Raw genomic sequence first — 270,485 nt, forward strand, 5'->3', positions numbered from 1 at the left:
TCTGTACACTCAATCTGACCCTCCTACCCATACGATTTATCTCCTTTATAACTCTTTACTAAATTAGCTTTTTTCCCTCACAAACCTTACAGGGGAAGAAGTTCATAAATCCTGCACTTGGACTCAAATCTTCTACAGGAATGCAATTACAGTCATCACAAGATGGCATCACTGTCCTTGGATATTACATAATATTTTCAAATACATCAAGACCAATATTGGCAATGCCTATCTCACGTAGGCAAAATATATGGTGAGTTGCCCATCTTGGTACAGCATTTTTAAAATATACAGCACCTTCACCTCAGAGACAGTGCCCCAAAAAGCACTGCCAACCGTGTTCCCTGAATCTGCCTCAAAAGTTAAAGGGTGTTTTCATTTTTTTTTTTATTTAGTGGCTGGTGATAATTCCAAAACATTGGAAATCAACATACTCCATCAATAATAGATTGGATATTTTAATTAAACAAGCATGAGAATGGAAGAGTTGTCAGCTCAGCTACATGACCGATGCTCCCATTTTCAAGGCGTATGGCTCCCTTGGATATCTTATGGGGGGGGGGGGGGGGAATAACTGATATCGCAGCATTATCTTAAAAATCCCCTCCAAGTGACCATAAAAATCTATTTTTCCTTAAATTTATTGGACACTCTGTCGACAGCACCCCCTTTTTAAAAAAAATGGTTATTGTTGCTCAATCACAAATGTACACCTGTAAATTATTCTTAATATCTTTCATAATAACCTATGTTAATTTATATGGGCAGATCTCTAAATATATCTAGGGCACTAATGGGCTTCATCATCCCTTTTTTTAAATTCATGTAAATTTCTATAATTTTTTTTGAGATGAAAAATGTCAATATATATTTTATTGAAAAAGAACTGATGGAGAATGAATGTGTGTATATATATATATATATATATATATATATATATATATATATATATATATAGAAACAATTCTGGGTTTAAAAGCCCTACCTATACTGGAAATGTATATTTACCAAGTCTGTGCATACAGCTTGCTCTCCCCCCCCTACTCTCCATATGAGAGTTCAATTGAAATTGTAGTTCCTGTCAGACTAGGATACTACCCCTCCCCCAGTATAATCAGGAACATATGTGATTAAAATGCTCTCACTGGCCCCATCTGAAGCAAGACCTTTACCCTACTTTCTATGTCTGATTCTTGCCATGATTCAGAATGAATCTGCAGGATAGCATTCTATGACATGTTTTCTTTTGGAAACATGTTTTATTGCGCACAGACATACCACCATGCAATTTTGTTTTTAAGATTTTCAAGCAAGTACAAAAATGACACTATGAAACATACAAGACCTTCAATAAACACAACAATGGTACCTCATGTCCACAAGAATAAAAGAAAAAGGGGGGGGGGGGGGAATAATCAGAGTCTGCAGTAGAACAGCAACATGTGGTAGGTACCATCAAAAAATGATATGCCCAATGAAGTTTAACAACACTGTTCAAACACCAACAAGGATAGGAAGGGGAGGGCAAGAAGGTCATAAGCAGCTAGGAAGAGTCAAGTCTATCTAGAAGGTACCAACCCTGTAACTACCACACTTTTCCAGTAATGTTGTGAAGCTGGGCAGGACCAAAAAACATGGAAGTAGGTGCCCGCCTCCATACCACATCAAAGGCAAGTGTCTAAGGGCCATGGGTATATGCAAGACAATCATTGGGATGTATAATAAACCATATGAAGAAACCGATCCCTAGAGGAGATCATACTTTTTAGAAATTGGAGTACACAGTCTTCTTACGACACCTTCATGACAATGGACGCACAAATAGGGTCAGTAGTCAGCGGAGCGCACCATCTGTTGCGCCTACTACGCAGACTTATTCCATTTATCCCCAAAGAAGACGTAGCAGTCGTGGTGGGAACAATCGTGAATTCCAGACTGGACTATGCTAACGCCCTGTACCTCGGACTCCCAAAGTACCAAATCTCCCGTCTGCAAGTCGTTCAGAATACGGCCGCCAGACTGGTGACTGGGGAAAAAAAAATGGGAATCAATCTCACCTTCGTTGAGAACCCTTCACTGGCTGCCAGTAAAAGACAGAATTGCATTTAAAGCACTCTGCCTGACACATAAGTGCATCCATGGGAAGGCTCCGCAATATCTTTGCGACAAGATAGAACCTCACAATTCGAATCGCGTTCTGCGATCCACCGACCAAAATCTGGTCAGGGTACCAAAAACCAAATACAAGTCCAAAGGAGAAAGAAGGTTTGCTTTTCAGGGTCCTAGACTATGGAACGCTTTACCAACCAGCATTCGGTTGGAGGAAAACCACCTGACTTTCAGAAGACGAATCAAAACTCTGCTCTTTTGATGTCATGAGACACGAACAACTAGCGCCCAGAAGCGATTCAGTTCGCATGCGCCGCGCTTTATAAGTTTTTCATTCATTCATTCATCGTCTGTCAAAGTAGAGATGTCACTCTGCCATTTAGTATATACTGGTAGTTCTGTCGTTTTGGGCAAAGTCAAGGCCCACGAAAGAAAAGTTCAGCTCTAGTCTCAGGTCATAAATTATCAGCTACAGATCCTCTTATTGCACCAATGCAAGCATTATGGTGTGTCTCCAGGCTTGAAGATGGTCATGCTTAAAAAGTCTAGCTTTGCAATTCATCTGCAATAGTAATGTGTAATATTAACAAATGAGGAGATGAAGTGTGGCCCTAGTTTACATTCTCCATTGACTATACCCGAGTATATCGAAATCCTAGCTTCTAGGGAATACAAGTCCAGTCTACTGGAAGCCTCCAGACCTGGTTCCCACACTGGTAATGTATACTATGCCCCTCTTAACAGTTTGGTACAGAATATGGGAAACAAACTCAGGAGTTTGGTGAGAGCTGGTGCTTACTGTGGTTCTGGACAATCTAACCAAGTCTAGAGACACCAATGGGGAGATCACTTAAAAAGTGGAGTTCCACCCATAAATATAACATTACATCAGTAGTTTTAAAAAAATGTCATTAGTCCTTTAAGAAATTTTTTTTTTTTTTAGATGCCTTCAAAGTGTTGTTGCTAGGCAGAATAGTTAATCTTCCCTCTTCCTGCACCTAGGTGCTTAGGCTTCCTAACCTACACCACACAGACTCCTGGGAATGTAGTGGGTGTAACTTTCCAGGAGTCTGTGCGCTCCCCAGTCTCGAAGAATCATGTGACTTGGACAGTACAGGTGCTGAAACCTGATCTGTAACCTATTACACTGCTTGTGCAGCACTGAGCATGTGCGAGATCTGCAAGGCTGAAATCCAGGAAGTCATATAGTCTGGCTTCATGATGCCCACACTTAAGATGGCCCCAGTCAATTTCTATTTTATAACGTGTCTAAATGCTGTAACAACCTAACAAAACGGACCTTAGTTTACAGACTAACTTTACTGGAATACATTAAGCTTGTGTATTACAGGGGTATTTATATTTAAAAAGTGAAATTGTGGCCGGAACTCCGCTTTAAAAACTGCTACTTCTTGCCTAGGCAGTAGACATTTGGGCTACTGTCCTCCGTACCTGAAACCTCTTGGGACATGTCCCCGGAGGCTGCAGGACCAGTCTCAAAGCAAAGCACATTCTCACGCATGTGCAGTGGCGGAAAGTCACAGCACCAGAGATCCAAAGACCAATGAAGAACCAGCTTGGGTGACAATAGGGTGGACTGGAGAGTGCCAGTTTAAGAGTCAGAAGCTACAGTATTTATACCTGCCAACTTTACATTTACATTTTACCCATTAGTCCTGTACCCCTACATATTTCAGAATTAAGGGCTTTCCAATAAAAAATCTGTCATTAAAATACCTCCTCTCCAGTACTTCTGAGCTGACAGTTCAGTAACAGCGACAGGCCTCAACACGAGTCCTTACAGGAATGGAGGGGTGTCAGACCATAGGTCAATAAATGCCGATTCCAGAGTGCACTAGGTCCAGCTCTGGTACCCATTTAAGGATGCAGCCATAATCAGACACCCTGCTCAACTAATGTAACTGAAAAAATGGGAGGAAAGGACTATACAAAATTACATTAATAGTACAGTGACTTCAAATGGACTATACAATAGTCAAGTGTCCTCCTTGTATAATTCTGACTAAAAAGAAAAAACAAACAAAAAAAAGGGAAAGCAAAGATTTTTATTTTTAAGAAAATTCTGTTCACAAAAATTAGATACAACACAAGAAAAAAAACCCACATAAAAAAAAAGATCACAGTACCGTTAAAATAAACTGTAAATATACAAGAGCGTGCTATGTACAAGTTTAAAAAAATAATTATTTCCCCCCCCCCCCCCCCCCACACTAACCCCCCTATAAATACGTCAATTTTCTTCCAAGATTTGGCATTAAAATGTAAGCTAAAATGTTCTGCAATGTCAGAGGCTGAGCAGAAAGATCCAAAAGTATCATTTTTCAAGTACCTATTGATTTCATCCATAAATATGTAGAATGTGAACAAGTCGGGGCTCCTAGAGGCCATTCCTCACCAACTGGTGAATTCCGGTTTCATCTATTGTAAGAGGTGCATGCAACTCCTTGTTCTTCACATAAGGCTCCAGGCCCTGATATATAAAAAAAATAAAAAAGGAAGAACTGTTCAGTGATCAAATCGGAGACAAAAAGGGACCTACAGAGTGGTACTGATAAATTTGAGAAAAGCAAAACAAAAAATAAATAAGAACCTACTCAACTTCCCCTGCAGTGGGTCTACAAGGCTCATGCAGGTCTATGTTACTGGAGAAAGCACACTTGCTTACCTGATCCACAGCATGCTCACTCCAGCACCCACAGCCCATTGTCCTCAAGTACAAAACCGCGAGGACGACAAGGATGGGCACGTATGATGTAAACAAGTATTTAACAACCATTGCACTGCAGAGGCACCCCCACTGGAAGGGATGATTTGTTTTTTTCTCTGGGGACATCAAAAAAAGTTCCCAATATACACTGGTTACCTAATAAGACCCCTTTCACATGGGGGACTCCGCCAGCTCAGCAGGGAATCTGTCCGCTGAGCAGGCAGATGACTGGTCCATGTCCGCTCCACTTCTGCAGAACCAAAACAGACACAGCCTGCTGTCCTCTATGGGCGGCTGGATGTGAACGGACTGCCTGTTTACACCCGATGACCATCAGATCCGCTAGACAAATTGGGGAACGGATCCTCCATCCGTCTGTGGACACCCACCGCTCCATAGAGGGCAATAATTGGTCTGGTCCGCCTAAGAAATTGACAGATGGACCCAATCAGTCCACCCACGTGAAAAGGGGTCTTGGGCTTCAAATCAAGCCAAAAAACCTACTGCAAAAGGCAGGGTTCAAATAAAAGAATAACCCGGATTTCCTATGAGTCTACAGCTAGCAAGAATACAGAAATACTTAACAGGATTATCTGCAACCCCCCCAAATACAATTAAAGAACACCAAGGTAGGTTACAAAAAAAAAACAAAAAAAAAAAAAAGTATAAAGAGCATTAGTAGCAGCCCAATAACAAGTCTACCCATAGAAACGGATTACACTTGCTTGCTTTTCATACAGAATGAGTCACATGGCCCTCCTGTGTTTCTCAAGAAGTCCCTTCCCCTTAGGATATCCGACAACCGGAATCATGACTCATTAGGATTAGCCCCAAATACCAGCAATATCAAAACACAGTTCAGCCGTCATCACACAATCATCCATTGGAAACCAAAGATTGGGCAATATTTGTTGGTATTGCTGGTTACCACAGTTTAGAGGGCAGATTCCAGAAGATTTGTGGGAGCTGAAATCTTTGCACATTATAGCTAAACAGATCTGAGTGCAGACTAGGTGGAGCACACATAGAAGACATGAGCTGTATAGAATTTAATCTTAGGGTTAGGATCTATATCAGTGGGCTTGTATTGATGGGCCTCCACTGATGTCACCATCGCAGCAGAGTGGGAGGCAGAACAGTTCAGCAGCAGTGGATGGAGAGCAGGGGTGGAAACTGCCGGAAATAACTTTATATATTTACATGCTAATGATTGGTTGCCAAGAACGGCCTGCATCCTAGCAACCAATCACCAGCTTGTTAATCTGATTAAGGAAATTCCAGCAGCTCCCCCTCCTTCCAGTGCTACTGTGCCTCCTGCTCTGTATGCCCGAGTAAGGTAGAAAGGGGTAAAGCTATGATGTGAGGGGGGGGGGGGTTGGAATATTGCCGTGAAGGGGGAGGGAAGAGGACACCACTGTGGAGAGGGTGGTTCAGATACAGATGTGAAAGGGGGGGGGGGGGGAGCAGAGGACACGGATCTAGATTGTAAGCTCCAACGAGCAGGGCCCTCTGATCCCTCCTGTATTGATTTGTATTGTGACTGTACTGTCTTCCCTGATGTAAAGCGCTGCGCAAACTGTTGGCGCTATATAAATCCTGTATAATAATAATAATAATAATAATGTAAGGGGATTGTGAAATAAAAAAGAGGGGGCTGTGAAGGACCTCTGAAATTTGAATTCAATACCCCTACGCTAACCCATACTCAGTGAAAGCAGATATGCAAATTGTTGAGTCCACAGCTCATCTGGTGGTAACCAAACCAACCCTGCTTTGTTTACAGACGTTTGCCCAAGCCATCTAGACGTAGTACTCTGCAGACATAAGGCAGCCCCACAGACTTTTGTGATCCCTATCAAATAACGTGTTTTCATGTACAGGTAGCCAATAAGTCACAAAGCAGCCTTGTGCATGCCCACTACTGCACCCGGCCAGCTCAGGGAAACTAAAAGATCTATGATGAGGATTTCTACTCACAGTATGTTGGGCTGGGCGAGTAACCATTGCACAAACTTTTTAAAAAGGTATTGTTGTACTGAACTTGGAAAGCTCAACTTCAGCACAACCTGCATGCACATAGATGGCTCGAAAGTCAAATTTTTAACTGTCCATGGCTAGCTTTGGTGTAGATTGGGGGGGGGGGGATCAGGGCTCAAGTCCTGTGGAAACGGAGTTCCTGCACTTTTTTCACAGCAGGAATGCAGTTCCCTTTGCAGGACGAGAGCAGCCGAGCCGCCCGAGCCGATCCTTCACTAAGAGGCGATGCCCAGCTCGAGTCAGGGGCAGGCGAACCTTAGTAATCCTTTATGTTGCTGGCTGCTTCCTGTATATGGATTCATCTGGTAGTGTGCGGGTATTCCATCACTTCCTGGATGCCGCAATGTCTCCTGGGAGCAAATTTCTTTCTAAATCCTGTGATAACTTGCGGCAATGTCTCCTGGAAACAATGACAACAGCTCCCAGGAGGCATTGTGGCATTGAGGAAGTGACGGAATACCCGCACACTACCCGATGAATCCAAATAGAGGAAGCGGCCAATAACATAAAGGATTACTAAGGTACAGTGGATCGAAAAAAAAAAAAAAAAAAAAAAAACCATGCGGTTTAGTAATTATGCATATGAGCGTATCATTTTTTTTTTTTTTTTGGTGGGGGGAGTGGATCTTGGGTGGGAGTTCCCACACTTTTTTCCCCAGGACTTGACCCCTGGGGGGGATTGATTAAAAATAATCAATTTAAAATGATGGCATTGCATTCTTGCTGTTTGATATCTAAGATATGTCTTAGATATCCTGTTTGTGGGCCAAACAAGAGAAAGCTGAACCTGTCTGTAGGCCTGTCTTTCTATCTTCAGATAATTGAACCATTGTACACAGCGCATTTCATTAACATCTGACACAACTTCACGTCTGCTCAATAAAAATACTAGCTCTAGGTTAGTTAATGTTTACTATAATATCTGTAGTGAGGATCTTACACAAGTGCATTAACCACTGTCTTATGTCATAGGGTAGCCTTGAGGCCGAGTTTAAGAACCTACCTCTCCAGAATAAGAGACAAGTGGAGAAATCTCACACTGAATGGGCACATCCCCAGCATCCTGCATGCTGAAATAGAGAAAAAATAAAAATAAAATTAACAGGTAGTACACTTTTACTGTGTGATAACAAGGAAAGCGGATAGATAAAGTCTGTTCCTCGGCCAAGCTAAACAGTACACAGAACTAGAAGAGATAACCAGGCAAAGAAGAGTAAAGATCATGCAGATCTGCAGATTAGTAACCACATTCTTCACTGAGAGAAGCCTGCAGAAAAACAGAACAGATCCATCAAGACTATCAAATAAGGGGGAAAAAATAAATAAATAAATAAACTTTGTAATAGTGATCAAGGCAGTCACTCAGACTTGGTGGATCTGCAATGGTTCCATCAGTGAATTTTCAAAAGGAACCGTCACCTCCATTAATAGACTGTTCTAGTCTCCATCAATAGATCTGGCTAGTACTAAAAACCTCCTCATCAACCACTTCCCTGAACAAATAGGCAATGGCTGGGAGCCTTTACCAGTGCATTGCTTCATAGGCTGTTGACACCTAGAAGGGGGTAAAAATGGGCAGGACAGTGATAACTACGTCCAGCCTGCATCATACTCATTAGTTGTGTTTCATATAAAGGGTAGGGGGGGGGGGACTATAGGGAGGATTTAGTGTAAAAAGGTACCACTATCCTTTAAAAAGGTGGTCATCAGAAAACCATGAAGACTGCTTATGTTGATCATGACATACGCTGACCAACTGGGAATCCTTTTATGGTACCAACCAAGAAATATGCAAACAGCTTCTCTGCCTTCCCTGATCGCCGTACTTCTTTCAGGTCAGTGATTCAAAAGTATTAAGAGTGGGTCAGCCAGACAATTAGCACTTTTAGAAGAGATACTCAGTGGCAGTGCATTTCCCTTATGAAAGGTTAAAATTGTAAAAGGTAAAAAAAATTCCTAAATAGCTTCCTTTACCTTAGTGCAGTCCTCCTTCACTTACCTCATCCTTAACATTTAAAAGCAAAATCTATTTCTTCTGAGAAATCCTCACTTCCTGTTCTTCTGTCTGTAACTCCACACAGTAATGCAAGGCTTTCTCCCTGGTGTGGAGTGTTGTGCTCGACTCCCTCCCCTGGACTACAGAAGAGAGTCAGGACGCTCTCTACGTTGCAGAGAAAGGAGCTATGCGATAGTGGGCGTCCTGACTTTCCTGTAGTCCGAGGGAGGGGGCAAGCGTGACACTCCACACCAGGGAGAAAGCCTTGCATTACTGTGGTGAGTTACAGACAGAAGAACAGGAAGTGAGGATTTCTCAGAAGAAATAAAGACATTTAAAAGCAAAATCAAAAAAAGGATGAGGTAAGTGAAGGAGGACTGCACCAAGGTAAAGGAAGCGATTTAGGGAAAAAAATAAAAAAAATAAAAATTATCAAAAAAATGTGTATCTTTACAACCCCATTAAACTTTAATTCTACGTCAAAAACTTCCAAAGAATGAAAAATGTAGTAGTGATTGAAAACACCAAAAGACTGATTAAATCATGAGCTTTGAGACTTTTTTTTAGCTTATTTAAAGCGGGAGTTCACCCTAAAAACAATTTAAGATTAGATTGATGCTCATTTTGTCTAGGGGAATTGGCTAGTTTTTTTAAAAATGAAGCAGTACTTACCGTTTTAGAGAGCGATCTTCTCCGCTGCTTCCAGGTATGGTCTTCGGGACTGGGCGTTCCTATTTGATTGACAGTCTTCCGACAGGCTTCCGACGGTCGCATGTATCGCGTCACGAGAAGCCAAACGTCGGTGCGGCTCTATACGGCGCCTGTGCGGCTCTATACGGCGCCTGCGCACCAGCGTTCGGCTACTTTCGGAAAATCGTGACGCGATAGATGCAACCGTCGGAAGCCTGTCAAATAGGAACGCCCAGTCCCGCAGCCCATACCCTGGAAGCGGCGGAGAAGATCGCTCTCTAAAATGGTAAGTACTGCTTCGTTTTTAAAAAAACTACCCGATTCCCCTTGACAAAATGAGCCTCAATCTAATGTTAAAAAATGTACATTTCCGGGTGAACCTCCACTTTAAAAAAGGAAACAAAGAGCTATTATGCAACAGTAACCAGAGTTTGAAAGGAGGAGGGAGGAGGGGGGGAGTGTTTAAAGGGGTTGTAAAGGTTTGTTTTTTTATTTTCTAAATTGGTTCCTTTAAGCTAGTGCAATGTTGGTTCACTTACCTTTTCCTTCGATTTTCCTTTTAAATTTTCTTTTTCTGAATTTCTCACTTCCTGTTTCTCCTCAGTAAGCTTGCTCCAATCAGCCGTTCTGCCTGGGGGTTAGTCAGCCAGAACAGCTTACTGAGGAGGAACAGGAAGTGAGAAATTCAGACAAAAAAAAAAAACAAAAAAAAAAAACACATTAAGGGAAATTGAAGGAAAAGGTAAGTGAACCAAACAATGCACTAGCTTAACCCCTTCCCGACCGCCGCATGTACATATACGTCGGCAGAATGGCACGTACAGGCACATTGGCGTACCTGTACGTCCCTGCCTAGACGTGGGTCCGACCGGGACCCCCCCCCCCGCGACTTGCGGCGGTCGGGTCCCCTCGGGGAGCGATCCGGGACGACGGCGCAGCTATTTATTTATAGCCGCTCCGTCGCGATCGCTCCCCGGAGCTGAAGAACGGGGAGAGCCGTGTGTAAACACGGCTTCCCCGTGCTTCACTATGGCGCTGCATCGATCAAGTGATCCCTTATATAGGGAGACTCGATCGATGACGTCATTCCTACAGCCACACCCCCCTACAGTTGTAAACACACACAGTGTACACCAAATCCTACAGCGCCCCCTGTGGTTAACTCCCAAACTGCAACTGTCATTTTCACAATAAAGAATGCAATTTAAATGCATTTTTTGCTGTGAAAATGACAAAAATCCCAAAAATGTGTCAAAATTGTCCGAAGTGTCCGCCATAATGTCGCAGTCACGAAAAAAAAAAATCGCTGATCGCCGCCATTAGTAGTAAAAAAAAAAAAAATTAATAAAAATGCAATAAAACTATCCCCTATTTTGTAAACGCTATAAATTTTGCGCAAACCAATCGATAAACGCTTATTGCGATTTTTTTACCAAAAATAGGTGCAAGAATACGTATCGCCCTAAACTGAGGAAAAAAAAAAATTTATATATGTTTTTGGGGGATATTTATTATAGCAAAAAGTAAAAAATATTGCATTTTTTTCAAAATTGTCGCTCTATTTTTGTTTATAGCGCAAAAAATAAAAACCGCTGAGGTGATCAAATACCACCAAAAGAAAGCTCCATTTGTGGGGAAAAAAGGACGCCAATTTTGTTTGGGAGCCACGTCGCACGACCGCGCAATTGTCTGTTAAAGCGACGCAGTCCCAAACTGTAAAAACACCTTGGGTCTTTGGGCAGCAATATGGTCCGGGGCTTAAGTGGTTAAAGGAACCTATTTAGAAAAAAAAAAAACCCGCACGTTTACAACCCCTTCAAGAACTGCATACATAGTTCAATGCGACTGCCAAAATTACTGCATCTCCATCCTTTTTGATCCATGCGTGGGAGAGTTTGCAGCGGCCCATAAATGTAATAGTGGTCACAGCATAAACAAAGTGCTCTTTGCTTTATGAAATAATCCTAAACTCCTTCCCAGTTATATATTATAATCTTTCAAGTCACCTTTGTACACAATCCCTGAAGTCTAACAGGAGGAAGTCAAAAAATCTTTATTACCAATTGTAGGACATGCAGAAGTGATCAGAGTTCTGTGTATGTGAACGTCTTTATGAAGAGTTATAGGAGAAAAAAAAAAAAAAAAAAAAAGGGAAGAAGGGGGGGGAAGAAGATAGGATAACTTGAAGTATCAATGCCCTCCACCATGAAGCAGAGACTCCGGTTAGTAGAGGCCCTGCACCATGCACCCATAATTACGTAGTCTCAGTCTTGTCCTGTGCGCTTCCATTCTCTTTTCTGGATTGGCTGTTTTAAAGATAAACAGGCGGTGAAAAGACTGCTCTACATTCGCTTTACCCAGCTTTGTATACAATAATCAAATGGAGTCCATCTGTCAAACATCTGATATTGTAAGGCAGGACAGTGAGTATGCCAATGCACATGCCGATTTACAGAGGTCATAGTCTGTCAATCAGTCTGTGTAAGGGTCCCTACAAATGTTCAAGGAAGGCATATCTTAGATAGCAAGGATGCAATCCCAGATTCCATAATTTAAATTAAAACTGAAGACAAATTCCCCCCCCCCCCCATACCATTTTCTATAGGTCAATAGCCACTACCAGGTTGTTTTTGTTTTGCCTTGTGTCCCATTAGGGAGATTCGCTTCACTTCCAGACCCATAGTCACAACAACAGGAAGTGAAGGTTCCGGAAGTCACCAAAACTGGTGTCTCCATTTGAAGATTTTCCCTCTACTCCCGTTCTAGTGACTACTCAACATTTGAGATTGTTTCGCTTCCACTTTCAGGGATAATGGTCACCAGGACTAAGAGGGCGAATCTCCCCAATGGGGACACAGACCATTAAAAACCTAACTTGTGTTCCAATCCTTCGCCACTTTATCTTTGAAAAAAAAAAAAATTGCCTTCTGTTATACTTTAAAGTGTTACTAAACCACTGACCCTCACATTCTGGTCTCCCACAGTACACAGAACATGGAAAAGCAATTATTTTAGTAAATATCAACAAATACATTTTCTCATCAGCAGTATATAGCAGTCTTGTGGCTTCTAGCAGTTCCTGGTAAAGATTGTATGAGTAGTTTTAATACTGCACTGGCTGTCTGTGAGGGTCAGGGGTCCTGGAGCCCGAACACACACACACACCCCAAACTGAGCATGTGAAGCCTTAAGCCTTGTACACACAACCGGTTTAGCCGGCAGGAAAACTGCCAGGAGAGCATTAGGCCGGGAATCCCGGCCGTGTGTATGCGCCCTAGCAATTTTCCCGTCAGAAAAACAGCCCGGCATCGGGAAGGGAAAATAGAGAACCTGCTCTCTATTTTCCGTCGGGATTCCCGGCAGAGTGCTCAATAACACTTTGACGCATGCGCGGTAGCATACAATGTTAGTCTGCGGTGTAGCAAAATGGCGGCGACAAAATCAAATGTGACGAGACACCGGCTCATCGTAGTCGATGACGTCACCGTGTTCTTGCTATTCAAAGAACGGCAGGTTTTTGTGTGGTCGTGTGTATACACGGCTTTTCAGGGCAAGCATGCCAGGAATCCCGGTCGTGTGCACAGGGCTTTACGCAAAAGGATCTGTAGTAGCCAGACCTGTTCTGGAGTCAGTGGAAGAAGTGGAGGATCAATGCATACAGGATCACACAGCCTTTATACACAATGCAGAGGATTAACCCATTAGGTTCCACAGTGAGTATAACAAGAATGCTTTACTGCATACACAGAATCAATTTTACTGGGTTTAGTAACACTTTAAGAGCTATAATTGGCACAAGTATACAGCTCCTTGTTGCTCAACTTGTGTAGGTTGCCACTACATCCATATCGGTCATGTTTGGTCAGCAACCACCTCCTGTAAGACAAGACAAGCATCAAACTCACCATATACATTACAAACTGACCACCCATACTTGGGTTTACCAAAACAGATGATGGATCAGACTAACGTGTCTCGAGTTGTGATCTTGGTCTGGCAATGTATAATAAAATAAGGACAACTCACCAAATTAATTTAAATTTCATTCAACAGATCTGGTAGTTGCCTTCCATAGCTCTAGCAATTAATTGCCATTTGTGTGTCAAAAAAATAAATAAGTTTGTGTGATTAAATTAAATTGTAAACTCCCATGAGCAGAGGATATTTCTAAAGGCCTGGTTCACACTAGTGCAATGGCAGATACAACTTGAGTTGCACAGAACAGCATGACAAAGGAAATCACATTATCATCAATGGGGTCCATTCATAATAATGCGATTCAGCACGGAGTGATTCTGGAAAAGGTTCCTGTGCTATTCTGGTGCGATTGCAGTGCAATTTTGGCCCCACAGAATAAGGAGACCTCATCCAAGTAGTATCTGAGAAGCATCCAATGCTACACAAATCACACTGAAAATCAGATCAAAACCAGATTGCAGCCGTGTGAACCTAGCCTTGAGGCCCCATTTACACCTCAGCGTTTTGTAGCTTGAAGTTCAAATCTCCAAAATGCTGGAGGAGAAAAATCAGTTATTCTCTATGGAGATGGTTCACATCTCCACTTCAAAAAGGTTCTGGAGCTTTTTTTGTAGCTCAAATTGGGCAAATTGGTGCGTTTATGAAGCATTTTTTGTTCCATGGAAACGCTTGATGCAGCAAGGGTTTGAGCATTTTGTCACATGTTTGAGTTTTTTTTTCCCTGTTAAAATGCAATAATTACAATAAAAGTAAGTTTAATAAAAGCAGCTGGAAAAGCTGAACATAGCAACACTGATGAAACCCATGATTTTTTTTCCTATTGGCCAATTTAAAAAATCCAAAAGCTGAAAAACGCTTTAATAAAAAAAGTTTTATAATATATATATATATATATACACACACACATACACACACACACACACACACACACGCTCAGGTGTAAATGCAGGCCCAGTCTACAAAGGGAAAGTTTCATCCACTATTGCCACAATGTTGCAGCCAATACCGATACCACTCCTGTAAGAAACCATTTAACACCCCCCCCCCCACGGGTCACGCTTTAAAAATAAGTTTGATCTTTTTATATTGTACATAATTAGCTAGATTCAGAAAGCCCGCCGCATCTTTGCGGCGGCGTAGTGTATCGTATTTACACTACGCCGCAAGTTAGCAAGGCAAGTACTGTATTCACAAAGTACTTGCCTGCTAAGTTACGACGGCGTAGCGTAAATTGGGCCGGCGTAAGCGCGCCTAATTTAAATGAGGATATGGGGGGCGTGTTTTATGTATATGAAGTGTGACCTGACGTGATTGACGTTTTTTTTAAGAACGGCGCATGCGCCGTCCGTGTACATATCCCAGTGTGCATTGCGGCTAATTACGCCGCACGGACTTATTGGTTTCGACGTGGACGTAAATTACATCCAGCCCTATTCACGGACGACTTACGCAAACGATGTAAAATTTTCAAATTTCGACGCGGGAACAACGGCCATACTTAACATTACTAGTCCAGCTATTTGATGGAATAACTATACGCCTGAAAATGCCTTACGTAAACGGCGTATCTGTACTGCGTCGACCGGGCGTACGTTCGTGAATCGGCGTATCTAGTGATTTACATATTCTACGCCGAACGCAATGGAAGCGCCACCTAGCGGCCAGCCTAAAAATTACACTTTAAAGATACAACGGTGTAAGACACTTACGCCGCTCGTATCTTAGCCTAATTTAAGCGTATCTGGTTACCAGAATACGCTTAAATTTGCGTTGGCGCAGATTCAGACTTAGGCAAATAGGTGGATTCAGAAAGACTTAGGCCGGCGTATCAGTAGATATGCCGGCCTAAGTCTTTCTGAATCCACCTATTTGTTTTTTTTGCCTATAGATTAGTTCACTTTTTTTTTTTATTATTGTGGACCAGAAAACATCTATGGACTCTAAAAAGCTGCATATCACGGCATCGCCAACCAGTGAACATGACAGAGCTGGGTACTTACAGAGGAATTGCAGGGATCCAGGTGCCATTCTCATCCACAAAGTGTCCGCCAGCATTGAGGACCCAGCAGTGATGCAGTGACATAAGTGCATGGCGGGCAGTACTGGGGTTGTCCTTTCCATTTTGGCTATCAGCATTTTTCAAAGGGGAGAACTCTTCTTCACGTAAAACTTCAAATACCACAAATTTCCTGTGTATAAAAAGACAGACATGCTGTATATAGCTGCAACAGTATACCCAACGGAATTGTAAGAATCTACCACGGGTACTCACTTGGCAAACTGGAAGATGTCAAAGACAAATTTCTCCATCTTTATTCCGTTGGGTTTATCCGGGTGAATTAGCACACCCTGTGTGTCCACATGAGGGATTTTCTTCACTGCAACATGGTGCTGGAGCTGAGGCTCATGGACCCTATAACACATTGGAGAATGTGAGAGGATAGCTTTCCCCAGCAGTCACTAGTGTCAAACGTAAAGATTTCTTAACCACTTGCCTACTGGGCACTTACACCCCATTCCTGCCAAGGCCAATTCTTAGCTTTCAGCATTGTTGCACTTTGAATGACAATTGCAACACTGGACCCAAAACAAAATTTGTATAATTTTTTTTAACACAAAATAGATCTTTTTGGTGGCATTTAATCACCACTGGCTTTATTTTTTGCTAAAGAAACAAAAAAACAAAAACAAAAAAAAAAAAACCCCAAACTTTTCAAAATAAATGCTTTCTAAAATTTTGAAAACAGGTTTCCTTCACTGAAGTGTGCCGACGAGGCTGCACTGATAGGTGGCACAGATTGGTGTCGATGTCCCTGTAACAGAAGCTGGTTACCGAGGTTCAATTAGATTTGGCGACCCGGTAAATTTTTGAGCACGAGCCGCGCGATCACAGGTCAACGTCTATTGACGCCCTCCCTGCACTGGAGGCCCACGCTGTACCAGTCATTCGGCTATAGCGTGGGCGGAAAGTGGTTAAAGTGGAACTTTACCCAAAACAACTTGATAAAAATAATCCTATTTAGCAAGTAACATACATTCCACATTAATAATTATGCTACCAAAATGCGTGTGCTGTAAATTGCCTCCAGCATTGTTCCTGTTTCTTCTTGCTGGAGGCTGCCATTTTTGCTGAAGCCCAGAGAACCTGAACAGCAGTAAGGGCCAGAGTCACGTAGGTGAGCGGCGGCGTAACGTATCGTAGATACGTTACACCGCCGCAAGTTTTCATCGCAAGTGCCTGATTCACCAAGCACTTGCGATGAAAACCGGCGGCGTGTGCCATTTAAATTAGGCGCGCTCCCGCGCCGGACCTACTGCGCATGCTTAGTTTCGTAATTCCCGTCGTGCTTTGCGCGCCGTGACGTAATTTTTTCGAACGGCGACACGCGTAGCGTAATTACGTATTCCCGGACGGCTTACGCAAATGACGTTCATTTTTAAATTTCGACGCGGGAACGACGGCCATACTTTATACAGCAATACGATTGCTGTGTAAAGTTAAGGCACCAAAAGACGACTAACTTTGCGACGGGAAACTAGACTAGCGGCGACGTAGCGAACGCGTAAATCCGGCATGAATCGCCGCAACTCCTAATTTGCATACCCGACGCTGGTTTACGACGCAAACTCCCCCCAGCGGCGGCCGCGGTACTGCATCCTAAGATCCGACAGTGTAAAACAATTACACCTGTCGGATCTTAGGGCTATCTATGCGTAACTGATTCTATGAATCAGTCGCATAGATACTCTGAGAGATACGACGGAGTATCTCAGCTGTGAATCTGGCCCTTAATCTTTAGGCCGTCAGTAGATTTGCATCAACAAATTCAGCAGCGCCTAAAGATAGAGAGCAACTGAGCATGTGCAGAGCAGGGTGAGAGTGTATTACTTGATTTTAAACAGCATAGGCACTTCTTTTTTTCCCAACTTTAAAGTTATTCCATTTACTTCCTACATCTAATATTCTTGTCACTTACTCCACTACTTGCTGTAGGAACCGTCTTGTGAAGAAATGGTTGGCGATGTTGCCAGCATTATACATGAGTCTTCCATCTGTACTCCTCTTCTGTGCTGTAGACAGTGTGATCTCACTGTATTCCACAACCTGGTACACACCATCTACGCGGCAAACTACACCAACAGGCTCAGTGGGATTCATCTTCTCCACCACCTAAGAAAAACAAAAGGCACTCTTCTCATTCCTGAAGAAAAGCAAACTTCTCCTAATCACAGTGCATAGATCAGTGGTAGAGTCAGTCTGCTGCCAGAGAAAGCCTAGCGGCCTCCATTTTGTAAGCTGGAACCAAAAGCTTGCACAGTCACATAAGGGACGATGGTGGACCTGCTCTCTAGCTCTCTCATCACCTCCTCCCATGCTCGTCTACAGGACTTTTCCAGAGCCTCTCCAAGCCTATGGAACTCCTTACCCCAAACTATTCGTCTATCTCCTTCTCTTTTAGCTTTTCGAGGATCCCTGAAAACCCTCCTCTTCAGAGAAGCCTATCCTACCCACATCTAACAACTGTATTTTAACTTTGTCCATCTGATCACCCCCCCACATCTACTACCCTCTGTTCCACTTGACCCTCCCTTCTAGATTGTAAGCTCTAACGAGCAGGGCCCTCTGATCATTCCTGTATTAAATTGTATTGTAACTATAATGTCTTCCATGATGTTGTAAAGCGCTGCGTAAACTGTTGGCGCTATATAAATCCTGTATAATAATAATAATAATAAATAATAATACAGAGAAGGTTTTTTACCGTAAAACCTTGAGCCTTTAGAACCACTTTAAGGCTATGGACACACTATAGGGGGATAGGAATGGTTTGTTTTTCATTTCAGAGGCCTACAACCACTGTAAGATGCCACCCGTTTTCTATATTTGAACTGTCAGTATTGGGTCAACTTAGCCTTTAGAAACCATAATGTTTTGCAGTTAATCTTTTTAGACTTCTCTGAACAAGTCATTCAGTTTGCCTGATTTAAAGGGGTTATAAAAGGTACAATTTATTTTTCCTAAATAGCTTCCTTTACCTTAGTGCAGTCCTCCTTCACTTACCTCATCCTTCCATTTTTCTTTTAAATGTCCTTATTTCTCCTGAGAGATCCTCACTTCCTGTTCTTCTGTCTGTAACTCCACACAGTAATGCAAGGCTTTCTCCCTGGTGTGGAGTGTCATGCTCGCCCCCTCCCTTGGACTACAGGAGAGTCAGGATGCCCACTAACACAGCTCCTTTCTCTATCTGCAACGTAGAGAAAGTCCTGACTCTCCTGTATTCCAGGGGAGGGGTCGAGCACGACACTTCACACCAGGGAGAAAGCCTTGCATTACTGTGTGGAAATACAGACAGAAGAACAGGAAGTGAGGATTTCTCAGAAGAAATAAGGACATTTAAAAGCAAAAATCGAAGGATGAGATAAGTGAAGGAGGACTGCACTAAGGTAAAGGAAGCCATTTCGGAAAAAAATAAAAATAATGCATTCTATAAGTTTTCCTTTAAAGTTTTGTTTTTTCCTATTTCTTGACCAATAAATGTATTACTTTGTCCTATGTTGCTATGCTCTTGCTAACCCTAGTTATGAGGGCCAAGCTATCTCCTCTCCCTCTCGCACCACATCTAATCCAACAGCTAGGAAGGAGACAGGCACTTCATGATGGCAGCTTGTCTCTGCTATGAGCACTTTCCTGTGATGAGAAATGCAAATTGCCAGCCCCCCCATTCATGTGGTCTCAAAAGTTATTTATGGCTACTTACCTTGGCTCCACAATCTGCCTCCTTGGTCACACAAAATCCAACAAACACTGGATCAGCCACCTTCACCAAAATGTTATCTACACAGTATACATGAATGTACTCGATTCCTCTCTTTTCCATGTCCTTCAGCACTCCGTGTGCACCCAAGGCTCTATACAGACCTCCATTGCCATCTGCAAATTAGATTGGATTATGCTTATTAAACATCACTCCTACAGATATTATATAGGAGTTATTAGTTGAAGGCGCCCAAACCTGGAGCCATGGATAGTTTGCCCTTCTCCTCCATAAGGACCTTCCCCTCAAAACTCATCGCCGGCAGCATCCCCTGCTGGAAAAGGATAAGGTTTTCTTCTTTTAGGCCAAAATATTGATGCTTCTTAAAGAAGTCATGGGTAGATTCCATGGTACGGCCACTGGTCATGATATACCTGGGAAATACAAGTCATTTAATTTAGTGATAACCGTTAAAATGAATTGGGATGTACACAAATCAGATTAGGGGATATTGGCAATCATACACCTAGAAAATATACCACTAGGATAAAAAAATCTGTCCAAGCTTTCATGATATGAAAAGTCTGCTTTACGCTAGGTTCACATTGATTCAGCTCTGCAAGATGCGTTTTGCGCAGGCACCACAGCCTAATAATTTGAATGGGCTTCCGTGCCTCCTGAAACACAGGCAAAATGTCTGTGCACAATATTTTGCAATCGCAGTCCGCACGGGAACTGCAAGTGCAGTGCAGTGCAGTTCCCACAGCAGGTGCGATTTCCAGTGCGTGCGGTTAGGATTAACAGCACCCACACGCATTCAGAGTGCTTTTCTATGGGGTGTAGATTCAGACCCGTAGCGGGAACCACCCGCACAGACATGAACTTTGACAAGCAGCACCTATATGGGTATTGTCGAAGCAGTATGAGCACAGAGAAAAAATAAATAAATGGTGCATCACTGGTCACCTGTGTATAAAGCCTAATCAAATGAACATATACCAGCCGGACCCTGTGTCTTCCACCACTCCAAACAAAAATTCAGTGTGCATTCAACTGCCAATCCTCTGATTGTGTGTTCATACACTGGTGCAGAGCAAGAGAATGTCACCAGCACAACACAGATCTCCAGGACAGGTCCAAAGCTTTGCCAACAATAATAACAGAAGCAACATTTCAGAGCCTTGCAGGACCTTTTCATCAGGCATGCGGTCTTTAGGGCAAGTTCACATTATATGTGGGTGCAGGACTGCGTGTAAATTCATGCTTTCCAACACCCACATCAAAAAAGTCCAGTTAGCGGATGCACAGGGGTGCCTTTAAATTCCTAATGGCACTCCCGCGCACTTGAAACCACATCGCCTTTTCCCGTGCTGGGAAATGCATAGAGTTAGGCCTTGTACACACACACCGTGCATGTGTACGAGGCTTTGAGGTTTATCGTCAAGAAAACTGCCCAGAATCTAGACGAGAAAAAATAGAGAACCTGCTCTCTATTTTCTTGTTGTGCTTTTCCTGCCGAGAAACCAGATATACTTGCCTCTCCATGGAAACCCACGCATGCTTGAAATGACTGACGCATGCGCAGTAGCTTCCAAGGCATAGGTAGGGTGAAGCAAGATGGCATTGAATGTGACAAGTGCATGCTCGCCGCAGTCGATGACGTCACTGCGTTCGTGCCATTCAAAAGAACGGTGGTTCTTTTGAATGGTGTGTCTGTACACTTAGCCAGCAAGAGATTCTTAACCAGGAATCTCGTCAGGAAAAACGTTTTTTCAAATGAATGGGCTGCTTTTGCAGTGCAAATGCAGTCAGCAGGATACTTGCATAGTGTGAACCCAGACTTATGCCGCGTACACACAATCGTTTTTCGGCATGTCCAAAAAACAAAGTTTTTCCAACTTCATCATTAAAAGCGACGTTGCCCACACACCATAGTTTTTGAAAATTATGAACAAAGCCCGGTGACGTACAACACGTACGACGGCACTCTAAAGGGGAAGTTCTATTCGCCTTTGGGCTGCTTTAAGCTGATTCCTTGTTAGTAAAAGACGATTCGCGCTTTTTTTGTCTGTTACAGCGTTATGAATGTGCTTACTCCATTATGAATGGTAGTTTTACCAGAACGAGCGCTCCTGTCTCATAACTTGCTTCTGGGCATGCACGGGTTTAAAACGTTGTTTTTGCCCACACACGATCATTTTTAACAACCCGAAAAATGACATTTAAAAAAACGACGTGAAAAAAAAATGCAGCATGTTCGAATTTTTTTTTTACTTTTTTCAGAAGCCGAAAAACGATGTGAAGCCCACACACGATCATTTTAAAATTACGTTTTTAAAAACGTCATTTTTTTCATGCCGGAAAACGATCGTGTGTAAGCGGCATTAGAGTGGAGAGGGATTGAAACACCTGTCAGTTTTTTTTGCCGTCTGTGCCTCACCCTCTTTATATGTCCTGCTTACTGTTATCACCGAGAATGAAAAACCCAGTTTTGCCATTAGTTCTACTTTTTAGGCAGCGCTAAAGTTCCGCCGTTACTCACTGTAAGCAAGCAGGCTCTTTAATCGCAGAAGGTCTCTTCTGCAATAAAATTCACCTACCTGCCCACACTCAGTATTCTCTAGTACATAAACGAAGCGGTGTGTGTGTGTGTGTGTGTGTGTGTGTGTGTGTGTGTGTGTGTGTGTGTGTGTGTGTGTGTGTGTGTGTGTGTGTGTGTGTGTGTGTGTGTGTGTGTGTGTACACAGCTCAGCTTACAGCGCCAGCCTGATACCTCAGTGGCAGGATGACCAACTCTGGATGTCATCCTGTGCCGGCCAATGAAGACAGCTGAAAATAAGATGCACGCACCAGCAAGGGACAGGGACCATTGTAGAAAAGGCAATTAAAGCGCTCTTTAAAAACGTCACTTTAACAAAATCTTTACACTATATAATTTTGTCCCATTATATATAAGTAAACATATTATCCCAGTCTTACCAAGGAATAACACAGTCCTTCCCATGTCGTTCCTTTGCCAATTCCTGCAGCTTTAAGATTCGCTCGGCTTGTATTTGGAAGAGACTTTTGTGAGAGGGCAGTCCGACATCATACATACCCTTTGGGTATGACACGCCAAGGCGTGTTCCCTGTCCACCAGCTAGCAGCAGAACAGCCACTTTACCATCTGCAATCTGATGAAAACCTGGGAGGAAAAAAAAGAAGAAAAACACAATTATATTAGCTGGTGTTAGTCAAGATGCATCACTACATTCATCTTATTGACCTTTCTGATCAGTTATTTCAGTGATCATTCATGTAAAGATCACAATCAAATCTTTAAAGCTAAAGTCTATTTGCTAGGTGTTTTAGCAAAATTGGTAACGCTGCAAGGATTGTAGCTGTGCCAGCACTGCAAGGATTAACTGCTCTTTTTTTGTCGAAAGGGATTGGAGATATACTTATCTAATCCTCCGATCCCTGCGGCTCCTACACCCGTGGTCTTGGACTGTTCCTGATATCATCAAGTCCATAGATCTGCTCTGAACATGACATCAGGAACAGTCCACCACTGGATCATGGAGGAGAGCAGTTTGCCGCTGGAGTGGAGGATTGAATGAGTATAAGCCTTCTATTTGCTCCTGAACAAAACGAGCAGTTAACCCAGGGCTCGACAAATCCCGGTCGCCAGCTGGCGCCATCTGGTGGTGAGCCGTTGGTATTACAAGTTATTACCACCAGATGTGAGCTGGCGCCATCTGGTGGTGGCCGTTGGTATTACAAGTTAAACAGCAATTCTAATGTCATTTTTCACTATTTTTCACTGCCATCTTCTTCCCTCTAATTAGAACCCCCAAACATTATATATATTTTTAATCCTAACACCCTAGAGAATAAAATGGCGATCGTTGCAATACTTTCTGTCACGCCGTATTTGCGCAGCGGTCTTACAAGCGCACTTTTTTGTGAAAAAATTACACTTTTTTTTAATTAAAAAATAAGACAACAGTAAAGTTATCCCCATTTTTTTTTATATTATGAAAGATAATGTTACGCCGAGTAAATTCATACCCAACATGTCACGCTTCAAAATTGCGTCCGCTCATGGAATGCCGACATACTTTTACCCTTTAAAATCTTTATAGGCGACGTTTAAAAAAAAAAAAAATCTACATGTTTTGAGTTACAGAGAAGGTCTAGAATTATTGCTCTCACTCTACCAATCGCGGCGATACCTCACATGTGTGGTTTGAACACCGTTTACATATGCGGGCGCTGCTCACGTATGCGTTTGCTTCTGCGCGCAAGCTCGTCGGGACGGGGTGCATTTTCTGGCTCCTAACTTTTTTAGCTGGCTCCTATAGTAATAGTATAGTCATAGATCAATGTGTCCGCCTTGGAATAGCACCCCCTCCCAACCTCCTGTTCCACTGAGACCTGTAAAATTTTTGGATTTCGCATTACGTCTTCCTAGATGGAGAATCTCTCCAGTGGGGACAAAGGCAGCAACTCAGAGACCACCGTGTGTGAACAGGCAATCTACTGGCTGTTACAAAAAGGCAACCAACTAGACGCTATGAAATCTTTTACCTTGAGCTTCCCATTGCTGAAGATGCTGCTGGTCTCTGGTGGCACTGCCAAGTACTTCCTGAGGTACAGCCTCCATCCTGGCATCTACTTTTTCTTGCGAAGATGAAGCTGAAAATGCATCCATAGCTTTATGGAAAAATCCATTTAATTCCAAAAAGTCCAAGTTCTTTATCTCCTCCAACAAGTGAGAACGCTGAACTTCTGACAGCTCGTCCCAAAACTGCAAGACGTGGCTCTGCCCAGCCTTGGCTGCACGCTGACGTAACGCGTCCATATCCATCGTTCAGATCCCCGGTGTCTGCAGGGAGGGAGACAAGTTAATCATTTCAATCCTTACAGCTCTCCCACAAGCCTTCCTGAATCGGAATAGTGACTCAAACCATCTGCAGCCTATTCATCACCACCACTTGTGTCAGTGTGTACATTGGACGTTGGCATGGGTTTTTAAGGTAGAAGGAAAGGCAATACAGTCGCCCATCTTTTACATACTGTAGCTCCATTGATCTCATATTTCTTATATACAGGTACTACTAAATCTTCATTTAAACTATTTTTTTTCCCCCCAAGCAGTTGTGTAACGCAAAGCTCCAGCAAGGGTGTCTGTGTGGCTGGTTGGTGAAAGTTCTTTCAGGGCATGTCATTGCCCCGTGGCTGGCCATACACAGATTGATACTGGGCTGGTTCATCAGGAACTGGTCAAATCTGATAAGAGTGTGGCCTTCACCACTGGACAGAAGTCGGTTGTTTGATCAACTTCTGTAGACGGGTCATGTTGGAAATTTTTTCTTAACCACTTCAATACCGCGCCGTAGCCGAAAGACATCTCTGTTGTGGGGGGGGGGGGGGGGGGGGCTGCCATAAACACCCTCCCAGAGGCACGCTCTGTGAAGGCTGTATCCATTGGACACAGCTGATCACAGATCATGGTGGCCCTTTACCATGTTATTAGCCGTGTCCAATCACAGCTGATCACATGTACACTAACTTGCCGGTTATCGGCATTCCTTTCCACACACGTTGTCACAGCATGACAATATGCAACCATATTTATTTTTTTACCTTCTCTCCACCTCCAAAAAAAATAAAATAATCCAGTTTGTTGTTCAACTGGGTTGTACAGTTTATAGGTCACATTAACCCCTTCCCGACCAGCGACCGGCAGGTTGGCTCCCCTGGGCGAGCGGTCGTAGCCGTACTTAGGCTCTTTAGGAAGCAGACGCACGCCCCCACAGCTGATGCGGTCCCCCCCCCCCCCAGTTGGCGCGATGACCGCTGGGCACCCACGATCGGTCGCGACAGAGCGAGAACCGTGATCTGTGTGTGTAAACACACAAATCCTGGTTCGAGTCGAGATTGTGTGTTAACCCTTTGATCACCACCTAGTGTTAACCCCCTTCCCTGGCAGTGACATTTTTACAGTAATCAGTGGCTATTTTTAGCTCTGATCGTTGTAAAAATGTCACTGGTCCAAAAAAAGAAGTGTGCAAGCTGTCCGCCGCAATGTCACTGTCCAAAAAAAAAAATTATATATAAGGGCTCGACAAATCCCAGTCGCCATGGCGACTAGAAATAGCCTCCTGGCGACTTGGCTTGTGAAGTCCCCAGCTCTTCCTTGTGTGAGCTGGCGCCATCTGGTGGTGGCCATTGGTATTACAAGTTAAGCATTACAAGTTAAACAGCAATTCTAATGTAATTTTTCACAATTTTCACTGCCATCTTCTTTCCTCTAATTAGAACCCCCAAACATTATATATATTTTTTATCCCAACACCCTAGAGAATAAAATGGCGATCGTTGCAATACTTTCTGTCACACCGTATTTGCGCAGCGGTCTTACAAGCGCACTTTTTGGGAAAAAAATACACTTTTATTTTTTTAATTAAAAAAATAAGACAACAGTAAAGTTATCCCCATTTTTTTTTTTTTTTATATTATGAAAGATAATGTTATGCCGAGTAAATTCATACCCAACATGTCACGCTTCAAAATTGCGTCCGCTCGTGGAATGCCAACAAACTTTTACCCTTTAAAATATTCATAGGCGACGTTTAAAAAAAATCTACAGGTTGCATGTTTTGAGTTACAGAAGAGGTCTAGAGCTAGAATTATTGCTCTCGCTCTACCAATCGCGGCGATACCTCACGTGTGTGGTTTGAACACCGTGTACATATGCAGCCGCTGCTCACGTATGTGTTGGCTTCTGCGCGCAAGCTCGTCGGGAAGGGGCGCGTTTTCTGGCTCCTAACTTTTTTAGCTGGCTCCTAGATTCCAAGCAAATTTGTCAAACCCAGAGAGATTATTTTATATATATATATATATATATATATATATATATATATATATATATATATATATATATATACACACACACACACACACACACACACACACACACACACACACATACATATATATATATACACACACACACACACACACACACACACCACCGCCAGTATTATTATTATTTTTTTACTAAGTAATGAATAATAATAATAATAAAAACCTCTATTTTGTAGACGTTATAACTTCTGCGCAAACCAATCAATATAGCCTTATTGCTGTTATTTTTGGTAAAAAAAAAACAAACTGTAAAAATGCATATCGGCATATATATTTATATCCATTACATCAGTATAAATCTGATCATGCACACTTCAAGAACCGATCGATTTCTTAATTTACAATCAATCAATCCAGCCCATCAATCGCCACACACAGGGAAGTGGGTTCTGATGGGCACTCGGAAGATACGATGGGAAGTTATTGGTCACATCTCTGTGCCCGCCATACAGATTCATAATTTATGTTATAAAATTACAAATAAACCTCATGACAAAAAGCATCTCAGGAATGTTAGTCAATGTCAAACGATTGTGGATTTTCCACCCTGGCCGATCGACTCCAATTGATTGTATATAATCGAAACTGGAGTCCTAATAGGAAGTTACAGCCATTTAATCATATTGATCTATGGGGGGTAATAGAAGTGACACGTACAGCCTCCATTTATCTGCCCATACACTAAAAAAAGCGATTGTTCACCCCATAAACGTCACCATCTGATTGTACAATCGGCTTTCGATCTAAAAGCAATTATGCTGAGCAATGACTGGTCTGATGGGTACAAACTGATTGGAGAGGAGAGAGGTAGGTTCTCAGATTTTGTTTTCCTAAATCCAACATCATAAAAACAAACCCATACTATCCCTTTAATTAGTATCAAGGCTGCCTGGTGTACTACATAGAAGATTGTACAGAAATTGTACAGTGTGTGGCCAGTCTATGTCATAGTCTCCCATGTCTCCATAGACTCTCAGCCCACCCATAGCCCCTGTAGATGTCCCCATTCCCTTCCCTGTACCTGCGCTCTGCTGTCTATGAAGAAGCCGGGTTGCATGTCCGTGTGTGACGTGGACGAGATGCTAGAATGGAGCTATTTACCAGAGGGGCGGGGATCGAGAAGACGTCACGGGTCACATGGCAGGGTGGAGCTACATTCCAGCTGTCAGGGGCCATGTATGTGGCGTGTCCGTAGAGAAGTATGCTCTTTTGCGCCGCTCCCTGTGTCTCCTGCGCCTGCGCACTGTTGAATCCCGAACGGCGAGAGGCCAAGGCTGGTCACGTGACAGGACCAGCCTCAGCCAAGCCCCCGGTTACGTCACTCGTCAGCCCAGCGCACCTTGTGTATGTGGATGGGAAGGAACCCTGGCGGTGGCTGATGTGGATGTTTCTATTCCTATAATACATGACATGTGTCTCCGTCTCACTCAGCGGAGTGATATCCAGATTAAAGTGATACTACAGCATTTCTTTTTCTTTTATACCTATGTGTAGCACTACCTGCGTAGGAGCTGCTGGTTTAGATTTGGGATTTGCACGTTACCTCGCCATTCGTTGTCCAGGGAAAAAAGTCTTTAGAAATTTCAATGTCCACACAAGATGTAAAACCTTCAACTGTAGGCTTTATTTTTGCTGCATAAAACTTGTGAAGGAAGTAGAGAGTATAGAGAGAAGGGGAAGGTTCAGGTATGCAGTACAGAATGCACAATAAGTAGTCCAAGTTCCAATATTCACCACTCACTCCTGAGTGGGCATTGCTCACCCGGAAAGACCCCTCTCACATGGCCTAGCAGCCGGAATGACGCACGGACAGTATAGAAACAGTCTCTGCCACAGACCGTCTGAGAACACAGAATGGATAGTCAGGAATCCTCTGCCACAGGATTTCAGTCCCGAACTTCCTGTCTTACAACCAAAGAGCCTTTAAAGCGGGAGTTCACCCAATGAAGTTTTTTTTTCTCTTTTCCCCTTAGATGGATGCTAGATGGATGCTCGTTTTGTCTAGGGGAATCGGCTAGTTGTTTTAAAATATGAGCTGTACTTACTGTTTACGAGATGCATCTTCTCCGTCGCTTCCGGGTATGGGTCTTCGGGAGCGGGCGTTCCTATTTTGATTGACAGTCTTCCGAGAGGCTTCCGACGGTCGCATCCATCGCGTCACTAGTACCCGAAAGAAGCCGAACGTCGGTGCGGCTCTATACTGCGCCTGTGCACCGACGTTCGGCTTCTTTCGGAAAATCGGGACGCGATGGATGCGACCGTCGGAAGCCTCTCGGAAGACTGTCAATCAAAATAGGAACGCCCAGTCCCGCAGCCCATACCCGGAAGCGGCGGAGAAGATGCATCTCGTAAACGGTAAGTACAGCTCATATTTTAAAACAACTAGCCGATTCCCCTAGACAAAACGAGCATGAAGCTAAGGGGAAAAAGAGTCATGTACGGGTGAACCTCCGCTTTAAGAGTTTTCGGAAAGCAGTTTCTGTGGAGTGCTAAGGGTAAAGTGCAAGAAGAAGGTAATTTTTCAGCGAAATGGTCGCTCAGTGGGTGGGACTTTGTTTTAGTGCTGGACCAACAGAAATCTTTTGCAACCGTTATGTTAAATCACCATCTGTGTACTTTCCATTAGATTGCCAGTCATTGTTAGTAAAACTGCAGCCCGGAGAAAACAGGCACGCCTGCTTCTAAGTACATCACAATCTATGCAATAAAGAATACACGCCCTGCCTTGCAGCATGCTGAAAATATCTAACACAAGCTGACATGAACTCATCCGTGAGCTTATTTTAATCTTTTGATTGCCATGACGTGTGGGACAACATTGCTTGTCATGATTTGCACAGCTACGCATGGGTGTGGGTACATTGCTGTGAATATTGGATGTGGCGTGTGATTATAGTCTGAACCCACCCATAGAACACACTGCATGCATTTGCCTCAATCACAGAATACCATGTTATTACTATGCCATAAACGGGAGTCTCACAGACACTCATAAACCTCAGGACAAAATATTTTTAAAAACTTTCAACTCTTACTTTATAGAAAAACACTAGGGGGCCGACAGCCGGGAGTACCGCTATCACATATTACCCTTTTAGACCTCAGCTCACTCCCCCTTCCAGAAATTACCCCATTCAGACCTCCCCTCTTAGTACCTTGTGCAGTTTTTTTTCCAACTCAAGTGCAGTTTTTTTAAATCCAGTCCGAGTTTTTTTTTTCAACTCCAGTCCAGTTTTTTTTTTAAAACCAGTCCGGGTTTTTTTTTCCCAACTCCAGTCCAGTTTTTTTTTCAAATCCAGCCCAGGTTTTTTTCAACTCCAGTCCAATTTTCTTTCAAATCCAGTCTGGGGTTTTTTTTTCAACTCCAGTCCAGTTTTTTTTTAAATCCAGTCCAGGTTTTTTTTCCAACTCCAGTCCAGTTTTTTTTTAAATCCAGTCAAAATCCATCATCTCCATCCTCATCATAATCCCCCTGTGCCTGGCATCCTACCACCCCACCCCCTGTCATCAACATTCTCATCAACCCCCTGTACTCCACCTCTAGCATCCAACCACCCTACCCCCATCATCATCCTTCTCTTTATCCCCACTGCCAGCTTCCTACAACCCACCCACTGTCATCATCATCCCCCTCTGCTGACATCCCACCACCCCACTCATTGTCATCAACATCCCCATCATCCCTCTCTACCCCACCTCTGACATCCTACCACCATGCCTCCTGTCATTATCATCCTCACCCCTCCTGTACCCCACCTCTGGCATCTTATCACCTTACCCCCAATTATTATAGGGGAGATATGATCTCTGCCTCTCACACCAATGCTGCCAACATCACCCCAAACTGCATTCTGTCATACAACTAACTGTACCCTAACAGTGAGTGATAAGTAGTAACCTATAGCAACCAATCAGTAAGTGGTAATAATCTTCAGTAACCTCTAGCAATCACTGAGTGAGCAGTAATGATGTGCAGTAACCTCTAGCAACCAATCAATGAGTGGTAATAATGTGCAGTAACCTCTAGCAACCAATCAATGAGCGGTAATAATGTGCAGTAACCTCTAGCAACCAATCAATGAGCGGTAATAATGTGCAGTAACCTCTAGCAACCAATCAATGAGCGGGTAATATATATATATATATATATGTTTAATGATATTTGATTAAAGAGTAATTGGTTAGAGAAAATTCTAGACATTCAAAGTTCGTAGGATTTAAGACTCTTAATATATGTAATTTATACAATTAATTTCTATCGCTTGAATTTTTTTCGCATTTTGGGCGTGAATGGGGCCTCATATCTAAGATCTGCCTAAGGCCTCACAAAGCCTAGAGCTGCCACTGTTTAAAACAAGAGTACATAAATTGCTAAATAAAAATAAAAGAAAATAGAAAAACAACACATTTTTGATGCTTAAACTTAACGTGCATAACAGTGACATCTAGTGGTAATTAAACAGTATGGCAATTGAATTATCCAGCTTTATAAGAGGGAGGGTATGCACCAACGGACACTGCAGCTATGCCCTCTAGTGGTTAAAATTTAAACTGACGAGCAAAATGCCCAGGCTACTGTCAGTCGTTGCCTCATTTATTTATTGTTACATTTACCCATTAAATACTTTTTTTTCTTCTTACAAGTAACACCCATAAACTCAAGACTCCACCACTGTAGGTTGAAGCTTTAAAAGTTCCCCACTAGGAAAAAAATCTATTTAAAATATTGAAAGTGGTAGTAAACCCTCGCATATAACAACAGAACTGACTGGCCTCAAGGGATACACAGAGATGAAAGTTCTCACACTTAAAGGGGTTGTAAATGCCTGATCGGCTCCTTATTGGATAGATTGATAGCAGCACAGCCATTGGCTCCCGCTGCTGTCAATCAAATCCAATAATGAGGCCGCCGGGGGGCTATGGATGCAGATTGTATGGCATGGGAGCGTGCCCGCAAGGTAACCCCCTTGGGAGAGATCTTCCCAGAGGGGGTTAGCTCTTGCGGGAGAGCCCATGTGGGACCCCAGAAGAGGATGAACGGGGCCACTCTGTGCAAAACAAACTGCACAGTGGAGGTAAGTATGAAATGTTTGTTATTTTAAAAAAGTGAACCTTTAGTGTCTCTTTAAGTTGCACCTGTTTATTTGCAGTCTTCTCTTCTCTACATTTATTCAAAGTCCAGACTTTATAAAGCTTTTCTGAGAGTTCAGAAAAAGGGGGCGGAGAGCTGAAGAGCTCAGTGAGGAGAGCTGATTGAAGGGAGGAGACACACTCCCCTTCACACAGCTCAAAGGGACAGATATGAGGCTGTCAATCAGTTGGAGCTCCGTCCCCTGCAACTTTTTTCTCTTGGTGTCAAATCTTGTCAGAAGAGATTCATGCTGATATCAGAGGAACGAGGCAGCAGATAGAATGACACTCAGGGCCAGATTCACAGAAGAAATACGCCGGAGTATCTACTGATACTCCGGCGTATTTTCAAAATTGCCGCGTCGTATCTTAATTTGTGATTCACAAACAAGATACAACGGCATTTGGCTAAGATCCGACAGGCTTACGGTTTCGTACGCCTTCGGATCTTAGGCTGCAATACTTCGGCCGCCACTGGGTGGAGTTTGCGTCGTTTTCCAGCGTCGGGTATGCAAATTAGCTTTTACGGCGATCCACGAAGGTAGTCGCGTGCGTTACGTCGTCGCAAGTCGTTTTTTCCCGTTGCAAAGTTAAGCCTGCTTTTTCATGGCTTAACTTTAGACCAGCCATGTTAAAGTATGGCCGTCGTTCCTGCGTCAAATTTTAATATATATTTTTTTTACGTAAGTACGTTACGCACGTCGCCATTCACAAACACGTCGGGGCGCCGTAATTTTCGCGCAAAGCACAACGGAGCATGCGCAGAACGTTCGGCGCGGGAATGCGCCTAATTTAAATGGTACACGGCCCATTTGAATTAGGCGGGCTTGCGCCGGACGGCTTTACGCTACGCCGCCGAAAGTTTACACGCAAGTGCTTGGTGAATCAGGAACTTGCGCTGAAAACTTGCGGCGGTGTAACGTAAAGACGATACGTTACGCCGCCGCAAATGTACCTGAATCTGACCCTAAGTGCCCTGGATTGAGACTATAGAGGGATATGTTGTTTTAAATATAGTCCATTGACATATAGACTACTGTATATTGTCAAAAGTATTGGGACCCCTGCCATGCACATGAACTTTAATGGCATCCCAGTCTTAGTCCGTAGGGTTCAATATTGAGTTGGCCCACCCTTTGCAGGTATAACAGCTTCAACTCCTCTGGGAAGGCTGTCCACAAGGTTTAGGAGTGTGTCTATGGGAATGTTTGACCATTCTTTTAGAAGCGCATTTGTGAGGTCAGGCACTGATGTTGGATGAAAAGGCCTGGCTCGCAGTCTCCGCTCTAATTCCTCCCTTAAGGGGTTCTATCGAGTTGAGGTCAGGACTCTGTGCAGGCTAGTCAAGTTCCTCCACCCCAAACTCGCTCATCCATGTCTTTATGGACCTTGCTTTGTGCACTGGTCCAAATCGTGTAGTGGAGGGGGGATTATGGTGTGGGGTTGTTTTTCAGGGGTTGAGCTTGGTCCCTTAGTTCCAATGAAGGAAACTCTTAAGGCTTCAGCAGACATTTTGGACAATTTCATGCTCCCAACTTTGTGGGAACAGTTTGGGGATGGACTCTTCCTGTTCCAACATGGCTGCGCATCAGTGTACAAAGCAAGGTCCATAAAAGACATGGATGAGAGAGTTTGGGGTGGATGAACTTGGAAAAAGAAAAGTTTTGCTTTTAGTTATGTTTTAAATTGGCAACTTTGTGTAACAAAAACATTTTATTTTTTATTATTATAATTATTTTATGCACACTCTCTAGTGTAGCAAAAATGACACTTTTAAGAAACGTACTATTCCTCTTATAAAGAGCCTTGGCGTGTTGGCTTTCCAATACAGCTTTACATACAGTGGACCGGATTCACAAAGACTTACGACGACGGCGTATCTCCAGATACGCCGTCGTAAGTCCGAATGGCTGCCGGCGTATCTATGCGCCTGATTCATAGAATCAGTTACGCATAGATTTGGCCAAGATACGAGCGGCGTAAGTCTCCTACGCCGTCGTATCTTGGGGTGCAATAATTACACTGGCCGCTAGGTGGCGCTTCCTTTATTTCCGCGTAAAGTTAAAGCTGGTCTCTAGGTGGCGCAGCCCATGCAAAGTATGGACGTCGGAACAAGCGTATCTTTTTACGTTGTTTGCGTAAGTCGTACGCGAATAGGGCTGTGCGTAAGTTACGTTCAAGTCACAGGCATTGAGCTGGCGTATCTTTGGACGTAAATACGACGTGATACTGAGCATGCGCGCGCATGCGCCGTTCGTTCGGCCATGCATCTACATGGGGTCAAGCCTCATTTAAATACAACACGCCCCCTACCAGCCTACTTTGAATTACGCACGCTTACGCCGGCCCATTTACGCTACGCCGCCGTAACTTAGGACGCAAGTGCTTTGTGAATACAGAACTTGCCTCTCTAAGTTGCGGCGGCGTAGCATAAATACGATACGCTACGCCCGCGCAACGTAAAACAGCCCTACGTGAATCCGGGCCAGTATGTGGTATCCCCATACTTTGGAAGTGTAGCAGAATGTGTTTTGGGATGTAATTGTTTATATGCCTATGCTGTGTGTTATGAAAACTTTGTTAACCACTTAAGGACCACCTAACGCCGATATACGTTGGCAGAATGGCACGGCTGGGCACAGGCATGTACAGGTACGTTGCCCTCTAGGTGCCCAGCCATGGGTCGCACGCACGCCGGCGGCGAGCTCGCGACCCGGTCCGAAGCTCCGTGACCGCGGGACACGCAGCCCCGATCGCCGCCGGTGTCCCGCGATCGGGTCACAGGAGCTGAAGAACAGGGAGAGGTTAGTGTAAACACACCTTCCCTGTTCTTCTCTGTGGCTTGTCACTGATCGTCTGTTCCCTGCTATAGGGAACGACGATCAGTGACGTCACACATCCAGCCACATCCCCCTACAGTAAGAATCACTCCCTTAGGGCACACTTAACCCTTTAGCGCCCCCTAGTTGTTAATCCCTTCACTGCCACTGTAATTTTCACAGTAATCAGTGCATTTTTATAGCACTTTTCGCTGTGAAAATTACAATGGTCCCAAAAATGTGTCAAAAGTGTCCGATGTGTCCGCCATAATGTCGCAGTCACGAAAAAAATTGCAAATGTGCCTTTACACGCACATGAACTTTAATGGCCTCTCAGTCTTAGTCCACAGGGTTCAATATTGAGTTGGCCCGCCCTTTGCAGCTATAACAGCTTAAACTCTTCTGGGAAGGCTGTCCACAAGGTTTAGGAGTGTGTCTATGGGAATTTTTGACCATTCTTCCAGAAGTGCATTTGTGAGGTTAGGCACTGGTGTGTATCAAAAGGCCGGGCTTGCCGTCTCTGCTCTAATTCATCTCATAGGTGTTCTATCGGGTTAAGGTCAGGAATCTGTGCAGGCCAGTCAAGTTCCTCAACTCCAAACTCGCTCATCCATGTCTTTATGGACCTTGCTTTGCGCACTGGTAGACAGTCATATTGGAACAGGAAGGGGCCATCCCCAAACTGTACCCACAAAGTTGAGAGCATGGAACTGTCCAAAATGTATTGGTATGCTGACGCCTTAAAGCCTTCGTACACACGATCAGATTTTCAGACGACCGTTCATCCGTTTTTTGTGGTATGGTAGTCTCATGTCAAAAGTGAAGAGGTTTCTCACCATACAAAAATGTTCATACGACAGAATCAGTGGCGTACTAAGCAGGGGGCGGGGGGTGTCAGGCCGACGCCCCCCCCTCCGCGAATGAAGAGGACTTAGCGTGCGGCAATGGCATGTCGCGGTGACAGGGAGGCAGCGCCAGCGGCAGTCTATTGTCTAGGTAAGACACAGCAGGCTGAAGCGTGGCTTTTCAGGGGGGGGGTGTGACTCGTGCTAGCCGTACCCGAGTGATACCTGGGACCCGGCCGCAATTATCCCCTTCTCTGTGGCAGCGCAGCGCCCGCGGCTCTGATAGTATCGGCTGTGACTGTCTGACAGTCACACAGCCGAGCAGCGTGAAGCTGCGGCTGCCTCCCCCTGTGCTGTGCTGTGTGTGCAGTGTAACACGTGTCGCGCTGATCATCTGTCTGACGGCATTACGGGTCTGAAGGCAAGGGGGTGTGTGCACTATTGTAAGGGGGTGTTCTGTATATGAGGGGGGGTGTTCTGTATATGAGGGGGTTCGGTATTCTGGGGGGGGGGTCTGTATTGTGGGGAGGGGGGGTGTTCTGTATTGTAGGGGGTGGTATCTGTATAGGGGGGGGGGGTTCTGTATATGAGGGGGGTTTTGTATTCTGGGGGGTTCTGTATTGTGGGGGGGTGTTCTGTATTGTAGGGGGTGGTATCTGTATAGGGGGGGGGTTCTGTATATGAAGGGGGTTCTGTATTCTGGGGGGTTCTGTATTGTGGGGGGGTGTTCTGTATTGTAGGGGGTGGTATCTGTATAGGGGGGGGAGTTCTGTATATGAAGGGGGTTCTGTATTCTGGGGGGTTCTGTATTGTGGGGGGGGGGGGGTGTTCTGTATTGTAGGGGGTGGTATCTGTATAGGGGGGTGTTCTGTATATGAGGGGGGTTCTGTATTGTGGGGGGGTGTTCTGTATTGTAGGGGGGTGGTATCTGTATAGGGGGTGGTTCTGTATATGAGGGGGGATTCTGTATTCTGGGGGGTTCTGTATTGTGGGGGGGTGTTCTGTATTGTAGGGGGTGGTATCTGTATAGGGGGGGTTCTGTATATGAAGGGGGTTCTGTATTCTGGGGGGTTCTGTATTGTGGGGGGGTGTTCTGTATTGTAGGGGGTGGTATCTGTATAGGGGGGGGAGTTCTGTATATGAAGGGGGTTCTGTATTCTGGGGGGTTCTGTATTGTGGGGGGGGGGGGTGTTCTGTATTGTAGGGGGTGGTATCTGTATAGGGGGGTGTTCTGTATATGAGGGGGGTTCTGTATTGTGGGGGGGTGTTCTGTATTGTAGGGGGGTGGTATCTGTATAGGGGGTGGTTCTGTATATGAGGGGGGATTCTGTATTCTGGTGGGGTTCTGTATTGTGAGGGGGGGGGGGTGTTCTGTATTGTAGGGGGTGGTATCTGTCTAGGGGGGGTTTCTGTATATGAGGGGGGTTCTGTATTGTGTGTGGGGGGGTGTTATGAATTGTAGGGGGTGGTATCTGTATAGGGGGTGGTTCTGTATATCAGGGGGGGGGTCTTTATTCTGGGGGGGTTATTGTGGGGGGGTTCTGTATTGTAGGGGGATGTTCTGTATTGTAGGGGGGGTCTGAACTGTAGGGGTGGGTCTGTATTGTAGGGGGGTCTGTATTGTAGGGAGGGGTCTGCACTGTCCAGAGGTGCCGTCTAATGTAAAGGGGTGCAGTGAAATGTAAAGGGGTCCAGAGGTGCAGGGTGCTGTGTAATGTAAGGGGTCCAGAGGTGCAGGGTGCTGTGTAATGTAAAGGGGCCCAGAGGTGCAGGGTGCTGTGTAATGTAAAGGGGTCCAGAGATGCAGGGTGCTGTGTAATGTAAGGGATCCAGAGATGCAGGTGCTATGTAATTTTAAGGGTCCAGAGATGCAGGGTGATGTGTAATGTAAGGGGTCCAGAGATGCAGGGTGCTGTGTAATGTAAGGGGTCCAGAGATCCAGGGTGCTATGTAATGTAAAGGGGTCCAGAGGTGCAAGGTGCTGTGTAATGTAAAGGGGACCAGAGGTGCTGTGTAATGTAAAGGGGTCCAGAGGTGCTGTGTAATGTAAAGGGGTCCAGAGGTGCTGTGTAATGTAAAGGGGTCCAGAGATGCAGGGTGCTGTGTAATGTAAAGGGGTCCAGAAGTGCAGTGTAATGTAAAGGGGTCCAGAGGTGCAGGGTGCTGTGTAATGTAAAGGGGTCCAGAGGTGCTGTGAAATGTAAAGGGGTCCAGTGATGCAGGGTGCTGTATAATGTATAGGGGGTCCAGAGGTGCAGGGTGCTGTGTAATGTAAAGAGGTCCCGTGGTGCAGTTGTGGAGAGGGGGTACACAGTAGTGACAAAGAGATATTGAAGGATGCAGGGGGCACAGTGGGGTGTTTTTACATTTTACCGTGGGGGGGTGCCAGATATAGGTTCCCCCCCGGGTGCCAAATGTTCTAGGTACGCCCCTGGACAGAATATAACTTAAGAAGTGACGTCATGCGTTCTTTTGTTTTTAAACATGCAAAGTCTTGCTCTTACGATTTTTGTACGAAAACTGTACTAAGTAACCACTTGCCGACCGGCGCACACGAATATACGTCGGAAGAGTGGCACTGCTGCACAAATGGGCGTACCTGTACGTCCCTCCGTAAAAAAATCATAGCGGGAGCGTGCCCACGGGTCCCGCGCACTCGATGTCCACCGGCGGCTTGCGATCGCATTGAGGAGAGGCAGAATGGGGAACTGCCTATGTAAACAAGGCATTTCCCAGTTCTGCCTAGTGACATGACAGGGATCTACTGCTCCCAGTGACCCGGAGGTTTCAGTAAGCCCTCCACCCCCCATAGTTAGAACACACCTAGGGAACACCCTTGATCGCCCCCTAGTGTTAACCCCTTCCTTTCCAGTGTCATTTTTACATTGATCAGTGCATTTTTATAGCACTGGTCCCCAAAAAGAGTAATTTGGTGTCAGATTTGTCTGCTGCATTGTGGCAGTCCTGCTAAAAATCGCAGATCACCGCCATTACCAGTAAAAATAATAAAAGTCCCTCAATTTATTTTGTTGTTTGTAGAGGCAATAACTTTTGCGCAAACCAATCAATATACGCTTTTTTTTTTTTTTTTACCTAAAATATGTAGAAGAATATATATTGGCCTAAACTGATGAATAAATTCCTTTTTTTTTTTGTATATTTTTTTGGATATGTATTATAGCAGAAAGTAAAAAAAAAAATTCAAAATTGTCTTTCTTTTTTTGTTTATAGTGTAAAAATTGGAAACCGCAGAGGCGATCAAATACCACCAAAAGAAAGCTCTATTGGTGGGAAAAAAAGGATGTCAATTTTGTTTGGGTACAACGTTTGTTCAAGAAGTTGTATAGAATCGGCCCTTAGGGAGGTTATTCCCCTCATAGAAATTTCTGCTTATTTCCTTTTGCATCTCCAAGACAGGACACAGACAGCAACAAATAACCTGATAGGAGTTCCAATCTTTCCATACACCAAAAAAAGTAACAATGTTTTGGCTGTACAGTTTAATCTCTGACAGCATTTAGAAGTTGAGAAAGAAAAGTAATTGCGCTAAACCCAAATATGCACTCCTAATAAGCAAGTGAATATAAATAACATTGTATCTATATGTAAATAAACCAAAGATATCAGGAAGGCAGGGTTACCTACCTTGCTAATAAAGCTGTGTATAAATACAGTGATCAACAACGCAAGTAATGCTAAACAAAAATTCCAAAAGTGATTAGAATAAAACCAGCATAAGTGTTATAAAGTCCATAAAGTCCAAAACTGATTTTTGGAAATAAGTTATAAGTCCATATGTTGAGTAAAGACACCCGTGAAGGTTCCAGAAATAATATAATTAATACACCAGACGTGAATCCTCCACCGATCATGCAGCTGCTTACCAGAAGTCTGGGTCCTGCCGGACCACTATCCACATATCTCTCAACCAGAGATTTTGTAAGGCAGTAGTAACTCCTCCAATTGCACTAAACCACTCCGTGCTCAACGAGGGATATAGAAGACAACAAGACAAAGCTCCACATAGCATAAATCCGTGTAGTTTATTTTAAAAACAGCAGTAAGCATATATACATACAACTCACATTTAAGTTGAATAAACCAGCATTTGGCCTGTAACGCCGGCCGGACGTATCCAGGAACAAAAAGAAGGCCACTCGTTTGGAGAAATGAAGGGGATGGCGTCCACACGTCACTCACTCCAGTGGACGCCATCCCCTTCATTTCTCCAAACGAGTGGCCTTCTTTTTGTTCCTGGATACGTCCGGCCGGCGTTACAGGCCAAATGCTGGTTTATTCAACTTAAATGTGAGTTGTATGTATATATGCTTACTGCTGTTTTTAAAATAAACTACACGGATTTATGCTATGTGGAGCTTTGTCTTGTTGTCTTCTATATCCCTCGTTGAGCACGGAGTGGTTTAGTGCAATTGGAGGAGTTACTACTGCCTTACAAAATCTCTGGTTGAGAGATATGTGGATAGTGGTCCGGCAGGACCCAGACTTCTGGTAAGCAGCTGCATGATCGGTGGAGGATTCACGTCTGGTGTATTAATTATATTATTTCTGGAACCTTCACGGGTGTCTTTACTCAACATATGGACTTATAACTTATTTCCAAAAATCAGTTTTGGACTTTATGGACTTTATAACACTTATGCTGGTTTTATTCTAATCACTTTTGGAATTTTTGTTTAGCATTACTTGCGTTGTTGATCACTGTATTTATACACAGCTTTATTAGCAAGGTAGGTAACCCTGCCTTCCTGATATCTTTGGTTTATTTACATATAGATACAATGTTATTTATATTCACTTGCTTATTAGGAGTGCATATTTGGGTTTAGCGCAATTACTTTTCTTTCTCATTTGTTATTTTGTTTATACACAACCTAATTGCTGCTTATTAATCCCGATCTCTTACCTTAGCGCAGTTGTTTCCAACTATTTTTCAGCATTTAGAAGTTGACAGAAGGGCAGCCATCAGGAATTATGGGGCCCCTTACACAGCTTCAGGCATGGGCCCCCTGGAGCAGAGAACCGGGGGGGGGGGGGGGGGGTGTTCTGTGCCGCCTGAAATTGAGAAGCGGGGGCTGCTGCGAATTGAGAAGCGGGGGGGGGGGCCTTTACAAAAAAAAGAAGAAATAAAGAAAAATATATATAAAGAAGGGGGTAGCCATCTGGGGGCCTCTAGGCCCTTTAATAAAAAATAAATAAATATATATATATATATTTATATATATATTAAATAATATATATAATAATAAAAAAAAGAAACCTCTGGGCCCTTAAAAAAATAAAAAAAAAAAATATATATATATATATATATATATAAAATAGGGGGGGGGGTTGCCATCCAGGGCCCTGGGGACCTCTGGGCCCTTTAATAAAAACATAAAAAATACATATATATAAGCAAAAATAAAAAAATAAACATTTATAACAAATAAAAAAAGGGTGTTTGCCACATGGGGACCTCTGAGCCCTTTAATAATAAAAAAATATATATATATAAAAAAAAGAAATAAAATAATATAAAAAAAAACATTTTTTTTTATAAAAAAAGGTGGGTTGCCATCCGGGGCCCTGGGGACCTCTGGGCCCTTTAATAATAATAATCATAAATATATATACGTATATATATATATATATATATATATATATATATTAGTGCTGTCAAGCGATTAAAATTTTTAATCGCGATTAATCGCATTAATGTCATAGTTAATTCACGATTAATCGCGCCAAAAAATTTTTTTTTGTTTTCTTATTTATTTTTAATTTTTTTATAATATTAAATTGTGTTTTTTTAATTTTTTTACATTTTGATCACTTTTATTGCTGTCACAAGGAATGTAAACATCCCTTGTGACAGCAATAGGTGGTGACAGGTACTCTTTATGGAGGGATCGGGGGTCTAAAAGACCTCCGAGCCCTCCTTTGCACTTCAAAGTATTCAGATCGCCGAAAACGGCGATTCTGAATACTGTGTACTTTTTTAAATCCGGCGCCATTGGCAGCCGAGAAACCCGGAAGTGACGTCATGACGTCGCTTCCGTGGTTTCAATGCGGAGACTGAATCAAAGCCGTTTACGGCTTAGTGTCAGTCTCCGCCGCCTGGACACAGAAGGCGCCGGATGGAGGATCGGGTCTCCCGGTGGGACGGGAGGCCCGGTCAGAGCGGCGAAAGGCGGCGGGAGGGGGGGGATGTCCCCTCCCGCTCCTCCGGCATAACAACCGAGCGGCTTTTAGCCGCATCGGTTGTTATGTTTGGATAGCCAAACGCCCGCTCTAAACAACGGTACCGGGATGATGCCTGCGGCTGCAGGCATCATCCCGGTATAACCCCCGAACGCCGCCTCATTAATCGCGCGATAAAAAAATTGACGGCGTTAACGTGGGTTTGCGTTAACGCCGTTAATAGCGCGTTTAATTGACAGCACTAATATATATATATATATATATATATATATATATATATATATATAAAATAAAATACATAAAAAATATATATATTTTTTTAAAAAAAGGGGGGTTGTCATCCGGGGCCCTGGGGATCTCCGGGCCCCCCATACCCCTAAAAAAATATTTTTGGCCCTTTAATAAAAAATAAAATAAAAATATATTAGAAAAAAAATATTTTTATTTATAAAAAATAAATTAAAAAAAGGAGGGGTTTCCACCTGGGGCCCTGGGGGCCTTCGGGCACCTGGGGACCTCCGGACCTCTAAAAAAAAAAAAATTGTCCCTTTAATAAAAAATAAAATAAAAATATATAAAAAAAAATATATATATATATTTTTTTTAAAGGGGGTTTCCATCCGGGCCCCTTACAGGTGTACTGCCTGTACCCCCCTGATGGCGGCCCTGGTTGACAGAGTTAACCATCTAAAGAGTTCTAAATCCATCTTATGCCACGTACACACAATCAGAAAATTCCGACAGAAAAAGTCAGATCGTGTGTACGCGGCATAATCAGTGCCGATCCTGACCTCCCTGGGGCCCTAAGCAAAATGACAAGTCACCACATTAAAGTTGAGAAGCGGGGGGGGGGGGGGGGGGAATCTTAACATGTCGCATTAAAGATTAAAGTTGAGAATCTGCGGGAGGGGGTGTTCTGCTGTCGGAAGTTACATCTTACGTTCAAGTGAGAAGTGGGGGGTTCTGACTTCTTACCTCTTCTCCCATGCAGCCAGTGAGTTGAGAAGTGGGGTGAGGGGACAAAAATGACTTCTCACCAGGCGGGGCCTCTAGCAATTTGGGGGGCCCTCCGCAGCTTTGCGGGGCCCTAAGCGGCTTGCATAGTGAGCCTATAGGGCGGATCGGCCTTGGGCATAATAGTAACTTTTGGCTGCGGTTTGGCTTTAATAAGCATCAAACTAACCTGGCTCAAGTTTGAATTTTCTGCACGGAGAAACGTTCTGGCACAGCCGTCTATATCTTGGCAGGAAAACCTAACAGACAATCGGGAATCAGACGAAGAGTTGATGAGTCAATATTGATTCTTCGGCATCAGTCGGGGCCTCACTGACTAAACCCATACGCCTCTGTGACATGCGTTTCACTGCTAAACTGGCAATCTTCTCTGGACCGTTCTACCTGTCATGAACCATGTAATTTCAGGATAAAAGCATGTTTAATGAGGATTTTTCTATAATAAAAAAAATATTACAGTATATTTTATTGTTTTTATACAGAATTTATTGCTGCGAAGGAGATCCATTAGAGCCGGTTCCCACGGGGCAACACGACTTTGTTCGCGATTTTGCAAGGCGACTTCATCATGACTTCATCACGACTTGGGGCGACCTACAAGGCGACTTCAAGTCGCCTCCAGGACAGGCGACTTTGGCTGTGGCCAATCAAACAACAATCAGCTCTGTGGGAGGGAGGGGTTTGCCTGAGAAAACTAGTTTCTCTTCCTGGAAAGTTGCTTCAGTTAAGACAGGGGATCCGACTTGGAGGCGACTGTAACGGAACGTCCCACACTCCGCTTGAGTGCTTCCGTTATATACCGCTTCCTATCAGTCTGGATATAGATATCAGATATTCCAGCTGCCCTCAACACACAACGAGATGAGACTTGTTTGTGTGCTAAACATGGAGGCCCGGATTCAGAAAGGACTTACGACGACGTATCTCCAGATACGCCGTCGTAAGTCCAAATGTGCGCCGTCGTATCTATACGCTTATTCAGGAAAACAGATACGCCTGAATTTTGGCAAGATACGACCAACGTAAGTCCCCTACGCCGACGTATCTTGGGTGCATATTTACGCTGGCCGCTAGGGGCGCTTCCGTTGATTTACGCGTCGAATATGTAAATGAGCTAGATACGCTGATTCACGAACGTATTTGCGCCCGTCGCAGTAAGCTACGTCGTTTGCGTAAGGCGTACCTCCCACGTAAGTTTGCCCCTCATAAAGCAGGCATAAGTCATGTTAAGGTATGGGCGCGGGAACAGCGTCGTATTTTACGTTGTTTACGTAAGTCGTAAGTGAATGGGGCTGGGCGTAGGTTACGTTCACGTTGCATGAATGGAGCTGGCGTATCTTAGGGAGTAAATTTGACGTGATTCTGAGCATGCGCGCGCATGCGCCGTTCGTTCGGCTATACATTTACATAGGGTCACGCTTCATTATAATACAACACGCCCACTGCCTTGCTACTTTGAATTACGCGTGCTTACGCCGGCCCATTTACGTTACGCTGGCGTAAATATGGGAGCAAGTGCTTTTGTGAATACTCAGCTTGCCTCTCAATGTTACGTCGGCGTAGCGCATATGAGATGCGCTATGCCTATCTAAAGATGCGCCGATCTCTCTGAATCCGGGCCGGAGTGTTTAATAGAACCAAGAATGCAACCTTATATACAGTTTAAAGAGGAGGTAACCAGAACATAAATTAACATGAGCTAATTAACTAATAATTTACCCAGATGAGGTGACTCTGAGATATGACCTTTCAGAGTAGACGTCCTGTCTCCGCTTACCTGCTATACAATAAACATTATCATAAGTGTAAACACAGGACATCTTCACACAATAGCAGGGTCAATTAGCACAGAGAACAGAGAGATGGCTGGAGGTGACGGCATTAGCATCTAACATTATGAATGAGTCACTCTTACAATTAACCCGTTGAGTTCAGAATCAACAACCAGTAAATAGTTCTTTACAGATATCCTGGAATATATTGTGGATTATAATTACATAATAATCCCATCTCGGGTAGTCCAAGATATCATTTCTCAGTCATCCTATGCCCCTAGTGGACATAGGATGATTTTAGACATAAGAGGATCCGAGTCTGTCACAGCGACTTCCATTGAAATCAATAGGTACAAGTCGCCTAGAAGTAGTATAAGAATCTTTCCTGAAGTCGGAGCGACTTCAGTAGTGTGCATTAAGTCGGCTCTCATTGACTAACATGTAATTTGACATGTCGCGTGACTTGGGGCGACGCAAGTCTCCCCCCAGGTCGCAGTAGTGTGAACCGGCTCTTAGGCTTTTGCGGTGGTGTGGGTCACTGGTGGCAGAAAAGGGGCTATAATGGAAGTTTTCCTAGGTGATACTTGTGTTTAGAACGTGCATTCATTGTACATGTATATACTGTGACTTTTTTTCTTCCAAGTGTAAAGAGTGAATTTATATTTCTGTTTACAGTAAAAGGAATTGGCCAGAATAGAACTCTGGGAACGGCCACTGCAAAGGCCGGAATAGAACTCTGGGAGTGGACCCGTGCCCATCCATGCCCCATACTGGCTCATCCGTGCCCCATCGATGCTCATTCATGCTCCAGTCATGCTTATCCATGCCCAGCCATGCTCATTTATGCCCCATCCGTGCCCATCAATGCCCAGCTGTCCACACTTCGATAACTTTTCTACAGTGTGTGCTTTTTTATACACTGGACCTCCTATGTTCTATAACTGATGGGTTTAGCTGTACTATTGAACTGTCCATCTTAACACTCATAATAAACACATTAAAATGCTTTCTAGACATCTGCTGAAAACTTATTATAGCAAGCCAACCTAGCTCAACAACAAAAGTAGAAGCTCAAAAAGCACAACTCTGTTCTCTGTTCGTGTGCTAATAAAGTTGCTTAGGACAAAAAAAATTGAACGAACTTTATTGTTCCTGAAGAAGCTGACAATAGGAATTGTGGGAGCAGCCGAGGTGACTGGAAGGTGAGAGCTGTTTATAGATGGCTGTATGTATTTCGGTGTGTTTTGTAGGGGCGGGGCCGTGTGTTTAACCCTTCATTGCCGCCTCCGTGACTACTAGCTCGATAACGATTAGGACCCGTGTGAGAGGATTGTACGGGTAGAGGGAGAGACATAGATCTGTGGGCACCACTGCAGAGGCTTCCAAGAGGAGCAAAGCATGCTGGGATTTGTAGTCTGCAGGCAGCTGAAGGGTTTCATGTATTGATGTTGTGTTTGTTGTCATTCTTTAAAGATCCTGCGTACATAATACCTAATATATAGAGGGGGATATGATGGTATTTGCTGGCTGTATTAAAGAGTTGCAGTTATATTCAGGACAGTGTCTTCCTGTACATGAATTTAAAGGGGTCGTAAAGTTTTTTTTTTTTAAATAACAAACATGTCATACTTACCTCCACACTGTGCAGTTCGTTTTGCACAGAGTGGCCCCGATCCTCATCTTCTGGGGTCCCTCGGCATCTGTCTTGACTCCCTCCCGCATCAGCTAACCCCCCCTGTGAAGCTCTCTCCCAAGGGGGTTAGCTTGCGGGCGCGCTCCCTAGTCCTGTATTCGGCGTCCTTAGACGCCAACTACAGGACTCGGCCCCCCCCCCCCCTGGCCCTCTCGTCATTGGAGTTGATTGACAGCAGTGCGAGCCAATGACTGTGCTGCTATCAATCTATCCAATGAAGAGCCGAGAAGACAGCGCGTTTACAATGTTGCACTTTCGAGGGCTCAGGCAAGTAAACAGGGGGCTGGGGGGGGGGGCTGTAAGCATCAGATGTTTTTTCCCCTAAAGGAGTTGTAAAGCTTCACGTTTTTTCAGCTTATGCATTAAGCTGAAAAAACATCTGATGCTTACAGGCCCCCTCAGCCCCCTGTTTACTTATCTGAGCCCTCGAAAGTCTTGCGTCGTTAACGCAATGGCTTTGGGGGCAGGGCCAAGTCCTGTAGTTGGCGGCTATGGATGCCAAATACAGAACTCGGGAGCCTGCCTGCAAGGTAACACCCTTTGGGAGAGTGATTTCCAGGGGGGTTAGCTGATGCGGGGAGGAGCTGAGACAGCAGCAGAGGGACCCCAGAAGACGAGGATTGGGACCACTCTGTGCAAAACTAACTGCACAGTGGAGGTAAGTATGACATGTTTGTTATTGAAAAATAAATAAAAAAGGAAACCTCTACAACCCCTTAAATTCATAGGATGCATTTAGGTGAAAAAATGCAAAGCTTTACAACCCCTTTAACCACTTTACAACCGAGGACGTCCATGGACATCCTCGACTTTGTGCGGCGATATCTGAACGGGACGTCCTCCCGCCGCCATCCGGTGCTTCTCCGGGGCTCTCCCGTGCCATCGGGGGCCCGGAGAGCGAATCGGCCGGCACTGGCTGTAAAGCATAGAGATTACTGGTGACCAGATAGTCACCAGTCATCTCTATGACCGCCGGAGGCCCGGGCGCGACGTTATGATGTCACGCCCGGTACCCCGGAAGTAAACAAAGCCGCAATCGGAGCTGTCGGCATGAGATAGGTGAATTTTTTTTCACGATCTCATGCTTGTAAGTCTGGAGGAGAAATGTGGGGTCTTATTGACCCCACATCTCTCCATAAAGAGGACTTGTCACAGTGATTCCTATTACAAGGGATGTTTACATTCCTTGTAATAGGAATAAAAGTGATATAAAAAAAATGAAGTAAAATAAGAAAAAATAAAAAATGTTAAAACGCTCCTGTCCCCGGTCGCTCGCGCTCAGAAGCGAACACGCATGCAAGTCCCGCCCACATATGTAAACGCCGTTCAAACCCCACATGTGAGGTATCGTCGCATGCGTTAGAGCGTGTGCAACAATTCTAGCACTAGACCTCCTCTGTAACTCGAAAATTGTAACCTGTAAACATTTTTAAAGCGTCGCCTATGGAGATTTTTAAGTACCGAAGTTTAGCGCCATTCCATGAGTGTGCGCAATTTTAAAGCGTGACATGTTAGGTATCAATTTACTCTGCGTAACATCATCTTTCACATTATACAAAAAAATGGGCTAACTTTACTATTTTGTTATTTTTTAATTCATGAAATTAAATTTCCCCCCCAAAAAAGGCGCTTGAAAAATGATTGCGCAAATACCGTGCGAGAAAAAAAAGTTGCAATGACCGCCATTTTATTCCCTAGGGTGTCTGCTAAAAAAAATATATATATAATGTGTGGGGGTTCTGATTAATTTTCTAGCAAAAACATTTAGATTTTTACATGAAGGAGAGAAGTGCCAAAATATGCCCGGTGGTCAAGTGGTTAAAGGATAATGAGAATACCATGGCACACCTCCACTAGTGTTCTTTCTATCAGGTGATCCAATGATCACATCACCCTGAACACACCATCCCTACTGTGAAACATGGTGGTGGCAGCATCATGTTGTGGGGATGCTTTTCTTCAGAAGGGACAATGAAGCTGGTCAGAGTCGATGGGAAGATGGATGGAGCCAAATACAGGACAAGCTTAGAAGAAAACCTGTAATGCCTCGTACACACGATCAGGCTTTTGCCCGACCAAACTCGCATCGGAATTCCGACAGAGGAAAAGAGAACATGTTCTGTATGTAAACTCCGATGGACATACACACGTCAGAACGTCTGACTTTTTTATTTTTTCATCGGAAATTCCGATCGTGTGTACGAGGCATTAGAGTCTGCAAAAGACTTGAGACTGAAGCAGAGGTTCACCTTCCAGCAGGACAACAACCCTCAACATACAGCCAGAGCTACAATGGAATGGTTTACATCAAAGCATATTCATGTGTTAGAATGGCCCAGTCAATGTCCAGACCTAAATCTAATTGAATATCTGTGGCAAGACTTGAAAATTGCTGTTCACAGACGCTCTCCATCAAATCTGACAGAGCTTGTGCTATTTTGCAAAAAAGAATGGGCAAAAATGTCACTCTTTAGATGTGCAAAGCTGGTAGAGAATTCCCCAAAAAGACTTACAGATGTAATTGCTCTGAAAGGTGGTTCTACAAAATATTGACTCAGGGAGGCTGAATACAAACACACGCCACACTTTTCAGATATTTGTAAAAAAAAATGAAAATCATTTATCATTTTCCTTCCACTTCACAATTATGTGGCACTTTGTGTTAGTCTATCACATAAAATCCCAATAAAATACATTAACGTTTTTGGGTGTAACATGACAAAATGTGGAAAATTTCAAGGGGTACAAATACTTTTTCAAGACACTGTATGTCTCCCATCCTCTGGAACTTCCTACCCCAGCTTGTACGGCTATCCTACGCACTGACATTGACCGAATGTGTCCTATTAGGTCAGTGGTGTCACGTCATCCCCGCCCCTTTATGTATGTCAGCAGCAGGATGGGATATCCCCAGCTCACAGCTCATTGGCTGCACAATGACAGCTGACTTCTGGGTTTGGAACACACATAAGCTTTTCTCTACTCTTCAGGGAAGCCTATCCAGTCTCTGTTACATAGTTGGTAAGGTTGAATTAAGACACCAGTCCAACCTGTGGTGTATTTGTGAGTTTATGTCCAAAATAATTGCCATATTCTTGTATGTTGCGATCGTTAAGATGCCCATCTAATAGTTCTTTTAAACTATCAATGCTCCCCGCTGATACCACCGCTTGTGGAAGGGAGTTCCACATCCTTGCCACTCTGACAGTAAAGAACCCTCTGCCGGAGTCTACTAGTAGCGGCTGATGGTATATTTTTTTTCTGAGGGGGGGGCGGCAATACGTGTGACACCATCCCCCCGGTTGGTCGACTGGCCCTGCACTTTTACCCCATCTAGGTCACGGGCCTGCGGCGGCTTTAACCTGCGTCTCCTCCTTCCTTGGCTTCACTATGGCTAGGCTTTCCCTGCATCTCCTCCTTGGTGGCCAATAGGATCGCTTCTCCTCCCGGCCAATTGGGTCTCAGGACTGGATTCCTGAGCAGAGATTGGCCGAGAGGAGAATTAGGAAAACAACAGCAAATATTAATTTGCTACTGTCACACAACTGGGTCGGCTCACTAGGTGGCAGCTCACTTCCTCATAAAATCTTAACAGTATTTTGGCTCTGCACAACAGTGCTTTGTTTGGCTAGTTAAAGTCAAATAAAATAGAGGTAAAATAGAGGATTATTTTACTAAAGATATTTACATAGTGCCGACAATTTACGCTTTACATATATATTGCACATTCACATCAGCCCCACCCTCAAGGAGCTTACACTCTAAAATTATGCTCTAAAAAACTTACAAAAATGCATATGTGCTACCATTGAAGTCTATGGGGCTCACTATGCATATTGATTCACCAAAAGCGCACCTGTACTATTTTTACCAATGCAGGACGGTGTGGTGCTCTGGTGTAAGCAGAAAAGACTGGCAATTATGCACATTGTGTTAAATCACACAGGTTACATACAGGTTTAACACACGTATTACACACAGTACTGATGGAGGTTACATAGTAAATAATTTGTATTCAGCAGGTTGCAGTTTCTTGTCTTCCATCATTTGAGTTGTTGATTTTTCTTCGACCCCCATCTGTAGAAAAGGTAAAGACAGAGCAAGAGGAAAAGGAGATACAGGCTCCACACTGTCATAACCTGTTGTGGTTCACCTGAAGAAAAAAAGATAAAGTTATTAGTACAAGGCAGTTGTGTCATGTGTAGGGTGATTATAATGTTGCTCGGGCTTGTGTTCCTCACTTGCTTCCTATGTTGCCTGCATCCAGTGCAGTGTGGCTGTGAGAGTCACTTTCTCTGCCTACTGTTATTTCTCTGAATATACCAACCCTATAAGACTTGATGCTGCACTGGGGCTGATTCATCAACTCTATTGTAAACAGGAGAAGTGCCATCTGTTATCACGGCCAGCCAATCAGATCAAAAACCAGATTGGTTCCAGTGTCAAACAACTCTACTTATGTAAAACAGCTGCAATGTAAATGGCTGTTTGTGGCAGTTAGGCAGGAGAGAGATATCCTTCCATCCCAGCTCCGCTCCTTTTTTAAAAGCCATTGCAGACAATCAATCATCCTTGATCAGTATACTAAGGCCCAACATACGCAGTGCAGATTTCTTTCCTGCAATCACAAGTTGCAGGAAAGAAATTTACACAATTCCCCCATTAACACAGACAGTGCTGACGGGATCAGCAATTGACAATTGTCTTCTCCTGGCAGGAGAGGGCATACACCATCCCCGCCGGGAGAAGACGGCGATTATCGCTTGCAATAATCGGAAGCAAATCTGTCAGGCTGGTTGTACCCAAGTTGTACAATCAACTTTATATATTCAGCCTTCCCATTAACGGTTAGAAAATAGGCCAATATTGGGAGGGTGATACTGAAACATTTTTTTACCTTAAAGCAAGGAATGCATTAAGGTAAAAAATGTTTAGGCATCAGTATCGCCCCCTCACCCTCTCTTTTACTTATCTGAGCCCTCATTCGATCCAGCGCTCTGCATCCCCCCCCCCCCTACTTCTGGATCTCACTGACTATGCTGGGACACTGGGAGCCTTCGGCCCCCCCTGCAGTCAATCAGAGCCAGTGACGAGGGAGCAGGGGGTGGGGCCGAGTCCCGCTGTCTTTTTCAATAAACAAAGCAGCGAAACTGGACAGGGAGGAGGAGACAGGAGCGCCGGCGGGGGACCTGAGAAGAGGAGGTTCATGGCCGCTCTGTGCACAGAGAAGGTGAGTTTAGAGATGTTTTTTTATTTATGTTTATAATCTCTTTAAGCTAAGAAAACCTTCTACTGGCTGTTCCCTTCCCCATCTCCTTAAACACTTACCTGAGTTCTCTCTCGATCCAGTGCTGAGCCCATCTGTAGCCCTGTTCTTCTCTATTCCTCTTCTTGCAGGACACACAGGCTACAGCCATTGGTTCCTGCTGCTGTCAGTCAAATCCTGTAAAGAGTGAGCAGGGGCGTGGCCAGCCATGCTGTATGTGTCTATGGACGCACACAACCTGGCACGGGAGCATGCAGGCATAATATGGGCTAAGCACAAACAAGAGAGGATTAGCGGACATCGCCAGCAGGGGACTTCAGAAGAAGAGGTAAGAGGCCACTCAGTACAATATCCTTGTATAGAGAAGGTAAGTATAATCTTTTTTATTTTATTTTAGGAAAAGAAAATGGAGCCTTTACCATCACTTCAAATACATTTAGAAAATCGTTTGTTCTTACCACTCTTCCTCTGCTCCACATGCAACTTCATGGAGCAGCACTTGTGTTCAGGTAGTGGACTCACTGAGGACTCTTTTATCCAACAGCTGTATTCTCCTGCATCATTCGGTGTAATATTCTTCACTGTCAGAGTCATCTCACCCTGAGTCAACCATTGCTCTGACATTGTAGCTCTGCCCATGTAGGCTTTGCTCTGTTTCATCATTTGGTTATTTGTATTTCGGAAGAACACCACAATTTCCTCCACTCCAACTGTTCTCTTCCACAGTACCGCCCCAACGTTTTTAGGGGTTTTTGTTTGAAGGTGGCATGACAAGACTGCAGTGCCCCCTACAGGTGCATCAACTTCATTACTTGAGGAAGAGAGAGGAATATCTGGATATCAGAAATAAAAGTTATAAAGAGTTCACCTTTTGTAGACTTCAGTAGGTTAAAAAAACACTGATGAGCTTCTAACATGCCTGTAGAACATGGGTCTTCAAACTATGGCCTTCCAGTTGTTCAGGAACTACAATTCCCATCATGCCCAGTCATGTCTGTGAATGTCAGGGTGTTACAATGCCTCATGGGATGTGTAGTTCCGCAACAGCTGGAGGGCCGTAGTTTGAGGATCCCTGCTTTAGAACATTTGCAGCACCACCAAAGACTGACCAAAAGACTGCCATTCTGAGCATTCTCCTATTCTGCTTAGATTGTAGGATGGCTAACCTCCACCATAACTGATACAAAGGGGAAGGACAGCCACTGTGGAAGTTTTGAACAAGGAAGTGGACTCCATCCCCGCATACCTCAACCTTCTGAGATTGGAACGATGGACACCTATTAGCAAAAGTATGTAGGCATAGGACACACCCCCTGCCACTCCCTCTTAAAGAGAATTATACAAAGAAATGATTAGTTAAACCCACAGGTGCTTTTTACTTATTCATTTATACTGGCTTTATAATGGCTTTTGAAATTGACAAATGTATAATTTGAAAGAAAAGTATAGCGCTGGAAAACTCTTTTTTCTTACAGATAAAAAGTGAATTTTTTATACAAATATACGGATCAGACCAAATTGATGGACAAATGAGGAGGAAAGAGGGACTTTGTTCCAAATCAAGGACAGTCCTATATAGTCAGGGGCCGTCCCATTAAGTCAGAGGCCATCCCATTAAGTCAGGGGACGTCCCATTAAGTCAGGGGCCGTCCCATTAAGTCAGGGGCCGTCGGGCAGGACAGAGGAATGCTCAGAATGGAAGATTTTTTGGTAAACTGTGGGAATGCTGTAAATGGCCTACTGGTACACCATTAAAAATTAAAGTGGAACTTCACTACTTATTTTAATCTTTTTTGTTTTTTACATTTCTTCAGTTACTTTCTGGTTTCCATGCCTAGGCAAAATATGTCATACATCCCAGAAGTCTTTAGGAGGGGAGGAGGGACTTTCTCATATAAGCATAGCCTCCTGCTTTATTGCCTCAGCTAAAGGCAGATGGATTCTAGGAAGTAAATCCTACATGAATCATCTGCCGTTACTCAAGATGGCCACGGTCAGAAATGCTGGGGGGGGGGGGGGGGATGGGGATGTTTTTCAAAGTAATTTCTCAATAAAATAACGCATGAAAACATAGATGGATAGGGCAGTTTTCTTTAGTATTAAAGATGTATTAAACTGCGTTACCATACTGGACCATCCCTCGACTGTATAGTGAATTTTATTCAAAAGGTCAACATAGCTTTTGAAGTAGATATAAACTCTAACTGGATGACATTTAGTTTGCTGAAGAAATATGTATAAAACAGCTGCCATGTTTTTTTGTTTTTATTCCTTTTGTAAAATACTGTTTTCCATTTTTTTCATTTTTTTTTCCATCCTGTTTTTGAATCCCATCTCACGGTGCTGCTAATGTCCTAAAACCTCCTTCAGCCACTTCCTGTCTACATGCACTTACCTCAGTACCTACTGCACATCGTTGCTCTGGTCGGTGACAACAGTAGAACATGCCTGCAAAGTGCACGTTGGCAAGGCCACGATTCTCCACTAGGGGCCCATGTGACAGGGTGACATCGCAGGAGAACAATTAGAAAGAAATCTGTCACCCTATTACAGGGAGTATATTAAGAAGGGCTTTCATTGCAGGATTGCCAAGTATTATTTTAATGAAATCTGCAGATTTAAAAAGATTGAAAATTATTTTGGAATATCATTCACTTTATGATATTTTGCTTGCCTGGGCTTACATTCATTTTAATTCTAAATTGGGATCATATGATATTAGACTGGCACTGGACATTTCTAGTATACCTCCCAACTTTCTGAGAAAATTGGATATTTTGGCATGTAGGAAAAAAACATGCCACTGTCCGACCCTAGTTTTGTGAACTGTGTAGAATTAATTTGCAAAAACGATTGATCCACAGTTTTTTTTTTTTTTTTTTTCCAGAACAAATGTGATCATTTATGCCTCGTACACACAGCCGGTTTTCCCGACGGGAAAACTGCGAGAAGAGCTTTTGGCCGGTAATCCTGGCTGTGTGTATGCTCCTCGCAGTTTTTCAGACGGGAAAGCTGCCCAAAAACCGCCAGACAAAAAAAAAAAAAAAAAGAACCAGCTCTTTTTTCCCGCCTTAAAAATAAAAACGGCAGACTTTTGCCCGGCAGTTTTCCTATGGGAAAAATTGCGATGGAGCATACACACGGCTGGGATTGCCGACCAAAAGCTTTCCTCGCACTTTTCCCGTTGGGAAAACTGGCCGTGTGTACGAGGCATAAATGATCACATTTGTTATTCTGTCATTAGTTGGCCTCGCCCAGGGTTCCTCTAGAGATCACCAGGGGTTCCTTGAACTGTGGCTGATTGACCTCCTATTTAATGGTGCTTGCATAGTTTTGGGTGAAATGCCGCTTGAAAGAGCCAGCGGCACAACACCAATGATCTTTTAGTCTACCTCTAAGGGTTTGCATTTCTATTCCCACTGTAAAGATGGAATTCTTCTTATGGGCCACCAAAGAGTGTGTTCTAGGTCAGGGGTCTCCAAACTTTCTAAACAAAGGGCCGGTTTGCTGTCCTTCAGACTTCAGGAGGGCCAGATTGTGGCCAGTGGGAGTGGAAATTTGTCTGGCAGTAGGAGTACTTGGTATTAGGTTAGAGGAAAAGTGCCCCATCGTTGGTATCATAAGGAGGAATAGTGCCCTAATATTAGTGTCAGTGTGAGAAATGGTGCTCCATTCGATGGCAGAATAGTGTCTTGTATCAGTGGGAGGATTAGTGCCCCAAGATAAAAGCAAGCAAAGGGCTTCATCCAGCCCCCGGGCCGCAGGTTGGAGACCCCTGCTCTAGGTAAAAAGGTTGAAAAAGGCTGATTTAATGGCTTACCCGTAGTTTATTTCGTTAAAAAAAGAATTGCTAGCTGTGGCTATCTTCAGTAAGGGCCAATGATTCCTGTTGCATTTATTTGCTGAAATCCACCTGCTGATAAAGCCCCTCCTCCAGATAAAATAAATAAAATGCCCATTAAGATACCTGGGATGTATGACATCATTTTGGCCTAGACCAGAAACCAGGGAGCAAATGAAGAAATGTAAAAAGGCTAAAAGAGAAGTGCATTTTTAAAAAGAAATAAAAACAATCATACTCGCATAGGTGGATGCAGCGTCTGTCCCCCACTGCCTCTAAAACGGAGAACTGAGCGATCAAAGACTGCTGATCACTCAGTTCTCAGTGACCAGAAAGCCCTCCAGCGCTCACTGGAGTGCTTGGCTGTGGAGGAGGCAGGAGCAGCTGGCGCAGGCTCTCAGCAGCAGGTTGATGCTGAGCGGAATCTGGGTGGATCCCGACATTAAAGTTAGAATCCCTCCAGAGCCAGAACCAGCTGAGTGACATCAAATGACATCTGATTTTAGCCTGCTGTTGGCTAAATACAGGTCGCAGGATTGTAGAACGAAGTGCACTCCTGTAACCCACAGGAGAAGTATAACCAAAAGAGCTTTGGCCATACTTCTTTAAAACAATTAAATATAATATACCATTTATCTATTTACTAAAGCTAGCAAACATAAAAATTAAAAATAGTTAATGTTAATTTAGAGAATAAAGTTCTGCTTTAAATAGTAAATCATTTTTTATAGAGTTCTAGAGGGACAGCTGATGAGGAAAGAGGGAGAGAAGGATTTGGTTTCCGTCTAAGGCCCCGTACACACCATAGAATCTATCCGCAGATAAATCCCAGCAAATGGGTTTCTGCGGATAGATCCTATGGTGTGTACACTCCTGCGGATATTTATCCTCGGATAAATCTCCCCTGGGATGGATTTCCAGCAGATGGATATTTGCTGACATGCACAACAAATCCATCTGCTGAAGTCCATCCCAAAGGATGGATCCGCTCGTCTGTACAGACTCACCGGATCCATCCGTCCAAAGGGATCCCCCGCACGCGTCGTAATGATTTGACGCATGCGTGGAATTCCTTATATGACAGCGTCGCGCCCGTCGCCGCGTCATAATCGCGGCGACGGCGCGACACGTCATCGCCAGAGGATTTCAGCGCGGATTTCAATGCGATGGTGTGTACACGCCATCGCATAGAAATCTGCTGAAATCCTCGAGAGGATTTATCCGCGGATACGGTCCGCTGGACCGTATCTGCGGATAAATCCTCTCGTGTGTATGGGGCCTAAGGGTCAGTTGGGAGCCATGTAATAGTGGAATAATATTAATGCCATTAGCATACCTGAGAACTAGCCTTTAGCTTCTGCCAGTGACTTACATTTACCAAATAAAAACAGAAATATACATTTTGGTGATTTCCATGCAAACCAGAACTACGCAGTGCTAGAGCTGCACAATTCTGGCTAAAATGAAAATCAAAATAGTTTTTTATTTAGAATTAGGCTACTTTCACATCGGGGCGTGGGAGCGTCAGCGGTAAAGTGCCACTATTTTTAGCAGCGCTTTACCGTCTTTTTGGCGGCATTTTTCATCCTCTAGCGGGGCGCTATTAACCCACACTAGCGATTGGGTTAAAAAATTGCCTTTGCCGGCAAAGCTGCAAAGATGTGTCTTTTAGACCCCGCATGTCTCATTAAAGAGGACCTGTCGCAAAAATCATCATATGGGGACTTATTGTCCCCTATGTGATGATGAAAAAAAAAAAGTAAAAACAATTTGCAAAAAAATAAAGTTACACTCAAGCACAAAAAAAAAACACTGCAAAACAATTTTGAGGACTCCCGCCCCCACCCATATGCACATACAAACATAAATGCATGCGTCAGGGGCACCTACGCGTGCAAACGTAGATTGCGATACACATATTACTTATCGCTGAGCACGCCGGAGAGGTAGTAATAATCCTACCACAAGACCTCCTCCGTAACACTAAACTGATTACCTAGAGGGGCTTTTGAAGGGTTGCCTATATAAAATATAGGATACTGAAGCTTGTTGGCATTTCACGGGTGCACACAAATTTAAGATTTGACATGTTGGGTATCTATTTACTCGATATAAGCTCATCTTTTAAATTCTACCAAAAAAGTGGGTAGTTTTCTGCATTTGTTTGCCCTAAGATTCACTTTAGTGTGGTTTATTTAATTTTTTTTCTCCAGATTTTTTTTTTTCCAGACCTTTGCTGTAAAATCATTTGACATAAAATTGTAACTACCACTTTTTTATTCTCTAGGGCGTCTGCTTTCAGAAAATATATGTTTATGGGTTTTTACATAATCTTCAGGGCTAAAATTTTTTTTTAAACATGTGTGCAAAAATGGCTGGCAGAGAAAAGGTTAAAGTATAACTAAAGGCAAAACTTTTTTTTTAAGTTATGGATAGTGGAGATAAAATTAGAACACCTGCCATTTGCTATTGCGGTCTGTGTCCCCCTTAAGGAGATTCATCCTGTTTATTTGTCCTGATTGCATTGTACTGCTGGGACCTTAACCACTTCAATACTGGGCATTTTCACCCCCTTCCTGCCCAGGCCAATTTGCTTTGAATGACAATTGCGCGGTCATACAACACTGTACCCAAATTAAATTTTGATAATTTTCCCCCCACAAATAGAGCTTTCTTGGTGGCATTTGATCACCTATTTTTTTACTTTTTGCTATAATAAATATCCACCCAAAAAATTTCTTCAGTTTAGGCCGATATGCATTATACATATTTTTTGGAAAAAAAAGCATATATTGATTGGTTTGCGCAAAGGTTATAGCGTCTACAAAATAGGCAATAGATTTATGGCATTTTTTTTTCTAGTAATGGCAGCGATCTGCGATTTTTGTCAGGACTGCGATATTATGGCGCACAGATCGGACAGTTTTGACACTATTTTGGGACCAGTGACAATTATATAGCAAACAGTGCTGTAAATATGCACTGATTACTGTATAAATGTCACTGGCAGTCAAGGGGTTAACACTAGGGGGCGATCAAGGGGATACAAGTGCTACCTAGGAGTGATTCTTACTGTTGGGGGAGGGGACTGACTGGGGGAGGTGACCGATCGGTGTTCCTATATACAAGGAACACACGATCAGTCTCCTCTCCCCTGACAGGACGTGGATCTGTGTGTCCTTGCTCTGTGACCGGCAATCGCGGGTGCCTGGCGGACATTGCGGCTGCCAGGCACGTGCATCGCCTAGCGGCCGGGAAGCCGAGGACATCATATGACGGCCACCGGGGATGGCTGAGCCACCTTGCGGTCGTCATATGACTATAGGCGGGATGGGAAGTGGTTAAAGTGGATGTAAACCCACTCTCATCCTTTCTAAACGACTGCTATCTGTTCTGATCTATAAGGATATAGCTGGTGGGAATTAAAAAATAATGCCTGTCTCCAGGCTAGTGCATGAGATATGTAAATAACATGTCACTCACAGCAAGGGGGCAGAACGGACTAAGGTTTTTCTCTGTAAGTGTGTTTTATTTCACTGAACAATAAAAGAGGATTCCTCAGAGCTGAATTAACTCTGTGTGGCAAGACTGGGCACAGATGATAGGAAATCTTATACTGTACATTGTGACAGCAAATAATAATTTTTTGGGGTTTACATCCACTTTAAAGAACATAGGGCCAGATTCACGTAGATGAGCGGCGGCGTAACGCATCGTAGATACGTTACACCGCCGCAATTTTTCATCGCAAGTGCCTGATTCACCAAGCACTTGCGATGAAAACCTACGCCGGCGGCCTCCGGCGCAAGGCGGGCCAATTCAAATGGGCGTGTGCCATTTAAATTAGGCGCGCTCCCGCGCCGGACCTACCGCGCATGCTCCGTTTCCCAACTCCCGCCGTGCTTTGCGCGAAGTGACGTCATTTTTTCGAACGGCGACGCGCGTATCGTAATTCCGTATTCCCGGACGGCTTACGCAAACGACGTTATTTTTTACATTTCGACTCGGGAACGACGGCCATACTTTATACAGCAATACGATTGCTGTGTAAAGTTAAGGCACCAAAAAAAAGACTAACTTTGCGACGGGAAACTAGACTAGCGGCGACGTAGCAAACGCGAAAAACCGTCGTGGATCTCCGTAACTCCTAATTTGCATACCCGACGCTGGTTTACGACGCGAACTCCCCCCAGCGGCGGCCGCGGTATTGCATCTTAAGATCCGACAGTGTAAAACAATTACACCTGTCGGATCTTATGGCTATCTATGCGTAACTGATTCTATGAATCAGTCGCATAGATAGAAACAGGGATACGACAGCGTATCAGGAGATACGCCATCGTATCTGCTCTGTGAATCTGGCCCATACCCTGTAAGCTTGTCCTGAAAAATTGGAGGTTAGTGCAAATAAAAAAAGTATCACGGAGAGTACTCAATTGTCTCCATTATCATTGAAAGAGAAAGTAAAAAAAAAAAAACGTAATAGAGGGGAAACATTCTGAAGGGGACACTAGTTCTATTGACCGGGGGCCCCCACGGAATTCCTTTTGGCTCTGGGACAGGAAGTAAAGGGAGATCTCCCCAATGGGACACAGATGGCAAAAGAAAAAAAATCTGACAGGGGTTATAACCATCCATTGCTAAAAAATAAAAAAATATAAATAAAAGTTTCAATGGGCAACCATAATGCTGTTGCGGCCCGTAATGAACTGAGTTTGACACTGCTTCTCTAATCCATGCTATCAAACATACTCCTAAGAAATCATATTTATAATAATAATAATTATTAAAGTTCAGGACGGGTGTCACTTACTTGCTAATCCTGCTGTGTGGATGACCGAGAAGATGCAAACTAATTCGGTGAGGACTGAGCCCATGGTTGATCGTTTCTTCTCTCTTGGAAGCAGACCTTTAATAACGTTGTAAACTAATTGCAAACTCCAACTAAGAACGAGAATCACGTCTTTAATACATTTTTGCTTTCACATTGGTTTATTTATTATGATGGTGACTATTAACGAAACCAAGTACAAGAAACCAAACATCACACACTTAGAGGAAATTGAAACTCTGGACTTAAAGCAGAACTGTGGTTTAAAATGAAACAATTGCAAGCAGGCAAGCTTTTTAAATCTGAAGAGATAAATTACACTATATTGTCAAAAGTATTGTGACACCTGCCTTTACACGCACATGGGGCTAGATTCAGATAGGTGAGCGGATCTTTAGATCCGCTCACCTATCTCATTTACGTTACGCCGCCTCAAGTTTTTCAGGCAAGTGCTTTATTCACAAAGCACTTGCTTGTAAAGTTGCGGCGGCGTAGCGTAAATCCACCCGGCGAAATTCAAATTCGGCGGGTAGGGGGCGTGTATCATTTAAATGATGCGCATCCCCGCGCCAAACGAACTGAGCACGCGCCGGCCGCGACTGAATCCCAGTGCGCATGCTCCAAATGACGTCGGCAACTCGTCATGCTTTCGTCGTGAACGTAAATTACGTCCAGCCGTAATTCGCGAACGACTTGCGCAGACAATGTAAAAAATTAAAAACTCGGCGCGGGAACGACGGCCATACTTAAAGGGTCACTAAATGAAATAATTTTTTTTGCTGAAATGACTGTTTACAGGGAATAGAGACATAATAGTTAACGGATTCCTTTTAAAAATGATTAAAAATAGATAAAAAACAATCATATAATGTGCCTTCAGTGTAGTTTCGTTTTTGCTGTCGTTTCCTGGTTCTCTGATGTACAGAGAGCCACTAGAGGGCAGTCAACCAATAGAAAGCAGTAATACTTTGTCTAAAACTCCTCAGCACCAATCCAGTTTCGTTTTACACACAGTAATCACACCTCCTTGATTAGTGACCACCGTGAGAAATCTCCCAGTACTGTGGTGATCAGGAAACAGACAACCAGGAAGTGTCCAGAACAGAGAGGATTTACAGCAACATCAAAGCAAAAACTAACAATGAGGACATGAAACCAGGACTGCAGTAAGGTAAAGGAAGCTATTTAGCTAAAAAAAAAAAAATCCTTTAGTGACCCTTTAACATAGGATACGCCGCACATACCCCTCATATAGCAGGGGTAACTATACGCCGGAAAAAGCCGAACGCAAACGACGTAAAAAAAAAGCGGCGGGCGGTCGTTCGTTTCTGAATCGGCGTAACTCCTCATTTGCATATTCCTTGCGTATACAAACGGAAGCACCACCTAGCGGCCAGCGTGAGATTGCAGCCTAAGATCCGACGGTGTAAGTCACTTACACCTGGCGGATCTTAGGGAGATCTATGCGTAACCTGATTCTATGAATCAGGCGCATAGATACGACGGCCGGACTCAGAGATACGACGGCGTATCAGGAGATACGCCGTCGTATCTCTTTTCTGAATCCGGCCCATGAACTTTAATGGCATCCCGGTCTTAAGGTCCGTACACACGATTGGATTTTAGGACAATTATTGTCTGATGGACGTGTTGTGTCAGATAATCTGACCGTGTGTATGCTCCATCAGACAATTGTTGGTGGAATGAACGACAAAAAATGTTGGCTGTTCATGCTCACCAACTGTCTGACAATAAATCTGTTACGTCGGATTATCCTATCATGTGTACACAAGTCTGTCGGACTAAAATCCAAAGTACAAACACGCATGCTCCGAACCAATGCTAACCATAAGACAACATTAGCAGAAGTTGCCCAAAGGGTGGCGCTGAAGAGCAGAAAAATCACGTAGTTTTGTGAAAGTTGGATGAAAAAGTTCTGCCGTCTGTATGCAGAACAAGTTCATGGCCAACGCCCTTCGGACAAAAATACGTGGATTTGTCTGATGGAAGTCCGATCGTGTGTACAGGCCTTTAGTCTGTAGGGTTCAATATTGAGTTGTCCCAGCCTTTGCAGCTATAACAGCTTCAACTCTTCTGGAAAGGCTGTCTATAAGGTTTAGGAGTGTATCTATGGGTTTGATCATTCTTGCAGAAGATCATTTGTGATGTCAGGCACTGATGTTGGATGAGAAGGCCTGGCTCACAGTCTCCACTCCATTTTATTCCAAAGGTGTTCTATCGGGTTGAGGTCAGGACCAGTCAAGTTCCTCCTCCCCAAACTCACTCATCCACACTATATTGTCAAAAGTATTGGGCCATCCCTCCAAATCATTTGGTGGAGGGGGGATTTTGGTGTGGGGTTGTTTTTCAGGGGTTGGGCTTTGCTTCTTAGTTGCAGTGAAGGGAACTCCTAAGGCGTCAGCATACCAAAACATTTTGGACAATTTCATGCTCCCAACTTTGTGGGAACCGTTTGGGGAGGGACCCTTCCTGTTCCAACATGACTGCGCACCAGTGCACAAAGCAAGGTCCAAAAGGACATGGATGAGCGAGTTTTTCTGTGGAGGAATTTGACTGCACAGAGTCCTGACCTTAATCCGATAGAACACCTTTGGGATGAATTTGAGTGGAGACTGCAAGCCAGGCCTTCTTGATCAAGGAAGAATCGTCAAACATTCCCTTTAGACACACTCCTAAACCTTGTGGAGAGCCTTACAAGAAGAGTTGAAGCATTTATAGCTGCAAAGGGTGAGCCAACTCAATAGTGAGGTCTATGGACTAATGCCGCGTACACACGGTCGTTTTTTGTGATGAAAAAAAACGACATTTTTAAAAACGTCATTTAAAATCACAGTGTGTGGGGGGAAACTACGTTTTATGTCTTCTGAAAAACGACAAAAAAAAAAATTTGAGCATGCTTCAATTTTTTATGTCGTTTTTCAAAACTTAGTTTTTTGTGTCATTTAAAATGATAATGTGTGGGTAAAACGACGTTTAAAACAAAGTTTTTAAACCCACGCATGCTCAGAAACAAGTTATGACGCAAGCTTAAATGGAACAGAGTGCCGTCGTACGTGCTGAACGTAACCTCGCTTTGCTAGAGCATTTTGAAAAAACGATGGTGTGTAGGCAACGTCATTTTTTAAAATGAAGTTTGAAAAACGTTGTTTTGTTTCATGATAAAAAACGACCGCGTGTACTCGGCATAAGACTGGAATGCCATTAAAGTTCATGTGCGTGTAAAGGCAAGTGTCCTGATACAATATATTGTCAAAAGTATGTCTTTTCTGACTTCTGCCTCTTTACAATCTTTCACAGAATGTACACCGAGCTATGCATGCGTAGCGTGATGTACATTCTTGGCACACCTTGGTGCTGGGATGAATAAACTCTTCTTGTGCACAGCATAGCCAATCAAGATGGGTGAAGATTCCAAACCCTGGAGGAAGACTTGTCTGAGATGAAGGAGAGGTAAGTATAGCTCCAATTTAACCTCCCTGGTGGTGTTTCCGAGTGTAGCTCGGAGTTCATTTTCAGTACCAATAGCGGTAACCCCAATCCACACTCAGGATTGCATCACAGTATCCAGGTACTTACCATGTCCCTAGGATCCTGTGATGTACTCCCGCTGTGTCCCCTGGCCGGACCCTTTGCCCGATGTATCACTGTTCCGGGTTCCATTCCCTGTGAGCGTCGCAACGCATTGGGGCGGAACCGGTGGCAAATTCAAAAAGTACAAAACAACACAACACACATACAATACATTGTAATCTGTTAGGATTACATTACTGTATCAGATCATATGACATCAGTTTTGTCCCCAGTGCTTTGTCCCGTGCCCTGCCTGCAGTTTTGCCAATCTTTCTGCCTGGACGCCAATGGCATCCAAAAAGTGGTTTATGACCAGCTTGAGAACAGCGATAGTGAATTAGAATCACTTGCAGAATTGCACGATGGTGATTAGTGGGAAAATTAGTCATCAGGACACGTAAAGTGACGACAGCGACGATTCTGCGACTGAGCTCAGTGATGTGCGATCTTGGTGCTCTACTGACTGTGGTACGGATCAGGCAGCGCCCCCAAGATTCCCGTTTACTGGAGTATCTGGTATGAAAGTAGACGTTGAAGACGACAACCCCTTGGTATACTTACAATTATTTCTGACTGATGAGGTTATTGAAAAAATAGTGACTGAGCAACAATTGGCTACTACACATCGGAAGTTTCCAAGAATCAGAAAGTGGGAACCAGTGACCAAAGATGACATTTGGAAATTCCTGGGCCTAATAATACTTCAGGGAGTTTTGGGAATCCCCTGCAGAAGTGTTATTGGACAACTGAGAAATTACTTGCCACGCCATTCTTTGGCACGGTTATGTCAGAGTACAGATTTTCCCTGATCATGAAATACTTACGCTTCAAAAAGAATTTGATGAAACTTCTCATCCTGCACCAATGTGCCAGAAAGATATCAGCATAGATGAAAGTCTAATGGCCTACAAGGGAAGGCTCAGCTGGGTACAATACATTGGGGGAGATTACTAAAACTGGTGCGCACATGATCTGTTGCAGCTGTGGTGCATAGTAACCAATCAGCCTCCAAGTTTAACCTCTTGACCACCGTCCTCGGCTTTATGCGGTGATATCTGAATGATGCCTGCAGCTTCAGGCATCATTCAGATTTTGCCGTCTTCAGCCGCCGATTCTGTTCACGATAAGAACGATCAAAGCGGCGATCTCGCCGCTTGATCGTTCATATAGGCAGCAGGAGGGGACGTCCCCCCCTCCCGCCGCCATCCGGTGCTTCTCCAGGCTCTCCCGTGCCATCGGGGGCACAGAGAGCGAATCGGTCGGCGGTGCTGAAAAGCATAGAGATGACTGGTGACCAGATGGTCACCAGTCATCTCTATGACTGTCGGATGCATGACGTCACGCCCGGTACCCGGAAGTAAACAAAGCCGCAATCGTGGCTGTCGGCATGTGATCGGTGAATTTTTTTTCACTGATTTCATACTTGTAAGCCTGGAGGAGAGATGTGGGGTCTTATTGACCCCACATCTCTCCATAAAGAGGACCTGTCACACTGATTCCTATTACAAGGGATGTTTACATTCCTTGTAATAGGAATAAAAGTGATCAAAAAAAAAAAATGTAAAAAAAAGTGGAAAAATAAAAAGAATTAAGTAAAATAAAATAAAAAAATATGTTTTTCAAAACGCCCCTGTCACCGTTATCTCGCGCGCAGAAGCGAACACGCATGCAGGTCCCGCCCACATATGTAAACGCCGTTCAAACCCCACATGAGGTATCGTTGCGTGCGTTAGAGCGAGAGCAACAATTCTAGCACTAGACCTCCTCTGTAATTTGAAAATAGTAACCTGTAAAAAATGTTAAAGCGTCACCTATGGAGATTTTTAAGTACAGAAGTTTGGCGCCATTCCATGAGTGTGCGCAATTTTAAAGCGTGACATGTTAGGTATCTATTTACTCGGCGTAACATCATCTTTCACATTCTACAAAAAAAATGGGCTAACTTTACTGTTTTGTTATTTTTTAATTCATGAAACCGTTTTTTTTTTCCCAAAAAAAGGCATTTGAAAAATTATTGCGCAAATACCGTGCGAGAAAAAAAGTTGCAACAACCGCCATTTTATTCCCTAGGGTGTCTGCTAAAAAAAAATATATAATGTTTGGGGGTTCTGATTAATTTTCTAGCAAAAGAATTGTGATTTTTACATGAAAGAGAGAAGTGCCAAAATTGGCCCGGTGGTAAAGTGGTTAAGACCGGGTTCACACTTGTGCGACAAACGCTCCAACATTGGGAGCTCATGTCGCATGACTGTGAAAAAGGAATTTATCTCACTCTGGGATTGTTTTGATTGGTCAAAGAACAAGTCAGACTATCACAAAGTCGAATCAAAGTAGTATCCTGTTCATGAAAGTCGGATGGATTTAGGACCAATGTCGCAGAGTAAAGTAGGAAGAAAGTCGTACTGCTGTTGTGTAGTATAGTGTGAACCCAGCCTTACTGGCAAAGCTTAAAGGGGTTTTCCACCTTTTTTTTTAAGTTTATTAAAAGTCAGCCGCTACAAAAAGTGTAGCTGCTGGCTTTTAATAAACAGACACTTACCTGCTCCACGGCTCCAGCAACGCGCCGGCCGGGGCTCCGCTCCTCGCCCCCCCTCGCTGGCCGGCGTCTTCATTCTTAGTGTGGGCACCCGGCAGTGACAGCTTTCGGCTTCACGGCCGGGCACCCACTGCGCGAGCGGCATGCGCGAGCGGTGCGGCGCCGTCCGATTGGACAGGCGCTCGCCTACAGGGAGGGGCTGTGAAAAGGCGATTAAGCTAATCGCCTTTCCAGCCCCTCGGCGGAAGGAGGAAGTGGGACAGGAAGTCCCCTTCTCCTGAAGCCCCCACTCCCCCCCCAAAAAAATTACATGCCAAATGTGGCATGTAAGGGGGCGTGGAGTGGGTTAAGCGGAAGTTCCATTTTTAGGTGGAACTCCGCTTTAATTGAAGAAGCTGAAGAAGCTAGAAGCTGATTGGCTACCATGCACAGCTGCACCACAATCTGTGCACCAGTTTTGGTAAATCTCCCCTATTGCATCAAAGAGCACGATTTGGCGTAAAATCCTTCATGTTATGCGAATAGTCAAATGTCTACATTTGGGATTTAGTCCTATACACTGGAAAAGGAAATTCAATCCAAAATACAGCAACTATGGAATGGCAACATCTTCCGTTCTTTCGCTCATTGAGCCATTACTACGGTATATCAGGGCTATTGCGTAACAACCGACAACTTTTACACATCTCCTGAACTTTACGAGTTTCTTCTGCAAAACAAAACAGATGCCTAGGGCTAACCGGAGCGACATGCCGCCAATGTTTGACAATAAAGCCTCGTACACACGATCGGATTTTCTACGGACAACGCGTAGGACTTTTATCCGAAGGGAGCGTTTGCCGTGAACTTGTCTTGCATACAAACGGCAAAGAATTGTCTTCTAACAAGCACAAAACTATTTGTTGAGCTCTTTAGCGCCACCCTGTGGGCAACTTCTGCTAATGTTGTCTTATGGTTAGCAGGTTAGCATGCTTGTTTGTACTTTGGATTTTTTTCCGACATACTCCTGTACACATGATCGATAATCCGACAACACACAATTGTTGTTGGAAAATTTTAAAGCATGCCATCCATTTGTTGTTGGAAAATCCGACAACAATTGTCCGATGGAGCATACAAAATTTTTCTGACAAAAACCTGCCATCACACAATTCCCTGCCGGAAAATCCAATCGTGTGTACGGGCCATTAAAGGTGTTGTAAACGTTGAGAACGCACTCGATTTCGGCCCGGTATTCTCAGCTTTTTATTGGATAGATTGATAGCAGCACAGCCATTGCCTCGCGCTGCTGTCAATCAAATCCAATGACGCTGGGGGCGGGGCCAAGTCCGGCATTCATGTCTATGGACGCATATTCTGGACGCGGGAGTGCTCCCGCAAGCTAACCCCCTTGGGACAGTGCTTCCCAGGGGGGTTAGCTGATGCAGGGAGGAGCCAAGACAGCTGCCAAGGGACCCCAGAAGACAAGGATTAGGGCCACTCCGCAAAACGAGCTGCACTGTGGAGGCAAGTATAACATGTTTGTTATTTTCTATTTTTTTTTTTTAAACAAACCTTTGGGAACACTTTAACCACTTCAGCCCCGGACCATATTGCTGGTCAATGACCGGGCCACTTTTTGCGATTCGACACTGCGTCGCTTTAACTGACAATTGCGTGGTCGTGCAACGTGGCTCCCAAACAAAATTGGCGTCTTTTTTTCCCCACAAATAGGGCTTTCTTTTGGTGGTATTTGATCACCTCTGTGGTTTTTATTTTTTGCACACTGTGCAGGGACCGCCCTGTCTTTTCTCCGCTCTCCCCTATGGGGGATCGGATGAACACGGACCGTATGTCCGTGTTAATCCGCAGACGGAAGAAAAAATAGGATTTTCTTCCGTCCGCAAAATCGGATCTTTGCGGAGGCGGGTGATTATGGGTGTCAGCGGATGTTTATCTGCTGACACCCGCAATCACATAGGGACCCATGTATGTCCCTTTTTCATCCGCAAACGGATGGATGAAAATACATGTGAAAGGGGCCTAAGTGTATCTGAGTCAGCATTGGCCTGTGGTAGATTTATCAGGGGCTCTATATAATTGGGGTTATTGATTCAAGGCTTATGATTGTGCTCCAGGGATTTTTCCTCACTGTGGTGCATATGGAAATGTACATTGTGGGCCAGATTCAGAGAGATCGGCGCATCTTTAGATAGGCGTAGCGCATCTCATATGCGCTACGCCGACGTAACATTGAGAGGCAAGCTGAGTATTCACAAAGCACTTGCTCCCATATTTACGCCGGCGTAACGTAAATGGGCCGGCGTAAGCCCGCGTAATTCAAAGTAGCAAGGCAGTGGGCGTGTTGTATTATAATGAAGCGTGACCCCATGTAAATGCATGGCCGAACGGCGCATGCGTGCGCATGCTCAGAATCACGTCGAATTTACTCCCTAAGATACGCCGGGTCCATTCATGCGACGTGAACGTAACCTACGCCCAGCCCCATTCACGTACGACTTACGTAAACAACGTAAAATACGGCGGCTGTTCCGACGTCCATACCTTAACATGACTTACCCCTGCTTTATGAGGGGTAAACTTACGCTGGACGTACGCCTTACGTAAACGGCGTAGCTTACTGCGACGGGCGCAAGTACGTTTGAGAATCGGCATATCTAGCTCATTTACATATTCAACGCGTAAATCAACAGAAGCGCGCCTAGCGGCCAGCGTAAATATGCACCCAAGATACGACAGCGTAGGAGACTTACGTCGGTCGTATCTTGCCAACATTCAGGCGTATTTGCTTTCCTGAATAAGCGCATAGATACGGCGGCGCACATTTTGACTTATGACGGCGTATCTGGAGATACGTCGTCGTAAGTCCTTTCTGAATCCGGGCCAGAGTGTTTTGTGTTGCCTTTCAAAGGCCCCATAAACAGCATAACATGCTTTAGGGGTTTTCTGGCTTTCTTTTGTCCATGCATGAAGAAATGTATGATATTGCTGGCAATGAGAAGGAGCTGTTATGGGTGTGTATTGTATTCTGGAGTTCAAACATGCCTGTGCCAGTGCCAGCTTTTGTGTTGTTCTCTATACCACACACTGGTGTACTGAGCAGTGCAAAGTACATTTCCAAGTACAGACCAAAGGTTATAAGCCCGCCAGTTAAAGGAGAAGTACAGCCAAACAAGCTTTTCCTAAAAAAAAAACTGTTTTCAGCAGACAGCGGGCTGAAACCCGCTGTCAGCTGACATCACAGAGCCGGTCCAGGCTGGGGAAAGACCACGACAATATGGTTGGGATCTGCCCACTGAGAGCCTGAGCTGGTCACTTCCTCCCCCTCCACAGCCCAGCGCTAACACTCACTAGCTCTCTGCTCGGGGAGCCCTGAGCGATCGCAGTGTTTGGTTGCTCCGTTCTCAGTCTTGGAGCCAGCGGGGGACCTAGGTAAGCCAGCTGCATCCACCTAGGTAAGTATGATTCTGCAAAAAAACAACACACTTCTCTTTTAAGTTCCTCTTGTATTAAAGAGGATATGTGAACATACTTTATGTTCTTTTTTATAATCAGTTATGTACATTGCGGCATGTATACATCTGTGGCTTCTTATGAAACACTCTGGAAGTATGCCTGTGTGTTTATATGTTTATTTAAAGATGTACTCCAGATGGATATAAAAGACACAAATTAAAGCGGAGTTCCACCTAAAAATGGAACTTCCGCTTAACCCACTCCTCGCCCCCTTACATGCCACATTTGGCATGTAATTTTTTTGGGGGGGGGAGTGGGGGCTTCAGGAGAAGGGGACTTCCTGTCCCACTTCCTCCTTCCGCCGAGGGGCTGGAAAGGCGATTAGCTTAATCGCCTTCTTGCAACCCCTCCCTGTAAGCGAGCGCCTGTCCAATTGGACGGCGCGCTCACGCATGCGCAGTGCCGCTCGCGCATGCGCAGTGGGTGCCCGGCTGTGAAGCCGAAAGCTGTCACTGCTGGGTGCCCACACTAGGAATGAAGACGCCGGCCGGCGAGGGGGGGCGAGGAGCGTAGCCCCGGCCGGCGCGTCGCTGGAACCGTGGAGCAGGTAAGTGTCTGTTTATTAAAAGCCAGCAGCTACACTTTTTGTAGCTGCTGACTTTTAATAAACTTAAAAAAAGGCTGGAACTCCCCTTTAAAGGATAAGTTCAGCTTGTGAAGTTTATTACACCCATATTTAGGGTGTATTGTATTACATGCTCCATCACCTTTCCCTACATTCCCATGATCCCCCCCTCCAGTGACAGTGGGTCAGAGATCCTCTCCCCACATCCTCTGTCATATTTAAAAAACAGTAATCTGCCTGAACAGCCGTGTCACTCATTCACAGGAATCTGTGACTGAATGAACTACAAGTATCATCTTCCACCACAGCAGACCGCTTGTAGTTCTCAATGAACTGCGTAGGTGGTGGGCGCTCTCGTAGTTCATTGAAACTCCCTACAGCTGCCGGAGCCTGACATTGCACCCACAATCCACTGGTCGCAGGAGCAATGCTTTGAAGGCTCCTGAGAAAAAAAAATTATAAATTCACATTTGTTTTACCTGCAAAAACCTATGCATTTATTTTTATCTTTTCAAAAGGTGAACTTATCTTTTAACCACATTCTGACCGCCCTATAGCGGTTTTACTGCTACAGCTGTGCACCGGATCATGTGTGTATATATATATATATTTACGTGATCTAGCACTTCTGCATGTAGGGGGCGTGCGCCGCTTCTGCTGTGATAATTCACAGCAGAAACCTTTTCTACGGGTGTTGGACACTCATCGCTCGCCGGACAGAGACTCAAAACTCAGCTCTGTCTATGTAAACAAGGCAGTTCCGTTCTGACAGGGAGGAAAGTAAGGATTATGTGTTCGCCTGATTCACACCTCTACATTTTTAGTGCCTTTTCTATTTTGCAGATTTGCACGACAGAACATGTTCCATAGGAAACCATGTAAAATGGTGCAAATAGTGCAAATCTGCGAAATGCAAAAAGTACTAAAAATGCAGAGGTGTGAATCAGGCCTTCCTGCAAAGCAGAAACTAAAATCCGTCTCTTTCCCTAGTAAAAGACAAACACTGGCAAGGCACACAGTTAACCTTTTGATTGCCCTAAATGTTTAACCCCTTCTCAGCCAATGTCATTAGTACAGTGACAGTGCTTATTTTTTAGCAATGATGACTGTATTATTGTCACTGATTCCTTGCAGATTTGCACTATAGTCCCTTTAACCACTTAAGAACCCCTTCACGCCGATTTACGTCGGCAGAAGGGCACGGCTGGGCACAGGCACGTACCTGTACATTGTCTTTAAGAGCCCAACCATGGGGTCGCGACCCGGTCCGAAGCTCCGTGACCGCGCCCGTGGGACCCGATCGCCGCCAGTGTCCTGCGATCAGTCACAGGAGCTGAAGAACGGGGAGAGGTGTGTTTAAACACACCTTCCCCGTTCTTCTGTGTGGCAGTGACACTGATCGTCTGTTCCCTGATATAGCCACGCCCCCCTACAGTGAGAATCACTTCCTTAGGGCACACTTAACCCCTTAGCGCCCCCTAGTGGTTAACCCCATTCACTGCCTGTGTCATTTTCACAGTAATCAGCGCATTTTTCGCTGGGAAAATGACAATGGTCCCAAAAATGTGTCAAAAGTGTCCGATGTATCCGCAATAATGTCGCAGTCACGAAAAAAATCACTGATCGCCACCATTACTAGTAAAAAAAAAAAAAAATAATAAAAATGCCATAAAACTATCCCCTATTTTGTAAACGCTATAAATTTTGCGCAAACCAATCGATAAACGCTTATTGTGATTTTTTTCTCCCCAAAAATAGGTAGAAGAATACGTATCGGCCTAAACTGATGAAAAAATATGTTTTTTTATATCTTTTTTGGGGATATTTATTATAGCAAAAAGTAAAAAATATTGCATTTTTTTCTAAATTGTCGCTCTATTTTTGTTTATAGTGCAAACAATAAAAACCGCAGAGGCGATCAAATACCACCAAAAGAAAGCTCTATTTGTGGGAAAAAAAGGACGCCAATTTTGTTTGGGAGCCACGTCACACGACAGCGCAATTGTCAGTTAAAGCGGCGCAGTGCCGAATTGCAAAAAGGGGCAAGGTCCTTAACCTGCATAATGGTCCGGGTCTTAAGTGGTTAACATGGTTTCCTATGGAACACGTTCTGTAGTGCAAATCTGCAAAATGCAAAAAGCACTAAAACTGCATAGATGTGAATCCAGCCTTAGTGTCTGATTGTCTGCAATATTGCAGTCCCACTATTAGTCGCTGATCGCTGCCATTACTAGTATAAAAATAAAGCAATAAATAAAAATTCCAGTATATATATATTTTTTATCTATATATATATATATATATAAAAATGTATATATATATATAGCTCTCTCTCTCTCTCTCTATATATATATATATACATACCATAGTTTGTAGATGCTATAATGTTTGTGTCAATCATTCAATAGAATTTTGGGATTTTTTTACCAAAGCAGAAAGTAAAAAATATTGTTTTTTTTTCAAAATCATTATTATTTTTTTGTTTATAGTGCAAAAAATAAAAAACGCAGTGGAGATCAAATACCACCAAAAGAAAGTTATATTTATGGGGAAAAAAATTACTAAATGTTATTCATGTACAGCATTGCACGACTGCCCAACTATTAAAGTACCGCAGTGCCGTATCAAATAAAAGTGGCCTGGTCATGTAGAGGGGGAGGGGGTAAATCTTCCAGAGGTCAAGTGGTTAATACAGCTCAACATTCATGAATTTACCATTTAAATTTTTTTTTTTCAAATGAAGATAGTGTATGCACTTGAATTTGATTTGGTATCATCCTCTTGTAATCACCTGTACAGCAGAGCTAAGACTGGAGGAGAAAGAAGCAGCACAAGGAGACAATCAGTTGTGCTGTGGTACTCATGTGTGTTTAACACGCACTGCTCTTCTTCATCAGTGGAGAGATCAGAGTGACAGACATGAGCTCATCAGTCTCCTGCTTCTCCATTCACTGTCTAGTCACAGGCTGGTGGAGTCACAAGGCCTGCAAACGTAACTTAATTGCAGCACACAAAATGAATGTCTGGTCAGGAAGAGGATAAATCCTTCCAGGGCTAAAGTGGTTAAAAAAAGTAAAAAAACTAAAACTAAAAATAATATTAAAAATAATTTAAACGTGCCCACATATGCACAAGTGCAAACACGCACTTAGGGCACACAGGGCCGCCATCAGGGGGGTACAGGCAGTATACCTGTAAGGGGCCCGGGTGGCAACCCCCTTTAAAAAAAAAAATTTTTTTTTTCTTTAATATATTTTTATTTTAATCTTTATAAAGGACCAATTTTTTTTTTTTTTAGAGGTCCCCAGGAGCCCGGAGGCCCCCAGGGCCCCAGGTGGCAACCCCCCATTTTTTTTTTAAATAAAAAAATATATATATTTTTAATATATTTTTATTTATTTTTTTTATTAAAGGGACAATTTTTTCTTTTTTTTTTTTAGGGGTCCAGAGGTCCCCAGATATATTTTTATATATTTTGTATTTCTTTTTATTAAAGAGCCCAGAGGTCCCCAGGGCCCCGGATGGCTACCCCTCTTTATGTCTTCTTTTTTTGTAAAGGGCCCCCCCCGCTTCTCAATTCGTGGCAGCCCCCCCCCCCCCCCGCTTCTCAATTTCAGGCAGCAGCACCCCCCCGGTTCTCTGCTCCAGGGGGCCCATGCCTGAAGCTGTGTAAGGGGCCACATAATTCCTGATGGCGGCCGTGAGGGCACACACATGTATGAAGACAGCAATTGCACCACACATGTGAGGTATTGCTGGGAACATCAGAGTGAGAGCAATAATTCTAAGGGCTTCATTCATAATTCATGATAACCTGTAAAGGCTTTTAAAGCATCACCTATAAAACATTGTAGGTACCATAGTCATGGGCAACGCTGTATCCTGACCTAGGCCAACAAGGTCCAGGCCTAGGGCAGCACTTTGCAGGGGGGCAGCACGGAAAGAGTCCCTGTCGGCTTGTTGCTACACTGTGATGCCCTGTACACACGATCGGTTCATCTGATGAAAGCGGACCGATGGACCGCTTTCATCGGACGAACCGATCGTGTGTGCGCCCCATCGTTTTTTTATCCATCGGTGAAAAAAAATAGAACCTGTTTTAAATGTTTCTTATGGTTAAAAAAACTATAGAAAAAAACGATCGTCTGTGTGGAAATCCATCGGTCAAAAATCCACGCTTGCTCAGAATCAAGTCATCGCATGCTCGGAAGCATTGAACTTAATTTTTCTCAGCACGTCGTAGTGTTTTATGTCACCGCGTTGGACAAGGTCAGATTTTTAACCAATGGTGTGTAGGCAAGACTGATGAAAGTCAGCTTCATCGGATATCAGATGAAAAAATCCATCGGATTAGATTCCATCAGATATCCGATCGTGTGTACAGGGCATTCATGTAACGCAAGCTGCTTCTAATTTTGACTGTCCTATCAGCATGGACCACAAACCTTCCTCACTGTGCTATATGTTTTCTGCTGCACCATTGGCATTGTTATATCTTCTTGGTCCTCTCCATAAAGTTATCAGAAATTTGGGCTTAAAGTAGAACAACACTTTATTTTTATTTTTTTGGATTGAGTAAGGGAGGGTTTTAACCCCTGTCGGTTTATTTTTTACCATCCCTGTCCCATTGCAGAGATTTCCCCTCACTTCCTGCCCCATAGCCAAACAGGAAGTGAGAGGAAATCGATGGTGGGTCTTAAACAGAAAGGGGTGTGGCCTTGACAAGAAGGGGTGGGTCATATGTAAATTAGCACGTGCAAGTTTAATCTGGCCTAGGGCAGCACAAAATTTCAAGTCTTGACATGTTTGGTATCTATTTACTCGACGCAACACCATCTTTTATATTTTACAAAAAAAATGGGTGTTATGTTGAGTTTGTGTGCACGGAAATACATTTTTGTGTATTTTTTAGTGTATTTTTTGTTCCCAGAAATTGTGATAAGTGGCTGCACAAATATGGTGTGACAAAAATTCCAACAGCTGCCATTTTATTCTCCAGGGCCTCTGCTTTCAGAAAAAAAAAATATTGTTTAGGGATTTTAGGTAATTTTTAAGTAATATAGCAAGTAGTGTTTAGTACAATTGTTTTTTAATAACAAAGAAGGTTCCTCTCATTACTGTAATACTACTTTGAAGAAATTATGAAAGTGTGAACCAAAATGGCATAAAACGTCTAAATTGCTAAATTTGAATGGCCCAGGTCGAAGGCGCAATGACCTTGACAAGGACCATAGATATGTCATTCTATACATAATACATTGTATATTGATTTACACGCTCATGCCAAGAACCTGTGTTGTCTCATCAATTGCATGCAGAAACTCATTTCCTCTAGCACAAGTATTCCTGGGTATATTATATATTATTATTTCAGATTTATTGTGTCTACATTGTTTTGCTTCTAGGTTTTATTGTCAAAGCTTTAAGGGTTTGTAAAGGATTTTTTTTATTTTATCTTAATAGCTTCCTTTACCTTAATGCAGTGCTGTTTTCATGTCATTCATTGTTCGTTTTTGCTCTCAAGTTGCTGTAATTCTTCTCCACACTTCCTGGTTGTCTGTTTCCTGATAACCACAGTACTGAGAGCTTTCTCTCTGTGGTCACTAATCAAGGAGGTGTGATTACTGTGGGCCAGATCCACAGACGAAGTACGCCGGCGTATCTACTGATACGCCGGCGTACTTTCAAATTTCCCGCGTCGTATCTTAAGTTTGAATCCTCAAACCAAGATACGACGGCATTTGGGTAAGATCGGACAGGCGTACGGCTTCGTACGCCTTCGGATCTTAGATGCAATACTTCGGCGCCCGCTGGGTGGAGTTTGCGTCGTTTTCCGCGTCAGATATACAAATTAGCGATTTACGACGATCCACAAACGTACGAGCGGCCGTCGCATTTTCGAACGTCGTCTGTAGTCGGCTTTTTCCGGCGTATAGTTAAAGCTGGTATTTTGCGGCGTATAGATAGACTTGCCATGTTAAGTATAGTTGTCGTTCCCGCGTCTAAATTTGATTATTTTTTTTTTGCGTAAGTCGTCCGTGAATAGAGATGGACGTAACTCACGTCTAAGTTAAAAAAATTACGTTGTTGCGACGTCATTTCGCGCAAAGCACGGCGGGAAATTTCTGGACGACGCATGCGCAGTTCAATCGGCGCGGGGACGCGCTTCATTTAAATGAAACCCGCCCCCAACCCGCCCAATTTGAAATCCGCCGCCAGAAATACACTACGCCGCCGTAACTTACGGCGCGAACTCGCTGAGGATTCGAATATACGCCAGGTAAGGTACGGCGGCGTAGTGTATCTCTGATACGCTGCACCGATCCAAATGTATGTGGATCTGGCCCTGTGTGTCTAAAACCCCACAGCACCAATCAGTTTCATTTTCCAAACCATCACTGCCCTGTATTGGCTCTGTGGCTCTGTACATCACAGAAGCAGGAAACAACAGCAAAAACGAAACTAGAAACTGCAGGTACATTATATGATTGATTTTTATCTATTTTTAAAAGGAATCAGTTAACTATTATGTCTCTATACCCTGTAAACAGTCATTTCAGCAAAAAAAAAATGTTTTCCTTTACAACTCCTTTAATTGAAAAAGCTATTGGTTACTTTACAGAGCTGCACCAGTTTCTGAGTGCTCCAGTTTTAGTAAATTCCCCAGATTGTGTTCTTGCATAGTAGATTTTAGTGCAGCAAAATGTGTAAAAATCATGAAAATCTTGCAGAATAGTAGGTGCAACTTTCTGGATGCCAAGACTGTCATGATTTCTTCTACCCAGCACCAAGTCAATATGTACAACAAAAAAAATGTAAATGTAATTGGTGTTGGTGAACTCTATGGCAGAGATAATGTGTTGTATTAACCACTTGCCGACCGCCGCACGCCTATTTACGTCAGCAGAATGGCACGGTCAGGCAGATAGGCGTACAGGTACGTCCATTTGAATCTGCCGCCCAGCGGGTGCACGCGCGTGCGCCACAAGTGCGGCCGTGGGTCCCGGGAACTCGATGTTCCCGGGAGTCCCGTGATTGCGGTCGGCAAGAGCAGAACAGGGGAATGCCTTTGTAAACAAGGCATTCCCCTATTCTGCTTAGTGATACTGTCACTAATGACCGTTCCCCGTGTTCTGGAACGGTCATCAGCGACATGTCACGTGTAGCCACGCCCCCCAACAGTAAGAATCACTTCCTAGGGAACACTTAACCCCTGCAGCGCGCCTAGTGGTTAACCCCTTCCCTGCCAGTGTCATTTTTACAGTAATCAGTGCATTTTTATAGCAATGATCGTTGTAAAAATGACAATGGTCCCAAAATGGTGTCAAAAGTGTCCGATGTGTCTCCGCTATAATGTCACAGTCACGATAAAAAAATCGCTGATCGCCGCCATATTTAAAAAAATATTAATAAAAATAAAATAAAATATTTTGTAGAAGCTATAACTTTTGCGCAAACCAATCAATAAATGCTTTGCGATTTTCTTTTTTTTTTTTTACCAAAAATATGTAGAAGAATACATATCGGCCTAAACTGTAGAATTTTTTTTATATATATATATATTTTTTGAGGATATTTATTATAGCAAAAAGTAAAAAAAGTAAAAAATATTGATTTTTTTTTCAAAATTTACGCTCTTTTTTTTCTTAGCACAAAAAAATTTAATCGCAGAGGTGACCAAATACCACCAAAAGAAAGCTCTATTTGTGGGGAAAAAAGGACGCCAATTTTGTTTGGGAGCCACGTCGCACGACCGCGCAATTGTCAGTTAAAGCGACGCAGTGCCGAATCGCAAAAAGGGGCAAGGTCCTTTAGCTGCATAAGTGGTTAAAGCGGTGGTTCCCCCTAAAACAAATTTCTAACAATACATTCGTAAGACCCGTTACACTGCGGGTAGGCTGGCTTTTGTTTTTGTTTTTTAGTACATACCTCGATCTCCCCGTTTCGTCCCTTGGCGGTGGGCGTTCCTAGTTGATTGACGTTTCTCCGACGGGCGCATACTGCGCGTCACGACTTTCCGACAGAAGCCGAACGTCATTGCGCAGGCGCCGTATAGAGTCGGCTCTATACGGCGCCTGCGCAGCGACGTTCGGCTTCTTTCGGAAAGTCGTGACGTCACGTATGTGCCCGTCGGAGAAACGTCAATCAACTAGGAACGCCCACCGCCAAGGGACGAAACTGCGATATAGAGGTATGTACTAAAAAACAAAAACAAAAGCCAGCCTACCCGCAGTGTAACGGGTCTTACGAATGTATTGTTAGAAATTTGTTTTAGGGGGAACCACCGCTTTAAAGACTGTTTGTTCCAAAATCGGATGTTACAAGAAAACACATTTTTTAACTACTTTTATATGACAATCATCAGGCCATCAAATGTACTGTGAATTTTTATATACATTTTTATTTGAAAATCTATTAGTGTTTAGCCAGATTTAGGAAATTGTTTTCCCAGAAGTACATAAATCACAGGTAGCATCTATTTGCGTCCTGCTGATGTGATTTCATCTGGCTTCCTCAGAAAAGCGCGGTGTAAAAATGATATACAGCGTTTCATGTATAGAGCGACATAGCGACAGCTCACTGTCAAGGTCATTTTGCCTTTAAATTGAGGTCGGGGAGACAGCACTGTGCAGGAAGCATATATATATAATTGATAACTCCAGCATGTACATACCTGGCCCTGAGCACTCATCTACCTTTATACACTAGAGCTAGTTCTAATTACCAGGAATTTGGGGTTCGAATTCTAAACAATTTTTCTTCTAGAAAATCTGAAATTTAGTGCAGTTTGCGATCTGATCTTCCCACCACTGATTTAACCCTTTCATGACTAAGCCTATTTCTGACATTTGGGGCCAGATTCAGATAGAATTGCCTATCTTTAGGCGGGCGTAGCGCATCTCAGATACACTACGCCGCCGTAACTTAGTGAGGCAGGTACCGTATTCACAACGAACTTGCGTCCTAAGTTACGGCGGCGTAGTGTAAATGGGCCGGCGTAAGCCCGCCTAATTCAAATTATCCAGGCAGTGGGCGTGTTGTATTATAATGAGCCTTGACCCCACGTAATTGACGCTCCTAACGAACGGCGCATGCGCCGTCCGTGAACGTATCCCAGTGCGCATGCTCGAAATCACATTGCAAATAGTCAATGTTTTCGACGTGAACGTAACTTACGCACAGCCCTATTCGCGTACGACTTACGCAACCGATGGAAAAATCGACGCTGTCCCGACGTGCATACTTAACATTGGCTACGCCTCATATAGCAGGGGTAACTTTACGCCGAAAAAAGCCTTACGTAAACGACGTAAATCAATGTGCCAGGCGGACGGACGTTTCTGAATTGGCGTATCTAGCTCATTTGCATATTCTACGCGTAAATCTACGGAAGCGCCCCTAGCGGCCAGCGTAAATATGCACCCTAAGATACGACGGCGTAGGAGACTTACGCCGCTCGTATCTAGGCCAAATCTATGTCTAACTGATTTTATGAATCAGGCGCATTGATACGACCGCGCTCATTCGGACATACGACGGCGTATCTGGAGATACGCCGTCGTATGTCCTTTATGAACCTAGCCCTCGGTGTTTACAAGTTAAAATCCTTATATTTTGCTACAAAATTACTCAGAACCCCCAAACATTATCTATATTTTTTTTAGCAGAGAATCTAGAGAATAAAATGGCGATTGTTGCAATATTTTATGTCACACAGTATATGTGCAGCGGTGTTTTAAACGCAACTTTTTTGGAGAAAAAGACACTTTCATGAATTAAAAAAAAAATGAAACGGTATAATGTAAAAGATGATGTTACACTGAGTAAATAGATACCAAACATGTCACGCTTTAAAATTGCACGCACTCGTGGAATGGCGACAAATTATGGTACCTAAAAATCTCCATAGGCGAACCTTTCATTTTTTTTTTTTTTACGGTTACCAGATTAGAGTTATAGAGGAGGTCTAGTGCTAGAATTATTGCTCTCACTCTGAGGATCGCGGCGATACCTCACATGTGTGATTTTAACACCGTTTACATATGCGGGCGCGACTTCCGTATGCGTTTTGTTTGCTGCATGAGCTCGCAGGGATGGGGGCACTTTAAAAATTTAAAATTTTTCTCATTTATTTTTAGATTTTTACATTGAGTTTTAAAAATAAAATAAAATTTTGATCACTTTTTTTGGCAATGTAAATATCCAATCCCTCCTTTGCACTTCAAATTCAAATATTCAGTTCGCCGAAAACTGCGATTCTGAATACTGTATATTTTTTTAAATCTGGTGCCATTGGCAACTGAGTAAACCGGAAGTGACGTTGCTTGTATAAAAACAACAAAATTTGATATAAATAAAATATTCCAAAAACACTCTGAAAACACATGCAAAAGCACATGCATAAAACTCACAGTTTTTGGTGTAATTAAGCCCTTACAGTTGGATATATATATATATATATATATATATATATATATATATATATATATATTTCTCTATCGTCCATGGACGGACACAGCAAATGGTTTATGTTCCCTGTTTACAGGAGCAGACTAGGCAGAAACATGTTAGACAATTAAATACATGTTACTTTAACAGAGTTGAACAGCCCCGTCCAGGGGGCGGTCCCTCCAGACATAACCCTCCTCCCTGCAGTATGTAGCCTCAGTTTTGTTCTGCCTAGCAAAGGAGAAGGACGTATGGCTCCCTTTGGGCCCAGCGCTCTGAGGAAAAAAATGTATTTTATTTTATTTTTTCTTGAAAGAATCTTCTATCAACTGTCGGCTGAGAGACAGGCTGGATATATAGATCCTTGTAGTCTCTCAGTCCGGCCAGTGAGCATGAGCACACCTTTGCAAGGAGGCTGGGTCTGCCACGACATACCCCATGACTCCTGGGGTGGCCGGTGAGCTTTGCTCCGAGGTCCACACATGGCTGGGCTGTGGTGTTGTCTAACTCACAGTGGACTGGGCCGACAGCTACCTCCATTGCGGTTGTAGGCCTGTCAGGAATGCGTCAGTAAGTCCTCGCTTGGACAGGTAAGTACAGTCCCTCCAGCTTCGGTGGGTTGGTACGGCTGGACATTCCTGGGGTTTGGGGGTCCTCCTATCCTCCCTTCCCTGCTCCTTTTCCCTCTGCTGCATTACATTACTGAGGTGGGGCACCTTACTGAGGGGACTGCGGTGTGTTTCTTTTGACTGCTGGGGTCTTTTTAAAAGAGGAGTTTGGACACTGTTTAGCCTCTTTGGGCTTTCACTGTTCAAAATGCTGCGTTTTGCCGAAGCGCTGTCGCCATTTCTTGGGTGATTTTCAGTTACTATTGAAAATCCCATTGGCGGCCATTTTGTTGTAGCCGCGCTATGGCGCTGGTTACTATTGCGGTCGGCCATCTTGTGCTGGTCCCTATGGCACGCAGCACAGGTCTCCTCACAGTTTACCTCATGGTTTTTCCTCCTCTTACACACGCTGTGTACTGAGGACGGGCAGCGGCGCTGTGCAGTCTTTTCCTGTGATGGTGAGTCTCTGGGACCCCCCGTTCAGCGCAGCAAGAGGGTGGGTTTTCAGTCTAGCCTGAATAGGGCCCTGGGGGCTTTTGAAATGGAGTCTCTTCCCCAATCATGCCTGAAGTGGCAGCGGGTGCTCCTGCACCTGGGATTCCCACAGACACTTTGTCAGAAGTCCTGGAATCCTTATTGCCAGAGTGGGAGCGGAGTGTGGATGTGAGGGGGGTACAAGGCGCCTCCTCCCCCCGCTATCCCCTGGGGAATGATCTATATCAGACCAGGACCTGGTTGCGGCTCAGGCCCCCCGTTTCTGTTTTATATGGAGACGTGGACGGTGGTGTGGTGGTTCACTCCCTCACCTGACAGCAAGAGAGTCACGGGTTTAAATCTGGAGTCCAACACAAACTGCCTGGAGATTACATGCTCTCTCCTTATGTCTGCGTGGGTTTTCTCTGGTTAATCTGGTTTCCTCCCACACTCCTTTGACATGTGTGTAGAGCACTTGTCAGTGCGCTGTATGGTGTGTGTGTGGTATCTCGCGCCAATAAATTAAATTAAATTTATACTATAAACAGTGTAAAGCTGCTACCCAAAATTAATCGGATGATTATACAGTGAGAGAATATTGGAAATGGGTGCGCTAATTAATAGTAGTGATACATACTTGAAATCAATCAATATACAAATATATAATACTACAACACCTTATGGGCCAGATCCTCAAAAGAGATACTCCGACTTAACTGCTGTTCAGTCTGTGTGTAACTTTGGAAACGATCCTCAAAAGGCTTTTTCCAAAGTTAGACAGAAGATCCGGCATGTGTAATTGAATTACACTGCCGAATTTTAGGATGCAGTACCGCATCCGCCGCTGGGGGCATTTCGAGTCGAAATGCCGTTGCTAGTATGCAAATTAGCACTTAAGGCGATCCACAAAGCTTTCTAGCTTCCTTTTTGCGCCGTAAGTGTTATTTTGCAAGTGTAAAATTAGGGCTCGTTCTACAAAGTGTAAACTAGTTACACCTTGTAAAAGCCCATTCCAGCGACGGCATTTGGTATGCTTTCCCGAGGGAGAACTCCACGGCAATTTGTAAAAAACAAAACCGGCATGGGTTCCCCCCCAGGAGCATACCAGGCCCTTAGGTCTGGTATGGGTTGTAAGGGGACCCCCCCTACGCCGAAAAATTGACGTAGGGGGTCCCCCTACAATCCATACCAGACCCGTATCCAAAGCACGCTACCCGGCCGGCCAGGAAGGGAGTGGGGACGAGCGAGCGCCCCCCCCCTCCTGAGCCGTGCCAGGCCGCGTGCCCTCAACATGGGGGGGTTGGGTGCTCTGGGGCAGGGGGGCGCACTGCGGGCCCCCCCACCCCAGAGCACCCTGTCCCCATGTTGATGAGGACAGGACCTCTTCCCGACAACCCTTGCCATTGGTTGTCGGGGTCTGCGGGCGGAGGCTTATCGGAATCTGGGAGTCCCCTTTAATAAGGGGGCCCCCAGATACCGGCCCCCCACCCTAAGTGAATGGATATGGGGTACATCGTACCCCTATCCATTCACCTGGAGGCAAAAAGTAAAAGTTAATAAACACACAACACAAGGCTTTTTAAAATATTTTATTATTCTGCTCCGGACGCCCCCCCTGTCTTCGTTATTAGCTCAATTACCAGGGGGGGCTTCTTCTTCCGCTCTCCGGGGGTCTTCTCCGCTCTCCGGGGGGGGTTTCTTCTCCGCTCTCCGGGGGGGGCTTCTCCGGACTCCGGGGGGCTTCTTCCATCTTCTCCCCTCTTCCGCTCTTGTCTCGGCGAACCCCGGTTCTTCTGCAGCTCTCCGGTGCCTTCTTCTTCAGCGCTGGCTGCCTGCTATGTTTGTGTGTTAGCTCGATTTCAAACAGGCAGCCAGCGCGGTCTTCTGTGGCGTCAGGGTCTTCTGGTCTTCTGTTCTTCCGATGTTGCCTCGTCGCCTCTTGTCGCTGCAATGATGGAAGCGCGCCTTGCATCCCATTTATATAGGCATCACCGTCCCATCATGCTCCGGTAGGTACCCACGTGGTGGGTGCACGTGGGTAGGCACCCACCACGTGGGTACCTGCCGGAGCATGATGGGACGGTGATGCCTATATAAATGGGATGCAAGGCGCGCTTCCATCATTGCAGCGACAAGAGGCGACGAGGCAACATCGGAAGAACAGAAGACCAGAAGACCCTGACGCCACAGAAGACCGCGCTGGCTGCCTGTTTGAAATCGAGCTAACACACAAACATAGCAGGCAGCCAGCGCTGAAGAAGAAGGCACCGGAGAGCTGCAGAAGAACCGGGGTTCGCCGAGACAAGAGCGGAAGAGGGGAGAAGATGGAAGAAGCCCCCCGGAGTCCGGAGAAGCCCCCCCCGGAGAGCGGAGAAGAAACCCCCCCCGGAGAGCGGAGAAGACCCCCGGAGAGCGGAAGAAGAAGCCCCCCCTGGTAATTGAGCTAATAACGAAGACAGGGGGGGCGTCCGGAGCAGAATAATAAAATATTTTAAAAAGCCTTGTGTTGTGTGTTTACTACATTTTACTTTTTGCCTCCAGGTGAATGGATAGGGGTACGATGTACCCCATATCCATTCACTTAGGGTGGGGGGCCGGTATCTGGGGGCCCCCTTATTAAAGGGGACTCCCAGATTCCGATAAGCCTCCGCCCGCAGACCCCGACAACCAATGGCAAGGGTTGTCGGGAAGAGGTCCTGTCCTCATCAACATGGGGACAGGGTGCTCTGGGGTGGGGGGGCCCGCAGTGCGCCCCCCTGCCCCAGAGCACCCAACCCCCCCATGTTGAGGGCACGCGGCCTGGCACGGCTCAGGAGGGGGGGGGGGGCGCTCGCTCGTCCCCACTCCCTTCCTGGCCGGCCGGGTAGCGTGCTTTGGATACGGGTCTGGTATGGATTGTAGGGGGACCCCCTACGTCAATTTTTCGGCGTGGGGGGGGTCTCCTTACAACCCATGCCAGACCTAAGGGCCTGGTATGCTCCTGGGGGGGGAACCCATGCCGGTTTTTTCTTTGAAAATTGGCATGGAGTTCTCCCTCAGGAATGCATGCCGCTGTCATTTTTTTTTTCCCCGACGCAACTTTAAGCCGTCGCGATCCTCAAAACTCGGCGTAACGTAACTTCGCGCATGCGCAGTACGGCCGGCGCGGGAGCGCGCCTCATTTAAATGGGACTCGCCCCATTTGAATAGGAACGCCTTGCGCCGGCGGAATTTTAGTTACACAGCCTGAAATTTCTAGATAAGTGCTTTGTGGATCAGGCACTTAGGTAGAAACTTTAAGGCAGTGTAACTTAAATTGGATTTTTTAAGTTACGTCAGGTTTTTGTGGATCTGGCCCTATATTACTAGAAGATCTAGTAAAAAAAAGTCCTAGAATCCTGAGCTGTGTTGCACTGGTGATTGCTCAGATTCCTGTGCCAAACAAATTAAATAGACTGTGATACTCAAAACAAGTCCTATTAGTGCATAATAGCATACGGACGAGAGTCTATTCCCAAATTAGTCCTCAATTTGTGAAGAAAGAGTTTTGCGTGCTGCTTGATCAAATAAAGTGATGTTTCCACCTTCACCATTAAGCTGTCACCCAAAGTGAATAAATTAGATGGCTTCTTACCAGATGGTAATGCCCCTTACTTTGGTACCAAAAAAGGGAACATTAAAGCTTATGACAGGATCACCTGTGAGGTCAATGCCGTCCTGGCAGTAATGGTTGCAGTAATCATTGAATGCCCGATAATTGCATGAAAAACAGAACGATGCCAAACATAGTGTAATTTGTTTTATTAAAGTAAAAAATATGCAGAGGGAGCCAAGTGGCCGCCTACCGTTTAGGGTGCCTCAAACCCGGCACTGGGGCTTACTCGCGTTGGAGCAGTTAAGATCCTGGATGCTGTATGCCGCGCATGTTGCCCGGGCGTGCGTTCCACCTCAGCAGTGATGAGAACCAGCGATACAGGAAGTGACGATATTGCGTGCGACACTAATTATTATGCACTAATAGGACTTGTTTTCAGTATCACAGTCTATTTAATTTGTTTGGCACAGGAATCTGAGCAATCACCAGTGCAACACAGCTCAGGATTCTAGGACTTTTTTTACTAGATCTTCTAGTAATATAAGGTGTTGTAGTATTATATATTTGTATATTGATTGGTTTCAAGTATGTATCACTACTATTAATTAGCGCACCCATTTCCAATATTCTCTCAGTGCGCTGTATGGAACTCCCTTGTGCAGTCTGTGCAGCGGAGGTTTCCTCTGAGGGCTCGGTCTTTTTTGTACAAATCAGACCGCTCTGTGAAAGCTTTGCCTTGTTTTTTCTTTGACTAGTTTATTTATAAGGAATGGACAATGCCGCAGAAGTCTTTTTAGTTCCTCAGCGCCTGGGCTTTTCGCCCTTTTGAGGGAAGTTCAAAAAAATAAGAAATAAATAAAAATATAATTCTCCTCAGGTTGTTGCTCTCCTTATAGAAGGGACCCCTGCCTTCAGGGACCTTATTGATAGGAGGTCCGAGGCGCTGACCTTCTCCATGTTTACCATGCTGGGGTATGCATTGTGACCTGTTGTGGCCGCAACCTTGGTGTCTCTGACACTCTCTGAATGGGCAAGGTTTTGCACAGACTGTGGAGGAGCACCAGCTCCCTCCCTAAATTATTAGACTGGCTGACCAGTTGTCTAGGGCCTTCTATATGTCTGTGATTCCACATGGGGCATCCTTGATGTCCAGAGCCTCTGTTTCGGCGGTGGATTTGCGCCGCCTGATTTGGCTGAATTGCTGGTCTGCTGACCTAGCATCTTAAAATGCCCTGGCTGATTTTTTGGTACCTTGTTCGATGACATTATCAAGGATGTCACTGGGGGTGAGAGCACTCTCCTCCCTCAGTCCACTAGGGGAAAGGAGCAACGCCGTGGGCCGGGTCCTTTAGTCCCCGCTCTGAAGCAGTATTTTTGTGTCAGTCATGGCCCGCGGGTTGACCCTCCTGGGCCGACTAAAGGCTCAACTGGGGGACTGAAATGTCCCTGGGTGCGTAAGCCAAACACGCCGTCACCCTATCCCACCAATGTATGTAGCCTCCCCCTGCCCATACCTTGGGTGGGGGCACGGCTTTGCAGATTCACAGCTCGGTGAACCTCCCTGCTCGCCGACCAGTGGGTCTGCGGGGTGGTCTCTTCGGAGTATTAGATAGGGTTCCTTCCTATCCACCGAACAGATTTTTTCCCTTGAGTCTTGCGGCTCATCGGTGTGCCCTGAGGCAGTGTGGCTCTTGTTAAGCTGCGGGGTAATTTACCTGTCCTGCAGGACTAGAGATTTAAGAGATTCTATCTGAATCTGTTATCGGTCCCAAAGATGGACGGGGTCCGTCCGATTTTGGGCTTCAAGGGCCTAAAATGCCTTTGTGAACGATGGATAGTTCAGCACGGAATCCATTCGTTCGGTGGTAGCTGCACTTCATCCGGAGTACTTTCTGGCATCCTTGGACATCAAGGACGCAATCAAGCATGTCCCATTTTGCGCAAGTCACAGAGATTCTGTGCTTCGCGAATGGGGAGGTCCACTGTAAGTTTGTGGCCCTTCCTTTTGATCTAGCGTCAGCACCAAGAGTTTTCACCAGGGTGCTCGGACTTATCCTAGCTTTGCTGGGACAGCGAGGCTTTGCCATCATGGGCTGCTTAGACGCCCTTTTTCTGAGAGCAGCTTCTGGCTCAGAATTAGTGGAGGATGTGTCTATAGCCATTGTGGACCCTCCGTAAATTCGGTGGGTGTTAAACATTTTGAAGTCGGTCCTGGTTCCGTTTGGAGTACCTAGGGTTGATCTGGACTCTGGAGAAATTGCAGACTCTTCAGTCCGCAGTGAGGGTGAGGGTACAGTGAGGGTGTTGGCTTCATGCAGTCGGTAATTTCTCAGTTTTTGCATGCCAGTCCTGGGCCTGTTGGTAGCCTCCTTCGAGGCGGTACCGTATGCCCAGTTCCACACTCGTGTTTTCTAGTGGGAGATACTGTCCAAGTGGTACAAATCTCTTTTGTCTCTGGATCATCAGATCTGGTGAGCCACCTACTCACTCAGTCTCTCTGAATTGGTGGCTGGGATCCCCGACTTCTCGGGCCGGGAAGTCCTTTCTTCCCGTTCAGTGGACTGTGATTACAACGGTCGCCAGCCTCATGGGTTGAGGGGGGCACCTGCCGGGTCCAGTCGGCCCAGGGTCACTGGACTCTAGTGGACTCCTGTCTACCGATCAATGTTCTAATACTTTGGGCGATCAGGCTATGCCTCTCCTCGTGGTCGAGGAGGTTGAAGGGTCGCCCGATCAGGATACAGCCGGACAACGCCACAGCCGTGGCTTCGGTCTACCATCAGGTATACTGGCAGGTGGACTACCGGAGTCGCCAGATCCTGGACCAGGGTGACTGGTCTCTGTACTTGGAGGTGTTTCAGCTCCCTTGCAGGAGGTGAGACTCACAGGACATGGATCTCCTGGCCGCTCGTCTCGACCACAAGGTGTCGGAGTTTGTGGCCAGGTCTAGTGATCCCTGTACGTACGCGTCAGACGCGTTGGTGGCCCTGTGGGGTCTGTATCCGCTACTTTATGTCTTTCCTCCATTGTAGTTGCTTCCTTTGGCTGCTCCACAGAGTGGAGGCCGAGGGGATCCCGATATTTCTAATCGGTCCAGATTGGCCTTGGCGTCCTTGATACACTAATCTCGGGCGCCTGGAGGTGGATGTACCCCGGTGGTTGCCAGGGCGGGAGGACCTTCTGTCTCAAGGTCCCATACTTCCTCCTGTGGTACAGTCACTGGCTTGCACGACATGGCTGTTGGAAGCCAGACTTTAAGAGACCAGGGTCTGTCCATCTCGGTCATCTCACCCATTCTGAAAACAAGTTAGTCTCCTTCCAGGAGGATTTACCATCGCACCTAGAAGACCTACTTCTCTTTGTGCGAAGAGATGGGGTGGCGTCCACAGACATACTCGGTGTCCAGGGTCCTGCTGTTTTTACAGCTTGGAATGGATCTAAAAATTGCCTTAACCACTTAAGGACCGCCTCCTGCACATATACGTCGTCAGAATGGCACGGCTGGGCACATCCACGTACAGGTACGTCCGAAGCACCAGGACCGCGGGACTCGCGGACCCGATCGCCGCTGGAGTCCCGCGATCGGTCCCCGGAGTTGAAGAACAGGGAGAGCCGTGTGTAAACACGGCTTCCCCGTTCTTCACTGTGGCGGCAGCATCGATCGTGTCATCCCTTTTATAGGGGGGACACAATCGATGACGTCACACCTACAGCCACACCCCCCTACAGTTGTAAACACACTTCAGGGAACATATAACCCCATCAGCGCCCCCTGTGGTTAACTCCCAAACTGCAACTGTCATTTTCACAATAAACAATGCATTTTAAATGCATTTTTTGCTGTGAAAATGACAATGGTCCCAAAAATGTGTCAAAATTGTCCGAAGTGTCCGCCATAATGTCGCAGTCACGATAAAAATCACTGACCGCCGCCATTACTAGTAAAAAAAAAAAAGCTGTTACAAGTTCTACTTTATGTAGTAGTGGATGTGTATGGATTATTTTTGGAGAATACGGTTATTGTCACTTTAAATATTTCTGTCTATTCCACAATACATTTTAGCTGATGTGAGTGTTGTCCATTGTACAGGTTTAGGTGTCTGGGGATGAGAGTGATGTGAGTGTTGTCCATTGTACAGTTTTAGGTGTCTGGGGATGAGAGTGATGTGAGTGTTGTCCATTGTACAGTTTTAGGTGTCTGGGGATGAGAGAGTGATGTGAGTGTTGTCCATTGTACAGGTTTGGGTGTCTGGGAAGAGAGTGATGTGAGTGTTGTCCATTGTACAGGTTTGGGTGTCTGGGAAGAGAGTGATGTGAGTGTTGTCCATTGTACAGGTTTGGGTGTCTGGGGAAGAGAGTGATGTGAGTGTTGTCCATGTTTTGGTGTCTGGGGAAGAGAGTGATGTGAGGATCTCTGATGAATAGAGAAGCACACCAGAAGGTGTGAGCTGTGTATATCACCATGCATACAGTGGGAATGGGGGCTGGAGCTGGAGGAGCAGTAAAAGTCAGCTGTTTGTATTTTCCTGCAAGAAGTGGGAGGGTTTAGGCTGTGTGTGTCTAGTACTTGGCATGTGATTGGTGGGCTGAGATGCATTGACTCCAGTGGGAGGTTCCTGGTCTTTGCACTGTCCTGACTCTGTCCCTCTCTGCACGTCCTACATTCTGTCTGTCTGGGTCTCAGGGACATTTAGAGGGTCTTTGAAGGGGAAGAACACGAGGAGGAGGTGAGATGCATGTATATTTAGATTGTTTGCTGAATAACAAACATTGTTTGGATGCCAGCATCATGTTATTACTGCGTCTTCTGTTTCCTGAGCACACTGTGCATCTGACAGCTCTGTGCATGGAGCACACCTTCTCTCTGATCCCCGCTGTGCTGTGTTCAGTGCTGTCATCTTACAATCAGAGACTGGCAATCTGTTTTTTTTTTTTCTTTTTACTGAGCTTTGACAGGCTTGCAAAATGTAAGTGGGCAGCTTCCGCCATGACATCTCACGTTGATTGGATTTCTTTATTTAACTCCTTCTTTATGTTCTGCAGGGGCCACTTGTGTTTCTATGTCATCGCTGCCTGCTGTCTAAGAAAAACAAAGCCAGGAAACCACAATGGAGCACACTAAGCAGGTCCGGGTTCTGATGCTTAATGATATGGAGAAGCTGGAGAAAAGACTCTTCAGGCTTGAACAAGGTAGGTTCAGCGATCCATTCTGTCAGTGACTATTCCCGGTCACCCCTGGCTCCGTGACTTAACGTTCCACTGAAGCGAAACCAACCAATACACTGGGGGGGGGGGGGTTAGGTCTTTGGCAATAATTTGCTAATGATCTGACCTTTTGAAAGAGGTTTTTATTTTTCAAACTACACATCCTTTTTTAGCATTTGTTGTGCAAATAGCCAATAGGCTATGAATTGTAAAACTTGCTTATGTCTATAGTTTAAGTTGAGAACAATGGAGAATGAATGGATTATTTCCAAAACACTATTGCGAATTGGATGCTGGTTCTCCCCATTCTAATTCGCAATAGCAGGATATTTCGACCTGCGCTCTATGGAGCCGATTCACATATCACTGCTGTGGCTCCAGTGGGAATTTGCACAGGAGCTCTGTGCGTGTTTTTATCTGTTTCAGGTCCAAATTCTGCTGAAATTGGACCTGAAATGGTGGATGGGGACGTACCGGACCCCTGCTGTGAGCAGCATTCAAAGATAGTGTGAACCCAGCCTTAACCAACATATTTATATATTCGGTGATGTATTTGCTGTTTATTTGAATAAAAGTGTGCGGCTATCCATCTTCCATCTACTTTTCATGCTTGCCCAGTGCACTGCCAGCACCCTTGGAATCCTGTTTTAAACGTGTGACCATATAGTAGACCCACCTAGAGCGGTGACTCTCTTTCTTGTAACATATTTATATAGTGCAGTAATCTTGCTTTGTGTATCTCAAATCAGGGGTAGGCAACCTCTGCACTCCAAAAACAACAAAGTAAAGTTCCCAGCTCACTTACCAGCCAGCCTGCAACAAACTGAAATGTCCAGGGGTTTAATTTGCATACATTTGCAAATACATGCGTAAGCTGCAGAGGCCACGTCGCGGTACTCCTGCAGTCCTAGCTTTATAAATTCGTCCTGAGTACATATATAATAATGCATAGGTTCAGTCCTGGTTCACATAGATGCGATGCAGGAACACTGCGAATCCACTGCGGGCTCCTGACTTGCAAGGTAGTTCACACCGCCTTATGCGAACTGCTGGGAGTGTCAATAAAATGGTAATGACACCCCCATTTCACTTTAAATATCGCAGTACGAACTGACAGTATGGACCGGAATCAAATCCAATTCTGGTGCACGCCAAAAAAAGGGTCTTGTGCGAGTTTGCTCCAAATGCATTGCAAAATGAGCCACAGACATCGCATGTGATTTGCACTACAGTGCGGTGCGAATCACATACGATCTCGTACCACGCAGCAGTGTGAACCCAGCCTAAGGGCAGGTATGCCTGGAGGGAACCCAACCCTCTTTAAAGGCACAGGTATGACTGGAGAGAGCTCACCCCTATTTAAAGGTACAGGGATGCACTGGCACCCAGAAATAACACAAAGGCAGCAAGTAGCCCCTCACCAATTACCAACAGTACAAATAAATGACGACTATCCCAACCTATCACTGGCTTTTGCAGCAAGGAGCACATGGAGGGACAACACATATCAAAAAACAACAAAACAAAAATTCATAGATTACTTACCAGCCAACCTGCAAACCTCAGCACTCCAGCTGTTGTGGAACTACAAGTCCCATGAGACATTGCAAGACTGACAACCACAGGCATAATTCCAGAGGCATGGGCATGATGGGACCTGTAGTTTTACAACAGTTGGGGTGGTTGCCTACCCCTGATTTAAAGCAGTTATATACCCCAACATTTTTTTTTAAACATGCAAGGCAAAGGCATAATGAGCTAGTATGACTAGCATACTAGCTCATTATCAATTACTTACCTTAGATCGAAGCCCCCGCAGCGGTCCTCGGACACGTCCTCCGTCGCTGCCTTGAGTGACTTCCGGGTATCGCCGCTCCGACGCTGTGACTGGCTGGTGCGGTGATGACGTCACTCCCGCGCATGCACACGGAACGGCAAGATCCCCACGCATTCGCACATTTTCGTCACTTTCTGGCAGGCTCCCGTTCAAGAGCGCCTGCGCCGTTGCCCGCTTTTCTGCAAATATCTCCTTAACCATGTAGGTTAAGGAGATATTGCAAGCACCTACAGGTAAGCCTTAATGTAGACTTACCTGTAGGTGCATGTTTCACAAGAGGGTATACAACCGCTTTAAGATACACAAAGCAAGATTGCTGCACCATATAAACATTTTTGAAACCTATTTACAAAAATGGATTGAATGAAAGAAATGTTGGTTCAGTGTTCTGTCTGAGGTTATGCCTGCTATGGACAGACATATCCTCTACTCAGCCAATTAGCTTATATAGCTGTTTGGTGGTAAACTGGAAAATCTACATCCACGTGTTTCCCCGAAAATAAGCCCTACCCCGAAAATAAAACCTATCTGTATTATAAGGGAGAGCTGCAATATAAGCCCTACCCCGGAAATAAGCCCTAGTAAATCTCATTAAAACCCATGTAATGCGTTTGTAAATATTGGCCAGTGTCTCCATTTGCAGCTGTGTTTAAAAAAAACATGTTTACACCCACTGCTGACCCACCGGAGGTCCTTTTTTCCTCCTTTATAATGTCTGCTGCCCCTTCCTCTTCTGCACATGGAGCGGGGTGATGTCAGCCGATATCTCGGCTATTCTCTTTCCTCCACTCCTCCCACCTATCGGCGGCCCCTCTGTCTTCAGTGCACTGACGTCAGCGGCAATTGCGGCTCTTCTTTTTCCTCCTCTCCTCCCGCTGACGTCTGCGCCCTCTCCCTCTTTACCGTAGTGCACGGAGCGTGCTGGACGTCACATTCTCTTTCCTCATCTTTCCTCATCTCAGAGAAGAGCAGTATACGGTACCATAAAAGTTGTTAAACATGTACTCTTATACGGTATAAAACGGGACTGACTGAACTGTAGTAAAACGGATTACTTTACAATCAATTCAGAATGATCTAAAAAACTGACTCCTGACTGACAATGTTGTGGTGGTGGTGGGGGGGGGGGGGGGCTGAGGGGAAGACGGAGAACACAGAATTTTTAGATTTTAACAGGAAGATAGAGAGGGATAGATGACACAGCACAAACACTGTGTTGTCTATCATGCTTTAAAGAAACAGGATTTTTTTTTTAAAACAACAACCTAATGTACATAACGTAAATAAATAATCCCTACCCTGAAAATAAGCCCTAGTGTGTTTTTTGTGACCAAAATTAATATAAGACCCGGTCTTATTTTCGGGGAAACGCGGTACAGACTTCAATGCCATGCTTTTCATTTGTCCTTTGGTAATCCTTGCACTGGCCAATTATTGTGAACATTTTCAAAATGGTCATATTGCTGGCACTGCAGTGTATGTTTAAGGTGGACATAGCCGGTTTAGCAGGGACCAGCCAAGATTTGAACCATGTATGGGCAGGATGATTGTGCCCAAGTCAATCTATCGATCGACTTGTATAACCAGCCTGTTGAATTTTTTCATGTGGATATTGCCAGCGACTGTAACCGCTAACAATAATCACTGTGGGGTTTATTTACTAAAAGTGGAAAGTACAAAATCTGTCTCTCTTCTGCATAGAAACCAATCAGCTTCCAGGTTTTATTGCCAAAGCCTAATTCAGGGGTCTCTAAACTGCGGCCCAAGGGCCAGATGTGGCCCTTTGCTAGCCTTTATCCGGCCCTTGGGGCACTATTCCTCCAACTGATACGAGGCACTATTCCTCCCACTGACACATACAAGGGGGCACCATTTCTTCTACTGATATGAATGATGGGATACTATTCCTCCTACTGATAGGGGCCCTACTCCTCCTCCTACTGACCACCAACCCTGAGGCCATATTTATTCTCACTGGTGCTGGGCCTGGGTAATTTTCTACCCCCGCTGGCCACATTCTGCCCCGCTGACCACAATCTGGCCTTCCTAAAGTCTGAAGGACAATAAACTGGCCCTTTGTTTGAAAAGTTTGGAGACCCCTGGCCTAATTGAACAAGCTGAGGTGGTGTTTGGTTTCTATGCAGAAGGAAGCCTTATTTTCTACTCTCCAGCTTTAGTAAATAACCCCCTGTGTGTTCTCCCGGCCGGGACAGGCCCCCTCCCCCTCCCAGGTTACACAGGTCACCGGGAGCTGGGACAATGGGGAATGATTCTGTAGTGCTACAACTGTTTGTAGGTATCATGGCTTTCTGTGGCCTACATATTCACGCCATTTACATGCTAAATTGGTGGGAATTTGCAGGACAATAGTGGCTGTTCTCAGCTGTACAGTTAGGCACAAGCAACCAAATTAAGAAATTGTTTGTGCATCAGCAACCGTGAAAAACTCTGTTTTCTGCCTAATACCCGCAGGCTAATGTTACATAATCGCAGTGCTGTAATAGCTACAAAAAAGAAATTGCAACATTAAAAATTGCAGTCAGTGTTCCCTGTGTGTTTGCAGAAGAGTCATTGTAGACATAACATTTGTTGAATGCTTTGCTCTAACCTTTGCTATGATCTTTGATAGGAAAAGGGCAAAAAGACACGGATTTGGCATTCCTTTTTTTGTATTATTTGTCTTTCAGTGATCAATTATTTTAAATCTGCCTGCCAGCATATAGTAGTATACAAGCCTGCATCTGTTAACCTGGTCCCAGCCCCCATCTGCTACCAACCCCCGGCTTTGCTGGACATACATGTGTTAATTGGGGTTTAATCCAATGGGCAGCTCTGCTAGGTTTATGTAAATGAACACGTTTACAATAGAATTAATCATACAAAAGCACAGCTTACCTTAGTACTGTACAACCGCAGTTTTATACATATTGCAGGAAAAATATCAGCGTCGGCTAATGAGTGTTTGCCAGCATTGGAAGTTCTCACTATCTTTTCAAGAGATTACTAACATGATTGGAAATATTTTCTTCCGATAAGCGAACATTGTTGCTTCACTGGAGAAAGTGAAGACCCTTTTTTTTAACTATGTACCAATGTGGACTGATTTGGGTGAGTCCGAAAGTCGCAGCAGGTTTGGCGACAGCTGTGATATGATTTCCGTATCAATTACAGGTTTCATCGTGAATGGTTGGTCTAAAGCAGGGATATGCAATTACCAGACCTCCAGATGTTGCAAAACTACAATTCCCATCATGCCTCTGCCTTTGGGTGTCATGCTTGTGGCTGTCAGAGTCTTGCTATGCCTCATGGGACTTGTAGTTCTGCAACAGCTGGAGGTCCGCTAATTGCATATCCCTGGTCTAAAGCCTCGTACACACGATCAGTCCATCCGATGAGAACGGTCTGATGGACTGTTGTTGTCGGTTAACGTATGAAGCTGACTAATGGTCCGTCGCACCTACACACCATCAGTTAAAAAAACGATCGTGTCAGAACGCGGTGACGTAAAACACGACGGCGTGCTGAAAAAAAGTTCAATGCTTCCAAGCATGCGTCAACTTGATTCTGAGCATGCGTGGATTTTTAACCGATGGTTGTGCCTACTAACGATCGTTTTTTTCCCATCGGTTAGGAATCCATCGGTTAAATTTAAACCAAGTTGGCTTTTTTTTAACCGATGGCTAAATAACCTATGGGGCCCACACACGATCGGTTTTGACCGATTAAAACGGTCCATCAGACCGTTGTCCTCTGGTTAACCTATCGTGTGTACGAGGCCTAATAGTCACCCATAGCATTTTCTGTCTTGATAAGCATTGAAGCCTTTTTACTAAAGGAATTGAGCATTTTCATACACTGGTCAGTAGAATACAATGATTACTGCTAGCAGCAATAGCCAGTGGCAATAATCGCATGAAGAAAAATCCAACAGAATTGGTGTACCCAGGTTGACCAATGAATATGCTTGCCCATACATGGAACACCATTTGGCCAGTCCTTGCTGAATTTCGATCCATAAATGTCCGGCTTTAGGTTTTAGGTTTGAGAAGTGTTGCTCTGCATAGATCAACACAGACTCGAGCCCAGGGTACATAGAAAACTATTGTTGTCTATGTGCTCTTTTCACGCCACAATTCTGCTTTGTGATGAGTTGCAGTGTGTTGCGTAAAAATGCAGATATGCTACATTGGTGTTGCACCTCATCTCACATTATGTTCCTGTCAGGCCTCATACACACGACGGGTTTCCTCAGCAGAATCCATCAAGAAACTTGGTGGGAAATTATTTTTGCCGAGGAAACCGGTCGTGTGTACATTTTTCAGCGAGGGAACTGTCAAGGAACTCGACGAGCCAAAAAGAGAGCCGGCTAGATTCAGATAGGTGAGCGGATCTTTAGATCTCATTTACGTTACGCCGGCGCAACTTTTTCAGGCAAGTGCTTTATTCACAAAGCACTTGCCTGTAAAGTTGAGCCGGCGAAACGTAAATCCCCCGGCGGAATTCAAATTCCGCGGGTAGGGGGCGTATAACATTTACGTCCCCGCGCCAAACAAACTGCGCCGGCCGCAACTGAATCCCAGTGCGCATGCTCCAAATGACGTCGGGAAATCGTCATGCTTTCGACGTGAACGTAAATTACGTCCATCCGTATTCGCGAACGACTTACGCAAACAACGTAAAAAATTCAAAACTCGGCGCGGGAACGACGGCCATACTTTAACATTAGCTACGCCTCAGATAGCAGGGGTAACTATACGCCGGAAAAAGCCGAACGCAAACGACGTAAAAAAAAAACGCCGTGCGGTCGTTCGTTTCTGAATCGGCGTAACTCCTCATTTGCATATTCGTTGCGTAAAAGATACGGAAGCGCCACCTAGCAGCCGGCCTGGAATTGCAGCCTAAGATCCGAAGGTGTAAGTCACTTACACCTGGCGGATCTTAGGGAGATCTATGCGTAACTGATTCTATGAATCAGGCGCATAGATACGACGGCCGGACACAGAGATACGACGGCGTATCAGGAGATACGCCGGCGTATCTCTTTTCTGAATCCGGCCCAGCATGCTGTCTTTTTTCTCGACGGGAATGGAGAAAATTGGCTTGTCGAGTTCCTCGACAAGCCTAACAAGAACTCGATGAGGAAAACGATGTGTTTCGCCCGTCGAGTTCCTCGGTCGTGTGTACAAAGCCTATGTTGTTGCTCTACAGTTCAGCTGCATTTGTTACATTTCAATAAAGTAAAAAACACACTCGGCCAAGTACACAGGCTTTGTAAGACTGAATAGTCAAATGGTAGGTCCTGTCCAAAAAAATTCTTCAAGATTTGGCAACCCTGGCTCGATATTGCTGACTCCTTTTGGAACGACACTCTGCTCTCCCAACAATAGTGGGCATCTGACCCCAGTTTGTGTCTGTAGGTTACTGAGCGCCCTGTTGTTGGCTCTGTGCCTCTTCAGTCTGGACGGAGGGGTGGGGGCGGTGAGGACCGAAAGGTGGTTAATTTTTCTGTGAATGGGTGTGTGTGTGATTGCAGAATGGATGTTTCTCTACTGCTTATTGCTCTATGACGTACTGCAGTTGGGCCCTGCATGGTCCTGGAGGCGGCTTAAAGGCAAATTTGCGGTAAACACGCGGTACTTGCGTTTTGGATGTGGGTCCATTGAATTCTATTACATGCAAAACGCGCTGCTTTTTGCGGGAGAAAAAAAGTCCCTGACCCTTTCCAAAAATGCAGAGGCACAAAAAAGCATTGATGTGAACATGTTCCATAGGAAACCATGTTAAAAAATGTCCCTGCATTTCTGCAAAATTCAAAATGCATCAAAAAATGCATTAGTGTCAATGGAGCCTTAGATTGCATGGTTTTCTTAGCTGGGCCCTCTGATCCCTCTAGTATTGTAAATGTACTGTCTCCATACGTTTTGTAAAGTGCTGAGAAAACTGTTGACACTATACAGTATAAATCCTGTAGAAGACTAAACTTTGTGGAACACAATTTTTTCTAAACACATATAAATAGCTTTTTCCATTTTTATTTAGTATAGATGATGCTTGCCATTTGCCTTTAGTTCTCTTTCAAACCAGGTAGGACCCCTTGCTGCCTGCTATACCACCTATCTGGTATTATTTGCAATATGCCAGGCTCTGTCTGTTCTGGACCAGGCACACTTTTGTTTGTTTTTAACCACTTCAGCCCCCGGAAGATTTGGCTGCTCAATGACCGGCCAATATTTGTGATAGGGCACTGCGTCGCTTTAACTGAAAATTGCGATGTTGTACCCAACAAAATTGACATAATTTTTTTCCCACAAATAGAGCTTTCTTTTGGTGGTATTTGATCACCTCTGCGGTTTTTATTGTTTGTGCTATACAGGCATACCCCACTTTTAAGTACACAATGGGGTTTATTTACTAAAGCTGGAAAGCGCAAAATCAGGCTCACTTCTGCATAGAAACCAATGAGCTTCTAACACCAGCTTGTTCAATTAAGCTTTGGTAATAAAACCTGGAAGCTCATTGGTTTTTATGCAGAAATGAGCCTGATTTTGCGCTTTCCAGCTTCAGTAAATAAACCCCATTGTGTACTTAAATCTGAGTTCCACCCAAAAGTGGAACTTCCGCTTAAACCACTCCTTGCCCCCTTACATGCCACATTTGGTATGTATTTTTTTTTGGGGGGGGGGGGGGGCTTCAGTAGGAGTGACACTTCCTGTCCCACTTCCTCCTTCCGCCCAGGGATCGCTTAGGCGATACGTCATATCGCAGCCCCTCCACGTAGGCGATTGCCTGGGACATGGGGGGCTTCAGTAGGAGTGGCACTTCCTGTCCCACATCCTCCTTCCGCCCAGGGATCGCTTAGGAGTTACGTCATATCGCAGCCCCTCCACGTAGGCGATTGCCTGGGACATGTGACATGTCCCAGGCGATGACCTGACCACTCATAGAGCGCAGCGCCACTCACGCTTGCACAGTGAGTGCCCGGCAGTGAAGCCGAAAACTGGCCGGGTGCCCACACTAGGAATGAAGGTGCCGTCCGGAGGGGGGGGGGGGGGGCAGCCCCGGCAGCCCCGTCGCTGGAACGTGGAGCAGGTGAGTGTCTGTTTATTAAAAGCCAGCAGCTACACTTTTTGTAGCTGCTGACTTTTAATAAACATAAAAAAAGCCTGGAACTCCCCTTTAACAGTGGGGTATGCCTGTAAACAAAAGAAGAGAGAAGATTTTGAAAAAAATACAATGTGGGCTATTTACTAAAGGCAAATCCACTTTGCACTACAAGTACAAACTACAGTGAAAATGCACTGAAAGTGCACTTGGAAGTGCAGTCGCTGTAGATCCGAGGGGGATATGCAAGGAAGATAAAAAACAGCATTTTAGCTTTCACATGATTGGATGATAAAATCAGCAGAGATTCCCCTCATTTCAGATCTACCCCTTAAGTCCCATACACACTATCAGTTTTCCTGCAGGTTTTTCTCTACAGATTTACCAAAACCATGTAGTGCAAGGGCCTGCCTGATTGCATACGAATTGAAACTCTTAGGCCCCATACACACGAGAGGATTTATCCGCAGATACGGTCCAGCGGACCGTTTCCGCGGATAAATCCTCTCGAGGATTTCAGAAGATTTCTATGCGATGGCGTGTACACACCATCGCATTGAAATCCGCGCTGAAATCCTCTGGCGATGACGTGTCGCGCCGTCGCCGCTATTATGACGCGGCGACGGGCGCGACGCTGTCATATAAGGAATTCCACGCATGCGTCAAATCATTACGACGCGTGCGGGGAATCCCTTTGGACGGATGGATTCCGGTAAGTCTGTACAGACGAGCGGATCCATCCGTTGGAATGGATTCCAGCAGATGGATTTGTTGTGCATGTCAGCAAATATCCGATCTGCTGGAATCCATCCCAGAGGAGATTTCTCCGCGGAAACAGATCCGCTGGCGTGTACACACCATAGGATCTATCCGCAGAAACCCATTTGCTGGGATTTATCTGCGGATGGATTCTATCGTGTGTATGGGGCCTTAAGGTTTGACCTCATATTTGATGGTTTTGGTAAACATGAAGAGAAAAACCTGCAGGAAAACTGGTAGTGTGTATGGGGCTTTAGATTTACAGCTTTTGCACATCCAAGTGCACTTTCAGTGAAATTTCAGGACAGGTCGGACACGATTTGACACATTTTTTGGGACCGTTGACATTTACAGAGCAATCAGTGCTATAAAAATGCACTGATTACTATGTAAATGTCACTGACAGGGAAGGGGTTAACACTAGGGGGTGATCAAGGGGTTAACTGTGTTCCCTATGTGTGTGTTTTAACTGTGGGGGGATGGGACTATTTAGGAGAGATGACAGATCGCTGTTTCTACTTTGTAGAAACACACAATCTGTCTTCTCTCCTCTGACAGCACAGGGAGCCACGGTGACCTCACATCTGCGCATGCACACGAAAGCCCTTGGTTCCAGCAAGAAGCTCTGAAGTTCCGACACGATAAACCTGGCCATTAGAGCGCATGCGCCGCTGGCATCAGAGGCTGGGTGGTTTAGGGTGAATATCTCCTAAACGGTGCACGTTTAAGAGAAATTCATGTTTCGTCTTTCTATTGATTTAAATGGAAGGTACGTTTTTGGTGTACTGTTTAAACCGGGCACCAAAGATGCAACATGCAGGACATTTTGAAAACATACCGCAGCACATTGGTGTGAAGAGTCCCATATAATTTAAAGGGAATATTTTTTTATTGTGTTTTTCTTGGACTTTTAGTAGGGCAAAACGCATGAGTGTGAAAGTGCCCTTGTGACACAATTGATACATTGTAGAGAAGTATTCAGTTTAGTCCCATACACTTCTACAATCACATTCATGCACTCAAGAGACAAATTTGATTGGAATTGACTTAGGCTGGCCATACATGGTCGAATTTCGAAAGAATTTTCTTTTGAAAATAAGAAAATTTGTGCATTTTGTAAATCAATGGTGCCACCATTGATTTCGAAATTCAACCAACCAAGCCTTCAATATAACCTCATGATGCTACAGAAAAAAATTCGCAGCTAGGAATCTTCTTTTTTTCCTGGGAATTTTCCTTTCTTGCACATGCGCATTTCTTTTTTTTTATTACATTTCTCGCATCATTGATTAGAAAATCGTTTGTCTCTCAAAAAATTTCCAGCATGTCCGATTACTGAAACTCGATGGTCACACGAAAACCGGCTGTTGCTGTAGCCCACTAATGGTGCGAAATCAGAACGAAAATTCTTAGATAATATTTTCGAAAGAAAATTCTTTCGAAATTTGACCCATGTATGGCCTGCCTTACTAAGATTGGAGAGTGCCAAATCTGGTGCTCCTCTGCATAGAAACTAATCAGCTTCCAGGTTTTATTGTCAAAGCTTAAAGGGGTTGTAAAGGTATTTTTTTAACAACAAACATATCATACTTACCTCCAGTGTGCAGTTTGTTTTGCACAGAGTGGCCCCGATCCTGGTATTTTGGGGTCCCTTGGAAGCTGTCTCGGCTCCTCCCCGCAACAGCTAACCCCCTCTGGGAAGCGCTCTCCCAAGGGGATTAGCTCCCATGATACTCAACCAACTGTACAAAAAAAATGGCTACAACCCCAACCTATAACTGGCCTTTACAGCAAGGTGCACCTCTTAATAATTATTATGGTTACAGCTTACAGTACATTAGTGTGATGATCCGAGAGAAGAATGATTCTTATTTTTGTGGTAAGTCGGAAACTCCCTCCACCACCTTGGCTTAAGGCAGGCCGGTTCAGCAGGAAGCGGCTGAGATTAGAACCGTGTTTGGGCAGGCTGAATGTACCAAGTTAAACAATCAACTTGGGTACAACCAGCCTGCCGGAATTTGCTTGCGATTGTCACTAGCTGCTGTTATAGCCACTTGCAATAATCACTGTCTTCTCCCACTATGGACAGCTTCTCCCGCCCCCCTACCAGGACAAGACAAGGGCTCAGCAGGAGGGATTCCTGCATCAACACTGTCTGTGTTGATGTGGGAATCAAGCACATTTATTTTCTGCAACCCGTGGGTATAGGAAAGAAATTTGCACTGTATATTGCCAACCTAAGGAACGCTGATAACCTATAAAGGGATTTGCAATTAGCAGACCTCCAGCTGTTTCAAAACTACATGTCCTATCATGCCTCTGCCTCTGGGTGTCATGCTTGTGGCTGTCAGGCCTCGTACACACAACCGAGGAACTCGGCAGGCGAAACACATCGTTTTCCTCGTCGAGTTCCTTGTTAGGCTGTCGAGGAACTCGACAAGGCAAGTTTCTCCATTCCCGTCGAGGAAATAGAGAACTTGCTCTCTTTTTGGCTCGTCGAGTTTCTCGACAGTTTCCTCAACAAAAATGTACACACGACCGGTTTCCTCGGCAAAAAAAATCTCCAAGCAAGTTTCTTGTGTACGAGGCTTGAGGCCCCGTACACACGGCCGAGGAACTCGACGTGCCAAACACATCGAGTTCCTCGGCCAGTTCAGCCCTGAAGCCGCCGAGGAGCTCGGCAGGCCGAGAACTCCCATAGAACAACGAGGAAATAGAGAACATGTTCTCTATTTCCTCGTCGAGCTCCTCGTCGGCTTCCTCGGCGAAATTGTACACACGGCCGGGTTTCTCGGCAGAATTCAGCCAGAAACTCGGTCGGAAGCTGAATTCTGCCGAGGAAACTGGTCGTGTGTACGGGGCCTCAGTCTTGCTATGCCTCATGGAACTTGTAAATCTAAAAACAGCTGGAGGTCCGCTAATTGCATATCCCTGCTATAAAGGAACCATAGTTAAGAAAGGCTGGTCTAGGATGTGTTTTCCCAAAAAAACATTATTGTTTTCTAAGGCCTCATACACATGACCAGTTTTCTTGGCAAGAACCAGCAAGAAAACTGCTGGCAGAGCTTTCTTGCCGAGAAAACAGTTCGTGTGTACGAGGCTTTCAGGTTTCGCGTCGGGAAATCTGGCCAGAATCTCGACGAGAAAAATAGAGAACCTGTTATTTATTTCCTCGTTGAGATTCTTGTTTCTCGACGAGAAACCCAAGAGTGTGTATACTTAACTGTCGCCGTGTAAACCCGCGCATGCTCAAAATGACTTTGACGCATGCGTGGTAGCTTCCACGGTATAGGTAGGGTGAAGCAAGATGGCGGCGACGGCATCGAATGCGACGAGCGCATGCTCGTCGTACGCGATGACGTCACCGCGTTCTTCCCTTTCAAGAGAACCGCGGTTCTTTTGAAAAGGTCAGTGTGTACACTCGGGCGGCAAGAGATTCTTGCCAAGAATCTCGTCGGGAATAACAACGTTTTTTTCCTGACGAGATTCTTGCCCATGTACGAGGCCTTTGAGACAAATTGGCACTTGCATAAGTCCTACCCTCTCTATAGACACTAATGTGCTAATTTGCCTAATGGGAACATTGTTCATTGGAATGCTTATTTTGCATCTGAATCGTGCATTGACCACTGGCCACCATTGATTGTTTGTAATTCCAGCATACTGTGCCAGCTTGTAGGTATTTGTGACACCTTGGCTGCCAAGATTCTATACTTTGTCCAACTTCCGGAGTCTAGTGAGAACTACATCCAATGAAGATAACTTGCCAATGCCTTACTGAATGGGGCCAATGATTCAAACCCTGCATCTTCTTCATTCTTCCTCTACCTGAACATGTTTTTTTTAGCTATTTGCTTTTTACTTAAGTGCAAATTTAGGGTGAAAATCTTCTAGAATGTAAAACTGGTATTTTCTGTACCTTATGGACAGTGCTACAGATTGCTATATTTTATTTAATTTTAAAACATATTTAGGGGCATACATTGTTTGATTGCTTAATAAATTTATATTACTAAATGTGTTTATTTATTTATATTACTAAATTAGTGACAGATGTCTTATGCCTCGTACACATGACCGCTTTTCACGACGAGAGAACTGCCATTTTTTATATTGGACGTGAAAACCGATCGTGTGTATGCTACCTAGCAGTTTATCGACGAAAAAACTGCCCGCAAAAAATTTAAACCAGCTCTCTTTTTTTTGCTCGTCGTGTTTCCAGTCAGTTTTTTTCTCGTCGCAAAAAACGGTCGTGTGTATGCTTTTCCGAGGGGAAAAAAAATGTGCATGCTCAGAATCAAGTATGCAGCCAAAAGAGTAGGGCTATTTTAACTTCCCCTTTATAGTCCCGTCGTTCGTGTTGTACGTCACAGTGCTTTGGTCGAACATTTTTTTGCATGAACAAGTGTATGCAAGTCAGGCTGGAGAGGAATTGCGTTGCGAAAAACGTTGGTTTTTTTTCCTGCTGAGAAAAATGGTCGCGTGTACGAGGCATTACAATATTACATTGTTGTGTGACGTTCACGTGTCCTGAGTGTAAGACTAAAGTAATATATGAAGCATGGGGTTCGCCTGACCTTATGTAAGGCTTTTTACGCTGCCGACATCTCCTGAATGGTGAAAGGCCAAGTTAATTTAAGACAAATATTCCTGGTGTCATCGCCCTCAGAAACAGGACACCGGTGGCATATATCCTTGCAGGACGAGCTAATATTAGCAGACAGTGCAGTGAGCAGGCTGGAATGGGGCCTGGAGGTGACCTTTCAGTGTCCATCTACTTATATTAAATGAAAGTCATTTGCTGTCCAGTTATGCTTTTAGGATAAGAGAAATCTTATACATTTTTACAGATATATATATATATATATATATATATATATATATATATATATATATAAAATACTTTTTTTTTTTTATTATTATTTGGGAGACTCATCAGGTGAGGATTACTTGAAAAGTTCCCATTAAAAATACCTCGGGCAAAATTAGTATTTAATACTTCACCATTTTTCTAGGTAAATATATTTCTAAGGCCTCGTACACACGACCGAATTTCTCGGCAAAAACCAGCAAGAATCTTGCCGGGAGATATTTTTTTGCCGAGGAAACCGGTCGTGTGTACATTTTTGTCGAGGAAACTGTCGAGAAACTCAACGAGCCAAAAAGAGAACATGCTCTCTATTTCCTTGATGGGAATGGAGAAAATTGGCTTGTCGAGTTTCTCAACGGCTTCACAAGGAACTCGACAAGCAAAACGATGTGTTTCGCCCGTTGAGTTTCTCGATCGTGTGTACGAGACCTAAAGGTGCTATTGGCATGAAACTTTCACCACACGTCGATGACAACTGATGCAATTCACAGATACAAAGACACCAAAACAAATAATTTAACAAATTACCGTATGTACTCGAGTATAAGCCAAGGACCTAATTTTACCACAAAAAAATGGGAAAACTTATTGACTCGAGTATAAGCCGAGGGTGAGAATGCAGCAGCTACTGTAAGCGGAAATAAGGGTCAACAATGCCCATTTGCAGCCTGACCTCACCGTGCCCATTGCAGCCTGACCTCACCGTGCCCATTTGCAGCCTGATCTCACCGTGCCCATTGCAGCCTGACTTCACCGTGCCCATTACAGCCTGACCGCACCGTGCCCATTGCAGCCTGACCTCACCGTGCCCATTGCAGAATCCGATCTGTGTACCCGAGTCTGTGACATAGACGGCGGCCGTGCAGTTTAAAAAAATTGCGCTCCTCCTTGTGCTGTTCCTTGATAGGCGGAACACTCGGTTTCCCAGAAAACACGGTGTTCAGTGTTCCGCCTATCACGATCACTCTCTCGTTCGTGATAGACGAGAGGGCGATAGATCTGTATGTGCGTTATAATTAATCAAAATTAGTCGACTAATCAATTAAAAAAAAAAATCGAATAATCGAACACGAAATTTGTAATCAGTAACAGCCCTAATTTTTTCTGATTGAGGTATTTTAGAAAAAAATCTGCATTATGGCTACATAGGAAATCACTATATTAAAGAGGAGGTTCCATTAAAAATAAAATAAAATAAAAGTCAGCAGCTACTAACACTGGAGCTGCTGACTTTTAATAAGGACACTTACCTGTCCTAGCCGCCAGCGATGTCAGCCCCCGCCGAGGCCGATCCTCGATCCTGGCAGCTCCAAGCGCTGCCATCCACAGTAAGGGAAACAGGCAGTGAAGCCGTACGGCTTCACTGCCCGTTTCCTACTGCGCATGCGCGAGCAGCGCGGCGCTTTGTGAATGGGCCGGCTGCTTTCTGGGACACACACAGTTTCCAGAATTGACAAGAAGACGCCCAGTGTAGGAGGAGGAAGAGAATCCACTGCAGACTATGAAGAGGCAGATTTGGCACTTACGCATAGCAACAGCTATTTAGGGTGAGTAAACATTTTTTTTTTTTTTTTTTTTTTTTTTTTTAGGTTTTTGGTGAAATATATTTTTTTTTGTGGAACTTCCACTTTAAGTAAAATATGGTCAAGGGTTGGCGAACGCTTCTCACATTCGCCAATTTTTTGTATAAATAGACCCCATGTTGTTCAATATGAAGGGTCAGCTGTTTTGTACATTTATGATTCAGTCCAAGTTCGCTGTGCTGTGTCTTCTATAAGGTCAGTAAGCTTTACCGTCTTTTCTTATTCTAGGCTTTGAGCTACAATTTAGATTGGGTCCAACTCTGCAAGGGAAGAATGTCACAGTACATACGAATTATCCACCACCCAATGGCACCTATGACCGGAAGACTTTCCATCCATTACAGTGGCACAACCCACATGGCCGGGAAGAAGATTCGGACAAGTACTGCAAACTAGATCTCCAGATCGCTGGCTCATTTCAGTATCGCTTTGATCACGAGTAAGTGACAGAAATTTATACTGTACATTTTTTTAGTTCTTCCACTCCTGAAGTTACATCATTTTTTTTTATTATTTAAAGCCAAACTATAAGAAGTTTTATTAAAGGTCACTTGTTTAAAATGTATTATTAGAGTTTAATCAGCCAAACAAATATTTGTTGGCCACTCCCTTGATTCATTTCTTATCGTCTCTGATTTCCTTTGGTGAGTCGCCATGCAGATACATATTTACTGAATAGTTGTTATCAAACACTCTTTGCATGCTAGAATTACTTATATTCCATATAAAATCTCATACTTTTGAGAAATCCCAGGGAACTAAAATGAAATTTCATCCAAAATGTTAAATTTCAGGACTGGCAACCTTCTTTTCCTGCTGTGATTGTATTCAGTAGATTTTCTTTCACTTCCTGGTGTGTCACAGAAGCAGGAAATGTCTGATATTTCCAATGTACAGCATTTAACCACCTCAGCCCCGGAAGAATTTAGCCACTTCCTGACCAGGCCATTTTTTGCGGTCGTGCAACGTTGTACCCAAACAAAATTGGCGTCCTTTTTTTCCCCACAAATAGAGCTTTCTTTTGGTGATATTTGATCACCTCTGCGGTTTTTATTTTTTGCGCTATAAACAATAAAAGAGCGAAAAATTTAGAAAAAAATAACACTTTTTACTTTCTGCTATAAAACAGTAAAAAAAATGTAAAAAAAATATTTATTCCTCAGTTTAGGCCAATATGTATTCTATTACATATTTTTGGTAAAAAAGTCCCAATAAGCGTATAGTGATTGGTTTGTGCAAAAGTTATCACGTCTACGAAATAGGGGATAGATTTATGGCTTTTTATTTGTTTAACTAGTAATTTCGGCAACATTGTGGTTGACGAAGATTAGGGGGGCACACCCTAAAGGATGCATTAAAGATGGTGCAGCCATATAACCTAAAAACAGAACAAAGTATTACAGCGCACACATGCAAAAATTACATTTAACTCCTGCAAGGTTATTTAGGACACCTTAACATTTAAAAAAAAATATGGGGATTTAGTCACACCATATGGCTATATGGTGCTTAACCCCCCTGGCGGTATTCCCGAGACTGACACGGGGTTAGATTTTCTTGCTACTATCGGTAACCCCGAGTCAGTCTCGGGCTTGCCTCGCTAGATCCACAGGCACTTTTTACTTACCTTGTCCCTGGATCCAGCGATGCCACCGCGCTGTGTGAGCGAGCGGGACCTCGCTCGATTCACATAGTGCCTCCGTGTGACGCCGATCTCCGTTCCCTGCGACGTTACGACGCACGGGGACGGAGAACGGCGCCAAATTCAAAAACGTAAACAAACACTATACACACAGTATACTGTAATCTTATAGATTACAGTACTGTATGTAAAAAAAACACACCCCCCCTGTCCCTAGTGGTCTGCCCAGTGTCCTGCATGTCATTTTATATAATAAAAACCTTTTTTTCTCCCTGCAAACTGTAGATTGTCCATAGCAACCAAAAGTGTCCCTTTATGTCAAAAATAGTTTTAGATCAGCTAAAAAACAGCGATAATATATTATAATCACTTGCAGAATTGTGCGATAGCGATTTGTGGGGAAATTCGTCATAAAAAAATAAAAGTAATGACAGCGACAATTCTGCAACTGAGCAAATTTCAGTGATTTTGATTTGATTACATTATTGAATAATTTTTATTATAATTATATTATTATTTGTTATAATTATTTATAATTATTTATTATATTATAATTTATAATTTTGTTTTTAAAAAAATGTAATACACGGGATGCCTATTAGAATCTTGTTTGGTCAGATTCAAGTGAGTTATTTCTAAAAATTACAGACCTACAATATAAAACGCCAAATTTCCTTGCAAATAATGGTACCGCTTTTAGCATGTTTTTTCTGAAAGAATCATACCGCCAGGGAGGTTAAAGTGGAGTCCACCGAAAAATGGAACTTTCACTTTTTGGACCCCTCAGGGGGGGAGCAGATACCTGTGTAATACAGGTATTTGCTCCAACTTCCGGGCATAGATCACCTCATGAGGACACGCAGCGTGACTAGCGCATCCGCAGCAAGTAACCAGGAAGTGAAGCTGGAGAGTGCAAAATCTTGTGCAGCTGTGCATGGGAACCAATCCGCTTCCAGTTCCTTTTGTCAAAGACTAAGGCCCCTTTCCAACTAGGGGACCAATCTGGTCCACCTGTTAGTTTTTCAGCCGGACCCTCGAGTTTCCTCTATGGAGTGGCCGACATCTGGATGGGGGTAGGGTGTTCATGGACAGGTGGTCGGTTTACATCTGACCACCCATATAAGAGAGTGGTCTGTGTCCACTCTGCCTAAGCAGAGCAGACATCTGCTCAGCGAGATCAGCAGAGAGATTTCCCTCTGCGCATGCAAACTCCAATGGAGCCCACCCCATGTGGAAGGGGCCTAATTAAACAAGCTGAAGTTAGAAACTACCATACACAGCTGCACCAGTTTTTGCACTCTCCAGTTTCAGTAATTCTAGCCCCATTAGGTTTCTGTATATTATATTGTGTCTGTTGATTGATTCTTGTAAAAAGATTAACCATATATTGTGTGCTGTTTCTTTTGCAGTGGACAGACGAGCGGAGAAGGTTACATTGTAGTGGATCCAGTTTTGAGAATTGGAGCTGATAGCCGGATTCTCCCTTTGGATTGTATCACCCTTCAGACCTTTCTTGCAAAATGCCTGGGGCCATTTTATGAATGGGAGGACAGGCTGAAAGTTGCCAAAGAGTCAGGTATTACAGTTCTGCTGATCAATAAGCCATTGTCTTGTTTTCCCAGTGACAGAAAGACTGTTTCTGCTTTGAAGACAATGGCTCTATTATTAATTTTACTGGTTTATCAGTCAAGGGTGGCAAAAGGGCAGGGGCACCAAGGGACCTTGCTGTGACAGGACTGTGCCACCTACATGCCTAGAGGACCTCCTGGACACTCTGTATGTATAATGTTCAAAGGCCCTCAAGGATAGTTATTAGCTGTGCTGAAAAAAAAAACCGCATGAAATGACATTGCATTTTAAGACAACATGACAAAACGGAGGTACTAGTTGCAGTGCACTTCATGTGCTCTTCAAAATATTGGTAGGAGGGGTATTGAATGCAGATCATTTTCTCCAAATGTGCCTGCACTCCAAAAAAAAGCAAAACAAAAATATAGGACATACAACAATAATGATAAGCATATCATAACCTGTAAAATAGAATTGAATGCTTAAGCTGGCCATACACAGTTTGATTTCTGTTGTTCAGCCCTGTGGGATAGAAATGTATTGATTCCCCCCCATCCATGCTAAAAGTTTTGGAAGGACAAATCTCCCAGCCAGATATTGTATTGTGACAGCCAGCGCCTGCAGCTGTCAGAATACTGCGTAGTAGATGGAGCTGATTGACTGCAGCCACTGTTGGGCCAGCAATTTTCTGCCAAACTCCTTCAGTTTTCAGATCAAAGGATTTCATCTGGTTCTTAAGGGACTGGCTGAAATTTGCTAAGCATATTGCCAGCTTTACACAGTAGTATCTAAGCTTGTGATTGGTCATTGTGATTGGTATAGTATTTTGTTTTTTCCTGTAAAGATCCAGACCTGTTCTCTTTATGCCCTGCCTGATTGCCACACCACCGTATTAACTGCATTCTAGGCCTAATCTTGGTGATAACTGAAAACCTTTAGGCTGCATTCACACCTGGACGTTTGGAATCACAGGGGGAATTTTAATGGCACCTGAAAATGCAGTACGGTTCTGCAGAGATTGTCGCCTGAAAAAAGCTTCAGATCTTTTTTGGGTGACAAGCTTCATGCGATATGGTTTGGCGCGTGATAAATCACGGCAGAACTGCACCACATTTTTCAAAACGCACAGGTGTGAATGCAGCCTTTAGCCCCGTACACACGTGCAGGATTTTCGACGGGAAAAGTTCCCGCCGGAAATCCCGAGGGGAAAGCCGAGAACCTGCTTGGTCAGCCTTTCCCCCTACACAAGGGTTTTCCCGACAGGAAAGCTGTGATGGAGCTTTGGTCGGGAATCCCGGCCGTGTGTATGCTCCATAGGAAAACTGCCAAAAAACGCCAGGCAAATAATAGATGGTTCTCTTTTTTTGTCCGGCGTTTTTTGGGCAGTTTTCCCATCTGAAAAACTGCGAGGAGCATACACACAGCCGGGATTCCCGGCCAAAAGCTCTCCTCGCAGTTTTCCCATCGGTAAAACCGTCAGTGTGTACGAGGCTTAAGTCTCCATTCACATCTAGACGACAAAACGCCCAACGCCGGACGCTTGTGCCGCTAGAGGGGGAAATTCCCGTTGCTGTCTATGGAGATGGTTCACATCTCATAGACGCCGTACGCCTGTCGCCTGAAAAAAAGTCCCGGCGTTGCTTGTCGCGGAGATGTGAATGGAGCCTTAGGCTTTATCTACAGTAGCCTACACTGGCAGCTCCTAATCTTGAGTTTAGGAGCTTTTGTTTGTTTTTTGCCAAAGCTCCCAAACTCAACTTCATAAAAGCCTAGACTGTGGACTTTGCAGTTGCTCCAGAGCTTAGTAAATAAGCAGAAGCTCTGCTGACTTCCATCATCCAATCATGTGCAAGCAAAAATACAGTTTATTTTTTATTTTCCTTGCACGTGATTGGGTATTCTTTTCAAAGTGAAGCTTTCCTTATTTGCTAAGTCCTGGAGCAACTGCATTTTGCAAAGTGAGTTTGCACAGTCTATTTGCCTTTAGTAAATCAACCCCAGTGTGCCACGTTTTACGTTTGTGTAGGTCACTACAGTAGTGACTACTGGAGTTCACTCCACAAGCTGGCTTGTCTATTCTGGCCGTTTAGGTCTAAGCTGACTTCTGACCATAGGAAAGGTTTATGAAGCATTTGTGAAGATATGAAAATCATTGTTTGAATTTTTATTTGGATGGCACAGTGTTTTGTGATTATTGTTGCTTTCATGAGGCTTTTGCTTGTTTTTGTAGCGTTGCATTAAAAAACATAACCAAAATAAAGAGAAGTGCTTTTATTCTATTTGTAAATAACTTTATCATGTTTTCGATTAAATACATCATTTTAGGCTAGGTTCACACTTGTGTGAGTGGTTGCTGCTGTGGTACCGCACCTGTTCCTGCACCCATAACCACCCCCAGGCAAAAATGCCCACCAGTTTTGGAGATGCATGGAGTGCCATTTATCCTAATGGCACCCCCACGCAATATAAACTGCAGCATGGTTTCCCCGCTCTGGGAACCACACTGCACTTGCAGTTTCCGTGCGGGCCTCATTTTCAGAAAAGGTGCAAGGACCTTTTCCTTGCTTTTTCAAGGAGGTACAGCAACCCAGTCAAATGAATAGGCTGCTGTGCCCACGCAAAATGTGTCTCGCAGAGCCACACAAGTTTGAACCTCTCCTCAGTGTTTTTATAAATGGTACAAATCACAGAATAAAATGTGTTCATTTATAATAAAAAATAAAGTGCTTAAACTTTTTATTTATCATTTTTTATTATATTTTATTTCATTTTCTAGGTTACAACATGGTGCACTTTACCCCCCTCCAGACTCTGGGTAAATCACGATCTTGTTATTCTTTGGCTAACCAATTGGAGCTGAATCCTGATTTCTCCAGGCCAGGGAAGAAATACACATGGAATGATGTTGGAAAATTAGTGCACAAGATGAGAACAGAGTGGGATATGCTTTGCATCACCGATGTTGTATATAACCATACAGGTGAGAACTCGTGTACTGTATATACAGTCATATGTAAAAATGTGGGCACCTATCCCTCTTAGCAGAATTTCCATCTCTTGAGAATCTGCCAGACCTTATCTGGTAAATCTACTTCATGGCTTGGATATTGTGTTTCTTAATATAGTTATAGCAGGGACAGATTGTTAGTTATAGCATTTCTATGGCTTACCTTAATTATAATGCAATCTAATTAAGACTGTCGTATTATTGTGCAAGCTTGTTTTTGTAATTTTAAATAAAGACTAAAGCCCTGTACACACGATCTGTTTGTCCGATTTTCTTCGGACAAACCGATCGTGTGTGGGCCCCATCGGTTTGTTTTCGATCGGTGAAAAGATTTTTTTTAATTTTTCCTATGGATAAAAAAAACGATAGAAAAAAACCATCGTCTGTGTGGAAGCCCATCAGTCAAAAATCCACGCATGCTCAGAATCAAGTCGACGCATGCTCGGAAGCATTGAACTTCATTTTTCTCAGCACGTCGTAGTGTTTTACGTCACCGCGTGTTGGCAAGGTCAGATTTTTGACTGATGGTGTGTAGGCAAGACTGATGAAAGTCCGCTTCATCGGATATCTGACGAAAAAATCAGTCGGATTAGATTCCATCAGATATCCGATCGTGTGTACAATAGACCTGCACGATTAATCGCGGAGAGAATCGCGATTTCGATTCTCCTCCTCCGCGATCTCCCCTCAGAATGACCGACGATTCTCCTACATGTCACCGCCGTCCACGTAACCAGTGTGGAACGCAAATGCCGCCGACATCGAAACCGACGTCAGCAGCCTGCGCCGCTGGATAGATGCCTGAGCTTCTCTCACAACAGTAGTTTGTATCCATGCGCCACCCAGTGGTTGCCGGCGGTACTGCTTCTGATGTATTAAACCTTCTCACAGTTCTGTACAACTGTGTGTATGCATGCGCCACCCAATGGTTGCTTGCAGTACTGCTTCTGATCTATAAAAAAAGAGACCAGTGATATGTGTATAATGTTAAAGACCATATAACTCCTATGAAAAAATCAGAATCAAAGTTTTATTCTGCTTTTTTCATAGGAGTTATATGATCTTTAACATTATAGACATATCACTGGTCTCTTTTTTTATATATTCATATTTTCAGATAAATCACAGGTTTATTTATTATTATTTTTTTTGGGGGGGAGTTCTGGCATTACATTTTTGAGAATCGTGAGAGAATCGTGATCTTTTGTCTAAGCAAAAGAATCGTGATTCTCATTTTGACCAGAATCGTGCAGCCCTAGTGTACAAGGCTTAAAGTGGAGTTTCCATCCCAAATTTTTTTTTCATTATTGTGCTCATTAGACCTAAAAAGGTAAAATGCCTGTTGCTATGCGGTCCCACGAAATCTGCCTTTGAAAGCACCTAGGATTCTGACATCATCTCCCTCTAATGCTCCTGGGAAATGTGTGTCATCATTTCCCACGCCAAATTTCCTTGCAAATAATGGTACCGCTTTCAGCATCTTTTTTCTGAAAGAATCATACCGCCAGGGAGGTTAAAGTGACCGCGTGATACCTCCACATAATTATTATATACATTATTATTATTATTATTATACAGAATTGATATAGTACCAACAGTTTACACAGCACTTTACAACTTGAGGTTAGACAGTACAAATACAATACACAGTAGGAATCAGAGGGCCCTGCCCGTTAGATCTACATCTCATTGTAAAACATTGGATAAGCTATTGCTGGTAGTAGTGAGTCACATTTAACAAGACTTGTTCTGTAATTTTAAGACATTTAGCTGAGAATTATACGTGGCCCATATATAAGCATTGTAAAGTTACGTATAATATCATAATATTGTAACACTAAATATTTTTCCAATACAGTATGTTTGTTGATGCTGTTGTGCTGCACTATAATGGTGCCTTGGTGTAATGTATTTTTTTTTTATTGTATGTAATTTATATTTTACAGCTGCCAATAGCAAATGGATTCATGATCACCCAGAGTGTGGGTACAACCTGGTTAATTCTCCTCACCTCAAACCAGCCTGGTTACTGGACAGAGCATTATGGCACCTTACCTGTAAAGTCGCAGCTGGAAAATATGCTGCACGGGGGCTTCCAGCACTCATCCAAAATGACCAACAACTTAATGTGAGTTAGTTGACCTTTCATGCTTTGTAGACTTCAGTAGGATCTGACCTTGTCTTAACATCCTGATTGGCTACCATGCGCAGCTGCACCAGATTTTACGGTCTCCAGTTTTAGTAAATCAACCCCTATGTTTCACAGTTTACTGACTCTATGGGGCGACTTACTAAAACTGGAGAGTGCAAAATCTGGTGCTGCTCTGCATAGAAACCAATCAGCTTCCAGGTTTTAGCCCTTGTTCACACTGAACACGGAAGTCACTAAAAGTAGTGCAGGAACTACTTTTGGAAATCAGTGTGGCGATGCAAAGTCGGTGTCGCACCGATTGGGATGCTTCTATTGCCGGCAACAGGCTCCGATTTGACATGCGATTTGACCTGTCAAATCACGCCGATGTGAACAGGGGCTTATTGTCAAAGCTTAATTGAACAAGCTGACGTTAGAAGGTGATTGGCTACCATGCACAACTGCGCCAGATTCTGGGTGCTCCAATTTAGTTAAAACGGAGCTCCGGCGTAATTTTTTTTTTAAAAGCCAGCAGCTACAAATACTGCAGCTGCTGACTTTTAATATTAGGACACTTACCTGTCCTGGAGTCCAGCGACGTCGGCAGCAGAAGACGAGCAATCGCTCGTCACTCTGCTGCCCCCACCGCCATCTTCGGTGAGGGAACAAGGAAGCGAAGCATTGCGGCTTCACTGCCCGGTTCCCTACGGAGCGAGTCATGCTGCGCCGTGCTCACTGGTCCCCGCTGTGTTCTAAGAGCTGTGTGTTTCCCAGAACACAACGTAGGGGGTGGGAAGTGACGCACTACCCGCAGGTCCCAGCAGAGTGGACTCCCGGAAGTGGGTGCAAATAGGTATAGGTATCTGCACCCCCCTCCCCCTGAAAGGTGGCAAATGTGACACCGGAGCCGGAGGGGGGGGAGGGTTCTGTTGAGCGGAAGTTCCACTTTAGGGTGGAGCTCCGCTTTAATCTTCCCCTAAGTCCAGGTTAATGCTGGGCTGCGGAAATTTCACTCCCGCTTGTCAGTCCCGATTTCAGCCGCGATTACAGAGACATCTTTGCAGGTTTCTGCACAGATGTCGATGTAAATCGTAGGCCGAAATCACAAAAAGTAGTACAGAAACGACTTTTTGAAATCGGTGCAGCGCCGCAAATGCGGCGTCCCACCGATTAGGACGGTGCCATTGCCAGCAAATGCCGCCGATTTGACATGTCAAAACGCATCAGTGTAAACCAGGGCTAAATGTTAATAAAAACATTTTAACCATAAAAAATTCAAAAGGAAAGTACAGTCAATAACTCTGTACACTGATTTTAGGCCTGTCTAGCATGAAGTTATAAATGAATTGACGTGAGCAGATGGAGCTACATGGATGTGATATATGGATGTTACACTGGTTACTGATCCATTAGCTTTCATAAGTCTCGGCTCCTTGCTTGTTTCTAAATCAGATATGTTCTCTCCAGTTCAGCATTTCATTTCTAGAATGAATGAAATTGTATCTTGAAGCTAACTTTGTGATGCCAGGGTGTTAGAAATAAACTACAGTGTTGTGATTGATGTGGCCTGCTGTATGACTGGAAATGTACTGCTGGCAGGACCAGCTTTGAGTCCATTTATTTGACTGACCAGCTGACCAGGATGGCTTTGCGTCAGCTCAGGATGAAGTGTGATCTTCTTGGCGAGTCTCCTGGGAGCTTAGGCTGATGCATATGTGGGCATGTCTATATGCAATAAGAAAAGTGAATTCTGTGGGCATAATTGTGGGCATAATTGAAATCGAATGTAAATCGCAAAAAGTAGTACAGAAACTACTTTTTGAAATCGGTGCAGCGCCGCAGATGCGGCGTCACACCGATTTAGGAAGGTGCCATTGCCGGTAAAAATGCAGCCGTTTTGACATGCGATTTTACATGTCAAAACGCACCAATGTGAAACGGGGCTTAATAAAATAAAAATGTACTAGTCTCTGAGGCATCGTCCCTTGCAAAGCGAACAACCTATTTTCCTTTAGTAAATTAACCTCGCTAAGAAAAAGAAGACCAATGTGTAAAGACCTATATGTGACATACACCTTCTTATTTTTTCTCTGCAGAGTATTCGTGGCATCATATGGGAGGAGATCTACCCCAAGCTCAAGTTATGGGAGTTTTACCAGATCAATGTGGCTAAAGCTGTGGAACAATTTAGAACTCTGCTTGCCTCTGGTATGCCACACAGTATCCCTGGTAGTAAGTAGACAGGAAAGATCCCTCCGAGCTGGAGACACAGTTATATGTACATTGTAGGCAGAACACATTGAAAACTCTTGCTTATGAAAGAGATATTTTTTTAGGCTGGCCACAGGTATTTAAAGTGGAATTTTCCTAACAATACCGAAACCTGCTCCCACCCCCTTCTAAATCCAATTCTAATTACTTTGTGAAAGAAAAATGCTTAAGCTGGTTTATACATGGATCAAAATGTAGCCAGATTAGCAGGCGCCAACCGAATTTCGATCCATGTATTGGCAGGGTGGTTGTACAGAAATGGATTCACCATTGGACTTCTGTACTACCACCCTATCGAATTTTTGCTGCTCGATCAGGACTGAGAGCTGTAGCTGGCAGCGCTGATCAGTGTATTCTGACAGCATCTTTCCATCATCAGAATAAATAGCTGTGAATAGGGGGAATCAAGTCCATTTTTGTTTCAACCCTCTGGCTCACCGAAAAAAACCTGATTCATGTATGGGCTGCCTTATACTTACCTATTCTCAGGCCTCGTATACGCAGCCGTGTTCTTCGGCAAAATCCATCAAGAAAAATGATGGCGAGAAAAATGTTCGTGTGTATGTTTTTCTTCGAGAAAACCGTTGTGTATCTCGACGAGAAAAAAAGAGAACATGCTCTCTTTTTTCTCGTCGGGAGTCTCAATTTCCTCATCGTGTTTCCCGTTGGGCTGGTTTACGATGAGAAACACGTTTGTGTGAATGCTTAGAAACCCGCGCATGCTCAGAATAAAGTATGAGACAGGAGCGCACCTTCGGTAAAAGGAGTGTTCGTAATGGAGATAGCACATTCGTCACGCTGTAACAGACTGAAAAGCGCGAATCGTCTCTCATTAAACTTTTACTAACACGCGGTAACACGAAATTAGCAAAAGCAGCCCCAAGGGTGGCGCCAGTGGAATCGAACTTCCCCTTTATAGTGCCGTCGTACGTGTTGTACGTCACTGCGTTTGAGAACGACAAGATTTTGTCTTGACAGTGTGTATGCAAGGAAAGCTTGTCAAGATTCTCGTCAAGCCTGACAAGAACCTCGTTGAGGAAAACAAAGCTTCTTTTACGACGAGATTCTCAGTCGTGTGTACGAGGCCTCAGAGTGTTCTGCTCTGGTCACATGATCTCCCAGCAGCCGGCTTCAGGGGAGAGGAGAGATTGCCGAAAACCACTAAAATGCCTCTGCAGTGATGTCACCCATTGGTTTTCTGTAGGGCATCTGTTCTTGGCAGCTGGCTAATCCCAACTTGGAAATCAGGATTATGCGCTGCCCCAACTGATGGCAGTGACATCAGTGGAGAGCAGATTTCAGATCGCTCTCTGATGAAAACGTGTCACAGGAGTGACCCATAGGAGAAGCCCAGCCTAAAAATCTCAGGCTGGACTTCTCCTTTAACATGGTAATAAACTCAGTATTTTCTTGTAGGGTTCCCTGCCGTGTTATGTTATGCACCACATACTAGCACATTATGGCAGACTCACCTGTCAGACTCTGCCCTCCAGCGCTGTTCTATCACCATGGCTGGCGCTTCCATCTTCACCTGGCCTTCCTTTTGGGTTTACACTCTCCAGCCATTAGAATGGCCAGGCCATGATAACGTCATTCCCGCACATGCTCAAGGGAGTCTTGATCACAACAAGGTGCTTTCTGCATTCAGGGCACATTAAGTGTGCCCTGAATGCAGAGTGCACTGTGCATGCGCAATGACATCATCAGCTGGAGCTGATGTCAAATCAACTAAATTGCGCACGTTTAGATATTTACGGTACTTACAGGTAAGATTTAGGGGGTTATTTACAAAAGGCAAATCCACTTTGCACTACAAGTGCAAACTACAAGTGCAATGTGCACTTGATAGTGCAGTCGCTGTAAATCTAAGGGGTACATATGAAATGAGGGGAAGCTTTTGTTGATTTTATCATCCAATCATGTGCAAGCTAAAATGCTGTTTTTTATTATCCTTGCATGTCCACCTCGGATCTACAGTGACTGCACTTCCAAGTGCACGTTCAGGTACACTTTGCACTTGTAGTTTGCACTTGTAGTGCAAAGTGGATTTGCCTTTCGTAACTAACTCCCTTAGGCCTCGTACACACGGCCGAGAAACTCGACGGGCAAAACACATCGTTTTGCTCGTCGAGTTTCTTGTGAAGCCACCGAGGATCTCGGCGAGCCAACTTTTCCCATTGCCGTCGGGGAAAAAGAAGACATGCTTTCTTTTTGGCCCGACGAGATCCTTGGCGGTTTCCTTGTTGAAAAGTGTACACACGACCGGTTTCCTCTGCAAAAAAAAAAAACCCAGCAAGCTTCTTGCTGGTTTTTGCCGAGAAACTCGGCCGTGTGTACGAGGCCTTAGTGTATGCTTACCTGTAGGTACAATTTAAAAATCAGAGTTTTCTACCACTTTGAAGTTTACTAATATAATTCAGCAGTAGCTAGTTCCAGTTCTCTAATGCCTTGTACACACGATCAGAATTTCCGATTAAAAAAGTCTGATGGAATTTTTTCATCGGATATTCCGACCGTGTGTGGGCCCCATCAGGAGTTTAGAAATAGAACATGTTTTATTTTTTTCCGATGGAAAAAAATCCTATCGGAAATTCCGATTGTCTGTGTGGAACTCCCACGGAGAAAAAAACATGCATGCTCAGAATCAAGTCGACGCATGCTCGGAAGCATTGAACTTAATTTTTCTCGGCTCGTCGTAGTGTTTTACGTCACCGCATTTTGGACGGTCGGAATTTGGTCTGACAGTGTGTAACGGAATTCCATGTGTCCGTTTACACCCAGCGACATCCAATCTGATCCTATCTGCCAAGAACAGGTGGATCCGTTCCTTGTGTGTCTGGTGGATCTCTGTATGAGTGGAACGGACATGGACCTGTCATCTGCCTACTCAGCAGATCACCCGCTGAGCAGGAAGATCTACTGGCAGAGTCCGCCCCTTGAAAAAAAGCCTTACGAGCCACAACTTCATTACATGATAGAATATTAGTAAGATAGGTGTGGTGCTAACATTTTTACACTATACATCGCTGCAATAAAACTGTGGATTGGGTTTTGTTATAGTTTGTTCAATAAATATTAGTAATACTAGTTAGTATAGTTGTTGGTGAGAAAGTAACGAATAGATGAAATCTATTTTCCATCATACTAGCTAAAATGAAAGTATGTGTTTATATTAAATGCACAGTTATTAAATGAATGTCACCCCTCAATATTATTTGGGGGGCTCACAGATTATGTAGTCACACATTCCAGTCAGTGATCATTCTTAAAGGTGTTTGACGTTGTATGTTTTAGGTGCCCAGAAGAAAGGATCAAAAGCAGACCCAAAGAACCTAGTGATCATTCAGGACCCACAATTTAGGCGGTTTGGTTCTACAGTGGATATGGAAACAGCCCTCAGCACATTCATACCACACAGGTAAGAGACAGGCTGGTTTCTCCAAGTCCACTTCTCGTCACTGTGCCTATGAGAAATTTGGAGGTCATCATTGCTGATCTGAGAATAGGTTCTCAATCAGTCACCCAGAAAAGTGTACAGCAAGTGAAATGGAAGAGTATTGAGAACTCCTTATCTGAATAGTTCAGGGTCAGGTGCTCAGTGAGTAGCAAAGCCAAAAGTTTATAGCCCGATAGTCAGGCAACTAGCATGAAGTCAGCAATGGCAACTTCCATTTTTGCCATTCTATGGGTTTTAGTAAAAAATATGGTAGAAACATAATCTATGGAAGTGTCAAATTCCTAAAGAATTACTGCCAGTTGTCAGGAACCTGGCAGTAGTCAAGACCAGCTCTGAGCTCTGTAGGTATGCCAGTACTCAAAGTGGGCTGTGCCTGTGCTGGGAAGCTCTTGTATTTGACAACTTGCGCTGTATTTTCCGCCCTATTCAGCTGTCAATCTGGGGATTCCCCAATGATGTCATAACCAAAAATGTCAATGCCCATATTTGGCAAAATGATTTGCCACTGGGTCGGAGGGTCGGGTCTGCTTTACTTTTGATTGACAGCGCATGGTAGGTGGCAGATTCAAAAGCCTCTATTGAAAAGATTAGCGGCTATTGATCCTCTACTGTGCTCTGGCAATCAAAAGTAAAACAAACCCGATGAGGAACTAATCTCTCAGTTCCCTACCAGGCTCTGCCCACCCCTAGTACAAAACTGCTCAGCCATTCGTCTGTCAGTGTGATGGGATCAGTGATTGGGGATGGAAGGAGTGTCCAGTGTAGGCACTGATAGATTCATATGCCTGCATGTGATAGATACTGTACATGAATGAGGTGTAAGCACTGACACTTTTGGTGTTGCGTCCTGATGGAATTCTAAAGAATGTTTAGAACGCCCTTTATGAATTCCCCGCAGTGTGCTTAAATTGTATCTTTCATTGTACTGAATTGGTGTACTTTGTTTACCCCTGCAGTAATGGGCCTGCTGCCATTGAGGAATGCTGTAATTGGTTCCGCAAGAGGCTTGAAGAACTTAATGCCGAGAAGCACAAACAGGTTAACTTCCACCATGAACAGGTATAATTAACATCCTTCAACCATTTAATCACTGGATTCCTTTTCTTTCCAGTATGAATTCATTTTAGCTGTTTCTATTTTATTTTATACAATGTCAGTTTGGTATTGAGACTGTAAAATTATATAAATATCTGCTTCTTGTAGAAGGACAACAAAACAAAAATTAGCAACAAGGAAATATTTCCAAATTAAATGCAGTATTTTAAATTAAAGACACACTAAAGGGCGAATTGACTGTTCCCTCTGGTGCAGTTGGCTTTGAAACCACCAATGTCATGCCTCAAGAGAGTGGTGACCCTGCTCTTTGGGCCATATCACAGTGCTCAGGCCTAGTGATTCACAGTTATGCTCGAGCACTGTCACAGGGAAGGAGGTCACATGTTCCCCCATACCCAGAAGTGTCAGGTAGTGTCACTGGCTTCCATGAGGGAAGGAGCCGTAGAAGGAGCGCCACTCAGCATAGGTAAGTATACAGATTTTTCCATAACAGGGTAGAAAGAATAGGTTTAAAATGGAGGTGGGAGTAGATTTGGGTATACTTAAGGGGTATACTTAAGGGTATACTTAAGCCGTACACATAATCCAACTTTATGGCCATAATTGTCTGACGGACGTGTTGTGTCGGATAATCCGACCATGTGTATGCTCCATCAGACAATTATTGGCTGAATTAACGACAACAAAAGTTGGCTGTTCATGCTCACCAACTGTTGGGCAATATATCTGTTACGTTGGTTTATCTGATCGTTTGTATGCAAGTCCATCCAACCAATCGCACAGGAACTCTAGCCTTAGCCTAAGTATAAAGTGCAGGTAGGTACCTCAGGGTTCTGTACAGTCCTGGTGTTATTAAGGGCTAGGAATTTGGTAACTCAAAATAAAAATAAAAGCCACAGCCACAATTTAAACCTGTACATACAGCGGGGAGACCGTACCATCAGCACACTGTAAAGCCACCCCGCAATAGCGAGGCACAATGTGAGAACTACGGTTTCCCCCCGCTGTTTGTATAGGTTTCAATTGTGCCCGTGAAATGGTATCTCCCATCAAGAGATACCTCCTACGATGTGCGCTTGCATCCTGGTCACGTCACTCCAGCTGATCGGAAAGCTCGGCTGGAGTGCGGCTCCGTCCTGCGCCGGAGCGGCACTATTCGATGTTGAGCACTTCTCGATAGAACACCGGCAGCAGACCTTAGTCCTCTGCACTATCTCTGTATACTTCTTTGAAGAATCTAGTAATATTATGACATTTGATGATATTGCCAAATAACACTGTTGGTATTCAGTATCACATATCACAGCTTGATGAATCGGGCACAGAATTTGCATGCCGTATACTGCAATATCTCAGTAATATATTTTCTTTATTTAGGCCGTAAACTGCCTTTTGGGCACCATGACTTATGATCGTCTTGCAAATAATGGCCCAAAGCTTGGAGCCATAACAAAGAAGGATCCTATAGTCACCAGGTAAATAGTTCTTTAATGGGTAACTTCACTTTCGTGGGAAAACAAAATTAGCAAATAAAAGAATAATAATATATATACAATGCTTTGTGTCAAATTGTAATTGAATGTTAAAATCATGTCTAAAGGGATACAGACCCAGCATCGCTCCTCATTAGAGCCCTGCACGTGCAGCAGCTGTCTGATAATTATAAAACTCCCATACAGACTAACTTTGCACATGGACACAGACAAACAGCTATTTCTTCAGAATAACAAAAGGTGGGAATCTAAAATAAAGTTTGTTAAACTCTTTCCAATGTACATAGATCACCCAGAGGGGAATATTTTATTTTTTTCTCAACAAAAATTGAGTAAGGGCTCCTTTACACTGGCGGACCGTATGTCCGCTTTTTCATCCATCCGTGTACGGATGAAAAAGGGACATACATTGGTCCCTATGAGATTGTGGGTGTCAGCGGATGAACATCCTCTGTCACCCGCTCCCGCAATCATCCGATTTTGCAGACAGAGGAAAACCCTATTTTTCCATCGGTCTGCGGATTGGATCGGGTGAACACTGACAGACGGTCCGTGTTCATCCGATCCCCCCATAGAGGAGAGCGGAGACCTGACAGGGCAGTCCCTGCAGTGTGCAGGGACCGCCCTGTCATCCGCCGGCTCAGCGGGGATTCTGTCATGAAATAAAAGCAAATACTGTACAGGCATACACCACTTTTAAGTACACAATGGGGTTTATTTACTATCGCTGGAGAGTGCAAAATCAGGCTCACTTCTGCATATAAGCCAATGAGCTTTCAAGTTTTATTACTAGGCTTAATTGAATAAGCTGGAGTTAGAAGCTCATTGGTTTATATGCAGAAGTGAGCCTGATTTTGTACCTGCCAGCGATGGTAAATAAACCCCATTGTGTACTTAAAAGTGGTGTATGCCTTACAGTATTTGCTTTTATTTCATGACAGAATATTTTTTTTTTTAGAACAAAGCTTTTATTTCCTTGTATTTTCTTTTTCTTTGTTAAAATTTGTAGCAAATAAAGTAGCTGTAAAACACAGTGGGCTAGATTCATAAAGCCCGCCGTAAGTTTGTGCGGGCGTAGCGTATCTCAGATACGCTACGCCGCCGTAACTTAGTGAGGCTGGGGCTGGATTCACAAAGAACCTGCGCCCTAAGTTACGGCGACGTAGCGTACATCTGCCGGCGTAAGCGCGCCAAATTCAAATTCTGAAGAGGTGGGCGTGTTTTATGTAAATAAAACATGACCCCACGTAAATGACGTTTCTCACGAACGGCGCATGCGCCGTCCGTGAACGTATCCCAGTGCGCATGCTCCTAATCACGTCGCAAATAATCAATGCTTTCGACGTGGACGTAATTTACGCAAAGCCCTATTCGCGAACGACTTGCGCAAACGACATAAACAACGCAAAATTCGCCGCTGGCCCGACGTCCATACTTAACATTGGCTATGCCTCATATAGCAAGAGCAACGTTACGCCGGAAAAAGCCTTACGCAAACGACGTAAAAAAATCCGCCGGGCGCACGTACGTTTCTGAATCGGCGTATCCAGCTCATTTGCATATTCTACGCCGAAATCGATGGAAGCGCCACCTAGCGGCCAGCCTAAATATGCAACTAAGATACGACGGCGTAAAAGACTTACGCCAGTGGGATCTTAGCCTAATTTCGGCATATCTTGCTTTCTGAATACAGAAAGAAGATCCGCCGGCGCAGCTTTGAATTTACGCGGCGTATCAATAGATACGCCGGCGTAAATTCTTGCTGAATCTAGCCCAGTATGTTTTCAGTCAATGCTAATTTTTATGAGAGAGTACAGAAAAAGTGCAAAATGTAAAATTACACATTTGGGGGTTGATTTACTAAAATTGAAGAGTGCAAAATCTGGTGCAGCTGTGCATGGTAGCCAATCAACTTCTAACTTCAGCTTGTTCGATCAATATTTGATAAAAAATAAAATAAAAATAAAAATAACTGGAAGCTGATGGTTTCTATGCACTCCTAGTAAATCAACCCCACTATATGTCGTCATACTATTATATTATTTCTGATACCACTATGCATAGCACATGGGAGAGATGATGGTTGCGGTCTTCGTTCCCAGTAGCTAAATATTCATTGCAATGGATCTGAATCCAAGGCGAAATATCTGCTATATAATTATTTTTTTGTCTCCAGAATGTTAAGATTGGGGAACAGGACAAGGGACATTGGGCACTGCAACCTGTTCCCCACAATTAGACCCCTTTCACACTGAGGCTCTTTGCAGGCACTATAACGCTAAAAATAGCGCCTGCAAAGCGCCTTGAAAGAGCTGCTGCTGTCTCTCCAATGTGAAAGCCCCGAAAGCCCCCAGTTATAGTAAATCAACTCCCTGTGTTTCCCTCCAGGATTCATTGGTAATGACCCTGTGTATAGTACAATATTCAATTAACCTGCCTGGCGGTCTTCCCGAGACTGACTCGGGGTTAGATTTTCCTGCTACGATCGGAAACCCTGAGTCAGTCTCGGGCTTGCCTCGCTAGATCCACAGGCACTTTTTACTTACCTTGTCCCTGGATCCAGCGATGCCACCGCGCTGTGTGAGCGAGCGGGACCTCCTCGCTCGATTCACATAGTGCCTCCGTGTGACGCCGATCTCCGTTCCCTGTGACGTTACGACGCACGGGGACGGAGAACGGCGCCAAATTCAAAAACGTAAACAAACACCTTACATACAGTATACTGTAATCTTATAGATTACAGTACTGTATGTAAAAAAAACACACCCCCCTTGTCCCTAGTGGTCTGCCCAGTGTCATGCATGTCATTTTATATAATAAAAACGTTTCTTTCTCCCTGCAAACTGTAGATTGTCCATAGCAACCAAAAGTGTCCCTTTATGTCAAAAATAGTTTTAGATCAGCTAAAAAACAGCGATAATAAATTATAATCACTTGCAGAATTGTGCGATAGCGATTTGTGGGGAAATTCGTCATAAAAAAAAAAAAATAATGACAGCAACAATTCTGCAACTGAGCAAATTTCAGTGATTTTAATTTGATTACATTATTGAATAATTTGTATTATAATTATATTATTATTTGTTATAATTATTTATAATTATTTATTATATTATAATTTATAATTTTGTTTTTAAAAAAATGTCATACCCGGGATGCCTATTAGAAGCTTGTTTGGTCAGATTTAAGTGAGTTATTTCTAAAAATTACAGACCTACAATATAAAACGCCAAATTTCCTTGCAAATAATGGTACCGCTTTCAGCATGTTTTTTCGGAAAGAATCATACCGCCAGGGAGGTTAATAGCTTGCCTACTATATCTTCCATTGGGAAATCAGGCCCCCATTTTGATACATTAGATTTTTCTAATGTGAATGGACTGAGATTATTTAGGGAAAGGTATATAGTAGATATGGAAACACATATTTTTATTGTTTGCAGATACTTCACTTTCCCGTTTGGAAAAATGTCTTTGGAAGAGGAGGAACCACTAATGCACCAGCAAGACAAAGCATGCTACTTCATGGCTCACAATGGCTGGGTGATGGGGGATGACCCTCTGAGAAACTTTGCTGGACCAGGTACTTGGCATTATTTTCTAGAATAAATCAGACTTGTGCAGTTTATACTGTTTTCATTCGAGTCCCAGGTCTGCAGATTTACCATGTTTTGCTTGACTATATAGTCTATATGGTTGATATATTTTAGCATCAACCAATCTCCAAATTTTCAGATTCTAATTGTTATGTGGTATTGTCCACATGACTGATTACATGTAGAACTGGAGCCCGTTTACTTGTATATTCAGCACAGGGTTATGTGCAGCTAAGCAGTCCTCATGGGCGTTCACCAGGCTGGTACTCCAGAAAACACAAGCTAAAGTTGACAAGTAGCTGGTCTGGTTCATGTAGCATGGGCATATCAGGTAGAGAAAAACACTGGACTCCCTAGCATTGCAAAACATTGTTTAATTTATTATTACAGTTTATAATTATTGTTATAAGTAAAAAGATGGGAATACTGTCATCTGAAAGGCTCCAATCTATATAATGCATTTTAAACAAACACCTTCCTCCATACAGTTGCTGCAAAGGGGTCAGTTTAGCATATACCGTATTTTTCGCTCCATAAGACGCATCTGACCATAAGACGCACCTAGGTTTTGGAGGAGGAAAACAAGAAAAAAAATATTCTGAACCAAATGGTGTACTAAAATATTTACCAGTGCCCATGAAATGCAGCCTGACCTGTGCCATTATTGCAGCGTGACCATTGCCATTAATGCAGCCTGACCATTGCCATTAATGCAGCCTGACCATTGCCATTAATGCAGCCTGAACATTGCCATTATTGCAGCCTTACCATCACTCGAGTTGCTCTGTCTTCTGTCTCAACAAGTGTCTGCTACCAGCTTCTTTCACTATGCTCCTACTCAATGACTACCAGTACTACACTTGGTTTGCCTGCTAGTCGGCTGTCATCGTCCCGGGGCTTGGAATGTCTGTATTTCCCTCTCCTGCCTCTCTTGCGGTACAAGCATGGCGGCGGCGGGGGGCGTTGCTGACAGCGACAGGGGGCGAGCCTAGTGTATATTCGCTCCATAAGACGCAGAGACATTTTCCCCCATATTTTTGGAGGAAAAAAGTATGTCTTATGGCCCGAAAAATACGGTAGATAATAATCTCTCCATGTGGTCTAATATGAATACAAGGATAGTGTTTAGAATGCTTGATAAAAATGCAGCAAAAACGTTATCTTCTCTTGATGTATAAGGTGAACCACTCATCTAAGGTTACATGTACAGACCTGTACATGCACAAATGTTTTTTCATACAATGCTCTGTACTGTACCAATGGACATGCTGTTTAATTCACCTATATGACAACAATGAAGCACCTTTGTTTTGTTAAAAAAGGTTACATGTACAGGAGCATTTTGGCCTGTCAGCGTAAAATCCCAGCATTTTCAGGCACCCAAGAGGCACAGGTGCACTATCCAGCCCTGCCGACAGGAGCCTAACAGGCTAAAATACACTGTGATGGGAGACTGTACTAAGTGGTACTTATGGTTAGGGCCATATGCATTCATAGACACATGCCCCAAATTCAGGAATTCTATGTTTGGGGCGTATGGCCCCAAAAACATCAGGATTTAATATACTTTTCTTTTAAAGAGTAAACCTTTCGGGTTTACATTTTAAATCAGCTGACCTCATTTTTTAAATACATTTTACACATGGTAGGAAGCTACAGTATATCCTTAATATCTCACTTTTTCAGATTCCAATGTGTACCTGCGCAGAGAACTGATCTGCTGGGGGGACAGTGTAAAGCTGAGGTATGGTGACAAGCCCTCAGACTGTCCTTATCTGTGGGAACATATGAAGAAGTATACAGAAATCACAGCTAAGCATTTTCATGGAGTGCGCCTTGACAACTGCCACTCCACTCCAATTCACGTGGCAGAGGTAAGCAACATTAAAACACTTTCTGATCAAATATTGAGTGATGACTGTTTTGTGTCAGTGTTCTAGAATCTAGATCTTGTCCAGGTATGAAAGGAAATACTTCAGGTGTCATTCAGTGATGTAGTTCAGGGAATAGTAATATACTTCAAACTGTGGTGGAACTCCAGTTAAAACTTTTATTTCTTCTGAATACAGTAGAGCAGGGGTCTCCAAACTGCGGCCCGAGGGCCAGATGTGGCCCTTTGCTAGCCTTTATCTGTCCCTTGGGGCACAATTCCTCCCACGGACACCAACAATGGGGCACTATATCTTCCACCGATGGCAATGATGGGATACTATTCCTCCTACTAATAGGGGGAATACTTCTCCTCCTATTGACCACCAACCCTGAGGCCATATTTATTCTAAACTGATTTCTGGCCCGTGACATTTTCTGCCCCTGCTGGTCACAATCCGGCCCTCCTAAAGCCTGAAGGACAATAAAGTGGCCCTTTGTTTGAAAAGTTTGGAGACCCCTGCAGTAGAGAAAAGTTAGAACCTCTGTCTAGTTTTTATTGTCTAAAGCCTTGTACACACGACCGGTTTTCCCGGCAGGAAAACTGCCAGGAGAGCTTTTGGCCGGGAAAACCGGACTTGTGTATGCTTCCTCACAGTTTTCCCGTCAGGAAAACAGCTGGCAATCTCTGTGTTTTTTTCCCCGCCAGATCTACTACTTGCCTATGGGAGACACTGCGAGGCAGTGCCGATGGAGCATACACACGGCCGGGATTCCCGGCCAAAGCTCCATGGCAGTTTTCCTGCCGGGTTCTCGGCTTTCCCCTCGGTTTTCACGGGTGACTTTTACCGCTGAGAAAACCGAGCGTGTGTACAGGGCTTGAGTCCTCTTTGTAGGGGATTTCTACTAACTTTTAGCAGGAGAGAAAGTCAGGGGGATCTAATTAATGAGGCTACTGAGTAGATGGTAAATTAAAAAAATTAAGTAATGAAAGAAGTTCTAAATCCCACTCTAAAAAAAATATTATTTTGCTATCGTCTCATTTTTCTTTCCGTCTAGTTGTAGTTAAACATAAAAACCTGACATTCAGGTTGATTTACTAAAACTGGAGAGTGCAAAATGTGGTGCAGCTCTGCATAGAAACCAATCAGCTTCTAACTTCAGCTTGTTCAATTAAGCTTTGACAAAAAAACTGGAAGCTTAATTGTTTACTATGCAGAGGTGCACCAGATTTTGCACTCTCCAGTTTTATTAAATCAACCCCACAGTGTTGTAAAAGGACAGCAACATTTTATGTTGGTGACAAGGGCTTGTTTAACCCCTTAAAACTGCTTGTACGCACATATGTGGCAACAAGGCATTGGGCTTTCAAGCTGAGTTGCCCCGTATGTGCGTACAGCTGGCATTCCTGTTCTCTACACTCAATTGACACCCTGCAGCACCGTGACATTGACAGCTCCTGGTCAGTGTTTACAAACAGGAGCCAGTGGGACAGGTGATAGCCAAAAGGGAAGCCTGAGTAATGCCTTGGGCATTGCAAACTTTTAAAGGGCTGACTCCAGCTGGCTGGAAATGGTTAAAGTGTATGGAATCCCTAATCTGTTTTCAGTATTTTTTGACATTATGTACACAGTTTTATTCAGCAAATTGTTCTTGAGAATACGTTACAAAGGTTCTCTGCCTGGAGATACTAAACTGACAACACTAAGACCCCTTTCACACTGGAGGCGTTTTTCAGTCGCTTTAGCGCTAAAAATAGCGCCTGTAAAACGCCGGAAAAAAAGCCTTATCTGCAATCCCAGTGTGAAAGCCTGAGTGCTTTCACACTGGGGCACTGCGCTGGCAGGAGTCCAAAAAAAGTCCTGTAAGCAGCTTCTTTGCAGCGCCCCTGCCCATTGAAATCAGCAGCGATTTGCGGGCACTTATAACCCTTTATTCGGCCACTAGCGGGAGGGGGGTTAAAAGCGCCCTGCTAGCGCCCGATAAACTTTGGTAAAGCGCCGCTAAAACTAGCCCGGGCGCTGGCAGTGTGAAAGGGCTCTTAACCATTATCTTGCAATTAGAAGCAAAATTATCAGTTTACTGTGTGAGCTCCTTCAGTTGGCTGTTGGGTTTCCTATCTAATAGACCACATGGAAGCCCAGCAAAAAACTAAAAGTAATATTAAAGCTTTGATTTTTTTATATTAAAATTGGGGATCGACTGATATCGTTTTTTTGGTGCCGATACGATACCGATATTTCGGTCACCCTTTTTGCACTGTCATTTTACATTTTTATGTTTTTAATCACTGTTATTGCTGTCACAAAGACTGTAATAGTCTTTGACAGGTAATCTTTATGGAGAGATTGAGGGTCTATAAGACCCCTCCCTTGCACTTCAAAGTATTCAAAACGTCAAGATCAGCGTTTTTGAATACTTTATTTTTTTAAACTGGTACCTTTAAGATGCCAGTAATTCAGGAAGTGATGTCATGACATCGCTTTCGGATTACTAGATTCGAGACCCGAATGAAGTATCTGCTTTGTTTTGGTCTTTTCTGCCTCCCATGTTGCTCGGGCCTCCCGGTGGGACGGTAGAGCCGGGCAAGCGGCGGGAGGGGGGACTTCCCCTACCCGTTGCTTGTAATAACAGCTGAGCGGCTGCTGAGCTGCATCGATTGTTATTACAATAAAGCCCACCATCTGTTCTAAACAATGGTACAGGGGTGATGCATGAAGCTGCATGTACCACCCCAGTAAAACCCCTTGAAACAATATCGGTAATATGGGTCTAGTTTGAGACCGATAACGATTTTTCAGAAAATGCTGATATTGGCAGCCGATAATGGTCCTTCCCGATAATCGTCCTTCCCAATAATCGGTCGATCCCTAATTAAAATAACAAACATGTTATGCTTGCCTACTTTGTACAATGGTATTGCACAGAGCAGCCCTGACCCTCCTCTTCTCACCAGCGCTCCTGGCTCCGCCTTTTGAGCAAGTGCCCCCATAGAAAGCTGTTTTCTATGGGGGCACTAATATGGACTCGCTTCCGAGATGCCCTGTCTGCATCTATTGACAAAGACAGGGCAGCTCAGTCCCAGGGAAAGGGAGCAGGGGGCTCCTTGTCATAGAATTTGATTGACATCAGCGGGAACTAATGGCTACTACTATCAATCTGCCCAATGAGAAGGGTGAAAGCCGGGAGAGAGCCTCTGCTTTTGTGCTGGATCAAGATCTGGCTCAGGTAAGTACAATGGGGCAGCTTGGGGAATCCTCTGTCATGAAAAGTTTTTTTACCTTAATGCATAGATTGCATTAGGGTAAAAGATCTTCAGCCTTTACAATCCCTTGAAGGAGCACACAGCAGGCTGACAATGCTTTTGCTGGTTGAGAGGCAGAGGCTTAGCATTGCCAGCATGCAACAGGAAGTGCTCTTAGTGGCAGGATCTCCAGCTAGAAAAACTTTGAAACAAATTCACAAAATATCATTTGTTTAGAAATCTGTATTCAGTGTGGCATGATACTACACATACTGAAAATAGATGTTAAGTTTACATATACGTTTATTAGACACATACATTTCCCTGTAAGATCTCTGTAAATAACAATGTATACTTGTATTACTGTATATACTGTATTGTAGGACATTCATTATCCATATGTACTTTTGTTGCTAACGTTACTTAACTTTCTCTTTCGTTCATAGACGGACACAGCATCCTTTGACCTTCGGGTTATGTTCTTCCTACCAGGAGATTTTAGGCAGAATTCTTACAGCACTTAAGGTGTTAAAACTTTCCTTCATGCCGCTCCTCCCAGGGGGCGTGGCTCCCCCAGGCATAACCCACACCCTGCTCCAGCAGCTTCAGCTTCAGTTTGTTTCTGCCTAACCGTCAGGAGAGTCAGGCTCTCTCTGGAGTCCTGGACTCTGGAGTTTTTTCTTGCAAATTTTTTTGCATTTTGCGAGTTTTTTCCTCGCTTTTTTATTCTATTTTTATTTTTGAATCCTGCGATTCTTCTATCAACAGCCGACTGGGTGACAGGCTGGGTCCTCGACCCTTGTAGTCCCCCCAGGTTCGGCCTTCGAGCGTGTGCCGGCCCTCAGCTCCGCTTTGGGACGTCCACGACAGGCCCCATTGCTCCAGGGGCGGCCGGGGAACTTCGGTTCTAGGGCACACATATGACCGGTCTCTATGGCCTTGTCACAGTGTGTCTGGCTGACAGCCATGCCGTTCGCGGACGTTGGTTCTGTCTGGGATACCTCCAGCCGGGTAGTCGCAGGACAGGTAAGTAGTGGCCCCTTACTCAGGTAAGTGGTCTGGCTGGAATGTTTTCCCTTGGGAGGTCGACTGAGGGTTTTCCCCTGCTTTCCTCTCTCCCTTATTCCTCTCCCTCCTTCCCCCTTTGGGTGACGGCTGTGCAGGGGTTTTTTTTCCCTGGGGCTCATATTTTTTTCACTCGGGTATGGCTGGGGCTGTTCTGTGTCACTGCAGGGGACTGTGGTGGACATTCTGGGCATTTTTTGTGTGTGCTGTGTGCTGTTTTGGTGTACTGTCATTTTTGGGTACACTGTCTTTTTAAAACTGCGCAACGGCGGCCATTTTGCCGGAGCCGCGCTTGTATTATTCGGCGGCCATTTTCTTGTGGCCGGCGCCGTTTTCAGCACTAGTTCGGCCTCTAGTGGCCGTTTCGGCGGGGAAAAAAGACCGCGAATCATCTGAGGGGACAGACGCAGCGCTGCAGCTTCTCCTCAGCACACACTTGTCCTTCACAGACCGCGCTGTACCAGGGGGGTGGTGAGTCTCAGGGGGCCCCAGACTGTGCTCTAGCGGCCGGGAGGTGACCTGTGGGGGACTTTTTTCCTGCCATTGGCAGTGGGGGTGACACGGCAGCTGCAATATGGAGCCTGAATCAGGCCCCTCATTCCTCACAATGCCGGAATTAACCCTTAGCGCCCCTCCCCCTGCCACATCTGTTGAATCGGTGTCGGCTGTCCTGGAGTCTTTTCTCACCAGGTTTGAAGCTGCCAGTGCTCGGTTGGGGGGTAAAAAGCGCCCCCCCCCAGAGGCTGTTTCTGGGGATATCTCTGACGCAGAATCGGATAACGCGGTTGCTGCTTCTGGTTCTGTCATGTCAGAGGATGCGGGCTTAACCCACATGGACAGCGAGGATGACTCTGCTGCGGAGTCTGCTGACAAGGAATTTGTTGGAGCTCTTATTACTGCGGTACGTGAGACTCTTCATTTAGAGGATGTGGCGGAGACACCAGCGGTGTCAGTCCCTTTTGGATTCCGCAAACCACCGCGTACCGCTAAGGTATTCCCTTGTGTTCCTTATTTGGACAATTTGTTGTATAAGGAATGGGATACACCGCAAAAGGCTTTTACTGTTCCTAAAAGCTTTGCTACCCGTTACCCCCTGGAGGAGGACTTTTTAAAAAAGTGGGTCACTCCTCCGTCGGTGGACCCTCCTGTGTCCAGACTGAGTAAGGCTACTACGTTGCCTGTGGAGGGGGCTCCTGCTTTCAAGGACCCCGCTGATAGGAGAGTGGAGGCCGTGGCCCGCTCCCTGTTCTCGGTGGTGGGTTCGGCGGTAAGGCCGGCTCTGGCCGGCGCCCTGGTTGCTCAGACGCTAACTGAAAGGGCGAAGCTCCTGCTGCAGGATCTGGAGGTCCAGGGTGCTTCCGAGTCCTCTAGGGACCTGGCTGAGCAGTTGATTCAGGGTCAGAAGTTTCTCTGTGAGGCGGCTATGGATTCGATTCCTTTGCTTTCCAGGGCTTCTGTCTACGCAGTGGTTCTGCGCCGCCTTATATGGCTGAAGTGCTGGTCGGCTGACCAGTCCTCGAAAAAGGCCTTGGTGGATTTGCCCTTTAAGGGCGGACGGCTCTTTGGGGCATCCCTGGATGACATCATTAAGGATGCCACTGGAGGTAAGAGCAAGGTCCTACTTTTACTACCCCTAAGCGGTTTTTTCGTGCGCCCAGCGCGGCTGGAAAAGGTCCGCAAGGGGCAAAAGCCCCTGCTGCCGGGCGTAAGCGCCCCTGGTTTAACAAACCAAACAAGCCTGCGGACAAGCCTGCTTCCGCATGAAGGTCTGCCCCCGCCCGGGTCTCGGGTGGGGGGACGGCTTCACGACTTCGCGGATCGGTGGAACTCTCTTCTGACCGGCCGTTGGGTTTGCGAGGTGGTCGCCTCGGGGTACAAGATAGAGTTCCTCTCTTGTCCCCCAAACAGATTTTTTCCATCCAACCTCCAGCTTCCTCAGGATCGGCGGCTAGCCCTATCCGGGGCTGTCCAGGATCTTCTGGACAGAGGGGTGGTTGTGCCGGTTCCCTCGCTGGAACGGTTTCGGGGGTTCTACTCCAATCTGTTCGTGGTTCCCAAGAAGGGAGGGGTTCGCCCTGTCCTGGACCTAAAGGCCCTCAACTCCTTTGTCAAGGTGCAGCGATTCAGGATGGAGTCGGTCCGTTCTATCATAGCGGCCCTCCACCAGGGGGACTTCATGGCGTCCTTGGACATCATGGACGCATACCTGCATGTCCCCGTTTGCACAAGCCACCAAAGATATCTGCGTTTTGCGATCGGGGAGGACCACTATCAATTCATGGCCCTCCCGTTCGGGCTGGCGTCGGCACCACGGGTGTTCACCAAGGTGCTCGCCCCGATCCTGGCCTTGCTAAGGCAGCGAGGGATCGCTATCGTGGGATACCTGGACGACCTTCTCCTGAGAGCTTCTTCAAGCTCAGAGTTAGAGGAGGACGTGTCCATCACGTGTCGGACTCTGCAGGAGTTCGGCTGGCTTCTGAATCTCAAAAAATCAGTGTTGGTTCCGTCCCAGAGGCTGGAACACCTGGGGCTGGTTTTGGATTCGGGGGAGGCAAAAGTGTTCCTCCCATCGGAAAAACTGCGGACCCTGCAATCTGCAGTGAGACAGTTGTCGACCCAGAAGTGGTCGTCTCTTCGCTTCTGCATGCGGGTTCTGGGTCTGATGGTGGCCTCCTTCGAGGCGGTTCCGTATGCCCAATTCCACACCAGGGTACTACAGAAGGAGGTTCTGTCACGATGGGACAGGGTCCCATCTTCTCTGGATCGCCAGATTCGGTTGAGCCATCTGGCCAAGTCTTCCCTGGCATGGTGGCTGACGTCTCCGGTGCTTCGGTCCGGGAAGTCTTTTCTTCCGTGCCGCTGGACAGTGGTCACGACGGATGCCAGCCTCTTCGGCTGGGGGGGCGTCTGGGGCACCCAGTCAGCCCAGGGGCGCTGGACTCAGGAGGAGTCCCGCCTGCCGATCAATATCCTGGAGCTCCGAGCGATCAAGCTGTGCCTTGTCAGGTGGTCCCTGGAGCTGCAGGGCCGTCCTGTCAGGATCCAGTCCGACAACGCCACGGCCGTGGCATACGTCAATCATCAGGGCGGCACAAGGAGCTCGGCCGCGGCGACGGAGGTCGCTCACATACTTCGGTGGGCCGAAAGGTCCGTTCCGGCCCTGTCAGCGGTATACATTCCGGGAGTTCTGAATTGGCAAGCCGACTTCCTAAGTCGCACGACTCTGGATCAAGGGGAGTGGTCTCTCCACCCGGAGGTTTTTCAGATCCTGTGCCAAAAATGGGGCACTCCAGACGTGGACCTTCTGGCGTCCCGTCTCAATCGGAAGGTACCACGGTTTGTGGCCAGGTCAAGGGACCCGTGGGCAGACGCGTCAGACGCGTTAGTGGCTCCCTGGGGTCAATATCACCTGATTTACGCCTTCCCTCCTCTAAGGCTTCTACCCCGCCTGCTGCGCAGGGTGGAAGCCGAAGGGATTCCAACGATCCTGATCGCCCCAGATTGGCCGCGTCGCTCTTGGTACGCGGACCTGGTACGTCTGGTGGCAGACGCCCCCTGGCGCTTGCCTCTGAGGGAAGATCTCCTGTCTCAGGGCCCGATCTTCCATCCTGCTTTACGGTCACTGGCTTTAACGGCGTGGCTGTTGAGAACCAGGTACTGAAGGACCGGGGCCTGTCGGGCCCGGTAATCTCTACCATGATGCGTGCACGGAAGTCCACTTCTCGAAAAATTTATCATCGTACATGGAAAGCATACATCTCTATGTGTGAGAAGATGAAGTGGCACCCCCGTGCTTACGTGGTGTCCCGGATCCTGCTGTTCCTACAGCGGGGAGTGGACCAGGCTCTTGCCTTGAGCACGATCAAGAGTCAGATTTCTGCTCTGGCTGTTTATTTTCAGCGTCCCGTGGCAGCGCACTCTTTGGTTCGCACGTTTGTGCAGGGGGTCCGGCATGTGGCCCCCCCGGTGCGCCCTCCGCTACCTTCTTGGGACTTGAACTTGGTCCTCTCGGCGCTTCAGCGTGCCCCCTTTGAGGACATTCGGGAGATCCCCTTGCTGACTTTGTCGCAGAAGGTGGTCTTTCTGGTAGCTATTACCTCTATCAGACGAGTGTCTGAACTGGCGGCCTTGTCTTGCAAGGCCCCCTACTTGGTCATCCATCAGGATAAGGCGGTGCTGCGCCCGCGACCTTCTTTTCTTCCGAAGGTCGTTTCGGCCTTTCACATTAACGAGGACATTGTTGTTCCATCATTATGTCCTCAGCCGAAGAACCCGAAGGAAGCCGTTTTACATTCTCTAGATGTGGTTCGGGCCCTTCGAGTTTACTTGTCGGCGACAGCTCCGTTCCGGAAGTCGGACTCGCTGTTCGTGTCTGTGTCCGGTCCCAGTAAGGGCCTGGCAGTCTCGTCGGCCACCATTTCCAGGTGGATCCGACAGGTTGTGCTTCAGGCCTACGCCCTGAAGGGGCGGGCGCCTCCCTTTCGGGTCACGGCGCATTCGACCAGGGCGATTGGAGCCTCCTGGGCTTTCCGACACCAAGCCTCTGTGTTACAGGTGTGTAAGGCTGCGACCTGGTCGTCGGTCCACACTTTCTCAAAGTTTTATAAGGTGGATGTGAGTGCATCTTCTGATGCCTCATTCGGCCGCAGGGTGTTACAGGCGGCAGTTTAAGGTTGGAGTTCCTCCGTTGAGTAACTCCGGTTTTGTTTGGGGTGTAACCTGTTGTTTGCTGTGTTATTTTTCCCACCCCTCGTTTTTTGACACTGCTTGGGGACATCCCGAAGGTCAAAGGATGCTGTGTCCGTCTATGAACGAAAGAGAAAAAAGGATTTTTGTACTCACCGTAAAATCCATTTCTCTGAGTTCATAGACGGACACAGCACCCACCCCTCCTTGGTTTGTACTGCTTGTTACGAACTGAAGCTGCTGGAGCAGGGTGTGGGTTATGCCTGGGGGAGCCACGCCCCCTGGGAGGAGCGGCATGAAGGAAAGTTTTAACACCTTAAGTGCTGTAAGAATTCTGCCTAAAATCTCCTGGTAGGAAGAACATAACCCGAAGGTCAAAGGATGCTGTGTCCGTCTATGAACTCAGAGAAATGGATTTTACGGTGAGTACAAAAATCCTTTTTTTTCACATACATTTACCTGCCAGCTTTATGTTCTGGAAGGTAATAATTATTTTTAGTCAAGTGACTTTTTTCGTATGTTTAAAATTTTCCTGAATTAAAAAAAAAAAAATTGCCATACACTTACAGCTTTTTTTTTTGTTAGAACATCAGTATATTATAGGGGCTGATTTATTAAAGGCAAATAGACTGTACTTTGCTTAGTGAATGTTGTGAAGCTTCACTTTGTAAGGACTAGCCAATAAGGTGCAATGGACAAAACAACAAAAAAATTAGTGCAACTGCACTTGCAAAGTGCACAGTCTATTTGCATTTAGTAAATCAACCCCATAGTATCATTTGTGCGTTGATACTTTAGTGATGGTGGGAGGGTACATGACTTTATATAATATAATATAATATATTTATATAGTACTGAGTGTAATGCCGCGTACACACCATCACTTTATGTGATGAAAAAAAATGACGTTTTTAAAAACGTCACTTTAATTGACCGTGTGTGTGGGAAAACGTCGTTTTATGTCTTGTAAAAAACGACCAAAAAAAATTGAAGCATGCTTCAATTTTATGTGTCGTTTTTCAAAAGTGCACTTTTTACTTCACAGAAATTGACCGTGTGTAGCAAAAAACGTCGTTTTCTAAGACGTTTTTTCATCCACGCATGCCCAGAAACAAGCTTCAATGGAAAAACGTGGTGGAACGTAACCTCACTTTGCAAGAACATTGTGAGAAAACGATGGTGTGTAGGCAACTTCGTCTTTGAAAATTGAAGTTTCAAAAACGTCGTTTTTTACTTCACAGAAAGTGTCGTTTTTTTTTCATCACATAAAGTGATGGTGTGTACGGGGCATAAGTCTATGGTGGAGGGTACATGACTTTATATAATATATTTATATAGTACTGAGTGTAAGTCTATGGTGGAGGGTACATGACTTTATATAATATATTTATATAGTACTGAGTGTAAGTCTATGGTGGAGGGTACATGACTTTATATTATATATTTATATAGTACTGAGTTTAAGTCTATGGTGTGTACAGCTATATGAGAAACAATATTACAGCCGGCACTTTGTATCTGTAGGAAATGCTGGCCGTAGCCCGGTCAGTGCGGCCCAATCTCTATGTGATTGCTGAGCTGTTCACAGGCAGTGAATATATCGACAATGTGTTTGTCAACCGCCTGGGGATAACCAGCCTCATTCGAGGTATCTGCTTTGTGAAGCTGCTCTAATGTACTTTAATGCTGCAGATAAATACTAAACACTGCCATGTTTTTCTCTCTCCCTCTTAACTCCTTTCATCTTAATTTCTCCATCTTTCCTTCCTGAATGAAACCTACTCTGCATGTGTTTTGGCTTCATTCTCTCCCCCACTCCATTTATCTCCTTCATTTCTCTAATTACCTTTCATTTTATATTTCTTTGTCACATCTTACCTCCCCATACTCATCCTTGTTACTTTTTTATGACTTTTTCTATATCGTCTTTCTTGCTATGTCATCTTACTCTCTTTTATTGCTTTGTGTCGTCTCTGTCTGGGTTGTTGTTCTTGTTTTTTCTTTACTCTTGTAATTTTGTTTCCTACACTTTCCCCATTCTCTTTTTCTAACCACTTGTACTTTTTACTCCCTATCTCCTGGTTTCCTCTGCTCTGCCCTGACTTCTCCTTTTTATCTTCCTAACTGCCTATTCTTTCTTTCTTTCTCTCTTTTTCTTTTTACCTTTTCTTTCTCTTTTTCTTTCTTTCACTTTCATTCTTTCTTTTTCTCTTTCTTTCTCTATCACTTTCTTTCTCTTTCTTTCTCTTTTACTTTTTTTTTCCACTTTCTTTTTCTTTCTCTTACTTTCTTTCTATTTCTCTTACTTTTTCTTTCTTTCTTTTTCTTTCTTTCTTTCTCTTTTTTTCTCTCTCTTTTTTTCTCTCTTTATTTCTCTTTCTCTATTTTTCTCTTTCTTTCTTTCTCTTTCTTTTTCTTTCTTTTTTCTTTCTTTCTTTCTTTCTTTCTTTTCCTTTTTCTTTCTTTCTTTCTTTCTTTCTTTCTTTCTTTCTTTCTTTCTTTCTTTCTTTCTTTCTTTCTTTCTTTCTTTCTTTCTTTCTTTCTTTCTTTCTCTTTTGTTCTCTCTTTTTTCTCTCTTCTTTCTCTTTCTCTATTTTTCTCTTTCTTTCTCTTTCTTTTTTTTCTTTTCTCTTTCTTTTTATCTATCTTACTCTTTCTTTATTTTTCTCTTTCTTTTTCTTTCTATTTCTTTATTTTTCTTTCTTTCTCTTTCTTTTTCCATCTCTTGGTATTCTCTGCTCTGTGCTGTCTTCTCCTTCTTCCTTTTTGTACATTTTATTCTTAATTTTCTGGTCTCCACTGCTCTGTCCTTTTTCTCATGCTCTCCATCTTGTACTTTTTCCCTGGTTGTCTCTGTTCTGTGCTCTTATTTGCGTCTCTCTATCTAACCATTTATACTTTGTACTTCCTATCTGCTGATTTCCTCTGCTCTATGCTGTCACCCCATTCTCTCCCATTCTATCTAACCATTTGTACATTGTACATCCCATCCCTTTGTTTTCTGTGCTCTGTTCTGTCTTCTCCTTCTCTCTTTCTAACCACTTGTACTTTTGACTTCTCATCTCTTGGTTTCCTTCTGCTCTATGCTGTCTTTCCTCTCCTTTTGTCTCCTGCTCTCCCCTGGCTGTGCTGTTTGTAGTACTTACTGGATGCTGCGAGGAAGTTGCGTCCGGACTTGTATGTGGTGGCAGAACTGTTCACTGGGAGTGAGGAGTTGGACAATGTATTTGTCACTAGGCTGGGCATAATCTCCCTCATAAGAGGTAGGAGCTTTTTATTTGCATGTATTAATACTGCAGCATCTCCTGCTTTTCTAACAGGATAATGATAACTGAAAATGTACTATATGCTTATTCAACACACATTTTCCTTTGCAAATCCTCATACAATATACAACATATTTTACATTAAATGAATAATCACCAGCCCAAATTTTTTTTTCCGTTTTGTATAATGGGGTGAACTAGGGTTAGAACCTATGTCATGTTTTTATTAGTGTTCCTGTTGGAGGGATTTACTTGTCCCAAAAAAAGTTGCCACAAGGACAGGAAGTGATGGGATATCTCGGTAGTGGGAACAGTGACAACAACAAAACAATAGATTGGGGAAGGTTTAGACAGATATTTGTCAAATTATTATTTTTACCTATGTATTCCTGTCCAGGGGACACTTGCACTCTTTAATTATTTCTACTGGTTTCACCAGTGATGACATGGATGGCACCAAAATCTGACCCTTCCATTTTCTATCAAAAACTAAAAAAAAATTGGGCTGGCGTTAAATAATACATATATATATATATATATATATATATATATATATATATATATATATATATATATATATATATACCGTATATGTGTGTATATATATATATATATATATATATATATATAAATAAAACAAAAACAACTATAAATGATAGTTATGTATGTATTTGTATCTTCTGTTTGTGTTCCATTTAAGTACCTATGTTTGGATTGGGGCAACAGTGTTATTTTATGAAACATACACTATAGTCTTGAACATTACCCGATGACTTATATTCACTACGTGCACTGATATTTCCACATCCTTGAATCGGTAGTAAATCGCAGCAAGAAAAACCTGGGCAGGTTAAGTCATAATGTGCTAGTATGCACCGCAAACTAGCACATTATGACAGAATTACATGAAGCCCTCCAGTGGCACGCTTTCACCAATGTAGGCACTTACATCTTCCTTCTGGGTTTGAGGGCTTTGATGGTATGAATGGCAGAGCCGCGATGACTTCACTCCTGTGCATGCGTGCAGGAGTCATTGTTTACGGCACAGGGCTCTGAAAGAACGCTACAGGCATGCCGTTCCTGCAGAGTGAATGTACCGGTGACATTACTTGCTGCTTCTAAAGTGAATATCTCCTAAATGGTGCACATTTAGGAGATATTTACTTTACCTATAGGTAAGCCTTATTATAGGCTTACCTATAGGTAAAAATCAACCAAGGGAGTTTACTGCCACATTAAGTTGCTACAATAAAGCATCCTTGTATTATTCTGACATCAATTACATTATTAAACATCAACATCATCAATTACAATTACAACATTAAAAAAATTGTATGGGATAAGACTCCGTTCAAACCGACCCAATGCATCAGATAAATGGATCAGGCTTCAGGAAGAAAAAAGCAGAAGTAAAAAGTAAAAGGCATGAAGTAAAATGTCAATGCATTGATTCATAATTTTTTTTCATTATTTAGTGATGAAAGAATGAAAAATTGAAAAATGACATTAATAAATACTGTATTTGCCGGTGTATAAGGCGACCGGGCGTATAAGATGACCCCCTAATTTTACAGTTTTTTGAGATTTTTTGCCTGCACTCACTGTATAAGACGACCCCCCTTCCGACGCTTCATATGTCTTTATTCTGGAGCCATATTCTTCTTCATTCTTGCTGGAGCTGGAGCCATATTCTTCTTCATTCTTGCTGGAGCTGGAGCCATATTCTTCTTCCTCTTGTTGGAGCTGAAGCCAATCACGGCGAGCGATGTATTCTATTAATGAATACAAAGCCTGCTTGGATTGGCAGAGGCTGTAACATCATGAGCCCACGCCTCTCTGACTCTCAAAGCCAATCCGAGCAGGCTACTGTATGTAGCCTGCTCGGATTGGCAGAGGTTGTTACGAGCAGGCTCTGTATTCATTTGAATACATCGCTCACCGGGATTGGCTAAGTGGTATATACTGTATGTAGCCAAAGCTACATGCAGTATTACCGCACATCCAGCAGGCATCCGAGCAGCTGACCCGGCGTATAAGACGACCCCTGCTTTTTGGACAGTTTTTTTAAGTGTTAAATGTAGTCTTATACGCCAGCAAATATAGTAATAATAATAATAATAATAATAATAATTAAAAAAAAACAATAGCATTCACTTTTTACTTAATGCCTTTTTCCTTTTTGTGCTTTTTTCTTCCTGAAGACTGATCTTTTTATCTCTATCACACGTGCCAGTTACTTTTTTTACCTTCAGGACCAATGATGCACATATAAACCTTTGTCCTGCTCTTCTTTCCAAACTCTGTGACCAAGGCAAAACATGTCAGGGGGCGTGGCTGGAGCAGCGCTGGCTGAAGCCATACACATCCATAGCCACATCTGAAGCGCTTGGTTAGTTTGAGCGGTGTCTTATCCTGCATATGGACACCTGTTATCCTCCAACTTTGAGTGGCGCTCCAAGTTTATACGTGATCACATAAAAAAAAATTGGTTACACTATCACAAGTTACATTTTTTTGTAACTTGTAACTTAAATTCAACATAGCATTAAAAAGTGTATTACATAGTCTTGTGTTACACCTAGTATTATAATGTGATATATAAAAGATTATATTAGAATTATAATTGTGCTTTCATGCATTTAATCAGAGGCCATGAGTGCGTACAACAGCCACGAAGAAGGACGACTTGTGTATCGCTATGGTGGAGAGCCTGTGGGATCTTTCGTACAGCCCTGCCTGAGGCCACTGATTCCGGGAATTGCTCATGCACTATTTATGGATGTTACACATGACAATGAAAGTCCAATAGCAGTAAGAACATGTTTACAAATTAAGGAGTTATCATAAAGCCAATCTATAATGTACAAATAGAGGATTTTCATTTTATTCAGGAATCTCTTCTGATCTTGTCTACGCAGTCATTTAATGGGGTCATCCTCTCTTAAAGCAGAGTTCCACTCATAATTAAATTTTTATCTCAATCTGTACATTCTTGCAAGTTTAACAACATTTGGCTATTTTTTTTTGCTTACTTTCTGTAGGTTGTTGCTAGGGTGTCTCCTGTATTCTGCCTCCTTCGGGCCCCGGCAATGCACGTCATTACCTATGCTCCTGGGAGATGTGTGTCATCGTTCCCAGGAGTCAGTGGGCATCACCGAAGGATTGCATTGCGTTATTTCCAAACAGGAAATGACGTGATGGAAGGCTGATCCAAGCACCAGATTGATTGAGTACCTTCGTTGCCATAACAACAGGGCGGGCACTTCCTCCGTCGACGCCCATTGTGATGGCAACCAGACACAATACCTGTGCTACGCCCTGTATAGAATGCGCATACGCGAGATCGGGAGGTGCATGCTGGATAGCCAACAGCACCTTATCACGGAACAGAGTCCTAGTGGGCTTCACAAGCCCACAATCAAGATGGAAGCATTTCTTCAGTGTTGTCACATAAAAAGATATATAATAAAATATTTACAAAAATGTGAGGAGTGTACTCACTTTTGTGAGATACTGTATGTAACTAAACGCCCCACACTCCGCTTGAATGCTTCCGTCAGCACACTGCTTCCTCCAGTCTGGAACATCAGATATCAGATATTACAGCCCATATTATATTGTAAGAACCAGGCAAGACTAGCTCAGTTACAAAACTGAAACATGGAACTGTTTATTGAAACACAGGTACACAGATATATTCAAACTTCTCCTCAGTAGACCGTCCAATCAGCAGAAATTCGCCCCGTCCCCTCTCACAGCTAATGTACATACACATCCCATAATACCCACGGTAGACAGACACAATGGAATACAGCCACACCCCAAATGACCCAACACAGAGCACTTGATAGTATGAGACAATAAGTTGTGTGTATGTGTATATATATATATATATATATATATATATATATACACATACATGCAAACAACATTCCAGTGAGTACAGTGAGTCGGATTAGTACAGATCAGACTGGGGTTCTCGGTGCCCCTATTAGAGACACAGAGTAACTTAGACATAGGAGGTGCATGGGGAGCTTAAACAAGGGTTTCCCAACCTCCCCAAGGGATTCTGGGTTTCACAGGCCCCCCGCCCAAAGTGACTCCCGTCTGACTGTATGTGGGTGGAACTCTGCTTTAAAGCTTCATGTTTGTCAAGCTGCATCACTTGCAGTACCACTTGCTAGCAAAATCTGGTATTGCTGCTAAACCCTTCAGAAATATTAGTGCTCTGTAAGTATAAGTATATTGTAGTGGTCAGAACTTCAGACTTGAGGAAGGGATATGGGATATTTTGTGTTTAATACTTCCTTCCGACTTAGATTAAAGCGGTTGTATACCCATTTTTTTTATTTTTACCTACGGGTAAGCCTATAATAAGGCTTACCTGTAGGTAAAATAATGATATCTCCTAAACCTGTAAGGTTTAGGAGATTTTCACTTTGCATGCAGCCGCTGACGTCAGCGGCGCATGTGCTGTGATTGCCCAGCTGATGGTCCGCCAGACGCCAGAAAGAAAACTCCCGCACGCATCGCTGATGTCATCGCGGCTCCGGTCACTCACGGCGCCAGAGCCGCAAACCTGGAAGACACGCCGAGGGCAAAGTGTCGGCTCTCTCGGCGTGGACCAGGATTAGATACCGATACTCATTCTAAGGTAAGCATTTCATAATGAGCTAGTTTTTACATTTGTTTTTTTTCTGCGGGTATACAACCGCTTTTGTGCCAGGAAAATTGGTTTCTGCTGAAAAATGGACTCCTTGCGAATGACTAGGTGCAGAGGTGAAATACAAAAAAGAGAGCTTATTTCATCTGCCAAATGATTTGTATTTGGGGATCTGGAATGTGCAGGAGAAGCTTCTCTCTGGATGAGCTCATCCTTCTGTCCCTACGTTCTGCTTATTGTATTGCCGCACACCTCATAGCTAAATGAGTCAAAAGAAGAATTTCACATTACATGACATTGACGTGCTTTCCCTTTTGCAGCATCGATCTGCCTATGATTTGTTGCCAAGTTCTGCCATTGTTTCCATGGCATGCTGTGCCACAGGTAGTACGCGGGGATATGATGAACTGGTTCCACATCAGGTTGGTTGAGAACTATTTCATATATAACATGTATTTTATTGTGGAGTATTTGTCTCATTAGCATGAACAAAGATTAATGGGTAGTTGCACAGTATTAGAATTCAGATTGACAGATGGCTTCTTCCTGACAGATCTCAGTGGTAACAGAGGAAAGATTCTATACTAAATGGAACCCAAATCTAAATGTGCCTAGTTCCTCAGAAGTGAGTGGAGCGAGTGGGATCATTACAGGCAAGAGAGCTCTAAACAGACTTCACCAAGAGCTGGCAGCCAACGGATTCATTCAGGTAATATTTTCTGGGTCCACAGTACCATTACATATTCATGTCACACATCATGTGTCTTAGAATGTGTTTACTGTCTTGTTTCATGTATTTCTGTAACTGTGGCGTTGATTTACTTAAAATGTAAGGTGTTTTTTTACCTTAATGCATAGGATGCATTAAGGTGAACAACACAAAGCTTTACAACCCCTTTAATTGAACAAGCTGATGTTAGAAGCTGATTGGCTATCATGCAGAGCTGCACCAGATTTTGCACTCTCCAGTTTTAATAAATCAACCCCTGTGTATCTTGTTTACCAGTCTACACTAATACGACTAATTACTGACTCCACTGGTATTCTTTATTCACCATCTTAAAGTGGAGGTTCACCCTAAAAACTATTTTTTAACACTAGAGGCAGCATAGTAAGGGCATTAACTTTTGGCAAGTTTTTCTTTTTTTTTCTTCGTACTTACCTTTATATTCTGATTTGGTCCAGGGCTTCCGCGTTCTGATGACTCCGGGACTGGGCGTTCCTATCCCTGCCTCAGGCTTCCGATGCTTGCGGGACTGGGCGTTCCTATCCTTTCGTTGGATGATTGACGGCTTGTGAAACAGGTGACCTGTCGCACAACACGCATCACCAGATTTCCGGAAATACCCGAGCTAAGAGTCGGCACTATACGGTGCCTGCGCCCGCCATGTAGAGCTGACTGCGCAGGCGCCGTATAGCCCCTTGCAGCTTGGCTATTTCTCGACATCTGGTGACGCGCGTTGTGCGACAGGTCACCTGTTTCACAAGCCGTCAATCATCCAACGAAAGGATAGGAACGCCCAGTCCTGCAGTCATCGGAACACGGAAGCCCTGGAGAAAAACAGATTATAAAGGTATGTACAGAGCAAAAAAAAATACGCCAAATTTAAATGCCCTTACTATACTGGATATAATGTGTGTAAAATTAAAAAAAAATTTTTTGGGGTGAACCCCCGCTTTAACATTTCTGTTTCTCCAAATTATAAAAGCTTTTACATCTTCCTATTTATTTATTTTTTGTCTTTGTGATAACTTTTGAGAGACATATGAAATTCTGATTGTCTGTCTTGCTTTAGGTTTATGTGGATCAGGTGGATGAGGATATTGTGGCAGTTACACGGCATTGTCCCCATACACACCAGTCAGTAGTTGCTGTATCAAGGACGGCATTTAAAGATCCTAAAACATCTTTCTACAGCAAGGAGGTGCCACAGATGTGCATTCCAGGTATTGCTGTAATATTCCCATACATGTCTTGTTTATAGGCTGCTCTGGAGAAGTTGTTTAACCTCCCTGGCGGTATGATTCTTTCAGAAAAAAGATGCTGAAAGCGGTACCATTATTTGCAAGGAAATTTGGCGTTTTATACTGTAGGCCTGTAATTCTTAGGAATAACTCACTTAAATCTGACCAAACCATAGTCTAATAGGCATCCCGGGTATGACATTTTTTTTAAAAACAAAATTATAAATTATAATATAATAAATAATTATAACAAGTAATAATATAATTCTAATAACAATTATTCAATAATGTAATCAACTCAAAATCACTGAAATTTGCTCAGTTGCAGAATTGTTGCTGTCATTATTTTTTTTTTTTTTATGACAAATTTCCCCACAAATCGCTATCGCACAATTCTGCAAGTGATTCTAATTTATTATCGCTGTTTTCTAGCTGATCTAAAACCATTTTTGACATAAAGGGACACTTTTGGTTTCTATGGACAATCTACAGTTTGCAGGCAGAAAGAACCGTTTTTATTATATAAAAGTACATGTAGGACACTGGGCAGACCACTAGGGACAAGGGGGGGTGTATTTTTTACATACAGTACTGTAATCTATAAGATTACAGTATACTGTATGTATAGTGTTTGTTTACCTTTTTGAATTTGGCGCCCCTGTGCGTCGTAACGTCGCAGGGAACGGAGATCGGCGGCACAGGAGGACACTGTGTGAATCGAGCGAGGTCCTGCTCGCTCACACAGCACGGTGGCATCGCTGGATCCAGGAACAAGGTAAGTCAGCGCGCGCTGCAGGCTCTGCATAGCTACCCAGAGCGTGACTCGGGGATACCGATTTTGGCACAAAAAATCCACCCCGAGTCACGCTCGGGAATACCGCCAGAAGGGTTAATGGGTAGATTTGCATATGTGAAAAGTTAAAACACAAATTGGCTTATATAAAAGCTATTTTTCACTTTTTATACTCTTATTAGAAAAACAGGATACTGACAAAAGGGATTTAAAAAAAATCACATGGACCATGGCTGATGCTGATCTTTTTGTAAATAGTATGTTTCAAATTTGTATTTTCATGAAAGTATTGCTAAACCCACAAAAGTAAAATCAGTCTTTATATGTAGTAAAGCATACTTGTTATACTCACTGTGGAACCTAAGAGGTTAATCCTTCGATTTGTGTAATTAGGCTGTTTACTCCTGTGTGAACAGATTCTATTCTTCCACTGACTCCAAAACAGGTCCGGATAAGACAGAGGTACTGGAGTCAGGCTGCACATGCTCAGTTTGGTGTGTATTGCTAGAGACTTTGTTTTTTTGGGAGAGTGCATGCGATCAGCACTGGCCAGACAGAGGGTCTGGGGTCCTGCAGCCTGATATGACAGTCGTGGGAAAATGAAAACTCCTCCTACATGTCCTAATACATGTATGTATGAATGTGAGTTAGGGAGCTTAGATTGTAAGCTTCTTGAGGGCAGGGACTGATGGGATTGTATAATAAATATGTAAAGAGCTGCGTAAATTGACAACCCTATATAAGTACCTGTATTAATTAAAATTTAAATTGCTGGGTACTTTTAAATGAATAAGCATGATTTTTATACAAATTTCTCTTTGTGAAGGTAAAATTGAAGAAGTAATACTAGAAGCCAGGACAGTGGAGCAGAAATGTGAGCCATACAAACAAGATGCAAACACCATAAATGGCTTACCACAATACACTGTGGACATCAAAGAGCACATTCAGGTAATTCTGTTATGAATCTGCATTTTGGTGTCAGTCTCAGTTAATGCACAGCTTGATTCATAATTTCATATGTACTTTCTTATTTTAGCTCAAAGACAGCAAAATTGTGAGACAAGCCGGAGTTGCCACAAAGGGGCCCAACGAATATGTCCAGGAAATAGACTTTGAGAATCTGACTCCGGGAAGCGTGATTGTATTCAGGTATTGATTTGGCCATCTGTCAAAAGGAAAGGAAATCGGATCAGATTAGAGCTTACCTTTTTGGTAAATGTTGACATCAAATAAGCGGCATCAACTGTTTGATGTTTGCTTCAGTTTTCTGAAAAAATTGCTCATTTTGTCAAGGGGAATCGGGTGTTTTTTTTTAAATCGAAGCAGTACTTACCATTTTAGAGATAGATCTTCTCCGCCGCTTCCGGGTATGGTCTTCGGGACTGGGCGTTCCTATTTGATTGACAGGCTTCTGACGGTCGCATACATCGCGTCACGAGTAGCCAAAAGAAGCCGAACGTTGGTGCGGCTCTAAACGGTGCGACCGTCGGAAGCCTGTCGGAAGACTGTCAATCAAATAGGAACGCCCAGTCCCGCAGCCCATACCCGGAAGCGGCGGGGAAGATCGCTCTCAAAAAAATGGTAAGTACTGCTTCGATTTTAAAAAAAAATACCCGATTCCCCTTGATAAAATGAGCATCAATCTAATGTTAAAAATTAAGTTTTCGGGTGAACCTCCACTTTAATGTCCCTATTTTGCACTTGCTTACTTTAACCACTTAAAGCGGGGGTTCACCCTAAAAAAAATTCTAATAATACATGGACCGACCTAGGAGACTGCCAGTATGCTGTTGTTTGTGTTTTTTTTTTTTTCAACATACCTGTATAGGGCTATTTTCGGCCCCCGGCTTTACCTCGGGAGTGGGCGTTCCAAATCACAGGCTGTGATTGACGTGCTTCTGACCGGCACATACTGCGCGTCACGAGTTGCCGAAAGAATCCGAACGTCGGAGCGCATGCGCCGTATAGAGAGTTTACACACAGCTCTCCCCGTCCTTCAGCTCCGGGGACTGATCGCGGGACTCCAGCGGCGATCGGGTCCCGTTCACGGAGCTTCGGACCGGATCGTGGGCGCGCGCCCACGACCCACGGCTGGGTACTAGCTCAGGACGTACCTGTACATGCATGTGCCCAGCCGTGCCATTCTACCGGCGTAAATGTGCAGGAGGCGGTTAAAGGGCCGTACACACAGGCCCAATATCTATTATTATATTTTCTCAGAAGTCGGCCTAAGATATACAGTGGATATAAAAAGTAAACACACCCCTGTTAAAATGTTAGGTTTCTGTGATGTAAAAAAATTAGACAAAGATAAATCATTTCAGAACTTTTTCCACCTTTAATGCGACCTATAAACTGCACAACTCAATTGAAAAACAAACTGAAATCTTTTAGGGGGGGGGAGTAAAAATAAAAAAATGTGGTTGCATAAGTGTTCACACCCTCTTATAACTGGGGATGTAGCTGTATTCAGAATAAGGCAATTACATTCAAACTCATGTTAAATAGGAGTCGGTACACACCTGCCATCATTTAAATTGCCTCTGAATAACCCCAAATAAAGTTCAGCTGTTCTAGTAGGTCTTTCCTGACATTTTCTTAGTCGCATCCTACAGCAAAACCCATGGTCTGCAGAGAGCTTCCAAAGCATCAGAGGGATATCATTGTTAAAAGGTATCTGTCAGGATACAAAAGAATTTCCAAGGCATTAGATGCCATGGAGCACAGTGAAGACAGTCATCATCAAGTGGAGAACATTTGTCACAACAGTGACATTACCAAGAATTAGATGTCATTCCAAAATTTTTGAAATGAAGAGAAGAAAACTGGTCAGGGCGGCTGCCAAGAGGCCTACAGCAATATCAAAGGAACTGCAGGAATATCTGGCGAATCGCAAAAAAAGCCCTGGTCCGGGGCTGAAGTGGTTAAATTAATTCAGGCACTATACCAGTTTGCCCTTTTTTTTGGTTCAAATGGGTCAAGATACCATCTACAAACACTTCAAAGGTCCCAGAAAATGTTAACATGTAGATTTCTAACTAAATGGGTTTCTTGTGTGCCTCTGATTTACAGCTGGTATATGTCCTACAAATAGGATTTTTTTTCTGAGACTATAAATAAGCTTCAAGTATTGGGGGTTGCATAAAAACGACTTGGCACTCTGAGGATTTATTGTCTTGGGATGTGAAAGTCATAAGTCCTAGGCTGAGTATTTAATTGGAAATGCAAAAGTACCATTTGTCACCAGGGATTTCAGCTTACTGTAATTCTTTCTAATTAGGTGCCAAGTTGCTGTAAATTGATTTGATAAGTGTATTCCAAGGAGAAGTGAGTCATATGTGTTGTTGCTGTTATTTTAGAATGATTTGTACTCTCATATTTACAGGGTAAGTTTGGATCCCAATGCTCAGAAAGCTGTCGGTATCCTCCGCAATCATTTGATACAATTTACCCCGCACTTCAAGTCGGGCAGTTTGCAAGATGACCAGGTGTATCCTATACTAAAGGTGCCTTTTGCTGAGTGAGTATTCCAAACAAGGATACAATTCCTTTTTATTTTGAATTGGAAAGGATATTTTCTCAGATTATAGTCAACGTTTCTTCAGGCCGTCATTACTATTTTTACCACTGGGGTTGGTAGACTAAGCAAAATTCCAGAAATTTACAGTGCTGTGAAAAAGTATTTGCCCCTTCCTGATTTATTTTTTATTTTTTTGCATATTTCTCACACTTAAATGATTCAGATCATCAACAAAATAATTGAATGTTACACAAAAATAACCAGAGGAATCCAAGATACAGTTTTTAAACTGTAAATGCAAATGTTACATTAATCAATTGCCCTTACTCAAGGTGGCCACAGACAGAAATGCTGGGGGGTGTTTTTCAAAGTGAAACCCCCCATGGGTGGGTTTGCTTTGAATACTACTAATTTTATTAAAGGGGGTGTAAAGTTAAATATATTTATATATTTTTTTAAATAACAAACATGTTATACTTACCTCCACTGTGCAGCTCGTTTTGCACAGAGTGTCCGCGAACCTGGTCTTCTGGGGTCCCTCGGCAGAAGACCGAGGGACCCCAACACCTTCATGCGAGCGAGATACAGCCGGTGGCTATTGCCGCTCACTGTATCACTCAGCCCCGCCCCTGGTGCGCCGCGTCATTGGATGTGATTGACAGCAGCGCAAGCCTATGGCTACGCTGCTTTCAATCCATCCAGTGTAGCCAATCAACGGCCAGGCTCACAAACGAGGAGGATGACGGGGGCGAGCGTGGGACTTTTGAGGGGTCAGGTAAGTAAAACGGGGGCTCGGGGGCAGTATTTTCGGATGTTTTTTCACCTTAATGTATCGGATGCATTAAGGTAAAAAAACCTTTACAACCCCTTTAAATACATTTTTGGTTTGTGGTGCTCAAATGCAGTGTAGTTCCGCTTTAACGGCTCTTATGTTGAAATAGATCTAAATAGGAAGAAAGATTACACTTGCTGCTGCAGTAAGGATTGACCTTTCCAAATCTTCCCTTGAAAAGTTAAAGAGCAGCTCCAGGCTCCTTCAGAAAAAATGTATGCATGCCCAAAGTGGAGGAGGAGGAGGGTGGCCGAAGTTCCAGGTGACTTCACCACGGCAAGATCAGCCTGAAGTGGGAGCGGGTACCTGTCAAAACCAAATACCCGCTTCCCCCAGAAAGGTTCCAAATGTGGTAGCAGAGGGGGGAAAGAGGCAAACGATCTCCGCTTTAAGTCAGATGGATGGTCTAATTGAGTCAGCTATATTAGGGTGTCCAAATAATTCAGATAGTGATATACTTTCATGCTTTCACATGGATTATTGTAGAAGCTTTGTGGGTATTGTTACTAATAGTGTGCACTGGAGGATTACCTGATAACGTGAGGGCAAACTGGAATCTTTAAATTTTTTAAGAAACACAATTTAATTGAATCACTGTCTTGGTGATCAGATTGGTAGTTTTGAAACTTATAGACATATTGATTGTACCAGCAGATTTTTTTATGTCCAGACTCCAGACAAAACGTTAGTTTATGTCCACATGATGAGGAAATTGCTGAAATGCGGTGTTACATCAATTTCCTTCCCCTTCTTTTCAGTATTGTTGCTAAGCTGACTCTGGCTGACCTAAACCAAGTATTGTATCGATGTGATACAGAGGAACAAGAGGATGGTGGTGGATGTTACAACATCCCAAACTGGAAGCCTTTGAAATATGCTGGTCTGCAAGGTAAGCGCGATATTATCTTGTGTGTACAAACTAATCAGACGCACACCAGATTGTTCATACAATAAAACATGGACGTAATATTACACATCACAATTCTTTTCTACCATCATTTACCTCCCTGGCGGTATGATTATGCCAGATTTTTTAATGTCAAAGCAGTAAATTTTGCATGGAAATTTGGCGTTTTATATTGTAGGCCTGTAATTCTTAGCATAACTAACTTAAATCTGTCTAAACAAGAGTCTAGTAGACATCCTGGGTATGGCAAAGTTTGAAACACAAAATCATAAATTATAATATAATAAATAACTATAAATAATAATATAATAATAATACATTTTATTCAATAATGTAATCAAATCAAAAACACTAAAATTTGCTCAGTCGCTGTCGTCAGGCGAAGGATCCGTGGGAGGATAAAGCGGGGGGACATCGCAGGATCCTGGGAACAAGGTAAGTAACCTGTACCTGGATACTGCGATGCAATCCCAAGTGTGGCTCGGGGTTACCGCTCTTGGTACTGAAAATTCACTGCAAGCCACACTCAGGAATACCGCCAGGGAGGTTAAAAGCAAATAACAAAACTTATACAGTGGTCATGTGTCAAATTTCTCAAAGGAGGGAACAAAGAAAAGCTAACCTTTGTGTTTTACATTACTTAAATAATCACATGTTTTTCTTTGCCAGGTTTAATATCTGTCATGGTGGACATCAGGCCTAAGAATGATCTGGGACATCCATTTTGTGACAATCTGAGGTCTGGAGACTGGATGATTGACTATGTTAGCAACCGACTCGTTGCTCGTGGAGGGCCATGTGCAGAAGTAGGTGATAGAAAAGCATGTTTGGAATGACCATTATAGGTAGTGTTGTACCGATACCGATATTGGGGCCAATACTAAGCTAATAATACTATGAACAAAATTGGAGTATAGCCTCAAGTAGAAAGTAAATGAAAAACTATAAAATCGTACCATCATCCAAATTAATTGTAGAGAAAAGGAGGGGTGGGAGCAAAAGAATAGTTGCTGAAGCTAGACTTAGGAGCTTGCCCACCCAAATGTTAGTGGACTTTCTTGGGACTGATGAGGAATAATAAAAACAGTTGCATTAAAAAAGATGTATTACAAATAAAATCACAAAACAATCATACAGATCAAAGATTGGACAAATCTTTCATCTGTATGATTGTTTTGTGATTTTATTTGTAATAAATCTTTTTTATTGCAACTGTTTTTATTATTCCTTATCAGTACCGAGATAGTCCACTAACATTTGGGTGGGCATGCTCCTAAGTCTAGCTTCAGCAACTATTCTTTTTCTCCCACCCCTCCTTTTCTCTACTAATAATACTATGGCTGAGTTCACACTGGCATTAAGAGCAGACGTTTGAAGCCCCGTACACACGACCAGTTTCCTCGGCAGAATTCAGCTTCCGACCGAGTTTCTGGCTGAATTCTCTTGAGAAACCCGGCCGTGTGTACAATTTCGCCGAGGAAGCCGACGAGGAGCTCGACGAGGAGATAGAGAACATGTTCTCTATTTCCTCGTTGTTCTATGGGAGCTCTCGGCCCGCCGAGCTCCTCGGCGGCTTCAGGGCTGAACTGGCCGAGGAACTCGATGTGTTTGGCACGTCGAGTTCCTCGGCCGTGTGTACGGGGCCTGAGAGGCGTTAAAAAGGCCCCTCAAACGCCTATGCACAAGATACAATAGACGGCACAAAGTGCTGTTCACACTAAGCGTTAGCATCGCATTGCTTCAAATTTGAAGCCTTATGTCGAGTCAGGATTGGTGTTTGAAGCCTTTCAATGCCTCCCATTCAAGTCTATTGTAAAGGTTTGCAAATTCTCTGGCAGGCAGTTCGGAGCGATTGTGGGTTGTTAAGATTCAATCATTTACTGTAACAGAATAGGCATTTGTTGAGCAGTTTTAATGCTTGTCAAACGCTTCAAAACTGCCCATAGGGCGTTATGGGGAGCATTTTTTAACTCCTCATTAATGCTTGTAAAATGCCTGTCTAATGCCCATATTAAAGCTCATTGATGCCTGTCTGATGCCCATACAAATGCGAGTTTGGTCCGGTGCGATTTGAAATTGTACTCTATAGATTAGGACGGGACTATTGAGAAAGCAATGCGTTTTTGCTTTGAATTGGCTTTTGTACCGATTTTCCTGTGGGAGGTTCTATGTGCAGAGAGAGAGAGAGAGCGAGAGAGCGCCTGCCGGTGGTGTTTGTGTTCCAAAGGCTGCCTCAACTTCCTTCTTGCGGTGTTTCCTCCAATCCATCTTTTTAGTGAAGTGGAGCTGTTGCTGGCCGGTAGTGTCTGTCTTTCAGAGACTTTTGGGGGTGCTTTCCATGATCCGTCCCTCAACACTGCTCCCTGCAAATGTGTGTTGATTGGCGGCTTCACACATCGCTCTGGAGGCTACTGACAGACTCCTCTCTGCTGTAAAATCGCATCAAAAACTGACTGGTATTCATATACAACTGCGTGTGAATTGCATGGCTGAATCACACTACAAATGGTGCAATTTTTCATCGCATATATGTAAACCTAGCCTACAAATATGTATCAGTGATTGGTATCAGCGAGTACTTGAGAAAAAGTATTGGCACTCCCTAATTATAGGTTTGTTTTAATTCCACCATTGCCAGCAACTACCGTATTTATCGGCGTATAACACGCACCCTAACTTTAAGAGGGAAGTTTCAGGAAAAAAACTTTCCACAGCCCCCTGCGTATAACACGCAGGCACAGTTTACCCTCTATTTTTAGGGTAAAAAAGTGAATGTTATACGCCAATAAATACAGTATATAACTTCTTCACTTTCCTTGCTGCTACAGATAGGGAGCTGAGTAAAAATGGCTCCATAGGGGAGCATGTGATGCACTGTAACAGTAACGGACAATCTAACATTGTGTAAGCTTTGACTCTGGCAACTTGTATATTTTACAGGACTTTACTTTGCTCTTGGTGAGGAAAGTAAATGCATGCTAACGAGGAGGGCTAAGCTAAAGTCACCCATAGTTTTGCCCTGTGAAGGGAAAGCACAGGTTTAGTGTAATGAATATTGTTGCAGTGGATCAATATTGCACACTTTCGTTAAGCAATGGATTGTCCTGTGCATGGGTGGCCGTTTCTAATTTCAACATATTACTATATTACTGTGTGTTTATTGTGTCATAATGCTTGTGCTGTTTGACACTAAAGATATGGACTTTGTTTTTAAGGTTGGCAAATGGTTTACAGCAATGTTCGCCTACTTGAAGCAGTTTCCACGCTACCTTATACCATGTTACTTTGATGCCATATTGATTGGAGCATACACCACACTCTTGGAATCTACATGGAAACAAATGTCTAGGTAAATAAAAAAAATAAAGAATGAATCCAGGCATATATGGACACACATGGGGTTATTTACGAAAGGCAAATCCACTTGAAAGTGCAATCGCTGTAGACCTGAGGGGTAGATCTGAAATGAGGGGAAGCTCTGCTGATTTTATCATCCAATCATGTGCAAGCTACAATGCTGTTTTTTTATTTTCCTTGCATGTCCCCCTCAGATCTACAGTGACTGCACTTTCAGTGCACTTTCAAGCGCACTTGTAGTGTAAAGTGGGTTTGCCTTTCGTAAATAACGCCCACAGTATTTTAGCCCCTTAAAGTGGTTATTATTCTTTTTTCTAAAATCATGAACATATTATACTTAACTGGTATTGCACCAGCTTTGAGCCTCCTCTTCTGGGGTCTCCTGCTGGTGCTGTCCGTTCATCCTCTTCTGTATCCTCCCCCATAGCAAGCCGCTAGGGGGCACAAGTGTGGGCTCACCCCTGAGCCAGGCTGTGTGCATCCATAGCCATGCACTATGTGGCTCAGCAATGTCCCCTACTCCCTTCTCACAGGATTCGACTGACAGCAGCATGATCCAATAGCTCCCACTGCTGCCTCTGTATCCTGTGAGGTGAGAAACAGAGAGCAGCAATGCTGCAGATGGGCACAGCACTGGATCGAGATAGGTCTCAAGTAAGTATTTATGGTGATGGAGGGGGAGATGCAACAACTGGGGCATTTTTTACCTTAATACAGTGAAATGCATTAAGGTGAAAAAATGTCCTGCCTTTACAGCAATTTTAACTTGGGCCCCTTTCACCCATGCGGACCGTTCAGATCCGCCTGTCAGTTTTTTCATACATCTCTATGGAGCGACGGATGTCAGCGGTGACATGTCCGCTGACATCCGATCCAACCTGATCCGATCCGCTAAATCCAGACGGATGAAATCCTATTTTCCATCTGGCGGATCGGATGAAAACGGACAGGCGGTTCCTTTTCACTCGATCCCCCCATAGAGGAGAGCGGAGATCTGACAGGTCCTTTTGTGCACAGTGTGCCGAGACGGACTTGTCCCCCGCCGGCTCAGCGGGGGTCAATGGTTTGATCCCTGCTGAGCAAGCGGATGTCTGAAAACGATCCGCTCGTGTCAAAGGGGCCTTACTCTAGAATTCCTGAAATCATTTTCAGTTAAATTAATGTAACTACCTTGACTTTTAGTTACTTTTTTGAGTTACCCCATGGCACCCAATACTGGAAAACAAATCAGCAGTGGGTGTGGCAGTTCTGTAAGCTGATAGGTGCCACTTAGGGAGTGCTTGACAATGGCTGTAAATTACCAGAGGTGTGACATCACCCACCTGCTCCCATTACTCAGCCGTTCTCTGTCCCCCCTTTCCCCTGCAGTAGCTGTTCTCTAACATAGGGGAGCCAGAGCTGCTGGATCAAGTGACTGGACCGGATATCACCTGCAGCTAAGGCAAACCACTGAACACACCTACCCATACTTTTAAAGTATCTATACATAGCTGAATATATATAAGACCTAAGTATTTCTATTTTATATTCATTGGTCTTTAACTGATTTGTCCCTTTCTACAGCTTTGTACAGAACGGGTCCACATTTGTGAAGCACCTGGCTCTGGGATCAGTGCAGATGTGTGGAGTTGGCAGATTTCCTTCCCTGCCAGTTTTGTCTCCCTCTCTTCCAGATGTGCCCTATCGAGTCAATCTCATAACTCAGGAGAAGGAGCAGTGCTGTCCTTCATTAGCTGCTGGTAAGTATCCTACTGTGTATAATGGTTGGCTATGTAAGCACGAGGTTGCAGAGGCTGATATATCCCATCACTGTGTCTGATTAATGTGGAAAAACTTTACCTTTGGCTGTTCAATGAGGTCTGGGGTGAGACATCCCAGCTGATCAGTATCAGGGACCAAATGTAGATTTTTTTTCAGTAATAGTGAAAAACTTAAAAAAAAAAACACACACAATAATACATGTGCACTAGAAGCCTAAAGTCAAGATCAGTGCACAACAGACTATGATGGCATAAGATGGGCAGCCAAAGATGAGTAAATATTACTGTAGATTTATGGACATGTTTTATGATCAGTAAATAATTTGATTTTGGGCTCAATGCTAGTAGAATCTTTTATATTTAGTTTACATTGGTCTTTATTTCTCTTGCAGGTCTTCCACATTTCTCCGCTGGGATTTTCCGCTGCTGGGGCAGAGACACATTCATCTCTCTGAGAGGGTTACTTCTAATCTCAGGACGCCACAATGAGGCCAGGTTAGGGAAGATTCTTGGTTTACAAAAACTTTATAATAACCTATATAATCCTATACTGTTTTCATATTTTTAAGTGTACGCAAAAAACACCAATATTTTATTCATAAACCACAGAAACAGTACAATTAAGAATAAAAAAAAAATATATAAAAAAAATGTAGATGTATAAACCATAGTAGTTTGCCTCTGGCTGGATTAAGTGGATTAACCACCAATAGTGCCTTTGTTCCAGAAACTGAAAACACATACACACACTTATAATATAAAATACAATATACCGGTAATGTAATATATAATATAATATAATGTGCTCCTTTATAATGCATTAGGAAATACAGTTGCCTGATCCTACAAAGCTGTGCCCAAGGTGGAAAGGAGTACAATTCTCCTTGGTTGAAAGGACACTATTATGAGTTTTGGTTGTTTTGTTTTTATTTAAAAAAAAAATTCTTTTTGCATGATGGTCTTTAATTTTTTTATTACCTGTAGATAAATCCATATTTTACAGATAAACTTTATTGTAGGGTGCTTATAAGACATAGAGTTTCCTGCGCAAACTGGGCATTCCTGCAGTGCCAGCCCACTTAATGACTCCTCGGTATTGCTGAAAGTTTAGTGAGCTTCATAAAGGTTAGCAGATGGAGGACTCATTTGTTTGTGTAAGAAGAGCCATGGTGCATAATTGGGTGTACTACCTCCTGGCAAGTAGTAAATAACAAAAATGAATATGCAAAATTATCTACCTAAAAGTACTGAACTATATGAAGAAGATATACAAAAATGCCATGGATTCATATACAATTTTAGGTTGCCACAGAATCTAATATACGGTTTGAATATAGCAGTTATCTTTGTTGGCTTGTTCATGTATTATTTGTTGCAAAATTATTTTGAAACTGACTAGGGCATTACAGTTGTGGTAAGAAAAAAATAGTACTTTAGCTTAGTCCAACAATGCAGTAGTTTGTTAACTGATGTGGCGGTGGGACCCTGTGCGACCTTAAAGACTGTTGGTTTACGCCAGATTTTAGAGAGAAAGGTACGCTAATTGCACAGCTGTGTGTTGGGCTATTTAGTTCTGACCTGACTATGGCTCAGGGCCCCACCCAACAGACAGGAAGTCTGTGCCCGGGAGTCAGGTGGACTCCCATCCCTCTGAGAGGAGTCAGAGGCTACATGGGTGCAGCCAGAGTATGCATGTCTGCAGGAGGCAGATGTCATTGGTGATTACGCAGCAAGGCGCTGATCAGGAGTTTGTTCTGAGGAACAGACCTAAGGCCTAGGCTAAAGGCCTGAAACAGCCGGATGGCAAGAATGAAAGCCAGGAGGCTAAAGTGTTGAGTATGCAAGATACAGTAATGGTGGAACCCCCCCCTGTGAGGGCTACTGATGTATTTGTGAAATTTTTGTGCTTTTAAATAAAAGTGGGCTACCAGGCCCTTAAAACTTCAGTTCTGGTTTGGCGTATTCACTAAAAACACACCTACCGCTGGAGTCTGATCACCCCAATCTTACACTGATTTAACCCCTTCCCAGCAAAAAAGGCAGGAGATATCCAGTACCATATACTATCAAATAAAAGCCCAATCTTTCCTGAAAAAAAAGGTATAATCCACCTGGATACATTAAGTAGTTGTGATGGTTGGTACAGTTTTACTAACACATGTCAAAGTTTCAAAACCGTTTTCAGGTGTTAATATTTGTTTTACCCTCCATAATGAAGAGCTTGTTTGTCTATTGTTGTTATTATACCTTCAGGAACATTATTCTCGCATTTGCTGGAACGCTGAGACATGGGCTCATCCCCAACCTTCTTGGTCAGGGCACCCACTCTAGGTATAACTGCCGTGATGCTGTGTGGTGGTGGCTTCAGTGTATACAAGATTACTGCAACATAGTTCCAAAAGGCAAAGAGATCCTCAAGTGTCCAGTCTCCAGAATGTACCCCAAAGATGATTCTCCTCCTACACCAGCAGGAACAGTGGTAAGCTTTTATTTTTATATATTTCTTTATATATTTTCTCACTGAAATGTAGCTTTCAAGAAGCAGGGTGTGAACAGCCTTGCTCACGACTCCCTAGTAAATATTAGTAATGACAAAAGGGCAGCTTATAACTCACTTAGGCTACTTTCACACTGGGGCGGCGCGGTGTTGGTGGTAAAGCGACGCTATTTTTAGCGGCGCTTTATCATAGTTTTTGCTGCGCTTTTAACCCAAGCTAGCGGCTGAAAAAAGGCTAAAACCACCAGCAAATCGCCGTAGATCGTAGTTCGGAGGCACTGCCCATGGATTTCAATGGGCAGGGGGGCTTTAGAAGCAGTGTATTCAATGTTCCTACAGCGCCTCAAAGATGCGGCTGGCAGGACATTTTTGAGCGTCCTGCCAGTGCACCGCTCCAGTGTGAAAGCCCCTCAAAATATCACACTGCATTAAGAGAAAAGGCTCTTTCAGGGCACTTTGCATGCGCTATTTTTTGCGGTATAGTGCCTCAGTGTGAAAGTAGCCTAATAAGTATAAAACGTGGAATACTTTGTTACAGACCCTTCAGTTAGGAAACAATGGCAGGATGGATCCATGCTTTCATGTTGTTTATGCCAAATTCTGACCAAACCTTCTGAATGGCAGAAATGACACTTTGCTGCAATATTAAGTAGTGAGTGTACAGCTTGTAAAACAGTGAAAATTTGCTGTCCCCTCAAAATAACTCAATACAGTCATTAAACGCTTGCCGTCATTCTACTGCGGCAGGTCGGCTCTCCTGTGCAAACCACTGTAGGTGTGCGTCGGTGTTTGCACAGCAGATAGCAGGTGCGCGCGAGCCGCAATAGCGTGCCCGGCGGGCTCTATGTCGGCCGGTGACCTGCGATCACGGTGTACAAAGGCAGGACGGGGAACTGCCTATGTAAACAAGGCAATTCCTTGTACTGCCAGATGACATGTCAGAACTTCTGTTCCCAGTGTTCAGGAACAGCGATCTCTGTCATGTTTCTGGCAGCCCACCCCCTTACAGTTAGAACACACCCTGGGAACACACTTACCCCTTGATCGCCCCTAGTGTTAACCCCTTACCTGCCAGTGTCATTTTTACATTGATCAGTGCATTTTTATAGCACTGATCACTGTAATAATGTCAATGGACCCCAATTTTTTTTATTTCGGGTCAGATTTTGTCTGTCGCAGTCCCACTAAAAATCGCAGTGTTAATGTTAATGGTCCCTTGTATGAAGTAGAATTTCAGGCACCGTTGGCACCTGAGTGTTTCTGCTACGTTGTGTTTTTCGCGCATTTTATTGCATGTTTTTGGAGTGGCACTGTTCGTTCAAATGGATCTCCCTCTGCTCCAAAAACACGCTAATGAAGCTCATATACCAAATTTTGGCACCAGTTTTGCGATGAGCGTTTTTGTGCATTTTGTCACACAGAAAAAAAAGCTGAAAAACATGTGACTGCTACCCGCGTTTGGGGTGCCAAAGTGTGTCATATGTTTTTGTGCATTTTTTTTGTGTCTGTAAAAACAGGGGCAGAAATTTGCATTTCTGCCCACGTTTCTGCTACACCCAGATGTGAACGGGGGCCTTCAATTGTAATCAATCAGATTATTCAGATTTAGCAATACAATTTATGGACAACTCCATTAAAATAAGGTTGGTCTTGAAAGTACGCTATAGGGTCGCTCAAAGTTACTAGTGTGGTAACTTTAAGTACAAAACATTTCACACACAAACGCACACATGTGTGTATTCAGTATGTTATGTCTTAGAAATACACTACATTACTATTACAGGATTGTCTGTATTTTTACATAGGATCAGCCACTCTATGATGTTATCCAAGAGGCTCTGCAGCATCACGCTCAGGGAATCAACTTCCGGGAGAGGAATGCTGGACCTCAAATAGACCGCAACATGAGAGATGAAGGTGAGTGTATTACAGCATTAATTAATAACTGTATAACATCTGTTAATTTTTTTTTTTTGAGCTTTCCTTTCTTAACACTCTTTGATATTGGTGTGCAGGATTTAATATCAATGCAGGCGTTGACCCAGTGACAGGCTTCGTGTTTGGCGGAAATAGATTAAACTGTGGCACCTGGATGGATAAAATGGGGGAGAGTGAACGTGCCCGAAATAAAGGAATTCCAGCAACACCAAGGTACATAAATCCCCCATCTGTACTACAGCTTGTGAGGCCTCGTACACGCAGAATTCAGCCAGAAACTCGATCGGAGCTGTATTCTGCCGAGAAACCTGGTCATGTGTACACTTTCGGCTGAGGAAACCGACGAGGATCTCGTCGGGCCAAATAGAGAACATGTTCTCTATTTCCTCGTTAGTCAACAGGGAAACTTGGCTCGCCGAGATCCTCGGCGGCTTCACAAGGAACTCGACGAGCAAAACGATGTGTTTTGCTCGTCGAGTTTCTCGGCCGTGTGTACGGGGCCTGAGAGTTTGTCATCTATTCACAAGGAAAGAATAAGTTAAGCTTTTGAGGCTTTGTTCACACTGCAGCGATGCGGGAACCCTGCGAATCCACTGTTCCTGCATCGCATATCTCCTGGTGGCAGTTCACACTGCCCTATGCAAACTGCTGGGAGTGTCAATTGAAAGTTAATGACACCCCCCAAAACAGTTTGCATATCACAGTGTGAACTGTAAATTCGGACGGGAATCCGATCCGATTTTGCTGTGGACCAGAAAAAGGGTCCTGTGCAAGTTTGGTCCGAATGCGATGCGAATTAAGCAATACTATCTGTATGGATACAATCGCATTACACAGAGATCGCATGTGATTTGCACTGATGTCGGACCTTGCACCAGTGGTAACCGGCCCTTCGAACCAGTAAACACCAGACGCAGTTCCGTTCAGTTCTGTGTGCTTTTTTTCTGCACAAAATGCATGCACAGGGCCAGATCCACAAAGCGCGGCGCTTCTTTACGGCCGGCGTAGTGTATCTCAGATGCACTACGCCGCCGTAACTTACAGCGTATTTTCCGTATTCTCAAAGAATTTGCGCCGTAAGTTACAGCGGCGTAGTGTACCTGTGTCGGCGAAAGGGCGCGCAATTCAAATGAATGAGATGGGGGCGTGTTTTATGGTAATACGTCTTGACCCGACGTAAATTACGTTTTTTTCTGAACGGCGCATGTGCCGTCAGTGGGGGTATCCCAGTGCGCATGCTCGAAATTAACCCGCAACAAGCCAATGCTTACGATGTGAACGTCATTCTACGCAAAGCCCTATTCGCGAACGACTTACGCAAACAACGTAAAATTTTCAAAATTTGACGTGGGAACGACGTCCATACTTAACATAGGATACGCCTCATATAGCAGGGGTAACTATACGCCGAAAAAAGCCTTACGGAAACAACGTAAAAAAATGCGCCGGCCGTACGTACATTCGTGGTTTCGCCGTATCTAGCTAATTTGCATACTCAATGCGGAAATCAACGGAAACGCCACCTAGCGGCCAGCGTAAATATGCACCTTAGATCCGACGGTGTACTAAGACGTACGCCAGTCGGATCTAGCCCAGCTTCAGGCGTATCTTGTTTTGTGGACACAAAACAAAGGTACGCCGGAGCAAACTAGAAGTTACGCGGCGTATGAATAGATACGCCACCGTAACTTCTTTGTGGATCTGGCCCACAGTGTTTTCCATGTATTCCAATGGCTCTTGTTGGCTCTAGTTCACACTATGCAGTCAGTTTCTGCACCGGAAGCTGGCTGGAAACTGACTGCATGGTGTGAACTAGAGCCAACTAGAGCAATTGGAATACATGGAAAACACTGTGCATGCATTTAGTGCAGAAAAAATGCACACAAAACTGTACGGAACTGCGTCTGGTGTGAACTGGCCCTTAATGTCCATGCATCCTAATACTATGGGAAGATTTACTAAAACTGGTGCCCTCAGAACCTGGTGCAGCTGTGCATGGTAGCCAGTCAGCTTCTAACTTCACCTTTTTTATTAAGCTTTGGCAAGAAAACCTGGAAGCTGATTGGCTACTATACACAGCTGCATAAAATAGATTTTGCACTCTCCAGCTTGAGTTAATCTCCCCCTAAGACCCCCTTTGTGCTTAGCAGAGGCTATTTCCAGCGCTAAAGTGCCTGAAAACCGCCTCCTAGTCATTCAAGTGTGACTTTTCACATGTCATGTGCACTTGCCGGACATTCCGAAAAGGCTTGTAAGCAGTATCTTTGGGGCGGTTTGGAAGCGCTGTATTTAACACTCCCAAAACGCCCTGCCCATTGGAATAAATAGGCAGTTCTTCTGAAGTGCCTGAAAAGCTATTTGGAAGCGCCGCAGCACGGGAGTTCTTAACCCCATATTTGGGGTTAAAAGCACCCGCTAGCGTCCGAAAAGCGGTGCTTTAGCGCTGACGTGGACACAGTGTGTAAAAGGGGTCTAATACCTAGATTCAGAGACGCCGCCGCAACTTTAAGGCGGCGTAGCGTATCGCTTTCCCCGACTTGTTCATTCCCCGACTTGTTCATTCCCCGACTTAATTGGGGTAGGCGGTACACTTTGGTGGGGGTGGGTCAGCCACACCGTGTGACCTTTGACCTCTGGGAACCCGCCTTCTGACCTTTGACCTTTGGGGGAGGTCCCTGTTCCAATTCCTGAGTCCTAGCCATATTCTTCAATGGGAAACCCGAACCCTAACCCTACGAGTACTGTATTCACAAAGTACTTGCCTCCTATCTTACGGCGGCGTAGCGTAAATGTGGCCGGCGTAAGCGCGCCTAATTCAAATGAGGATGGGGGGCGTGTTTTATGGTAATTACTCGTGACCCGACGTGATTGACGTTTTTTACGAACGGCGCATGCGCCGTCCGTGTACATATGCCAGTGTGCATTGCTCCAAAGTACGCCGCAAGGACGTATTGGTTTCGACGTGAATGTAATTTACGTCCAGCCCCATTCACGGACGACTTACGCAAACGACGTAAAATTTTCAAATTTCGACGCGGGAACGACGGCCATACTTAACATTAACTAGGCCAACTAGGGGCAGCTTTATCTTTACGCGGCGTGTCTCTTACGGAAACGGCGTATATTTACTGCGACGGGCGCACGTACGTTTGTGAATCGGCGTATCTAGTAATTTACATATTCTACGCCGAACTCAACGGAAGCGCCACCTAGCGGCCAGCCTAAAAATTACACTTTAAGATACGACGGCGTAGGAGACTTGCGCCGCTCGTATCTTAGCCTAATTTAAGCGTATCTGGTTTCCAGAATACGCTTAAATTTACGACGGCGCAGATTCAGAGTTACGATGGCGTATCTACTGATACGCCGGCGTAACTCGCTCTGAATCTGCCTATAAGTCTAGACTTAACTATCCAGTACATGCATGTTTTTTTCCCCAGTATATTAAAGTGTTATTAAACCCTCAATGTGAGATGCAATATACTGTATACAGTACTACAGGAATTACCATGTTTGCATTTTGGTTTCTGTCTGCCTGCCGCCTGTTTACATTCTGCCTTAGAAGTTTCTCTGTAATCTATATCTGTTTTGAGGGTGGTTACACTGCTTTGAATTCATAGTCTGCACTACTAGTGTGAATACAGCAGGTGGCGATGTTTCACTGTTAATTTCTTATTAGGGATGGATCTGCAGTAGAGATTGTCGGCCTTAGTAAATCTACCATGCACTGGTTAACTGAGCTGAGTAAGAAGAATGTGTATCCATACAAAGGCGTCAAAGTGCAGAGAGAAGGTGAGAAATTGATACAACTTTTAAAATCCCAAAGAATGTATAGTGTGCTATCTATTTCCTGCTTTCTCAGGTTCATATTGTTATTTTTCACTAAGGTAATTAGAAGCCCTGTTTAAATATACAAACTGCATATTTTCATTTATTTGCACAGTGTTCATATATGTAGATACCATACTTGCAATGTTTTCTTCATAGTTGAGTCTTTACAAAATTCAACTGCTAAATATTGAAAGCACATCTTATGCCGCGTACACACCATCACTTTATGTGATGAAAAAAAACGACGTTTTGAAAAACGTCAATTAAAATGACCGTGTGTGGGGGAAAACGTCGTTTTATGTCTTGTGAAAAACGAAAAAAAAAAATTGAAGCATGCTTAAATTTTTTGTGTCATTTTTCAAAACGTCGTTTTTTGTGTCAATTAAAATGATAGTGTGTGGGCAAAACTACGTTTTTAAACCCGCGCATGCTCAGAAGCAAGTTATGAAGCGAGCTTCAATGGAAAAGAGTGCTGAACGTAACCGCGCTTTGCTAGAGCATTTTGAAAAAACGATGGTGTTGTAGGCAACGTCGTTTTTGAAAATGAAGTTTCAAAAACGTCGTTTTATTTCATGATTTAAAATGTCGTTTTTTTTCATCACATAAAGTGATGGTGTGTACGCGGCATAACTCTTAACATTCTAGTAGAGAAGACATATTTAAATTGCATCTCCCCCTTTCGGAAATGTTGATATTGTGTAGTGGGGCAGTAGAATAATGAGCTGTCAGCTATCTTTTTGTTGTATAGTAATATGAAGGAGGAGCGCTGGGCTCTTGGTGTGGCATTTTACTATTCCTTTGTGGGTTTGGATGGCGCTCACCTTCCATACAGGGACCCTACAGTTAGTCTTTGTAGAAACAAAGAAAACAAATGATGAAATCACAATCCCACTACAGGTGTCTAGAATGGCCTTTAATAAATGTTACAATCTGCATATTTATTTTCTTGATATAAGCCTTTGGTTCAGAAGTCTTAGATCCCTTTCACACTGAGTCGTTTTGCAGGCACTATTGCACTAAAAATAGCGCCAGCAAACCGACCTTAAACAGCCGCTGCTGTGTCTCCAGTGTGAAAGCAAGCCTGAGGGCTTTCACACTGGAGCAGTGCGCTAGCAGGACAGTAAAAAAAGGCCTGCTAGCCACATCTAAGGCGCGATGTGTATACCGCTCCTCCACCACACCTGCAGAGGCGCTTTGCGGTGGTTTTTAACCCTTTCTTGGCTGCTGGCCGGGGGTAAAACTGTCCCGCTAGCGGTCGAATAGCACCGCAAATCCGATGGTAAAGCGTCGCTAAAAATACCGGCGCTTTACCACCGATGCACCTCCCCCAGTGTGAAAGGGGCCTTACTGATGGGGTTGTGCTTCTGTAATTTCTTATTTTTGAACGTTTTTTAAAGTAATTTGTTTTTTATATTTTTTTTTTCCAATAAACTTAGCCTATATCATCCACCATTTAAAAAAAAAATGCTATTGTCTTGTATCATTTCTTTAAAGTGGAACTTCACTCTCCACATCAAGATTTATTTTTTAATCCTTGTGCTGGTAGCATTGGTTAATAAATTGAAAAGTATATCATATTTACGTGTTTTAACTTTTATTTACATTTTAATAATTTTTTACATGTGTTCAGTTAATTCCTGGTTTCTTGCCTAGACAAATGATGTCATACATCCCAGGAGTATTCCAGAGGGTCAATGACTGAGTTATAGCAAAACCTTGGTTTGTGAGCATAATTTGTTCCAGAAACATGCTTGTAATCCAAAGCACTTGTATATCAAAGCATTTTTTTTACAGGGTATAAAAGAGAAGAGAGGCGCCTCTAAGGCCCGGTACACACGAGCAAACATGTACGATGAAACCGGTCTGTCGGACTGTTTTCACCGTACATGCCTGCCAGAGGGCTTCTGTACGATGGTTGTATTAACCATCGTACAGAAGTCCGCGCGTAAGCAATACGCGGGGCGTGTCCGCGTCGTCGCCGCGACGATAACGCGGCGATGACGCGGAGACGTGGGCGGGCCTGCCATTTAAAGGCTTCCACGCATGCGTCGAAGTCATTCGACGCATGCGAGGGACGGCGGGCGCTCGGACATGTACGGTAGGTCTGTACTGACGACCGTACATGTCCGAGCGGGCAGGATTCCAGCGGACGGTTTTAAAACACGTCCAGGAATATTTGCCCGCTGGGAAAAGGCCCGGCGGGCAAATGTTTGCATGGAATTCGGCCCGCTTCATTAAATGTAACCTTATTTCTACACTTAGAGGCTCCTCTCTTCTTTTTTTTACTCAGTTTTTACATGACGCTACTCTTATTTCAAGACATTGCTTGTATATCAAGGCAAAATGTATTAAACCATTTTGCTTGTCTTGCAAAACGCTCTCAAACCAAGTTATTCTCAAACCAACTTTATACGTAACTCAGGAGTCTTTAGGATGGGAGGAGAGGAGGAGGGATTTTCTCAGCTAAGCACACTCCCCTGCATGATTGCTTGAGCTAAGAGCAGATGGATTCCAGAAAATAACGGTTGCATGAATCATTTGCCCTTACTCAAGATGGCTACGGTTATAGCTGCCAGGACGTGTTTTTCAAAGTAATTTCTCAACAAAATAAAGCATTGAGACATAGAGGGGAGAAGGAGTTTGCTTTGAATATTAAAAATGAATTAAATAATGTTTTTGGTTTGTGGTGTTCAGATGCAGTGGAGATCTTCTTCAATGGTCTACAACACATGCCTGTAATGTATGATTATACATTCTTGGCAGAAATGTCAGTAGCGCTACAATGTGTTTCCTGTAGATGGTATTAATTATGGTTGCAACATCGTTGATTCTTGTTTCTGCTTTTTAATTCAGGAAGAGAGGTGTTAATAGCTTTCTCTGAGTGGAACCAGCGCATTCAGGATCATTTCGAGAAGTTCTTTTATGTCTCAGACGATCCTTCGGACCCCAATGAACAGCGTCCAGATCTGGTTCACAAACGTGGCATTTACAAGGACAGCTATGGAGCCTCCAGCCCCTGGTGTGACTACCAGCTGCGGCCAAACTTTCCTGTGGCCATGGTCGTGGTGAGTGTGAAATGCATGATTTCATTTAGGAGACCTAAAACCACCTGTTTCCTAAATATATTCTCCAGGTTCATTTACATAGAAATATAAACTATTCTCAGGTACTCAGGTACTTTAAGTCCTAGGAGCACATTTTTGATCAGTTTGACAATCAATATAGTGAAATTATCAGATTTGATATGCAACTTGAATGATGTCGTTTTCCCAGTAGGAAGTTTTCTCTTTTTTGTGAGGGAGGAACAATGTAAGCAAGGTATTATCTGCAAACCTCCAATTAATGTTTGAATCATAATCACGACACTACTTTTTCCCTGTGCTTGCATTGGAAACGTTGGAGCTTCAGCAACTGACAGTCTCTTTAAAAAAAAAATCCAGTTTGTCCTGAGCTAAAATTGCTGCATTCTGTTCATTTCTGTATGGTTTTCAAGTTTTGAGATACTGTATATACTCGAGTATAAGCCGAGTTTTTCAGCACATTTTTTTTGTGCTAAAAATGCCCCCCTCGGCCAATGCCGCGTACACACGATCATTTTTCGGCATGAAAGAAAACGTTGTTTTTCAGCATGTCCAAAAAACAACGTTTTTCCAACTTCATCATTAAAAACAACGTTGCCCACACACACCATCGTTTTAAAAAAATGATGAACAAAGCGCGGTGATGTACAACACGTACAACGGCACTCTAAAGGGGAAGTTCTATTCGCCTTTTGGCTGCTTTTAGCTGATTCCGTGTTAGTAAAAGACAATTTGCGCTTTTCTGTCTGTTACAGCGTGATGAATGTGCTTACTCCATTATGAACGGTAGTTTTACCAGAACGAGCGCTCCCATCTCATAACTTGCTTCTGAGCATGCGCGGGTTTAAAACGTCGTTTTAGCCCACACACGATCATTTTTTACAACCCGAAAAACAAAATTTTTTAAAACGACGTTAAAAAATGCAGCATGTTTGAATTTTTTTTGGTCGTTTTTCAGAAACTGAAAAACGATGTGCAGCCCACACACGATCATTTTAAATTACGTTTTTAAAAACTACGTTTTCTTTCATGCCGAAAAATTATCGTGTGTGCGCGGCATTGTACTCGAGTCACCTTTTTGCGCCTGATCTCCTGGATTTTTCAAAGTCGGGCACCCCTGCCATAGACTCCCATGTTAAACGGTAATTTCTCCGGTAAATTTGGGGACCCGGTACCAGTTCTCCTCTACAAGTGTGCAAAGTTTTCTGTCTGGGGGACTTATGGCCGGGGAGCATCGATTTTTCAAAGCCGGGCACCCCTTCCATAGACTGCCATGTTAAATGTAAGTCTAGTTATGGACACAGTGAGGCATTGGCACAGTGAGGCATTGGCACAGTGAGGCATTGGCACAGTGAGGCAAAATGAGGCACAGTGAGGCATGCACATGGACACCCTAGGCTTATACTCGAGTCAATACGTTTCCCATTTTTTTGTGGTAAAATTAGGTGCCTTGGCTTATATTCGGGTCGGCTTATACTTAAAGCGGTTGTAAACCGCATAAACTTTTATTTTTTTAAAACCTGCAAGGCAAAAGGCATAGTCGGCTAGTATGCACCGCATACTAGCCGATTATGAAATACTTACCTCGGAACGAGGTGACCACCACTTACCTGGTCCACGCCGAGCAGGATGTCATCTTGCTTCGGCGTGTCTTCTGGGTATCGCCGCTCCAGCGCTGTGATTGGCTGGAGCGGCGATGACGTCACTCCCCCGTGCGCGCGGGAGATTTAAAATCGGCAGGGTCCGGCGGATGCCGGTCCTTTCGCCGTGGATTCCCCCCTGCGCATGCGCCGCCCGCATTGTGAGGGGAATATCTCCTAAACCGTGCAGGTTTAGGAGATATTCTCCTTACCTACAGGTAAGCCTTGTTATAGGCTTACCTGTAGGTAAAAGTCAAAATAGTGGGTTTACAACCACTTTAAGTATATACGGTATCCTCTGGCATCCTTCTTCACCACCAGATTTTCTTTGTCACTAAAGTCACATGATCATGATCAATAATCAAACAATCCATAAGAACCTACAACAGAGCCGAAGGTGGGGTGTGCCTTCCTATTTTATAGATCATTTAGTGATTAAGTAAACTACAGCACTACAACTACATATAAATGCTAAGTGCAATAATAATATGACAAAGCTATCATATACCTCATAACAGTACAAACTGTGCTCTAAGAGGTGATGTGCTACACAGTACAGACAAAGATACTGTGTCAAATATATATCCACAGGTGCAAATCAGGACATGCAAGCACACTTGGGAAGCTTAAGCTGATGATCCGTCCCTCTTGGTAGAAAACCACCTTTTGGTATCAGGGGATTGTATCCTCATCAGTTCATAGTGCTGATTTATTGCCAGTCTATATCAAGATAGGTAAAAACACGTGGGAGGCTTAAGCTGATGATTTGCTCCTCCTGGTAGGCAATCAAGTATCAAGAAGTGTTTCCTCATCAGTTTTTTTAGTGCTTATACAAAAGAGACCACACATAAAATCATGTATTCCTAAATAATACAATCACTTTCTCCGGTATAGTGGTATTACCCTATGTTGGTCTTTTTTTGTATGAGCTCTATGAATTGGTGAGGACCAGGGGCGGACTGACCATTGAGTCACTCGGGCACTGCCCGAGGGCCCCATGCCACTAGGGGGCCCCATCCGGGTTGCCAGGCTCAGTAAAACCAGGGACAGTATGTAAAAATCTGTGTTTTTTTTAGATCTGTCCCTGATATGTCCGAAAATGACATGCTTTTAATGTGAATATCCCAAGATTTTAGCTGCCCGCCTCTGCACTACCTCCTGGCGTGGTGGCCATCTGTAAGCCAGAGGGGCCCCATACTCTTCTATTGCCCGGGGGCCCCATGAGTTGTCAGTCCGCCCCTGGTGAGGACACACTTCTTTGATACTTGAAGGTGGTTTTCTACCAGGAGGAGCGATCTTCAGCTTAAGACTCAATACTTGAGAAGATTGGCGATTTAAATTGGAGAATGTATATCCATTTGTTCAGTGGAGAGAAGCACTTTGTGATTTGCTGGGATTTCCACCTGAGGAGAGATTGATGTGGGCATGGAGTGAAGGAATAACATCGCTTCAGTTGTTATTTTCGACACTTTAGAGGAGATTTACTAAAACTGCAGCACTCAAAATGTGGTGCAGCTGTGCATGTTAACCAGTCAGCTTCTAACTTCAGCTTGTTCAATGAAGCTTTGACTATAAAACCTGGAAGCTGATCTGGTGCCGCCCTGCAAGTTTTAGTAAATCTCCCTCTTTGTTTCATTTTTAACACAAGGGATGTTTTCTGGTATCTGTGGATATATATTGAATACATAATCTTTGTCTGTACCGTGTCACACATTATCTCTTAGGCCCCGTACTCACGACCAAACATGTCTGCTGAAACTGGTCCGCAGACCAGTTTCAGCAGACATGTTCCGTCGTGTGTACAGCCGCGCGGACAGGATTCCAGCAAACAATTGTCTGACAGACCGTTTCTGAGCAGACAACTGTTTCCCGGACTTGCTTTAAAACAGTCCGCTGGAAACCTGTCCGCCCGGACATGTACGGTCGTCTGTACAGACCTACCGTACATGTCCTGCCGCCCGCCATCCCTCGCATGCGTCGAATGACTTCGACGCATGCGTGGAAGCATTTTCAAGGCAGGCCGCCCACGCCGGCGCGTCATTGTCGCGGCGACACCGCGTCATCGACGCGTCGACACCGCGGACACGCCCCGCGTATTGTTTACGCGCGGACTTCTGTTCGATGGTGTGTATAGCCATCGAACAGAAGTCCCCAGGCAGTCCCCGGCCAGACATGTCCGATGGAAACGGTCTGCAGACCGTTTTCATCGGACATGTCCTGCCGTGAGTACAAGGCCTCAGTGTACAATTTATATTACGATATGATAGCTTTATAATATTGTCATTGCGCTTAGTATTTGAGGTTGTTGCGCTGTATTTTTGTTAACTGTTGTTGCACATATTTGGGGATTTATCATTTTTTATTTATGATGCACTAAAGCCCCATACACACGGGCCGAATATCAGGCAAAATGAGCTGATACAGTACATACCAGCTGACATTTGGCCTGTGTGTACAGGTCCTTGTTTGACTGAAGCTGATCTCACGATCGCCTTCTGTCAAACGAGCATGTTGAAAAACCAGCAGCCAATCAACATCTGATCAGCACTCACAGCCAATGGCTGCGAGCGCTGATCGGTGTATTCAGGAGGGGGGGGATAGGGGGGATATCCCGCTGTTAGAACACAAAAGCTCAGCAGGGAGTTCGCTGTACTAACTCCTCAGTTTATTTTTTTTGTGTGTACCAAGCTTAACACTCAAGGTGAGGTTAACTTCATTATTCAACGAAATATGTGCCAAGAAGTTTGACAATATAAGTACCTACGTTATAAAATCGTTATAAAGAGAATATGTTTTGGAGGCTATTGCAGACTTTAATGCTACTGTACAAGGACATCAACACATACATGATCTGTAAAAAAAAAAAAAAAAAAAAAAAAAATTTGATTAAAAAAAATTATAAAACAAATTGAGCTTTAGAAGGGCTCTATAAATGCTCTATATTAGATGGATAGCGATACAGTGATGGCAAAAGGATGATACTTGTAACTTGTCACACAACATAGATCCAAATCCAAGAGCCTGTATAGCCCTAATGTATATCCATGCTTAAACATATTATCCCTTTTTATTATGTTCATTTCTGTTTTATCTGTTATTATCTTCTTATAGATAAGTTTGCTCGCTCTCTAAAAACTTTATTTTAGGCTGGGTTCACACTAGTGCAAATTGGATGTATGTTTCTCTGCATCCAATTCACAAAGCAGTAGATTGTGATCAGCTCTCTATGGAGCCGGTTCACATATCTCTGGAGCGGCTCCAGTGCAATTTGCATAGGAGCCCTGTACGTCTTTTGGTCCATTTCAGGTCCGAATTAAGCCCAAAATTCTGTCTGAAATCGGACATGAAGTGGTGAACGAGGAGGACACACCAGACTCCTGCTGTGAGCCGCTGCATGCTCATATGTGAACCCAGCCTTAAAATGCTTTTATCAAAGTACTGTAATAAAAATACAATTTTATTAGATCACGTATGTGTTGATGTCCTTGTACAGTACCATTGAAGTCTGCAATAGCCTCCTAAAAATATTCTCTTTATAATCATTATTCATATTGTTCTGTCCCTATAATGTGACTTTATTGACTTGGCCACGGTGGAAGTGAATATGCAAGTAGGTTAGCAATACTGACATATTGGACAACAAGGAGAGTAGGGATCCTATGGAAGATCTGTTCCAGGGAGAGGAGGAAGCAGTATGTGAGCAAGCAAATGTGGATTTATTATTGTGGAAGAATTTTGGACTACCATATTTGCCGGCGTATAAGGCCACTGGGCGTATAAGACAACCCCCTAATTTTCCAGCTAAAAGGTTGGTTTTGGGATGTACTCACCTATTAAGACGACCCCCTTCCGACTCCCCTCACTTTGCCCATTGCCTACCTCACTGTGCCCATTGCATACCTCATTGTGCCGATCTCCATACCTTATCCCTGTATGCAGAGTCAGACTGTGGGCGTCCATTGTTCAAAAGCCACGCCTCCTCCTCCTCCTGTTCCGTGATAGGCGGAACACTCAGTTTCCCAGCAGAGCCTGTGTTGTGCCTATCACGGATGTCCTCTCGTCCGAGGCTGAGGATGTCCGTGATAGGCAGAACACTGAACACAGGCTCTGCTGGGAAACTGAGTGTTCCGCCTATCATGGAACAGCACGAGGAGGAGGCACGGCTTTTGAACAATGGACGCCCACAGTCTGACTCTGTATACAGGTACCGGCGTATAAGACGACCCCCAATTTTTGGGGGATATTTTTAAGTACAAAAGGTTGTCTTATACGCCAGAAAATACAGTAGAAGAATAAGAGAATTACTCCTGCTAACAGAATGAGAACTTTAACCTCCCTGGCGGTATCCCCGAGCGTGACTCAGGGTGGTTTTTCCATGCCAGGATCGGTATCCCCGAGTCACGCTTGGGGTAGATGTGCAGCGGCGCGGCTTACCTGCTCGCTGAATCCACAGACAAGTTACTCCCCTTGTCCCTGGATCCTGCGATGCATCCCCGCTGTGTGAGCGAGCGGGTCCTCGCTTGATTCACAGTGTCCCCGTGTGCCGCCGTTCTCCGTTCCCTGCGACGTTCAAATTCAAAAAAGTAAACAAACACATTACATACAGTACTGTAATCTTATAGATTACAGTACTGTATGTAAAAAATACACACCCCCCTTGTCCCTAGTGGTCTGCCCAGTGCCCTACATGTTCTTTTATATAATAAAAACTATTCTTTCTGCCTGCAAACTGTAGATTGTCCATAGCAACCAAAAGTGTCCCTTTATGTCAAAAATGGTTTTAGAGCAGCTAGAAAACAGCGATAATAAATTATAATCACTTGCAGAATTGAGCGATAGCGATTTGTGGGGAAATTCGTCATAAAAAAATAAAAGTAATGACAGCGACAATTCTGCAACTGAGCAAATTTCAGTGATTTTGAGTTGATAACATTATTGAATAATTTTTATTATAATTATATTATTATTTGTTATAATTATTTATAATTATTTATTTTATTATAATTTATAATTTTGTTTTTAAAAAAAAATCATACCCGGGATGCCTACTAGACTCTTGTTTGGTCAGATTTAAATGAGTTGTTCCTAAGAATTGCAGGCCTACAGTATAAAACGCCAAATTTCCTTGCAAAATAATTGTACCGCTTTTGGTACGTAATTCTAGACAGAATCATACCGCCAGGGAGGTTAATAATAATAAGAATTGTGAATGCAGGGGACGCAAAAAATCTGCATGTGCAAATATGGCTGCCCCCATCTGGTATCATTTGACAACTGACATACAGAAACAAGGTTTTTAAAACATTAATATATATTGGTTATGATTTTTCCATCTTTTAAATGTTTATCTGTTTATCCCACATTTTGTAAAGCAGTCTCCTCTATTATCCCTGAGGTTGCATGGTAAATGCCCTACATTTTTCCTTGTAATAATGACCCTTTTATGTTCCCTGAGGCAGAATTATATGCGGCAGATGTTGTGAAACAACATCATATAGATAATTTTCTTCTACATTTATTTCAGGCACCAGAGCTTTTCACCCCTCTTAGAGCCTGGAAAGCTCTTGAGAGTGTACAGAAAAAGCTTATGGGGCCTCTAGGAATGAAAACTTTAGACCCAGAGTAAGTGTTTCAAAACAGTATTGTTTTATTGAACGTATTTATTAATGTATTCTAAAAATGATCTTCTATCAGAATGTTTCAGTTTTGGTTTGACCCTTTCGCTGCCAGGCCCTGTGCTCCATTTTTACACTCAGGTGGCCAGGCCATTTTTGCAATTTTTTCATTGCTTTTTTTATTTTACCCTTAGGCCCCTTTCACACGGACGGATAGAATGGTGCTTTTAGCTGCGGATTTTCTAGTTTTCTACCGCAGCTAAAAGCACATAATGCTTTCCTATGGCCCCATTCACATACAGCGTTTAGCTGCGATTTAGTTACATCCGGTTTGGTGCAAATAGAAAAAATAGAATTGAATGCGTCCAGGAGCGATTTAGCGCAGCTATATGCACATAACCGCAGGTAATCGCAGTCTTTTGTGTCAACTGCGGATAGCAGCGTGAGAAAAAAAAAAAGAACAGGAAGCACATAATAATGAAAAAAATAAAAAGGCTTGCTATGGGAATGACTACCGCAGCTAAACGCGGCCGCATGTAACCGCACGTAATCGCAATGTACAAATGCAGCTAATCGTAGTGCCTGGAGCCTTGAATTTCACAGAACATTTACATGCTTTTAACTGCGGCAAAACAGCCGTCCGTGTGAAAGGCGCCTTATAGCTTTCATAGTTTATTAAAGACCCCCCAAACCATATATTTTCTGAAAGCACATGACCAGTAAAATACAAATGGGGTACTACAGATTTTTAGGGCACAATGATATTTGCACATCCACAATGTTTATCGAACAATATTTGCGTTTTAAAATATCCTAAAATCATTATTGGCAGATAAAAACACAGTACATTTTATAAACTTCCTACTAAATATAGAAAGCTTAACCTGTATTAAGTTAGTAAAAGACAAATATTTGTAATTTTTAAAATCGCGCCTTTTTGCAAAATGGTGAAAACTGAACGTACGCAAAAATGTAAATAACCACATTTCCCAAAAAATCGGAAGGTTTTCATTGTTCCCTTACAGCTTTCATAGTTTGTTAACTACTTGCCGACCATCCGCCGCAGTTATACGGCGGCAGGTCGGCTCCCCTGCACAAGAGCCCGTAGCCCCCCCGCTCGTCCCTGATCCCAACGCGCGTGCCCGGCGGGTGCGATCACCGCCTAGCACACAGCTCCCGGTCCTGTCAGGGGAGAAATGCCTGACCATTGTATGAACAGCGATCAGTCATTTCCCCTAGTGATTCCACCCCCCCTACAGTTAGAACACACCCAGGGAACTTACTTAACCCCTTCCCCGCTCCCTAGTGTTAACCCCTTCCCTGCCAGTGGCATTTTTATAGTAATCCAATGCATTTTTATAGCACTGATCGCTATAAAAAATTGCCAATGGTCCCAAAAATGTGTCAGAAGTGTCCGAAGTGTCCGCCATAATGTCGCAGTACCGAAAAAAAAATCGCTGATCGCTGCCATTACTAGTAAAAAAAAAATATTAATAAAAACGACCCCCTATTTTGTAAACTCTCTAACTTTTGCGCGAAGCAATCAATAAACGTTTATTGCGATTTTTTTTTACGAAAAATATGTAGAAGAATACGTATCGGCCTAAACTGAGGAAAACATATTTTTTTATATATTTTTGGGGGAAATTTATTATAGCAAAAAGTAAAAAATATTCATTTTTTTCAAAATTGTGGCTCTATTTTGGTTTATAGCGCAAAAACTAAAAACCGCAGAGGTGATCAAATACCACCAAAAGAAAGCTCTATTTGTGGGAAAAAAAGGACACCAATTTTGTTTGGAAGCCACGTTGGAAAGACCGCGCAATTGTCAGTTAAAGTGACGCAGTGCCGAATCGCAAAAAGTGCTCTGGTTTTTGACCAGCAATATGGTCCAGGGGTTAAGTGGTTAACGACCCCCCCAAACCATATATTTTCTGAAAGCATAGGACCAGTATAATATAAAGAAGGTGCTACTGATTTTTAAGGCCCAACGATGTTTGCACAAATGTCTACCAAAGCAATATTTGCGCAAAAAATACACTAAAATCAATATTCACAGATACAAACACTGCACATTTTACAAAATTCCTGCTAAATTCCAACTAAATATAAAAGCTTAACCTGTATTGAGTTAAATAACAAATATTTGTAAATTTTAAATTGAGCCCTTTTGAGAAATAGTGAAAATCGGACGTAAGCCAATATTTCTTTAAAAATCTGGAGGTTTTCCTTTTTCACTTACAGCTTTCAGAATTTGTAAAAAAAAACAGCAGCAACTGGCGAGAGGGGAAACCAGGCAGCGCTGTGAGGGGGCCAGGGAGGCACACAGAGTCCTGGGGCAGCAGGACAGTAGATATGTAGAGGAACCAATGCCCTCCATTTCCCTCCTGCAGCCTCTGATCATCTGTGGGAGGGAGAGGAGAAAAAGCGGGCATTTAGCAGCTACATGAATGGATCAGTTCCTCTACATGCCACTGCCCCTGCCGCCCTCCTATCCAGGTGTGCATGGGGGCCGCACAGCCACCTGGGAGCATGGGACCGGGTCGCAATGGTGACCCCTGTATGTACGCCCATGGGGCAAATATTATTCATCATTACCTTGTGAATGGCTGACAGATTTGTTGCAGTCACTTGACTCATTTCTATTGGGTAATCACCACCTGTATTATGAAAATGTCTCTACCAAAAACACCTCACGTAAAAGATTACTATTATATTCTTTTCATGAATAAGGCTTTTCATAAATAGGCAAATGTCAAACTAAGTCAGGTAGTGTGTCGCACTTTCTGGTGAATATCTTGCAACCTGGCCAGTGATGACAGACTTGCACAAGCTGTTTACTACATCCTTCCCTACTCTTAGTGAAAAAAGGGAAAGATCTGGCCTGTCACAGGGAGATACAATCTTTGTTTAACCACTTCACCTGCTAGAGCATTTTTTTTTTTTTTGCACACATGTAAAAATCTTATTTTTGGTTATAAAATTACTTAACCACTTAAGGACCGCCTAACGCCGATATACGTTGTAAGAATGGCACGGCTGGGCACAATCACGTACCTGTACGTGATTGTTAAATGCCCAGCCGTGGGTCGCGCGCCCGCGACCCAGTCCGGAGCTCTGGAGTCCCACGATCGGTCCCTGGAGCTGAAGAACGGGGAGAGTTGTGTGTAAACACACCTTCCCTGTTCTTCACAGTGGCGCTGTCATTGATCGTCTGTTCCCTGATATAGGGAAAGGCGATCAATGATGTCACACGTCCAGCCCCGCCCCCTACAGTTAGAAACACATATGAGGTCACACTTAACCCCTTAAGCGCCCCCTAGTGGTTAACTCCCAAACTGCAATTGTCATTTTCACAGTAAACAATGCATTTTTATAGCATTTTTTGCTGTGAAAATTACAATGGTCCCAAAAATGTGTCAAAATTGTCCGATGTGTCCACCATAATGTCGCAGTCACGAAAAAAAAACGCTGATTGCCGCCATTAGTAGTAAAAAAAAAAAAATAATAAAATTGCAATAAAACTATCCCTTATTTTGTAAACGCAAGAAATTTTGCGCAAACCAATTGATAAACGCTTATTGCGATTTTTTTACCAAAAATAGGTAGAATACGTATCGGCCTAAACTGAGGAAACTGAGGAAAAAGTTTTTTCATATATTTTTGGGGGATATTTATTATAGCAAATTTTTTTCAAAATTGTCGCTCTATTTTTGAATAAAAAGATTGCAAGACGGTTGCAATTTTTTATGTTGCACAATATTTGTACAACATTTTTATCAAACACATATTTTCTGGAAAAAATATTATAATTTTTTTTTAGTGCAAACACGCACAATATAATGCCTTATTTTTTTGTGTAAAATATAGAAGATAGAATGGCATTGAGTAAATAGATACCAAACATGGTAAATTATACTGTATTATAATATAGCTATTTTTACTACTATGAGATATTTGCCAGACATATTTGGTATCCATTTACACCGCATGCTTTACACAAAGTCCCAACCTTTCTCCCCTTTAGTTTCGCAATTTAGGGATGGAGGCTAGGAACTTTAATTGTCCTATGCCTCACATAAAGTCCCAAACGTTTTTATTCCTTTGTCTAGATACCAAACATGTCAAGTCTTAATATGAATAAAAAGATATGTCACCAGCGCAAATAAAACCTTATACCTCTAGTTATTATTTTGTATGGGTCTGCTGCAGTACAGTGTATGCCACCAATGCTGGGGGGTATTCAAATAGTAAAAAGAAAATAATGGTAACTGCGCCGACCCTATAGTATATTGTTAGTACTGCTGTGAGAACAGTAGTGCTATTATAACAATATTTATGGTGAACCACACTCTAAAACAAATAACCATCTCTGTGTGCTCATTCACATGTGCCCAAAAAAATATAAATCACCCAAAACAATAAAAAAAATGCTGGGAAAAAAAAATATATGTATAAGTAGAAAAAATATCGAGGATAAGTGCTAACATATATAAGTCATTAGAACGTGCTCCTCACAAAGTCCCAGTGAACCTCTTCAAAGGTGTTCAATTCAATCCTTATGTGTACAACTCCATGCTGTAAAGAAGTAGCTGCTAATCCACCAATTTGTGCTTCTGCCACCAACTTCTGAAGTGGAAACTCACCAGAGCTAGAATGTATAACCACCTTTGGTTTATCTTAGGGTTAACCACTCCACACGTAGGAACCAATCTGCCATTTGTTCAACCGATATGCCAATAATCATCTCATGGATTTCCTTATTTATGTTTCTCAAGCTCTCATAAAAAGCAAAGAACCGATCATTGCGCAATATATTGAGCTGTTTATTATAAAAATATAAATAAACAATGGTAGCAATGCCCACTCACATTTATTAGTGCCTCCAGACCGGCACCAAGTCATTCCAGCAGTGCTGTGTATGGACACTCTACAACGTGTGTATTCCCGTGGCTGGCATGCGTTCCAAGCCTCGGTTCCGTGCCGGTCAGTGGCAGGAAGTGACGTGTAACGTTTACCCAGAAGCCTCTGCGCGTTTCGCAGTATATCGTGCGTCATCAGGAAGCTCATCTTTAACCACTTAAGGACCGCCTCCTGCACATATACGTCGGCAGAATGGCACGGCTGGGCACAAGCACGTATATATACGTCCTGTACTTGCACCCAGCCGTGGGTCGCGGGTCCGGGAGTCCCGTGGACCCGATCGCCGCGCGAGTGCGGCGATCGGTCCCCGGAGCTGAAGAACAGGGAGAGCCGTGTGTAAACACGGCTTCCCCGTGCTTCACTGTGGCGGCGTATCGATCGCGTCATCCCCTTTATAGGGGAGACACGATCGATGACGTCACACCTACAACCACACCCCCCTACAGTTGTAAACACTCACACAGTGAACCCTAACTCCTACAGCGCCCCCTGTGGTTAACTCCCAAACTGCAACTGTCATTTTCACAATAAAGAATGCAATTTAAATGCATTTTTTGCTGTGAAAATGACAATGGTCCCAAAAATGTGTCAAAATTGTCCGAAGTGTCCGCCATAATGTCGCAGTCACGAAAAAAATCGCTGATCGCCGCCATTAGTAGTAAAAAAAATAAAAATGCAATAAAACTATCCCCTATTTTGTAAACGCTATAAATTTTGCGCAAACCAACCGATAAACGATTATTGCGATTTTTTTTTTACGAAAAATAGGTAGAAGAATACGTATCGGCCTAAACTGAGGAAAAAAAATATTATATATGTTTTTGGGGGATATTTATTATAGCAAAAAGTAAAAAATATTGAATTTTTTTCAAAATTGTCGCTCTATTTTTGTTTATAGCGCAAAAATTAAAAACCACAGATGTGATCAAATACCACCAAAAGAAAGCTCTATTTGTGGGGAAAAAAGGACGCCACGTCGCACGACCGCGCAATTGTCTTTTAAAGCGACGCAGTCCCGAACTGTAAAAATACCTTGGGTCTTTAGCCAGCATATTGGTCCGGGGCTTAAGTGGTTAAAAGTGCATACACCAAATCCTAAAACTATTTTTTTGTTGTTGTTTGTTGAGGAAATTAAAGATGCCGAATTACCATATATACAACTATTCATTGTTAAATACAGTAAATATGCATTTAGTAAACAATTAGATAAGCAGAGTGAATTCATGTACTTGACTCGTTGGTAGTAATTAACTGACAGGGAATGTATCACATTGCACTGTTTGTACTCTGTGTGAACGCTAATGAATAATTTGCCATTTTAGTGACATGGTATACTGTGGAGTGTATGACAACGCTCTGGATAATGAAAATTACAATCTTGCAAAAGGATTCAATTACCACCAAGGACCAGTAAGTTCAATGCCAAATTGATTTACATTGAGATGCGTCCATGCTGGGCAGAGTTGTGAACTGTGTCTTCTTTTTCAGGAATGGCTCTGGCCCATCGGATATTTTCTGCGTGCCAAGCTGCACTTTGCAAAGCTTATAGACCATGAAACATACCAGAAGACAGTGGTTTTAGTGAAGAATGTTTTGTCCCATCACTACATTCATCTAGAAAGGTGAGAAGAGTGATATGAGGTTGTGTCCAGAAATCTTTATTTAGCTTTGGCTGTAGATTATTTACAGCAATTACTATATGAAATCGGCAGAACAAGGAGAGAAAAATCTCAGCTACCGCACACCATATAAGCCGAGCATGTAATAGGTGATAACAGCCCCAGCCTAACTCCATCCAGGCCATGCCCCTGACATGTTGCGTCCCACTGATGGGGTTTAGTCACGGAGGTAAGCTTACCTCCATGACTTAGCCCTGTGGGTGGGGCGAAACATGTCGGTGGGCGTGACCTGGATGGAGTTAGGCTGGGGCTGTTATCACCTATTACATGCTCGGTTTGTATGGTGTGCGGTGGCTGAGATTTTTCTCTTCTTGTTTTGCGCATTACATAGGCTCCTTTCACACAGGCGGACCGTTTAGTTTTTTATGCGGACCTGAACGGATGCTCCGTGCACCTCTATGGAGCCACTGATGTCAGCGGTGACATGCCCGCTGACATTTGACCCGCTCCGATCAGCCAAAGTGTGACGGAGGAAAACCCTACTTTTCCATCAGTCTGGCAGATCGGATCGGATGACAACGGACTTTACGGTCCGTCGTCATCCGATCCCCCATAGAGGAGAGCGGCGCTCTGACAGGTCGGTCCCTGCACAGTGTGCAGAGACAGACCTATCATCTGCTTGCTCAGCGGGGATCGATGGAGCTATCCCCGCTGAGCAAATTTGGAGCCTGCACAGAGACAGCCCCGTGTAAAAGGGCCCATAGAGTCACGACGGACTCCTAGCCTGACCTGCACCCTCAGTGGGATACACCGAATGGGAGACATGGATGCTGGAGCGGAGACCCTAAAGTCATTTTAGGTTCAAAATTGCTACTTGAGGTTACTGTGCATTGGATTTTGGCATTAGGAGACAGATGCTGGTATATTAGGGCTTTTGGTGCCTAAACAAGTGTTTAGTTTTTCCCCGGAAATAAGACAGAGTCTTATATTAATTTTGGCTACAAAAAACCCACTGGGGCTTATTTTCAGGGGATGTCTTATTTATGTACAGTATGTACAATATTCTACATTTATTAAAATAAAGTCATGAGATCTTATTCTGGAAAGGAAATATACAGTTGCAAGAAAAAGTATGTGATTGGAATGATATGAATTTCTGCACAAATTGGTCATAAAATGTGATCTGATCTTCATCTAAGTCACAACACTAGACAATCACAGTCTGCATTAACTAATAACACACAAAGAATTAAATGTTACCATGTTTTTATTAAACACATCATGTAAACATTCACAGTGCAGGTGGAAAAATTATCTGCACCCTTGGATTTAATAACTGGTTAAACCTCCTTTGGCAGCAATAATTTCAGAGATACGCCTAAAAATAGGCTTCCTACGACCGACGTAACTTGCCTACGCCGTCGTATTGTGGGCGCATATTTACGCTGGGCGCATTTGCCGCTCCCATTGATTTTCTATGCACATATGCAAATGAGGGAGATACGCCGATTCACGAACGTACTTGCACCCGGCGCATAATATACGCGGTTTGCGTAAGTCGTACGTCCGGCGTAAAGTTATTCCCCATATAGGAGGCGCAACTCATGCAAAGGTATGGACCAGGGAACACAAGCCGTCGTATCTTTTGTCGTTTACGTTGTACGTGAATATGACTAGGCCTAGGTTACGTTCACGTCGTAGGCAGTGATTCGACGTATCTTAGGCAGTTGTTTTGACGTGATTCTGAGCATGCGCACTGGGATGCGGCCACGGGACGGCGCATGCGCCATTCATTTTAAGTACTTCTATGCCGCTTGGCCCATCATTTGCATGGGGTCACGCCTCATTAGCATGGCTCACGCCCACTTCCACCTACGCTGGCTTACGCAGAGGAAACCCAGCGTATCTTTAAGAGCGAGTGGGAGCAAGTGCTTTATGAATCCAGTGCTTGCCTCTGTGCGCTGCATCAGCGTAGCGTATATTAGATACGCTACGCCGGCATTAATATGCGCCGATGTATGTGAATCCGGGCCAATTTGTCTTACCATGGACTGATGAACAGCAAGGCTTTTGGAGATACTTGCATAAAGCTGGAAAGGGTTATAAAAGTCAACAATTCTTAATCGTAGGTCTTCTGAGAGCTCTTTTGTGCGAGGCATCATTCACATCAGGCAATGCTTCTTGTGGAAAGCAAACCCAGAACTGGTGTGTGTTTTTTATAGGGCAGGGCAGCTGTAACCAACACCTCCAATCTCATCTCATTGATTGGACTCCAGTTGGCTGACACCTCACTCCAATTAGCTCCAATTAGAGATGTCATTAGTCTAGGGGTTCACATACTTGTTCCACCTGCACTGTGAATGTTTACATGGTGTGTTCAATAAAAACATGGTAACATTTAATTCTTTGTGTGTTATTAGTTTAGGCAGACTGTAATTGTCTATTGTTGTGACTTAGATGAAGATCAGATCACATTTTAGGACCAATTTGTGTATAGGGTTCACATACTTTTTCTTGCAACTGTATATATATTTATATATATCCTGATCCTTTAAAGCATGATAGACAGCAGCACAGTGCTTGTGCTGTGTCATTTACAGCTCTCTTTGTTCTAAAAAACCTGGAATAAGACAATAAAAGTTCTTGTGACCCCTGTGTATATAATATTTTTACAAAATGGATTACAAGGACTTTAACTTGGCCTTATATTTGGGGTAGGGCTTATATTGCAGCCTTTTGGCGGACGAGCCATTACAAGATAAGTGTGTTTTTTTTTTTTTTACATTCTGTAAGTGTTTTTAACCACTGTTTCAATAAACCCACTTATGATACTGCACTTAGGTGGCGGGTCCCCCTTCCTCCCTTCCTTGTCACATTAGGATGAGCGGTTGTGTCCGTGCAGCCGCTGCATCCCGACAGACTTCAGACTATTAGCTGGATTCAAATAGGGCGGCGTATGTTTGAGCCGGCGTAGCGTATCATATTTACGCTACGCCGCCGTAAGTCAGAGAGGCAAGTGCTGTATTCACAAAGCCCTTGCCTCCTAAGTTACGGCGGCGTAGCGTAAATGGGCCGGCGTAAGTGCGCCTAATTCAAATTGTGAAGAGGTGGGCGTGTTTTATGTAAATAAACCATGACCCGACGTTATTGACGTTTTTAACGAACGGCGCATGCGCCGTCCATGGACATATCCCAGTGTGCATTGCTCCAAAGTACGCCGCAAGGACTTATTGGTTTCGACGTGAACGTAAATTACGTCCAGCCCCATTCACGGACGACTTACGCAAACAACGTAAAATTTTCAAAATTCGACACGGGAACGACGTCCATACTTAACATTGGCTAGGCCAGCTTTTTGGTGGAATAACTTTACGCCTGAAAACGCCTTACGTAAACGGCGTATCTTTACTGCGACGGGCAAGCGTACGTTCGTGAATAGGCGTATCTTGCTGATTTACGCATTCTAGGCGTAAATCAGCGTTCACTCCCCGAGCGGCCGGCGTAACTAGACAGCTAAGATACGACGGCGCAGGCAGTCGTATCTTAGCTACATTTAAGTGTATCTCAATTTGAGAATACACTTAAATGTACGACGGCGCAGATTCAGAGTTACGACAGCGTATCTACTGATACGCCGGCTTAACTCTTTCTGAATCTAGCTAATTATGCACATCATCTCCCGTGTAAACGAGGACTAGGGATTCTCTTATCTTTTTGTTTTTGTTTGACAATCCTGGCTCTGCTGCACTAAAATTTCAGGCAGTGGTGTCAGAGCTGCCTGGGTTCTCTCCAGAGGCGTCCCTAGGGGGGGGCCAGAGGGGGCCCTGACCCCCCCCCCAACATCATGATGTGCCCCCCCCAAAAAAATTTTTGTATTTTGCTCCCCGAGAGGGAGAGCGTCCCCAGTCAGCTCTGCGGGGGATTCCTCCCCCTCCCTGTGCTCGCCGACACTGCATAATGCGAGCGCTCACACAACCAGATATTCTAGCCTGGGCCGTGTTTAAGTGTGTGCACTGCAGACTGCAGTACACTGTAATCACTGAACTACATTATCTCCATCCCTTCTCTCCCCCCCATCTGTCTCCCTCCCCCTCTCCTGTTCTTTCAAAACATTCACAATTTACTTTCACTTTCACCTAGGCAGATAATATACGGTGCAAATTTCTTTCCTGCATCCACAGATTGCAGGAAAGAAACTTGCATGATTCCCCCATCAACAGACAGTGGTGACAGGGGAATATCCCTCCTGCCCAGCAATTATATTCTCCCGACAAACAGTGATTATCACTAGGGACTCTACAGCAACCACTAGTGATAATTATAAGAGAATCTGCTCATTAATGGTTCAAATCTCAGCCAGTTTCTGCTGAACCAGCTGAGATTTAAACTGTCTATGGCTGGTCTTAGCTCTTAGGCAGCCCATACATTGATTAGCACCAGGGATGGACTGGCCATTGGGACTACAGGGAGTTTCCCGGTGGGCTGATGGCTCAGTGGGCCGGCTTCAGTGATAGCGGACCGCCACCTCCCTCTGCTCCTCTGTCTCTCCCTTCCCACAGCACTCACCTCCTCTCCCTCCCCACAGCGCTCACCTGGGGGGACAAAGAAGCAGGGGGAGGACCAGAGGAGCATGGGGGAGGGGACAGACAGCTGACTCAACAGCTATGGCCTGGGAGTTTCTCACTTCTTTCTAATCTTGTCCCATAAGGGGGGCACCGAACTGATTCTTTGCCCCGGGTGAAATAATGTCTAGCTTCCCCACTGGTCTGCCTATAAGAGTACCAGTACCAGCAATTCTACTCTAATAAAGTAGAACGGCTAGTGGTTAGTGAAGGGGGAGAGGGGGCTTGGGTGGGGGGTGCGGGAGTTGTCCGGCCGCCATGGGAGAGACCTGTCAAAGTGGGCCAGTCTGGATGAAGTCCAGGGCCAAATTTTTGCCCCAGTCCAGCCCTGATTAGCACTGTGGAGTGTCGGCTTCCTGGCGTGATCGGGCATGTGGGATTTCAAACACATCCGAGCCGATCTCTATTGGTTGTAGACAGTTGAGCTCCCTGCAGGTTGCTTAGCAGCAGTGGACCCTTCTCTGACATGCTGATCAGGATGCAATCCAGGTGATGCTCTTAGTCAAATCCTAGTCATAAATATCAGTGATTTTATTGATCAAAGCCCACACTTTACAAGCATAGAGCCCACACTTTACAGGCATAGAGCCCACATGGCTGCTGATCATACGGTTGATTATATTTATGTGGTTGTACTCTTGATGCTAATAAATACTGTGTTTATTAGATCTGACTGGGAGCATCACCTGGATCACATGCCGATCAGCATGTCAACAGAGAAGGTTATACAGCATTACTGCTGCTAGGTGACCAGCTGGGGGCTCGGCTCTCTATAACCAATAGTGCCAGCCTTCCCCTGCATGCACCCATAATGTCACCAGCACTAGGTCCTAATAGACTGCCGCCGCTGCCAAGGAGACAGACGCCAGACCAGCGCTGTAAATAGCAGGGACAGGACAGCTGGGTATCCCCACTGTGGCAGAACACCAGGGCCCGGTGGCAAGACAACCTTTGCAACAATGATAGTTCTCCCACTGCTTTGGACCCTTATATTTTCTTGGTGTGCTGGTGACATATATCTCTTGTTTTCTGCCACCCTGGGGGGCCCCAGTATAGTAGGAAGGGAGCTCACTGCAGAACATGTGAAAGGGCCCATAGTGGGATCATAGTAAAGGGCCCCAGGATATATATATATATATATATATATATATAATTGCATTTTATAGTTGGCCCCCCTACTTTTGTCCCTGTCCCCCCATGTGCCCCCCCTAAATATGAAAGCTGGAGACGCCACTGGTTCTCTCCTCTACTAGTCTACACACAGGAGGAGGGAATTTTTGTAGTTCAACAGGGGATACCTGCTGACAACACCACTTAGGATTTAATTGCAGTAGATGCAGCATTATCAGCTCAAATAGAAAGTTAGTAGCTCATTGGATTTCAACTTCCATTGAAGTCGCACAATGTTGCATGTCAGTGCGACTTAGAAGACATCTGTGCGACTTCATTCACAGATGTCTATGCAAGTCACACCTGAACTTGCAAAAAAGTAGTGCAGCAACTACTTTCAAAAACAGGGCGACACCGAAGGAGTCAGAGTTGCACCTATTTGACTGTTCCATTGCGGACAATCAGTCCGACAGTCATGCGATTTGACCTCCAGTGCAATCTGTCTAAAACTTGAGCACATCCAGTTCCCAACAAACAAACTGATTACTTTTGTTGAATTTAGGTGGGTCTACTTTATCTAAGATCACCCAAAGGCTAATGTGGTCCTGATCATACGTTACACTAAGGCCTCTTACACACGACCGTTTTCCACGACAGAATCCATCAAGAAACTTGGTGGCAGAGCTTTTTTGCCGAGGAAAACGGTCGTGTGTATGTTTTTCATCGAGAAAACTGTCGTGGAACTCGATGAGAAAAAAAGAGAACAAGATCTCTTTTTCCTCGTCGGGAGTCTCAATTTCCTCGTCGGGCTGGTTTTCGACGAGAAACACGTTCGTGTGTATGCTTAGAAACCCGCGCATGCTCTGAATAAAGTATGAGACGGGAGCGCACCTTCGGTAAAAGTAGCGTTTGTAATGGAGATAGCACATTCGTCACGCTGTAACAGACTGAAAAGTGCAAATTGTCTCTTACCAAACTTTTACTTAACACGCAGAAACATGAGATTAGCAAAAGCAGCCCCAAGGGTTGTGCCAGTGGAATCGAACTTCCCCTGCCGTTGTACGTGTTGTACGCCACCGCGTTTGAGAACAACGAGATTTGGTCAGTGTGTACGCAAAGAAAGCTTGTCAAAGATTCTCGACAAGCCTAACAAGGAACTCGTCGAGGAAAAGTCGAGGAAAACAATGTTTCATTTACGACGAGTTCCTCGGTCATGTGTACGAGGCCTAAGGCCTGTTTCACACAGGCTTCAGCTTGTATAAGATTAGTGTGAACAGCAAGCTTTGACAAAGCATTTGTGGAGCTTTCAGCAAGCTTTGTTGAAGCTTTTAAAGCATCATTCAGTTTATAAATATTAAACACAGATTCTAATGGGAGTGTTAATTGCCACTTTAAACAAGCTGCTAGCAGGCTTTCAACATGCTTTAGGCTGGGTTCACACTATTTGTTTCTCCGCATCTAATTCGCATAGCAGGAGGTGGTGACCGGCTTTCAATGGAGCTGGTTCACATATCTCCACAGCAGCTCTGGTGCAAATTGCACAGGAGTCCTGTGCGTCTTTTGGTTAGTTTTAGGTCTGAATTCAGCCCAAAATTCGGGCTGAAATCAGACCTGAAACGATGAGGAGACGCACCGGACTCCTGCTGTGAGTCGCTGCAATCTCCAGTGTGAAACCAGTCTCAAGAAGTTCTGAAGCCTGCTAGCAGCTTGTTCAAAGTGCCAATTGACACTTCCATTAGGATCTGTGTTAAACATTTTAAAAAATGAAGGTGATTGGTACTTTAAAAGCTTTAACAAAGCTTGCTGAAAGCTCTGAAAATGCTTTGTCAAAGCTTGTTGTTCACACTGCTCTGTGTGAACAGCACACTTTCACTGTGTGAAACTGGCCTTTGAGGAAGACCATCATAAGGATGAACCAACAGAAAACAACCTCCTTGGTCTTTTCACACGCACAGAATGTATATTATTAAAAATACAAATTGTAAGAAGTTGTTTGCAGACACCAATCAGATCTGAATGTTTGAATATGACTGGTGATGCAGGAAGCAGGGATAGGAAGCTACGCTGCAAATGGCTCAGGACTCTTCTATTGATGCTTTATGAGGCTGTGTGCCCCTATTTTGTAGGAGATTACACACAGCTCAGACATGAAGGTACATTTTGTTAAATTTACGAGGGTTTACGATAAAACATTAGAAGCATTAGTATTTTGCTTATTGTGGCATCTCTTCATTGAATGATGACTGGTAATGCCACGACATGGGTTGCATTTTTAGTACACAGTGGGGATGATTTACCAAAACTGGAGAGTGCAAAATCTGGTGCAGCTCTGCATAGAAACCAATCAGCTTCCAGGTTTGATTGTCAAAGTGTAATTGAACAAGCTGAAGTTAGAAGCTGATTGGCTACCATGCACCATGCTGATTGGCTACCATGCTGATTGGCTACCATGCACCAGATTTAGCTCTCTCCAGTTTTAGTATATCGGTCCCAAAGCCCTTTTGATTTAACCTCCCTGGCGGTATGATTCTTTCAGAAAAAAGGTGCTGAAAGCGGTACCATTATTTGCAAGGAAATTTGGCGTTTTATACTGTAGGCCTGCAATTCTTAGGAACAACTCATTTAAATCTGACCAAACAAGAGTCTAGTAGGCATCCCGGGTATGAATTTTTTTTAAAAACAAAATTATAAATTATAATATAATAAATAATTATAAATAATTATAACAAATAATAATATAATTATAATAAAAATTATTCAATAATGTAATCAACTCAAAATCACTGAAATTTGCTCAGTTGCAGAATTGTCGCTGTCATTACTTTTATTTTTTTATGACGAATTTCCCCACAAATCGATATCGCACAATTCTGCAAGTGATTATAATTTATTATCGCTGTTTTCTAGCTGCTCTAAAACCATTTTTGACATAAAAAGACACTTTTGGTTGCTATGGACAATCTACAGTTTGCAGGCAGAAAGAACAGTTTTTATTATATAAAAGTACATGTAGGGCACTGGGCAGACCACTAGGGACAAGGGGGGTGTGTATTTTTTACATACAGTACTGTAATCTATAAAATTACAGTATACTGTATGTAATGTGTTTGTTTCCGTTTTTGAATTTGGCGCTGTTCTCCGCTCCCGTGCGTCATAACGTCGCAGGGAACGGAGATCGGCGGCACAGGAGGACGCTGTGTGAATCGAGCGAGGTCCCGCTTGCTCACACAGCGCGGTGGCATCGCTGGATCCAGGGACAAGGTAAGTAAACACTCCCTGTGGATCCAGCGAGGCGAGCCCGAGTCTGACTCAGGGTTACCGATCCTAGAACAAAAATCTAACCCCGAGTCAGACTTGGGAATACCGCCAGGGGGGTTAAGACTATATATTAGGTTTAGCATGACCCTTTATGTTATAAGATTCAAACTAAGTGACTGATATCTTATGTACAAATACTGTCTCTGGCTTTTGTAATCATTTTAATTCTCCCCCACAGATCCTCCTGGAAAGGTCTCCCGGAACTCACCAATGAGAATGGCCAATATTGCCCATTCAGCTGCGAGACGCAGGCCTGGTCCCTGTCTGTAATACTGGAAGTCTTGCATGACCTTTAGATATAGGGATCATCTTGTATGAGCAATAAATGAATGATGGTTCTGTAACTTTCCTCTGAAGAGGGTCTTTCTGTATGTTGAAGAGGACTGATACCCTTAATATCTGATAGCTGGTGACTTTACTGTGATGGAAAAACCATATAACAGGGACACTAAATGTTAACGCTTTAGTCACTGAAACAAATATGAGTTGCTTTGTTTACTTTGCACATTACACCTGTCTCACCCGTCATTAAATAATCATGTTTGTGCCACCATTCAAAATCCACCATTGTATACAATGTTTTATCCTTTTCTTACACTTCTTAATAAATGTAAATAAAATCAGAGCCCCCAAAGCTTAGGATGTTCCATTGGAAGCAATGGTGTATAGATAGTCCCTGCTGGGTCTGTTGCTAAGGGTCAGTGTTGTGATATAGGGATCAGACTTTCTTAAAATTATCTGTAGAATAAAAATTGCATGATTAGAACGAGTGTCAGTCAGGTGGGGCTAGAAGTGGCAGAAATAACAAACTGTGTTTAATCCAGTCTGTTACATCATAATAAATCAATGTTTTCCTATAGCCATGGCAGAAGTGTTTGATCAGAACAAATAGAATGTTTGAGGCACTGCATAACTCATTTTAATGAGTTTGTGATAAGGCTTGTTGTTTACAGTCTGCTGTATATCTGTGCAATAAAACTATATAACACTCACTGTTTTTAATGGACTTTTTGTTGTCTTTAAATTGGTTGTAAACCTCACATATACCCAGTGAGGTGACTGGCCCCAGGTGATAAACAGGGATGAAACCAATCCTCTTACATACTGTTTATCTACAGTCCTTTCTTCTCTACATGTGTTCAAAGTGCCACATTTCTAGGCTTGTCTGAGAGTTTAGAAATAAGAGGGCGGAGAGCTGAAGTTACACTCTGTGAAGCTCAGTAAAGAGAGCTCTGGCAGCTGATTGGTGGGAAGAAAAACACCCCTTCAGGCTGGTTTCACACTAGTGCAATGCGGGAACCCCGCAAATCCACTGCGGGTTCCCGTATCACACCCGACTCGCACGGCAGTTCACACTGCCATATGCAAACTGCTGGGGAGTGTCAATACATTGTTAATGACACCCCCATTTCAGGTCGCATACTGTCAGTTCGGACATGAATCGGATCACATAGGTGTGAACACCCATGCGATCCGATTCTGGTGCGGACCAAAAAAAGGGACCTGTGCGAGTTTAGTCCGAATGGGAATGCGATTTCAGCCTACTATACTATCTGTATGGCTGAAATCGCATCGCACGGACATTGCATGTGATTTGCACTGCAGTGCGGTGCGAATCACATGCAATTGTGCACCACGCATAGGTGTGAACCGGCCCTCACACAGGAACAGAGCTGAGGCTGTCAATCAACTGTAATCAGTCCCTCCCCAGTGGGGTCCCTCCCCAGTCACCATTTTTCTCTTGGTGTCAGGAAAACTTGTCAGGCCTCGTACACACGACCGAGGAACTCGGCGGGCGAAACACATCGTTTTCCTCGTCAAGTTCTTGTTAGGCTTGTTGAGGAACTCGACAAGCCAATTTTCTCCATTCCCGTCGAGGAAAAAGAGAACTTGCTCTCTTTTTGGCTCGTCGAGTTTCTCGACAGTTTCCTCGCTGAAAAATGTACACACGATCAGTTTCCTCGGCAAAAAAAATCTCCCACCAAGTTTCTTGATGGATTCTGCAGAGGAAACTGGTCGTGTGTACGAGGCCTTAGATGTAATTCATGCTGATAGCAGAGGAATGAAGCAGCAGACAAAAGTGACACTTAGTGCTCTTAAGTGAAGTAAACACTATAAAGGGATATGCTTTGTTCATATTTTATGTCTGGGATTTACAATCATTTTAATGCTGAACTGTTAGGCCCCTTTCACATTGAGGCTTTTCAAGCGATACAGCGCTAAAAATAGCGCTGCTATACCGCATGAAAAATCATGCCCTGTAGTGTTCAGTGTGAAAGCCCGAAGGCTTTCACATTGAAGCGGTGCGCTAGCAGGAGCGCACCAAAAGTCCTGCTAGCCGCATCTTTACCGCGGTATAGGAGCGGTGTGTTCACCGCTCCTATACCGCGCTTTCCCATTGAAATCAATGGGAAAGCGCGGTAATACCGCCTGCGGGCAGAATTAACCATTTTTCGGCCGCTAGCGGGGGTTAAAACCTCACCGCTAGCGCCAGAATATCGCGGTAAATACGACGGTATAGCCACGCTACAAATAGCGCAGCTATACCGTCACCGCGGCTGCATGCCTCAATGTGAAAGCAGCCTAAGTAAACTGCTAAGATAAAATTAAAATATATATAAGGAATGTGTTTTATCTGTTAGGCCCCTTTCACATTAGCGGACCGTTCATCCGTTTATTACAAGTCTGTTTACGGACTTGTAATGCATCCCTATGGGATTGCGTCCGTTAGCGGATGGAGCATCCGCTAACGTCCGCAACCATCCGCGTCCTTCAGGATCCGGTTTTTCGGACGGAAGAAAACCCTATAGGGGAGAGCGGAGGAAAGACAGGGCGGTCTCTGCACAGTGTGCGGGGACCGCCCTGTCCGCCGACAGCTCAGCGGGGGATTACGGAGAATCGGTCCGCTCCGTGTGAAAGAGGCCTTAACAGATTTGCATCTCTCTATCCTGTTCTGAAATCTACACAATCATACCACACATCATTGCCCTATCTAGAAGAGTATGAGATCTGATTTGTAATTTACACCTACAGGTCTTGTCCCTCTCCCAGCCTGTGATTGAATAATAAATGGATAAGCAGCATACTGATTAGCTCATCTATCTGTACCGCTGTCTTATCTCCTTGAGCTTCTTCATCAAAACACTCAACACCAGTCAACAAATATGCTGTATGTTAAAAAAAAAAAAAACTAAATGCTGAATATGCTTCATATCCTGAAAGACAAACCGAAAATTGGGAAATGAAAGAAGAATAAACTGCCAACATTTTTCGCAGATTTTCTCCTTTCACAGGGTCTATTTCTGTCCCTAGGCTGAGAAAGAGCACAAAAGAATTCCGATGAGTCGATTGGCATGTTTAGTTTAAAATAGTCACAGTGGATATAAAAAGTCTACACACCCCTGTTGATTTCACTCCCGCAGCCCAGTGTCAACCTGGGCTAAATGTAAGTTTACCAGCTGCAGTGTACGAGGCTTTATGCCGCGTACACACGACCGTTTTTCATGATGAGAAAAATGCCATTTTTTAAATTGGTCATTAAAAACGGTCGTGTGTGGACTCCAGAGCATTTTTCTTAACGAGAAAAATGGGCATTAAAAATTTAGGGCCAGATCCACAAAGAAGTTATGCTGGCGTATCTATTGATACGCCGCATAACTTCTAGTTTGCTCCGGCGTATCTTTGTTTTGTATCCACAAAACAAGATACGCCTGAAGCTGTGCTAGATCCGACTGGCGTACGTCTTAGTACGCCGTCGGATCTAAGGTGCATATTTACGCTGGCCGCTAGGTGGCGTTTCTGTCGATTTCCGTGTCGAGTATGCAAATTAGCTAGATACGGCGATCCACGAATGTACGTCCGGCCGGCGCATTTTTTCACGTCATTTGCGTAAGGCTTTTTTCGGCGTATAGTTACCCCTGCTATATGAGGTGTATCCTATGTTAAGTATGGACGTCGTTCCCGCGTCGAAATTTGATTTTTTTTTACGTCGTTTGCGTAAGTCGTTCGCGAATAGAGCTTTGCGTAGAATGACGTTCACGTCGTAAGCATTGGCTTGTTGGGGGTTAATTTCGAGCATGCGCACTGGGATACCCCCATGGACGGCGCATGCGCCGTAAAAAAAAAAACATCATTTACATCGGGTCAAGACGTATTAGCATAGAACACGCCCCCATCTCATCCATTTGAATTGCGCGCCCTTACGCCGCCAAAGTTACACTACGCCAGTGGTCCCCAACCTTTTTGGCACCGGGGACCGGCATTGTGGATGAAAATTGTGCCAAGGCCCGATGATGCGGGCCGACGATTCGGTTTTTCGCGGCCAATATGGCACTTCAATCATCACAACACCATGGTTAATCAGGATGATTGAAGCATTATTATTATATTGTAATATAAAATTAAATAGTTAAACTCACCATAATGCAGAATCTGCCACCAGATGCAGAGTGCCAGCCACATGCCACCAGATGCAGAGTGCCAGCCACATGCCACCAGATGCAGAGTGCCAGCCACATGCCACCAGATGCAGAGTGCCAGCCACATGCCACCAGATGCAGAGTGCCAGCCACATGCCACCAGATGCAGAGTGCCAGCCACATGCCACCAGATGCAGATTGCCAGCCACATGCCACCAGATGCAGATTGCCAGCCACATGCCACCAGATGCAGAACCCCCCACAGCTTACCTCTCGCTCTCCCTGCCCTGGATGTCACAGCCGAGTGCTGCCGCTGTTGTCCGAGCGCTGCCGCTGCTGCCTGGCTTCACTCGCGGAGGGGGGGGCCGGCTGAACAGCGGTGATGCGGGCGAGCCTGCTTCACCCCTAACTGTGTGGGCGGAAGTGCGGCGGGGCTGTGTGGGCGGAAGTGCGGTGATGGCGGCGATCTCTCTGCTCGCCCGCCACAGCTGCACCTCAGATAGCGCAGGCTTCGCGGCCCACCAGCAAACAGGCTGCGGCCCGGTAGTGGGCCGCGGACCGGGGGTTGGAGACCACTGCACTACGCCACCGTAACTTACGGCGCAAATTCTTTCAGGATAAGGAAAATACGCTGTAAGTTACGCTACGCCGGACGGAACAATGCGCCACGCTACGTGGATCTGCCCCTTAGTGTGTAGGCTTTAACGACGGGGGGAAAAAAACGTGCATGCTCAGAAGAAAGTTATGAGGAGGGAAATTTGCACAATCAGCCCAAAGGGTGGCGCCATTCGAATGGAACTTCCCCTTTATAGTGCCGTCATACCTGTTGTACGTCACCGCGCTTTGCTCCAGCATTTTTTTTTTGTTCACGATCGTGTGTATGCAAGGCAGGCTTGACAAGAATCAGTAGAGAAAAACTTAGTTTTTTTCCATGACATGAAAAAAAATAATTTTATTTATTTTCTACTATAATGCTGCGTACAGCAGCATTATAGTAGAAAATAAAAAAATATTGTTTAAAAAAAAAAGTATTTTTTTGTTTACAGCACAGACGATGAAAAACCCAGTTGTAATCAAATACCACTGTCTATTTGTGGGGAATTTTATTTAAATGTTTTTAGATCTTCAGAGGGCAAGTGGTTAAAGCGGTGGTTCACCCTAAAATCCACTTTCTGTCACTAGATCCAGCATACTGCTGACATCTGCAGTATGCTGGATTTTTTTTTCTTTTTTTTGTACTTTGTTTTATCCGTATGCCTGCTCCGGCTCGAGCGGGGAATCTGTCGGGGAATGGGCGTTCCTAAGTAAAGCGCAGTTGATTGACGGGCTTGGATAGCGCGTCACACCTTCCGGAAATAGCCGACGTGACTCTCGGCTGCTTACGGCGCTATACGGCGCCTGCGCCTGCCGTGTAGAGCTGACTGCGCAGGCGCCCTAAATTGCCTATACCCGGAAGGATACGCCGCTCGGAGCCGGAGCAGGCATACGGATAAAACGATAAGTACAAAAAAAAAAAAAAAAATCCAGCATACTGCAGATGTCAGCAGTATGCTGGATCTAGTGACAGAAAGTGGATTTTAGGGTGAACCACCGCTTTAAGGTAAACAATGCATTAGTAATATGTATTACTACACACTAAGGGCCAGATTCACAAAAGAGCTACGACGGCGTATCTCCTGATACGCCGTCGTATCTCTGAGATACGATTGTCGTATCTATGCGCCTGATTCATAGAATCAGTTACGCATAGATAGCCCTAAGATCCGACAGGTGTAATTGACTTACACCGTCGGATCTTAGGCTGCAATTCTAGGCCGGCCGCTAGGTGGCGATTTCATTGCGGTCGGCGTAGAATATGCAAATGACTAGTTACGCCGATTCACGAACGTCCGCTTTGCCCGTCGCTCTAAATTTACGTTGTTTCCGTAGAGATACGCGGCGTAAAACTAAGGGTGCCCTCTAGGTGGCCTAGCCAATGTTAAGTATGGCCGTCGTTCCCGCGTCGAAATTTTAAATTTCACATTGTTTGCGTAAGTCATCCGTGAATGGCGCTGGACGCCATTTACGTTAACATCCAAACCAATGACGTCCTTGCGACGTCATTTAGCGAAATGCACGTCGGGAAATGTTAGGGACGGAGCATGCGCAGTACGTTTGGCGCGGGAACGTGCCTAATTTAAATGGTGCTCGCCCCATTTGAATTAGGCGGGCTTGCGCTGAGCGGATTTACGATACGCCGCCGCAAGTTTACAGGTAAGTGCTTTGTGAATCAGGCACTTACGCTGTAAACCTGCGGCGGTGTAACGTAAATGGGATACGTTACGCCGCCGCAGCGTAACAGATTTCTATATGAATCTGCCCCTAAGGCCCTATTCACATTAGTGTGTAACGGTAATGCACTTTTTTTTATTTTGGTGGGTTTGTCTCATGGGCTGCCTTACGTGCAATAAACGTCCTGCATCTTTTTCCGGAGGGGTGTCATTAGCAATTAATGGCACAATGCACATTTGTAGCATGTTTTTTTTGCATGCTTTTGGAATGCTTAAGTGTGAATGGGACCTTAACTTTCTCTTTATAGTATTACTAGATAATACAATAGTATTATATAGGTTCGCGTAAGAAAGAATTACAAAGTAGGAAATTCATATCCCTGCTCTATGAATGAACAACGTGTCTTGATATTTAGTAATGTGGGCAGGTTTAAACAAGTATGTGACAAACAGCCATTGTTGAGGCTCTGGGTGTGGACTGTGCAACTATATGGTATTATTTTCAGTGGGGGAAAGAGTCCGGTGGGGGGGAATCTAAAACCTGGGAAACAGTGAGGCTTTCTGGAATAACAAAATATTGAATGTCACCAGAAATGAGTTGTAAGTGAGAAGTGTACAAATATGGTATTTAAAACACCATACCATGAACAATGGCAAACATATATATAAACAATGCCAACACATTACCTGTTTCCTCTTCAACATAAAGAAAAAGGTGGATATTCAAATGCCTCGTGACCTTGCGTAATAGATAGCACTGGCACATTTTAATAGTTTGTTTAAATTGATTCACGTGTTATACTGTGCCAGAAATTTTTGGTTGGGATCTCTGTATTAACCCTGCGCTCCACTTTTGAATTCAGGTGACCATTTTTGAAATTTTTCTACTTTTCATCATTTTTCACTTACAGTTTTCAAAGTTTTTGAACCCCCAAACTATACATCTCCTGGAATCTCAGGACCAGTAGAACAAAAAGAAGGTGCTACTGATTTTTAGGTCCCATGATGGTTGCGAAAATGTTTATCAAAACTATATTTTCTTTTTCAAAGATTTATTAGCAAGTTAGCCAACGTATCACAATTACATATAGATGATTGCATAATGTAATAAACAGAGGACAAAAGGAAATAATGAAAATGCTAAATTATAAGGTATCGCTAATCCTATCAGGATTATCCCTGTCTACCCGACAGGTATGTATCAAAACTATGGGCCAGATCCTCAAAAGGGATACGCCGGCGTATCTACTGTTACGCCGTCGTATCCCTGTTTCTATCTTTGGAACTGATCCACAGAATCAGTTTCCAAAAGATAGGCAGAAGATCCGACATGTGTAAGGGACTTACACTGCCGGATCTTAGGATGCAGTACCGCATCCGCCGCTGGGGGCATTTCTCGTCGAAATGCCGCTTCGGGTATGCAAATTAGCACTTACGGAGATCCACAAAGCTTTTACGCTTCGTTTTTTCTCCGTAAGTATTTAGGGGCTAATCCACAAAGATCCGGCGTAACGTAAATTTTCCCATTTAAGTTACACTGCCTTAAAATTTCTACCTAAGTGCCCGATCCACAAAGCACTTACCTAGAAATTTTTGGCTGTGTAACTTAAATTCCGCCGGCGATTCCCATTTAAATTAGGCGCGCTCCCGCGCCGGCCGTACTGCGCATGCTCGTGACGTAATTTTCCCAACGTGCATAGCGCGAAATTACGTTACGCCGAGCTTTGTGGATTGCGACGGGTCAATAAAGTTGCGTCGGGAAAAAAAAAAGATACGGCGAAAAAAAAAAAATTCAAAACTCGCCCCCATTTGAATAGGAACGCCTTGCGCCGGCGGAATTTAAGTTACACACCCGAAAATTTCTAGGTAAGTGCTTTGTGGATCGGGCACTTAGGTAGAAATTTTGCGGCAGTGTAACTTAAATCAGAATATTTAAGTTACGGCGGCTCTTTGTGGATCTGGCCCTATATTTTCAATAAAAATACACAAAAAAATGAACACACACAAACACAACGTTGCTTACACAATTCCTGCTTGATCTAAAAAATAAAGCTGTATTGAGTTAATAAATAAATATTTTTGTAATAAATAAATACATTTATAATAAATAAATTTGATAACCTGTCTTTGAAAGGTAACTTCCAAATGTGGAAGGTAAATGGCCTGGAGGGGAGGAGAATGGGGCTGCAAACTCCCTGTTCTGGTATGATTTTTAAGGAGGGCCCTTTGACGTTTTCTATTTAAAGACAATGGCCCAGATTCAAGAAGCTATTGCGCCCGCGCATAGGTTGCGCGGCGCAATAGCTGTTTTGCTCCCGCGTAGCGAATGCCCCTGATTCAGGAACATCGCTACGCGGACTGCAGCCTAGGATATGACAGACATAAGCCTCCTTATGCCTTCATATCTCAGGCTGCATTCTTGCGTTGGCCGCTAGGGGGCGCGGCCATTGTGATCGGCGTATAGTATGCAAATTGCATACTACCACCGATTCACAAAAGTTGCGCGGGCCCTGCGCACGCAAGGTACGGAGTTTCCGTACGGCGACTTTAGCGTAAGGCTGCTCCTACTCATAGTAGGCGCAGCCAATGCTAAAGTATAGCCACCCTTCCCGCTCGTGAAATTTGAATTTCACGTCGTTTACGTAAGTGATTCGTGAATGGTGCTGGACGCCATTCACGTTCACTTAGAAGCAAATGACGTCCTTGCGACGTCATTTGCCACAATGCACGTCGGGAAAGTTTCCCGACGGAGCATGCGCTGTTCGCTCGGCGCAGGAGCGCGCCTAATTTAAATGATTCCCGCCCCCGGCGGGATCATTTACATTAGGCGCCCTTACGCAGGGCAAATTAGCATAGGGCCCGCGCAATTTACGGAGCTACTGCTCCGTGAATCGCGGGCAAATCGAAATATTTGCGTGGGCGCAGAGCAAAAATCGTTGCCCTTTGCCCACGCAAATATTGCGCGGTTCTACCTGAATCTGGGCCAATACATATTATTAAGGAGGTGGTGGCATGGGGTTCTCCCTTAAATTCAAAGCAAACTCTTATTCAGGCACACTTGGGTGTCCAGAAAAGGGAAGGCAGTGAGTGTGCAGCCCCCGCCTCCTGAACAATTGCCTAGGCCACGTGTCTTCAACATCAGGAGAATAGCGCACACATACACAAAAAAAGGTCTTACACTCAGAATGAAAGATAAATCCCACTTTTCAAAACCACAGGGAATACTCACTCCTTACATGGGGGAAGTGTGCTAGCTGCACATTCCTCAGCTTAAACGGCATTATGCCGCGTACACACGGTCGTCTTTTGTGATGAAAAAAAAACACATTTTTAAAAACGTCATTTAAAATGACCGTGTGTGGGGAAAACGTAGTTTTATGTCTTCAGAAAAACTACCAAAAAAAAATTCGAGCATGCTTCAATTTTTTATGTCGTTTTTCAAAACGTCGTTTTTTGTGTCATAAAAAATCACTGGCCCAGATTCAAGAAGCAATTGCGCCCGTGTAACCATAGTTTATACGGCGCAATTGCTTACTTGCACCGGTGTAACGAATGCTCCTGATTCAGGAACCTCGTTACACCGACTGCAGCCTAAAATCTGCGCGGCATAAGGCTCTTATGCCACGCAGATTTTAGGCTGCATTCTTGCGTGGGCCGCTAGGGGGGGCTACCATTGTGATCAGCGTGTAGTATGCAAATTGCATACTACCACTGATTCACAAACTTGCGCGGGCCCTGCGCAAGCCAGGTACGGAGTTTCCGTACGGCAACTTTAGCGCAAGGCTGCCCCTTCTAATAGTAGGGGCAGCCAATGCTAAAGTATAGCCGCCGCTCCCGCGACATGAAATTTGAATTTCACGTCGTTTACGTAAGTGATTTGTGAATGGCGCTGGACGCCATTCACGTTCACTTTGAAGCAAATGACGTCCTTGCGACGTCATTTGCCGCAATGCATGTCGGGAAAGTTTCCCGACGGAGCATGCGCTGTACGCTCGGCGCGGGAGCGCGCCTAATTTAAATGATTCCCGCCGGGAGCTACTGCTCCGTGAATCGAGGGCAGCGCAAAATATTTGCGGGGGCGCAGGGCAAAATCGTTGCCCTGCTCCCCCGCAAATATCGCGCAAATGTACCTGAATCTGGGCCACTGTGTGTAGCTAAAACAACGTTTAAAACAACGTTTTTAAACCCGCGCATGCTCAGAAGAAAGTTATGAAGCGAGCTTGAATGGAACAGAGTGCCGCCGTACGTGCTGAATGTAACCGCGCTTTGCTAGAGCATTTTGAAAAACCGATGGTGTGTAGGCAACGTTGTTTTTTAAAATGAAGTTTTTCATGATAAAAAACAACGTTTTTTTTCATCACAAAAAACGACCGTCTGTACACGGCATTATAAAGGGACTCCTCTTATAACTACTTATAGGCACTGATAATGAAGTACTGGTGTGGGAGAGTGGGGTGCTCCACCCAGGAAGTCTGGTCAGGACTCGATATGTAACAAACAAGGGGTTGGGGGGGGGGGGGGCACCCTAAACATACATTTCATAGGTTGGTGCTGCTATAAAGACCAATATACAAATTGAACCTCAAAGAGCGCACACATACACACATTTCATTGATTACATGTATAATATATGATGTTTTCTTATTTAAGAATAGATTTTTTATTTTTATTTTTTATGATGAATGTCATTAAAAAAGTAATGCAATACTAAACATCACTTAGAAGGATTGATCATATTACATATTCAACAGATATTGTACAAAGAAAACTAAAACCAGGTACTTCAAAAGAATGTACTGGTATATCAGATATTAATGTGTTCTTTTTTTTTTAGAACAAAAAGGTTATTTTGTAATCAAAATTATCACTTTTTATTATTGAGTTCTATTATTATTTGTGCCAGCTACTTCCTCTGAAGAGCTCATTGCATTTTCTTGAGATCAGAAAATTTCTGTCTGTGTATTCTATTACTGACTTTAATGCCGCGTACAGACGGACGTTTTTCGTGATGAAATAAAACAACGTTTTAAATCATGAAATAAAACAACGTTTTTGAAACTTCATTTTAAAAAACGACGTTGCCTACACACCATAGTTTTTTCAAAATGCTCTAGCAAAGCGCGGTTACGTTCAGCACTCTTTTCCATTGAAGCTAGCTTCATAACTTGCTTCTGAGCATGCGCGGGTTTAAAACCGTCGTTTTAAACGTCGTTTTGCCCACACACTATCATTTTAATTGACACAAAAAACGACATTTTGAAAAACGACACAAAAAATGAAAGCATGTTCGAAAAAAAAAAATTGTCGTTTTTTCAGAAGACTTTTTTAAAAAGACCTTTTTTTTTCATCACAAAAAACGACCGTCTGTACGCGGCATAACAGTGCCTTTGATCTACTTCACCCTTTTTTTTTTTTTCAGATAAATTAAAGATTTATTTTTTGTCTCAATCAAGGAAATCTGGTTACTTTTTCAATGGTTTATTATGTTTAATATTTTTCTGTAAGTAGTCTACCTTTTTTTTTAATAGATTATTTTATCTCTGAATCTCAGTAATACCTATATTTATTTTTGAAGCTTTTCTACTCTACTTTCTACTCTACCCACTTTCCTTTCTTTTGAGTCAGTATCTTTGGTTTGAGATTTACGGTCTTTTTACAGCATACATGTATACACATGTTCTGCTGCTGGTTTTCATAGCAGTTTTATATGTAAAATTGTATAGTATTTTATAGCATTTTAAGCCAAGAAGACGGCTGTCCTGAACTCTGTTGACATCTCAGGAAGGATATGCTGAACTCACACACAGTTTGTTCCTGGAGAAGTTGCTCCATATCAGTTGCAAAACCTTTTTTCTTCGATCTTTCACAACTGCTTTTTGTAAGATGAACATAGGTCGTAGCGTGCTTTAATTCAGGTGAACAAATTGTATAATATTATCTACAAAAAGTAGTGAAAATGTATCTTAACTGCTTTGCGCCTAAGGCTGCATTCACACCTGAGCGACAAAACGCCCGACGCCGGACGCTTCTGCCGCTAGAGGGGAGAATTCCCATTGCTGTCTATGGAGATGGTTCACATCTCATAGACGCCGAACGCCTGTCGCCTGAAAAAAAGTCCCGGACCCTTTTTTCAGGCGACAGTGGCGTTTTCCCATTGACAGCAATGGGAAGACTTTTGAAAGAAAAAAAAAAAAAAATGAAAGTTTCATAATCGCGGCAAAATACGCCGCTACCGCCGAACGCGCCTGTCGCTCAGGTGTGAATGGACTCTAAGGGTAAAATAAATCTAAATGCCTAAACCCAATTTTACAATTTTGACATGTGTTAGTAAAACCGTACATATCATCACAGATACTTTGTGTATCCAAGTGGATTATACCTTGTTTTTTTCAGAACAAATTGGGCTTTTATTTGGTGGTAAATGGTAATGAATATGTCCCGATTTTTTCTTTTATTATCAAAGGAAACTTGAGCAAAATATAAAAAAAACAACATAGGGCCAGATCCTCAAAAGGGATACGCCGGCGTATCTACTGATACGCCGTCGTATCCCTGTTTCTATCTTTGGAACTGATCCACAGAATCATTTTCCAAGATATAGACAGAAGATCCGACATGTGTAAGGGACTTACACTGCCGGATCTTAGGATGCAGTACCGCAGCCGCCGCTGGGGGCATTTTGCGTCGAAATGCCGCTTCGTTTTTTCTCCGTAAGTTTTAGTTTACAATCGTAAAATTAGGGCCCTTCTGTCCAGCGACGCGTTTTTTTTTTTGTTAAAACATTTTTTTCCGCCGTATCTTTTTTTTTTCCCAACGCAACTTTATTGACCCGGCGCGATCCACAAAGCTCGGCGTAACGTAATTGCGCGCTATGCACGTCGGGAAAATGACGTCACGAGCATGCGCAGTACGGCCGGCGCGGGAGCGCGCCAAATTTAAATGGGAATCGCCCCCATTTGAAGAGGAACGCCTTGCGCCGGCGGAATTTAAGTTACACAGCCGAAAATTTCTAGGTAAGTGCTTTGTGGATCAGGCACTTAGGTAGAAATTTTAAGGCAGTGTAACTTAAATGGGAATTTTTACGTTACGCCGGCTCTTTGTGGATCTGGCCCATAATTTTTAACAATGGCATTCCATAATTTTTAACATTATGGTGTGCCCCACCATGTGCCCCCCAGAAATGTATTTATTTATTTATCCTTCCCCTACATTACTGCTTCTAGGTGACCAGCTGGGGGCTCGGCTCTCTATAACCAATAGTGCCAGCCTTCCCCTGCATGCACTTATAATGTCACCAGCACTAGGTCCTAATAGACTGCCGCCGTTGCCAAGGAGACAGATGCCTGACCAGAGCTGTCAATAGCAGGGACAGGACAGCTGGGGAACCCCACAGTGGCAGAACACCAGGGCCCGGTAGCAAGACAACCTTTGCAACCCTGATAGTTCTCCCACTGCTTTGGACCCTTATATATTTTTTGGTGTGCTGGTGACATATATCTCTTGTTTTCTGCCACTGGGGGGCCCCAGTATAGTAGGAAGGGAGCTCAATTCAGAACTTGTGAAAGGGCCCGTTATGGGATCATAGTAAAGGGCCCCAGGAGATCTATATATAATTGCATTTTATAGTTGGCCCCCCTACTTTTGTCCCTGTCCCCCCATGTGCCCCCCTAAATATGAAAGCTGGAGAAGCCACTGATTTTTAAAATGTAACTTTGTATTTCTTGCTACTACCATAACCTACCACCAAAGAACAACCGAAAAAAAAATTCTCCTGCTCCTGATGATCGCAGCGGTACCACAGATGTGTATGTTAGTTGTTGTACCCCTAGTGCAGCCCAGAAACAATAGTGCACATTTAGCTTTTTTTTTTTAATCTTACCTAAAACACACTGACACTGATACTAATTAAAAAAAATAAACAAATCCTGTCCAAAAAATTCTGAGCCTGACCTTGACCCAAACACTAACCCTGGCACTGACCTAGATCAAACCTTGATCTAGGCATTTATTATTATTATTATTATTATTATTATTATTATTATTATTATTATTATTATTATTCTATCTCTGCAAGGACAGAGAAGTGATACAATATATATTACTCGTCCATTCACAGAGACAGAAAACATGGGGGTGGGCTTCACAGTGACTACTGTGATAGCCAATCAGAGGCTATCATAGCGATCAGGTGAGCCAGAATCGGCCATTCAGGGTCCTGATTGTTAGAACAGATCATGGGGCTATTGGTAAGACCCCGGTCTCTGTGCTGGGAGCACAAAGGGAGATATTCAAATATGCACCCCCACGGAAAAAAGCCCAGTCCAGTGGGGATGTGTGTTTGTGTACGGACGGCGTGAAGGGGTTAATAACTAATTACTTATGTAAAATTGTATCCAAAGCCAAGTATCAAAACCCCAGTTTTGTTTTGTTTTGCTATCAGTGTACCATTGGGGATATTTTTTCTTATCTCCCTGTCCTCTAGATAGAACAGGAAGTAAAAGGAATCTCTCCAAAATTAGAGAACCCCCCCCCCCCCCACTTTCCAGATAACATTCTCTGCAAAATGAGACCCCCCCCCCTCCAGGTAATAAGGGAAAGGATTCATTATCTCTGCAACTTGTTTAATTGCAAGGATATATTAAACACAAAATTCGATTTTCGTTATGTTTGCCATCATGTCTCACTGAACACAGTTTTTGAAAGCAAATCTATTGCAAAAATTCTTACCTGGAGATCCTGCCAGTAAGAACACTTCCTGTTGCAGGTGACAAACCTAGGTCTCCAGGTAGGAAAGTTTGCACAAAAAATGTTTGAAAACACTCTATAGACACAGGAATGAGGCATGATGTCAAAAATACTGAAACTTTGTTATTTTAAAGTGTCCAAAGATACAGAAACCAGGAGATATTTGGCCTGCCTTCACATCTGCTAAAAGCATTTTAGGAGAACTACTATTTGCTGTTACTAGAAAAAAATTAACGTGTAAGAGAAATCTATACAGTCATGACCAAAAATATTGGCACCCCTAAGAATTTGAGAACAAAAATTGTGGAAAAGCACGGACAATATCAAGGTTACAAGTCCATCTCCAGAGATCTTAATGTTTCTGTGTCTGCTGTGCGCAACATTGTCAAGAAGTTTACAGCCCATGGCATTGTAACTAATCTCCCTGGACGTGGACAAAAGAGAAAAAATGTTCAAAGCGTTTGCCAATACCTACCTGAGGAAGCCAAAATCTTTTTGGGAGAATGTGATGTGGACAAACAAAACAAAATGATAACTTTTTGGTAAAGCCCATCATTCTACTGTTTTCAGAATAAGAAATGAGGCCTTTAACCACTTCCCATCCTGCGGCCGACTATTTACAGCCCCAAGGTGGCTCTGATCTGCCAGGAGGCCGTCAATATACGGCCTCCGGCCCCCAGTGGCGCGCGCGCGCCAGCTGCGTTACACAGGTGCCGATGCGCGTGCCTGGCGGCCGCGATGTCCGCCGGGCACCCGCTAACGGCAGTCACAGAGCCAGGGACGTGGAGCGTTGTGTGTAAACACAGAGCTCCACGTCCTGTTAGGGAGAGGAGACCGATGGTGTGTCCCTTGTACATAGGGACAACCATCTCCCAGTCAGTCCCCTCACTCCCAGGGTACATATTTACAGGGTACATATTTACCCCTTCCTCGCCCCCTAGTGTTAACCCCTTCCCTGCCAGTCACATTTATACAGTAATTAGTGCATTTTTATAGCACTGTTCGCTGTATAAATGTGAATGGTCCCAAAAATGTGTCAAAAGTGTCTGATGTGTCCGCGCAATATCGCAGTCGTGAAAAAAATCGCAGATCGCCGCCATTACTAGTAAAAATAATAATAATAATAATAATAATAATAATAAAAAAAATAATAATAATTCTATCCCCTATTTTGTAGGCGTTATAACATTTGCGCAAACCAATCACTATACGCTTATTGCGATTTTTTTTTAAATGGGATATTTATTATAGCAAAAAGTAAAAAATATTGGCCGGGATTCAGAAAGGACTTACGCCGACGTATCTTCTGATACGCCGCGTAAGTCCACGGATGCGCCGTCGTATCTATGCGCCTTATTCAGCAAACAAGATACGCCTGAATTTGGGCTTCATACGACCGACGTAAGTCTCCTACGCCGTCGTATCTTGGGCGCATATTTACACTGGCCGCAAGGGGCGCTTCCATTGATTTACACGTCGAATATGTAAATGACCTAGATACGCCGATTCACGAACGTACTTACGCCCGTCGCAGTAGTCTATGCCGTTTACGTAAGGCGTACGTCCAGCGTAAAGTTAACCCACATAAAGCAGGGGTAAGTCATGTTAGGGTATGGATGTCGAAACAGCCATCGGATTTTACGTTGTTTGTGTAAGTCGTACGTGAATGGGGCTGGGCGTAGGTTACGTTCACGTCAAAGGCATTGAGCCGTCGTATCTTAGGGAGTATATGTGACGTGATTCTGAGCATGAGCACGCATGTGCCGTTCGTTCGGCCCTTCATTTACATGGGGTCACGCTTCATTGTAATACATCACGCCCACTACCTGCCTACTTTGAATTAGGCAGGCTTACGCCGACCCATTTACGCTAAGCCGCAGTAACTTAGGGAGCAAGTGCTTTGTGAATACTGTTCTTGCCTCTCTATGTTACGTCGGCGTATCGCATATGAGATGCGCTACGCCCCCGCTCAAAGATACGCCGCTCTACGTAAATCTGGGCCATTGTGTTTTTTTCAAAATTGTCGCTCTATTTTTGTTTATAGCGCAAAAAATACCGCACAGGTGATCAAATACCACCAAAAGAAAGCTCTATTTATGGGGAAAAAAAGGATGTCAATTTTGTTTGGGAGCCACGTCGCACAACCGCGCAATTGTCATTCAAATCGTGACAGTGCCTAAAGCTGAAATTTTGCCTGGGCAGGAAGAGGGTATATGTGCCCAGTAAGCAAGTGGTTAAAGAAAATAATAGAGTCCCTTCAGTACAACATGGTGGAGGCTCACTGATGTTTTGGGGTTGCTTGCTGCTTCAGGCACTGGATGTCTTGACTGTGTGCATGGCATGATGAAATCTGAAGATTACCAAATAATTCTGGGGTGCAATGTACGGCCCAGTGTCAGAAAGTTGAGTCTCTGTCAGGCCTCGTACACACGACCGAACATGTTTGCTGAAACTGGTCCGGATTCCCGGCCGAGCGGACAGGTTTCCAGCGGACAAATGTTTCTTAGCATGACTGTATGACTCACCGGACATGTCCACTTGGCCGAAAGCCCTCGCATGCGTCCAAGTGATTCGACGCATGCGTGGAAGCATTGACCTTCCAGGGTCGCGCACGTCGCCGCGTCATCGTCGTGGCCACGGCGCGGCCACGTCACCACGTATCCTGTCCGCGGGGAATATGGTCTGATGGTGTGTACAGCCACCAGACCAAATGATCCCAGCGGACATGTCCGATGAAAATGGTCCACGGACCGTTTTCATTGGACAGGTCCCGTCGTGTGTACGAGGCCTCAGACGTCATGGGTCTTGCAGCAGGACAATGACCCAAAGCACAGAAATGGTTTAAGGCAAAGCACTGGAAAGTACTGAACTGGCCAGATCTAAATCCCATAGAGCACCTGTGGAGAGATCTCAAAACAGCAGTTGGGAAAAGGAACCCTTTCAATCTGAGAGACCTGGAGCAGTTGTCGAAAAAAGAGTGGTCCGAAATTCCAGTAGAGAAGTGTAAGAAACTCATTGATGGTTACAGGAAGCAATTGGTTTCAGTTATTTTTTCCAAAGGGTATGGTGCCAAATATTAAATTGAGGGTGCCAACAATTTTGTCCAGTCCATTTTTGGAGTCTTGGCTGGAATGTGTCAGATTTGGCTTTTGTTTCTCCAATTTTTTGTATCATACAAAAAATACAAATACAAACAAAAAAAAAAATAAACACGAGAAGGCCTAAACATTTGTAATTGCAACAAATTTCTAGGCGAAGTTTCTGAAATGCAGAGGTGCCAATATTTTTTGGCTATTACTGTATATGCAAATGTACAACTCCCAAAAACTAAGACAGCATAGCACAATAGAGCATAAACTTTATATAAAGCCCTGTCTGTACACCTATAGGTAGATTCAGGTACGTTGGCGTAACTTTGCGGCGGCGTAGCTTAAGGAATTTAAGCTACGCCGCCGTAAGTTAGCGAGGCAAGTACATGATTCACAATGTACTTGCCTGCTAAGTTACGTCGGCGTAGCCTGAATCGGCAGGCGTAAGGGCGCTTAATTCAAATGTGTTTGAGGGGGGCGTGTTTTATGTTAATGGCGCTTGACCTCACGTTTTTTTACATTTTTCTCACTGCGCATGCGCCGGGCGCCTACATTTCCCAGAGTGCATGGGAGGGTACGCCGCACGGGCCTATTGATTTTGACGTGGACGTAAACAATGTAAATCCCGATTCACGGACGACTTACGCAAACGACGTAAAAAATTTGAATTTCGACGCGGGAACGGCGGCCATACTTGACATTACTATTCCAATAGGGCCTAGCTCTAACTTTACGCGGCCTATCTCTTGCGTAAATGGCGTAAAAGTACTGCGTCGGCCGGGTGTACGTTCGTGAATCGGCGTATCTCCTCATTTACATATTCTACGCTGACCGCAATGGAAGCGCCACCTAGCGGCCATCCAAAATATTGCAATCTAATATAGGACGGCGCAAGCCGTCGTATCTTAGATATGTTTAAGCGTATCTCTGTTTGAGCATATGCTTAAACATAAGTCAGCGTAGATTCTGAGTTAGGTTCATGCTGCACATCAGAGTTCTCACTAACTTTTTTATTAGGCAATAGCAAGTCTGTACTTGAGTTCATTATTATAATACTGCAAGATCTTTTTTCAGTGATTAATGTGAAACAGCATAAGTATTACATAAAAGGTGTATTTCTCAATAGAAATTCCCACACCAAAATCACTTTGCATCAACATGTGGTTTTCATGGGGCGGAGAGTGGCAAAGGAGAAGCAGCTAAAATTGACTAAACATCAGTCTAAGTAAGAGCGTTCACACTCCGATCAAGCTCGGCAAGGTTAGTATACTATAATCTTATTTATGGATGAATTAGTTATGATTCAGTATTGCCATATCGTAAACTGTAACAATAGAGTACATAATTTATATTTAGTGTAATGCCGCGTAAACACGATCATTTTTCGGGTTCTAAAAAATGACGTTTTTTTATGTCATTAAAAACGATCGTGTGTGGGCTTCAGAGCATTTTTCGGGTTCTAAAAAATGGGCAAATTTTTTTTCGAACATGCTCTATTTTTTAACGTTGTCGTTTTTCGGGGTGTAAAAAATGGTTGTGTGTGGGCTTTAACGACGTGAAAAATCTGCGCACGCTCAGAAGCAAGTTATGAGACGGGAGCGCTCGTTCTGGTAAAACTACCGTTCATAATGGAGTAAGCACATTCATCACGCTGTAACAGACAGAAAAGTGCCAATCGTCTTTTACTAACACGAAATCAGCTAAAGCAGCCCAAAGGGTGGCGCTATCCGAATGAAACTTCACCTTTATAGTGCCATCGTACGCATTGTACGTTACCGCGCTTTGCTAGAGCATTTTTTTTTCACGATCGTGTGTAGGCAAGGCCGTTTTAATGATCAAGTTGAAAAAAACATCGTTTTTTCTAGAGCCTGAAAAACTTCATTTTTTACAACCCGAAAAATTATCGTGTGTACGCGGCATAAGACATTTTACCCCATACTATAGTAGCATATGCAATTTAATCAATCTATTCTATAACCCTTTGTAATTGTTTACTATACTGTATATTGTTATGGATGAGAAACATGTGATAATCATGTGAACAATGTGCCTAAGTTATCATTTTAATTACTATACAAATGAATTACCAACATTTGGATCTGTTTTCTGATTGTACATATTTGTCAAGACACATTCACTACAAGGAATTGCCAAGCCAATACACTTGAGTTATAATTTTGTAACAAATCTGCTCAAGTTGCTGAATGTACAGAAATTGTGTTGGAAGAGTCTAGCGATAATGGACCTCCATAAACACTGCACTGCTGTAAAGCAATAGATCCCTATACTCTCCCTTACTGTAAGCATGTATGAAATAGAGCAGCTGAGGAGTCAGGATGGCATCCAAGTGAGTCAGTTGACAGTGGGCCCCATCCCCCTGGGGCCCGTGTAACCTGCACACATTACATACATAGAGGATTTCCCACTGGTAATGACTTTCCCTCTTCCAGTCTAAATAATGCTGTGTAAGATATTACAGGAGGCTGATGTGAAAACACATTCAGGCACTTTTTCTAGGTCTAGGTCTAATGGCCTTACTGGGATTTTAATACAATTTTTTTTATATCTTCTTGGAGCTAGGTTTCCAATGAAGGTGAATACTCTTATTGGCCACGGTAATCTTTATCTACCATCATCATTATGTTATTACAAAATATAGATAAAGTAGTAGTGGTTACAGCCTTTAACTGTATCAATAGCCAATTTTATTTTTGTTTTGGATAAAAGGTGAAAAAACCTTCAGCAGCTCCCCTCAGCCCCCCCCCCCTAATACTTTCCTGAGCCTATCCTGATCCAGCGATGTGCACGAGTGCCTTGGCCATCCCGGACTTCCCTCCTCATTGGCTCCCACTGCTGTCAATTAGCCAATGAGGAGGGAGGGGAGGTGGGGCCGACCTGCGACTCTGTGTCTGAATGGACACACAGAGCTGCAGCTCCACTCAGGTGTCCCCATAGCAATTTAGTATCACTTTAAAGTATAACTAAAAGCAAGAACACCCATCAGTTGTTATTGCTGTCTGTCCTACCATTAATGAGATTCACCCTCTCTATTTGTCCTGTTTACCATACCAGAAAATCACACATTTTGGGTTTTCCCCAGAAAAGTAATAGGGGGGGGGGGGGGGATATTCCAATGGGACACTAGTTCTGGTGACCTCGGGATCCCCAAGGAATTCCTCTAATTTGCAGGGATTTCCTCTGTGGAAATTTCCCTTCACTTCCTGTCCCATAGCCAAACAGGAAGTGAAGGGAAATTTCCACAATGGCAGATTGGAATAGAGAGCTCCTCCTGCCCCTGTCCTGCTCAGATGATGACATCGTCGGGTGGGCGGGGGAGCCAGGAGAGGACACACAGACTGATTACTGCCTTCGTCCTGCATAGGTATGAGTCCTGTGCACTGCAGGGGAGGCAGACATTAGAATTGGGAAGTGCAGGGCTTTTTTTACAGCCCATCACCACTGTCTACTGGGTACATGGGTGGGCTGCAGGCAGGGTACAGAGGTAAGCTTTGGAGAGGGGTACAAGGGTGGGCTGTGAGCAGGGTACAGAGGTGAGTTTTGGAGAGGGGTACAGGGGTGGGCTGCAGGGGCAGGAAACAGGGGTGGGCTATGAGGGAAGGGTACAGGGGTGAGCTGCAGGCGGAGTACAAGGGGAAACTGCGGGCAGGGTACAGAGGGGAGCTTTGAAGAGGTGTACAGGGGTGGGCTGCAGACAACTCAGGTGCAGGCAATGCACTTAGCAAAGCAAGAACAAAGATTGTCTCTGGACAGCCGCACACTGAACAAATTGTAGCCTTTATTAAAAGAAGGACAGCACTACAAGTCACAGCAAAGTAAGGTGCGGCTGTCCAGAGAAAATTTTTGTTCCTACTGGGCAGGGTACAGAGGTTAGCTTTGGAGAGGGGTACATGGGTGAACTGTGGGCAGGACAGAGGTGAGCTTTGGATAGGGGTACAGGGCTGGGCTGCGGGGGCAGGGTACAGGGGAGAGCTGCGGGCTGGGTACAGGGGGTAAACTGCGGGCAGGGTACAGTGGTGAGCTTTGGAGAGGGGTATAGGGGTGGGCTGTGGGCGGGGTACAGGGGTAGACAGACTCTGTGTAATTAGCCCCTCCCCAACCCACCCTCCTGGTCCCTGGGAAAAATGACTGCCGGGAAACTGGTGCCAAAAAGTTTGGGGACCGCTGAGGTAGAGGACGTAATCCTTCACTATTTCATCCAAAACTGAAATAAAGTTTTGTCTTTTCATACTCTTTAAGTAGTTCAGGAGTAGTTATTAAGATGATTTGTGAATAGGTACTGAGATACAAGCATCTAGTATATTGAATTCTTGTCTCGGCAGAGAAAATCTGACTAATTGCTATGAGAAGACGCACTCGTTTGCTTCTCAGTTTGTTACTTAAAAAAAAAAAAATTAACCCTTTAGCATACAACTGATATTAAATGCAACCAACATGTCTCAAAAATGTGTTGCATTTACTGTACTGTATACAGCAAATGTGTTTCTTTATTATGTATATTTGTCTGTATCAGAGGCACAGCAGATATGGAGCTATCATTAAAGAACATCTTCCTGTTGGTTACCATCTTTCCAACGCTTATTTATGCCTATCCTAATGGAAAAGTGGAAGCCGCCTGCTCAACAATGATTCCTGGTCACCCTCACTCAGCTCAAACCAGTTTTGCTCCATATAGCCTGACCTTAACAAGTACCAACTATACTGGAATGCTAGTATTCTTAGGTAAGTGCACAAGCTTAAAATTAAAATTTAACTATTAGATAACATAAATCTGCCCATCAAAAAAAATATTATATTCTAATATTAAAAGGAATGTATTGTTTTTGTATATGCTTTTTTTATTATTATGTTCAAAACTAAAAAAATATATTTATTATAATTAATTATATACAACATTTACAAATTCATCCAGTAGGTGGAACTCTAGATAATTTTTCACATGTTTACTTGACTATTCTTAGATGGTTAGATAAGAAATCCTTAAAGCGTTGGTTAACCCAAAGAAAAAATATATATATATATTGATCCTGTTTCGTTAAAGGGGTTGCAAAGAATTTTTTTTTTTTCCCCTAAATAGCTTCCTTTACCTTAGTGCAGTCCTCCTTCACTTACCTCATCCTTCCATTTTGCTTTTAAATGTCCTTATTTCTTCTGAGAAATGCTCACTTCCTGTTCTTCTGTCTATAACTACACACCGTAATGCGAGGCTTTCTCCCTGGTGTGGAGAAAGCCTCTTGAGGGGGGAGGGGCAAGAAGAGTGTCAGGATGCCCACTAACACACAGCTCCTTTATCTATCTGCAAAGTAGAGAGTGTCCTGACTTGCCTGCTTGCCCCCTCCCCTCTCAAGAGGCTTTCTCCACACCAGGGAGAAAGCCTTGCATTACGGTGTGTAGTTACAGACAGAAGAACAGGAAGTGAGCATTTCTCATGCGTACACACGATCGGTCAAACTGATGAGAACGGTCCGTTTTCATCGGACCAAACCGATCATGTGTGGGCCCCATCGGTTAATTATGCATAGGTTAAAAAAAAGCAATCTTGTTTTAAATTTAACCAACGGATACCTAACCGATAGAAAAAAAACGATCGTTTGTAGGCACGTCCATCGGTTAATAATCCACGCATGCTCAGAATCAAGTCGACGCATACTTGGAAGCATTGAACTTTGTTTTTTTCAGCACGTCATTGTGTTTTATGTCACCGCGTTCTGACATGATCGTTTTTTTAGCCGATAGTGTGTAGGCGCGACTGACCATCAGTCAGCTTCATCGGTTAACTGATGAAAACGGTCCATCAGACCATTTTCATTGGATGGACCGATCGTGTGTACAGGGCTTCAGAAGAAATAAGGACATTTGAAAGCAAAATGGAAGGATGAGGTAAGTGAAGGAGGACTGCACTAAGGTAAAGGAAGCTATTTAGGGAAACATTTTTATCCTTTACAACTCCTTTAAGGCATGTTAAACAGCATAGAACTTGTTGTGATTTGCCCCCCCCCCCCCCCTCCTCGTAACACCTCTGCCTTTCAGCTCTGTGTGTGAGCCCCTCCCCCTCTATCACCGTTCTGAGCAGCTCACACATTACTGCTGCCAATCACTGCCAGCCCCTTAGCTAGGATTACATGATGTATATACTAATGCAATTTTCTAAAATTCTTCTTATAAATACAGATTTTCTTATCCCTGATCAGCGGTCATGTGACCGCCCGGCGCTGTCTTCCTCTGATGTTTGTATTACAGAGGAAGGTCACATGACCACCCGGCAGACGTCAGGGGGAGAGCGTAGCCCCTCCCTGTGTAATACATACAGCGGAGGAAGACCGCACCGGGTGGTCACATGACTGCTGATTGGGGATAAGAAAAACTGTATTTATAAGAAGAATTTTAGAAAATGGCATATAATATATACATCATGTAATCCTAGCAGAGGGGCTGAATAAATTACCCCAACTGCCTACCTACTATAATATTTATTACGGTCTGTGATACCAGTGTCATGGGTCAAAACATTAACCACTTGACCACTGGGCACTTAAACCCCCTTAATAACCAGACCAATTTTCAGCTTTCGGTGCTCTCACATTTTGAATGACAATAACTCGGTCATACAACACTGTAGCCAAATTAAATTGTTGTCCTTTTTTTCCCACAAATAGAGCTTTCTTTTGGTGGTATTTGATCACCTCTGCGGTTTTAATTTTTTTCGCTATTAATGAAAAAATAATGAAAATTGTGTAAAAAAATGATTTTTTCTTGCACAGATGGGCACAGGTGGCACTGATTGGCAAAGGTGGCACTGATGGGTACAGGCGGCACTGGTGTGGCTCAGATGACACTGGTGCGGCACTGGTGTGGCACTGGTGTGGCTCAGATGACACTGGTGCGGCACTGGTGTGGTACAGGCGGCACTGGTGTGGCACAGGTGGCACTGGTGTGGCACAGGCGGCACTCGTGGGCACAGGCGGCACTCGTGGGCACAGGCGGTACTCGTGGGCACAGACGGCACTGATGGGCACAGGTGGCACTGATTGGCACAGGTGGCACTGATGGGCACAGGTGGCACTGATGTGGCAGTGTTGTGGCACTGGTGTGCACTGGTGTAGCACAGATGGCACTGGTGTAGCACAGGTGGGGCACAGATGGCACTGGTGGGGCACAGATGGCGCTGGTAGGGCACAGATGGCGCTGGTAGGGCACAGATGGCGCTGGTGGGGCACAGATGGCGCTGGTGGGGCACAGATGGCACAGATGGGGAACAGATGGGGCACTGCTGGGCACTTACGTTTTGTCACTAATCTCTCTCCTCTTCTCTCACACTGCAATGGTGTAAGGAGAGGAGAGAGATGACCTGCAGGTGACCCATCCGCCCGTGTTTGTTTACATTTGTGATCGCGCCGTCATTGGACGGCGCGATCACGTGGTAAAGAGCCGCTTCCATTGGCTCCTTACCGCGATCCTTGTTGCTGCGGGTCCCGTGGACCCGGCGAGCGCCGGTGATCCCGTGTGCACAACCGCTCGGGCGCGCGGGTGTGAGTTAGGGAACAGCCTTGTAGCCGTAATTCGGCTATAGGGCGGTTACTAAGTGGTTAAACAGCCCACAGGCAATGAAAAAAAAAAAAAAAAAGCTCACACCGCAATACTCACTCTGAGTTTGGAGCTGTCCCTCCTTGTACTTTTCTCTCCATAAGATATCAGTGAGCAATTAATTCTATGATTGCAGAGCATCAATGTGCCCCCCCCCCCCCCATTCCCCAAATAACAGGCATTAGCACAGCACCCTTGATTCATATATTTCTGCAGAGAGTGAATGTGATCAAGGCTTTGTGCCGAAACGCGTAAGCTGTTTTTATCCACCTATATATAGCAATAAAGATTCTTCAATTTACTGGATTCTGGAGTTGCCGGCTACCTTTTTTTCTAAATACTTGTTACAATGGATGGAGATCCTTTATGCCTGTGTACCCAGTGGAAAGACTCCACTTCAGATTTGTTGGGAGTCTCCTTTGTTGAGAGCGCTGTTCTTGTGTGTCGTTTGCCTACATTGATGCAGAGAGTAGGGTTGCCACCTTTTCTTCGAATCAAACCCAAACACTTTAGTGGTGCACATAAATTTTTCTTTTTTTTATAGTATAAACGTATAAACTATACATATATTTTGCAATTATATAACATTTCTAATCATATGAAGTTAATCACAAGAGTCCCCCATTTACGTCACAGTCCACAGAGTTGCCCTTTTACATCTGAATCCACAGACTATGATGTAAGGGAGAACTCTGGGGACTGTAACATAAGGGATGCTCTGGGAACCCTGATTTAAGAGGGAACTCTGATGTAAGGGGGAACACTGTGGCTTCTGGTGTAAAGAGGAACTCTGATGTAAGGGGTGCTCTGAGAATCCTGATTTACCTTAGTGTACTCACTCAGAGGCAGGATGGAGAAGGATGGTGAGCTCACTTACCCCTTGGCATTTAGCACCTCTCATCCAGATGTATCTGAGGCTGCTGAACATCAAATTGTTAGTGCTGGCTTTGGGCAGTGTGAAAGAGAGTGTACAGACACCCTCGGCTTAGACAACTGAAGCCAGCAACCCTGCTGGGAAGCCATTTTCCAGTCTGAATTATGTGTCCGGGTTTCAGGCAGTTTGAAACCTGGACACATGATTTCAAACCTGAACTTTATGGGTAAATGCCGGACAGGTGGCAACCCTAGCAGAGAGTGCCACTGACATTGTCATGTCTGAGGACCTCTTGTGTTTGGAAAGACTGGAAGAGGGCCTAGCATGTCATGTGACCTGCCAGGAGACATCAGAGTATGGTAAAAAATAAAGCCTGGTAAAAGTGAAAACTATTTAACCACCTCAGCTCCGGAAGCCCCCCTCAGCCCCCTTCAAGACCAGGCCTTTTTTTTGCTATAAGTGCGTGGTCGTGAGATGCTGTACCCAAAAAAAAGTATGTTATTTTTGTCCCCCAAATAGAGCTTTCTTTTGGTGGTAATTGATAACATCTGTGGTCTTTATTTTTAGCGCTATATACAAAAATAAAATACGTGACCAATCACAGCAGATCACATGACAGTGGTAAACAATGAATGGCTTCCTTTCATGCCATCCATTGTATACAATTGTGTTGCTAGTTATGATTGGTCACAGTGATCACATAGTATAGAGATGGCCAATCACAGCCCATTTGTGCCATGGCAAATCACAGCTAATCACAACAAAAGTCTCAGAATTAATAAGTTCTATTCAATAAAAATGGTTGCTTATACCAATGAAATGCATTGGTATAAGCGATCATAATGTGTAAAAAAAATAAATAAAAAAAAATGATAACAAATGTTTTTTTGCTTTTTTGTCTATACATACTGGGCCGGATTCAGAAAGAGATACGACGGCGTATCTCCTGATACGCCGTCATATCTCTGAGTTCCGACGGTCGTATCAGAGAATCAGTTACGCATAGATATCCCTAAGATCTGCCAGGTGTAAGGCCTCGTACACACGACCAGACATGTCCGATGAAAACGGTCCGCGGACCGTTTTCATCAGACATGTCTGCTGGGATCTTTTGGTCTGATGTGTGTACACACCATCAGACCAAATTCCCCACGGACAGAATAAGCGGTGATGTGGCGGCGACGTGGCGGCGACGATGATGCGGCGACGTGCGCGAACCAGAAAGTTCAATTCTTCCACGCATGCGTCGAATCACTTGGACGCATGCGTGGGATTTCGGGCCAGCGGACATGTCCAATGTGTCGTACTAACCATCGGACATGTCCGACGAACAGGCTTCCAGCGGACAAGTTTCTTAGCATGCTAAGAAACTTTTGTTCTCTTGAAACCTGTCCGCTAGGCCGGAAAACTGTCCGGTAGGCCCTACACACGGTCGGACATGTCCGCGGAAACTGGTCCGACGGACCAGTTTCAGCGGACATGTTCGGTCGTATGTACAAGGCCTAAGTGTTTTACACCGTCAGATCTTAGGCTGCAATTCCAGGCTGGCCGCTAGATGGCGCTTCCGTATTTTTACGCGAGGAATATGCAAATGAGGAGTTACGCCGATTCAGAAACGAGCGACCGCCCAGCGTTTTTTTTTTACGTCGTTTGCGTTCGGCTTTTTCCGGCGTATAGTTACCCCTGCTATATGAGGGGTAGCTAATGTTAAGTATGGTCGTCGTTCCCGCGCCGAGTTTTGAAATTTTACGTTGTTTGCGTAAGTCGTTCGCGAATACGGCTGGACGTAATTTACGTTCACGTCGAAACCAATGACGTCCTTGCGACGTCATTTAGAGCAATGCACACTGGGATATGTACACGGACGGCGCATGCGCCGTTCGTAAAAAACGTCAATCACGTCAGGTCATCACACATTAACATAAAACACGCCCCCCCCCTTCACATTTGAATTACGCGGCCTTACGCCGCAACACATACGTTACCCCGCCGTAACTAAGGGCGCAAGTTCTTTCGAAATAATGAACTTGCGCCCAAAGTTAGAGTGGCGTAATGTATCAGATATACGTTACGCGGGCCGGACAGATACGCCATTGTATCTGAATCCGGCCCACTGTCTTCAGTGTCCCTGATCTTGGCCACACCAATTATATGATAGCGCTGTACTGCACTGGTGACAGTATGTAGAAAAAAAAATGACAACTTTTTATTTATTATTTCTTTATTTTTCAAAATATTGTGACAAAAATTGCAACTTCAAAAAACTTGCCATACTGCTTACTAAATACCTTGGACTGTCTACTTTCCAAAATGGAAAATTTGGGGGATATTTGTACTGATCTGGCATTTTTGGGCCTTAAGAAATGAGACAGGTTGTCGGTACATCAGAATTGATTGATTTTCAGATATACAGTATATACCAGGGGTACCCAACCTTTACGAGGAGCGAGGGCCACTTTAGCGACTTGGTAACCGGTCGCGGGCCACAATGAGCATAAAGGGGGGATGGCAGGTCTGTGTCCACTCTGCATATGTAGAGCAGACACAGACGCAACCCGTCTACCCTAAGGGCTCTCGGATCCACCCAGACAGAAGGGGACAGATCCCCTTCTGTTTTTTTTTAAGTAGATCGAATTGCAGATAGGCGGGTGTAAACGGACACAAGTCCGTTTATATCTGCCGCTCTATAGAGGTGAATGGAGAGTTCGTTTGAGTCCACCTGAAAAACAGACAGGCAGACCTGATCGGACCGATCGTGTGAAAAAGGCCTAAGGCTGCTTTCACACTGATGTACGGCGGTTTAACTGCACCTCAACTGACCTCAATCTTCACTTCTTCCTCAGGATTCTTGCAGCTGGCTGGTACTGCCGGTGGGTACTGCTGACAGGTGCTGGTACTGCTGTTGGGTACTGCTGGCGGGTACTGTGGCTGGTACTAGTACTGCTGGTGGGTACTGCTGGCTGGTACTGGTACTGCTGGCTAGTACTGCTGGCGGGTACTGGTACTTCTGGCTGGTACTGGTACTGCTGACTGGTGCTGCTGGAAGGTACTTGTACTACTGGCTGGTACTGGTACTGCTGGTGGGTACTGCTGACTGGTGCTGCTGGCAGGTACTGGTACTACTGGCGGGTACTGGTACTGCTGGTGGGTACTGATGACTGGTACTGCTGGCTATTACTGCTGGCGGGCACTGGTGGGTACTGGTACTGGTACTGCTGGTGGGTACTGCTTGCTGGTACGGCTGGTTTAAACTGCTGACTGGTACTGGTACTGCTGGTTTATACTGCTGGCTGGTACTGATGACTGGTACTGTTGGTTGGTACTGGTACTGCTGGTTGGTACTGGTACTGATGGCTGGTACTGCTGGCAGGTACTGATACTGGTACTTCTGGCTGGTATTGATACTGGTGGCTGGTACTGGCACTGCTGGCTGGTACTGGTACTGCTGGTTTATACTGCTGGCTGGTACTGATGACTGGTACTGATGGCGGGTACTCCTGGCCGGTACTGGTACTACTGGCTGGTACTGGTACTGATGGTTGGTACTGGTACTGTTGGTTGGTACTGGCACTGCTGACTGGTACTGCTGGTTGGTACTGGTACTGCTGGTTGGTACTGGTACTAATGGCTGGTACTGGTACTTCTGGCTGGTATTGATACTGGTGGCTGGTACTGGCACTGCTGGCTGGTACTGCTGGTTTATACTGCTGGCTGGTACTGATGACTGGTACTTTTGGCCGGTACTGGTACTACTGGCTGGTACTGATGGTTGGTAATGGTACTGATGGTTGGTACTGTTGGTTGGTACTGGTACTGTTGGTTGGAACTGGTACTGATGTTTGGTACTGGTGGCTGGTACTGATGGCTGCTGTCCCAGATCGCGGGTTCCCGTGTCCCGACCTGCCATCACCGAGCATAATTGTGACAGAAGCATACATTTTGTATCACTCCACCTGTAAAGAAGTCGGCGCTATACAGGAAGCATCGGCTCTGCTTTCTTTAGCGGCAGCTTCGTTCTTTGCGCTAATGCTTGGAGATGGCGGGTCGGGAACCCGCAATCTGGGCTTGCCGACCTGGCATCTCAGAGCAAGACATGGCAGGCCACATCAGAGAGCGCCGCGGGCCACATGTTGGACACCCCTGGTATATACCATAGTGTTTGAACTCTATAACTTTCCTACAGACTAAATATTAAATGCTGATTTCAGTTATTTTTTTACCAAAGAAATGTAGCCAAATACATTTTGACCTAAATTCACAAAGAAAGGTTTTTTATTTGCAAAATTTTATAACAGAAACCAAAAAAAAAAACATGTTTTATTTTTAAAAATGTCAGTCTTTTTTTTTGTTTATTTTGAAACAATAAAAAACACAGTGGTGATTAAAGTGGAGTTCCACCTAAAAGTAAAACTTCCGCTTTAAGTACTCCTTGCCCCCTGACATGCCACAATTAGCATGTCATTTTTTTTGGGGGGGGGGGGGGGGCTGGGTACCTGGTTTGGAGTGGAACTTCCTGTCCCACTTCCTCCTTCTAATTTCTAACCGCCTAGGTGGCTCCTCCTCTCCCCCTAGGCGGCCCCTATTCAAAGTGTGACAGCACTGAAAGCTGAAAATTGGCCTGGGCAGGAAGGAGGTGAAAGTGCCCTGTATTGAAGTGGGTAGATGAGGAGGCTGCCTTCATTTGTTTTCAGGTTTAGAACATCTGCAGCAGATAAATAAAATATCTGTTGTTCTTGCCAGAAAGGCATTGTCCTTGTCACTTCTTACATTTTGTTATTCTGTAAATGAATCATCCCATCAGTCCACCATGTAATGGAAATGAACACGTTTTGAAGTCCAGCCTGTGTGACAACAATGGCTCCCTCCAGGGGCGGACTGACAACTCATGGGGCCCCCGGGCAATAGAAGATTATGGGGCCCCTCTGGCTTACAGATGGCCACCACGCCAGGAGGCAGTGCAGAGGCAGGGCAGCTAAAATCTTGGGATATTCACATTAAAAGCATGTCAGTTTCGGACATATCAGGGACAGATCTAAAAAAAACACAGATTTTTACATACTGTCCCTGGTTTTACTGAGCCTGGCAACCCTGATGGGGCCCCCTAGTGGCATGGGGCCCTCGGGCAGTGCCCGCGTGACTCAATGGTCAGTCCACCCCTGGCTCCCTCTATAGATACAAAAAAAGCTTGATACAATCATAATATACAAGGACTCGTAAGCAGCAATATATTACATTTTTCTTTATGGATTGAGGTACATTTTAAAATGGAACAACTATACACCTTAGGCTGAGGTGGGCTAAAGGGGACAAAAAAGCCGCCTACATTTTCAAATACATTTGTGCCGTTAAAATCAACATGACATAATGTGCCCAACAAACCAGTAAGTGGGTAAAAGTTTTGTTTTGCTACTTAATCTCACACCCATGTTAAGTCACACTCTTTATTTTATCTTGCAGTTACTCTCAGCAAAGAACAAACTGGGTCGGACTTCAAAGGTTTCATGATTCAGGCCCGTGCTCCTAGGGGTGACACCAGCCTAGGCACGTTTGTGGTTAATAGCTCGGATATACAAACCCTTACATGCACCTCCTCTCAAGTAAGTCTAATATAACTTCTCCTATACATCTCCTATCATATGTTATTATATATATCATATATACACATCATTTGTGTTGGTACGGTGATCTGTCAGTTTTTTTTTTTGTTTAACTCGCTGGGTTGAATGAAGAAAGATCTGCAGTGTGCACCCAGTTTAACCACTTAACCCCCGGACCATATTGCTGCCCAAAGACCAGAGTACTTTTTGCGATTCGGGACTGCGTCGCTTTAACAGACAATTGCGCGGTCGTGCGACGTGGCTCCCAAACAAAATTGGCGTCCTTTTTTTCCCACAAATAGAGCTTTCTTTTGGTGGTATTTGATCACCTCTGCGTTTTTTATTTTTTGCGCTATAAACAAAAATAGAGCGACAATTTTGAAAAAAGTGAATATTTTTTACTTTTTGCTGTAATAAATATCCCCCAAAAATATCTAAAAAAACATTTTTTTTCCTCAGTTTAGGCCGATACGTATTCTTCTACATATTTTTCGTAAAAAAAATCGCAATAAGCGTTTATTGATTGGTTTGCGCAAAAGTTATAGCGTTTACAAAATAGTGGGTATTTTTATGTCATTTTTATTAATATATTTTTTTTACTAGTAATGGCGGCGATCAGCGATTTTTTTTCGGTATTGCGACATTATGGCGGACACTTCGGACACTTTTGACACATTTTTGGGACCATTGTCATTTTTATAGCGATCAGTGGTATAAAAATGCATTGGATTACTATAAAAATGCCACTGGCAGTGAAGGGGTTAACACTAGGGGGCGGGGAAGGGGTTAAGTATGCCCCTTGTGTGTTCTTACTGTGGGGGGGGGGGTGGCCTCACTAGGGGAAACACTGATTCTCTGTTCATACATTGTATGAACAGAAGATCAGCATTTCCCCCGCTGACAGGACCCCCGCTGACAGGACCGGGAGCTGTGTGTTTACACACACAGCTCCCGGTCCCCGCTCTGTACCGAGCGATCGCATGTGCCCAGCGGCGATCCAGCCCGCCGGGCACACGCACGGGAGTCGGGGGCGAGCGGGGGGCCAATCGGGGGCGTGGCGGCTGAGAGAGAGGACGTTATACTACGTGCTCTCGCCCAGCTGAGCCGACCTGCCGACGTAGAACGGCGGTGCGCGGTCGGCTAGTGGTTAAGGCCCCTTTTGTATGACTTGTCCTTTGACTTGGGACTGCAAAGTCATATGACAAGTTGTTCCCCATGATTTCCAATGACTACTATTCATGTTAGTACGACTTAAAGTCGTGCTGACTTGAGTTCAGAGGTATCTTAATATAGCGCAGTCTTACCCCGAAGGGAGTAAGAGAAACCAGGAGCCAGAAGCAGCACAGAGCAGCAGAAAGAGTGGAAGAGAGAGGCCACGCTACGCGTGAAAGGCTTGCGTGAAAAGCCAAGTCTTCAGTAGCCCGCAGAAGACCGGAATCGTAGGGGTCTCCTGGAGCTCGACAGGGAGGCACCCTGGTGGGAGAAGGCCCGACCACCACGCTGGGTCTTCTTGGGCACCGAGATGTAGAGGAGATCTCTGCCACTACTTTGGTCCAACTTTGATGCGAGTTACACAGGCATTCCATGAAAGCGCGGCAAAATCACGCAACTTTGAAGTCGCATAAATGAAAGAGAGAGCTATGGAATGGGATGGGGAAGAGTCACAGAGGTAAGAGGGGTCGTAAAATTATTGGATAGTGATTTTTGAAAACTAAGGTCCACATTTAGTCCATTATCGTCTGTGACAGAAAGAATTATCATTCTTAGGACAAATGCTTTCCTCTCCTGAGTAGTTTTGAAGTTGAATCCATTAGCCAGAATTTTTTTTTTTATTATGGCCATTGGAATAAATAAACGCTCAAGCACAGAAAAAGCAGGCAGGGGTGATCCGAAAGAGGTGTCAGATGTAGCCGGGTCAGGAACAAGGGGTCATATTCTGAGTAAAGTTACGATGGAGTAACTCAGGATACTCCATCGTAACTCCCTTTTTTGACCCGTGTATCTATGCTCCTGATTCTCAGAATCATTTTTGCATAGATACACTTAAGATCTGCCATCTGTAAGTCACTTACACTGGCGGATCTTAAATGCAATGACGCCGGCCGCCGCTAGATGGCATTTAAGTGAAGGAGTCATTTGCGTATGCAAATGATCCTTCTACGCCGATTCACGAACGAGTTTGCGTCGCGTAACCGTCGCTAACGTCGTTTGCGTAAGCCGAAACTTACCCCTGCTATATGAGGGGTAAGTTTCCGCAAGTCTCGCGTAGGCCATGTTACGGATGGCGTCGGGTCCCCGTCATGTTTTTTCGTCGGATACGTCGTTTACGTAAGTCGTTCTTGAATACGACTTTACGTCAATGACGCACACGTCGGCGTCATTGACGTTTTCCGCCGAGAACTGGAGCATGCGCACTGGGCTTTTTGCAGCCCGGCGCATGCCCAGTTCTTTTGTATCGGGGGCGCGCTTCATTTGAATAGAAGCCGCCCCCTTGGAGATCCGCCAGGCTACGCCGGGACACTTACACTCCGCTGTCCCAACTTATGGAGCAAGTGGTTGGGGAATACAACACCTGCTCCAGTAAGTTGGGACAGCGGAGTGTAAGTGCCCTAAGCGAAGCAGGCGGATATTTACTCAGAATATGGCCCAAGGTTAGCAGACATAGAATAGAATCAGGGACACAGGAACCAAAGCTGAAGACAATCCAGCACTGAAGGCAGGCAGACTCTCAGTTTAGATAGGCTGCTGGGCGCCAGTATCTTTAGATGCATGCGCACGCGCATGGGCTCTCACATATGGATTCTATGACTGTGACTGCACATGCGCATTAGAATTAGCACTTGCTGAACGGGAATAAGCAGCTGCTAAATAGGAACGAGCACCTGCTGCATCAGATCCCTGACACTTATCTTCAATGCAGAGAGATATTATGTATTAAGCATTTCTTTTAATTCAGTACAGAGAACTGAAATTTCACCAAAAAGGAGAAATCAATCAGAGACAGTGTGTGGAGATTCAACATATCCTCTCCATACTTTATCAAATGTACAAAGTGCACCTCTTCTAGCGTAAGTTGCCTTATAAAGGGGATTCAGCTTCATATTTGATGAGAATAAATACTTAAAATCATTTGCTTTACCTGTTTTATGCTTCCTATCCAATGAATGTTTTGATAAAATATGATGTTTCTACAGAGTGCAGTGAGTCACACATCAAGAAACTTAAAATCCAGTGTACAGGCGATCTGGATACCCCCAAAAGCAAAAAGTGATATACAGTTCAGGTAATGGTTCACAAATACATATGTTTTCTTAATGTATTATATTTAGCGTATTATACAGTGTTTTGAATTGCGGGACACATGTCGCCCAAAAATAGTTCAGGAGCTAGTTTTGGGCGACGTGCATCCCGCGATGCTGGTTGCCGCGATTGCAGCACGATTTATCGCGTGACAAAGTTGGCAGACCCAAACCGAGATTTGAGGTCTCATTCAAATGAATGGCATCACGAATGCGAGTCCTGCTTTTTATCATCCACACCTCGGTGCTGTCGAATCGCGGGCAGATCCGCGGCAAAAAATCTGCCCGCGATTCAAAACGCTGTAGTGTGAATGCAGCCTAAGTTTTTTAAAAATCTTTTTTTTTTTCCCTAAATTCTCCTTTCTTCTAAAGATTAGGTAAATATTACTGTGTAAGTACAGCCAAAACGTTTCTTTCGGATTTGGAGAGAGTAGGGAAGTGTTAAAACTCTTGTCAGTTTGGTTTAGTCTATATTTGTCCAATTGGGGAGATTTTACTTTTTAATTTAAATTCTGGCCCCAGAAATGCAACAGAAAGTGAGGATATTTCCCATCTTACACAGTTATTACCAGAATAGGTATTCCCGTTGAAAGATTTACCCACACCTCTTGTTCAGGTGACAGGTGTAAAATTTGGGTTTTCCTGTAAACTTTGTTTTTTGTATGACCAGCAGGACAAATAGAGGGGATGAATCTCATTGTCAGTGTGCCCGGCAGCAGTAAAAACCTCACAGGTATTCTGATCCTTCCCAATTCCAAAACCCAAGAAGTTTTGGCTCTACATACACTTTAAATGCTGCATATTTACTACTTGTAGCTAGCAGGTAATGTGCACCAAATAGAGTCTTATGCCTTGTACACACTGTAGCGCTCACCCCCGAAGGAGCCGCTGAATTATCGGGTCTTCTGTCTCACCACTGTGACACACCACAAACAATGAATCCACAGCACACCAGCACACCTTGTGAAGCTTTATAACAGATTTAATAACTGTGGGATAGAGCAAAAGCCCTTAACGTCTCCCCACTCTAATATAATACAACTAATAACAGGATGAGATAATACGTTTAGATTGAATGCAATGAACAGTAATATATATATACTTAGCGGTATCTACCCCACCCTAAACTACTGGCCAGTAGTACTGTCCTAGGCTAGCCAACGTTGGGGCCCTGGTGAAGGAAGTACACTTGTTGCAATGGCCAAAGGCCGCTCACCACTTCCAGTGTCTCTTTGGGAAAGGAGGATGATTGTCTGCGGAAGCGAATGTCCCTCTCTCCTCAGACCGACGTCTGTGAAATGGATGCAGTCTTTTAAAGCCTCCGGCAGGACATCTCAGATCGTCTAGGGGCCGTCTGGGGAATCTGGCAATAACCTCCGTCAGCTCCACTCACTCAGTTGGGCAGGCTGGATTACTCCGGTGGCTGGATCGGCCCTGCGACTAGGCCTCAGTTCGATCGCTCAAAACACAGTCTCTCTCTGTTTCAGTAGACGAACATCAGTCTCTCCAAGAACTATTGCATAGAGCCTGTGTCTCAGTGGCAAACACACAGCTCTGACACAAGCCGTCTTAAATCACCCTGTGATGCAGATCTGTGTTCCCTGGGTCACTGTTCCAGACTCCCTCTCCTCACTACTTCCTCCTGACTCCCCTCTCTCCCAGAACTTCCTGTCTCCCAGCCTCCTGGGAAATGCAGTTCTCCAGCCCCTTGCTGTAGAAATGTATCTCTATGTCTGCTCTGTACTGCAGTCTCCAAATCTGTGCTCTCTGGCTCCACCTGCTGCAATATATATATATATATCTACATCCTCTTAAATGGCTGAAAATCACAACAGGGCTACATTACGATCGGAATTTCCGATGAAAAAAGTCAGACGGAATTTTTTTATCGGATATTCCGACCGTGTGTGGGCCCCATCTGACTTGTTTTCCATCTGAGTTTAGACATAGAACATGTTTTATTTTTTTCCAATGGAAAAAAATCCTATCGGAAATTCCGATCGTCTGTGTGGAACTCTGATGGAGAAAAAAACACGCATTCTCAGAATCAAGCTCGGAAGTATTGAACTTAATTTTTCTCGGCTTGTCGTAGTGTTTTACGTCACCACGTTTTGGACGGTCAGAATTTGGTCTGACAGTGTGTATGCAAGACAGCTTGAACGGAATTTCGACGGAAAATTTATTTGGATTTTACCCCATCAGAAATTCAGATTGTGTGAACAGGGCATTAGCTTATGCCATGATAATGAATATTAGAGCTGCACGATTAATCGTGAATTGATTGCGATCTCGATTCACCCCCCACGCGCGATCTCAAGGCCGGATGATCCGCGATTTTTGGGTGCGGCCATAGGAAAGTCCCTGGCTTCCGCCTAGCTCCGGAGCGATGGCTATTTTGGTACACCCGGCAGCGGCTGTCTCGTCAGGAAGTGACGTTTTGTCGCCACCATCTTGCTCCACCCCACACTCCTGCACAGTAATGTGAGAAGGGGGCAAGCGGACATCTTGTTACAACCAACAGAGTTTTAAATTTCACAGTTATTTTCAACACAAAACAGAGCTTATGTGCTTAAATACAGTATATGTAAATCTGACAGACTGTTTACATGTTAAATTTTAAAAGCAGCAGCAAACCTTACATGCATACTAATGTGACAGAACACCTCTGATTTTCATATTTAGTTAAATGTGAAAATCAGAGGTGTTCTTTCACATTAGCAAGCATGTAAGGTCAGCAGGTTTGCTGCTGCTTTAGGCTGCTTTCACATTGGGCAGTGGAGCTGCGGTGACGTGAAAAACACCTCAATGTGAAAGGGGCCTTAAAAATTTAACATGTAAACAGTCCGTCAGATTTGCATATACTGTATTTAAGCACATAAGCTCCGTTTTGTGTTGAAAATAACTTAAAATATTTTTTTTTTGAGAATCGTGATCTTCATTTTAAGCAAAAGAATCGTGATTCTCATTTTTCCCAGAATCGTGCAGCTCTAATGAATATACCTTATTTTTCTCACCTGGTGTTTTATATACATTTTATTAATAAAATTATGTTAATATATATATATTTTTTCCCCCTTTCTTTTTTATTTGGTCAGGTGATTTGGAAATATTGCATATAAATATTTCATAGTTACATTTTCTAGCCAGCAAATGGAACTTTAGGACAACGTTTATCAACCTTTTTTCAGGCGCCCTCTAAAATTATGCACAACCTTTAGGCACCCCATTCAAAAACTTAAAAAACTAAACTAATTAACACAGGAACATCCGTGTAGCACACCCAACGCTAGAGGTGATTTATTCTTCAAAAGCAAATACTTTTGCACACTGGTACTGACTACTATTCCATTGTTTCTCTACTCCCTCATTCACCCAAAATGACCCCAGTGCTGACAAGGAGAGGCAAATAAGGAGGCTATGCAGGTGCCTGGGATGCTCCTTATCAACAGATGATGTCATTGGTTGTTAGAACACTGGAGGCTGGAGGGTTGTAATGGGGCAAAATTAAAACCTGTGGCTTTTTCATCCACCTGCTGTTTTGCATACTATTTTTGATCAATTTGTAGGCATTTTGCCAGGGCACCCCTAAAGAAACCTAAAGGCACCCCAGGGTGCCTGGACTCCCTGGTTGAAACAGGCTGTTTTAGGATCACATGTTTACCAAACTAACTTGAAGTATAAATAAAGCTTCCCCGAAAGCTGATGTTTAGCAAGTTTTTGTTCAGTAAGCCTCGGTTCACATATAAATTGTATGTGTTTCAGCATCCCGGGCACCTGCACCATGTGGCTCTGAGCAGCTGCCCTTCAGTTGCGTTTTGAGAAAAGGGTTGGGGACTTTTTCCATGCATTTTCTGAAGGTAATGGGTTGCTGTGACTGCGCAACCACACCCACACAAAACATGGTGGTATGAACCTAGACTAAAGGGTCAGGTCACCCAGTAAAAATATGGTAGTCACTGGTTAATGAAGGGTTGAATACCTTAGGCTTCTTGGTCAATAAACCATAGATATAGCTCTACTCTCATTTTTTTGATCTTTCCTGTTTCAGCCATAAAGATCATAGAAATCTTTGCTCATTCTTAGGTCTAATGTTACTGTAGCTTCTGGCTCCTATGTTTGTTGCTTGATAGAATCTGTTGGGGGGAACATGAGACCATTTTTGTAATGTTTTTTTCAAGGTTTTTGTGACCACGTTGATGACAAAGTCTGGAATCCAAACTTTTTAGAAGTTGGAGACCAAGTTGACATTCTTGGGGCCTAATTCACGAAGAATCAGGAGAAAAAGTAGTCACTTGGGGCCAGATTCACAGCTGAGATACGACGGAGTATCTCAGATACTCCATCGTATCTCTCAGAGTATCTATGATTCATAGCATCAGTTATGCATAGATATCCCTAAGATCCGACAGGTTTAATTGTTTTACACTGTCGGATCTTAGGATGCAGTACCGCGGCCGCCGCTGGGGGGAGTTCGAGTCGGGTATGCAAATTAGGAGTTACGGCGATTCACGGCGGATTTTCGCGTTCGCTACGTCGCCGCTAGTCTAGTTTCCCGTCGCAAAGTTAGTCGTTATTTGACCTGCCTTAACTTTACACAGCAATCGTATTGCTGTATAAAGTATGGCCGTCGTTCCCGCGTTGAAATTTAAAAATGAATGTCGTTTGCGTAAGCCGTCCGGGAATACGGAATTACGCTACGCGCGTCGCCGTTCGAAAAAATGACATCACGGCGCGCAAAGCACGACGAGAATTGCGCAACTGAGCATGCGCAGTAGGTCCGGCGCGGGAGCGTGCCTAATTTAAATGGCACATGCCCATTTGAATTGGCCCGCCTTGCGCCGGAGGCCGCCGGCGTAGGTTTTCATTGCAAGTGCTCTGTGAATCAGGCACTTGCGATGAAAACTTGCGGCGGTGTAACGTATCTACGATACGTTACGCCGCCGCTCACCTACGTGAATCTGGCCCTTTACATTTAGTTACTCCCAATTTAATTTAGGACCTCAACTAGATGAACATGCAAACGGAAAAGTGAGTAAGTGAGCATTAGTGAATTCCAATTTGGCATAGTTGCGGTTCATAACTGGCAAGTTTCCTATATGGAACTGCACTGCAGTATTTAGCTATGATCATGTGTGTACATGTATGCCAATAAACTAATCATATATGGAGTGTGCTCTACCTTGTGTGTAGCTATTTATTTATATTACAATTACTATCAGGAGATGGATTATTATAACAGTAATAGAAGAGAGAGGATCAGAGAATACAGAATTAAACAGCCATTTTACACAATGCAGAGAATGAAGCCTCGCACACACGACCGGTTTTCTCGGCAAAAACCAGCAAGAAGACTGCTTCTTGCTGAGATTACCGTTCGTGTGTACGAGGCTGGCCAGAATCTCAACGAGAAAAAAAGAGAACCTGCTCTCTTTTTTCTCGTCAAGATTCCTGTCGGCCTGTTTCCCGATGAGAAACCCGAGAGTGTGTATACTTACCTGTCGCCGTGGAAACCCGCGCATGCTCGAAATGACTTTGACGCATGCGCTGTAGCTTCCACGGCATAGGTAGGGTGAAGCAAGATGGCGGCAATGGCATCGAATGTGACGAGCGCATGCTTGTCGTACGCGATGACATTACCGCGTTATATTCTTTCAAGAGAACTGCGGTTCTTTTGAAAAGAGAGTCTGTACACTCGGGAGGCAAGAGTTTCTTGCCAAGAATCTCATCAGGGAAAACAACGTTTTTTTCCTGACGAGATTCTCGGTCATGTCTACGAGGCCTTAGCGTTCCAGTGAGTATAACAAGCTTGTTTTACTGCATATACATGATTTTACTGTTGTGCTTTAGTAACACTTTGTTAGGTTAAAGTTTAGAGAAAAGTAAGGTACCAGGGACAATTTAAAGGTGTTGTAAAGGTTCATTTTTTATTTTCTAAATAGGTTCCTTTAAGCTAGTGCATTGTTGGTTCACTTACCTTTTCCTTCGATTTCCCTTCTCAATGTTTTTTTTTTTTCTTTGTTTTCTTTGTCTGAATTTCTCACTTACTGTTTCTCCTCAGTAAGCTTGCCCCCATCATCTGGCTGGGGGTTAGTCAGCCAGAACAGCTTACTGAGGAGGAACAGGAAGTGAGAAATTCAGACAAAGAAAAAAAAAACATTGAGAAGGGAAATCAAAGGAAAAGGGTAAGTGAACCAACAATGCACTAGCTTAAAGAAACCTATTTAGAAAATGAAAAAACTAACCTTTACAACCCCTTTAACCCATTGCTTAATTTTCTTATGATCTTACAGTTGTAAGTTCTTTCCTATTCAGTAGTGACTATAGCCAAAAGCCATTTTGAAATGGTGGGAAATCCCATTTAGATAACACATATGGCCCACAAAGTAGAAAAACATAGCTACAGGAGAATAAATATACAGTAAATAAAATATTTTAATAAAAGTTAGAACCATATTTTTCTAATCTTGAATTAATGTGAATTCACAATGAACAGACATCTGCCAGAGAGGCAACCTGCAGAGTTTTACCCTCGGGCATATGTATGTCCCGACTGCGGTAGGGGGCTGTGTGGTGCATCATTCAGCGCATCACATAGCTTATTTTTTTTGTTGAAACTTTATTTGAAGTGCGAAAAAGTGACACTTTATTCATGTTGCTGTACAACCGCTCAATGCGCTGCACTACTGTACAGTGACATGCAATCCTGTACGGTGCTCTGCAATAAAATGCAGCATGTCTGCATTTTAGCGCAGCTCTGGGCGTTTGAAGTGTGACAATTGTAACAATTATTTTCTGTGTCCTATCAGTGACTGGTGTTTGACAGTGCAGTAAAATGCCAGTCAATGCCCATAGTGTGAATTAGCCCTTATAAATGATATCTTATAAAACAATATTAATTATATATTTTAGAGCCACTGTGGTAACTTCATTTGACACATTTTGGACGAATGTGCTTAGTGACATCTTACCTCTGGATTCTGCAGGCTCCCAGCTTATGGTAAGTGAACTGTAATAAACCAGCAGTTACGTGTTTTGTCATAACTGTGTAAATGCGGCTAAAAACCTAGAACTGCAGTTAGACTACATGTTGACCGCCAAGTGATGACTGTTGTGTCTTGTACAGGTTTTTCCTCCTTTTTTCTTTGTTCATTTTTTTTATATTATCCCTGCAAACATACCCGAACCCTTTGCTGGAGAGTGACACCAGTCTACTTGTTTTACCTAATTCTTTCTTATGCCTCGTACACACAATCGTTTTTTCAGTCGGGAATAAACTCTGAGGCCCCGTACACACGACCGAGTTTCTCGGCAGAATTCAGCCAGAAACTCGGATTCTGCCGAGAAACTTTTCAGCGAGGAACCCGTTGAGGAACTCGTCGGGCCGAAAAGAGAACATGTTCTCTATTTCCTCGTTGTTCAATGAGGAAAGTCGGCCCGCCGAGCTCCTCGGCGGCTTCCACGCTGAACTCGCCGAGGAACTCGATGTGTTTGGCACGTCGAGTTCCTCGGTCGTGTGTACGGGGCCTGACGGGTTTTTCCGACGGAATTCCGCTCAAGCTGTCTTGCATACACACGGACACACCAAATTCCGACCGTCAAAATCGCGGTGAAGTACAACACTACGACGAGCCTATAAAAATTAAGTTCAATGCTTCTGAGCATGCGTCAAATTGTTTCCAAGCATGCATGTTTTTTCTCAGTCGGAATTCCATACAGACGAACGGAATTTCTGTCTGAAAAAAAGAGAACACGTTTTTTTTCTAACTCCATTGGAATTTCCGAAGGAAAACGTCAGATGGGGCATACATACGGTCGGAATATCCGATGAAAAAATTCCGTCTGACGTTTGTATGCGGCATTAGTCAATCTACTAAGGGTCTTCAAAAAGGGAGAGTGTTTGTGTTTTAACTGAGCAGTAAAGAGTCTTGTGATTGCTTTAAACAACCCTTCCTATTACAGCCCACAGTGCTTAATCAAAAGTGCTTTGTGGTGGAAAGGTAAAGAGATATGCCACGTACACACAACCGTTTTTCATGTCATGGAAAAAAAAACAACGTTTTTCTCGACATGATTCCTCTCAAGCCTGCCTTGCATACACACAATCGTGATAAAAAATGCTTGAGCAAAGCGAAGTGACGTACAACACGTACGACGGCTCTATAAAGGGAAAGTTCCATTTGAATGGCGCCACCCTTTGGGCTGATTATGCAAATTTTCCTTCTCATAACTTGCTTCTGAGCATGCACGTTTTTTCCCTCGTCGTTAAAGCCTACACACGATTGTTTTTCACGATGAGAAAAACAACGCCGTGAAAAAATAGAGCAGGTTCTAAATTTTTAATGGTCATTTTTCTTGTCGAGAAAAATGCTCTTGAGCCTACACATGATCGTCATTTTCTCGTCATGAAAAACGGTTGTATGTACGCGGCATTAAAGAAGCAGAAAACAATGCACATATATCCTGCTGCTTCATTCACTAGTCTGAAATGTTTTATTAATGCTACTAATTAGGGTCCAGCAAACACAGTATATTTGAATGATGAATACAGGACAGGCTAAGGCAGGGGAGCCTCTCATGCCCCATTGGCCCTCCTGTGCAAGACCAAACTATTAAAACGACAGATTATACTGCTACCAGATCTTATAAAAGATCTGGTAAAATTAATGTGTGAGAAATTGCTCTTTAAATCTATACACGTACTTTGTTGTAGTGATTTTACATACTGTATATACAGTGCCTTGCGAGAGTATTCGGCCCCCTTGAACTTTGCGACCTTTTGCCACATTTCAGGCTTCAATCATAAAGATATAAAACTGTAATTTTTTTTGAAGAATCAACAACAAGTGGGACACAATCATGAAGTGGAATGAAATTTATTGGATATTTCAAACTTTTTTAACAAATAAAAAAGTGAAAAATTGGGCGTGCAAAATTATTCAGCCCCTTTACTTTCAGTGCAGCAAACTCTCTTCAGAAGTTCAATGAGGATCTCTGAATGATCCAATGTTGACCTAAATGACTAATGATGATAAATAGAATCCACCTGTGTGTAATCAAGTCTCCGTATAAATGCACCTGCACTGTGATAGTCTCAGAGGTCCGTTTAAAGCACAGAGAGCATCATGAAGAACAAGGAACACACTAGGCAGGTCCGAGATACTGTTGTGGAGAAGTTTAAAGCCGGATTTGGATACAAAAAGATTTCCCAAGCTTTAAACATCCCAAGGAGCACTGTGCAAGCGATAATATTGAAATGGAAGGAGTATCAGACCACTGCAAATCTACGAAGACCTGGCCGTCCCTCTAAACTTTCAGCTCATACAAGGAGAAGACTGATCAGAGATGCAGCCAAGAGGCCCATGATCACTCTGGATGACCTGCAGAGATCTACAGCTGAGGTGGGAGACTCTGTCCATAGGACAACAATCAGTCATATACTGCACAAATCTGGCCTTTATGGAAGAGTGGCAAGAAGAAAGCCATTTCTTAAAGATATCCATAAAAAGTGTTGTTTAAAGTTTGCCACAAGCCACCTGGGAGACACACCAAACATGTGGAAGAAGGTGCTCTGGTCAGATGAAACCAAAATCGAACTTTTTGGCAACATTGCAAAACGTTATGTTTGGCGTAAAAGCAACACAGCTCATCACCCTGAACACACCATCCCCACTGTGAAACATGGTGGTGGCAGCATCATGGTTTGGGCCTGCTTTTCTTCAGCAGGGACAGGGAAGATGGTTAAAATTGATGGGAAGATGGATGGAGCCAAATACAGCACCATTCTGGAAGAAAACCTGATGGAGTCTGCAAAAGACCTGAGACTGGGACAGAGATTTGTCTTCCAACAAGACAATGATCCAAAACATAAAGTAAAATCTACAATGGAATGGTTCACAAATAAACATATCCAGGTGTTAGAATGGCCAAGTCAAAGTCCAGACCTGAATCCAATCGAGAATCTGTGGAAAGAACTGAAAACTGCTGTTCACAAACGCTCTCCATCCAACCTCACTGAGCTCGAGCGGTTTTGCAAGGAGGAATGGGCAAAAATGTCAGTCTCTCGATGTGCAAAACTGATAGAGACATACCCCAAGCGACTTACAGCTGTAATCACAGCAAAAGGTGGCGCTACAAAGTATTAACTTAAGGGGGCTGAATAATTTTGCACGCCTCAAAGTTTTTTATTTGTTAAAAAAGTTTAAAATATCCAATACATTTCGTTCCACTTCATGATTGTGTCCCACTTGTTGTTTCTTCAAAAAAAATTACAGTTTTATATCTTTATGTTTGAAGCCTGAAATGTGGCAAAAGGTCGCAAAGTTCAAGGGGGCCGAATACTTTCGCAAGGCACTGTAGGTGACTTATGAGGGCAATTGTTTCCACTAGATTTTCGTAAGGGGTATCAGAGTAAAGGGGGCTAAATTCAAATGCATGCCACACTTTTCAGATATTTATTTGTAAAAAAAAATGGAAAACCATTTATCATTTTCCTTCCACTTCTCAATTATGTGCCACTCTGTGTTGGTCTATTACATAAAATCCCATTAATAATACATTTATGTTTTTGGTTGTAACATCACAAAATGTTAAAAATTTCAAGGGGTATGAATACTTTTCCAAGCCACTGTACAGTATAAGGGTAGTTTACCTACTAGTCTCTGAATCATTGAATCACAGACTCTTTACAAATATGTGGTGAGAAAAGTCAGGGCTCCTTGTCTTCATATCTCCTCTATGTCTGTGACTCAAAAAGTCTTGAAGCCCCTGGATCAGCATAACAGCCAGGTGACTAGCAGTTTTAGAAAAAAAAGTTTAATTGTCTTTGTGTTAATTTCCTTTAAATACTAAATGACTATTGTTTGTTCTTTTATCTTTTAGATTCCTACAGTGTTCCAGCTTCTGGTCTGCAGCTCCACTCTAATATATGCGCTGCTTCTCAAGTGAAGACTGAAAAACAGAAGTTAACTGGATATTGCTTTGATTTTAGTCCATGACAATGTTTATATAGCTTACTTGTGTAGCTAAACGTATTACCTAATTGCAGTGCTCCTTAAAGTGGACCTTCAGTCATTGTTTCAACTTTCCATCTATTAAATCTTCTGCCCTTGTTGTTTTAACTTTGGATAGTCATTTTTTTTCTGTCAGTAAATAGCTTATACAGCCCACTTCCTGTTTCTTGTCTGGTAAAAAGCTTATGACATCATGTACAGCTCTCTCTCTCACTCTTGTGAGAGTTTGCCAGGAAGAGAGGGGAGATGAGTTATAAGAGGGTCAATCAGAGCTGCAGAGTTGTAGGTGTGCTTTTGTGTGTATGTGTAAATCCAGGAAGTGAAAGGGCAGCAGCTTCAGCTGCCCACAGTTAAAATGGTTGCAGCCAGACTCAGTGGAGGCAGATTTCTGCAGCATATTTGGCAAGTACAGAATCACAATATATATAAAATAATAGACAAAGTTGTTGAAGGGAAGCTTCAGAATGGCAAAGATGTTTTTTATTACAAATTATGTGAGCAGACTGCAGTTCCTCTTTAAGTCCCATGAACATGAGGGTTGATTTACAAAAGGCAAATCCATGTTGCACTACAAGTGCAGTTGAAAGTGCAGTCACTGTAGATCTGAAGGGAAGTTTTGAAATGAGGGGAAACTCTGCCGATTTTATCATCCAATCATGTACGAGCAATAATGCTGTTTTATATTTTCCTTGCATGTCCCCCTCGGATCTACAGCAACTGCACAATTTCTGCTCTACGTATAATTTAAGTATTGCCAGTGTCAATGCTTATACAGCGCTGTCTTTTGTTTATTTTTTAACCACTTCCCATCCCATCTATATTCATATGACATCCACAAGGTGTCTCTGCCATCCCAGGTGGACGTAATATGACATCTTCGCGCCTCTCGGCCGATAGGAGGCGCGCGGGCTGCCGACGGCGCGTGTGTGTGCCCACCGCATCACTCGGGTGATCTCTGTAAACACAGAGATCCACCTCCTGTCAGGGAGAGGAGACCAACGGTGTGTCCCTTGCACATAGGGACACCGATCAGTCACCTCTCCCAGTCAGTCCCCTCCCCCTACAGTTAGAATCACTCCCAGGGAACACATTTAACCCCTTGGTAGACAGAAGGGAGGGGGCCATGACTAAGCACTAACTTCGAAACGCGTCGGATGTCCCCTCATGTGACTGTATTTTTGGATTTGCATGTCCATCTTTTATTAATAAAGACTACTTCAAGTTCCTCTGGAGTGCGGCTGTCCATCTATTTCCATTTTTTCCACATTTAACCCCTTATTCGCCCCCTAGTTTTAACCCCTTCCCTGCCAGTCACATTTATACAGTAATCATTGAATATTTATAGCACTGCCTGCCGCAATATCGCAGTCCTGACATTACTAGTCCTGGCAGATAACCGCCATTACTAATAACAAATTTAAATAATAAAAACAATCATAAATCTATCCCCTATTTTGTAGGCGCTATAACTTTTGCGCAAACCAATCACTATACGCTTTGTGATGTTTTTTTTTACCAAAAATATGTAGAAGAATACATATCGGCCTAAACTGAGAAAAAAATTGTTTTTTTAAAAATTAATTGGGATATTTATTATAGCAAAAAGTAAAAAATAGTGTTTTTTTTTTAATTCTCAGTCTTCTTTTTGTTTATAGCGCAAAAAATAAAAACCGCAGAGGTGATAAAATACCACCAAAAGAAAGCTCTATTTGTGGGAAAAAAGGGAGGTCAATTTTGTTTGGGAGGCACGTCGCACGACCGCGCAATTGTCATTCAAAGTGTGACAGTGCTGAAATCTTAAAATTAGCCTGGGCAGGAAGGGGGTGAAAATGCCCGGTATTGAAGTAGTTTATTTACTCTAAGCTTAGTGCCGATAAAATTTTGGTGGGTGTTTTTCAATTTTTTTTTAACCTTCCTGCTTTGTCTAATCTTTATCCAGTTTGTCAGGTATTGAAAAGTTTTAGGCATTCCCGTTTGATTAAAGATGATAGGAGACCCATTTCTATTGACCTTTTTAAACTTTTCTATTGAACTTTTAGTCAAATTAATGCGACTTTGACTTCAGTCTGTTCTTCCCCCTATGAAATTTTATTATTCAAAGCAGCTTTCTCAGTTGCCTTTTTTTGGCGTCTTACATCTAGGTGAGTTTTCTGCCCCTAACAAGTCCTCCAGTGCTATCCTAATGGATAGTGATGTGGCTTTTTTTCAGATTCACTCATTAAATGTATTAACAGATCAAAAAATGACCAATGTGGTAAGGGACGCATTATTAATTTAGGTAGGGCCTTGAATATGGCCTACTGCCCTGTCCAAAATATTTCAAACTTTCTTTCTTTCATAGTTCATTTTTTATTAACAATGACTTGTCTCCTCTTACTCATTATCAATTTTCTTCTGTTCTATCTTCTTGCCTAAAAATTCTTGGTCTTTCTGAATTTTATTTCTCCTCCCACTCCTTCAGGATTGGGGCAGTCACTGTTGCAAACTCTAATGCCGCATACACACGGTCAGAATTTCTGACAACAAATGTTCGATGTGAGCTTTTGGTCGGATATTCCGACCATGTGTAGGCTCCATCGGGCATTTGCTGTCGGAATTTCGGACAACAAATGAGAGCTGGTTCTCAATCTTTCCAACATCAAAAGTCCTTGTCAGAAAATTTTGATCATCTGAATGCAATTCCGACGCGCAAAAATCCTACGTATGCTCGGAATCATTGAACTTAATTTTTCTCGGCTAGTCAGAGTGTTGTACGTGACCGCGTTCTTGATGTACGGAATTTCCAAACAACATTTGTGTGACTGTGTGTTTTCAAGACAAGTTTAAGCCAACATTCTGTCGTAAAAAAAAAATATGCGGTGTTGTTGTCGGAATGTCCGATCGTGTGTACGCGGGATATGTTTTTCCCCGGTGGAATTTCAGAGGTTGGGTCGTTGGGACAGTTGTAGGTATAAAGGCCCATACACACGGTTGGACTTTTTGACAACAAACTTCAAAATGACCAGGTTTTCAAAAAAATCCGACTGTGTGTACGCTCTATCGGACAAACCTTTTTGGTTTTCATCAGACAAAAATTCGCTCTGCAAACGGACAAACTTTTCAGCAACAAAAGTCCAACGGTGCCATGTCCTATCGTGTGTACAGAAGTCCATCAAACTTTAGTCCAAAGTACAAACACGCATGCCCAGAACCAATGTTAAAATCAACAAACAATAGCAGAAGTTGACCAAAGGGTGGTGGTAAAGAGCTGAAAAACCACATGATTTTGGGAAAGTTTGTTGAAAAAGTCCTGCCGTGTGTATGCATACCAGGTTCACGGCCAACGCCCTTCAAACAAAAATCCACGGAAAAGTTTGTTTGAAGTCCGACCGTGTGTATGAGGCCTAAGGCCCCATACACACGATAGAATCCATCCGCAGATAAATCCCAGCAAATGGGTTTCTGCGGATAGATCCTATGGTGTGTACACGCCAGCGGATCTGTTTCCGCGGAGAAATCTCCTCTTGGATGGATTCCAGCAGATCGGATATTTGCTGACATGCACAACAAATCCATCTGCTGGAATCCATTCCAACGGATGGATCCGCTCGTCTGTACAGACTTACCGGATCCATCCGTCCAAAGGGATTCCCCGCACGCGTCGTAATGATTTGACGCATGCGTGGAATTCCTTATATGACAGCGTCGCGCCGTCGCCGCGTCATAATCGCGGCGACGGCGCGACACGTCATCGCCAGAGGATTTCCGCGCGGATTTCAATGCGATGGTGTGTACACTCCATCGCATAGAAATCTGCGGAAATCTTTGAGAGGATTTATCCGTGGAAACGGTCCGCTGGACCGTATCCGCGGATAAATTCTCTCGTGTGTATGGGGCCTAAGTCTTACATTTGACCTAAATTCGTTATTAATGGGGGGCGTGTCCGAAGTCGATAGGAGAAGGACGCACTTTGGCTGAGCTCCGCAGGCCTGGATTAAATCTAAAGGCATCTGCCATTACAGAGTGGATATTTCGCCACAAATCCCACTCCATCTGCCTCCTACGTCCCTCCGGGAGACCCAGTAACCAAAATTGGGTCACAGACATAGAGGCATCAGCCACAATACGGCTCCCGGCCGGCACCCTCCTCCACAACCCAGCCGCCATCTTGGGCCTACGCGGTCTCCAGACTGCCCGGGAGCTGCAGCTACGATCCCCCCTTCTGGACTCACCAGGTCAGTGTCCTGCCTACACCGGGATCCCCATTGCCCAGATACCTCCTTTATCCGGCTCCCCGTCGGCCCCATCACCCCGGCTTCTCCACGCTCCGGCCGCCATCTTGGGGCCTTCCCGATCGGAGATCCCTCCACGCTGGGCTGCGGCTTCCCCAGGCATCTGAAGTCCCCCTGAGCATCGTCCGGAGTGCACCGGGGACCGGATCGGGCGGGTTGCGGGACTTTCTGGCTCTCTACCAGTTCCGGCCGCTGTCGGCTGCCCACCATCCGGAGGCCATTTGGACCTGCAGACTATCCGAGATCAGGCCCCGCTGCTGGCGTGCTGACCTGGTCCCCTCCCCCCCGGATTACTCCCAAAAAGCCCCCCGGAATCTTAAGGTGTCCTCGGTGGGACTCTGGGGATACACAGCCGTGCTTATAGCCCTGGTTGCAGAGGTGTACAGCGGCCATCTTGCTGCACCCTGGGCCTAGCAGCAGCCTCCTGTGTTTGATTTACACACAACTACTGGAAAACAGCTGAGAACCCTGTGGATCCCCCTGGATGACTGATTTGGGTGGCCCTTCTACCGGGGGGTGGCCCTCTTGTGTAATTTGGGCTGTGTGGTTGTCCTACCTTACACAGCTGCTCTGGAGCTGGTGTCACACATCCCCCTGCTGTACAGACCACATCCTTCAGCAGCAGCTCTATGGACATCCCTTGGCTATTATAGCCACATCCAGAGGTTATTATTTGAAGATCCCCCACCAGCTCTGGGAGGATTTCCCAGCCCCCCCCCCCCACAGTACCGCATAAAAGTGATGGAAGCTAGTTATCATCTTGGGATGTTAATTTCAAGATGCTCTGAAGGACATGTTCTCAACTAAGGGGGGTCGCATGCGGGGCGAGGTACGCCACGGCGGCTCTGCATAAAAGCTCCAATGGTTAAAGAGGAATAGAGCTTATCCACGGTGCATAATCTCAGTAGAACTCTCTTCACATATCAACAGCGCCCGTAATCCACCAACACAACACACCAGCGGTATACCTCTGTGCATGCCTGGAAACTACAGGAACCGTGGTCGCCGTTCGAAATATCCTCCAACTAACATCTTACTCCGCTCCAAAACGAAAGGCAAGATGTCTCAAAACACTCCCCATCCCTCTCCGCAGGCCTCTCCGGCACTTTCACACGCCTCTCATGACACAGCTCTGTCCAAACAGGCATGGGAGCTCTCCTCTCAGCTCACTAAATCTGATTTGGACGCCAGTCTCACCATCATGTATGAAAAACTGGCCAGCAAGTTCCACTCAGAACTGAAATCATCCACCAGCACGTTACAGCAGGAGATAGCATCCTTGGGAGGGCGTACAGAATTGCTAGAAACAAAGCATGATGAGTTGTCACTAGCCCACAATGATTTAAGGAAGGACTTTGAGTTGCTGGCTGAAAACTATTCCTATCTTCAGGCCCATGTGGAAGATTTGGATAACAGAAATCGAAGAAACAATTTGAGAATACGCGGGGTCCCAGAGTCAGTGACGGACCTGATGCCAGCTGTGTCGAAACTGTTCCAATCTCTTCTGCCAGACACCCCGCCATTATCCTTCGCCTGTGATAGGATCCACAGGGCCCTTCGACCTAAACCCCCTATAGACAAACCTCCCCGTGACATTATCCTCTGCATGAAGGACTTCATCACCAAAGAGAATATACTAAGGGCCTCAAGGAACTCGCACAATATCATGCTGGAGGGAACAAGGATTCAATTATACCCTGACATCTCTCAGGCCACCCTCGAAAGAAGGCGCGGGATGAAGGAAGTAACATCGATCCTACAATCGGCCCACATCAGATACAGATGGGGTTTTCCCTTCAAACTAACTGTACCCCATAATGGAACAGTCTACTCTGTTGTTAATGTCACAGAAGGCAAGGAGCTCCTGATTAAACTTGGATTGCTGGAACCGGAAACGGGCCCAAGACCACCTTCTACTCCGCACCCATCTCCCATTTGGGCCACTCCCTCTTCAAGACGAGATCAGAGAAGGATGAGATCATCATTGCGATTTGCTAACCCATGAAAGTCACTTGAAGCGGAATGGTTCTCTATCTTTTTATATCTATGTTTTACTGACCCGCAAAAGAAACTGTTGCACCATGACGGCCCCTTTTAGCTAATTTCCATTGTTTTTTTGTTTTTTTTTCACTTCTTCTGCATTCTTCCCCCCCAAGGAAGTGGAAGCTCCCTTCTGGTCCACTGTTTCCCTTGTCAATTACACTTTTGCTGGACCAGGACGGAATTCATAATCGAGATGGATCTTCAAACCCCCTTACATGCAAGACAAATCTTTGTAAACTTACACATTCTGAATCCCTCTCCTATGGTCCCTGTTTTTGCTTCGGTCCTATTTTTACTCTTTTTTTTCCTCTCCCCCAATCCAGTAGCGAACATTGGCTCCTCTAAGCAACATAACAACCCAGAACTTGCGCACTTAACCAACTGCTACATTTTGATTTTCCCAAGTGATCCAAGAGAGAACAACAGACGATAGTACAAACTTTAGTACGCAGCCCTGAATCATCCCAGACCATGGTTGTTACCTCAAACATTATCAATCTCTCTGGGAGGTTTGATTTGAATCCCCCCCCTCTTCCTTTTTTTTTTTTTTTCTCTCTCTTCTTCTTTCTTCCTCCCCCCCCACCCAACCACCCCCCCTTCTCAATATGGCGGTCAATGTAATTCAGGCAACCTGCACCGAATGGATACAGATTTGTTTTTTTTTTCCCCTCTCCTCTTCCCTTTTTCCTCTTGTTACCACTAGATAACACGTGTAATAAAAATGCGGAGTGTTGCTTGGTCTCTCCGCCTCCGCTTGGTTGACCCCCCTCTCACTCTTGGAGTCAAAGTATGAATCTTATGGCATGCTATTTAATAGTGCCTTTGATCGTACTCGCTATAGCTTTTTTCGGCAAGACTCCGAGGGTGAGATTTGGACGTATAGGTCCAAAAGTTACTGTTTTTAAGTCAAACCGATATTTTCAGTTTGACCCCTTACTCAGGTATTCACACTGTTTACAGCCTTATAGCAAATTTAGTAACATGTTTAGTTGCTTTAAATTCTTTGAAATAATGTTCGTACGGTTTATATTGTTGTTCCTGTATATACTCAAGTCTCGTATAGGAAACAAATTGATTGGATATTGGTATGGTAAGGATTCCTCACTCAGGGATAACGCATCACTTTTATATGTTCCCTTAAACTTTGTACTGACATAAATTGGGATTGTTTGTTGGGGTGCTTGGTATGCTGCTTACCTCTCACAGTATGATATTTTCGTATTCCAGTTCACAAGCACAGCCCATGGCTATCTCCGGGTGCCATCCCTTAGCATTCATTCTCATACTCTAAATGGTCTTGAAAGTAATCTCCCATAATGCCAATGGCATAAACTCTCCCCAAAAAAGGAAAAAAGCCTTCCGTCACTATAAAAGACTGGGGGCTGACATAATATTAGTACAGGAGACACACTTCGCGGCATCCAAGCACCCCAAATTTTTTGATAAGGCATATAGTCAATTTTATTTCACAACATTCGATTCCAAAAAGAGAGGCACAGCTATTTTTATTAAAAACTCTGTACTGTTTGACACCCAAAGTGTCTTCAGAGACCCAGAGAGTCGCTTTCTAATTGTAAAGGGCTCTATAGGAGGACGTCTGGTTACAATAGCCTCGGTATATGCACCCAATGAAGCTCATGCAACATTTTTCTCAAATTTTTTCGATACTTTAGATAAATACTCCTCCCCCCATTTGATTATAGGCGGAGACTTCAATTTAGCCGCTCACTCATCCTTAGATAGAAGCAAAGTAGCACCCACATCTAAAGCCTTCCCTAAAACATTAAATCGCACACTATTAAACCATCAACTCATAGACACGTGGAGGGCTCACAATGTTGGCGTCAAAAACTACACCTTTTATTCACACCCTCACGACTGCTCCGCTAGATTAGATTACATCTTTTGCACCCCGATTCTAGTCGCTAATTCATCAAAAGCAGACATCCATTCCTGCCCCTGGTCAGATCATCAGATTGTATCTTTCACCACATCAAAAATAGGTCTGGCTGACACACCCCACAGATGGCGCATTAACGATACACTACTAACTGATCATCTGAACATCCAACAGCTAAATTCCAACATGGAAGAATACTTTTCACTTAACTGTTCCCCAGATATTCTTCCCACGTCTCTGTGGATGGCACACAAGGCGGTCATGAGGGGCCATCTAATCAAGATGGCTTCCACTAAAAACAGGATTAAGCTGTCCGACATAAAAACACTAACTAGAGACCTGGACAAATTATATCATAAACACAATCAATCCCCCTCTAGTGATATACTTAAACAAATCCAAGAAAAACGTGCAGCCCTAGACACTCTACTAACCTCAGATACAGAAAAAGCACTTAGATGGTCAAAAGCAAGATTCTTATTACATAGCAATTCTACATCCACTATGTTTGCCAGAAAACTGAACCAATCCACGAAACCTCCCCATACCTATAAACTAAGAAATTCGGCTGGCCACTTAATCACTCATCCTAAAGGAGTCATGGAGGTTTTTTTGAAATTTTATAAGAAGCTTCTATCATCTCCACAAAACACGCCAAAACAATCCTCGACGCAATGGCTAGATGAAATCCCACTTCCCACTTTATCAACCCAACAGAGGGAGGCATTGAATGCACCCTGCACAGAATTGGAGTTAATCAAGATTATAGGTTCTCTAAAGACCTCCACAGCCCCAGGACCCGACGGTTTTTCTTCAACATACTACAAAAAGTTTGCCTCAGTATTAATTCCGCATCTTATGAAACTATTCAACCACGTTCTACAAGGCAATCAATTCCCCTCTGAAATGCTCCTAGCGAATATGTCTCTTCTACCTAAACCAAACAAAGACCACTCATCCCCACAGAATTTTCGCCCGATCTCAGTTATAGACAACGACCTAAAAATTTTTGGTAAAATACTAGCAGACAGATTGGCCTCAGTCATCTCACCCCTTATCCACCCAGACCAAACAGGTTTTATTCCTGACAGGCAGATCACGGATAATATAAGATTAGCTACTAACATCATCCAAGACTCCAACCTCCATGCAAGATCAACACTACTACTTAGTTTAGATATTCATAAAGCTTTTGATAGCGTCAGTTGGTCTTACTTAGACTCGCTACTCCCTAGATATGGTATAGGAGATGAATTTCTACACGGATTTAAAGCATTATACCACGATCCACATACTCGTATTAAGCTCCCCGGCCATAACTCTGAATTTTTCCCATTAAGCAGGGGCACAAGACAGGGCTGCCCCTTATCCCCTCTTTTGTTCGCTCTTGCTATTGAGCCCCTTGCTTGCGCCATCCGCAGTAATACCAACATCAAAGGTTACACAAAAGGTTTGAAAGATTTTAAACTAAGTCTCTACGCAGACGACGTCCTCCTGTTTCTCTCTGACCCTTTACTTTCACTACCGAACCTAATCAAGACTTTAGATACGTTTCATGACCTCTCAGGGTTAGGCATAAATTTATCTAAATGTTCCGCACTCCCAGTTAACTGCCCCCCTGATCTGACTGCCAGACTAAAGGAGAAATTATCCTTTCAATGGACTTCAGATTCCTTCCGATATTTAGGCATCCTTATCACCCCATCCTACAAGTCCCTATACCAAAAAAACTACCCTAGATTACTTCAAAACATCAGAGATCTACTCAAATAATGGGCAGCATTCCATACGTCCTTTATGGGTAGGATAGTTGCCACCAAGATGGTTATACTTCCAAAACTACTTTTCTTCTTTAGAGCACTTCCTATCCTGGTCCCTAAGAGTGCCCTAGATTCTATACAAAGAGATATAAACAAATTTATATGGCAAAATAAAAAATCTAGATTTGGATATGCACTGATGTATAGACCTCAATCGAGGGGAGGGTTGAGTATGCCAAACTTATGGCTATACTACCTTTCTGCCAGATATACACAACTGGCACAATGGTATGCACCTTCCAATCATATCCCCTGGCTAGAATTTGAGGAACAATCTGTCCTACCGTTCCACCTCCAAGGCCTCCTATGGTCTAAATCTATTAAAACTCAAAGAATGGGTCAACTTAATAAAGTAGTACACCAGGACCTACTATTATGGCACAGACATAAACATAAGTTTAACATCTCCTCAGAGATCCCTCCCCTAGCTTCCTTCATAGGGGACCCTTTATTTACCCCCCCCCGACCTACACTCCAACCAATATTCTATTTGGAAACTCCTCAATCTATCTAACCTAAAAGCTTTCACTAAAAATAATACTTTTCGCACATTCTTAGATTTGCAAACAGAATATAAACTTAAAGATATGGAATTCTCAGACTATAATAATATCAAACTATTCTATCAAAAAAACTTCTCTCTCTCCCTCCAAACCCCCTTCACGATTTTTGAACAAATTTGTCTTACTTCACCCCGAGATAGGGGCTTGATATCTAGAATCTATAGAACCCTAAACGAACACAATTTACCAGACAAAACACACCAAATGCAGCAATGGGAATCAGATCTAGATGAATCCTTCTCCACTGAACAATGGGACAGCATGACTAACAACCTACGGAAATGCACCAAGACAGCCTCTATTAGGGAATCTGCCATTAAACTCCAATATAGATGGTACCTTACCCCTGACAGAATTAATTCATTCTATCCTGCAACCTCTCCCCTTTGTTTTAGAGGTTGCCCAGTACAAGGTTCCCTTATCCACACCTTCTGGGAATGTACACACCTCAAAAATACATGGCAACAGGTCAGTATCAAAATAGAACAGATAACAGGTAGAAGAATAGAACTCACACCAAAAATGTGTCTCCTTTTTTATCCTATTCCCGACATCCCTATAGCCCATACCAGGCTAATACATACCTTGCTCACATCAATACACTGGGCAATAGCTCTCAACTGGCGTTCAGCCACGGTGCCATGGGCCCAAATTATGGATCGTATGTTGTCCATCAAACTAGCAGAACGCATACATCACACCTTATATGATACTATGAGCATATACGATCAGAAGTGGAGGCCGTGGGACCTATCTCTGTTGATCCAATGAATCATTTTATGAGTCTGCTATCCCCCCCCCCCCCTTTTTTTTTTATTTTTTTTTATTTCCCTCCTCTCCTTGCCATTAAACTAATTCATATAGTTCTTACATCACTGTACTATGCTGCCGTGCAGCCTTTTATACAAACCATAACCTATTCCTCTGCCTCTCGAATAAATGCTATGCATATCCTTCACTGATGTTCACTACATATGTATGTATTTTTGTACTCCTTGCCAATGTGAACTTAAACTGTATTGAGACTTATATTCCAATAAACCGTTTGTAAACAAAAAATAAATTCGTTATTAATTTGTTTTTTTCAGATTCTCCTAGGTTCAAGGTCTGGATTGTAGGCCATTCATTAACTGGTTGCCGACCAGCCTCTGTCGTTTTACGGCAGCAGGTCGGCTCCCCTGCGCGAGAGCCCGTAGCTATACGTCGGCTCTCGCGCAGGCCACTAGGGCGCGATCGCCGCCGGGCACACGCGATCGCTCGTTACAGAGCGAGGACCGGGACCTGTCAGGGAGATAAATGCTGATCTTCTGTTCATACAATGTATGAACAGAAGATGAGTCATTTCCCCATGTCAGTCCACCCCCACCCCCTCCTACAGTTAGAACACACCCAGGGAACCTACTTAACCCCTTCCCCGCCCCCTAGTGTTAACCCCTTTACTGCCAGTGGAATTTTTATAGTAATCCGATGCATTTTTATAGCACTGATCACTATAAAAATGCCAATGGTCCCAAAAATTTGTCAAAAGTGTCCGAAGTGTCCGCCATAATGTCGCAGTACCGAAAAAAAATCGCTGATCGCCGCCATTACTAGTAAAAAAAAAAATATTAATAAAAATGCCATAAAAATACCCCCTTTTTTGTAAACGCTATAACTTTTGCACAAACCAATCAATAAATGCTTATTGTGATTTTTTTTTTACGAAAAATATGTAGAAGAATACGTATCGGCCTAAACTGAGGAAAAAAAACGTTTTTTTATATATTTTTGGGGGATATTTATTATAGCAAAAAGTAAAAAATATTATTTTTTTTCAAAATTGTCGCTTTATTTTTGTTTATAGCGCAAAGACTAAAAACCGCAGAGGTGATCAGATACCACCAAAAGAAAGCTCTATTTGTGGGGAAAAAAGGACGCCAATTTTGTTTGGGAGCCATGTCGCACGACCGCGCAATTGTCAGTTAAAGCGACGCAGTGCCGAATTGCAAAAAGTGCTCTGGTCTTTGACCAGCAATATGGTCCGGGGGTTAAGTGGTTAATTCACTTGGCCTACAAAAGAGCCAAGGCAAGCAATTGCCCAGAGACTTTGGGTTTCAATGTTCATGCGTTGCAAATCTTCTGACATGGTGTTAGGGGTTTATTCTGGAAGAATGTAAGAAATTAGTTGATTTATTTGTATAATGTTTGGCCCAGCCCAGAGTTATTAATCATCCATGCTGGGGCTAATGACATCGGTAAGGTTAAAACCTGGAATCTTCTATGTAAAATGACGCAGGACCTTTTTTCTTTTAAGGTCCTTTTTCCATCCACAATTATCGCCTTTTTCCGAGATGGGTCCTAGGTTACTTTGGTCTCCTTCCGGGAATTTGTTTTATTTAGAAAGGATCCATAGATGTTTTAATAGAACCATTTTTTGGTTGCTTCCAATGACTTATCCTTTCACCACGTTGATTTGGAAGGTTTTATCACAGGTCTTTATAGATCAGATTTATTTTACGTAGGTCTAGATATCTTCAATGTTGTTTTACAGAATATTATAGAACAAGCCACGGTGTTAGGGGGGCCTCAGCCTTTTGTTTTACAATTGGCTTTAGCTGGTGGGGTTTGTCTTCCAGTATAAGTCTGGCGTGACATGGTGATTGAGATCTGGTTTTGGATCATTTTGTTAAGTTTAAAATGTAATGTTATGCTGAAAGCTGGTTTTGATTAAATAGAATTTGTTAAATTTGGGTTACCCCTTCAATAAACACCATGGCCATTCTATGACCAATTAAATATGGTGTCAGTCTCGTTTATTTCAGTATTAGCTACTTTGTACTGTCCCATGTTCGCATGGGACAGGGCAAAGGGCTTTTCTCCTGCTCTGCTTCTCTCCCTTCTCTTGGCAGGTACTATTGGGAGAATCTCCCGTAGCAACAAGCTGCCATTGGAGGGATATGGCGGGCTGTTCCTTCGTGCCCTCTGCCTGCCTATAAAAAGCCGGATTTTGCCACAGCTGCCAGCCACCTGAAGAGGACCGGTCTGTGCTCCCACCCCCTCCCCTATATGTATTGTTTTTTAAATATCACAGTGCTATTTAGTGGGGGTTTGTCCTCCAGTATAAGGCCTCATTCACATGAGGCGGATCTGTTTTCGCGGAGTCCACCAGCTCAGCAGGAGGTCTCTCTGTTCATCTCAGCTGAGCTGGCGAATGACAGGTCCGTCTCTGCTCACTGAGGGGGCTGTCAGAGCCCCGCTGATTCCTATGGAGAGATTGTCCTATTTCATCAGATCTCAGCCGGTCCGATTCGTCAAGACGGGTGGCGAACGTATTGCCAAACTTCTTTCTTCAGCGGATCGGATTGCAGACAAGTGTCAGCGGACACATATCTGCTGTCATCTGTTTTCCCATAGGGGTCAATGGATGGCCCGCTTGGATCCGCCTGATCCGAGCGGGCTTGCCGTGTGAAAGGGGCCTAAGCCTGGAGGGACATGGTGATTGAGATCTGGTATTGAATCATTTTGTTAAGTTTAAAATAACATTTTATGCTAAAAGCTGGTTTTGGTTAAATCAAATATGTTAAATTTGGGTTACCCCTTGAATAAACACTGTGACCATTATATGACCAATTAAATATATTTTGGATCAGTGCTATAAATATGCACTGATTACTATGTAAATGTCACTGACAGGGAATGGGTTAAAACTAGGGGGCGATCAAGGAGTTAACTGTGTTCCCTATTGTGTGTTCTAACTGTGGGGGGAAGGGGACTCACTATAGAAACTCACTATAGAAGACTCACTTTGTAAAAACACACAATCTGTCTTGTCTCCTCAGAGCCGGTTCACACAGGGGCAACACGACTTTCAGCGCTACTTTGGGAGGCAACTTGAACATGACTTGAGTATGAATCACAACGGGACCCACAACACGACTTGAAGTCGTCTCCAGGAGGTGGAACTCGATGCCAAATTTTAAATAAAAAACTGGCATGGGTTTCCAGCTGGTCAGGAAAGGAGGTGGGGATGGGCGAGCGGCCCCGCCCCCTCCTGATCCGTACCAGGCGGCATGCCCTCAACATGGGGAGGTGCTTTGGGGCAGGGGGCTCCCTGTGCCCCCCCCCCCCCACGAGAAGCACCTTGTCCCCATGTTGATGGGAACAAGGGCCTCTTCCCGTTTGCTTTTTGCTATAGTAGAAATCGCAATAAGCGTATATTGAATGGTTTGCGCAAAAGTTATAGCGTCTACAAACTATGGGAAAGATTTATGGCATTTAAATGGATTTTTTAAATATTTTTTTTACTAGTTAAGGCCAGTGATCTGGGTTTTTTTTTTGCGGTATTGCGACATTGCGGTGGACAGGTCGGGACCATTCACATTTACAGAGCGATCAGTGCTATAAATATGCACTGATTACTATGTAAATGTCACTGACAGGGAAGGGGTTAAAACTAGGGGGTGACCAAGGAGTTAACTATGTTCCCTATTGTGTGTTCTAACTGTGGGGGGGAAGGGGACTCACTATAGAAACTCACTATAGAAGACTCACTTTGTAGAAACACACTATCTGTCTTGTCTCCTCAGAGCCGGTTCACACAGGGGCAACACGACTTTCAGCGCTACTTTAGGAGGCAACTTGAACACGACTTGAGTATGAATCACAACGCGACCCACAACACAAATTGAAGTCGTCTCCAGGAGGTGGAACTCGATGCCAAATTTTAAATAAAAAACCGGCATGGGTTTCCGGCCGGTCAAGAAAGGGGGTGGGGATGGGCGAGCGGTCCCGCCCCCCCCTTATCCATACCAGGCGGCATGCCCTCAACATGGGGAGGTGCTTTGGGGCAGGGAGGCTCCCTGTGTCCCCCCCACGAGAAGCACCTTGTCCCCATGTTGATGGGAACAAGGGCCTCCTCCCGTTTGCTCGCCCGTCCCCATCCCCTTTCCTGACCGACCGGGCTGCGTGCTCGGATAAGGGTCTGGTATGGATTTGGGGGGTACCCCACGCTGTTTTTTTTGGCGTAGTGGGTTCCCCTTGAAATCCATACCAGACCTAAGGTCCTGGTATGCTCCCAGAGTGGAAACCCATGCCGTTTTTTATTTAAAATTTGACGTGGAGTTCCCCTGTGGGAGGAAGGTGCTTGCCTTAGAACAGGTTCACACTGGGGCAACTTCCTGTAAAGTTGCCTCACTGTGAACGGGGATCCGACTTGGAGGCAACTTCCATTGAAATCAATGGGTACAGGTCGCCCAGAAGTCGGATTGAAGTAGTACAGGAACCTTTTCTGAAGTTGGAGCAACTTCAGTAGTGTACATTAAGACGGCTCCATTCACTTCCATTCATTTTCTCGACCGTGCGACTTGGGGGGACCTGGGGTGACTTGAAGTCGGATCTCAGGTCGCACCAGTGTGAACCGGCTCTCAGATAGCATAGGGATTTGTGTGTTTACACATACAAACCCCTGTTCTGCCGCTTGTGCACATGATCGCACGTGGCCGGCGGCTCTTCTGGGCAAAGCCATATATATACGGGATTTCACTCAGGAGAGCCATTTTGTCGCAGTATATCTGCGTGAGCCGGTCGGGAATCACTAAAAGAAAGCTCTATCTGTCCAAAAAAAATATTTTAGGTACAGTGCTGCATGACTTTCCTACGGACTAAATAATAATCACTGATTTGGGTTATTTTCACCCCAAAAAAATGTAACAAAATACATTTTGGGCTAAATTTATGAAGATTGTTTATTTGCAAAATTTTATAACAAACATTTTATTTTTCACAATTTTTCGGTCTTTTTTCATGTATTTAGTAAAAAAAAATTAAAACCTGGTGGAAACTAAATACCACCAAAAGAAATCTCTATTTTTGTGAAAAATATATATAAATGTCATATGGGTACAGTGTTGTATGACCGCGCAATTGTCTTTCAAGTGTGACAACGCTAAAAGCTGAAAATTGGCCTGGGCAGGAAGAGGGTGAAAGTGCCCACTATTGAAGTGGTCAATCTACTGACTAGACCACTTTTCTTCAATGTGTTTTTTTTCTCATAGGAATATTTAGAAAGTATTCAGCTTGAATCGCACAATGCTGACTGGTGATTTGTTGGCATTGCACAGTAATTGGCAAACCTGAATTACCTGCATAGTTATTCCTCAGCTGGAATCACACAATGCTGACTGGTATTTGTATGTTGTGATATTTAGGAATGCAGTTTTGCTGTGTCATGAAAAGGTACACTCACTGACCTTTGGAAGAATAATTTTCTATGCATTGCTTAGTATGTTTTAAAAAACGTTATAAGGGAAATATTAATAAAAAAAACATTTAAACTCACTTATGGCTGGGACTGGTGTCTCCCAGGGATGTAGACAGCTGGATGTGCAGATGGGTCAATTAGACGCAGGCAGAGACATAGGGGCAGATCCACGTACATATTTGCGTCGGGCGTAGTGTATCTAAGATACACTACGCCGCCGTAACTTACTTTTTTTTTTTTAATCCTCAAAGAAAGCGCGCCGTAATTTACGGCGGCGTAGTGTATCTTTGGCGGCGTAAGGGCACGCAATTCAAATCGATGTGATGGGGGCGTGTTTTATGTAAATACGTCGTGACGGGGAGCTGCGGTGGCTCAACGCGATTGGCACTGCGCTGACAAGCCATTCACCTCTGCAGCTAGAGGTTCGGATCCCGGTCTCAGCTACATGTAAATTGAGTTTGGTGGTCTCAGTCCGCCTCCCGGTGGGTGTGCTATGCGAGGTAAGCTTGCGCTTAGTACGCCCACCCCCCTCCCACAAAAACCACCACACTTACACGCACTCGAAATTGGGTTAATATGCACGCACTATGACCACGCGGTCTCTAAAAAGAGAGGCGAAGGACTAACGGGGCTGGTTGAGCGGGCTAGATCCTCTCACTCCCTTATAGGGAGTCCCTCTGCCCCGTTGGGCTTCAATGCGGAGCAGGTAGGGCGGGCTGTGTGGGAGGACCCCCTCACACACCCACCATTGCCACCCGGGGCATGGAGAAAGGTGGCAGATTGCCTCTGGGGGAGGCCTGCCTACTCCCAACTCCTGCAGTCTGGCTCCTCTCTCGAGTACACGCACAAAATACACTTAGCAAAAAAAAAATACGTCGTGACCCGACGTAAACGATGTTTTTTTTTAACGCCGCATGCGCCGTCTGTGGGGGTATCCCAGTGCGCATGCTCGAAATTAAACCGGAACAAGCCAATGTTTACGACGGTGACGTCATTCTACGCAAATCCCTATTTGCGAACGACTTACGCAAACGACGTAAAAAATTTAAAATTCGACGCGGGAACGACGGCCATACTTAACATTGAGTACGCCTCATATAGCAGGGGTAACTATACTCTGGAAAAAGCCGAACGCAAACGACGTAAAAAAATGTGCCGGCCGGACGTACGTTCGTGGATCGCCGTAACAAGCTAATTTGCATACTCGACGCGGAATTCTACGGAAACGTCACCTAGCGGCCGGCGGAAAAATGCACCTACGATCCGACGGAGTACTAAGACGTACGCCAGTCAGATCGAGCCCAGATGCAGTCGTATCTTGTTTTGTAGATACAAAACAAAGATACAACGTGGGAAATTTTTAATTAAACGGCGTATCAATAGATACGCCGGCGTAATTCTTTTGGGGATCTGCCCCATAGTCAGCAAACAGTTGAAGGATTGGTTCAAGCGACAGGCAGAAACTTTGTCAATAAACAGTCCAGGGTTAATACATGTTGTGGCTGTGATTCTTTGCTTCGTTGCTGTGGCAGGAATTATACTCCATGTACTCCCACTGATTGTGACCCATTTAAGTGAATGGGGCTGCTTGTGTGGGGGCTGGCTGAAGAAGAGGATACCTGGGTTATGGAAGCTAGCTGCTGCCATATTATTATTATTATTATTATACAGGATTTATATAGCGCCAACAGTTTGCGCAGCGCTTTACATCAGGGAAGACAGTACAGTCACAGTACAATCAATACAGGAGGGATCAGAGGGTCCTGCTCGTTAGAGCTTACAATCTAGAAGGGAGGGTCAAGTGGAACAAAGGGTAGTTAGCTGTGGGGGATGATCAGATGGACTCAAATGAAAAAACAGTTATGTGTGGGAAGGGTAGGCTTCTCTGAAGAGAAGGGTTTTCAGGGATCCTCTAAAAGCTGATAGAGAAGGCGATAGATGGATAGATTGGGGTAAGGAGTTCCATAGGCATGGAGAGGCTCTAGAAAAGTCCTGGAGACGAGCATGGGAGCAGGTGATGAGAGAGCTAGAGAGTAGGAGGTCTTGAGAAGAGCAAAGAGAACGATTAGGTTGGTATTTAGAAACTAGGTCAGTGATGTAGCTGGGGGCAGAGTTGTGGATGGCTTTGTAGGTAATTGTTAGTATTTTGAATTTAATTCGTTGGATGAGCGGAAGCCAGTGGAGGGATTGACAGAGAGGAGTAGCAGAGACAGAGCGGTTGGTAAGGTGGATTAGTCTGGCAGCAGCATTCATGATGGACTGAAGGGGGGATAGAGTATGCAGCGGTAAGCCAATGAGGAGGGAGTTGCAGTAATCGAGGCGAGAGATGACCAGGGAGTGAATTAAGAGTTTTGTGGTGTCATTGGTTAAAAATGGGCGTATTTTGGAGATGTTATCAGAGATATCCCTGTTCAAACAGCCGACGTATATCGGCGTGCGGCGGTCCGGAAGTGGTTAGGGAGGCGGATGGTGCATAGATTAATGCATTTACATTAGGTTCCTTTAAAGGATATTATTTTGCTACCCTATTATTAAGGCTTGTTTTTTTTTGTCTGGCTTTTGCCACTCATCTTTAACCACTTGCCCACCAGGTAAATTCTGGCACTTCTCTCCTTCATGTGAAAATCACAATTTTTTTGCTAGAAAATTTATCAGAACCCCCAAACATTATATATTTTTTTTTAGCAGACATCCTAGGGAATAAAATGGCAGTCATTGCAATACTTTTTGTCACACCGTATTTGCGCAGCGGTCTTACAAGCGCACTTTTTTTGGATAAAAATCACTTTTTTGAATTAAAAAATAAGACAACAATACATTTTGCCCAATTTTTTTATATATTGTGAAAGATAATGTTACGCCGAGTAAAATGATACCCAACATGTCACGCTTAAAAATTGCGCCCGCTCGTGGCATGGCGTCAAACTTTTACCCTTAAAAATCTCGATAGGCGACGTTTAAAAAATTCTACAGGTTGCATTTTTTGAGTTGCAGAGTAGGTCTAGGGCTAGAATCGATCGCGGCGATACCTCACTTGTGTGGTTTGAATACCGTTTTCATATGCGGGCGCTACTCGCGTATGCGTTTGCTTCTGCGCGCGAGCTCGTCGGGACGGGGCGCTTTAAAATTTTTTTTTGGGGTTTTCTTATTTATTTTTATTTAGTTTTATAATTTTTTACACTGAAAAAATAAAAATAAAAAAAATTTATCACTTTTATTCCTATTACAAGGAATGTAAACATCCCTTGTAATAGAAAAAAGCATGACAGGTCCTCTTAAATATGAGATCTGGGGTCAAAAAGACCTCAGATCTCATAATTAGACTTAAATGCAAAAAAAAAAATAAAAAAAAAAAAATGTCATTTTTTCAAATGACAAAAAAAAAAATGTTTCTTTAAGAGGCTGGGCGGGACTGACGTTTTGACGTCACTTCCGCCCAGCAGAGCTATGAGGACGGGTGAAGGAGATTTCTCCTTCAGTCCCGTCCCCGCTCAGCTGCCGGACACATCGGATCCCCTCCGCCGCTACCGACGGCTCCGGTAAGCGGCGGAGAGCGCGGGAGAGCGGCGGGAGGGGGGGGGGCCCCTCTCCCGCCACCGATAACGGCGATCTCGCGGCGAATCCGCCGCGGAGACCGCCGTTATCGTGTACACCACCGCCCCCTGAAAAGATGAATGTCTCGGTTGTGGCAGCAGCTGCTGCCGTTATCGAGATATTCAACTTTAAAAAGGAGGACGTCTTTTTGACATGGGGCGGTGGTCAAGAGGTTAATGAGGTCTTCTAACTCATCAATGAATGGGAAAGACTCAGGCCTGGTACACACGATAGGATTGATCCGCGGATACAAAATCCGGATCAAAATCCGCGCCGAATTCCCATCGCGGTGACGTGTCGCGCCGTCGCCGCGATGATGACGCGGCGACGTGCGCGACGCTGTCATATAAGGATATCCACGCATGCGTCGAATCATTACGACGCATGCGAGGGATGGGTTCGGACGGATCAATCCAGTGAGTCTGTACAGACCACCGGATCGATCCGCTGGAGCCGATTCCAGCAGATAGATTTGTTAGCATGTCTACAAATTTTTATCTGCTGGAAATCGGAAATATCCGCGGATAAATATCCGCTGGAACGTACACACCAGGGGATCTATCCTCTGAAACCGATCCGATGAGATTTTTCAGCGGATGGATCCTCTCGTGTGTATGGGGCCTTAGGTTCTTTTTTGAGGTTTGGGAAGTATTTTTGGATTTTATGCGGTATTTCTTTAACTTCTTCCCAGCCTATTGCTTCTTTGACTGATCTAGTGAATGGCTCGACTAGTGTAAAATCAAATTCTGATGATTCCGGCCCGAAAGGTGGATGAGGTGCTACAGCGGATGTACTTGGAACTGCGGTATCTGTTTCAGGGGCTGATGCTTTCAAGATAGCATTGACTCCCTGATGAGGTCTGTTACCTCTCTTGCGTCAGATTCCTTCTTTAGTTGCTTCATTGAAAAAAAAATAACATTTTTTTTCTCATGGGAAATTCCAGAATGTAATTTATGTGCATTGCACAGTATTTGCCAAACCTGAATTACCTGCATAGTCATCATTCAGCTAGAACCACACAATGCTGACTGGTATTTGTATGTTGTGATATTTAGGAATGTCGTTTTGCAGTGTCATGAAAAGGTACACTCACTGACATTTGGAAGACTCTTATTTTCTATGCATTGCTTAGTATGTTTTACATAACTTTAAAGAGACATATGCGTTTAAATAAACAATCAGCAACAATACGATGCTGCAGCTGTCCCCCACTGGGTTTACATTGAGAACTTGAGCTTAAAGCGGAGCTCCACCCTAAAGTGGAACTCCCGCTGATCGCAACCCTCCCCCCTCCGGTGTCACATTTGACACCTTTCAGGGGGGAGGGGGGTGCAGATACCTGTCTAAAGACAGGTATTTGCACCCACTTCCGACCACACAGTCCTGGGCAGACTGCGGGCATGATGTCACCTCCCCCCCGCTGTGTTCTGGGAACACTCGGCTCCCAGTACACAGCAGGAGCCAATCGGCAGGCGTAGCGCGACTCGCGCATGCGCCGTAGGGAACTGGGCAGTGAAGCCGGAGCGCTTCACTTCCTGGTTCCCTCACCGAGGATGGCGGGGGGAGCAGCAGAGAGATGAGCGATCGCTCATCCTCTGCTGCGGACGGCGCCGGACTCCAGGACAGGTAAGTGTCCTAATATTAAAAGTCAGCAGCTGCAGTATTTGTAGCTGCTGGCTTTTAATATTTTTTTTCAGCGGAGCTCCGCTTTAAGCCTTTTTCCAAACCTGATTGGAGAAACTCCAAGATTTACAAAACTTCCAGAAATAACGGATTCCAATTTTTTTGTTGAGCAACAGAAATAAATTTTTCACATACTCTTCCACAGCCTATTCCTCTCAACTTTCATGCCATCAAGTGCAGTTTTTCCAGAGATGGATGAAGGAAGTGGCCTTGTGAAAGTAGATTCAGTGTCACGGGAAGAGGCAGTAAATCTTCCAAGCTGAGCTGTAGAAAGTGGGCTCAAGATTGCTTCTTTTTCTGATTGATTATCCAGCCGAATTATTGGAGTGTCGTGAACAGTGTTCTTCGATGATGAAGCAAAGTTTCCTGGCTGTCTGATAAGGGCTGGACGTTGTTCAGATAATGGTGGTGGATTCTCAATCCTTTTTCTCTGAGGAATGCGACCACCGACAACTGGCAAGATAATTTCCATAAAGGTTCTGAGGGCAGTAGAGATCCCAAATGGTAGGCTCTGAAACTGGAAGTGCTGGTGATTTATTGAGAATCTGAGAAACTTCTGAAAGGTGAGGTGTAGGATTGGGTAGATAAATCTACGGACAGCATCCGATTTCTTAAAGGATCACTAAAGGAATTTTATTTTTTAGCTAAATAGCTTCCTTTACCTTACTGCAGTACTGGTTTCTTGTCCTTATTGTTCATTTTTGCTTTGAAGTTGCTGTAATGCTGCTCTGATCTCCACACTTCCTGGTTGTCTGTTTCCTTATAACCACAGTACTGGGAGCTTTTCACGGTGGTCTAAGCTGTCATTACTGTGTTTCTAAAACTTAACAGAACCAATCAGATTCATTTTAAAAACAAAACACTGCCCTGGATTTGTTTGTTTTTGTTCTGTGTGTCTCTCTACTTCACAGGAACATGAAACCAGTTTAAAAGTGAAACTAACATGCAGGCACATTATATGATTGATTTTTATCTATTTGTAATCCTTTTTAAAAGGAATCAGTTAACTTTTATGTCTCTATACCCTGTAAACAGTAATTTCAGCAACATTTTTTTTTTCCTTTAGTGACCCTTTAAGTCACGAAACGCGTCAGGGATTACTCCATTGTTGCCATCATTATATTGATATGCGCTATATTTTCATCAGATATGTAAGTGCAACCTTTAATTAAACATGTATTGATTTTTTACGGTTTTACACTATGGCGCCCCCTCTTCTCTTTTTTTACCTTCTTATGTGACTTTTAAATACGGATGACCATCCCCTGCATTTCCTGAGTGAGAGATCTTCCAGCCTATCCCCAGGTTATTGTATTACGGCCATTCGCTTTTCTCTTTCGGAAGTAACTCCATATCGTGGTTTCCAGCATATACCAAGCCTGATCGACTCTGGAAATATATATTTCTCAGAGTCCACACGTTCCGGTAAGCCTGCACTCACACTGGTGACGGGATATCTCTTTCACTTGAAATTCATCTCAATCCACTTATTTTTTTCTTTGGAAGATATCATCTCACTTTCATTGACTTTCCAATTTTGAACTTTGGGTTATTCATTCACTACTTGGTTCACTTTGGACTTTATGCATCTATGACAGAATTCATTTGTCCTCATTATATGTGCATTTTTCTACCATCATTATCTACTATTCACATATTGTTTTGACTTCAATGTCATCATTTATTGTATCAGAGCGCTACACTTTTTTGTCCACAATTTGTTTTATGCTTCTCACTTTTCAGTAGCCGTGTTCAGCAGCTTGATACATTTACACTTAGCAGCGCAGTAATTCATACCACACCTTTAGTGACCCTTTAAGTTTATTGCTAGAAGGATTGATTGGAGACTTTCCATTTTGAATGATTCAATCTGATTTTATTTGTCAAGGTTTTTTAAATCTAGAACTGGATGCAGATCTCCAGGAACAACAGCGAGTAGAATCTCCTCCCTCTTTGAGGCATTGGAACTTCTAGAATCGCGCCTTCTGCTTTAGTTCCATCACATAATTGAGCAATAATTTCCTTTTTTCTGCTGACGATTGAAGTCTTGTCGACTGAAAGTGGTCTCTTGGCAATCTGCCCTTGAATTTCCATTTGTGCCTGAATTTTATTGTAGCAAGTGTGCAGGAATCCTTTATGTGTTCTGTACAAACCTGTAGGAACTGTTTGAGTCTGGCTCCCACCTTTACAGATTGAACGGGCGTACCTTCAAAAAGACTTCTGCCGATGCCCTGCCGCAGTAGACTTTGATTTTTGAAGCCTCAAAAAAGGAAGACTGAGTATTCCTCCAGTTCCTTCGAAACTCTTTTCTGGGTCTAAAAGCTTTTGCTTCCCTATAGCTTTATATATTGAGGTTGCGCCTGGAGGTGGGGCCCCTTTGTGGCTTTGGCCTTCTGTCGGAGGAAATCAGACCCGACTTACCTCCCGTTATTTTTGAGATAGCAGAATCAAGTTTGATCCAAATAGGTTAGAACCATCATATGGAATCTTGCACCAGTTGGTTTTGGAAGCTGCGTCTGCTACCCAGGGTTTCAGCCACAAAGCTCTTCTGGCCATTACTGAAGATAACATTGCTCACACAGTATTTGCGCAGCAATATTACAAGCGCACTTTTTTTTTGGGAAAAAATACACTTTTTTTGAATAAAAAAATAAGACAACAGTAAAGTTAGCCCAATTTTTTTTTATATTGTGAAAGATAATGTTACGCCGAGTAAATTGATATCCAACATGTCACGCTTTAAAATTGCGCCCACTTGTGGAATGGTGACAAACTTTTACCCTTAAAATTCTCCATAGACAACATTTAAAAAATTCTACAGTTTGCATGTTTTGAGTTACAGAGGAGTTTTATGGCTATCATTATTTCTCTTGCTCTAACAATCGCGGCGATACCTCACATGTGTGGTTTAAATACCGTTTTCATATGCAGGCACTCGCTTCTGCATGCGAGCTTGGTGGAACGGGGCGAATACACCGCAGAGACCACCATTATCGGAAAACGGACCGCCGGCTGAAGAAGAGGATACCTGGGTTATGGCACCAAGCTGCTGTCATAACAGAGATATCCCTTTTCAAACAGCCAACGTATATATTGGCGTGCGGCGGTCCGGAAGTGGTTAAGGATGCGTCAACGGCTGGTGCATAGATTTACATTAGGTTCCTTTAAAGGATATCATTTTGCTACCCTATTTTTAAGGCTTGTTTTTTTGTCTGGGAAGTATTTTTGGATTTTACGTGGTACTTCTTTAACTTCTTTCCAGCCTATTGCTTCTTTGACTGATCTAGTGAATAGCTCAACTATTCTATAATAGAATCTTGCTGAGACCTCTAGATCCTTACTATCTGATCATGATTCCGGCTCGAAAGGTGGATGAGGTGCTACAGCGGATGTACTTGGAACTGCGGTTTCTGTTTCAGGGGCTGATGCTTTCAAGATAGACTCCCGCATTGACTCCCTGATGAGGTCTGTTACCTCTCTTGTAACAGATTCCTTTTCTTTGGTTGCGTCATTTTTTTTTCTCATGGGAAATTCCAGAAATTAATTTATGTGCATTGCACAGTATTTGCCACACCTGAATTACCTGCATAGTCATCATTCAGCTACAATCACACAATGCTGACTGGTGTTTGTATTTTGTGATATTTAGGAATGTAGTTTTGCTGTGTCGTGAAAAGGTACACTCACTGACCTTTGGAAGACTAATTTTCTATGCATTGCAGTATGTTTAACATAACTTTAAAAGAGACATATGCGTTTAACCACTTCCAGACCTTAGGTGTTTTTCAGATTTGGTGTTTGCAAGACTAAAACAGTTTTTTCTGCTAGAAAATTACTTAAAACCCCCAAACATTATATATATTTTTTTTCTAACACCCTAGAGAATAAAATAGTGGTCATTGCAATACTTTTTGTCACACCGTATTTGCGCAGCGGTCTTACAAGTGCACTTTTTTTGGAAAAAATTCACTTTTTTTAATTAAAAAATAAGACAACAATAAATTTGGCCCAATTTTTTTATATATTGTGAAAGATAATGTTACGCCGAGTAAAATGATACCCAACATGTCACGCTTAAAAATTGCGCCCGCTCGTGGCATGGCGTCAAACTTTTACCCTTAAAAATCTCGATAGGCGATGTTTAAAAAATTCTAGAGATTGCATTTTTTGAGCTACAGAGTAGGCCTAGGGCTAAAATTATTGCTCTCGCTCTAACGATCGCGGCGATACCTCACTTGTGTGATTTGAACACCGTTTTCATATGCGGGCGCTACTTGCATATGCGTTCGCTTCTGCGCGCGAGCTCGTCGGGACGGGGCGCTTTAAATTTTTTATTTTTTTTTTCTTATTTTTTTTTATTTATTTTATTACTTTTTACACTGAAAAAAAAAAATTGATCACTTTTATTCCTATTACAAGGAATGTAAACATCCCTTGTAATAGAAAAAAGCATGACAGGTCCTCTTAAATATGAGATCCGGGGTCAAAAAGACCTCAGATCTCATATTTGGGCTTAAATGCAAAAAAAATTAAAAAAATTGGAAATGTCATTTTTTCAAATGACAAAAAAAAAACTCAGATCTCATATTTGGGCTTAAATGCAAAAAAAAATAAAAATTTGGAAATTTCATTTTTTCAAATGACAAAAAAAAAAATTGTCTCTTTAAGAGGCTGGGCGGGACTGACGTTTTGACGTCACTTCCGCCCAGCAGAGCTATGGGGTCGGGCGAAGGAGATTTTTCCTTCAGTCTCGTCCCCGCTCAGCTGCTGAACAGTCGCGATCTCCTCCGCCGCTACCGACGGCTCCGGTAAGCGGCGGAGGGCGCGGGAGACCGATAACGGCGATCTCGCGGCGAATCCGCCGCGGAGACCGCCGTTATCATTTACCAGACCGCGCACACTAAAGATTGATACCTCGGTTGTGGCAGCAGCTGCTGCCGTTACCGAGATATCAATCTTTAAAAAATGGACATACATCGTCGTGCGCAAGTCTGGAAGTGGTTAAATAAACAATCAGCATCAATACGATGCTGCAGCTGTCCCCCACTGGGTCTACAGTGAGAACTGAGCAGTTAATGACTGCTGATCGCTCAGTTCTCTGGGCCACTCTGAGCAATCACCTCTCTATGCTGTGATCCTCCAGCAGTCACTGGAGCGTGGAGGGGGCGAAAGCGGCTGGCTCAGGTTCTCAGCGGTGCACTGAGAGGCTGAGCCACCTGCCAGTTAGGCATCTGGGCATATTCGGACATTATTGTCAGGATCCTTACAGATCCTAGACTGGCTCTGTGACATCAGCCCATGGCGGACTTTAGCCTGCTTTCAGCAGGGCTGGATACTCCGTTAGGCACTGTAGGCACGTTCTTACAGGTGCCCTTCATAAAGGGATGGTGATCTGTATGAGGTTTTTCTTTTACTTAACCCTTCGCTGCCAGGTCAGTACGTCATATGTCGGCTGCAGCCACCGGGATTGTATGTAAAACTGAAAGCCAGGTGGAAACATTTGGACGGCAGCCTCCCCTGTTCCCATGTGTTCTGTGCTCCGCTTGCCCATCAGCAGGCATAACATGACTGACATGGCGGGTGCCAGCTGGTGGAGGGGAGGGAGAACAGCGGACACATCGGCTGTCCTCCCCTTTTTGCTGTGACTTGGTAAGCAACTTGTATGATGTTTCTTCACCCTATCACTTTTCCCAGCTACCATAGCCGGGAAGGGATATATTGGAATGCGATGTGCATTGCCATATATTCAGTGGAGCCCAGGGGAAAGTCTGTTATCCACAATTCATCACACAGGGGACATTTTGTCTATGTCATGAAAAAAAGTTACACCCAATGACATAAATGCATGCGTCGTGGGCGCCTACACATGAAAATGTTGCTGCTTAACACGTTACATAGTGACGCGCACGCCAGAGTGAGAGCAACAATTCTTGCCCCAGACACACTTTCCGTAACACTAAACTAATGACCTATAGTTGGCTTTTAAAGAGTCGCCTAGAGGAAGTATAGGGTACTGAAGTATGTTGACATTTTACGGGCGCACACAAATGTAAGGTTTGACATGTTGGGTATCAATTTAACTTCTTAAACCTTTGCCGAAACTTATCAAGAAAAATAAAGTCTTAGGCCTCGTACACACGGATGGGCTGTCCGATGAAAACGGTCCGCCGGACCGTTTTCATCGGACATGTCCGCTGCCGGATTTTGGTCTGATTGTTGTACACACCATCAAACCAAAATCCCTGCGTACAGGATACGCGGTGAAGTGGCCGCGCCGTCGCTGCGATGATGACGCGGCGACGTGCACGACCCTGGAAGGTCAATGCTTCCACGCATGCGTCGAATCACTTCGACGCATGCGAGGGCTTTCAGCCGAGCGGACATGTCCGGTAAGTCGTACAGACGACCGAACATGTCCGACGACCGAGCATGCTAAGAAACATTTGTCCGCTGGAAACCTGTCCGATCCGCCGGAAAATTGTCCGGTCGGACGTACAGACGACCGAACATGTGACATGAGACATGTTCGGTCGTGTGTACGAGGCCTTACTGAGTTTTTTCTTTGGTGGTGGGAGGCGCTTCAGATTTCTCTGCCTATAGGCTCCTGATGTAAATCCGGCCCTGGCAGTTGGCTGACTCTGGGTCAAGTCCATATTTGGTCAATGAAACCACTGGAAGGACTCACATGGATTCAGCTCACAGAAGTATAAAAAGTTCAGATGTCCAATTCAAACGCATTATAGTCAATAGGAGTTGAATCTGTCAAATCAATGTAATCAAATCAAGTCTCAAAGCCAAGGTATTGTAAAAAACTGCATTGGGGCTGGGCACTGCCCAAGGGGACATGTAACCATGAAAACAAGTAAAAAATACAGAAATACAGTTTTTCAGCAAGCAGTGTACTTAACAATGCTGAAAGTGCAACATTAAAAATGCCCCTTCAATCTGCCTATGATAGGACCGATCTCTGCCATGTAAAAAAGTGACATCTGAACAGGAAAATGCAACTAATCAAGGAGGATAAGTGTCGGTTCACACTACCGCGCCTTGGGATTCGACTTGTGTCGCCCCAAGTCGTGCGACATGAGAAATTCAATTGAAATGAATGAGAGCCGTCTTAATGTACACTCCTGAAGTTGCTCCGACTTCAGAAAAGGTTCTTGTACTACTTCAAGGCGACTTCTAGGCAATTTGTACCCATAGATTTCAATGGAAGTTGTCTTCAAAGTCGGATCACATCTTAACTGAAGCAACTTTTCCAGGTAAAGAAAATAGTTTACTCAGGCAAACCCCTCCCTCCCACAGAGCTGATTATTCTGTGATTGGCCACAGCCAAAGTCGCCTGTCCTGGAGGCAACTTTAAGTTGCGTTGTAATTTGCTCCAAGTCGCGCTGAAGTCGCCTTGCAAAGTCGCGCTGTAAGTCGGGTTGCCCCTGTGTGAACCGGCACTTCTGGACTGCTATTGCATTATTTACAAATTAAAGGAAGTTTGCAGGGAAAAGTGCATCAATGGCTTTTTTCTATATGTCACTTCTGCGATACATGTAAAAAAATTACACGAGACCCCCAAAAGAATACCAGAAGCTTTAAAGAATTTGATATGGATTTTAAAAGTAAACCTGTGCAAAAATATGTCATGGGGTTCCCCCTCAAATTCAAACCAAGCCCTTAATCCAAGCATGCAGCCTGGTATGTAAAGAAACCTCCTTCTGAACCATACCAGACTACATGCCTCCAGCATGTGGGGGGGGGGGGGGGGTGATGGCATGTTGATGAGAACAAGAGCCTCTACCCCACAACCCTGGCCCAGAATCTGAAAGCCCCCAGATCGCAGACCCCCACAACTATCTGGTCTGTGTTGCCAGGAAGATCCCTTGTCCTCATCAACATGGGGGCAAGATGCTTTGCCAGAGGAGTACCCCTTGTTGAGGGCATGTGGTCTGGTATGGTTCAGGCGGGGGGAGGCACATACTAGCCCCTATCTTACCTTATCTACAAGGCTGCATGCTCAGATAAGGGTCTGGTGTGGATTTGTGGGGGGCCCTACACATTGTTTTCTTGTTTTTGAGTTCCCGCTTAAAATGCATACTAAACTCTACAGAATGGGGGGGGGGTTTGGGCTGACAGCTTTCTGAAGACGCCATTCCAGCAAAACATACTGAGGCGGTGCCACAGGCTTCATTTCCGGTTCCTTACTTATGTCACATCCGATCTGTGGTTTCCGTTGTTTGACGCACCACCTTTGTGCAGGTACTAGGCTCTTTTTTATTGGTGCCTAACTGTGGTACACCTAAATGTGGGTGCACTCATATATATCTTATGCAATGTTAATCTATTTTAACTACTTAAATACCGGGTACTTTCACCCCCTTCCTGCCTAGGCCAATTTTCATTTTAAATGACAATTGCGCAGTCATGCAACACTGTAACTAGATGAAATATTTATCTTTTTTTTTAACACAAATAGGGCTTACTTTTGGTGGTATTTAATCACCAGAGTTTATGTTTTATTTTTTGCTAAATAAATGAAAAAAGGCCACAAAATAAAAAAAATGTGTTTTTCTTAGTTTGCAAATAAATAATCTTTCTTCATACATTAAGGCCGTGTTCACACTGGTGAGACAAACGCAACGACATTGGGAGCTCATGTCGCATGACGTGTGAAAATCAATGTTTCCCTATGAGAGCAGTCTTAACTGGTCCGACCCAAGTCGGTCCGACTTTGAAAATGCTCCCTGTACTACTTTGGTCCAGCTTTGATCCTACTTCAGCCTATTGACTTTGGCATGCGACTTGTGCTCTGATGATATTGAGGGGGAACTCCAAGCCAAATTTTT

At 44.0% G+C, this 270,485-nt stretch overlaps 4 protein-coding genes across 10 annotated transcripts; 2 read left to right on the forward strand and 2 right to left on the reverse strand.

Moving 5' to 3' along the window:
* Positions 1-4,328: 4,328 nt before the first annotated feature.
* On the reverse strand, positions 4,329-27,336 carry UAP1 (UDP-N-acetylglucosamine pyrophosphorylase 1). 2 transcript variants are annotated; one of them, XM_040360173.1, is made up of 11 exons: positions 27,228-27,336; positions 23,864-24,161; positions 22,274-22,478; positions 19,553-19,728; positions 19,298-19,470; positions 17,516-17,709; positions 15,811-15,951; positions 15,539-15,727; positions 11,819-11,866; positions 7,878-7,944; positions 4,329-4,600 (listed from the first exon to the last, which is right to left on the reverse strand). In XM_040360173.1, the coding sequence occupies exons 2-11, from the start codon at positions 24,141-24,143 to the stop codon at positions 4,508-4,510; spliced, it is 1,566 nt and encodes a 521-aa protein (XP_040216107.1). In that variant the 5' UTR covers positions 24,144-24,161; positions 27,228-27,336; the 3' UTR covers positions 4,329-4,507. The 2 variants fall into 2 exon arrangements, with proteins under 2 accessions (XP_040216107.1, XP_040216108.1); XM_040360174.1 differs by lacking the exon at positions 11,819-11,866.
* A 17,782-nt stretch (positions 27,337-45,118) lies between these two features.
* AGL (amylo-alpha-1, 6-glucosidase, 4-alpha-glucanotransferase) lies at positions 45,119-193,625 on the forward strand. 6 transcript variants are annotated; one of them, XM_040360178.1, is made up of 34 exons: positions 45,119-45,192; positions 89,978-90,124; positions 106,518-106,728; positions 109,341-109,507; positions 112,277-112,480; positions 114,454-114,635; positions 116,735-116,870; positions 120,204-120,327; positions 121,323-121,425; positions 122,800-122,897; positions 126,358-126,497; positions 128,197-128,384; positions 138,899-139,022; positions 143,288-143,451; positions 145,624-145,725; positions 145,857-146,012; positions 147,100-147,250; positions 148,888-149,012; positions 149,101-149,213; positions 151,450-151,584; positions 153,175-153,305; positions 153,993-154,129; positions 156,539-156,672; positions 158,244-158,419; positions 158,833-158,935; positions 160,694-160,919; positions 162,743-162,854; positions 162,953-163,088; positions 166,555-166,667; positions 169,560-169,771; positions 176,951-177,048; positions 183,287-183,374; positions 183,453-183,586; positions 192,812-193,625. In XM_040360178.1, the coding sequence occupies exons 2-34, from the start codon at positions 90,043-90,045 to the stop codon at positions 192,927-192,929; spliced, it is 4,623 nt and encodes a 1,540-aa protein (XP_040216112.1). In that variant the 5' UTR covers positions 45,119-45,192; positions 89,978-90,042; the 3' UTR covers positions 192,930-193,625. The 6 variants fall into 6 exon arrangements, with proteins under 6 accessions (XP_040216112.1, XP_040216111.1, XP_040216109.1 ...); XM_040360177.1 differs by lacking the exon at positions 45,119-45,192 and adding an exon at positions 89,552-89,661; XM_040360175.1 differs by lacking the exon at positions 45,119-45,192 and adding an exon at positions 89,746-89,901.
* On the reverse strand, positions 49,199-59,773 carry LOC120945780 (butyrophilin subfamily 1 member A1-like). Its single transcript, XM_040360181.1, has 3 exons — positions 59,604-59,773; positions 51,408-51,782; positions 49,199-49,836 (listed from the first exon to the last, which is right to left on the reverse strand). Exons 1-3 carry the CDS (start codon positions 59,665-59,667, stop codon positions 49,727-49,729), a joined length of 549 nt encoding a protein of 182 aa, XP_040216115.1. The 5' UTR covers positions 59,668-59,773; the 3' UTR covers positions 49,199-49,726.
* Positions 193,626-212,376: 18,751 nt separating the features above from the next.
* On the forward strand, positions 212,377-239,644 carry LOC120945781 (putative ferric-chelate reductase 1). Its single transcript, XM_040360182.1, has 7 exons — positions 212,377-212,415; positions 213,736-213,770; positions 215,687-215,895; positions 225,089-225,228; positions 228,423-228,511; positions 235,437-235,524; positions 239,406-239,644. The coding sequence occupies exons 3-7, from the start codon at positions 215,700-215,702 to the stop codon at positions 239,469-239,471; spliced, it is 579 nt and encodes a 192-aa protein (XP_040216116.1). The 5' UTR covers positions 212,377-212,415; positions 213,736-213,770; positions 215,687-215,699; the 3' UTR covers positions 239,472-239,644.
* Positions 239,645-270,485: the final 30,841 nt, after the last annotated feature.

This window comes from Rana temporaria, chromosome 7, assembly GCF_905171775.1.
Source record: "Rana temporaria chromosome 7, aRanTem1.1, whole genome shotgun sequence".
Lineage (NCBI taxonomy): Eukaryota > Metazoa > Chordata > Amphibia > Anura > Ranidae > Rana > Rana temporaria.

Coding starts and splice junctions, on each gene's coding strand:
- LOC120945780 (XM_040360181.1), bottom strand. CDS start 59,667: ATGGGCTCAGTCCTCACCGAATTAGTTTGCATCTTCTCGGTCATCCAC. Junction 51,783..59,603: donor CCACACAGCAGGATTAGCAA/GTAAGTGACACC, acceptor TCTGATATCCAG/ATATTCCTCTCTCTTCCTCA. Junction 49,837..51,407: donor TGTGGAGCAGAGGAAGAGTG/GTAAGAACAAAC, acceptor TTTTTTCTTCAG/GTGAACCACAACAGGTTATG.
- AGL (XM_040360178.1), top strand. CDS start 90,043: ATGGAGCACACTAAGCAGGTCCGGGTTCTGATGCTTAATGATATGGAG. Junction 120,328..121,322: donor AGCACATTCATACCACACAG/GTAAGAGACAGG, acceptor TTACCCCTGCAG/TAATGGGCCTGCTGCCATTG. Junction 169,772..176,950: donor TTCCTGTGGCCATGGTCGTG/GTGAGTGTGAAA, acceptor CATTTATTTCAG/GCACCAGAGCTTTTCACCCC.
- LOC120945781 (XM_040360182.1), top strand. CDS start 215,700: ATGGAGCTATCATTAAAGAACATCTTCCTGTTGGTTACCATCTTTCCA. Junction 225,229..228,422: donor TTACATGCACCTCCTCTCAA/GTAAGTCTAATA, acceptor ATGTTTCTACAG/AGTGCAGTGAGTCACACATC. Junction 228,512..235,436: donor AAAAGTGATATACAGTTCAG/GTAATGGTTCAC, acceptor TATATATTTTAG/AGCCACTGTGGTAACTTCAT.
- UAP1 (XM_040360173.1), bottom strand. CDS start 24,143: ATGGATATGGACGCGTTACGTCAGCGTGCAGCCAAGGCTGGGCAGAGC. Junction 15,952..17,515: donor TTCCTACAGCAAGTAGTGGA/GTAAGTGACAAG, acceptor AATGTGTTATAG/GGTCCATGAGCCTCAGCTCC. Junction 15,728..15,810: donor GACATCTTCCAGTTTGCCAA/GTGAGTACCCGT, acceptor TTTTATACACAG/GAAATTTGTGGTATTTGAAG.